Genomic DNA, 270,502 nt, shown 5'->3' with positions numbered 1-270,502 from the left:
CCCGTTCTGGTCTTGTGCTGCTGTAGACCATCTGCTTCAAGGTTGGATATTTTCATGTGGAGATGCTCTTCTGCATACTTTGGATCTGCCTTTCTATCAGCTCAATGCAGTTTGGTCATTCTCCTCCTGACCTCTGATACCAAAAAGGCCTTTTTGCTCAGAGAACTCACAGTCACTTTGTATTTTCTCTCTTTTTTTTTTTTTACCCTTCTCTGGAAATCCTAGAGATGGTTGTGTGGGAAAATCCAAGTAGGTCAGCATTTTTCTGAAATACTCAGGCTAACCCATCTGGCACTAACAAAACCACATTCAGAGTCGCTTAAATTGCTTTTCTTACCCATTCTGATGCTTGGTTTGACCTTCAGTGTGTCATCCTGATCGTCTCCATCCCTAAATGCACTGAGTTGCTGCCATGTGATTGGCTGATTAGATAGTTTCAGTCTACCAGGTATACCTAAAAAAAATTGCTGATGGTTTTTTTGGAAGCCTCGACCAGATGTCCCGTAACAGTCCTCTCTCAGATCCCCTAATTTCAGTTTTTTGGGGATTTAGTTTAGCTCACCTGGTTGAGCAGGTGACCGTATGCTGCAAGGCTCAATGCAAAAGTGCAGGTTTGATTCTGACCTAGGCGCCTTTGCTACATATCTTCCACCATATTTCCTGTTTGAAAAATCTTCACTGTCCAATCAGATAAAGGCGAAAAGATTCACATAATTTAGAGAAAATTGACACTTTAGCTTTTCATGTGTGAATAACAGACCAGCTACACGACTTTAAAGGCCTGTGCAAAAATGTAGGCTTAGGGCTTTTGTTGCAGCAAGTAATCCTACACCATCCCTAATGCAGTCATCTGTAGGGACATTATAAGTGCCGTCACTTCTGAAGAATGTTACCAAAGTGGGTGTCTATGGCAGTGAGTGGGAAGTTAACCATTCATTGTTGTGAGTGCTGGGTGAGATGCTGGTCCACATCAGAATCTCCCGCCTCTGTGTCCTATGGGTAAATCTTATGGAAGAAAGTTAATATAGTTAACTAAAACTAAACCAAAAACTACATGAAAGAAATCATTTTAGACTGAAGATAAAACTAGACTTAATTTGTTAATTTGGTCACATTTGTCAAAACAAGAAGCCTGTGCACCTTTTAGTGCATGTGTTACTAAATCTGGGAAGTCTAAGAAGGGACTTTGTGTCAAGTATTTGTTGTCACTGTTAATTTATTCTATTTTTCTGAGCATCTTAAAACAAATTATCCACGAGGTAAAGTCAAAAGTGAAATGTAATTTTTAAAAAGTAAGCTTAAAAATACTCTGTGGAAGCTACCTGAAGCTAAACTGAAGGTAAAAACACGTTGACACATTACCAAACAGCATAGTGGAATTTAATAGGTACGTTTGAAAGAGCTGTTTTTATCCGTTTTTGTACTGCTTTCTCATAGAGGTTTTATTGGTGGTGTATATATGGGAAGGTCTGGACCTGTTCAAGCTACAGAAAAATTACAACATGAAAATTAATTTGAAAGTCTAGTTCCCAAGAACAGTGCAATACTGATGAAAAGCTAAATGAAAATATTATCTGAGCATTCTATGCGTTTTCACATATGGAAACCAGCTCTAATAAATCATGTAAAACTACACTTTGGGGTGTGGGGGGAAAGGGCTCGTGATAAACGCATAGCTGATGCTGCGTGAGACCTTCTCCAGAGGAAGCTGGATTAATCCACCTCTGTGACGTGTTAACAGTTTCGAAAAAGATCCACAATCAAGTGCTGCTGAACGAGACCGCTATGCTGGCAATGGTGTAGTTTAATACGATAATAATATGACCTCTTCTCGAGCCTCCTGGAGTCCAAGCATTTGTTGGCTTGTCGCCAAGCAGCCTGTGCAATAACTACAGTAACTTTAAGCTTCCCCGAGGTGTATTTTATTGGTATGACTGAAGCAGACACCCTAACTTCCAAATAAACCCGGTGTGTGCTGTCCCGTCCTTGTCCGGGTGGTCGCAGCCCCTGCCTCTGCAGAGCGCGAGGTTTCTGCTGCAGCACCGTGTTATTTGATCCTTGCTCTTTCTTTGCTGGGAAGAAAAGCTCGCCTCTTTCCCACGCTCTGAGGACACGTGGTGCCCGGAATGAATTGGATGCAGAAGGCCCTCCCCTCCCGGTAAAACGTCACCCCTCTCTCTCTCTCTCTCTCTCTCTATTCTCATAAACTCAAGCACGCATGTTTTCAGGTATGAATGTAAAAACAGGCTTAAAAAAGAAATTATGTTAAAAATAAATAAATAAATAAATTTAGATTTATGTTTCCTCCTGTTGTGTGATTTCCCCGTTTGGGCTCTTCTGCAACATGGAACCCAGAGGAGAGACTCCTCCCGGCTCGTCTGGCCCATTGCTGCCCCGGCGTCGGCGCCAAACTCGGGCACCGAGCAGCTACGAGGTCTTCGTTGCTCCTTTTGCGGTGCAGCACTTAAGCCTCTCTGTATTTCGGGGAGGGGGGTGTTATCTTGTTTATCATCGCACGAAAGCAGAGCAAAGACATGGCTGCACAAACAAAACCAGGCTTGCATTATGTCAATGCAACCGTTTTCCATTTAGGAGTTCTAGGAAAGCTGGCCTCATTGCACCCTCCGTGCCCAGCCGACCGCTCTTCATAGCTGCCCCCCCTCCAAAAAAAAAAAAAAAAAACTAACAAAAAGTTTTCACATTTTTATTTATTTATTTAGTTGTTTTACCTGACGTCATATTAACTGAACGCGAGAAACTGTGGGGGAAAAAAATCACAAGTATTTTATCTCAACTTACTCTGGCAACTTCCCAGGCACACATTACCACGAAAGATTCAAGAGAGAAGTGCATGTGTTGGGGAGGGTCTTCGGGGAGAAACTCATCCAATGGAAAACTTTTGGCTCCTGTAGTCTCTGCAAATGTTTTCCAAGTGTCCAGACGCATTGCAGCAAAAGCTCTGATAGCAGACAGATGTTCTTGATTTTCCAGAAATTGTTTTGCACCCTTCAGTAATCTGAGAAAAAATGCACACATGTACAGTAATGTGCAAACATTTTGCGCACTAAATGTAAAATGAGGAAAACAAACAAATACATAAATTCTTCACAATTCAGGAATTATGCAATAGAGCGTTTTCCAAGATATAATTATACCTTTGCAAGTGACGGACAACTTTATCCAAACGTTCTGGTTAATTGGCACAAGCCTTTTGTAGTTTGGGTTAAGTCTTTGCACAGCAAAAACACAAATAGGAAACAATTAAACCAACACTTGTATTTTTCTTAAATTATAATTTGAAAAACAACACACAATCTAAATTTCCCCTCAATCTGATGGGATAGATTTGCTCAGCAAACGGCCATATGTACCCTCACTGACTAATTCTGTCCTATACGGAGACAGCGAAGGGGAACACACGTCTGTTATTGCAGCCTACATCATCGACTTGACTTGGTTATTCACCACGTTTGAATACACCACATATGGGTGACTCAGAGCTGGCTTTGTTTTGGAGCATTTGCAGCTGTGGACCACTTGTAGGAGGTAAAAAAAAAAAAGGCGCACAAATAGTCACCTGCACTTGTCCCCAAAGACATTCTGAGTAGATGAAATTAGCTCGTTTTTGCTGTCATTTGAGCGTTACTGAAAGTCAGGTATCTCCATATCCATAAACATAGAAGTGGCCTAGAACTCCTTTCTGAGTTGCTTCCAGAATATGCTGCAAAGTCAGCTTTACCTATATTGATTAAAAAAAAGGGACACATTTTCTTACATGTTCAGTGCAAGAATGTTCTCGTGTGCCTAACTACACGATCCCTTAATCGTAACTAAACCCAATAAAATATTAGCCTGTTTCATATCCATACTGTGCATCATGCCGGGGTTAAAAGCCGGTTTGCACTAATGGAAGCAGTTGACGTGGTATGTGCAGCCGTGTAGGCTAACTGAAAGCACTACTCTGTGACCCTCAGGTGCCTCATTCATGATTTTAAAGGACACCCTCCGGTCAGCTTAAAAGGGAGAGGAACGTCTGTATGCACCTAATTATCAGCCGCCTTTCCCAAGAATCGCTGTGTCGTCTTCTCCTTTAGATTAAACTGAGCAAGTCTGGGGCTTCATCTGTGGGACCTCTGTTGCTGTCTCTCCCACGGACTGCCGCTCAGACCCACAATAGCACGCTCATGCATGCAGATAGAGCCACAGACGTGCGCCAAATGTACAGTTCTGACTGTGGGAAAACCTGATAGTGCGAAAGCCGCCAAACCATCAGAGCGGAAAGCGGCTTGTAAAGTGTTACACAGATGACACGGAGAACGGGTCGCCAAACGGAGCAAACGGTCAGAGAAGGAGGCTGAGCTGCAGGTAGCCTACCTGGTGCGGTTTCTACATAACCCATTTTCTCCGTCTCTGCGTTTATCTAACCATCTGTGTCACCGTAACGCTTATTTATTTGTGCCTAGCCGTGTTTCTGTCAGTTAGTGGGATATCTATCGACACCTTTTTCTCTGCGCCACACACACACTCACACACACAGGCGCCCAGTTCCCACGGTGGTGGGGGTAGCTGAGCGGCGGTGTCAGTCTGTGCTAAGCGTCACCTCTTTTCACTTGCAAAAAGGAAGTAGCGCGGGGCTTTTGTTATCTGAACTCTCACAGTCTAGTCATTTAAAAACAAGTGGACTATATCCGCCGTTTATGATTTAAACAGCCACCTATAATCTCCTCCTTTGAGGTGTTTTTATGCCGGTAGGTATGACGGCGACAATCCACCCGTTTGGGGTTTGTATTTAACTCTATGCCATTTGGTTTGGACGTAATATAGCCTACTTGTGTCGGCTTCTGGTAGAACGGCGTGTACAAATGTCTCCGTGTGCCTCAGTCTAGCATTTGGACGAATCTCATCTTCTTTCTTTGTTGTATTTCACATTTATCCACAAATTAACTGAGGCGTTTGTGTGGAGTCCCACACTCCGGAGAAAGTTGGAACACCAAAATCAACACATAGCCGTAATCCACTCCCTCTACGGAATAATTGTCATTATTTGGACGCTTAAAACCCCCAAATTCACAAGAAGTGATGCCAGTTTTTTTTCCAGATTCAATATAGATTCACTTAACTGAAATTAAAAAAAACAAAAAACAAAAAAACTCCATTTAACTTATACAATCCTCGATCCATGAAATTCTATCGCCTTTCGAGAGATTTCACCTCCTTTGAAATTCGAAAGAAAATTAATATGAAGGTAAATTTGAGTAATAGACACTCCATTCTTTGAGATATTTTTTTGCGATTAAGGCTCATTTGATGTTGTTTCTTAGTAACAATTTTCATCGAGCAGCAATTAATGATCAACTTTCACCGAGCAACACTTGTCAATCCCCTTCAGTGTCCAACACGCTGTCACTGACACCTGACTGACTTTTTGTCGCAAGTTCCTGTCGACGACAATCCAGTGGTGGACCTTTTACAGCGTGCCCGATTTCTCAGCAGTTTACAGCGCTGGCAGCACCGTGTCTGTGACTTTCAGTCCGCTTCACGGGGTGGGCTGCAGGAGATCGGATATAGAGATCACCATAGGATTGCTGCGGGCGCCTTGTTTAATACTTTGCAGCAACATTTGGCTCCCCCTCGGAATACCACGCCCCCTCCCTACAGATTCACAGGACCCTGATCCCTCCCTCAAACCGAATCGGCAGCCTATAACCTCCCCGGATCTCCACCCATTCCTCCACAGTTGATTCTTTGGGAAGGTATTGTCATGCAAATGAAGGACGCGTAAAATATTCTCTCAGAGCGCAGCGGAGGGCAGAGACTCACACGGACCGCAAGGAGGACACAGATCGCGCCACTCGGTGGATTTCTATCGTTTGCGTCGCTAGGGACCCGTCTATCTGTCACAGGTAAGTCCCAAATCTGCAGCGGATTACAGTTCTCACATGTTTAGCGGTAAAATTCAACCAGTGTACCCGTGCGTAAACGTGTGCGCACGGTGGTTCCGCGCACTCATTCTTGGATGTGGCGGAATGTAGGGTCTCTCGCACTCTGTTGGTGAGGATTCTGGATTCATGCGGGCTCCTCTTGTCCTTTTTTTTGTCTTTCCCAGACACCCTGGCCACATGAGAAGCGACATATAGCCAGGGAACAGATCGAACCGTTCAAGGAAAACCGACGGGGATCCAACACGCAGGAGGCTGCTCTGTGGAGATAGTGGCCATACTTCCAGTTTTCCCAAGTAAAGTCGGAGGTGTCTCTCTTCTCCATCCCCCTGTGCAGGCTACCTGCTGCTGCTACTGCTGCTACAGAAGGGGAACTATATTCTAAAGTCCCCGGATCACTTGAGAGCACCCTTCTATTTTCTAGGGGATTTATGATCTCTCAAATATCTACACACCAAGTGTGCCATTTTCTCTCTTGTCCTTTTTGGGATATATGTACACACATATATATAAAGTGACCTTTTTCCGTTTTAGTGGGCTACTTTAAAGTGCCTTAACTGGTTATAATCCAGTGTAACTGTGGCATTGCTACCAGACCAGAGACGCTCAACAGGGAGAAGACGATCATTATCAGCTTTAGAGTCCAGGCAGGATTACTTGTTCCCCACCCTCCAGCGAGTTGCAACCATGAGCCAGGCGGATGTGTCAACTTGCTCCGCGCCGCAAAGGGTTTTCCAGGAGGCGGTGAAGAAGGGCAACACCAAGGAGCTGCACTCTTTGCTGCAGAACATGACAAACTGCGAGTTCAACGTCAACTCCTTCGGGCCGGAAGGACAGACGGCCCTCCATCAGTCAGTAATTGACGGAAACCTGGAGCTGGTAAAACTGCTGGTGAAATTTGGTGCAGATATCAGACTGGCCAACCGGGAAGGGTGGAGCGCTTTACACATCGCCGCTTTCGGGGGCCACCAAGACATTGTGCTATACCTCATCACCAAGGCCAAGTATTCCTCTGGCGCCCGGTGATCAGACTCTGCTGTCAGGTAAAAAAAAAAAAGAAAAAGGAAAAAGTAGAAAAATTAAAACAAACAAGCAAACAAATCAACTACAATTTAAATATAAAACTGCAACACAACACACGGGAAAGCCAGGCTCTTGTAAAAGCAAAAAAAATAAATAAATAAAACAAAAAAACCAATAAAACAAACAAAAAAACAACAACAAAAAAACAAAAACTGCCATTATTTACATAGTTGTGCCAAATCATATAAAAAAGGAGATAAAAAATAGGCCTGCACAATAATCTTTCCTCACTGTAAACCAAACGGGGTCCTCTCTGCACTCCCGAGTGAAGCACCGCATGGTTCATACACAGCGCCTCAACACGAATCTTTTAACAAAAGAAACCCATTTCCGTGAGTTTGTTGGTACTAAAGCTTTCCTCTTGAATGTTCGTATTAGATCGTGTCGTCCACTATAAAAGAAATCAAGTCTCTGTGTATCGCATGTGTGTGTTTGGACTCCAGAGAGCAGATGGCCCAGTTTTTTCCCCTATCCCTTGAATAGTTTCTTTGTGGGAGCGCAGATTTGACCTGTTGCTCCTCATTGTTCTGTAAAACCCCCTTTTTAAGTTATTTTATATGAAACAGGCACTTGATGCTTTATGGCTGCATGCTGGAATATCTGAAAGGGAAGACACATGAACAAGAGAAGAAGGGTTGCCCTCTGTTGGTTACCAGAGGTCTTATTTTCTTTAATAAAGTTTAGTGATTCTTCTTCATTCTTTTTTTTTTTTTTTTTTTTTTTTTTTAACTCAAAGAGCGGCATTATGGCTATCCAACACATTTTCAGATGTGTAATCATTATGTAACAACAACTGACTTCATAATTGTTGTGAAGTACTGTACACAATAGCTTTACTTTGTTTCTGTTTCTTTTTTTTTCTCTTTTTTTTAAGGAAAAGAGCGATGAGAGCGCTCTGCAAGCAGATCTTGCCATGCTGGCGTCCAATTTTTCAGGCCAGTGCGACCACTTTGCCAATGGTCATTGTGTTACTAAAAACCGCTGCTTTCGCTTTGTATAAAAAAAGACGCATTTAATTTCACTTTATAATCTCCTTTCAGTATTTTATTAACATCCTAGTCATCACTGTGAAAGCAGGCTGGGTTTTTTTATTTTAATTTATGAAGGTACATTGAGAAGATGCATTTTTAAATATTTTGTGGTTCTTCTTAAAAACGATCTGTATTGTGTAAGGTTATAATGGGTGACTCAAGCTGCTTCAGACTTTTTTGTGTAAACTGTCCCGTGTGGAGGTAAGACCTGCCACCCTCATCCTACTGGCCACAGTTCTAGATACCCCCACCCCCCAGTTATAGGCTGTCGACCCCCTCGGAGAGGACTTTCTCATCCTCCCATTAAAGTGACTCTGTTTGGTTGCCTTTTCCCAGCTACCTCGTCTGTAAAGTATTCTCAAGTCGTTCTGTTTTTCCTCACCACCGCCTTGTTTGGAGTCTGTGATCATCCGCATGCCGATGGGCTGTTTGTGTCTGCTAAAGTAACCTCACAGCCAGATGGACTTCAGTAAAGAAGATGCAATGAACCCATTTTTGCATCCTCCTTCGGGACAGTTTTCACACTACAACCAAACCAGTGCTGACAAGCAAAACATCATTTTGCCTTTTCTGCAAGAGAGTCTTTGGTTCTGTCTTTCTTTACACACACACACACACACACACACACACACACACACACACACACACACAGCCATTGTTGCATGTCTCCCCTATAATACTCCACTTTGCTCTCTCTCTCTGTGTCCTTATCAGCCTGTGTGGTTGTTTTAGTTCCATTTATTTTCTCTTTTTTTTTTAGTCATACAAAAAATGGAATTGTATCGCATGACTTATAAATGCAGGGAGTTTTATTGCACAAAATCGGAGTCTTGAGCGCCCCCAGTGTTCGTATGGGGTAACTGCAAGAGCCAAGGCTTTGGAATAGTTACTACTACTGAGCAGGACCCTAATACTGTTGGACGATGAAGACTTAAAAATGATCAACAACACATGACTATTGCAGGATTTCACAGAAAAGGAAAATTAGGTCTCATAAATTTGCCTGCTGCATTTTGAAAGTCATGGCACCCTAACATTTGTAATGATGCTGCTTGTATGTTTCTTTTCTTGTTAATGTTGATGTTGTTATTTTATTATTATTATTTTTTGTTTGTTTTTAGAAAAAAAAAAAGCCTACTGCTCAAATGGCCAACAGAATTTTCACAGCAGCACTGGCTGACCTCATGAGAAGCTCTTGAGAAGGTGTGCACGAGTGTGTTTTCCCGTTAAGGTGTATGTGTTTATGTTTGTGTGTGTGCGTGTTGTGTGTGTCTTCTCATGAGGCACGTGTCCCATTTTCAACCTGGAACAACCGATAATTAACCGAAACAATAGTTCAACTACATTAAGGTATAGATTGGTATCAGGCAACAAATGAAATATGCATCGCTTGTCTTAAACTTGATTTTTTTTCTCTTTTGTTTGAATATTGCACTGATGACTGTTGTTGAAAAGTTGGCTTTTATGTGTCAACATTTAATTTTTTTTTTCTGAATAGAAAAAAAAAAGCAGACACAACAAAATACTATTGTATAAATATATGCTCCAGGTGATGATGTCCTAATGTGTGTATTACTTTGTGGAAAAAACATGATGTTTTTCAACAAAGACGTGTGTATCTCTGTGATTGGGTGTATGTATATATACATATGGATATATATATCGATGCTGAAGATGATGATATCTTGGGGCACTTTCTTTTCTGAAGTGCTGTCTTCCTGATTTTGTTTGAAAGGGGAATAATACATTTGATGGTAAGATCATTGTAACATAATAAAGAATTGCACGGTTGTGCAGTTATTTGGCTCGCTATGGTCATAACATTTATGACGTAAGGAGCCTGCTGCCGGATTGGTGTACACATTGAGATGATTTTTTTTCTATAAAAAAACAAAAAGGAAAAAAAAAGGAGAAAAAAGAAAGCGAAAAAAGAATGAGAGAGTGCTGGCTTCTTTGGGCCAACTTGTGTTTCTGGTCTTGCTTCATTTCAAGCAGGAGGAAACGGTTGATTTTTCATGTGTGATGCAGATGTTCCATCATCATGTCTGATTTTGGAGTTTTTTCATGTGTTTGTTTGTATTCTTTTATTTTTGAACATTTGTAACACTGTGATGATGACATCATGTCATGTGGAGATGAGTGCTGTATTATTTTTGTACGTTTGTGTACAAGCCAGTAAAGAAATCATTAAACTTAAAATCCGCTGTGTATGCATACATTTCTTCCTTATGTCCCAAGCAAAAGCTACCCGCGCCCCCCTCTCTTCACATTTTTCATTGAAAAGGTTGGTTTGGGAAACACCCCCCTCACCCCCACACTGCTCTCTCTCTCTCTCTCTCTCTCTCTCTCCCTCTTTCCCTCCCTGTCTTCCAAGCAGGGCCCAACCCAGATCCTCATTCTCTCTTTTTGTCATTCATCTGGCCTCATCCTTTCACTGCCGGGATAAAGGAGCCCAGTGCATTGTGGGTAGGCTCAGTTTAAAGAAGGGTCCCCTCCCCTGTGTGTGTTGTGGGAGAGATGGTTTTATGTTACCCCCACACACAAAAACTTTTCCAACACACTCTTCTCGTATGCTCTCTTCCTAATGATTAAGACCCAGGCTTTGCACCACACTTCAGCTCTCTGCTAACAACCAGGACTTTTGTGTGTGTTTGTTTTACCTTAACTGTCTCTTACTCACTATTTATACTCCCTATCAAATTATCTTCTTCAAAGCAAAACTAATTGTGGAGTTAGACTTCTAAGAAGTAAGAAGACTTCCAAGAAGTCCGACTTGCTTCAAAATCATCCACTTTGTTGAGGCATTTTGTATCTTTTTTGTGATTTTCTTGCAGCTTGTGTTCAAAATAATGTTGCATGAAATGGGCTTAAAAATGAATTGGCCATAAGTGTAAAAGGGGGAACTGTGCTATTCTGATATGTTGACTCTTTTACAAGCAAAATGGTTATGAAAGAGTGTATTAGTGTGTGCATTATGCTCTGATTTCTATTTCAGTTTTTCTTTTTCTTTTTTGCATGTGTGCTTAATTTCATGTCAGCATTGGTTAAAATGCAAAATCTGTTTTTTTCTCCTGTTCATTTGAGTGTTTGAGTGAGTCACATCAACATCAACATCTTTCTTAGAAATGATGACTCGCAACTGATATTGCATAGCTGTATAGCGGTTGGTGGGAAAACAGAGGCAACAATACGTTTTTCAACATGTCAGACCTGTTCGTATTGCAACATTTTCTGGGTGTTGACCAGCTTCAACTGTGAACGTTTGAGTAAAAAGGGTTTCCCATGTGTTCGAAATAACGGTTGTGGTCTTAGAGTTGCAATTCTGAGAGGAAAAAAAAGCAGTAGTGTTATGAGGTTTTTACTGACAACTTTGTGCCATTGTTGAAGCAGCTGTTAAAATCGGTGTCTGCACCGCAGCTGAACCATAAATGACCTCAGCTCAAAGTTTCAGCACTGATCTGATGTATTTGAGTTCCTCTAGACACCAGCCCTTCTCTGTTTTGATCCCATGGCAGGCAGAGTGTGTTATCTCGCCTGCTGCTCGCTTGCACATTTCTCCCCAAGTCCCTGCCTCCCTCCCTCTCAGTCTCTCACTTCTGCAGGATGTTTTTGTTGAGCTGCGTTCCCATTGTTCACACACTGAGTTGGCTGGCCTCCCAGCGTTGATGCTGGCTGCTAGGCCCCCTAATAGGTTCTTCATGTGCCTTGGCTTTCCTTGCTCATCTTGGTCATTGCATGGAGAAGCTTGCATTAGTGAGCCAGACAACAGATTTTTGGAGGAATTTTTGCAGAGAAGGCAGAGAGGGAAATTGTGATGGATATTTGTTGAGGGAATAACTGGAAATCCAGAAAACATAGGGGAATCACATTAAAATTGCTTCACTAAAAAAACAAACAGGCCACACTGGTAAAGAAAAAAAAAGGACAGCCTTGTGTCCTTTTGCTTGTATAGTTTTTGTATGAAACACATAGAGGAGACAGTGTTAAAAGCTGGTGGGGTGATGTTATAGCAGCTGCAATCAAGTGCATCTGGGTGATTATTTGCCATCGCTATTCAAAAGCCCATTGTTCAGAGGCTCATAAAATATTCATATCCATGCTTCCACCCCTCATTTGAAGGGATGCACTTAATCTGAAACATGCAAGATTAACTGAACATCTTGTGATACATGTAAAATGCCATTTGACTGGTTTTGCAATGATAAATTCCTCTTTTTTTGTTTTGTTTAATCAGCACATGTTCAACATGTGTACAGTGTACACGAGAACTTCTGACTTCCTCAGAATACACTGATACAGGCTTGATTGCTCTCTGATTGGGTGGTAATGTACAACAAAGGGCTTCTCTGAATGAAACCTGTTGTATAATTAGGTTGAGAACACATATGAGGAACTTTTAAGAGTTACTGCAGGAGCACAATAACCCAGCCCTGTGTGACTGTCGAGCGATGACAGCCACACAAAGACGAACGCATTGAAATGTTTAATAGTGTTTCCACCATCTTGAATCAGACAACACAACATGTTGCAACTTAATTTCTTGTTGTTTACCCTGTGACAACAAATTGACTTCTTGCTCTATGCATAATCAGCATCAATTTTACTTGGCCAAGTTTGTGCACACAAACAAGGAATGTGACTCTCTGCACACAAAAAGAAACTTCTTAAACACAATTTTAAATGGACAGTTTATAAATAGGCAGCTCGACCAAGAAATAGCTGGAGACCTGATGGCTGAGTAACCATTACTGTTATGCTTCTTTGATATCTTCCACTTACTGTGATGTACTTGGTGCACCATAGTCTTAAGTTCTGCATAGACAAGTGCGCGAGGTCAAAAAGAAAGAAAAAGAAAAAGATGAAAATTGGCATCAGTCAAACCAGACTGGATCCCAGTGAACTTGCGGATAAAGAAATTATACCCAAGCCTTTACCCTTGCATCCAAATATTATCACCCCAGGCTCCAAAAACCTGCACAACAGCCATAATGCTAGAGTGGATGCCTAAAAATGGGACAAAGTCATGTTTATATCCATCTTTTATATACAGATATGTTTTTTTTCTCAAATTGATGATGTAAAAAACTGATTCACCCTCCCGTTTGCTCTATTTTTGGTCTGTCAGACAGTTTTTTTGGGCTGTACCTTCTTTACAGCTACAAGTTTAAAATAATTTTTAAAAAGTGAAATCTCTTTGGTCTCCACACAGACTGCTTACTTGCATGCCACTGAAGCATGCTAAATCAGGACTAGGACTCCAGGGGAAGCTACAAAAATGTCTTTTAAAGATAGATTCTAGATATTCATATGCAGATACGTGTTTGTAGATACCCCTTAGTTTCTTAATGTGTCTGCTGTTTGGAGGAAGGACCCAGCATACAGAGATACTCTGTAGACACTGTATTCAGCCTGGATGGGTATTTCTCTAACAAGTAGGCTGCGCTTGGTGATAAGATTGCTTATTGATCGCTTCCATCTCAGCTATTCTTACTTGTAACCATTATCATATTTTCATCCACTGTAAAATTATGTTTTTGATATATATATATATATATATATATATATATATATATATATATATATATATATATATATATATATATATATATGCAGAGAGAGACAGACAGAGAGAGAGAGAGAATATCTTTTATAGCACACAATTCTTTGAACCACGGCCCACATGCAAGGAAGTCAGCGCAGAGTCACAGATGACAGTGAGCTTTAAATCCTGCTGATACCGCACTTTCTTTCTCAAAACAAAAACACGCCTGTCGCTAAACTCAACCAGTGGACTCCCCCACCCTCGCCAAAGTCTGCCTGTGAGTAAGAAGTGGAGTAAAAGAAGTGAGAGAGAGTGAGGGAGAGAGACAGGTGGTCAGGCTGGTCTTTTCCTTGCCCTCCGCTCCTTTTTGAACTTTTCTTTCATTCTTCCAGTTCATTCTGTGCTTCTTTCCATAGCTCCAGTGACAAGGCTCTCCATTCACTGCCTCATTCTTCCACCCCTCCCTCCTCCCTCCATCTCCCTCACACACCCCGACCCCATCCCCTCCCTTCTTACTTCTTTGTCTAACTCGTGGGGGCCTGCTTTAGCTACTATTCACCAGCCAGACGGGCCGCCATTGACTGGGCTCCCCCCACCCAATTCGCCCCCCGCCCCTCTGCAAAACACCCTCACACACATATGCACACAGCAACCTGGCCATTCTCCACCCTACGCCCTGTATCAGGCAGCTGCTATGCTAATAGGGAGGAAGGGATGGAGGGAGGGAGAGATGAGGAGGAGAGACAGAGCAGCCAGCCTATAGTAAAAGGACAGAGGGAGGGAGAGCAGGGAGATTGACCCCGCTCCACCATCTCCATAGCCATGCCAGAGCAGCAGCAGACCTCCTGTTACACAAAGGGAGTCCTCCCACCCTCCACCCCTCTGCCTTCACCCCTCTGTTCCCCTCTTTCTCATTTAAATCCATTTTATACCCCAGTGGTAAAGGGAGCTGTAAGTGCAGTATGTAAAGTAACCTTACTCCTGCCCTGCGGGCGTAACCATTCAGCACTCAAAACAGAGAGAACAGCCTCTGTGTGTGCTTGTGTGTGTGCGTGAGAGAGTGTGTGTCCATTCCCCTGCTTTGTTTAGGACTACAGCCCATACCTCCACACTGTGCTCACACACACACACACACACATGCACACGCTACCACCTGTCCTTTTAGTCTGGTTGCATCTCCCATTATAGTCAAGTAGTTGTAGACACATTAGAAACATGCATGCACTGGACTCACAAGAACAGAACGATTCCTATTTAGTGTAATTTATAGTCAGGTTGGAAACTGCTACTCCAGTCTGATATACCGACAAAGTTTCATGGCTATAATTTAACCTTATTTGAATTTTTGAGGGGCTGCTCAGATTTTAATCCACACACGGCTGAAACTACTATTTTTTTTCAATATTAAGTTTGTCATGTATGACAAAGAAAATAAAAAGGGATATAATATCACACTCCAATTTTTGTAAAAAGAAAACAGGAAAAATGAAGACATTGTTAAAGTCTCTGAGACACAGGCAATGCCCATTTTTCACTGTTTCTGAATATTCAATACACAAACAAGTGATTGCTCATGTTGGGAAATAATTAGCACATTGATTGCTAAAGATAGCTGGAAGCAGAGAGTGTCTGAAAAGATCCTGAAAATGATTTAAAAAAATAGATTTATCTGCTAATTGATGCAATTCTAAATGAAATACACTGAGAGTGTTTTCTGACATTCTGCCTGCCACATTTACATCAGTGTGGTGGAACGTGTTGTAGTTATATAGCCACACTGAACAGAACAAAACACAGGGACGGACAATAAATGCAAGAGTCAAGTTCATGAAATCTTGATGAAAGTTTACCAACTATGAATAATGCACAGGTATTTCTAAAAAAACATATATTACATTTGAAAATATAATTAAAATGAATTAAATAATGCTTCTCATATTTATTTTTCAAGGGGGCTTAAATATGTATGTCAGGAAACAAATGTAAATGTCGCTTAATCCGTGAGTTTTGTTTGTCACAGTGGCTGTAATGCTATGCAGCGGCCCTCCGCCTGTGTCGGCATGTTTGTGTGAGCTCAGCTTTTTTTCCTGGTAGCATGTGCATGTCTTATTTGTTGTGTTTTGGTGGAGGGGGGAAAGGGGGGGGGGGGGGGGGGGTGTTGGCAAGAAGGCATTTCTCTCCCTCTCTGTACCTCCTGTTCTGTTATTTGCCCCTGTGCAGTGTGACCCTGTGCCCCATCACGGAGGCACGTCCCATTTGACATCTGCCTGTTTGCAGGAGGTGGGGTGGGAGGTGCCAGGGGTGGGTTGCCCATATGGAGCTTCAACCCACCACCCCCCAAACTAGCTACACAGACACACACACACACATACTTGCACTCCACCTCCAGCATCCTGTCTCCTGCTGCCTGCACCATTTGTCCCACCATGTACAGTTGAAGGTTTCTGTGTATAAAACCCCTATACCATAGTTTTGTTGTTGTTTTTTTTCCTGTGCATAAATAGTTGCTTGTTGCTTTTTTTTCATGATCTTACTGAAACAATAATTGCTATTGGTGAAAAAGTTAAGGCACTTTGCTTATTGGACTTCCATCAAAAATGATTGACTTAACCTGATGCATCTTACCTTTATAAATATTACCTTTACCAGCTTCATTGTAGATCCCCAGTTAGTTACTTAGAGGATCCCATGCTTGTATCACCTCTGGAGTTGTCATCATCTGACTCTTATTGACTTGCCAAGGATCAGTTAATGATTATTGAGTCTGGAAGGATGGATGGATAGTCCACATGTGTTCCATGAACAAGTGTACCAATTATCCTGTATGGATTACCCTACTACACACCGATTCAGTTTGATGGATACACAATGAGGAGGCTGGTCACAGGACCAACTCTAGGCTAACAAGCTTGGTGGAGTTTAAATGGTCCTGTGTAACACTGTCAAAAACTGGCGCTGATATTGCACTCTGTGACAGCACTTGTTCTGTCAAGGTCTGCTGCCTTTGTTTAACAGGCCGTTTAAGATAATACCTCTTGTTATGGGCTTACAGTGAATTAGGCTGGTAACACATATTGTGATGCAGCTGGTGCAGCATTTTTCGCTATTACAGCACAGTAAATGAGAATTAAATGGTTTTGGAAATTAATCTCTATATACATTGGGCGAATTGTTACTTTCTAGGCTGATTGGGTGAATCCCATCCCATTTGAAAGCCACACAGATGGTGGATAAATCCAGTGTGGAAAAATGCATGCACTGTAGTTTTTATTCTGGGAACCAGTTAGCAAGTTCAGTAGTTAGCACGGGAAAGACAAAGATGTCGATGATAGTTCTTGAGCCATGCCTCATTTAAAAATTCATTTTGTCAGAAAAATGACAAATGACAAGTGATTCATTGACATATGTGCAAACATACACGGAAATACAGTACATAAGGCAAAAACAGAGTTTGTACAATGCTAGCAAGCTTGAAAGTCAATATTTGCTACGACCACCTTCATTCTCCAGCACATTTTGAACTCTCTTAGGCAGCTTTTTCTCAGTTTTTATTTAGTAGTCTTCAGGAATAGTTCGTCTTTAAGGACACTCAAAGTTCTTCTTTGGATATTGGCTGACTGTTGTTCCATTCTTTGTCAAGATGGTCCCACACTACTCCAAAAATGTTGAGTTCTGGCTCTGGGGAGGTCAAGCCATGGCTGAGTGTTCGACTGCATGTTTTCTTATATAGGTATGTTTTTACTGGCACTGTGTCATGGTGAAAAATGAAGTTTCCTACAGCTTGCTCTAATTTTTTTAAGTAGTCCCTATACGTCATGCAGAAATATGGCAAGTTTCTTACTCCAATTGCTAATTTGGAATCACCTTGTTGGGACAAAAATACTTTTTTTTATGTCTGTCGAAATGTGTTGAATGTGTCCCATTCAAGAAATAGGATCAAAGTATGTATTTTTGTGACAGGCTGCTAACCTCTGTGCCATGTCTGAAGAACTTTTTCTGTTTTTCAGCATACTGTCAGTAGACGAGGATCTTTGATTTGTCCACTACTGCAACTGTATAGCTCCTGTTTTTTTGTCAGTCACTAATGTTCCTGTATTTTTTATTTTTTTAATCTTTGTAAAATCTTGCAATCATATTTTCAGTTTCCTTTATCAACTGTCAAGAAGCTGGAATACAGACATCATCGTCGACAGAACCCATAGGTACGTATTTCATCTCCGGCTCCTTTCATATGGGCAAAATACAGAATCACCAAAATCTGGGACTCTCCACCAGTAGCTCTTAGAACTGAAGCAGCTTCTCAGATGTGAGGTGAAATGTCTTCAAGGACGCTTTTCTTTCCAAGCTCCTTAGACTACGATGACCTGGATGACTGAGAACCTTCACAGACAATTACCAAAACTACTCCCAGTGCATTCATTGTTATATGCATGTGTGAATGGGTGAACGAGGTTTGTAGAAATGACTAGAAAAGAGCTATGAAAACTGGAGAATATTTAGCATAGGTATATAAATTTGTACATAAATCTGGTGTTCACAGGTCAGTTTTTAACCATGGTCATGCAGCTGTTTTACTTTTGTTGCACTGATTCTCTACAACCCCAACTGCAAAAAAGTCGTGTCATTGTGTCAACGATTTGCAAATCTCTTAAACTCATATTTTATTCACAATAGAACACAGAAAACACATTAGATGTTTAAACTGAGACATTTTTACTGTTTCATGAAAAAAAATTAGCATGTTTTGAATTTGATGGCAACATGTCTCAAAAAGGCTGCAACAATGGAAACAAAAGCCTGGAAAAGTAAGTAGCACTAAGCATAAACAGTTAGAGGAACATTTTGCAACTAATTAGGTTAATTAGTAACAGGTCAGCAGTGTTGGGAAGGTTACTTTTAAAATGTATTCCACTACAGATTACAGAATACATGCCCCAAAATGTATTTTGTAACGTATTCCGTTACGTTACTCAATGACAGTAACGTATTCTGAATACTTTGGATTACCTATTATATTATCGTGCTTTTTACAACTACATGAATGTACTATTGTTGTGTGAATTATTACTATTACTGAAGGTTACTCACCATGCCAATACCGACTAGATTTTTAAATCTTAGTAACAGTAGGGTGGACATTAGGTAAGGCTGCACTTTGTGCAGTGATCTCGTATAGAAAACTATTCCGTGCATATATAAAACAGGTCCGCGGCTCCGAACCGTAGTAAGGGGACCTCTGGCTAATACGTCGGTTCCGTGTCGGGCTCGTAGCCGAAAACTAGCTTTACTTTGTTGTCTGGGTCAACTTTGCTTGCTAGAGACAGAGAGAGGCGTTGAAAGGCTGCTGCAACAGAACTTATTGTTTCGGAGGAAAACACAAACACAGAGTACAGTCAAGTTTTAATAACTTACAACTGGGCTCGTCAGGCACTCTTTTTGGCTGCAGTGGTTATTATTATATTTACATGCTTCCAGCTCCCGTTTCTGCTCCGTGACAGCTCGTACTTTTCCTTTTTCTCCCTCCTCGCGCTCACAGACACATAATGGGTATGGCAGTTCATTCTCCCTGCAGCACGGACTACACTGCCCATGAGGCTACATTCTTTAGGGCTATGCCTGTAACACTCTGCCTATTGCCTTCATATTAAATCATTTTTGTGAATAATCTTTTTTAAAATATTTCTTCACATCATTATGCGAGCCGCAAGTAGAGGTGACATGGAGATTGAGACACAGACATTAGAGCCTCTTAATGCGTGTTTTGTTTGGGGCGTGGAAACCAAAAATAGAGAGGGCATAGCCGAACATATGAAACAGGAAAATACAGCTGTGTAATCCCTTTATTTCAGCAAAGTAACTGTATTCTGAATACCACCTTTTTAAACGGTAACCGTAACGGAGTACAGTTACTCATATTTTGTATTTTAAATACGTAACGGCGGTACATGTATTCCGTTACTCCCCAACACTGCAGGTCAGTAACATGATTGGGTATAAAAAGAGCTTATTAGAGAGGCAGAGTTTCTTAGAAGTTAAGATGGGCAAAAATTCAACAGGCTGGGAAAAAGGAAAAAAACCCACCTCTGTTCACACACTGTGGAACAGTTCCAGTCATGTTCGTTAACTTAAAATTGTGAAGATTATATATACTGTGTCATCTGCTACACATAATATCGCTCCAAAAATCTGGAGCAATTTCTGTGTGCGAGGGACGATGGCAAATAAATCAGTAACTAGATCAGGAAATTTGGGGCCTGATGTGGCATTGCATTAAAAACAAGGCATGATTCTGTCATGGAAATTACTGCCTGGGCTCAGGAACACTTCTAGAAATCAGTCTGCTCCATCACGCAAAGAAGAAGAAGTCTTATGTGAACATAAGCCAGAAACATCACCATCGTCTCTGCTCATTTAAAATGGAGTGAGACAAAGAGGAAAACTGTTCTGTGGTTAGACAAATTGAAATTTGAAATTCTTTTTAGAAAATGTAGAAGCCATGAATGGCTTTTTGTCAGAGCTTAGTTCAAAAACATGCATCTCTGATGGTATAGGAGTGCATTAGTGTCTGTGGAATTGGCAGCTTACAGATATGGAAAGGCTCCATTGATGCTAAAAGGTATATACATGTTTTATAGTGACATTTTCACCCATCATAAAGACGTTTTTTTCAGGGAACGCCTTGCATATTTTAGCACAACAATGCTAAACTGCATACTGCATCTATCAACACAACATGGCTTCATAGTAGATGAGTACGGGTGCTGAAGTGGCCTGCCTGCAGTCCAGACCTTTGGCCAACTGAAAACATTTAGTGCAACATGAAAAGAAAACCCAGGACTGCTGATGAGCTACAATCCTCAATCAGACAGGAATGGTAAAACATTCCTCTCCCAGATTCCAGCAACTAGCCGCTTCAGTTCCCAGATGTTTACGAGCTGATCTTTAAGGAAGAGCGGATGCTGCACAGTGGTGAACATGGCCCAAATTTCTGGAGACGTGTAGCTGCCTTCAGATTCAAAATGACCTTAGTTTTCTTAAATTTCACATTTCAGAATAACATTCAGGGGAGTCATTTGAACAACTTGCTTCTTGACAGTTTAATATGTCAGACTCCATCCAGAGTCCATATATATATATCTGTATCTGTGTGTGTTTGTAAGCCTGTATGTATGCATCTATATGCATGTGTGCCTATGTATGTATATGTGTATCAGGGAGTAATTATGGAGAATAAAGGCCTACTTGTACGCAGTGAAACTGTGGGTTTTGAAGTGAGATGGGAGATGATTTTCTGTTTGGCTGAGCAGGCTCAATGGTCCTATTCAACTAGCCCCCTTACTGCCCATTGTCCTACCACCACCAGCCCTTCACACACACACACACACACACACACACACACACACACACACACACACACACACACACACACACACACACACACACACAGGGCTGTAGTGGAATTGGAGAGGAGCCTGGGGGAGAAAGAGCGGTGAAGAGTTGGAGGATGAGGGAGGTCCAGCTGAAGCAGAGAGTGAAGTGAGTAAGAAGAGGTGCAAAGGAAGATTTCTGAATGAGGTACAGAAGTAGAAATAATCTCATGATGCTTAAATTGTATCTCTGTAACACTCGCAAACTGTTATATATCAGTTGCTCTTGGATTTTATCCTTGTTTACACAATTTACCCTAGTCAGCTGTCCTGACGCATGGCTGCGAGCTGTCATCATTTGTTGTCACATTGGTATGTGGTCAGTTCTATCAATGTGTATATTTTAAAGACACGATTTGGAGCATGTTGATATCCACTTTTCTCAGGTTAAGATTACATACCCAATGACCATGTCATACTCTAAGTTAGACCTCTTATCCAGTGGTTAACCAGTACTATATGACCCCTCCCAAAAAAGGCCCTCAGACAATACAAACACACAGTGGTCAGACAATAGTCTGGCAAGGAGAGAGAGGAGCTCACACCCGTCAGGGGTTAATAATCGTCTGTCACTGGTTTGGAGCCTATTAGGACATTGATCTGACTGTGTCTTTTATGCCACCTGGGGAAAAGGAATGTGTCGGGTCTCCTATTGTGTCTGACTGTGTCTGGGAGAGCATCGAGTGGTCATACCCTCTGTGTGTGTGCGTGAGAGTCAAAGAGAGGTCAGTCAAAGCGGAATGGGCCGGAGCGTCACACTGTGCAGCGACAGTGGAGGGTTGGATATTCTTGAGGTCAGCTGGTCAAAGGTCATTCAGCCCTTATGTTGATTTCAAAGCAGAAATCACTGCATGTGGAAAATTGCATTTAAACATGTATGAATACAATGCTATCATAGCCAGGATCGACACTGCAACTGACCAAGCAGGTTCTCTCATTTAGTTAGCAATAGCCAGGAAGTTAGCTAATGCTATTAAAAACTATCAAAAGCAAACCACCATTAGCAACCTGCATTTGGCTAACAGCGAACCTAATTGGATAATATATTTCTTATATTGCAAAAATTAATAATGACATACACCGACCAGCACATAAACACATGCATAAGCCCATTCAACATAACGCTCACTCTATCATCGAAGACATACAGCCTGAGCAGTTAAGTGATAATAAAGACATGAGCACCTTTTGCAACAGCTTAACTTTTACACAAACAAATAACATCCACAAACCGAGTTTCAGTCATAGCTTCTCCTGCTTGTTAGATAAATTCATCTCCTCCTCTTTTTGAAACATTATTTCATAATAAAATGTCTCAGTCAAACTCATTCCTAAATTCAGTTAAGCAACATTTCGTTTACTTATTATAAGCAACTGTCTGAGTAACCTGTAAACTTAGGAACAGTCCCAATTTATTAGGAGTAGAGCCTTTAACACATAGTCTTTGTGGAGGATTGTGAAAACCAGGTGAGGAAGGAGAAACAAGGAAGGAGAAAAGTGTTAGTTGGAGGCAGTATGAAAATGCCACAAAACATGTCATTGTAAAATGACTGCATGTCAAAGTAAGCTGTGATAAATGCAAAATCCAAAATATTAAAGCATATGAATTAAAGCAAAGTTCTTACATGTTCAGTCAGCATTAAAACTTTCACCAGACAGGCATATAGGCATGTGGTAATTATGTTGAAGATAGTTTTCTGTGTTTCTATGAGGCATTTGTCATACTGCTAAATAACATCTGGGAAATTGCACTGTGTTTTGGTTATGTTATATGAAATAAAAGAGATAAATAAATGAGATATGCCGAGCAATGTTTATAACTCTGTGAGTTAATATAGGTTTGGGGGACTGTAGGAAGACAAGCAAACCCCCCCCCAGTTCTGTCTTTTTGGACAACCATCTGTTAGACCTCAGACTTAGTGAAAACACTCAGATGACACAGCTGGGGTTTAGAGGAGGGGGAGAGGAGGGTATTTAAATGTTTGTGGCTGCCTGTTGGTTGGCCACGTAGTCAGAGTTGAACTTGAAGATGGAAAAAAAGGTGGTGAAGTTTTGGTTATAGGATAAGGGGAAGGCAAATATTGGTTATAGTTTGGATAAGATGTCCTCTGAAATGAAAATTAGGCAGTTTTGCATCCTCTGAAGTGAGAGAACGGCCGCTACGTGTGTGTATGTGTGGAGGGGGTCCTCTGTTGGTAGGACAATGAGACAGTGGGAGCTGCAGCAGTTTGCTGAAAGATGACTCATCCTTTGCCGTCTTCCAAAATCACATTTCCTCCCACATCTGTCCTTCTTTTTGTCTCCTCATCCACATGCTTTCTCTTTTGGGCATCTTCTAACCTCCTTCTCTTCTTCTGCCATCCCTCTTTGCTAAAAATAATTGTGTGTTTCTCTTAGCAAACATGAGCTCATTTTAAGGTTTTAGCATAGGTTTTATTATTTTTGGGGTAATAAATTTTAAATCTAGAATTCATGAGGACAGTTGGGTAGTACTGTGGGGCTCACTGTAACATAATCAGTGAGACTGAATCAATGTTTTGGTAATTAAAAATGACATTAGGCAAGAAAATCCCCCCAGCAGACTAGTAACTAGAAACTCAGAAAGGCTTTCAGTTAATATGAGGAACCAGCTGAATTGTAGTGGAAATTTCCTACCAAATTAGCTCAGACAATCTAACAGAAAGATTCCTGCATAATGAATTGAAGTTACTCCTATCTCTTCATGGGAACCTTTGTCTCTCCCATACTTCTGGAAAATAAACTGAAGCACAAAAATGTGTGATAAGCACTCTGAAATTATATTTGTGAATGCTCAAAAACAAAGTATTTGCCCCTTGGCAGGCTTATTTATGTTTGTGCTTATTTGGTAACTCTGGTCCAGGGAACACCAGGTGATCTGGCTTGGTACGGAAGGTCAGTTCTGTGATGTCACTTCCCCTTCCTCTCCGGATATTCCCAGCATTCTACTGCCAGCAGCCAGGAACTCTGGGAACTGAGAGCAGGAAGCCTGGCTCCTTTGGAAGAGTGAAAATTAAAAGAGGGCAAATAGCCTAGGATTAGTTGAGATATTATGTGATATTTCTGCAGCAGTGAATGACTCATCATTTTCTGCGAAATGTATTCAAATCTGTGTGAATCTAATTGAGATTGTGTGTGATATATCTGTGAAACACCAACAGAGAAATATTGCCCCCTCCTGGCTTTTCTTCATGTCTTTTTTGTCTGGATTATTTAGTCCTCATCCTTTTGAATGAGAGAGCACACCAAACCTTCTCCCCTTTAACTCCACCTAGTACATTAATCAAAGCCCACTATAGGCAGTGTAATAACAATGAAAGTATTAGAGGTTAAAATACTCTATAATACAGCTTAAGAATAAGAATAACTTTGCTGATCCCAAAGGGAAATTCATATGTTTGACATAGCTCGTCTGCTACTAACATGAGAGTTTAAAAGCCTGCTGGCTGTGGGTGCGAATGATTTCTCTGTTTTACAATGGTGAGAGAGGAGTCTTCCATTACTGATGTTTTTTGTTCCATCAAGATGCTGTAAAGTGTGTTATCAGAGTTATTCAAGATGGCATACACCCTGATAATAATGCGTAATTACAATGCAAGAAGTATATTGGGATACTCTGTAATACAGTTTGCACCCCTGATAATAACGAAGTGGAGATTAGGATTCTCTATAACAGAGCCTGCACATGGATAATAATGTGTAATTACAATTGAATGAAAATTTTATGGTGATAAAAATTAGACTGAAACAATTACATGATAAATGCCAGGAAATAGCCACTTAGGTCTGGGGCTATATCATGAAGTGCTAATACACTATTCTTATCAAGGTCTAAGAAGAGATCCTTTTATTACTGTAAGTATGCAAAACATCTATGTGACATGAAAATATCACATTCATATAAACTAGCACAGCCATGGCTATAATTATTAGCACATTATGGGATATTGATAGAGTCCCTGAGCACCGGAAAGTATACCATAAACATGCATACTGTGTCATTTTTGATACTGTCACCAAGGAGAAGTATATTCTTTCAGCTGTAATCATTAGTGTATGCAATTCACGTGTGTATGGTTGCATGTTGGTACTTTTTCTATGATGTTCACCGCAAAACACATTAAAGACTGTACACAGTATTTGTTCTGTGAACCAGAAAGACTGCAACATCTGGAAGGAGGGAGGGGAACATGAGCGTTTGGCTCTAAACCTTAAATGATGGGGACCTCTGCTGGTAACATTTCACATGATATTTTTTTGAGTAGGAAATACCACAAAGGCGTTATATTTTAGCACACAAAATTGTTTATAATGGTATTCATCTACCTGGTCTGTTCATTTTCACACATTGAGTCAGGGAAGCTGATTCAGTCTAAACTCTTAAGTGCTATAAAATTTTTGATCCAAGCAAAAATTCAAAACCACACAGAAAACACAGGTGTTGCTCATAATGTGATGTTATAACTGGTATTGCAAGAAGTAACAGTAACAAACAAGAAGCAACTGAAAAACATAGTATTGATATTTTTCTTTTATTGGTGACAACACTGCTGAGACAAAGCCATATTTTGTTACTGTGGTGGTTTGTGTCGTATCCCTTTATGTTGACTGAGCAGCAGTGGTTCCTCATCTCAGTCAGTTTGCCTTGAGGAGCCCTTCATCTGTTAAAAAAAAGCATATATACATTGTTTGGACCAGCATGTATGGGGAACTTGATGCATTTGCAGGAATTGATTCAAACTGAGCTGTAACTTTTACTTGTATTTATCATGCATCAACAGTTTTTCCAGTGAGCAGAAGTGTTTTCCTTTATAGGTTTGCAAACTGGGATCGTGGCTCTGTTGCATGACCCAATTTGGGCTATTAGTTGTTGAACAAATGACCTAAGAGCATATTGTTCTGGAAACCTTTGTGAAATCTCAATTTTTCTTTGGAAGCAGTAAGGGTGTAATTAGTTTTTTCACAGGTCTGCACAGAGTCCTGTGAAAAACCTTACTCACACGATTGTAATTTGTCCCTCCATAAAAATATCTTAAAAAATATATATATTCAACACAACGACAACAAATTAAAACTCTTCACACTTCTTGCTAATGATGTCATGTAAGTAACATTAGTCAATCAATCCATCATCACAGAATGGCATTGGTTGAGTTGAAGCTCAATATCAACAAACAATCAGAGAGAGATAGAGAAGGGCTGTTTATAAGAGGAGGAGGAGTAAGTTCATGCCTAACAACAGTAATTCCAAATGACATTTGAACAGCTGTGACAGACTGTTTTCTTGCTCATGGAATGGCAACCAGATTGAAAAATGCCCCTTTCTGCAATAAATGTTTATGTTTTCCAGCACAAACACCCATTAAAGTGGCCCCTTTCGCATTTTTTCTCATACAACATAATGTTCCCATTTAATCATTATAATTACACTGCATGAGAAACATGTGAAAGAAGCCACTTCCATGAGTAAATCCTAAGATGCAAGATGACCGGAGCTACGTGTTGTTAACATTGTTGTTTTTCTTTTTCTTTTCTTTTCTTTTCTTTTCTTTTCTTTTCTTTTCTTTTCTTTTCTTTTCTTTTCTTTTCTTTCCTTTTTTTTTTTTTTTTTGATGTAGTAGCATAATAGCAGTAATGTTTTTTTTCCGACTGGCTGCGTGTGTGTGTACGATCACTGGTTAAAACTGTTTTGATGTGATGATGTGGTTTAGCCATAAGGGTTAGAGGGTTTTTTTTTTTTTTTAAAAATGTTGTTTGAAAATTGGGTTTTGTGTTTACATATGAAGAAAAAACAAGGCTGGGAGATTTTTTTTAAGTGCCTCAGCCATGGACTTGGAATCTGTGGGATTTCTATGAGATAAATGTGTCTTTCTTTTTATTTGCATCCTGCCACAGTTCTGCTCTGTTATACTTGTTTTATTTTCGCACCATCTTTCATCACCCCGCAGTACTCCTCACACTCTGCCTTGCTGTAGAACTTGTTCCCGTTGGCCTGGCAGAAGCCACTTTTGTAGGCCACACACAGACCAGCGGTGGAGTCAAAAGCCCAGATGGGAGGCTTCCCTGTGCAGGGCTGAGCATCCATAGGCAGACGGCACACAGCTGAAATGACAAAAGAGATACACACAATATAATATAGGTAATATTCATTCGTGGTGTGCCACAAGAGTCTCAAGTAGAACATGAATTGCATCAACAGTTGCAGTCCCTTTCTCTGTGGCTGTTATAAGGAGCCTCATTGAAAACAAACACAGTAGCTTCTCATAGAAAATAAGTGTTCTTCTGTTTACGTGTGATTTGGAAACCCCAGCTGAATCCATAATTAAATGTCGGACCAAGCCCCCCAAAAGCCTGAATTTGCACGTGTGTTGCACAGACATCTATGCACATTAGCAAATGTCATGTTGTGTTTGTTTTTTCTTACCTTCGGTGCGGCAACTCTGCAAACAGTCCCTTTCACTTTCAAAGTTGTTCTGATTGCCCAAACATCCTCCATACTTGAAGAGCTCGCAGTTCATTGAAGAGGAGTTGTAGTAGTAACGCAGGTGGATCCCGAAACACGGTCCTGTGTCTGGTGCTGCTTTACAGGCCTCTGTGGGAACAGCGAGGGAATATATATATGCATAAGAAAATATACAACATCAGAATCAGAACTTGATCATTAGCATACGCCGATATCCTACCAGTCCCATTGAACATAGCTGTATCATCACCAGAGCCCTCCACATCTGGAGCCAAAGAAGGCACTGCATTTCTCCTCACACGCTGTTTAATACAGACACACAGACTCAGAGATACAAAAATGACTCAACCACAAATAATCTGCATTATACCAGATAAAATGATCTCCTATAATGTAACCTCTCACATGGATTATATGATGGCCTTGTAATTCATTTATGATGAATTCTACCATAAAACTCAAACTCCTGAGTACAAAGGACAACAGATGTTCTTTCATGCATTTTAAAGGAAATACAATTAAAGCATATGCATAAAATATTCAATGATAGATTGTAATACCTGAGGCTTAGGCTGAGCTGTGGCTGTTGCCACCTCCTCTCCAGGAACACAGTCACCTGCAGATCAAGTGAAGTAATGTCATTTGTTCATATACTTCATCTATAGCCTAAAATGTCGTGTTAAGATGTTATGAATAACAGTTCCATTCTTCAAGTTTATGTGTTTATGTTTTTTATTTTATTGTGTGTGTGTATGTGTGTGTGTGTGTGTGTGTGTGTGTGCGTGCGTGCGTGTGTGTGTTCTCTGTGTGTGTGTGAGCCTGGATTTTCATGTCTTTTGTAAAGAGGTAGAGCATACGCAAGGAAAGAACCCATGAAGATAGAGTGTAGATCTGGGCTGATTTCTTTAAAATGTAAAAACTAGAGTACTGATCTCGGAGGAGGACTGTACACTTATCACTCCATTTTAGAAGAGTGTTAGCGTGTGTGATAATCTGTCTATGTGTGTGTCTGTATGTGTGAGCTGTACCTTTGTTCTCTTTAATGATAATATTGGCATCACTCATTCCCTGGTCTTTAACCAGTCTTTTAAAGTCATCCAGGACAGTGTTTCTCACAGTCATAGTTCGACCTGAAGAACACAATCATTTGGAAAATAAAAACCTTAAAATGGCATGAAGACTTCAGGATAGGAGGGTGTTCTTTACTTCACCTGATAATCACTATAACAACAATCAAGTGTATACTTAAGGACTGTCAAATAATCCATTTTGGTTTACATTTTTAAGAAGCGTTTACTCACTGTAAAGCTTAACTGAGGTGGTCTTATTGCCTGATAACTTCTGCTTGCTCATTATTACTATGGCGTACTCATTGTAGTTTGTGTGAACCACGTATGCATCCACGTCTGCCCCCCACTCTGTGAGAGGGAGAGTACAGGGAGAGTCATAATATCGAAAAATCCGCTGTACAAAAGCTCACGTACAGCATTATTTAAACAGATTAAAGACATACTTGCAACATGATAGAAGAATCGTCCTGGTGTGGTGGTCAGCTCATAATCCTCGATCCTCTCCATACATGTTCCTCGTCTTAACACACACACACACACACACACACACACACACACACACACACACACACACACACAAAAGAGGGGGGTATAGAATATACTGGAGTTAAAAGCAGTTAATGTGTAAAGAGACTCCTTTGAGAAAACATGTTTAATACATCAGTGAGCAGATCGCATTAATCTTACAGCTGCTACTGATATTTTAAAGCTTGATAGCTTCTTTTACAGCAGATTCTCAGAATTTGGTAGCTTTCACAAATAAAATTCATCCAACAAATTAAATATTATGTTTGTTTTTTTTGCCAGATTTCTCTTAAATTTTGGTTAATCCAGTTTCCCTCAATATGTCTGCTAGAATGTTTAGAATGAGTACATTAGCAAAAACAAACAACAAAAAATAATTTTTTTGCAAAAACCCACCCAGCTTAAAGGGAACACAATAGTGGACAGTGTGTTTTGCTGTCAGAAATACATGCTTGCTGTTGTGTCCGCACACCCATGCGTTTTTTACTAACCTCAGTGAAGTTCGAGTCACCTTGAGTTTGCCTTCATTATCACCTCTCTGAAGTACCAGTTTTCCGATGGCTGCACCTGACTTATAACGCTGCATATAGGGACATGTGGATGCAATGGCAATATCATGCCATGTTCCCAAATACTGTCAGGAGAAGTAATTCAAAAGGAAGATTTTCACAAATTGATATAAAACTCACAGACTGCTTAACCAAACATCTGGTATAAAAATAAAGATGTTACAAATATAGATTATTAAAAAAAATATAGTTAAATGTTGTTTTAATGCTGGGTTTAAAGCAAAAAGTCAACTTTAATTAAACTATTTTAAATTTGTTTTAAAAATACAAGTTTGGAGAGGTCCTTGTGTTCTACATCTAAAGGAAACGTTTACTTTGGACCTTCTTAGTCCTGAGAATACAAGTGATTTGAAGCAGTCATTTGACTGGATCATAAAGGATGTTTTGCAATGAGAAATAGATAAATATTACCTTAGGCTTGCTCTGTCATAGTTATCTATGTGCACTCAATGGATTCATACCCGACCTTTGCACTGTGCAACTAACAGCTCTAGTTTCCATTATAAAAGCCCTCAGCATATAATCCTTATATTTTTAGGTTTCCTCTGCTTGAGATTAAGGCTTAAAGAAATTTTCAGTAAACACTAAAAGAAATAAAATGTTAGAATTTAAATACACAGGAAAAGGGCATACCAGCATCTCCTGCTTTTAACTTTTTGCATTTAACACTTCTCAGAATTATGCAATATGCACAATGTTAAAGAATATTAACAAGAGCGCAGAACTCGAGCACTTACCTGGGTTAAATCAAAGTTTTCCTGTGTGGGGTAAAGCGGATCTGTGAGTACAGGGAGCCCCTCGAGGCTCCAGGTCCATCCCAGGACCAGCAGAGTAATCACAGTCGCTGCTTTCTGCATCTCACCAGCTTGTCTGTCCACGCGTTGGTAACAATGTCCCCTAAGTATGAAACATCAAAACAGCCCCCTCTCACCTCTTGAATAGGAGACAGTGCATTGAACTGCTATGGGCTATGTTTGCTGGGCCCCCCTCATGTACCCAGCCCCCCCCCCACAGCTGAGTAAAAAACAAACAAGTAAAAGAGCAAAGTTCTGATTTTGTGTATCTCACCTGACCACTGCAATGCAAACAAATCAATACTTGTCATGATTGGAGGGACTAATGAGTAACAATAGCATACTAGTTCATCCTAATGTGTATAAGTTATAGAAGTTATCTTTTCTGAACTACAGAGCCCACAATGCTTTGGGCGCATATACAAAAAGTTACGTATCTTGGCAAGTGAGCTGCCGTCTACAGCTCCACCCTTGTAATACCTAAATAACTATTGGTAGCTCAAGCTTGCACTTTGTACCAGTGGATGTACAGACCAGGACCCCAGCTCACGATCACACTGGAACCTGAAAAATGTTATAATATTATTCACAGACAGGTTAGAGAGCAAAGAGGACCAGATATGACTGGATAGTAGGTTAGCCAGAATCACATTTCTGAGGGCTTGGATTGGACTGATGTATGATTCCAGACATGTGTAAATTGTAACATTATAAAGTTACAATTTAGTAACTTTATAATGTGAAACCATGATGTTGGAGTAAATTTACAAGGTATCCACATGCATGCACAATTCTGTTTCAGCTCTCTCCCTCCATGTCCCGTTGGGGAGCGGTGCAGCCCATTTTGAAAATGATTCCTTGGGGCAGTGAAACATACAGGAAACATTTGTACATGAGATATTTTATTACACTTGCCATATGTTTGGTGCTTTTTTTTCTCAAATAGCATGGTCGCTTTATTTGAAATAATATTGACAATAAAATATTATCTTTAAATAAATATTTGTCACATCTCTTAAACTTGCACATCCAAATGCATATGATAAATAATTGTAGAAAGTATTAGCACACCATGCCATATATAGCAGGTGGTGCAGCTTTAAAAGGGACTTAAAAGTTAAAGTCCTTTTTTTGTATTTAAACTTGTTTCACACATTAAAAAACAATTTGCATTTTGGACTATGTACCAGCTGTATATTAAATCTTTGCAGTATGATATAAGAACTTGAAATTCCTTTATGTAGTCTGAAAATCCAAATTAATTTAGATAAACTTTAGATTTGCAAAGTGCTTATACACATCAAAATGAAATTTTGACACAGAAAGTATTTCATGTATAAAAGTAGACCATTGTGGTGTAGTATTCACTGTGGGAGCCTGGCACTATCAAAACAGTCTAAATAAATATACTTAGTGAATCTGGTTTTCTTGTGATGATCGTATCCTTCAGGTTTTACACTTGATCCTGTAGCAAATATATATTTATTAAAACGCTCAAATTTGACAGAAACACAACATCCTTATTGCATTTTTTTTTACATTTATATATTTTTATTTATATCAACAGTTAACAAGAGAGTGGAGGCAAAGTCGAGTGGGTGATTTGTGACAGATGGATAGCAGCAAGAGTAAAAGGGAGGTTTAAACGCTGGTAGTCATACCCGGTATGATGTTTGGTTTGGAGACAGTGGCACTGACAAAAAGACCTCGAGGTCTGCCACCTCGAGGTTGAGCTCAAGGTGGTAGAGCTGAAGATGCTCAGGTTTTTATTGGGATTGACCAGAATAGAAAGGATTAGAAACGTGTACCACAGAGGGAGAGCTCAGGTAGAGCAGTTCAGAAATAAAGTTAGAGTGGTGAGGCTGAGACGGTTTAGATATAAGCAAAGGAAGTATAGTGGATTTACTTGGCAAAGGATGTTGAACGTGTAGCTGCCAGGCAGGAGTGAAAGAGGAGATCCGTGGATATAGTGAAGGAGGACATGCAAAGGATTTATCTGACAGAGGAGGATGGTAAGGATAGGGTCAGATGGTAACAGTGAACTCTTCTTGGGGAAGTGTCGTACTTGGAACCGTGTTTCTATTTAACCCTTTGGGAACAATAACCTGAAATAATGACATACAAGGTATTAAAATGCATTAAAGACTCATCACTTTAACATAGTTATAAATCTTGGGTTTTACAGTGTTATATGTTAGTGTGTTAGTGTGAAGCATGCACCTGAGTAGGTGTCTCTGTCATCTTTTCACCTGGAACACACTCGCCTGTAAAGGCAGAAGGATTAGAGTTGATGACTTTCTAAAATGCAGTTAATAATAGAAAACACTAAACATGCAAAACACAACCATGAAGATAATATTCAATAACAGGAGGGAAAAATCAATAACAGTAAGGGTGTCAAACATGGCTATCCCAGCAGGCAAATCTGTTCTGCTTGGGGGGGGGGACTATATTAAAAATCAGAGGGTTAGCTCAGGTTGAACAGCATGTAAAGATGATTTGGACATGTGCAGAGGATAGTGAATATACTGGGCAAAAAATGTTAAAGATGGAGATGACGAGTGTAAGACATATCATCAATAGTTCTCAGGGAATGTGTGCACCTTTGTCCTGATTCATGATGACAGCATCGTCTCTCATTCCATGCTCTCTGACCAGTGTTTTAAAGTGATCCAGCACAGCGGGGCCTGCTTCCACAGTCCGACCTGAAGAGGACAGATTTTCTTTAGTGTTTTATAACACTGACTGTTCATACTCTGTTAAATACTGGAAGGAAACAGAAAGGAAGTGTTAGAATCAGCACATTTTCCCAAAATCTCTGTGAGAACAACAAATTTCTATGTTTTTCTAATTTTATATTGAAAAACATTAAATAGTTCCAAATTAAAATGCTAAATGTGAGATCTCATGATTTGAACAAGATTACAGTCAGATATAGAGACAATTAGATTTTATACAATAGCCTCAGAAGCTTTGCAAGTTTTACCTGCTTTAAATACACTAGATTAGGTGTTGGGAATATGAAGTCTATTATTAGCTTACTCATAATTAATATTGATTGATAAATTAAAGTACCTGACCCTTGTTTTAATTTGGACACAAAGAAATGCACTGCTAAAAAAAATCAACACAGATATCTTGATAAATCAAAGGTAAAATGGCTGATGATCCAACAGTGGTCACTCACTGTAAAGTTTGGCTATGGTGGTTTTATTTCCTGATGGTTTCTCTGTACTCAGCAGAAGCATCACAGCATACTCATCATAGGTGGTATGAACCACAAAGGCATCAACATCGGCCCTGAGCCCTGTAGAAAATAAAGTGTTAACGCATCAGGTTTTCTGAGTATTATTTTAGCATCATGAGAATGTTTTTATTGTACACATGTCACAGAAAGGATGTACTATATATGCAGGAAAGCAGAAAACATACTTGCAGTGTGGTAGAAGAATCGCCCTGGAGTGTCCGTCAAACTGTAATCTGTTGAAGTCTCCGTACACAAGCTGTTCCTATATGCAGACACAAACACATGAAAGGTTATATTGAGTGTAGCATACTCATCCACTGCATGAGAAACAGCATGTGGGTGAATCTGACCTGAAAGCAGTGGCTGTCATGGTGAAGTTCTCCTCAGATGCAACATGTTTCAGCTCAAGTGCAACAATGACAGGGTTTCCCCTCTTACGCTGCATATAATGAGGGCAGGTAGACACCACTGCCACCTCATACCACTTTCCCATAAACTGCGAGGAACACGCCATAACATAAAACAGAACAGATACTAATATTATAAAATGGACCAGTCAAAACAAAACAGAACAGCTTAAAAATGTCATGAGCGCAGTTTTGAATTCTGTCAAGGAGTGTGCAGATGTGAGGGAGTAAAGTTTAGGTATTGCATAAGAGAAGGACCTGGCACCCAGATGAAGACTGCAGGAAGTTTAAGTTTGGAGGAGATCAGTGAAATATGCAGGGCAGAGCCTGTGAAGAACTTCAAATGTTAATAGTCATGTTTTTAGGGTGAATTCATGGCAGTACAGGGAGCCAGTGTACTGTGGATGAATCAGCAGGGGTGTGACATGTTTAGCTGACTTCTGGATAAGCTGATGTTTCTCAGGAATTTGTGCCAAGATTGCTGAAGTCAAGGCGTGGTGTGACAAGACTCATAATTACTGTACATTAAAACATGTGGATTGACATGCAGCAATAAAAACAACCTCAGATATTATTGAATGAAAAGAAGTGATAAACTTTGCTGTTGGGTGGGGTGGGAAACAACTAAAGAAATTTCATTTTTTAGTATTTTATCCACTCACCTGCTCCAGATCAAAGTTCTCCTGGGTCAGGGTAAGATTTTTTGGCTCCACAGGAGATACCTGGAAGGTCACGAGGGCCATTACCAGCACAGACACAGGCCTGACCGCTCCCTGCATTTTGTTAGCCTGCCTGTCCAACCTGTCTCTTTCTGTCACCTCCCAGAAACTTTTGTCTGCTGCCTTTCTGGGTCAAACGGACACCCTGCGTATGTGGCTTTTGTGAATCCCCTCTCAAAACACGACCAAAAAAAGCAAGAAAAGACACAACTTAAAGAGCAGTTCTGACGATCAGTGTGTCTGTGCACAGAGGTGTGGGCATATCACTGTGTGTCCTTTGGTCTAAATAATCAGAAATGAATTGCTGGACTTCAGAGTTTGAAGCTAAAACAAACAACTGATCAATATACGTTAGTAATTAACAGATTATGGGGAAATGTAGCATTGGTATCAGCTACAGAGACTTTTTGATGTTACCACAGACAGAAGTGTCCCTTCAACATACAGCTCATTTAATCTCATTTCTCATGGTATCATGATATCTGCATCATAAACTGTATGTCACATACTGGTGTGTATGTGCCACCTGGTGTTCACTGAGGGAAAAAACTTCCTTTCAGCGACCTTTAGACCACTTGTTTTGTGCCACAAATGCAGTAGAAACTGTAGATAATCTACTCAGAGATTTATTTATTATGTCCAGGCTGAATATTTATTTAATTATGTCAACAGTGTGAAAGAGCACAGCTGATATGGCTCAGGGCAGTTGATGAAGCAGCCAACATTTATTTACATTTGTCTTTTCAGTGTGAACCTCTGCAGCAACACTTCATGCAAGAGAAAGTGTTTGTGCATATGCAGGTAAAATTTCTTATTTCAAGGAAAATGCAGCTGATCAGAAATATATTTATTGATATATGATGACTATATCGCCAATATTATAGCTGGTAGAGGTAACTGTCAGGCGATGAACATATAGATCACAGTAAAACACAGAATTACATACTAACATATTTTACATGTAACCATAATAAGACAAAAAAAAAACCCTTCAAATTAGATTAATAAAAGTCTGGAGGTCAATGTTTATTTAACTATGTGAACTGTGAAAATAATGGAAAACACTACATAATCAAGGTTGATCTATATGATAAATGTAATCAGCAATATCTGCTTCTTGTGCCATTTGCAGTCAGCATCATGTTTGCTGAAGTTTTTTTTAATAATAGTTTATAATACATAAATGCTGTCAGAAACTGGACACAGACACAGAGCTGGAACAGCACGAAGAACACATGATGCCACCCTCATCTCAGGCACAGCAGGGAACCTAGAAGGGGGAACAGAAATTATTTTATACTAGCTGGACAGAAATCATTCGCACACGCAGATTTAAAATAACCGCCTGTGGTTTTTATATATATTTTTCTTTAAAAAAAGAAAAAGAAAAAAAAGAAATTGCCTTACCTAACGCCCAGACCCTGATGGCGGGCAATTTTCTGTTCACCAGAAAACATACAGACCAAAATTATGACAATTTTTCTTCAACATGCGCGCAGATGTGTATATACTATGTGTATATATGGAGGTGTGTTCCCCCTCTCTTCACCTGCTGGAGGTGGAATCACAATAGACTCTCTTGGTAAACCGCGAGACAAGGCAAAGGTTTTAAACTTCTGTACGACCTCAGGCCTGACGCTCAGAGTGCGTGCTGCAGACAAGTACAGAAACACACATGTGGTGTATAGAAGACAGAATTGCAGTGGCCTGCATGTTCAGACACATCTGTGAGCGTGTCTCACCATAAAGTGCCACCTGTGTGTACTCTCTGTTGAAAACCTTGTGCTTAAGGACCATGGCGTAGTCAGTGTAGTTTGTTTCCACCACAGTGATGTCCTTCACCATGTTATGGCCTGAGAGAAATCGTGACACAGAAGCGAGATTTTAGCACCCCTGCTAGTTGAACATTTAAAAGCAAATTGATAGGCAGATTAAATAAATGAATAAATGGACCAATACACTAAATCTGGATGAAACAGAATTGCCTGCACTAAACCAAAATGGGATGTATATGATTTTTCTATTAGGTCTGTATAGGTTACTTAAAATGCAAAAAGCTAAAAACAAAAAACAAAAACAAAAACAAAAAGAAAAAAACATGAACGTAAAAACCCCCCAATTGCATTTGGTAGAAGATAAAATTAATTTACAAGATATGTAATTTTTGTATTGACTTACTGGATGTTAATGAATCTTAATTCGATTAAGATTTAATTCTAAATTATTAAATTTAATAATATGCATTTTGTTATTTAGACAGCTGACCTATATCAATAATAAAAAATACTTAAGTGTCGCATGAAAACTTAAACTTAAAACTTAAACTTAAACCTATTCTCAAAATTTTAATGAAAATTTTATACATTATTGAACAATTTACATTCAATTACATTAAATGTTCATTACAATACAATTCTAACATAATCATAATTATACCACTGTAAAAATTATGCATTTTGAATTACTACATTTAATAATATACATTTTGTTATTTAGACAGCATGCTATATAAACAATTAAAAATACTTACATGTCACATGAAAACCGTAACTGTAAAAAATAATAAAAGTAAAAAAGAAAAATCCCCCAAATATATTTGGGTGTGTATTCTGCTCTTATTTCCTGTTCTCAGTCCTATGTCATTACTTTGTCACACGTGCCTGGACTGCACAGCTTCATCCTTGTGATCACTGTGTTGTTGTTTTTTTTGCTCATGACATGTTGCTGATCCTGAATGTCAACTCATGCTGTGAGCACCAGTCAAGTTTTGATTCTATGATAGAAAAAGTCAGTTCTCTTTAGAAAAAGACTCACGTGCACTGAAGTAGGTGAACTGTCCAGGTACACTCGCCCTCTCATACTGGTACTTTTTGATCACACAACCAAAGGGTCTGAAAAAAAGCAAAGAAAAATGAGTGTTTATCCACAAGTGTCACTTTCTTACCCCTCTCTGTTTAACTCTTTTCCTTGACTAGCACACATATGATAGCTTTGATGTTATTAATTCAATAAAGCCCAATATGTATTATGCAAGTTTGCCACTCAACAGCCATCTTAAATGACTCTGAGAGCATATTGTGTAAATTACAAAGGTTACTGGAGCACATAAAGGGCATGGACACAATAACAAGTCAAATTTAATTAGAAGATCTTAAAAAGTGTCCTGACTTTGCCCCATAATAGAGTTTAAAAAAGCTCTGCCACCGTCTTTTCTCACACAGACTGAGCGGCATGTCCCTGCGTGTCCACATATGTCAACAGTGATCAAATGTGTCACCCCTGCAAAAACAGACTCACGTTGCCTCCCACATTGTGAGATTAGCATTGCCGTTTGGCAGCGGCGTGATGGTGCCCATGGAGGCCTTAATCATTCTTCGGAATGGGACGAAACGCGGAGAGTCATAGGCGACCCCCACGCGATACCATTTTCCTGCAAACTAAACACACACAAAACAAACAAAACCAGGACACAGTTTATTGGAACTTCTGAGCAGTCATGCACAGGCTACATGTGACCTGTCTGTCACAGTCCCAGACGCACTGGGTGATATAAACCAAATGGTTGAATGCACATAGTGTCATTATTTAAATAAAGAGGAAGAAGTATTTCCCTGAAACAATGAGGTTCTGTATTTTAAGGCACAAATAATGTGTTGGGAGTATTTTAGTCGGGTAATTGGTGCACTAAGTATTTAAGGAAGCAAGGTGGGGTATGTGGGATTGACTCAAAATAAACTACAGTGCTTGTGTTGATCGGAATGAAAGAGCACATCTTGAAGTGAAATGGTGTAGCTCACACATTTATTTTATCATAGGCTGTGATGTGTACCCTGTTGCAAGCACTTGTGTAAAGCAGGGCATTATACCTATCTCAAATGTTCGATGTACATCAAAACCGATGAGCCACTTTCATTTTTCCTCATGTAAAACGGTGTTTACTTGACTTAATGTTAATGATTATAATTATATTGGGAAAGTGTTAACTTTTACTCTTATATAACAGACAATAGCCTACATTTAAAAAAAAATCCTGGCGGGGAAAATGTATGAAAATCAGCACTACTTTGTGTCAAATAAACATTTTACTTTTAAAATAAAGAATAAATCGTTAAAAGGCTTTCTTCATAAAGGACAGACATAATATGGCTAAGAAGAAGTAAGTGTGGGACAATCCCACTTCATAGCCAGTCAAACACATTTCTTGTGGCACATATGCCAAAGAAAATTAACCTCACACAGTCCATCAAACCAGCAAACGATTTACTTGTGCATTAATCTTGTTTGTTGTAAGGTAGCAACTCATCGCAAACTGTGCGCACACATAAAACCATCAGCAGACAGTAGGTGGCGTCATGTAACAAACAAAGAACAGCTGTTCTCCTTTTAAAGAAACCCCATTCTTAACAAAACGAATAAACGTGGTTTGGAACATAAAAAAAATATATAAAAAGAAAAAAGCTTAAAAACCAAACACCCTCCATCCTACCTTCTGCAGGCTAAAATCTTTCTGCGGCTTCACATTTGCATGTACCATCATCATGCACAGCATCACCATGGCAACAGTCATCGTCATGGCTGAGGAGGAGAAGCGGCGAGGTGAGCGGGTGTCTGACCTGAGCCAAAAGTGAACTGTGCAGCCAAAGAGAGGTACAGAGTGGCAAAGCCTGGGGTGATGTTTACTTTTTTTCCCCTGCTGATCCACCCACCTGGTTGTCAGCCAATCATCGCCAAGGTTCAAGGAACAGTAGCCAAGTGTTGGAAATGTGCAAGTCTGAAAACAGCCACGGACTTAAACGCTTTATAGGTTCAGCTTGTGGTTTACCAGAATCAGCTGCGATTCATGAGCTGTCCTCAAAAGCAAAGACTTCACATGATTTCACAACTCCCTGTCCCGCACTGAAAGACACATGAGGAAAAACAAGTCGAGAGACCAGTAACCTGTTTCTCAGCTCTGATGGTTCATTTTTCCATGGAGTGCCGCTGTGTTGGCTGCTGCCTCCAGCTTAACTGATATTCGCATTTAAAAGGACAAGTTTGCGCAACAGCAGGGTCAGTCATAAGTATCACGCATGTCCCTACAAGAAAGTTGTTCATACCTTTCTGTTAGAGGAGTTTCTCAGATTTTGAAACACCTTTACCAGCCGGCTTGTACAATTTGGGTCTTAAGATGTCCTTAGGAAATAGGAACAGAAAGCAGTTTCTCCCAAAGAGCCTCCGCTTTATGAGATTTACTGGTGTCACCTTGTTTTTCCATATATCTTTGAAAAACAGAGGTTAACAAAAACAAACAAATTTCAACAGCTAAAATAACATGGAAAATGGACAGTATGAGCTGTGGATTTAAATGTTAAATGTAGGACACAATTACACCAGGTGTGTTTGTGGTGCACACTCAACAGGTGACAGGTCACGTCTAAAAAGATTTGTCCTGGGTCTAAATTAGTGCACGTTTCCTGTACAAATCTGAGGCAGAGTCATAAACTATCTTAAAAACAAACAAACAAAACAAAACAAAATTCAGCAAAATCTGCAGGGACCAAGACATTCATTTGAATCAGCATTGTGAAGCTTTAGTAAACAAGGCGCACCTCTCTAGAAAATATCAACATGTACAAGTTTTTGCAGTGCTTTGATGAATACATGCATGTGAAAATTAAATAATATTTTTCTTAAAATCTCTCTTTGAAATCAGTTTAATAGTTTATTACATTAAAGTTACCTTCACATTCCTTTTTTAGGACACACCTTGATCTAAAATGACCTGCTTAGCCCGATATTTGGTACAGCCATTAAGAGTAGCCTGTCTCACTATCAGAATTCAAACTCGACAGTCTGCATCATCAGAAGAAAAAAAAAAGTGTCATTGCAATCAGAGTCCAGTGAAGAGTTTAAATATTTTTTATTAATAATGATGATTTTTCCATTTGCAGCTCTGCTTTTATCTCATTTTCTTGAGATGCATGATGTATACAACGAGCCTTCAGTGGACAAGGGGACATCAGTGTGTCACACACACAGCACACCTCACACACCTCCTCTACGCACTCTGCTCAGAACTGCTGTCTATGGAGTGAGACAATAAAATTATATATACTGAATTAAAACAAACAACTAATCCTTTTCCACACATGTAGGCAGACATGTTTGAACCACGACAGGGAGGAACAAAGAAAAGTGCAACAGAAAAAGATGTGTTATACATAAAACAGCCAGGCTGCGTGATCACCACTCAGTTAAACTTAACTGTGCCTTAAGAGGTGACTCGTCACTTGTATTTGAAGCGACATACATTGACCGATGTCATTATGAGCTGGGAAGACTGGTGACAGCTTGAAGCCTTTGAGGCTTTCCTCACCAAATTTGACCATTTCAGAAGTTTTCAGTTGATTTCTTAGTATGAGAGAAGCTGAATGGTCACACCGATCTCCATGTGTGAGTGTGTTAGGGACTCGTGTTAAATCCAAACCGTACAACGATAATGTAAATGTATTCAGATGGTATGGGAACTTGTTTCCTCAGAGTCATTTTAATGACATGCTAAATGAAAGATTTGAATCAGTTTTAAACTTCTTAAACAAATTATTATCATGCGTGATCATGACCATGCCTAGTTTGTATAGTGTCGTTTCTGACTCAATATTTATTCTCTCAGACATCACAAAACAAAGAGCTCTGAGTAGACGCAAAAAAATAATAAATCAGTGTTTCCCTGAACCAACCCCCCCCCGCAGATCCTGCTAAGAGAAAAAACAAAAAGCCATTCGATTGTCTTTCAAAATGCATGAATCCTCTTTTCTTATACCAAAACCACAAAAAAGCTATGATTTCACACAAACAACACAAAAGCAAACAGATGTAGCAGTAAAACAATCAAAGTTCAATTAGCAGTTGTACAAAAATAATAATTTAACTCATTAAGAATAATGGAAACATCCTCTTCAGAGTGCTCTTTGTGGGACTGTTTAATCACACGCCCCCTGGTGGTCAGGGTCGATGAATGCAACCCCTCAGGTAGAAGCATCATAACAGCCAAACCGAGTTCCCTTTGGATATACAAATCAGACTTTACCGAACATGATCACCATCACCACTCACTTATTTTCTTTTTCATACATTCATGAGAACATTTCACACTCATCATTAAAGAATAAATACAAGTTAATGAGAGAGACGGAGGAAGCAGCAACAAATCTGTCGAACGGCTTTGTTTTTGTTGTTTTATTCCCCCAAAACAGGGAAATCACACTTGAGAGCAACTTTGACGGTCACTGTCAGCAGACTGCAGCCATCAAAGTCAACTGCGTCAATCAGTGCAATGCATAAATCAAGAAAAGATGTTTAAACATAAACTGCTGAAAAAAAGATAACTTGCTGTATTGTAGGCAACTTAGGATGTGATCAGTTGCAATGTAAGAAGAAAAACAAAAACACACACACACACACAAACAGGGTAATGGCAGACTACAAACAACACACTTTGGTAAACAATATTTGAAAAAGGTTTTGAGCATTTGTTTGGAACGTCATGTTATGAGACCTTCTGAACCATCTTAAAAGTCAACTAAATAAAACCATCAAGTTGCAATTGGGAACTTAGGAAATATGTGAGATGTATTCAGATTTTTTGTTTTGAACAAATGTCTGAATCAGTAATAACACGAAGCAGGAAATGAGTACCCGAGAGAAACGGATGGGATTGGAGGGAGAGGAGAACGGGGAAGAGATGAAGGGAAAGGAATGGGCCGGTTGGCAGAAAGTACAATAAAGGCTTAAAATAAAAGTGCTGAGCAAACAGAAACTCGGGTAAAATACTATATGACAACCTAAGAAAGAAATACAAAGCAAATAAAACTGTTAGCAGACATGTTAAAGTTACAATTAGGACTAAAAGAACAGAAGAGTTTAAAAACAAGAAGTATAGGTTGGTCATTGGAATTGCTATCATAGCAGCCTTGGGAAATTGGACCCCTGCCCAATGACAAAAATAAACCCTTCCTGCACCTGGCAGGATAAAGATGCCAGTCCAGTGGCTGCCGTGAATAGTTACCAGACAATTTTCAGGAAAATATTTGGAGCTCCTGTGATCCGTGCCAGATTTGCATGACTAGTATGTCAGGTAATTCGGAGACAGACAAAATTAGATCATGGAAGACGGACACCAACAGAGAGTGAAAGATGAAGTCCAACAAAAGGAAGCGTGTGGGCCAGGGCCTGTGAACCTGGGAGGTGAACTCACAGTAAGGCACAGTGCTCTGCTTGTGGTTGATGATGCGTATTCATGCTGCTACAACCTCAGAGAACATCTACTGCAAACAACAGACAATAACATTGATGACAAAGCATGTTGTCTTCTCTTCTTCTACTGCTCCATGTTGATGCACTCCTTCCAGTTCAAATGTTCCTGCTCCCGCCTTTGAATCTTTGGATCATTCAGCATTCCCTCAACTGGTAGAACATCCCTTTTAGCACCAGATGAACTCCTCACTAATCAGGTGCTTTTGCCACTTCACTCAAATTTATATAATTTAAAAGAATATACACACCCTAATATAGGCAAAGTCTACCTTTCAGGACAAAACCTGCACAAAACAGCCACACAGCAATACTGGACTCATGCTCAGTATGTGAACAAGTCCTGTTTATGGAAATAGCTCCATGTATTTAGTCCAGGGTTGAATCAGTCTGATCACATGACTTTGTGTTTTAACAGCTGATATAAGGAGGACTCCCCAAGCCATTGAAGCACAGATTTGGATACACACAAAGCAGAATAAAAGACAACAGAAAGACTTTAACAAAATAAATTAATGTCTGTATTTTCTTAAATATGTAGAAACTACAACTTAAATATATTTGGTGTATCTCAGACATTTAAATACAAAGCTTTGTTTTTCTTCATTTCCGATGTGGATAATTATTGCACTGCAATTGCTAGAGCCCTATTTACACCTTCAACCACTGGACTTTGTTTTTACTTCTGTTACAGGTCAAATATGTTGGTCTTTAAAAAGCAAAGAAAGAAAGAAAGCCTTTGGATTTGCTGTAATACAACAGGAATGGAAAAGAAAAGACAGAGAGCTGAGAGTTAAAGGAAATACTTTGATACATTTGACCTAAAACAGGACGTATGTAGCTATTCCACGTTTGTCACTTATGGCTAATTGTGCAGGTTAAGTCGACAGCAGTAGCTTCAGTCTGTCACAAAACAATCTCACTAACAGAACAATGAACAGAGAGATAGTTTAGGTCCAAGTAGGTCCCTCTGTTATCTCACATATTTAATGTACTTAATCCATGTTCTTCATCAGCATCCTTTAAGTCTGTGTTTATCTGGAGTGTCAAGTTTTTGCATCCTGGATGCTAGGCAGCCTATCCCTCTCCTCTTGTTCCTCCTTCATGCCAGCAATAACCTGTGGTTTAATGGACCAGCGTTTACAGGTGGGAGTGTATGAGATCTGTTGGTGGGCGAGGGAGTGCGTGGTTATGAAGGGTGGCTTCAAGTCACCAAGCAGACCTGCTTTCTAGGTTTGTGCCTCTCTCTTTGTTTGCTGAGGTAGCGAGAGAAGTTGTTGAGGAGTATTCAGGAGCGACGGGCAGAGTGGAGTGTGTGTTTTTGAGCGTGACGTGCATCAGTCTGTTATTAAGGATGTTAAAGAGCAAAGTGGTTTTGGGAATACGTGTGTGTGTTGGCCTGTATATGGCTATTCTCTTCTTTATTGTAATGTATTATTTTTGTGACTAAGGGGACAAAATCTTCTAATTTGGTCACACATATTGTCTTCTGTATTTGTGTGTGAAAGTGTGTGTGTGTGCAAGTATGTGTGTGTGTGTTGATGTAGTGGTCAGCCTGGTCATCACAATTTGCATTTCCCTGACAGAATGGAGCGGTACAGCTCCTCGTCCAGCTGCACGTAGCGCCCTTTGCTGGAATCCAGGAAGTACAGTCTGCCTGACACTGCGCTGGGATCAAAGCTGTCCCGACGCAACTCTGTCTTCTGAAACTTAAAAGTACCTAAGAGAGATACACAGAAAGAGAATGTGTAGAGAGATTCGCTTGCCAAACAATGCCCTTTAATCGAAGTACTGCCATCAGTGCTAGTTTTTCTCTTATGAAATCTGCTGTATTTGTAAAATACATCAAATGTATGTTTTATAAAACTATAATACTATCTAAAGTTGAGATATACCTACTCTATTCTACACTGAAGAACAAAACTGGAGATATTCAAAGTACTGGAAAAACACAAATGGAGTTTTGTGATGATAAAAAAAAAAGTGTCAACAAAACAAAATATAATTTGTTGCATGGACTCAAAGTGATCAAAAACTTGCTGTAAGCTAGAAATTAGATTACAATATATAATTTCCCCATTGAAGACTAAGAGGGAGCAGAAAAAAAACTTCTAGTTAACTGAAAAAACTATGGAAGTGGCTGAGAAAGTTTAAGACTCAGACGGCACTTCAAAAGCAATTGAAGCATTCTGTAAACTAAACAAAGAAATGCGCTTCCTTTCTTATGCAAGATATCAATATTTGGTTGAAGTCATTTCTACCTGTCTTGTTGACCTCTGGGAGGAAGCGGAGGAAGACAGGTCTGGCATATGGAGGGAGAGCCTTCTCCATGTCTTTCACAAACTTCTCCAGGTTAGTGGAGTGAGATGGATCGGCAATGGCTGCCATTCCAGCCTTTCCCTCTGCTCCTGTGCACACAGATGCAGGCAGGTCAGAGGAGGAATTCTAGCGCCAGCTGAGGTTGAAGTTCAGGTCATGTTTGTGCAATGAGACCAAAAGCCTTGTGGAGAACCTTTGTTTACACAGTATCCCACTTGTATTTCTCCCTTTCATATAGCACCAGAGCATCACAGAAGCTTCAGCTTTGTACAGTAGATGAGGCCCGTCTGGCAGTCAACATTCAGCTTTTATTATATTGACACCACTAACTGACTTTATGCATTGTCTTCCTGCACAAAAGTAACATCTCTTTGAAAAATAGCATGCTTATATGTTTGTGTTTTTACTGCTGTGCCAGTATAGCCTTCATATACCTTCTTTGTCACTGTGCAACAGGAACCAAACACATTTTGACTTTGGGGAAATATAACTGTATTAGAGTGAGTGGAAATTGGAGCCTCAGACTTGTTCAAAACACCAGTGGACCTCAACTACAACTCAGTCCTTTACAGCAAAACACATATATATATACACACGTGTGTGTGTGTGTGTGTGTGTGTGTGTGTGTGTGTGTGTGTGTACGTACATATATATACACACACATATACGTATATATATATATATACACACACACACACACACACGTGTGTGTGTGTGTTTATACATATGTATCTATCTATCTATAATTTTAGGCCAAGAGCAAGCCAAGACATTACATCTGTGACAACTATAGAGCTAAGCACAGTGTGGTTCTTGCTTGAAAAAACAAAAAAAAACCTCATGGTGTTGCTCGGTATACTTAATTTATATACGCTGCACTTGTCTATTTCATTTACACATTTACTAATGAATTGAGACTTCATTTAAAACGTGAGATAATACTTATTAATAAGAAATTGTGCACAAGAAACATGTTTTATTCTAAGAAATAAACTCAAAATGTTTACCATCCTGGGTTTGCTGGGCATTAAATAAAAAAAAAAAAATCATCCTTGAATATCAAATATCAATATCAAAACCATCTGCTCTGCTGTAATTCATCTGCAATATGTAGTCCAGACGGTCCTGCGAATTCTGGAAACAACGGAGTCAGTTTATCCAGCAAGCGTAGCTCCAAGCAAAGATTTCTAAATTACTCTAAGCTTCCTTTTCGGTTAAAATTAAGGTATATCATATAATATATCATATAAAAAGCCAGTGTGTCTGATTAGCCAACATTTATGTATTACCCAGGATGTTAATGACTATTAAAGTATTAAAAAAACAAAAAGAAAAAAAAACAAAAACAGAAATTCCGAGATATTACCTGGTACTTCCACTCCATACACAACGACATCCTTCATATCTAGGAGTCTGCTTAGAGTTCCTTCCACCTCGGTTGTTGAGACATTCTCTCCTTTCCAGCGGAAAGTGTCTCCTGTTCGGTCTTTGAAGTACATGTGGCCATACTTATCCATGATCAGCACATCACCTAGTGAGAAGGAAATGATTCAGTATTCAGTCATAATGGCATACGGTAAACTACTCAATATGTGTGTGGCTAAGTGCTCCAACCTGACAGATAGGCACTATCTCCCTTCTTAAACACACTATGAGCAATCTTCTTGTCAGTTGCTGTTTGGCTGACGTAGCCGTCAAACCTACGTAGAGGGTCATTCTGAATGATTCTGCCAACAAGCTGTCCAGGCTCACCTTGAATGAGAAAGAGATAAGGAACATTAGTCTTTTTGGAGCCTCCAAGGAGCTTAAATAAGACCGCTTATGCATATTATGTATTCTGGAACGTTTAACACACAGATTATAAACACAGTGCCATACTATAATTCTGAGTGGTCACAGCCTTTCTGATGAGTAAACTACTCTAGCTTTGTTTTAACACTATCAATCAGTCAGCTGACCCTTAGTGTTTAGAAACCTACAAAGTATTACTGCTAAAAATACAGATGACATGTTCATCTTTAGTTAATAAAGAAACATGCACCATTTTTATGGGAATGTATGAGCTGTGGATCTACACGAGGTGTTTATTACTACTTAAAAATAACATTGTAAACTTATTTTGAGCTTGTTAGGGTTAAAAGAGATGTTTGGTACAAGTAGACTGTAAACCCACCAGGTTTACAAGGAATACAGACACCATCAGGTCCCCTAATTAGCTCCATGGTCTCTTCATCAACCCTCACCAGTCTGATGGGGTAGATGAAGGGTAGAATCTGACTGTTGAAGCCGCACGCTCCCATCTGATGCAAAGACAAAGAGCAGCAACCACAAATCTATCAGTATGGTGAGGACAATGAAAGGCACACATACAGTTAGGTCCATAAATATTTTTCTCATTTTGGTTCTGTACGTTGACACAATTAATTTAAATGAAACAACTCAGATGCAGTTGAACTCGAGACATTCAGCTTTAATTCTGTGGGCTGAATATAAATATTGCATAAAAAAATGTGAGGAACTAAAGCATTTTACCCCCCCCCCCCCCCCCCCCAAAAAAAAAATCCCCTTCATTTAAGGGGCTCAAAAGTAATTAAACAAATAAATAACTGAAAATAAAATGTTCATTTCCAGTACTTGGTTAAAAACCCTTTGCTGGCAATGACAGCCTGAAATCTTGAAGTCACGGACATCACCAGATGCTGGGTTTCCTCCTCTTTAGTGCTCTGCCAGGCCTTTACTGTCATTTGTTTGTGGACCTTTCTGTCCAAAGTTTAGTCTTCAACAAGTGAATTGCATGCTCAACTGGATTAAGATCAGAATTGGCCATCCAAAAATATTCCATTTCTTTGGGTTGCTTTAGCTGTATGTTTTGGGTCACTGTCCATCTCTATTATGAAACACCACCCAATCAATTTTAGTGCATTTAGCGGGATTTGAACAGAATTCATTTGGCTGCTTCTGTCCTGTGTCACATCATCACTAAACACTAGTGTCCCAGTGCCACTGGCAGCCATGCACGCCCAAGCCATCACACTGCCTCCGCTGTGTTTTACAGACGATGTGGTTGCTTTGGATCACGAGCTGTTCCACGCCTTCTCCATACTTTCTTCTTGCCATCGTTCTGGTAGAGGTTGATCTTGGTTTCATCCTTCCAAAGAATGTTTTTCCAGAACTCTGCTAGTTTTTAAAAAAAGATTTTTTATTTACTTTTTTAGCAAAGTCCAATCTATTCTTGAGGTTTAAGAGTGGCTTGCACCTTGTAGTGAATCCTCTGTATTTACTTTCATGCAGTCTTCCGTTTATGACTTGGATATTGATATGCCTACTTCCTGGAGAGTGTTGTTCACTTGGTTTGCTGTTGTGAAGGGATTTCTTTTCACCATGGAAATGATTCTGTCTCATGTGTGTGTCCAGGTCTTTTTGCATTGTTGAGTTCACCAGTGATTTCTTTCTCAGGATGCATCAAACTGTAGATTTTGCTATTTCTAATATTGCAGCAATTTCTCCGATGTGTTTTTTCTGTTTTTGCCCCTTACAGATGGCTTGCATGGAGAGCACCTTTGACCACATGCTGTATGTTCACAGCAAAATCTCCCTAATGGAATCACCACACCTCAAATCAACTCCAGGCGTTTTATCTGCTTAATTGATAATGACATAACAAAGGCTATTTCATTGGCCCACACCTGCCAATGAAATAGCCTTTCAGTCAATTGTCCAGTTACTTTTGGTCCCTTTAAAAAGACAGTGGCTATGTGGAAATGTGGATACCCTCAAATGAAAGCTGGGAGTCTATAACTATAACTAACTATAATTGGAATATCTATTAGTAAACAGATAAAAATAACAAAGCTTGTGTCAGTGTCCAAATATATATAGACCTAACTGTATTACAGCAGCTTACAAGGTGCTGTTATGTTTAATATTGTGACCTTAGAGCATTAATGAAAACAAAAACCTCTGAATTATTTTTTTAATTTATGCAACTTGATTAAGCAGTCTTTGGGATTCTAAAAGACAATACTTTACCACAGTGATGCCATTTTAAACATTTGGATTCATAATGAAATTAAATTATGCCAGTTCAACATCACCAGTTTTTTTGGGAGACATGTTCCTACCTTGTTATCAAAGTTGCCCAGACTGCAATTGCACTCTGTGGCTCCATAAAACTCTGCAATCTGTGAAATGTTGAAGCGGTTCATGAATTCCTCCCATATGGACTGACGCAGGCCGTTGCCCAGTGCCATGCGCACACGATGCTGTCGCTCTGTATCACGAACTGGCTGGTTCAGTAGATACCGGCAGATTTCTCCAATGTACTGCACAATCTGGAGGACAGTGGGAATAAAAACAATCAGTAATGAGACAAAAGTTAAAAAAAAAAAAGAAAAAAAAAAAAAGACTGCTTAATGGCTTTACAGCAAGCATACAGTGGTTGGACAAAGAATTGAAAGAGCTATGGGGATAATATTAAATCTTTAAAGGATTTTTACTGAAAATGACATGATATAGAGACATATTCTCAAAAAGGAGATTGTAATGTGCTACTGTGTTGTACCTAATAAATCAAATCTGTGACAGGGACACCCTGTTTCAGTTTTAAGGCTTCATGTAGTAGGAGATAACAATAGAAAATCTTCTTGTCCTCAGCAAATCTTCATATTAGCTTCATTTATTAAATAAAACATCAGATGGTCATCAACTCATTACCGTTTAACTTTATGTAACAAAAAACTAAGCAGTGCTGTGAAAAACTAAGTACACCCTTACGTAAGAAGCAGCTGAGTGCTGCTAATCAAATGCACTTGATGAACTGGTCATCACCAAGTTTGACCACCTCTATAAAAGTAGAAGTTTTAATAGTTTCCTGGTCTGGAGCATTCAGGCATGTCTTAACACAAAGTCAAGGAGGAAAGACATGAACAATGATCTTAGAGAAGCAATTGTTACCCACATATCAACCTGGGAATGGTTATAAGACTATTTCTAAATAGTTTTCAGTCCATCATTATAAAGTAAGAAAGATTATAGTGGAAGACATTCATGACATTTGCCAATCTTTCCAGGAGTGGATGTTCCAGCAAATTCACTCAAAGGTCAGACTGTGAATGCTCAAAGTAACTGCAAAAAACCAAAGAGCTACATCTCAGACTCTACAAGTCTTGGTTAGCATGTGAAATATTAAAGGTCATGACAGTGCATTTCGAAAAAGACTGCGCTGTATGGCTTGTTTGGAAACATTGCCAGGAAAAAGTCTTTTCTCCCTATAAAGAATATAATAACACGGTTTAGTTTTGCAATGTTGCTTCTGAAAAATCATCAAAACTTCTTGACCAGTGTGCTTTACACAGATGAGACCATCATGTCTCCAGTGTTTGGCCATAATGCCACAGCGACAAACACCTCACATTAATTTTTAAGGGATGACGATGTTGGCTTGTTTTGCAGCCACGGGACCTGAGCACCTTGCAGTCACTGACTCAGTCATGAACTCTTCTGTAAAGCAAAGTATTTTAGAGTCAAATATGAGACTAAATGTCTGAAAGCTAATGCTTGGCCAAAACTGGTTCAACCTGACTGAAATGCTGTGGTACGACCATAACAGAGCCGCACACGAATGCCTGCAAACCTCAATGAACTAAAGTAACGCTGTGAACAAGAGTGAGCCAAAATTCTTTCAGAACAATGTGAGAAACTGATAAAGTCATACAGAAAACGATTACTTTAAAGTTATTGCTGTTAAAGGTGGTTCTACAAGCTACTGAATCATGGTTAGTTTTTAAACTAACCTTTTGCATTTTAGCTAAGTTTCTGTTAAATAAATAATGACATGGTGATGTGTCAATGTGTCCTGCGTTGTTATTCATCTCAGGTTGCATCTACATAATGATAAGACTTGGAAAGGAACAGATTTTTAAAAATTATTTCATGGTATATAAAACTTTAGAAGTGAAAGAGGGTGCAGTTTGTTTTTCACCTGACTGTGCAACATGCTTACCGTGCAGTTATATTTGACACAGTCATCCCAGAACCGTGAGGCAGAGAACTTCTTTCTGATGACTACAGTCATGCCGTGTATTAGGCACTGGCCAACTCCCACAATGTTTCCTTTAGACAAAAAATAAAAAATAAAAAAAATAAGCAAAAACTGTTTAAACCAAAGCAATTATAAGATGAACGTAGATATCGCTATCTACGTTCCAGAAAACTGAACAATGATAGCTAACAGTTAGTGACGGTTGACATATTAGCATTTGCAAACTGGCCTTTTATAACTAATCTTTCTATCTTCAAAAATTACAACACAACATTGTAGTAAGAAAACATGAACTAGTGAAGTCTCTCCAAGTTTGAAGAGTTATAATTAGTATCGTACTGTTGTTTAAACCAAGAAAAAAGCAACGATTTTCTGAATAATGTATTAATCAAACTTTGGAGGAAACACTCCAACTCATTCGTAGATTAAAACACCTCCTACCCTTTTATGTTCTTTTAACAGACATACCTGCAGAGTGGTAAAGTGGAAGGCAATCGTACAATACATCGTCTGATGTCATCCTAAAGCCATAATACACCAAAGCTGCCATGCGATAGTACCTGAACACCAGGGCGGGGTGACGAACAAAAAGAGAAAAAAGTCAAATGAGCAAATACAAAAGCATTTAGTTTTATTTATTCCTCTCACTTTTTAACAACACTGCTTGTTCTTTACATGAAAGCTACATGGATCAACAAAGAGAACAGCTGCATTCCTGTGTGTCTGTTTGCCTCCTTCCTACCTGCTGTGCACAACAATAGCTGCTTTAGGCATCCCAGTGGTTCCTGATGTGTAGATGTAGAACAGGCGATCTGAAAACAGCACAGTGAGAGTAAGACAATAGCAGAATCTGGTATGAGTGGGTTTATCATGTGCTTGAGTGCTTATACTTATACATTTATGCTTAGTTTAAATGTTTACTTTTAATTTACTGCTGAGTCCTCACTTTTGATTAGTTTTGCAGGAGGGTAAATACTCACCTTTCATCTCTATTTACAAGAATATTCACAGTTTTAATTATAAAGTCCTTTTTTAAGTTACAGAACTGAAGCATGGAGACAGAAAAAAGCAGTATGACATGACTTGATTGTGAACATTGTGGATTCCATTTGTTTTCCCTTTTGCACCGTCTTAAAAAGGCAATACTTTTAGTTGCCTCGTGACAAGTCATCAGTAAATCCCTAAATCTATCAAAATAAAACAAAGGAAGATGATTAATGATAGGTATAACTCTTACTTGCCTGTGCCCATCGTATCATTAATTACACACATTTTTCATTTAATGAACATATAGTGCATTATGTGAAGAAATAGTTAAAAGGGTCTGTCTTTTTTGTGGTAAGAAATATATCAAACAGAAAAAAGTGACATTCTTGACAATTCGCTTCAGTGGAAGTTTTTTTTGTCAATATAAGTTTAGAAATTTGATTTCACATGACTGTGAGTCATTCCTTGGACCCAAAAATATTACTCAACACCTGCCAAGTAGTCAGTGCAGCTAGAGAGACAAAAATGCAAACAAATAGCTTTCTGAAATTGGTATGTTGTTTTAGTTAGAGTTGGTGCTAGGATTTTTTCATATTTTTATGACTGATAACCAGAAAAATCATTATTCAGCATTGTTCAGTGACATTTTCCTTGACCTGCAAGAAGATATCACTTTAAACCAAAAAAAGAAAATTTCAGATCCTGAATGGTTGTGAGATCTCATGGACACGGTGCTTTTACCTATGAAGCTGCGATCTGGCCGAGGGGGTAGATGAGAAGGGGCACCAGCCACCAGGGGCTCGAGGCACTCTGTTCCCTGTGGGACTCGTTTGGGATCCCAGTCTCCAGAGCAAAACATCTGCACTGCCTTCCCCATTGAACTATGGACTTCAGACACAGCTGTGAGAACAGAAACAAATTCAAATACATCAAATACATTTCACATATCCTTATCACAAGACAGCTGCACATTGTTCAACATTTAAATACAAGAAAGCTTGCATCATTTGCAAACTTTAATCAATGACAAAACAAAGAGTATAGAGAGTGGTGTAAAATACAATATATACAAATTGTTAAAAGGTTAAAATAACTTGAAATGTTTATAGAGAAAGCATATTGAGGTACAATGTCACAAAAAAAATATGTAAAAGGAAGTGAATCAGGCAAAAAAAAGGGAAACAACAAATTGAAACGGCTCTCGTGTTTCACCTGAGGGGAAAAAAGATCCAAAAGCCTTATGTCATGCCTAAGCACTAAAGCTAGTAGCTTGAATTTTGACCTATTCTGTAAAAGAGCTGTGTTTCCAATTACTTAAAGGCATAAAACACACTACAAATCCATTACCCAGTACAGAGCCTATTCCCTCGATCTCAGAGTGACCAGCTCAAAAATCATTCACTCTTTATAGTTGTTGAGATCAGGGCTTTCCATATTGGGCAGGGACCCAAGAAGGCACCAAGAGGAGAGTGAATTACATCTACAAATAATACTTGACCATCCTACCGAGCTGTGGCAGTTTTAGATAATGAGAGTTCAAGCTCAAGTAATACAAAGGCATGTTTGCAGGTTTGTAGAGTGAGCAAAATGAGAGTTAATTCACGCAATGTCAAACATACAAAACACACAAATATGATGATATGGCATTTAATTTAATACTCACTACAATCCTAATCTTACTGGCAAGTGAAAATGACTTTTTCATTTGTTTTATCTATTTGACAGTATTTCAGATATAATGTCAAGGCTGGTGTAACCTAGGAGGAATATGCACAATTTACTTTTTTAGGTGCTGTAATTAATTTAATTGAAACAATATATTTGTTTCAATGATGTTTAATGATGTATAAAAACCAACATGATTTTAAAACTGTGTAATGGTTTGATCTAGCCCCTAACGAAAACCATAACCCTCAGTTGATTTGACCTGAACACTGTACTATCAGACGTGTCTATGTCACAGTGATTCTGCCTTTTATCTGCCTCCTATCATGCAACACATTTCTCTGCAGAGCTCAGACCTTGGACAATGCAGACTAGTGGCAGTCCCTCCCTCATTACCTTATCCCTTCTTTGTGTTTATCAGTCATTTAAAGCTTTACTGGCTGATACTGAAGAAACACCTCCTCCAAAACCCATTTGTCTTTATGACCTCTGTGGCTGTCTCCCCTCACCACTCACCTCTCTTATTGCACAGGAACCAGAACAGCATTCATCAGCATATGGCGATGCTGTACAGACTGTTATGCCTCAGCTTTCTCGTCTAACTTTCAAATCTATCCAACTTTCATCTGCCCTCTTTGCTCTTACCATCAGTTAGCTCTGAACCAAAGATCACAGCCTTGGCATTGGAGATGGTGACACAGTGGACCAAAGCATCTAGTCTTAAATTGAAGTTGATGAGAGCCGCTTCTACTCCAATTTTAGCCATGCCCAACCATATGCCCACGTACTGCGATCTGTTCTCCATGAAAAGGGCCACCACATCACCTTCCTAATGACAGAAACAAAAACAAAAAAAGACAGTAATATAACTTTAAAAAGATTTGCTTTTGCTTAATTGCTTTTAATTAAGCTTTATTGTGTTGTACATCTACCTTAAAGCCTCTTTCCAGTAGCAGGTTAGCCACTCTGTTGGAGTATTCATCCAACTGTCGGAAAGTCCATCTCTCCCCAGTGCCCTCGAAGATGAGCGCTGTTTTGTCCCCATGACGGTGCACCGTTTCAGCAAAGATCTTGGGAATAGTGTTCTTCTCTCTGAGGTGGCGCCTGACGTTCAGTTTCACCCGCAGTAAAACACTGGCTGCACTGAAGGAGCAAAAGAAAACATTACTGTAAGAGAACAAATAACTTAATGATTCCCAGCAACATTAGCCATTTCACTGTTCATAATTTGCTGTTATTTTTCCAGCTCTGAGATCATTACGCTGCACTTTTTATTTTAAAAAAACATTAGCATTAACATTTGCAGCTCATCTGCTTAAATCCACACCATGTATCAATACATCTGAGAAATGAACAAAGACAACTTGATGTATCCTGTCTTTTGGCAACAACCATTTGTCTAACGATCCACCAAATTCCCTTTTGCAAAAATACATAAACCACCTTTTAAAGAAGCTGTACTTGAATGTATTGCGAACTGTATCCAAACCACATTACAAAGCATAAAATATTTTAACAGATATGGCTTGGAGGCCCACAAGGTCAAATTATGCATGAATGGCAATTCTCAGCACTTTACATTTGTGGTACAAAGGTAGTGTGCGATCTCCTGAGCAGTGAATAATTACAGAAATGTCATAAAAAAACAATAAGCCAAAGTACTTCTTGGCTACAGTGAGGTAGCGACAATATGCTTATCATTACATAAGAGAGTTATTTCATGGTCTAGATAAGCATTTATTGTTGCACAGCTAGTTGAGGCTAATTACTTTCTTTTCTTATGCCTTTTCTTACTTATACAGATCTATTGCTTAAGAACAGTACCCATTATAAAACTATAGCCTATTTATTTCTAATGCCTTAGTGACTCTTACAATGTATATACCTGAGCTTTGTCACACAAAAATGCCTCATCAACAGCTCGTGAGTCACTGTGTGAAATATATGATTCGTTAAGATCCAATGCTGTACAGAGTCTTTCTAACCTTGACACTTTAGACAATAATACAATTGATCAATACTACAACTTAACGTCATAATTCTAATCAAGCAGATGCAGCGTGCCAGAAGCAAAGATAATAAAATGTATAAACAAGACTAAACATTAGATGTGGCTAGCACATTTTCTATGACAATTTAACAGAAAAGGAGGACAAACAGTAATATTTCGTTCTCTAATTATGAGAAAACTGGGTGACCTTTGTATATAATGGGTCCCTGAATGGCAGTAATCCCTAATGGGTAGATTATTGTGTCGCTGTTCCCCTAAAGAGATAATTTACAATTTCCTGTTTTAAGATTACTGCAGCTATTGAGGAAAAAAGGAAGTTAACCTCAAACCAACTACAATGCCAGTTTCCACTTGTAAATACTGGCTTTAGGTATGCCACTTAAAACATTTGCTCCTACCCTTCTCTCTGTCCTCTGGACCTTTTGTCTTAAATATTTGAGATTGCGTGTTTAGAAACAGGTACAGAAGGAATATCTAGCCAGCTCTTAACAAGGGCTTAGGAACTAACCCTTGTTCGTGACAATTATGTGGTGAAGATGAGAATTTATCTGCAACTGTGAAACAACTTGCATGGATTTCACCTGTTTTTGCAGATTTAGTACTGTGTGACTATTGAGGTCACATTTAACTATGTCTGAATTTCAGAGCCAAAACTACAGGAAATTGGCCACTGGGTCACAGTTAAAAGTGACATAGCTCATGCCAAATGATTTGGAAGACATAATGCATCTATGGTCCAATTTTATGATTTTGCATTTAGCAAACAAACATAATTCCAATGCTTACTGTAAGTCTCTGCCAACTGTTTTGGCAAAGATATCCAGGAAGTTCCATCCTCCACTTCCCAGATAGAAGATCAGGATGGCTGGAAGAACCTGGTACCAGGGCAAGCCCACCAGCAGCCTCAACACAAAAAGCAGGGCAGTGCAGCATGCTAGACGCATCATCCTGAAAGAATGCACACACATATAAATAGATACAGAAGGGTCTGCCAGCCCCTTCTGTATCTACTGATCACAAACATTTCAGGCCAAATGACTGAAAGGTTACGTGCATGTTATATGAGCAAACAGAATTTTTGAATCCACTTCCTTAGATACGTAAACGACTCAACACCTTAACAATGTTATGGTCTATGGTTTTGTTTACATATCTGCAGTCCATTTCAATCCACTGAGTCAGCTCTGGTGGACTGAAGTTGCGGTGAAGGGTTACCATTTGAAATAGTGGAAATTTAGAGTCTTGGGTGACCTCTGGGTATTCATGATTACAGATAAGATTGTAAAACATTTATAAAATGTGTTAAGCTGGGTGGAACCCTTAAATTTTCTCTTCTTACTTGAAGGAGAAAACAAAAAGAAGCCTAAAGGCTCTGTTCTGAATTCACAGCAAACAGTCTAAAGTGACAGCAGACAGCACATGCTGACACAGTTTCCCAGTTGCCACCTGATACAGCCAGGAAGATAAGCCTAAACAGTAAATGATATCTTCACACCCATGTTTGTTTAAATAGCCTTTAAGCACAATACATATAGAGATGATTGATTTCAGTTCATCATCATCAAAATGCCATTTTATAACCCCCTCAATGCCTCCATACATCTGGCTGTAATTGTGATGATGTTAGTTCCATCATGCAAATTCAATAACTCCACTGCTAAAATATAAACAAGCACAGAGGAGAGCTCTGTGTGGACGATTACGTTACCCTGAACCTCAAACAGATCGACGTGATGGGTTCGAGGGAAAGAGATGCATTAAGGGGAGAGGTGGCCACTTCCCGGTAAGAAAAGAGCTTCATCATTCGCTGATGCCGAACCCGGAAATTTACATGGCGCGTAGCATTGCGGTAGAGGCTGTGGCAACGACAGGGGGAAGGCTCAACCCACTGTTGGCAAGGTTACACCTCACTAACCATGCCATGTGCATTTCAGACGAAGCCTTTTTTATGGCAACGACGTTGGCCAAAATCATCAAACTGATGTAGGTTATCATGGTAACAGGCGCGCCAGGGAAACAGGATGCGCAGCGTATTGTGCGCATCGGCTTAAAGGAAGCGGACAGCGTGACACCATGAGCAGCTTCTTTCAGGAGATGAAGATGAGGCATATGGTGTAATCGCACGGTTTGCTTGTCGGGGACAAATGGCCGTCTCAAATGTAAACATCGGACACCCCGAGTCCCGTCAGCGGGTTAATCGCTGACAAGGAGATGACGAGCCGCCGCTGCTCCTCTCTCCTTTCTTCTGGCGAATAATAAACGGGCCGGTCCGTCAAACACCACGCCGATCGATCTGGGCTGAGGCAGGGACCCATTTCCGTTTACATACCTTGCACCTCCTTCACAGCATGCAGGTGCGCAGAAATCCCAAACGTGAAAGTCGTTGTGTGCAATTCCACCTTGATCGGCTTACAGGCTAGCCTGGTCGCACCCCCACTCTCTCCCTCCCTCCGCTCTTCACCGCCGCTCGGTCGGCTTGACAGAGAAACGCACACGGGCTGACACAAGCACTGGGATCCCCCCCTTTGTTAATATCACAACGACCCGCTGCTCCTTCTTCGAAATCGCCTGGCAGTCTCCGTCGACTTTGATCCCGCGATCATCATCCGTTCATTGTCATAATCATCTATATTATCACTGGCTTCATTGTAGCCGATAAGCTCACTAGCAGGCGTAATTCAAATGACCTTATAATTTTCTTACTTGCGCCCGCCCACTGCCGTCAGCGTCAAATCAGTGAATCAGGAATAAGAGTTGACGGACGGGTGCAACAGCCAATCAAGAACATGAATGTACATCTTTTTCTACGTCACATCCGGCAGGAGGTGGGTGTTTGCGGTTCAGGAAATGCGGTGTGGCCCAGCAAGCTCAGTCAACGAGGCCAGCACGCGCAGCAGTTTCAACGCGGTTGTGACAAGGCCCTGATGCAAAATGAGTACGCCTCTTTATGCTATTCACTCATTACTCTGCTGCGACCTGCTAGAAATTTTCTTTAAGCCTATGTATGTCAACACAGGAGCTCCCGGAGGACTGTGGAATTAGGAAGGGCAGGTTTTCGAACAATAGCGACAGGATTAACCCGTCCTGTGTGCCAGAGAGGACTCGGATCTACTATAACAACTGTAACTTGCCATTTTTCAGTACAAAGGCTAGGTTGATTGAAAATAACATTAAGTTATTTGAACTCCTCGTAGATGTCGCATACATTCTTAAATGTACGACTGCTGAGCCAGACAGAACTGCTCTCAAGTGTTGCAATAAAACTTTGGCACCAAACAATTTCTATACTACATGTTGGCTCATGAATAATTGTGAATAATTGTTTTTGCTTTACGGACTGCTGCAACTTCAAGCCAAGAAATGTCCTGTTGTCTACATTTACAGAACACAAGGACGTTGACATTTTACACAGTGCTTATACTAGCAACGTGACATCTCTTGAATTGCACTGCATAACCAGGGTGGATTACAAAAAGTCTACGATAGCAAGCCGTTGAGAGCCACGGGTGCAGGTCAACAAAGGACGCGCTCCCAGTGGTCCCGGAGAGCTCTGACAAGGAGAGACTTGTTTGGAAATTCTTGCAAAAAACATGTTAAGTGTAACCTTGGGTCAAATAGTGGACTCGATCTGTGGTAATACCAAGGAGTCACAAAAAGGTGATAAGTTTTACAACACAATTATCATACTGCTATCCCATACACACTAGTGTTTGAGATCTTAGCTGAATGATAAAGAGATGCAATTATCAGGGCAAGAACATTTGACCAGCTTCGACCTGCCAGTGATATATTTCCATTCAGTTTCACAAGCAGATACAGATGCCAATCAAGTTAATGAGAGTATCACAGGCGTTGTCAAACTCTTGATAACAGATGACACTTATCACTGATTCTTAGATTGTATTATGCATGCTATGCTTTTTTTCAGTACATCGAGTCCACCAGAGCTTTTGTTTTTCAGAAGTTCAAGTGCTGACAGACAGGAAACCATAAATATCTGTGAAAGTTGCCCAGTACCCTTTCTTAAATTAGGTGAAGGACGTGAATTGAAACAAAAAGATGGTGTATCTTTATAAATTGTGATATTTAAGCATCTGATTTATTAAATTCATGTCACTTACTGGTAGTACAGTTTAACACTCCAGTATTCTTATCTTTTCTGTAAATAACAAACCAAACAAGCAAAGTTAGAAAACGACTGCCATTTGAGTAGCCAGTACAGACAGGCCTTTAGTTTAGTTCTATTTAGGTAAGCTCAAACATTTAAATTAACCCTCAGCAGCATTTACATCCTTGTACACACAGAGAGATCTTGAAAGACTGGAATGAACCCACTAAAAGGTTTGAATAGCTAGACTATTTTAAATACCATGCCAGCATAATGGAAAAATCCCAGTGTCCTTTCATTATCAAAATTGTTAACCAGGAAAAAAGGGGACATCAAATCTATTAATAAGTTTGTGGTCTTTAACTTTTTTTTCCTGCAGTTTTCTTTGTCAGAAGAACCGTCCTCACCATTTTATTTTCATTTTCTCTTTTTGTTCAGTCATCCAGTTCCAAACCAAAGTGAGCGTAGAGATCTCGTGTGGTGGTCCCTCTCAGAGCAGCTGCAAGACAGACAGATTACAGGGTCAACTCCCTCTAGCCTACATTTCAAACAAACCACAAAACACTGAACAGGCCAAGAGTACAGCACCGAATAATTAATCAGGCTAAAGACGAGGCTTGCACTTGGTAAAAGGGGTATGAACAGAAGTATTTAAAGGATATTGATAATCTACATTGTGTTTTATTACCAATATTTTAAAGATTTCAAGTTACTTAGCCCCGCTAGCTGAATCTTGGGGTCGTTAGTATTCTACAGAATCAAACTATGCTGAATTATGTCGGGTCCAGCCTGATAGATAACTGCTTGGCAAAGAAAGGGCATATAAAAAGTCTAATATTTGTTAGTTGCCTAACTGCCAAGGTCAGTACGAATCTGTTTATCCAACAGTCAAAAAATGAAAACACACACACGGCAAAAAAACCTGCAAATACTTTTTAATAAATTACCTATTAATATTGTTTCAGTGTTTTGTTAGTAAAAATGAAGTGAGAATGCTTTCAGGCAGATAAATTAAACTATGCAAAGTGGAATAAAAAAGTACAATCAACATTTGGCCTCACTATTCTTTTTTTGTCTTTAAAACGGAATCAGTCAATACACATGACATTTAGGTTACTACAGTGACCTTGGAGCACTATGCATAGTTCTTTCAGTCTCAGGTATTTCTGCCTCTTTATATAATCTAAGACCACCTGTGTGATGTTGACACCACAGTCGTGTGCTACAAAGCAAGCTCAACATAGCCAAGCTCTGATATGTCAGCTGACTTTTCTTTTTAAGGATCAGTTCAGTGCCGCCTATTTCAACAGAGACATCGGGACAGGAGAACAGCAGACAGAGGTCTATAAAGAAAAAGCTGTAAAAGTAGAAGAGTGATAGGTAACAATGCTAGGAGACACAATGTTACTACACCTTTTACCATTTACTTTTTACATGAACACTCCACATTACAACATCAAAACGGATCCATTTAAAACAACGACAACAACGCATTTATGTCAGACACAATCCCATAACATGATGAAGAAGATGTGGAACCACTTTAGATTTTAGCTGGTCACAGTGAAGTTGATTTTCCTTAGTTGATATTCTCCTTGATAACTAGCCTACAAGTAGAGTGATATATTATCTGACCTGTGTTGTGCGTATTTCCTGTAATTCCAGCAGTGTAAAACAGACTTGGTAGAAGATTAGGTTCAAGCATAAAACATGTAAACATTTTCTACATCACCAATTGAATGCATGCAAATTCCTGTGACCATGCAGCGCATGTTGCACTGCTGTAACTTTGCTGTGTGACTTTACTGCAGGCTTCCTTTGGAGGTATTAGTACAGTATAAACATATTCCTTAAGCAGAGAATCTAAAATCAAATTTGGAGCATGTTGTCTTGAAAAGAATCAGTTGAGATGTGGTGCCAAAAGCTGATTTTAAATGGAATATAACTCTGAATCAGGTTATGTGTTTAGTTACTATTGTGACCTAACACGGTAAAAAGAGAGCCACCTTTATGGCTTTAGGCTTGTTACAACTCGCTAACTCATTTGTGCTTCACAGTACACCCCTCAGGGCTCAGTGGAGACAATGTTCTGTTGCAGGACTCGTTCTTATTTCAGCAACGGCTGTGGGGTGGATGCTGGATGTCACAATGAATGATAACTTTGGCACCTACCAGATCTGCCTTTAACGATACTGTATGATGGATTATACTTAAATTCTTGGCATAGCGCCTGGTAATAATAATGATGATAATGATAATGCCAACATCTAATTTAAGCATTTACTAAGAAGGTGGAAGGAGGTTTTAGTAATTATGCATCCTGCTTGTTGTCTCTTAAGTCTCATGACATTTAATTTGAAATAAAATTTAAAAAACTCTCTCTGAATACTAAACTAATTTTGGGCTAAAGGGATAAATAAACTTTGGCATCGTTTGTTATAAGGAGTCTGTGTACCACGAAAAATGGACAGACTAAAGTTTTGATTTAGAAAGTCTGCATGTTGAATATGTTCAAAATAATAATCTGAGAAGGTAAATGCTATATTTCCCTAATTGTGAAGCAGATAATATCAAATTAAATCCAAAATCATGCAATGGTGATGCAAACACCAAATTCGGTACAATTTGGCCCCTTGTATAATAATATTTTCTGATTAGCCACATGAAAATCACATTTTTCAAGAAGGCAGCCAATATGACCCATGAAAAAGTAGTTTTTGCATTTAATTGCTACATAATTTACTGATTTTCATTATCTTGTGTCAATTTCTATGTTTTGAAGCATGCAGCATTTGCTTACTTTTCTGGTATATTATTAGGCTAGTAGCGCTACTGCATGGGGTAAATGGGGCATGGAGGTAGGAGCAGTGCCTTTGTTTCAGCATTCAGCCACATCCCATGGATGAACTACTGACACTGGTCCTCACCACTATCTGTCATCTGTGACTCCCAAGAAGTTACCTGTGCACAGCACACCCTGGTCAACAACATTGGTTCGTGGGCTAAACTAGGTGAGGGAAGCACACAGAAGATCCAGTTTATGTGATGAACTTCATTTATAGCTCTGACATTGATGGTGTATAAAGTCATAGATAAACTCCTGTTTTCTCAGAGATGACAGCAATAAAACAGAGTTGTTCAAGTTGCTAGCCAACAAGGTTTGTGAATCTGACACAATCAGTAGTCCAGTGATTGCTACAAGAGGGCCTCTTGTAGCAATCACAAGTACCAAGTGCCTAGATGCTGTCTCAGCCAAGAGGAGGCTGACACTGGGGTATACGAGAGATGCAACTCTGACTAGATGTCAGTAGCTCATTCATTAAAGCAAAGGGCACCAATGTGTTCATTATAGCATTGTAGACAGTGGGAAGGAAAAACTCAATTTTAACAGGAAGAAACCTCAGGCAGAACCAGGCTTAGAGAAGGGAAGCCATCTGCCGTGACCAGTTGGGAGTGATGGGAAGAAGACAGGACAAGAGACAAACTGTGGAAGCTCAGGGATCACCTGATCCAGCAATAACTATTAGCTTAATCAAAAAGAAAAGTTGTGAGCCTAATTTTATAAGTAGAGAGGGTGTCTATTTCCTAAATCCAGATTGAGAGCTGGTTTCACAGAAGAGGGTCCTGAAAGCTGAAGGCTCTGTCTCCCATTCTACTTTCAAATACCCTACGGCCATAAGGACATGTGTGATGAAATTATTAAAACCTTTGTTAAACTTAGACTCCTTCTGAAGCGTCTGACGATGACCTGCATCATCTGAAGCACTTTGTCATAGTGATGTATGACTAAACAAGTTCATGAGGCAAGAAGTGAGCCTTGCATGGAGAGAGAAGAGCTATTCCATCATCAAGTGCAGCCCTTAGGGACCATGCAAAGCATGCTGCCTACCAGGCAGGAATCATCTGGGGCTGGGCTAAGGCTGAGGAAGAAGTCTGTACAGTTTCATGGACCACACTCCCTATAATAGCTGCATGCTGCCAGGAACTGACCAAGTATGGATGTAAACATGAGTACAGAGGCAGATACTATCACCATGAACATTTTTGCTTTCTATGCTGTTTTTATTGCTGAAGTAGTTGTTAATAAAATGTTTGCAAAAATGTGTTGATCTACTAAAGACACAACAAAACTGACTGAACATTACTTTCAAAATAATATAATACATATGCATATATATCTTACAGCTAGGCTCTTGATAATGGGAAAAATGAATGTGAGATGTTTAAACTTGTATGTCTGATTTTCAATGATCTTGGTGTCCAATCAGCAATCTTAATTTTTCAAACAGCTAATCAAGTAATTGTGCCAAATTTGGTGCTTGTATCACAATCTGCACCATTTTTCTGTTATATTCTATGACCACTTTTTCAGCAATTTCAGAAGTGAAAACCTTAAAGTGGTGAATATATGCAAAAAAGGGAAAGATTTTAAGTAGCAACATGAACTCAGACAAATAGTCAGACAGACAGACAAATGGACATGAGACAAAGGACATTTGTCTTTAGAGGGTAATGCAGGGCATCTCCTCTTGTCTCCTCACTCCAGGGCCTGCCCACCCAACTCCTTCCTCTCAGAATAACAGCATACAGTACAACAGCAACTCAGTGCGTTAAGTGTAGAGCCTTTGTGAAAGTGTGTGCTTGAGAGAGAGAAAGAAGGGAGAAGAAAGAATGACAGCACGTCTTTGTATTTGAATATATATGCACGTGTTACTGAATGCATGCATCTATAGACAGAGATTGTAATTGTGTGTCAGCCTGCGGGTGATGTGAAAGACAGCTATTGTGTCAGAGGGGAAATGCCATCTCCGTTCACTAAGAAGTCATTATCATCGTGACTCTTCACTGTACTGACAGAGAACTTGAAGAGAATGCTAATTTAACTCAGCACAGTTTTACTATGAGAGATCACCTAACTTTTCTACACAGACTGTTCATAGGTGGGAAATAAGTGTATCGGTGCACTGTACATTTAAAATCACAGACTAAAATGGGAAGGGAACATCAAGATTTTATCTACAATAAAACACACACACCCTTAGGTAGTATGACATGGCCGTGATTCACCAGAACTCCTTCCAGTATGAAAACTGAACTTCACCCTACTTACTCAACCTTGTGCAGCTGCAGAACAGGGATACAAAAAAACCCTTATGACTATGATAAATTACAATTACCCTTTCAGTAAAAAGGTGAAATTCCTTGTTTGGTCAGAAAACCTTTTGAACTCCACAAGAAGGGGAGAAATGTGTGGGCAGCATGCCAGTGATGTACAAGCATTATCTGATATGCAAGTTAATTAATTTAATTACTAAAAGTTGGTACCAAATTTGAAACCCATTCAATATTAGCCAATATAATCACTGAGCACAAAAACTACATGATTTTTAGTGGCTGACCTTTTAAAAAAAATTACATATACACAGGACTCTTCAAGTCATTTTTTTTTCTAAAGAGTTTTTATATGCAATCCCATGTGCAGCATATTATTAATTACTGCATAAGGTTTACTAAAAATACTTCTGTTTCAACAGAGAAAAAAAAAAGCAGGCACACCCCTCTTTGCTGCCCTCCAGTGGCTGACTAAGGAGGTTAAATCTTCCATTATAATTCTTAGTTTACATTTTTTTTTAATACTCTCACACTTCTCATCACAATGTACGTTTATGGTTATGCAGAAAATTAACCAACACTCATAGTTAAAATTTAATTCAAGCAAGTGGACTTCACATGTCATGGTTGTAAAGAAGGTGTAGTGGATAGAAAGATCCATACACCCCTCCTAAAATGCCCAGTTTTAGTGATGTTTAAAAACAAAAAAACAAAAACAATGACCTAAACAAAAGAATGACTTTAAAATTTTTTGAAAGACCCAGCCAGACCTCAGACCCGAATGCAACCGAGTCTGTGGAGTGACCTGATAAGGGCTGTGCATAAGATGGCCTCATAATCTGACAGATTTTCCAAAGAGTAGGAAAATATTGGTAAGTTTAGATGTGCCACCCTAAACGCCAGAATGCTCTATTAAAATTAAGGGTGTGATTAAGGGAACATGTCCATGACCCATCATCTAAAAAAATAAAGGTACTACTGCACTCATCCCTATATAAATATCAGTTTAGTCCATTAGATGATTGCCAGGTAACATTTGTGGAAATACAATTGATGTTACTGTTGTGAAATTAAATTGAAATGGTGGTTTTATAACGTTGTTGTGATGCATCAAGGTTAAAAATGGGTCACTTAAGCCTGTTGATAGGTAAGTGGCTGTTAGGCAACATGATGATGTATTAGTACCTCAGATAGATAAGAAGTGTCATGGGACAAACAGAGAGAAATTTGGTGTATTATAATAAGATAGTGTTAGTGACTGATAAACATTTTTCATCACTTGAAGAAAATATTATGCCCAGTGTTTACAAGAGTTGATGCTCAGGGGGAATGTTAATTACTGAATCACAGTAATATTTACATCAGCAGTTATAACATCATTAATAATATACCTTTATAATTTTAATTTACCAAGCTTCACTTATTACTACATACATTGAATGCTACTTAAAACTTGAATTGAAATGTCTTTTTCTCTCTTACCTATACGACCCAGGAGTGACTGCCCAATGTCTTTGATGTCGTTGTATTCATGCAACTTATCAATATGATGCTCCAGCTCCTCTACTCTATAGCCCCTAAAAACATATACACACGCATGGTCTCAGCAGATTTATGCAAAAGGTCATATGCAGGCAAAGGCACAAAATTATAAACATCTAAAAAAGCTAAACCGCTATGTGCAGGTGGACGATTAAATCTGAGTTCTGTTCATCTAATGATACAATGAACCATCACTACCCATAGCATTCAAGTTGGACCTCAAGACAGAAATACAGCAAGAACAACACAGCTGTACTTACTCAGCCTCCAGCTGTGCTATCTCTGTATCCAGCTGCTCTCTTCTCCTCTCTAGCTCCTCCACCTCCTCTGCAGGGCTGACTTTAGCACTCTCAAGTACTTGAAGCTGTGACAATCATAACAGAATAAGGCATGTGTGGCATGCTATGGGTGATTGTTTGTGTTTGTGTGTGTGTGTGTGTGTGTGTGTGTGAAAAAGAAGACAGGAAAGCTACTTACAGGTGACTTGAAGTGGGAATGTATTTTCTTAAACTTTGATAATGGAGTTCTACAAAAAGAAGGAATGAATTAATGATGAAAAAATATGGATAAAATTAGATGCAATTAATTTAAGCCAACAACAGCAACAATAGCTTAGTTGCAGTAAAGGTACTCAAGATCGGACAATTGTTTAAGTACACAATAAACACATGTCACTTGTGTTTTAAGTTAAGTAAACTTCATCTTACAACATTAAACTTGGAGCTTTGGCTAGGTGACAGGAATTATATTTTACGATATGGCTAAAAATATAATACCTGTCAGTAAATTGCCTGTTTTTCTTTTACAGAAGCTTGCTATTATTTTACAGATTATTTTATTTGATGTGTTAAGCAAAAAAGAAAAAAAAAGAAAGAAAACAACACGTACAGTTTACATGTAAATCAAGCCTTAAAGCGTGAACAGAATAAATGAAGCACCCAGATGAACCGCTCGGCTGCAAATACAAGTTGCTCTGTAGTTGGTGGCTGGCGTTAACGCTAACATTAATGGTAAGCTATCCTCACAGTTACCTTTTTAGCTGTCCTTTCTTTGAGTCATTTCCCTCCGGTGTCGAAACTGGGCAGTGACTTTCACAAATAGTTTCAACGGACTGCTCCGTGTTCATATTGCCGTAAGGAATTATGTGTGTTAGTGTTGGTTTAATACAACATCGGACAGCTGAACACGGAAAAGGAAGTTTGCAGTTCGCGGCTAATGGTAAACAGATTGATAGCGTAATTTGATTGGTTGTTGAAAACGAGAGGCGGGATTTAGAGACTATTGGTCAACCCAGAGTTAACTCAAAGTCCTCACAGTTTCAGGCGATTTGTTGGGGTAATACCTTATATTTTATTGTTAATGTCTGTCCGCAGATACTGACGTGTTTAAGTATTTACAATTACATTGTTGTATTCTATACATTATTGTTTCATTTGACGTAAACTCCGCCTGGCAACCAAGAGGACACTGGACTCAGTTCATTTTGCAATTTCCTGTTTCATTGCAAAACAAACAAACAAGCAACAACAAAACATTAAAACAGGTCGTTGAACCGGTGTGCATATATGACCCTAAACACACAGTATGCTCAAATTTGTTTGCAATGTAATGTAATGTGGCTGTATTTCGAAAATGTTAAAATAATAACGCCCTGTATCTCGCAAAAAACACATTTTTGCACGGCTTTTTAAACTGATTCATGCTTAGACATTACTTTATCGGTTTCAAGTGCAAGTTACAAGTGATTATGACCTTTTTTTTTTAGTCCCAAAGAGACTTAAAACAGGTCCACGTGCTCCAAAATCAGTCCGCTCCTCAGCCACCCTGCTCCAATTATTGCACCAATAACTTGCTGTTACTGTAACGACATTTTCATTAACAAATTGTATGACTTTATTTTACTTGTAGTTGTACAAGTATGTCAATAGGGTTCACCTGAGGGGTGCATAGTGAGTGACCAGGGCCAGTCCATAATGACCCCATTGTGTATATTTTTAGAATTTCTTTTTTTATTGACTCTTTTTTAAATATACATTCTCTTTGAGCTTTATATATATTCTAAAATGATATAGTCATTGGAGTAAAACAGTAGTTAATTAATGTTTCCAGTCACACGTCCAGCACAGATGCCACCACTATGTCTAAAAGGTTTGAAGAATAGTTTCCTTGAAAGGCATTGGGCAGTTAATTTTCTCAAGTGGCCACATGAGAAACTGGGACTGTTGTGGCGGGCTGCACAGTGGTGCTAAAATCAAAAACTTCAGCTGATTGTTGGGCCCTTCACAACAGTCCCAATCTCTCAAGTTCCCCCTTGAGAAAGTTAATTGTCCACCCCTGCTTTATGGCCAAAAAATATTAATATTGCAACGATCCAATGTCTGCACTCACCATCAGATGGCGCTAAAGTACTGCTTAAGTTGACTCCATTATTTCCCTCTTTATCTCATCTCTCACTTGATTTCCTTTCACAGCACTTACAGTCTCTCTTTCATCCCCCTCGTCCCCTCCCATCCCCTGTCTGAAACAACCCACACACGTCTTGACTGAAAAGAATATTGCATAATCAGAGAGATATGCTGTGGCATATATTCATGGACTAATCTAAATAGAGTTTACTCTAGACGGCTCACCAAACAAGCTGCCTCTCAGATAGATTCAACGCCACCAGAACTCTAAATCTAAATCTGTGGTAGATTATCAAAGCAAAAGGTCACGTTCAATCCCAAAACACACGCACACACAGACACACACTTTTCACCACATATTTGGGCCAGACTTTTTCCAGTTCAGTTCACTGGGTTAGTACAAAAGGACGAGGGATACATTAAAGGATTTAACTCTTAAAAAAACAAAACCAAAAAAACATCAAATAGAAAAAGTCTTCACAGAGACAAAAAAGCAGGTGAAGCAGGAAGAGAAAGACAGACAAATTGTGTATCTAGGGGGAGCCGATGTTGGGGTGTGGTGGACATAAAATCCAGTCCATTTTGTGTTATGTCCTCAGGATTCATTGCTTATTTATTGGTTGTTATACAGAAACAGAGAGCATGGGGAATGAAAAATTCAGACAGGAGGAATGCCCTTTCCTCCTTTCAGAAATTGCAATATTACACACACTGGGCAGTAATGGCTCCAGCATGCAGTCATGTCTGCGTGTGGGAAAGAGAGATTTATGGAAGATGTCTATTTCTGCCTATCTCTGACACAGCAGTAAAAATCAGAGAGTGATGTGTGTTTCTGTTCCTGACAAGATCATTTATCTCCAAGTCTAAGTTTTGTTAAATTAAGGGAATATATACAAATTACTGCATTAATGATAAATTGCTTGGATTTCATAGCAAGATAACAGTGGTAATGCCAGTGTATGTCTGTATGTTATAATTATACTTTGAGCAAAGTGTTTCATCAATTCATGGTTGGTTTTAAATGTAGGTTGTATTTCTAGCAGCCAGTGTGATGTCCACATTGGTGGAAGAGGGTCTTAGGGATGAAAATATAAAGGAATATTTACAAGAAATAATACCTTATGAGCAACCAGCAGTGCAATATTTGGTTACAGTTGCCACATTTGGTCATAGTGTCAATGTTTAAAACCAAAGAAAACATCTAAACTAGCTCAGGCAGGCAACTTGTACTGCACTGTATCATAAAAACGAATATGCCAGACTCTCCTCTCATCATGTACCAAATGCACCCTCCCAAATTGGCAGTGTAATGAAGCTGCAGAACTTCTCATCTCTCCCTCTGACACCATGCAGCGATGCAAGGGGTGCTGTTTCACTCCCTCAACCAACCCAGCATCCACCTGTGAGCACTGGGGTGGAGGGATATTTATTCATCAGTTTCTATGTGCATCTTATTTGTGGGGAGTGATGAGCTCAGTGCCTGGACACCAAACTCGAAGTGTAACCTATTGCTGTAATAAATCAACCATTTCAAATGTGAGTTGTTGGACCGAAGTGCACCTACACACTTCAAGAATACTGATGTGTGTGTGAATTTTATCGGGGACATACATGGGTGCATCATTTGATGCCGGCAGCTCCAACAGACTCTAACTAACTGCTTTCTTTCTAACTTTTTTCTGTCTAAATCTCATTTTCTTCAATCCAATATTTTCTTCAATCCTATAAGATAAATAGAAGAAAGCATAGTGGAACAGGCCCCAAGAAAAGGAAATATAAAAAAGGTCTGCCCGGAGAAGAAAAAGGAAATAGGAAGGTGAAGTGCAAGGAACATGACAGTTTGGGCAATGAGGAGGAAAAAGAGAAAAGGCAAGAAGCTTTGGGTTGGAATATTAGCTGGAAAATTTCCTATCTATCGTGTTCATAATTCATGGATTCCCAGCTCCTCCTGCTGGGGAATTAGGGTCAGGGACCGTAACATAGGCACAGAGTAAGAGAAATCTGCAGATATTCACTGGACAGACAGAGTACGTTAGAGTGAGCATGCTGCTCCTGGTTGAAGTGGATGATGCAAAGCACACTATAAAACATCAATAAACTTTGAAAGGCCGTGCTACTTACGCTGCAGGTGATTATTCCTCTAAATAATTCATATAGCTTGCACAACCTCTCATTTACACAAATATAGCACAAGTACAGATGTAAATAAATAGTCTGAAGGGATCCATTCAAAAATAGATTTTTGGTATTTGATTACAATAAATCTTAGAGGCAGCTTGCAGAAGGAGTGAAATCTGTTTATATTTAGCTTTTCAGACCATCATCCGTGCCTTTGTTGATTTCACTTTTGACAGAGCTGGGCTCATAGCTGATCTGTAATTATTCTTCCTTTCCATAAGCAGTAATGCTGACATGAAAATGAGATCAAATTTGATCAGACTCTAGACTTTTTTCCCTCTAGAAAATGTAAATGTATAACAAACCAACATAAATACACCATCACTGAACCTTTGCAAATCAAGCTTTTTGCTATCCAGCTGCCGTGCAACTTATGGTCCACTATTGTCTCTGTTGGTGCAAGTATCACTACATATAAATTATGCTGACTGTAAAGAGAAAAAAACACATCTCCTGCTAGTTTGTCTTGTGGGTGGAATGCTAGTGTGACAGTAATTCCCTGTTACAGTGCTGGCAATTCATGTAGAAATAAGTAGGAGTTTGAATATATATCCACATCAAAGGGAATCCATCACAATCTGAAAGGTTTTTCATGTCTGAAGCAGTTCTGTTGTGTTAATGCCATCACAAAATAGCTATTCATGTCTGAGCCAGGGAGCTCTGGATTGGAAATCAGCTCTTCTACGCCTCCATCTGTCTGTGTGTTCTGTGGTATGTGCTATTTTTCATTCATGTCCTCTGACTCATCCTTCTAATAACTACCCCTATTTCCTCTCTGAAATAGTTTTCAGTTGTTTTCCCATTGTATGATTACTTGCCATGCCTCTCTGACTCATTCAGTTTATTGCCCAAATAAAGATTTGCATTTTCTTTTTTGTATCATTTAGCCTACATGTCTGAATGGTTTTTCATTAATCATCATCTCCTAGCCTCTAACTGTTTCTTTTTCATCTGACTGCTCCTGATTCTTGCTTGTTACCCTTCCTGTTAAGTTGTGTTTGCTGTCATGGCTCTCACCTTGTTGCCTAAGGGCAGACAGAACCTGTATATAAACAGACTTTATTGCTCCTGCTGTAGTCCAAGGCTCAGCAGGAATCACTGCTTTCTTATGTTATTGTTTGATCTGTTGCTGCATAGCTGAAATTGATATTGAAAAACAATATTAGTAAGTTCAGTGGTTCACCTTTAGATATATTTACACATGTAAGCTTTAGAGAGCACAATTTTCAGATGGTCCATGGCAATAACAATAATATCCCTCTTTGAGCCAATATGAGCCACAGATGTCAGCTCATTAAGTCCTTCAACAACAAACTGGCAACATACACACCCAATGAAACAGAATTAGATTGCTGTTTTTTAAAAAAACAAAAAAACAACAACCCTGAAATACAAAGAAAAAATAATTTTCCATTAGAGAGCAATCTCAACAAAACTATTCCTGCAAGACAAAATTTGTTACATTTATTGCTTGGAGAATTCTCCTCCACACGAAGCACTTCGGCTTGCTGATATTTAACCTGCATTTAGAAGATCACATGCGATTAGTAGTGTCCAGTGTGCTATACACATTCTGATTACATTAATGCACGCTAAAGAAATCTTTTTCTGAAAAGCCTCAATTTTGTATAAAAGTTCACCGACGCAAGCATCTTCATGCACAAATATGACTGAGGTAAATGACCCCTGAGGTTTGTGACTCATCTAGAAGATGAATGAGAATGAGAAAAAGGAAGATTTTCATACTGTTTTATTAGCAACAATGTGTCTGTCAGTTATATATTAGAAACAAGAACAGAAACATTTTCTGCAGTACTGTACCGAGTCTGAAAAACCAGCTGAATCATAAAATAAAGCAAGTAATTCAAATACTTCAAGGTAAAAGCAACACTGCATTTCAATATACACTTGTACACTTGTAGTAATAATAATAATAATAATAATAATAATAATAATAATAATAATAATAATAATAATAAATTTCTTCTATACTTCCTTATGGCACTAAATTTCCTGTGCAACTGTCACATAGTTTTAGATTAAAAAATAAGAACATTGAGAACTATTGTGTGTGTCTGCATGTCTGCATGTGTGAGTGTACTTATATGGTTATCTTTGTGAGGACAAGTTTAAAATTAAGAGAGTACTGGGATGGACGACATTTGTGCCCCTCATCGCTTTTTCAACTTTAACTTGTTTTTTTAACTTGGCTTTAAGGTTATGAGTCGAATGAGGTTCAGATTACACAGGTAAGGATTTGGCAGCTAGTTGTGACAGTTAGGATGAGGGACCGGGGAACGTAAATGAATGTCCTCGCAAAGTTAGATTTACAAACGTGTGTACTGTGGCTTAGTGTATTTGCAGGAAAGCACATTTTACAAAGGAAAAAAAACTTTAAAAAAACCCAAATTACTCATTGTTTCACAGTTTGGAAAAAACAAATGAGTAATTAAAAAAAAAGACAGAAAAAGGGAGAAGAAGTACAACAGCATTTACCATCCATTTGCAAGAGAGTGGTAGGTGGGTCCAGAAAGAACAATCCAATCAACTTCAAGTCCCTCCCACAACCACGGGCATTTCCTCTTTTGAATTCAAGCAGTAAATGATTTAACTTATTATTAGTGTGTTCTCTGTCCATAAAAGTCACCAACTGCTCCTCCAGTCAGAAAATTAGCCCTCCAGCCAGGCCAGTCAGCCAAGCGCAGAAAATAAAAACAATCCCAAGAAGGAACACTGAGTACCTTGGAGCATGAGCATATATTCCTCAGTCCAATGAATGGAGAAAGGGGAGAGACTACAGTGTATGTTATGGCCTCTTAAATATTTATAGATGTGCCTTTAAAGGTGAATCTTTAGCCCAGGAATCCATACATCAATAAATCAGACAGAACACAAAGAATGTAGTGAACGTTCACTAACTTCAGTGAAGAACTATAATCGGGTTCACATTGGAAGCTTACAGTGTTGCTGTAAAAATGTTTTGCGTTTCTGACTGAGTCAGTGTTATAGCATTAATTAGTAAAATAAACAGGTACAAAATAGTTGCAAATCCATTTTCTTTGTTATTTAATCTGTTTGGGTCATTATTTGCATTAAGATAAATTTAGGTTAAAGAAATAATATAATCGCTTCACCCCTTACAATAAAATGTTATTGCAGCCCACCTCTGGGTTCATTGTACACATGGATGACCTGTTGTGTATAACTGGATGGAATAAAACTTGTTAACAATTAATTGAGACACACACACACACACACACACACACACACACACACACACACACACACACACACACACACACACACACACACACACATACGCTTGCCGGTATCCTCACATATATGCACACAAATGAAGATCAAAAACCTTTTTGGCACCTAGTTCACACTGCCTGCAACAATGCAGAGATTTTTCTCTTCTGAAGTGTAAAATACTTTATATACACTGTGTTTTGATGCTCCAAGAAACCAGCCTTTCGTCAAACTATGCGACTCTATGAAAGGATGAGGGAAATCTTCTGTGAGCCCTTTACGTCTTAAAATGTTATGGCATAAGTTACGTCTGTCGAAAAGGTCTGCGGGGTGGCAGCTAAACACAACAACCCGCTCCCTCCTCCACTGGCTGTGAGTGATATTTCATAACCTCTATAATCTGTGGATGGAGGACCAGACAGATAATCCCATCATAAGAGAGGGAAACACTGGACTTTTCCTAATCATATTCTGTTTGTAGCAGCTCTGGAAGAGAGAAATCCCTACTGAACATCATTTTGACACATCATGAATCTGCCTATCCTACAGGCCACGGTAGAGGAGCCCAGAGGAAGTAGGGCAACACAGACTTTATCAGATCATAAAAGAAATTAATTAATCTTTAAAAAACAAAAAGGATTCAAAACAAGTTTATGTTGTTGGTAATTTAACATTTTAAACACTTTGTCTTGGCCCAAGTGTGAGGACCTGAGCATAGTACCTTTGAAAAACTGTCCTGAGAGCCAGCTGAGTCCTCCATTCTGCAAAAGGTGACTGGTAGAATGAGACCAGACTAGATCGGACTACACAGGTTAAGACGACAAAAACACAGTCTCACTCAAGCCCAGTCCAGCCCAGGCCATTCAGATGAATGTAAGAATCAGCTTAAACTGAGTTAAACCTTACCCAGCTAAACATCAGTGCTGATGCTACAGCTGCGTGTGAACATGTCCCTCATGGTAACTGAACGGGCAAGGTTTGGTTTACGATAGTTTGAAATGTTTACAGGCACTGGCAGGTCCAGATCCTGCTGCTGGACACTGCGATAGCTGATCCGGTCCCCTCCGTTCCTCAACCCATCTGGTTGGTGGTGGAGCTGCGGCTGAGGTGGCTGGAGGTAGAAAGGCATCTCATAGTGTGTACAGGATGGGCAGAAGGTCTGCGATCGTGTCAGTTTCCTGGCCATTGGAGGGGTGGAAAAAAGGGCAGGGCCATTTGGGATGGAGGAGGCGGCGGCTGTAGCCGCCACAATGTTGTGATTGGAGTGAACCGGCGGGAGGTGAGATGTAACGGCAAAGTCTGGCTCCTCCTCCTCCGACTCAGACTCTTCCTTCTTGCAGCAATAATACTGATAGAAACAGAGGGACAAAAGTGGGAGATGGGCAAAGATGAAAAAAGTGGTGACGAGAGAAGAAAGAAGAAAAAGTACCAAATGATGTCAAATGTGCATGAGAAAGAGCTGTCTCAATGATCACTCAATTATCTCTTGAGGGGTTCTCTTGTGTTGTAAACAGACTCCAGTTTTCAGCTGAGGTATTATGGTTGTGGTATGACCTAGCTTTCAAATTAATTCCTGGCATCTTGCCATCTAATATCTGCTGTAATTTGGGGATTACTTTTGATCCAGAGAAATGTTGTCAGGAAAGGATCTTACAGTTTCCCTTCTAGCTATGTTACCTGGGTTCCCAGAGGATCACGGTAAATGGACTGCATTTATGTAGTGCTTTTATCTGAGAAGCTTTAAACCTTGCTTCTTATTCATCTTTTCACTCCCACAGCACACACACTAAGTTACTATTCATAGGCCCCTTCACTTTTTGTACACGTAATATGAATTTAACTAATTCACACTTAATAACAATGATTTTGGGGGCTATTTTCTTTTAAAGAGAGAAATGAAAACATATTTTTAATTAAAATGATTTTGCTACTGCACGACAAAACCGGTTCAGATAAATTAGAACCTGAGGGAAGTCTACCTGTGGCAAACTCCCACAGGTAATGCTGAATGTTAGCATGAAAATCGAGAAAACTGAGGAATTCTCTGTGAGACAAGGAGCAAATGTGTAAAACCATTTATAAAGCTTAGGCCTTAATAATTGTGATATGAAAGAAGTGTGGAACCACCAGGTATCCTCCTCGAGTTGATTGTTAGGGAGGCATCCAAGAGCTCAACCTTCACTTTAACAGCTCCTCAGCAGAGACGGGAAAGACAACTACCTCAGCAGCAACTCATCAACCAGTGCTTAAAGATGTCCAAGTCAGTACATATGGCAAACACTTGGCCTTGTTTATTACCTTGCTAAAATGAGGCATGGTTGTTACTGTGCCAAAAATGACAGTCTCTACTTTCTGAAGGGAGAAAAGAAAGACGTGTCCCAACACATACTGTACTCCAAGGCTGAGGTTCACTACTGAAATCTTTGCCATTCTGCCTGCTGTCCACATCTTGCTCAGTTGCACAGGTGTGGAAATGAATGCCAGTATTGATGTGTGTCAGCAGCCAACAACGTTAGGTAGATTTTTAGCTCACCTACAGACCGCTGAAAACTACTTTAGGTGATTGCTAAGATTCCTTTCCTGTTTTTCATACGATTTGTTTGGTAACAAAAAATGAAATGAGATTGTTCAAATTGTGATGAACTCACAATAATTGTAATGAGTTTCTAATCCTGGGCTGACAGAGCCGGGGGTCTTTGTCCTCTGTCCGTTTTATGTTTTGAATGATCAGTTGTGTAATTTAATTTTTTTTTGAAAACCTTGCTCTCAATTGGTTTTCCGTTTCCACTAGAATCAGATACAATTGATAATGCATTAGCATAGTTTTACAGCAGCATAATTACTCAACTCAAAGTACAATCTCTTACCTGCAGTTCTGCAAAAAGTAAATAGAATGAACAAAACAGATGATGAAGTCTCACCTGCAGCCTACAGTAGCACAGTACTGCGATGATAAGGAGTAATATAACCGAAGCTAGAATTCCACCAGTGATGACCACAGTCCCGGCTGTCATTCGAATTGCTCTCCATCAACACCCTGCAAAGAGGAAGAGGAGGGAAGGAGGGGAAGAAAGGAAGAGACAGGGGGTGGTGGTGGTGGGTGGAAAGAGTTGGAGCATAGAGGAGGGTAGGGGGTGAAATGAAGGAGCAAAAAGGCACACAATTCATCAGTTCAGTAGCTTCATTAAGTAGATTATAACTGTGTGTCATCTCAGTGGTGCTTATTGAATTATCCAGCAGCTAGGAGACATGTAATAGAATCATCCCACAAGTGCTGCTTATAATATAGACAGCATCTCAGACTGAAACACACACCAAAAAAAAGAAGTGTGTGAGTGAGGGGGAGAGTCTGTTCAGCGGGAGGATGGAAAAAAAGGATGAATTGCAGAAATGTCGAGAGGAACGAGGTAAACGGTTGCACAGACAGATGAGGAGAGATGCAACAACAACAGGGTGCAGTCAGTTTGGAGAAATGATGCGGTAAGTAAAATTTGCAGTCAAGCTCACCGAGATATTCTTCATCCTGCTGTGGTTCAACAAAGAACTGATAGGAACCCCTCCAAAAACAATATAATGTGAGGTGGTGTGCAAAGCAGATCGTCAAAAGATCAATCAGCAGGACTGTTGCAAGTAAACAGCCGTGACCTGTGAATTCTGATATTAAGTCAAAGGTCATAGCAAAGAGAAATGCAAATGCAAACCCAGGAAATTTGAAAGTGGATTTATTAAGTTATAACATATTACAGTGCTTCTTTTATGTGATTCACAGCTTCCAAGCCACAAGTCAGATTGGAGTATTTTTGATCGATACTTGTTGGCTGAAATTTCTTGGTTTACATTTCACATCAAGGTGGAAATTATGCAGCGTGAATTCTACAGAATATCATAAGAAGACAGGTCCATTAGCTCCGTGGTTCCATTTAAGAAGCTAAAATAGTGAACGTAATCACACAGTGGTGTATAATTCATATGTTATTATTCAATCTCAGTGATATGTAATATTTTTGAAAAACCTTGAAGGCACTTATCAGATGTGGGCACAGACCTTTTCCCTTCATTATAGCCGCAATCTGGAAGTGTCATAGAACCGCACCAACACACTATTGTGGATAATTGCTTGAAACCAAAAATAGGCCAGCAGGCTTGTTGCTAAGCTATGACTCATTGGTGCAAGCCATTAACAGCAACAAGCACACTGCAGTATAGGTCTATGTTGTCAAGATCTAACTTAAATGTGACATGGGCAAACACTAAAAAAGAAATACTAAAAATAAACAGGACTGCCACCAAATCTTGCAGTATCCAGTTTACCCTGACTTCTGCTTTTATAACATGATGTGAGCAATGCTGAGCATCCATCAGCTTACTCACATTAAGTTTACTGTCAGCTGTGTGTCACTGGGCATTTGGTATTTAGTATGACACCTGACACAGTGACCTTCTCACACAGTCATTAGATTTAAGTGAAACTGTTTAAACCGTAGACTGTATAAAATAATCTCTCAGCATGATGTGAGATGCTTTATAAAGTCAGAATAGATGTCTCTATGGTAGCTACCAGCCCTATCGACAAACACAGCACAGCTTCTCCTCACTCAAGCTTCAATTCAGCTGGACTCTAATTCAATCTGCAGGCGCACAGTGCACCAACCAAATCAATATGGAGGACAAGAAAGAACAGAGCGTTTTGGCCTTAAAGGCTTCTAGTTTAATTGATAGGGAAACGTGGTGATTCGATGGCAATATGGTTGCCAGGAGAATAAGAGAACAGGATGTTCAGGTGGCGCTAAGCAACGTTTGTGTATCAGTGTTTTGCACCTTTATTTAGTAGAGTGCATAAGAAAAGTGACAGAACAATGACAGTGGCTAGGCTAAGCCTAGTAGTTTAATGATTTGCGTGCAGACTATCAGACCTTGAAATGTTTGAGTTTTATTTATTTATTGATGAGCTTAAAGCTAAACTAACATTTTGTTATTATTGTAAAATACTGTAAAAATATACCCTGTTTTATTTGATTTTATAACCTGCAACCTTACTTTTTTCCGGGCCACTCTTACTGCAGGGGCTCTTTTGGATGATTGCAAGCAGCTGTTTTAAAGACCAATTGTCTGCCACCTTCCAGCTTCAAGCAATAGATAAGCTGAATGAATAGCAAGTCAACAAAGTTAAATATTTATCATCTTTCTCCAGAATCTGTGGGCAATATCCTGGATGTTCATGGACAATATGAAGATGAAAGCCAATGTTGCTCTGACAAAAAATAGTTTCTGCCTAAAATATGATATGCTGGTCTTTAATAATCAGTTATTATTAAAGTTAAAGACTTCTTAAATAATAAATATATAATAATAATGATGATAATAATAAAAAGATGGGCACATGAATTAAAAAGTTATATGTTTAGGGTGCTGGGGCAGTATAAATGAGTATTATTTAGTCTGCAGCATTTACCTGCATCCTTTTAAGACCTCAGGGCACAGCTTTATAAAGGTGGAATTAGATTTAAGGACGACTGAAGACAACATCGCGTAACAGATGATCCCAGTATGTGTGTAGACCTGTGTGGCCTCATTTAAGTAACCAACACAGATTCTCAAGCACCTAATAATTAGTGCTGCTTATACTCAGCAGTCTGAATCCCTTCAGTGCAAACTCAGCATGAGACCAGATCATCAGTGTTGGGCTTTTAGACCTTAATATCAATTTTCAATCTGAAAACCTTGACTAGTGTCTTTTTTGTTTCACCAGCAGATGGTGACATAGAGCAGTACACGGCCTACAAAAACAGGTTTCAAAAGGAAATGATCAAAATTACATTTAAATTTTAAAATAAAATACTAGAAAGTTAGTTGTTTTTTTTGTTTGTTTTAGAAAATAACACTTGTCTACAGACAATTAAAAATGCATCCTCTAAATGTAAATGAATCTTAAAGCCAAACATTAAGCTCAAACAAGACTGAGATAAAATTCCAGTTATAGTGAGATAAATTTAAAATGAAAAGAACAGAAAATAAAACATTCCAAAAGTATAAATAAATAAATACCAGTGAAGGAAAAAATGAATAAAAGCTGTAATAAATATTAAAAGGAGACAACACAAGTAAGTCAAAAAAGAAGAAACCACTGACTCTGCATGTGGGATCTGCTCAGAGAGCATGCTCCAAAGTCAAGGAGCCCTGATCACAAAAGTACAGTCACAACCACTTTTATATATTACTAACTATTCTATATGCTAGAGTGTCTGTATAGGTCCTATTTTTTATTTGTAGGACTTGTTTATATTTTATGAATAATTTTAAAAATCAAACCATATAGCCACACTCCAAACAGCTGCCTTGCGGTCATATGTCTTATCACCATCTGTCAGAGGTACCAGGGGGATCTGCCAGGTCCGGGATCCCCATCGTCAATCCTCAGCATCTCAACATTGTGTGAGATTCTCAGCAACACCTCACACATCAGCACACATCATATATAAGCATGAACAACGTAAGAGAAAAATTAGCTGGACTGCCAACATTAGACTTTACTGTACAGCACACAGCTACATACCAGTAAGGAAGGAAAAATGTCATTAATAGCCCATATGTGAAATCAAATGTTCCTTACATGTGTAGGTGCAATATACAAAAAAGTTCCTTTGTAAAAGACATTACTGTTGTGCCAGTTGCAGCTTGCTTAATTGAAGTGGTTTATCAGAAAGAATGAGCACATGCATGATCAGGACTGCGTGCACATAATTCTGACTCGGTGTCATACAAATCCTTTTCTGTCTTGTCTCAAGTGATGACTTGTGGACTGAGCTGATTTCTGACTTTTCTCACTGATATTCCTTCATGAAAGTTATTATGGTGTGCACAAAAACACACACACGTGCATGTAGCATTTCTCATTCTGCAGGCTAGGCTGGTGCTGTGTATCTCCTGGGGCTACATTAATCAGATCAGTGTGTGAGCGATGTGTTGCAGCAAGGCGACAAACAGTGTTAATTATTTAACCACACACACTCACGCTCGTGTGCGCACAGACGCGTGCATATACGCAATCCAGACCCCATTGTGAAATAGTGAAATACTGGAGAGAGGCAATCTTGTCCACTCAGCTGCTTTTGCTGGTATTCGTCCACAGGAATGACAAGAGTTAGGGGCAAAAGAAGAATAGCCGTGTGCACACTCGCACACAAACACACACAAACACTCACATGCAATAATTTTAGTAGTAGCTAACATGCTCAGACAGAGGGCTTTGGAATAAAATGCCATGCTTCGATGAAACATGGCAGGGATCACAGCAAAAGGTCTTGCTTGGAATAATGGCTGCTGACAGGCTTTCAGTTCAGTGGGGAAGAAGTACGCAGTAGGTGGTGGATTCGAGTAACACACAAGAGACAATAACATGCCCTGAGAACAATGGGAAGAGCTCTGTTATAATGGTAGCTGTCAAAGGGTGATTTTACACACATTTACAACGACAGAGTGTACCTACACATGGTTCTTTACGGAAATGACAAGATCCAAAGCCTCCTGAGAAGTATGCATTATTTAGCGAAAGAAGTGCTCAAGTTTCTGCTCCAGTAGCTCCAGTTTTCAATTTCACAATCTTAACTGGTAACAAAGTTCCAAAATATGAATATAGGGACATGCAGAAAACAACAATGCCTCATCAACTCTGTCTGATTACAGTTTTTTGGCCCGTAATGAGTCCTTGCTCTTTAATAAGCTGTGCAATCAGGGAGCATTCAACTAGTATAAATGACATAATTTCAACCTGCAGGATGTATACTTTTATTGGAAGACATTATGTCATTTTGTTCGTCATTTCGTTTTGAGGCTTTGGTTTCTGTATTAATTTTGTAAAAAGCACATCTTGTGGCCTTACTTCTCCATTTGTGTACCTCTCTTCTGTCCTCCTGCCTGTGACCTGGAAAATGAGGTCAGAAACTCAATTCCTGAAGTGCATCTCAAAGAGAGAGAAGCTTTACAGGAGAGTGGGGATGCATAGGTGTATCATTTGCAAACGTTTCTTTGAAACCTGTGATCTAACGGGCATGACACACACAGAGAAAATGTGTTCCTTTTGCATTCATAACTTTAATTAGTAATTTCAGATGATTCCACAGTCAAAATTTCTGCCGACCACACTGTGAACTTAATCAAAAGTAATGCTTGTAATGATGTCATGATATCAAAAAGTGAAATAGAGAGAAATGTAGAAGTGGACAGCACATTGTGTTACTTTAAAATGAAAGCTTTGAATCAAGGATTTCTCATTTTGTCAAAACGAGTCTTGTCCTCGACTGCTCTGCTCATGTGGCAAAGGTAAGGATGGAAGGAAAAATGAGAAAAGAGAACAGGAACCTGTGTTTGTTGGCATTTGTTTTTTCCATGACATCTGTACTCCCTGAGTTTTTTCATCTTTCATCTTAATCTTTTTGTGTTTTCATGCTAACATGTCCCCTCGCTTGCGTAACTCGTGTCTGTCTCTCAGATCACGACTCCTCCTGGTGTAGATGTGTGTGAGAGATGCGAGAGCTCCGTGCTTCCACTGGATCAGATTTGAAGGATGCCAGACAGTCCTTATTTCTTCCTATTATACAGTGTTTTACCACCATAGAGCAGCACTTATTGATAGATAGATGTGAAATCTCTTTGAACTGTATGTAGATTTTGCATATAAATCATGTTTCACTAGCTGGGCCCACGTCCTCGTTTTAGGTTTGACAGCGTTTTAGTAGGTAAAGGTGAATGCTTGGACATGAATTGAGCTGCAGTTTGGGGAAGGCCTCGAAGGGGACTGGCGACGGCTCCCGAGCCTGGCAGATCTCCATGTACTAAATAGAAGTGAAGAAGTTAAAGAATTGAAAAGAGGAGGGAGGGTGGGGCACGTAAACGAGAATGACAGCTTGCAGAACTGGGTGAACCTATATAGATGAAGTGTGTTTGGAGGCGTGGTCCTGCTCCTGAAATTCAGATACATCATCTCCAAAAATTGTTTGCATAATCAAAATAGATAATTACTTGTTATACATTTTCTTTATCATGTTTAAAATTTAGAGTCACATTGGGGCTAGGGCCTTTCCATTTGACAAAGGGGTAAAGGTGGGGTCACCAGTCCATACCCTCTTCTCAAAAATTCTGTCCTGGATGTAAATTTGTGAGAAAGTGCTGCAGATGCTACCCGGTTTATTTTTGAATTACTGACACAGCCAGATTGTCTGTGTCCCCCACTGCTTTCTCTATCAATTTTAAAAAGGAAAGTCTTGTACTGCATACCCCCCTCCCAAACAAAAAAAACCCAACTGCAACAAGTTAACATGTCAGCTGAAACTGAAGACTACTTGTATTAGCAAAATATATACTCTGACTGAACTGTGGGTAATGTTTATCTGGATTAGTAATGCTCAGTATCAGTCCATCAGTGTTATAGGAATGCAGTGATTCTCTCGAATCTATGAGTGTTGCATTAATCTTTTATCTATGGCGATCGATGAACCTTATTCCTACGCTTCCAAGGTTAACTTCTGCATGACTGTGTAGATTGTTGCAATCAAAGCCAGATTTTTTGAGCAATAATCATAAAATTCAATGTGGCAATCAAATTTGAAATATTGAATTAAATTTTAAAAATTCATTAAAAACTACATGAAAAACTACAACTTAAGTTTCTAGTTTGTTTAACATGTTAAAGCACATGCAGGCAGTGACATAAATGTTAAAAAATTCACATCCACTTTTCCTAATATGAGTTTGAAATGCACTCTTTTTTCTTTTTCTTTCTTTCTTTCTTTCTTTTTTTAAATGGCTTCTACTTTTTTCCTTTAGCCTTGTTAAATGAACCTGCTCTACATTATCCTCTCGGGTGGCACTGACCCTGACTGGCATTACTCAACTCTTTGTCCCTGACTCAGTCTATACCCGCATAAAATATCACCTGGTGCACAAAATATCTTTTGCCAGCATTTGTGTCCCTGCATCCACCTTCAAGAATAATGACAACACACACCTATCCTGAGGTAAAGCTCAGGATAACTGAGGTGCTTTTTTCTTTGGTAGACAGCAATCGTTTTCATCCATCCTGTGTGTCCTAGCATTACCTAGGCAACATGTCTGTAATTAGTGCCCCTCTATGAATGATATATCATAAAAATGGCTCTTGGCTTGTGTGAATATAGCACCATGAGGACATTTTAAGGACTTAACAGTGACCTGGGGGTCTCTCCATTTAATTATACAGCTTGCTAAATGTGTCTCATCTATCTAAATGACCTTGCTTAGTTGTTCTTCCAGTTCAAATTGCAAACTGAGGTAGAAGGTACTCCTATAACTTTAAATGTGTTGTGCAAGGACTAAAGTAATGGAGCATGACTTTCCTTCCTTGCTAATAGCATTTTTAGACGTTGACTATTTGTTTTTTAACAGCAGTCCCAATTTATTTTAGGAGTATATATTTGGCAATGTCATGGTACAATATCCTGATATTATAATACTAGTATGATAGTAATTATGCACATCTGTTCAACTGCTTGCTAAGGCAGATATCTAAACAGTCAGTCATATGGCAGCAACTCAGTGCATTCAGGCATGTAGTCATGGTCAAGACTCCAAAACTTCAAACTGAACATCAGAACATCAGAAGGGGGGAAAGTGATTTTAAATGACTTTCAACATGGTTCGGTTGTTGGTACCAGGCAGGCTGGTCTGAATATTTCAGAAGCAGTTCTCTGGGAGAAAATGTCTTGTTGATGCCAGAGGTCAGAGGAGAATGGCCAGACTGCTTTGAGCTAATAGAGAGGCAACAATAACTCAAATAACAAAGTTATGCAGAAGAGCATCTCTGAATGCACAACACGTAGAACCATGCTAAACCACTTTTATCATACCACAAAGCAATAAATCACATCTTGAGGTGGTTTCTTGAACATGACAATGAGTTCAGTGTACTCAAATGGCCTCCACAGTCACAAGATCTCAATCCAGTAGGGCCCCTTTGGAATTTGACAGCTGACAAATGTGCAACGACTGTGTAATGCTATCATGCAAATATTGACCAAATTCTCAGAGGAATATTTTCAACACCTTGTTGAATCTTTTTTATGAAGAATTAAGTCAGTTGTGCAGCCAAATGTTCACCCAGCCCTACTAAGCAATGTCCTGTGAGCATATATTACTCCAAGTGTTTTCAAAGCAGCACCATCCACTTCAGCATTTATCAACAAGAAAATGCTAGATTTTGTCTCAGTGTTTGGAGAAATCCACTATAGATAATGACGAATAATAATAAAAAAAAAAAAAGGATGCCAAAATGTTTGCATATCCCTATGCTGAAAACAACAAACTTCTCAAATGGAATAAATAATATCACTTTTTCTTCTGATGAAGCTATAAACAGGCTATTTACCTGTTAGATACAAATCTCACTGATGATGTCCTTTTACATTTACAATCCACAGGAGGAAGCCATTAGTTCTAGTGATTTCATTATAGGTGTTCTCTTGTGAGTTGCTCAGGTAAAGTGTCTTAATCACGTCAGTGTGGAAGAAGCACAGAAGTTAAAGTGCACGCAATACTGAAAGATAGAGGCAGACACACTTATTCCCCACACTTCTCAGCAGGGTGTTCAAGGGTCTTGAACAGTGTAAAAGCTATAGTTTCCCTTTTCTATGTGGATAAAAATGGGACAAAAAAGTACGACATCTATCTATCTGTCAGTTTATTGTTCTGCCCTCTCATATTAAAGGAAATTAGCTTTCATTTTCAAATCATTTTAAAATAATTGCATACAATCACATTTTGTCAGCCTGCCACTGCACTTCCTACTCCTCCCCACAGCCCTACCCTGTTCTACCCTCCGCTGTGAAAATAATACCGCTTGTCTGTGAATGACAGGCTGTAATCTTGATGCCACAGAGAGCTGAAGTCGACTAACAGATCTTACAGTCGGTTGAAATCATAGCTGATGAATTGAAAAGCAGTTGTTAGTCCCGCAAGTTAGAAAGCTTTAAGTTCCTGTCAAGAGAATGTATGGAGTACGTATGTGTGGAGAGAAGGGTTAAAGTCTTAGCACCAAGCAAAGCCCCTTAATCGAGGCGGGGTGCACATATAGATGCCTATTCAATTTGGGTCACTTGTTGGTTACACTGCTTCTGGTTTACTCCTAATTCATAAAAATGGCTTACAATCAATTTTGACTCTTTGTAGTTATGCATAGTTAGTAGTTATGTATAAAACCTTGCTTTGATCTTAAATTAAATTCTCCAGCTCATCATGCAGTGATATTACAAGTTGAAATGCTTTAAAGTCTGCAGTGAACTTTGCACATGCTTTATTAACAATGTGAGAGGAATTGACAATTAAAGATGTTAATTGCAAGGTGCAACCTGCTTTGAATTAAAAAGAGGGTGCTAGTTTTATAGATTCAGTTATTTTCTTTTTGACCATTCTGTCTTGATCCATGACTAATCGAAATAGATTTTTTATGCATATTATCTATGATGATTCCTGACTGACAGGAACAATCTTAAAAATTAGTTTATGTATAAATCTAAGATATTTATTGTAAATAAGACCGCTGGCTTGTAAGTTCAGTGTCACTCAAAATCTAACCACTGGGAAATTGCAATGACAACAGAGACAGTTTGCTGTAACACACAGAGCTCTGTTAGGACATGAGTATAAAACAGCTGTATAAAACATTACCAGGTGATGATCCGCCCCAGTCTGCCCCTATAATAGGTTAATACTTTCATACAAAACATTCAATAGTCATAATTCATTCTAGCATAATTAACATGCATATATGCACACACACACACACACACACACACAAACCTTCCTCAAGGCTACGTAGTCTGTTCAGGTTATTATGCCTTTAAATACATATAATTCCATTTTCATTTCCCTCAATTAGCTAGGAAGCTATTAAATGACCTTTGCTCCTTGACACTCGGCAGTGAGAATTTTATCCTACTCTGCTATGTCTTCCTGAGCACACAGCATGATTCACTGAATTTTAGCTCTTGACCTGGGAGCCGGTTAGTTAGTTCTGGTTGGCTGGTGAGAAATGCATCCGTGCGTCTCAGAGAGGCCGTCTACTGACACGTATGCACTAACACATAAGCCGTGATGTCAAACAACCATTTCCAATCTGTTGGAAATGGTTCAAACTTTCTGCTTGAAGTCCCTTCACAGCTCAGAGGTAATCGTAAGTTTGGGCTTCAGTTTTGTTAGGTGCAGTGCATGCAAACCCCATGCTGTGTAAGGTTTTCTTGCATGTTTACGCCCAGTATGTGACAGGTTGTCAGTTTGTCAAAAAGAAGCGTGTGGTGAACAAAAGCACATGCCCACATTGATCAGTCCAAGGTCTGCGTCCTGAAAGCATGAGTGACACAAGTAGGATTATATGAGCGTATAGTTTTTGTGGCATTGCAGTACTTTTGGCTTTAACTGAAGTTGAAGCAACCTGAAACGCTTCACTTTTACCAGCATAAATCTCCTCTCTTTGAAATCTTTTCAACAGCCCACGCAACACTTTCCATGTATTTTTTCCCTCTTTTCTCTAAAAGGTACTCTCTTAAATTCAAAAACAGTCATCTGTGTGGTCCTTGTGTGAGAGGAGGGAGGGAGGGAAGTTGTTTTTACAGTCTGAGTCCTCAACTTTTCTTCAGTCAAGGACAGGCAACCCGATCGCAATGTCCTCACACTGGATAATAGATATTTCATCTGATATTTCATCTAAATGTATGCATTAAATGTACCATGCAGCGTCTGAGGGACACACACATTCACACACATCTAGCCAGATACCACGGTAAATGTAGTGAAACAAGAGGTAATGAAGGTCAATTCATATTATAATACCATACTCTGATCATCATAGCGCTAAGTTCTCCAAAACCCCAGCTGTTGCTGTTGATGCCAACATATGGTTTGTGAGTAGAAGAGAAGAGAATCGGTGTTGAAAGAAGGCCCAGTAATCCCCTGCTAGTGTTCCAATGTTTTTGTTATTAGTGCATGTCTTCACAGTGACTGGGTTGTAGCTCAACTTTAAATAGGCTAAACTGGGCTGTGTATACATTTTTATTTTCTGTGCTTACCAGGAAGCTTTCTCTAAGGTCAGCTCTTCTCCTTCATTAGTTTATATCCCCATCCCCATTACTCCTCTTTCCTTTTTTTTGCTTTCCACTATTTCTGTCCCCCTGCTCCTTCTGTGTCTCTTTGCTTATGCCCATTCTTTGACTCTTTAGCTTTTCCTTCCATTTACCATGCTCCCTTTGTCTCCCTCTCTACTCTGTGCTCAGCTGGTATACACTGCCTTGCAGTGGTGTGGCCTGTTTTAAGCATCACTTTGAACAATAGTGCCATTTACAGGCAAATACACTGCAGCTGACATGGTGATGGATAGATCCTGCTGTGCAACACTTTGCACATTCTGAGTCTGTCAAACAACCACATTTACAAGAAGTTACGTAACTCGGAAAATTCTCGGGAGGATCGCTAGTTACTACACATCTGAAGCATGGGTGAATTCATCACACAGCTGTGGCAAATGGGGGGAAAAAATGCCCTATGGGGGCTCATATCCACCAGATACACACAAAAATATACACAGTCACACAAAAATTAAACTGCGACTCACATGAATATTTTGCATTGACACAAAGTTCCTCTGCTTTTTCTTCCTCCTGAACATGCCGCTTTAGAAACAATATACTGCTCACATCTGTGTGATTGTAGCATCAAGCTTCTTTCATTAAAAAATAAAACTTGAGCTTTTTTTATGCATCTACTGCAGCATTGATCTTTTCTAAAAATTACGTCACAGAGGTGCATGTGAGAATGCAAATGTCTTAAGCAGCTGGATCAACCTTCCAGCTCCCTACTTCAAAAATCCATGCACCAAAGTAAATTCACAGCTAGGCAATAGTCATTTTGTGCCATGCCTGCATCCCTTGCTTCAGCTAGCAGTCCGGTAGTGAGAACATACCTAATGGTAACCATCTCAAGTCATGTGCTGCATGACAGAAAGGAGAACTCTGAACAATGTTGAGACATGGAGTTTATGTTCAGCTGTTAAAGGCAAAGCTGTGCATTGTGTACTGAGTGTAACTGACAAAAACTGCCACAAAAAGAACTGTTTAATGTCTGACCGCTAACCACTTTTGTGTTTCTGACATGCAACTCAATTAGGTAATATCCAGCAGGTTCAAACCCTAAAGCATCAACTGCTCAATTATATCCTGTATTATACTTAATATGTTGTCTTTGTCTGCATCTAGGTTCCTTAAAATATCTACAGGTCCATGTTGACACAGCAGCAGTCATGTACAAGTAAACTATTTAAAACAAAAAGAAGGTTGAGTATTTGATGGAGAAACAGTGTGAAGGAATGGAGAAATTAGCAGAAGCAGTAATTTCGGGGAAAAGGCACAAGCAAAAGGAGGGTGTTGAAATACAGAAATAAGCAGAAAACAAAGAAGAGACATACAAAGGTTGCATAGGGCGCTGTCAGAGGCTGAGACGAATGCCCACGTATAGTGGAACGTAAAGATGGACGGTTGAAGGAAATGTGCTAAGCTTAAGACTGGTGATGGCTTGATTGTTAGTGCTAATGGTCAGCGCTCCAGAAGCAGTGTGTCTAAAAGTATGAATGGGTCTCCAGTTACTATGGCGATGGGGCTATTACAGAGTGACATTTTAGCATCGCCTATTTCATTTTTTGAGTGGGGGGTTTACTGCTAAAAGTTTCAACCTGACTGTACCTGAATTGACTTCACCCAGTTCACTCTCTGTATGTAAATCTCCAAGCAGATCAAAATGAAGCACAGAATAATTTAAAAAAAAGAGTAATACAATACAACACATTGGAAAGAAAGAACAAGATTTATGAATAAGATACTCTCTTCTAATGTCTACTTTTGTCTTGTTTAATAACTTTTATGGTAACGCAATTCACGACATTGCTGAGCTTGCTTGTCTTTCCTTTTCGTGTCATCAATTTCCAAAGGAGTGTGCAGACATTTGGAACTTTTTAGTTTCAGATTTAACATTAACAGCAATGCTTGCATGCTCCAGTGATGAGCGTAGAGGCTTGGGAAAGAGCTTTGGACCATGAAGCCTGTAATGAGAACGCCCCGAGGCGTCCTTGCAATGAATACTGTAGATTACAGATGCAATGCAAATTGTAAACTTAGTCTGAGCAATGTGCCGCTTACCATTAGGTTTCTTATGTAATATACATACAGTGCTGAAGGGCATAGACAGGCCACTTGCGCAACAGTTGAAAAATTTAGTCTCTTTACAGAATGGATCTTATTTTTGTAGCTCGGGTCTTCCAGCTGAGTCATCAACACTGATTTTTAGCTGGTAAATTATCAGGGAGATTCCCCATTTTTCCTTTGTTATCGTTCCCTTTTAGGTTTTCAAACTGAAGACAGTAATAGAAGTATCTCTGAACAACTGCTGCCAGTATCAACTATGATCTTGCCTACAAAACCTACTTAACTGGGGTTTACGAGTTTGTAGATATAATATACTGGAATTTGTTTTAGGTAAACAACTGTTTGTTTACAACTTGTCTGACTATCTAAGAAATTGACACATTTGTGAAGTAAATGTAGTGATGCTCCCTAGATGCTACTGGGTTTTTGTGTAAGAATGCCACATTAATAATTTATACATATATACTTATATTTACACACAGTAAAAACTTGGTTAATTATTTGTGCTTGTCCTTTATTTATATCTTTTCTCATATGTTCCCCCTTTTTATTTTACTCATTCTCTTTCGCTTTCCTTTTTTTTCCCGTTTCTTTCTCTTTTTTCTTCCACCTGTCATTTCTGGCTTTGTGCCTATGCCTGTGCCTATATAAATGAGGCATATGGTAAAGGAGAAATTGGCAAACACATTTGCTTTGCCTTTTGGCAAAGCAAATGTGTTTGGCACAGCAGTGCATTCAGACCATGATTGCTGCCTTCTAAACCTCGCTGAAGATGATTTTGCCAGATATCTAAGCAACACTGAGACTTGATTCAAAAGTCAAAGGTGAAAGGTGCCTCTTCGGTCTTTGAAAAAACATGAATAAAAAGATAATCATGTGTGTTTAAATACGGCTAAAAGTGAGAGGACATCACGTCCTCTTCAATGTAACCTCTTCAGATGACCAGCAGATTCAAACCCAGATCCCTCTTGCTGTGAAATAAAAGTGCTAACCACTGCAGCACCCTTGTATGGAAGAACAGTAAGTTATGACTCTCCAAAGGCATGCACAAATATAATAAACAGGGATTGTCATAAAAGAAGCACAGGATTTTTTTTTTAATTTCTCCACACCCTTTTCATGTTCTCTTTCCACACCTCCCTCACATTTCGTCTTCTCTTTTGAATGAGCTTCAGTTTTTTACAAATCACTCACAGGGATGAGTCCAGCTGACCAACAGCCCGCATGCACGTATGTGCCTGTGGCTGAATGTGTGTTGGCCACACCGTGGCTCTGTGTTGGAACACATCTGTGCCTGAGTGGGATGTGTGAGCATGTCAGGGTGTAGCTGAAAGGGGAGAGCAGAATGTGATGCTGAGGGGGAGGGGACGAGTGATGCATGGAGGAAGGGCGGAACGGGTGGTGACTGTTTAACATGATCAGTGAACAGCAATATTCCCTTCCCCCAGCCTCAACCCATCCACTCCAATCCCCCTCTCCATGTCAGCCAAAGCATAGCCATAATGATTCCCTTTCCTAATATAATGCATTTTAACAGTAATTAAGCTGATATGTGAATACACTTGAAAAAGCCCACGAAAAAGTAGACGTGCCTCTGTAACTGCATTCACACTTGTCTATTCAAGCCTTCCCTCCTCCTTCTTCTCTGCTTCTCCATTCCTTTTGCTCTGTATTCTATATGCTCTTCTCTCTACACCTTTCCTCATCTTTTTTCAGCACCTGTTTGTCTTTGAAATTTGCTTTTCCATCCTACTCATCCTGCTTGTCCTTCAGCTCCCTCTGTCCTCCTCATCTTGCTGCTGCTGTGAAAACTATGAGGCTTGTAGAGCAGCAGCAGACAGACAAGTCTCTTATGCTCAGAGGGGGACTTCAGTGTGTTTGAATGTGTGTTTGTGTGTGCACACACATGCTGGAGTATAACACATCTCCCTGGGGGCCAAGGTTAATCTGAGGGTCATTGAGGAGGTCGCTATGGGAACACAAGCCCCACCTTATTGTTGATTGTTTCAGGCCCTCAATCTATATATTTTTTTCTTGTAAGAAACTGACTAGCTTAAAGTAATATTGTAACATGTGACAGTAACAGTCTCAGATTCACAGAAGTACCAGTGAACTGCCATGTAGGGAAGGTCTGCAAGTTAAAACTCTAAGTAAGTGTCCAACCACCCTGTTATAGCAAAGCCGAAGTGCAGCAAGTGCAGGTGAAAGTAAGACATTTTGAAATATGAGCTCAAGTAAACAAACACAGGGGAACACATAAGCAGTGACTTCAAGTTAATTCTGCGGCTATAGCAAGACAGTAGAGAACAGTGACTATTGCTTCGTGGGTAGTTAAAGCATCCAATAGAGCTTAACATAAGAATGAATAACTTTTCCTTACACTCCTGTGATCTCTCCAACCATCCACTTAACAGCAAAACATGAAAGAAAATATGGAATGAAATTGATTTTAAAAAGTTTTAAAAATAGTAAAATAATTTCTATTATTAGACCAAAATACTGTTAAAGCTTGCCCAAATTCACTGGTTAGTTGACATTTTAGCTGGCTAATTGCTACTACAGGCACCATAGTGTTTCCAAAACAATCACTAGAGGGTGGGTTGCGTCATGTGCGCCATTCCCTAAGGAATTTTGTCATTTTAACTCCATGTAGTGAGATATTTTAGCAATGCGGGGCTTTTATGCTGCTGGAGATCCATTTGCACCAAGCCTAAAAATATCTGCATACAACAGTTTGGATATGACCATAGCTAACAGTTGGTGACAGTAGCTGTGGCTCACAAGCCATGCTGTTTTGTCAGCTTGTGGCAAACCAGCCAGCCAGCATGTGTTTTATACAAAGCACTGAAGCTGCCCTCTGCCTTTACCCTTTATACTGTGTCTGTACATACAGGCTATCTCTCTGTGTTAAATTACTTAAAGATTTTGAAAAACACTCCACATGTACACAGTGCATGTAAACAACTTTCAAGTTTTGAAATGTGGAAAACAGTAGACTTCTCCCAACCTAACATATGGAAAGTATCTGCCTCTCTCCGTGGTGCTGAAATTAGAATCTATCTATCTATCTATCTATCTATCTATCTATCTATCTATCTATCTATCTATCTATCTATCTATCTATCTATCTATCTATCGTTTCTCCATGTCTAAAACAAAAACAGCATGCATGACTTGATAATCACAGTCGATAAAGAAACACAAAGGAAACATCGTGGTACAACACAATCTTTCTTCCTTCAAGGGTAAAGCATTACCTTCAGAGATAAGAGGAATTCGCCGGGTCACATTGAGGGTAGGGGTGGCTCCTTGGGGCTCAGGTCCCGACCTCGGCAGGCTGTAGTCTGTCAACCTCAGTGACGAATAATGACACCGGTGAACACGCCGAGAAAAAAAGCCTCCAATGTCGGTAAAGATATGAACTAAACGCTGAAGTGCCTGCGATCAAAGTGGAGCTGGAGTTCGACTCAGGTCAAAATAAAACCCACCGGGCCTGGTTCCTCTTTAGTTGATAATTAAAAACTAGCAGATACGCCCTTTGCAAACAAACAAACAAAAAATGTCCACCTTTAACATTCGTATTCTTTGTACTGAAGACTACTTCTCCACGCACAGCGTTGCCATGCAAAACATTTTCTTTCCAGTTCCGGACTTGCAGAGAGACCACTGAAAAGCACTCCGGTAACAATGGTATGATGTGATCTGTGGAAGATGCTTTTGAAGCAGGCAGGCAGCAGCACACAATTCCATCCACCGATTGTCTGGAGTTGTTTGAACGGTTCCTACTGGTTAACCGAAGCTGTCCGCAAAATAAAACACTCCTACGCAAACATCATCATCAGCCTCGGCAGCATGTGTGTTGGAGGAGGAGACGGGGTGATGCGAAATCTCGCCATCTCTATTTCAACAGCCAGTTCAGTACCGTCCAGGGAGGTCGAGGTCAGATATTTGTTGTTGTGCTACTCCAGGTTCCGCCGGATTTTCCCCCTTCTTCCTATTCACAGTATGATCCGCATGTGAACGTTCTCGCTTAAAAAATGCGACTAAGCAGCAGAAAGCCACAAAGTCTCTGCAGATAAGTGGTCACAAAGAGTATTGGTAGCTGTTGGATTTCCGTACGTTTGCTGATTCTTTCAGAGCGATGTCCGGAACTGCGCGGAAACGAGTAAACTGCGCTTTAAATCCAGAGGTGGCTCAGTGCCTGCACACCCAGAGACTACTAAATGCAGCCTGGAGTGTACAGTCTGGGAGATGGCGCTTTAGTCACAGGCTCAGATTGGCTGTGGGTGCTTAGAGAGAAGGGGGGATTTAAAAGAGAGAGACAACATGCTGTTGATTTTCGACTTCCAAGTTGACGTGCGTGAGGTGTTTGGCGGGACTTCCAGGCATGCAAAGCTCCTCTGTTAAAATATGTCACCAAAATTTCTGAAGCCCACTTACAAACATGCACTGATACACAACTGCACTGGATATAAAATTAGTTGCATTATCACTTGTCCAAAAAAAAAAAACCCAACAAAAAAAACCCTAACAGCTGACAAGAGCATGGTGAGGAGGTGGCGAAAAGTAACCTTCACTAGGTACACTGGGACCCTGAAGCTCCTGCCACATTCAGGGGAGGAGATTAATTAAGATTCCCACTTACAGTGACCGCAGTTAATCATTCATGCTATACGCTTATGCTGCAGCCAAATCTATAAAGATAATTTAAAAAATTACACGTGTCCTATCCCCATGGTTCAGCCAAGTTGGAAAAACAAACCGTTCCTCTGTCGGGAACAAAGCATTCATTAAACTCCACTCTTTTCTATCATCGTTGTATTATACTCAATTGATATAGCATTTGTATTTTATTTTATTCTATTCTATTTTATTCTATTGTATATAGTATTTTATTTCATTTTATTCTGTTCTATTGTGTACAGTTGTGTACAGTATCTTTTTCTTATCTTATTCCAGTGTTTTTCTAATTTTTCTATGTAACTTTGCACTGTCTACTTTCTGCTGTAACAAAACAAATTTCCCTCATGTGGAAGTAATAAAGGTTATCTTATCTTATCTTATCTTATCTTATCTTATCTTATCTTATCTTATCTTATCTTATCTTATCTTAGAATCCCACAACTGTCCTGAGAAAAGTCCTTCTTTATGTGTCCCTCTGTAAAATTCTCCTTACTCAGTCCCTAACAAATCCTCAAGACTAGAGGACATATTAGGACATATCTGTGGATGAGAAAGACTGTATGAGATCCATATGTGCCACAATATTCTCTATGTTGATCCGCCTCTGAATCTAAATGGTTTCACCTCTTATTCCCTCCACTTCTTTCTCTCGTTTCCTACCTCGTAGTCCAGCCTCTCTTCCAATTATCCAATTCACCCTAAAGCTGCTGGCTTTTTACGTTTTGATCAGACAAGAGGTAGTTTGCTATCATATTAAGGATAGCAGTGTGACTTTTTATTGCATTCATTTTTCTAAACTGAAAGCAGTGGAGATTAGTACACTTTGAGAGTCTGCCGTGTTGAAATATTTATACAAGCAGAGAATGAGATGGCTGCTTGGAGTGGTCACGTCAAGGTGAATTTGGCTTTTATCCATTTCTCTCTCTCTCTCTCTCTCTCTCTCTCTCTGTGTGTGTGTGTGTGTGTGTGTATACACATTTGCAAACAAGGTGATGTGTGTCAGAGTGGCCAGTCTGTGAAAGCTTCTGCTTCTGATTCAGTAGCAGAATTTAATAAAAGTGCACTAAGTAACATCAGTTTTGTTGGAGTTTAATTCCACATCTTAGTACAGTCCTCTTCCCCCCTCAAAGCTGGATTAGCAAACAGACAGGCAAAAGTGGGCTACTGCCTTGGAGCCCCACACCCTTAGGGGCCCCGAATCACAGGATCACTGCGTGAGCATTTGAAGTCTAAGTGACACTATATGGAACTTTAGAAAGAAGAAGTAAAACAATCCTCGTTGAGTAACAGAAAATTTAAATTCACAATCAATAAAACAATCTTTCTCACTTCACTACACTCTGGGGCTTGATGCTCCAGTTTTGCTTACTCTGGTAGCTCAATGTGACTAACATTAGCTAACTTTAACACAGTCAGTACTGTGCCAGTTATACAGCCTTTCCCTCATTGTCACTTGTTGTTGTAACAGTCATTGTTCAGCAAATATTGCATTACTTTAAATACTTCAAGTATGATATAACTCAAAAACAGATCCCATGCCAACAGTAGAACAAATTTATTCATTTGATTTATTGATATTAATATGATCTAGTTTAATTTCCCATCCAGGGAATGAAATTCCCTATAGTCACAGGTCATTAAATCACAGCAACATTAGACGATGATGCAAGACAATGACATGATTAAAAGACTACATGTCAAATCTTAAAAGTTGCACTGATGTAGAAAACTGAAAATATTCTCATATATTCATAAAGACTAGACTAGAATAGAATAGAATAGAATAGTCCTTGATTGTCACTGTACATGTACAGTGAAATTGTGGGTGCAGGGTGCAGAACAAACAGATGTCACTCAAAAGAAAAAGTCTATTGTGAGATGCAGGGCTGTTTTCCATTGCATTTCTGCTTTAATTAACTTTTCCACTGTAGTGAAGTACAAAACTCATTTTTCTATAATCTTTCATTCATTGTGCTTCCACACAGGCTTTTGTGTGCTTACCCCGTGAGAAAAGCTGGTGGAGGGAAACACATTTAAAGCCTTTTGTGATTTTTTATTATATAGTCTTACATTGGTAAATGCCCGTGTTAGTAATGGACAAAGTTTTGTATAATAAAGTCATCTTCTGTACAATTAATCCCTGCGAGGCCAAAAGGCTTCAGTATGCTCTCAATGCTGATCAAACCTTTTATCAACAAAGGGCAGCCAATGAGAGGAGAGTTGGCCTAAAGTGATGATGTCCTTAAAGAGAGGCGAGCTAAAATGGCTAGACCAAATAGAATGTTTTGTTTGACCTGCAAGCTTAATCCAGCCGTGCTTTTTGATTCATATTTAAGATTTTATCAGCTACTGAGTTAGACTGTGCTCATCATTGTGTCATTACTGCCTTATACTAAAGGTATTTACTAATAATTTTGCCCTTGTTCCACTATGAAAATATATGTAAGGGAAATAGGGGGAAATATAATAAAAGGATACAGTACAAAAAGAAATGCACAAAGTACCTCCAGCTGCTACACCTGTAAGAAAGAGCAAACATATAGCGCCTGGAACACAAACATTTGAAAATACACAGACACATGAATAAACAATCTTCTTGTAATGAATGTGTGTGTGAGAGGGAGAGAGTGCAAGAGAGAGTCTGAGCATACGTCTTTGTCACAAATGTACTTGATAATGAGGGTGGGAAGCTGCAATAACGGCCCCCAAGAACCAGAGGCATATGGAACCAGGACAACCACGCCATCCACAGCCCCCAAGTGTACCAAAGACCCAAGGCAACACATTTTGGCAACACCTGCAGCATCCATCCAAGCAGGAGAAAGAGGGAGGCCCCAGATGGGGTGTCCACGGCCAAAGGGTGAGAGTCCCAGAGGACAATAGCAAATGGGCAGTCAACCTTACTAGAGGCCAGCCACCCTGGTACGAGTTGAGAACCAACAAGGACCTGCATCTCAGGGAGTGGTGACCATGTCCCACAGGGATGAAGACTCAGCAAGCCCCAGACCCAGCCATGCACACATACACTCATACAGACCCTTTGCTCATTCACTCACTCTCATCCACCCACTAATGACACACAGAGAGACATAAAAACACATGCACACACACTCACCCTCTACTTTCAAGGTGTCAGCAAGCAGATGTGCCCTGAACCAGCAGCAAAGTTGGAGCTTTATTGTTTGGGACATGCTGCAGGGCTTCTGAAAAAGATAAATCCAGAGCCAAAATGTCTTCATCATTTAGTTTTGGTAGATTGATATTTTTAAGAAGGTACAGACATTAGTAAAAACATAGTATAAACATTTTTACATGAAATGCAGTGCACACAGACTTTAAATGCAATGTAAACCATTCCTTAGCTTAACAGAATGCAATAATACGATATTCATAATCTGGTTTTTCATCCCCAGTATAATTGTTTTCTATGAGTTAGTGCTTCTCTTTATCATGACTCGAAATCATTGCATGGTGCAGACGTGTTGGAGGCAATATGCGCATTGATCTAAACATGATAATGTCACATAGACTAAAAACCTCATTTTTTTTCAAAGGAAATATAATCAGACAAAGAAGCCTAATTTATTCTGAAACTGTTCCCCACTCCCGTCGCCCTTTCCTTCCAGATCCCAGCTGACTTTACGGCGTCTCATCTTATTTTTGTTTGCTGACACATCAGTAGTGGCAGCGGAAAGATAAGTGCGCATGTATGAGATATGAGAAGCCAAGAAAGAAGTGATGGGAACAGAGTGATCAGTAGTGAATACAGAGCAGTGTAATGGAGCAGAAACAGGAGGCTGAAAAGTGGTGGTGTGAAAGATAAAAAAGAGACAATTATTTTACAGAAACAGAGAGATGTAAAGAGAAAGAGAGAGAGGATTACTGAGCTTCAAATGAAGGCCAGAGACACTAAAAGGACACACAGATCTTTTTTGCCTCAGGGAGTAACAGAGTTTATTACATTAACCAGCCTTTCTCATCTGCTGTCCGTTGTCTGCTCTGATCTAAACCTTTCTCATAATGAGTCTCTTCTGGGGAAAAAACGTAGTCAGACATCATGTGCAATATTGAATACACAAAATCTGCATATTGATTGAAGCCAACTAGCCCCTGATATTTAGGGAAAGTGATTTAATTACGTCTATAGAAAAGATAGACATGCGCTGAACCAATGTGGAACAGAAATTGCATTTCCTGTAAAGTGCCCATCCATCCGAATAACCGGAAACCAGACTAAAAGTCAGTACTTTAATATTTTTGGGGGTTTTTTTGGGGTGTGTACAGTCAGAAATGTGCACCTGTACCTGAAACCTGAAAGTACAGCCACTGGGTTCTGGATTACACCCGTATAGCTCACCAGTGGCTCGTTGAAATGTAAAAGGTCATGTATAAGGGGAATACGTGTCCGTCATTTTCCTATAAATCTTGCCAGCAGTAACTTCCAGCTAGCCTGACAATCCTTCTCAAATATCAACCCATTATTTCCTTATCTGATGCAAAAATACTCAAATATATGCAGAAGGTAGAAATACTGTGATAGCAGTCTTTCATTCTTCCAATTCGTCCTCTATTTTGCCACATGCAAACACAGACATACACGACACACAAACAGGTTTCCGCAGGGACTTTTCTAACCTTTAAAACCATGTCCTTTCTGCTTTTGAACCCCATAATTGACAGCTTGATTAGGTCTTCTGCAGCCTCAGGCAGTGGCTTAAGGAATGGGCCTAATAAGTTAATGCCCTGTTTACTCCTCCCGAACCGTTTGCTGCCCCCTAAATCTGCTTTTTTAAATACCCAAAAAAGCTAGGTATAAAACAAAATTTTAATATGATACATGTTTACTGAGCAAAAAGACAAAACGACAAAGATGGAGTCAGCAATAAAGTTTGGTTAGCTGAAGCTGATTGTCGCTGATAATGTCCATGGTTGAATTTGGATCAATTAGGGTCTGGCAGATGTGCAGAATCATGGTTGACCCCAGGGCCTAAAGAATACAATCCAATTTTCCTCAACAAATGTAATACCATTAGGCTGGATAAAAACAGACAAATCACTAGGGAGGAGTCTCTTAAAAACCAGAGAGGTGGATGAGACAGACAGAGACCGGGCAGTTGCTCAGAGACAATACCCAAAAAGGCTTGGAGACAGAGAAACCTAAACACTGGGAAACTGGTGGTTCTTAAAAGAAAGTCAAACTTTTCATAAAACGAGAGCCTGAGAGGATAGAAAACATGTGAAGAAGAAAAAAACAACAATCCTCGAATGACCACTGAAAGGGATTCTGCCGTGGCCAGAATGCAAAGAAGAGAAACACAGTGATTCCTTGAGTTTGGAGAATTTTACAGCTCTGGAGAAAAAGTTTCCACAAAACATTTTGGATTGAACTCCAGTTCAACTTTGGTTAAAGAGAAAGAAAAGAAATAGAGGTGGAAAGAAAACCTGAGAGACTCTGTTCGCTGTTTCACTGAAGCTCATTACGATCTGTCGTTGGGGATGCGGATCTTCAGCAAAAACCTCCGCCTTCAGGACATAACCATCATGTATTTTACTGCCCTGGCTGCTCTAATGGTCATCTTGGTGGCTTCTTACCAGGCGCCCAACAATGCTGTTGAAGTGTCCAGCCTTAAACCAAACCCCTCTCGCCCTCTCCCACCTCTCCCCATGCCTTTCCGTGTGCCCCTTGATCCACATGGGGAGCTCCAGCTGGCTTGGAATGTCAGCTACACCAACCAGGAGATTTATATGGAGCTGAGGGTTGCAGAGCTCAGACACGGGGTGGTCCTGGGGATGTCCGATCGGGGAGAGCTGACCAATGCTGACCTGTTGGTGTTGTGGGACTCTGGAACCCAGAGCTACTTTGGAGTAAGTAAACCCTAGATGTGTGTATTTTATCTTCATAAGACTCTGTAAAAAGGACTTTAATTTTAGTAGGTAAAAGAGTCTATCGTGCTCCCTTTGCCAGTTTTTATTGCAAGTTAGCTTGCCATATTCATAAATGCTCAGGGATTACACGGAAGTCCTTAAAGAGGTGAGATTTTCCTCTTTCTCAGAAATCATCTGCCTGTGGTCCTTGGAGTGTGAGATTGGTGTTTTTGCAGAAGGAGCCGGCGGATGGTGTGCTTCATGATCACATAGTCACAAAGGATGCAGGCGGTCTGCACTAATTGGAAATCACTCAAACAGCACTAATAGCTGAAATTCATCTGGGAATTATTAGCAGATATTAGCATATCAAAGTTGAATCCTGTGCTGATTAAGATGTGTATGTATATTACCTCATTTTCTTTTTGCCAGACTTGAGCCTTTAAACAAAATCCAACTTTTTCTCTAATACGCTGTCCTTAAAAATAATATACATAGCTATAAAAATGTTTTGATTTACACTTTTCTCCACTCTTTTAGTATTCCTAAAGAGTTTATGTGGAAATATTAATGAAAGCACCAGAATGTGTCTAAATTCTCATTCCTTCTCCTTTAGATTTTTTTCTTTAATATTTTATAATAGTAACATAAGAACAGAGTCTACGTGGTGTAGTTATCAAAATATGGAATATCACTTATTTTTCAGCTACAGGCAACACATGTGGTGCTAATACGTTCCAATAATCCATATCTATTACAGACAATTTTCTTGGATCCTTCAATAAGATGGGAAAAAAAATTAAGTACAATACATTTATTTTACATGTATATCAACAAGCTGCATGCTTTTGGATCTTGACATGGAATTGTCCAGTTTAAAATGAGGATACATGTAATAAGAATGTTTATGAATTAATAAGGAGTAGTGTATTTGTATCATTTATACTTAATTTCAAAGATATGCCTTCATTTAATTCTGGAATATTTCCATAAATGTTAGTGTCTAGCATTCCCACCTTTTAAAAGCATCTACAATCTACATGTAACACTCGCATCATTGTAAGTCTTTTCTTGTTCAATCGATTGCCTCCTGTCTGACTTTCTTTCTTCTCCAGTTCCATCGTTCTTCCCTCAGGAGGCCAAAATTACCCACAGAAGAAAGGTCACTGCTGTTCCACTGTCTCCCTCCCTCCCTCTCTTTCTTGCTCCCTCTCAGACACACACACACACACACACACACACACACACACACACACACACACACACACACACACACACACACACACACACACAGACACGCACACGCACATATATTCACACACTTTTCAGTGACTGGCTACTCAAGCTTGAACCATTTCTGTACAATCAGGAACTCAGAAACTCTGGACTTTCAATAGATTGATGAAAAAATTATCTCTGCTATGATCTTCACAGCAGTGTGTATGGAAGATGAAATAAACACACAATAGAACTTAAAGCTAAAAGAAAGATAATAATAAGACATTTAAAAAGCTAAAAAACATAATAAAAAAGATTTCAAAGTCCACAGAACTCAAAAATTGTGGGTCCAGCAGTATGACAGTTATGAACAGTTGTTAATGCAAAGCCATTTACAGTTGCTATATTAGATATAGTAACATTAAATAACATAAAACAAATGCAAGTACCGGTAGTTTGGAATTTCTTTTTCAAGAGTATTAAAGCAAATATAAACAATAAAAAAAAAATTCATAATGGTCTGTACCAGATGACGATGTGTAAAGAGTCCTTGGTAATGATAAAACTACAGAGAATTATCAGTTTAGGCTCAATAGCTCTTCATCTGTATCAAGCCTGTCATTATTCGGTTGTCTGTTCTGAAATGTTATCTTGTTTTTTGTTTACTCTCATTCCTTGTGTAGGATCATTCTCACCTGCACTTGGATGAAAGCTCTAAAAGCCCACCTACCTGCTCAGGTGGAAAAAAGGATGTTAGAAAGAGTTGCCCACTACCTTGTGCACACACTGGAGCATTCAGCAGCTAAAAAAAAAAGCTAGCAAAAGTCTCAAGTCTTAATATCTTTATATGACACTAGGAAAAAAACCTGACAATCAACATTAATTTTACCCACTGCATTTACCAACATGTTTATTGTGTGACCCAGGACTGAAAGACCTCTATCATAACTTATACACTGATCTGTGCTTTTTCAGAGGGCAGGGACAAAAGATTCCTCCACTCATTCACACGCAGTGGAGATTCCTTTAAAAACAACAACAACAAATAAATAAAAAGATTAGATAACACATAGACTGTGGCTTCAACACTTTTTAAAATAGTTGTATAACTCTGTGTCTCAGCCATCTGTAGAGCTCACAACTTGTGAATTCCATACATGCATACATAGCACATATTGTTTAATGTGAACATTTTCCCCCTGATTTGTACATACTGTATGTTTTCAGAATTGCTGGCTTTAAAGTCTATGAAGTGTGTGCAGAACAGTTATATAAGAGCGACAGAGAGGGAGACGGAAATAAAGAAAGAGATCTTAGGTGCTATTCTGGCCAGGTATGAATGTGAGAAACATAACAGAAGTGGATAGAGCGAGCTGAGCTGCTGCAAAGCCTCCTGGCAGAGAAGTAGAATATCATGTACACCAGGCTTGGATGGCTCTAAAACACAAACTGGCACACTTTCAATGATTTCTCTAACTGGATTATAATTACTTGCCAAACAACTCCAATATTTTTCTCCTAGATGTAACTTTTTCACCACCTAAGAAACAAGCAGCTACATGCTTTGTACACACCCGTAATTCTCCCGAAATTTGTTCATTAATGGCAGAATAATGAAATTCCCTGAAAAAATGTAGCCTCAGTATGTCTTTTAAAATAAGAATGAGTTGTTTCCCTTAATTACTAGACTCAAACCCTCAGTTAAGAATAGGTTGCTCAGTGTTGACTCTAACTTATCGCTGTGTTCTCAAATGTTTTGCTTTGCTATTTGTTGCGTGTTATTCAAAATCTAACCAGACATATTCTGTCTTCTCCTGCAGGATGCTTGGAGTGACAGCAAGGGTCATGTATCACTAGACAGCCAACAAGACTACGACCTGATTGAAGCCAAACAGAAAGCTGAAGGATATTACCTGCTCTTCAAAAGACCATTCAGTACCTGCGATCCCAGAGACTACGTCATAGAGGTGTGAAGAGTTTATATTCCTAGTATATGTCACTGCTCTTTAAAGCTCTGGTACTCAGGAGAAACCTAGTAAGAGACTCTTTCTTTAGGTGGTTTATTTATGAATTTGATGGTGCAGTTTTTTTTCCTTTTGCTTTCCTTTTTAAAACCAAAGATTATTAAAATATTGCTCACACTGTTAATTACAGTTTTCAGAAAGAGAGGCTGGCTATCATCACGGCTATCCCACAAGAATGCAGTGAATAAATAAATGCATAAAACTCCCCAAAGCAACAATTTATCTTACAAACTGCTAAATCTGAAATGCTCCCCCATGTAAAGGTGAACGGAGGAAAAGGAGTGCACACCAGAAGTCATCAGATAAACTCAGTTAGGAAATTAGCAGGTAAGTTACCTATTACTGAAGAACTGCATAGTTATGGGTGTTGTTCAAACTGAAAAAACCTCCCAGTGGTTTTCAGCAAGCCCTCAAATTCTTAAGCAACATACAACTGATTGCACATACTATAAAAGCATTTTAAATGACAAACAAGGTTTTAAAAAGGCAGTGAAGTCCTCATGTAAGCCAGGATTTTTAATAGTCTGTAATTTGTAAATCTAAAAACCTTCCCGTTGGTTTAGTCTCTTTTGACTGGCGCCTCTTCACATTGAAAGGAGATGTTGGCAATTCAGCAGACGTGTAATGTGTCATTTAAATTCAGACAAAGATGCATGCTGATGCTAATTTGCCACACATCACTTTATTTACTGTAAAACCTTGTTTGTCATATGTAGGCTAGACGTATGCTAATCACCTCCTGTGATGGCTAGATACCATCTTGACCACATTGTAGGATTGGAGGAGAAAATTCCTGTCTGTGGAACAATGCCAGAAAAGAATAATTGATTCAATGAAATCTGTTTAACTCCCTGTTGAAACTTACTTGAAGACGGCTACGCTGTAAGAATAAATGCATTTTAAATATTGTTTAAAAGACAGCACCTCTAAACTCTTCTATATATTTTTTAATTTATATGTGTACCTTCTAAGGAGCAATCTAAACAAAAACAATTTAAATCCAGGAAGTGCTTTAAATATTCTTCAAATTAAGGGCGTTGTGCTGGCTTTTATTCCGAGAGCACACATTTTGTTTTTGTTTGTTTAATTGCCTTTATTGACTAAGTTGAAAAATTATTTACTGTAACCCCAGTACTGTAGTGTTTATCTTTTTGCTGTCTTTTTGATTTTTCACCTCTAAATCACTTTGTATGGCAATAATCTGTATGACAAGGTGCTACACAGATCACGTCTGACTGAACTACAGCATAATTTTACTTGCTGGTTTTGGCCTCAAGCCAAAATAACAAGAAGGTGATGAAGAAGGAGGAAAAATCATGAGTGTCAGACAGAAAGTATTTGAGTTAGCGCATCAATGTAACACATTGTCTTTGCACTGTGCATGTTAATGAGACAGGGCCTATGTGCATGCGTCTGCACGTGCCTGCACTTTTGCAGTATTTTCATTGCTGTGAACCTGATTAATTTAAGGTGTGAATATAAAATACTCTGAATTATGGAATGAACATTATAATGATTATAGTTTCCATGGCACCACATTAGATTTTTAAGTCAGATGCACCAAAGCAAGGCTCGTCACTATGACGACATAATGAAAAGTTTGCTGTGCTTGCCTCAGAAGGCATTAAAGCCTAATAAAAATGAAGGGACGCTTAAGTAGAAATGCACGTCATGGAGGTTCATATTCTCCTATTGTGGCCATTAAACACTCTTTCTTTTGTGATTGCTCTAATTTGTCAGGAGGGGACTGTGCACATCATCTACGGCTTCTTGGATAAACCACTTGCCTCACTGGAGAAGCTGAACCTGTCCGAGATCCGCACCGGCGTACAGAGAGTCCTGATGTTGCGTCCCGACACGCCGCCACCTACCCTGCCTCCAGACGTACAAATGTTAGATGTAGTGGCACCAAATGTCATCATACCAAATCAAGAGACTACCTACTGGTGCTACATCCACAACCTGCCGGAAAATTTGGCCAAGAACCACATTGTTATGGTAAAAAAGAAAGGAAAAAAAGCTTCTAAAAACAGAAATATTCAGCGAAGAGTCTTTTTACACACAGCTGAGGGGGTGTTTCAGATGATTGTGCACAGGCAGCCGTTATTCTCCATGTCTACAAGCTAGATCAAACAAAATACCCAGCATGGCCACAAAGCAGATGTGTCAACACAAAAAATAACCCTTTTCACAGGCATTTTTAGTGATATAGATTACTAAGAAATCCTCGGCACATATGGGAACGTAATGCCTTTAATGTTACATGACAGCAGAAAGAAACAGATACATTTCAGCCTGTGACTTCCTGCCACAGCAGTATTGACATGTCTTGCAGCAATAAAAATACATATACAGTTTCTTTTTTTCTTTCAGTACGAGTCGGCGATAACTCCAGGGAACGAGGCCATCGTGCATCACATAGAAGTGTTTGAGTGTTCTCCAGATGTCCCTGCAGTTCCAGGGTACAGCGGATCCTGTGATGACAAAATGAAGCCGAAAAACCTCAACTTTTGCCGACACGTGCTAGCTGCATGGGCTATGGGGGCTGAGGTACCATGGGAAATACTGACCTTCCTACTCCTGTCTGAATGACATTACCTTGCCTCAGTATGAAATACAAATAAGCTTAAATTCCTAACCCAAATGTCTTCAATTTGCAAAACAGATAAGCCACAAAGGGAAAATAATTAAAAAAAGACAGACACCCACATAAACATTATTTTAAAAAAGTTTTTTTTTCAATACATATAGCAAGTGCTTAATTGAAACACAGAGTTGGGAAAGTTTTTGGTCCAATGCTTGTACCTATAATAGGAGATAAACAAAAACTCCTACGCAAGTGATATCCAAGCCTAGAATTGCCAGCATAAAATCTTGTATAGATGAGCCCACACGCAGCACATATCTATTAAGAGCTTGGAGACAGTCTGCATGTGGGATGCACACTCACACAGAAATATTCATGCTTACATGGAAACACAAATATCGTCATAGGAGACACAAATTAAAACTGCAGTGAGGAGGTAAAGAGAAGGTGTCAGAAAAGTTGAAACAGGAATAACTTGGCTTGCTGCAGCGAGCCATCTATAGCAGTGCCACTTTTCTATCCTTTAACGCTGGCTCTTCCTATCATTGTGAGGCTGAATTCTCCAAGTGTTTGCTACTAGAGAACATGGGTTGGGATGGCTTTTTAAGAAGCAGAAAAATACAGATGCAACCCAAACAGTACTTAGATTCTTGTTGTTAGTGATTTGTTTTTCTTTTCAATCACAAAACTCACAAAACTGCTACCTTATTCTAAGGCTTTCCTCCCCTCTACGAAAACTTGCTTGCCTTTTTTTTCTCATTGCTTTCACTTCCCTGTCCACAGTTTTTACCTTCAACAAATTCATTACCAGCTGTAGAAGACAGCTGTTTTCAGAACAAAGAAGTCAGTGTGGAACATTTAGCACCTAAAAAGTTTGAGGTTTGGTAGCGAACAAACCAAAGTTAAAAAGGAGTTCTGCTCAGAGCTCTGCTGTCCCCCATTGCCAAGGTCACACTGTACGCCAAGTGCCGTAGGCAGCTGAAGACACACAGTGATGAGGAACAGGAAGACGAACTATAGTGGAGGACTAAGTCCCTGCATAAGATGTACCACTGACTGAAGTGACTGACATTAAAAAAATCCTGCTAGTGGCTACAAAATGTCGGCCTAAAGGACAGTACAGAGCTCTGATTATACCAGCACAAGAACAGGCCCTAAGGACCACATCCATAGAGACAGGAGTCTGCCACACACTGCGCATAGACGTCACACAGTCTATTCACCACATAGTAGCAGGATGTAAGATGCTTACACGGAGGCACGAGTAAGTGGCTGGGATTGTGTACAGGAACATCAATGGGAGGCACCACCAAAGGTGGCTGAGAACAACAGGGCTAAGGTCCTGTGGGACTCTGATTTCCAGACAGACAAGCAGCTTCTGGCCAATCAACCAGACATCGTGGTGATTGTCAAGGATTGTACTTGTGGCAGTGCTAGTGCATAGCCCCATCAGAAGGAAGAAGTACGAGAAAATAGAAAAGCACCAGGTGTTTGCGAGGTGCAGCTGATCAGAAAAAAAGGGGGCTTTAAGAGATGGGGCCCCCAACCCGAGGAGAGCTAAACTGTCTGGTTTCAGACAGCAGACGAACTAAAGGGGATGATGTAAGGTCCAGTATAAGATAAATAAGGACTAAACTATGAATCCCACAAACACCAAGTATGAAAATACAGAGTTACAAATGAACATAAATCAGCATCTTTAATGCCATTAAGCTTTTCATTCATCTTTAATTATTATGTAGTGAAATCTAATAATAATTATAACATTTTAGAAGTTTTCTTTGTGGCATCTGGTTGCAGAGTTTTGGAGTCATGTCCTTATTACCTCTGAAAGTCACTAAAAGATTGCATAGCAGTGATAAAACATCATCATATCGCCAGTTTGTTTTATTTTTAACCAGGTTCCAAGATTTGTGTCGTTTTCTTTGGGAGATTTACATTTTTGAAAGGACCTCTCATAAACAGGGGAGGTGACGCTTGTTATGAATTAGTCAGGTACATAGTCAGTCGGTCATCTATCAGCTATTAATCTACCATACTTTGGTAGCCTACTGCTGGCCACAAGAAGCAAAGCAGACAAGGAATGGTGCGGCTGTCAACATATTTGTCTGCACTACTCCCCACTGTATCACAGGCAGCCTGGCCCCTCTCCGATTGGATTATCTGCCAGCTAAACAAAAACAAGCAGGATGCCTTCTGTGAGCTGTGAGCTGTGGAGACAAGATTAGGTGGGAAATATTCAGGCCTCTTTCATCACCTCTTAATAGTGTTGTTTCATTCTCCTCGGCACCGCATCAGAAGGGAAACGTGGCCGTACAAAACAAGAGAAAAAGAGAAAAATAGAATGAAGGAAGTTCTGAAGTGAAGAAAATCAATAATGAATGACGCTATCAGAATGCAAAAAGGGAGAATAGCACCGAAGAAAAAGGTGTGTTTGTGTGCAAGGGACATGTTTCAGAGGATTTAATGTTATGACATGAGAGCAAGATTAAAGCTTAACGTGGATTTCTCTATGTAATCGATGAAGGCAGTGGCTCTGATATGATCCCGAAGAATACAGCCTTTTTTATTTGTAGTATTTTTTTTTCTTTTTTGTAAAAAATATTTCTTTTTCTATAAGAAAAATATAGATACACATGATTTAAGTCATACTTATACATGACATGACAAAAAAGTTCTCACTTGTCTGTAATAACCTGTGCTACGTAAATTAATTTACAGATTTAAACTATGTTCTTGGTTGTGCATAGGTATCCCTTTTTCTTTACGGGCTTCAGCAAGAATTCTATTGAGCAGGACAAGGAGAGCTTGCTTTGACGAAACGATCACATGTTAAGAGAACAGAAGAATGATGCTTATGGATAGATGGAACATTATATTGCAAGCATATAAAAAATTATTAAAGGAAACCTGAAAATGTTTTTGCCCTGTTGTATGATATGTGAAAAAAACCTGTGACATGATCTTTAAAAAAAAATCATAAATATGTGTGTATTTGTGTGCATTTATGTGTATTTGCAGGCTTTCTACTATCCCCCTGATGCAGGCTTGGCTATGGGTGGACCAGGTTCCTCAAGATTCCTCCGTCTGGAGGTCCATTACCACAACCCTCTCCTTATATCCGGTACATACAGTATATATGTGAACGTGCAAACTTCAGGCGCATGCCTCTAAGAATGTTTTTCACTTTCTTTGACACACACACACAGCAGCAGCAGGACTCTCTGTGCAGTATCTCTCTCCAAGATCCACAGGGTTGTCTTGAACTCTGTCAGTGCAGACCCACTTTGTCTTCCTTATCCCAATCAAACCTTGAAATACACAGATATCTTTCAAGTATTTCTTACTTTTTCAGCCCTGGCTCTTATAATACAGTATTTCTGCAATTTAAAATGATTTAGAAACCACAGGTCTTCAATAACAGGAAACAAGGAAGCGAGGGGTGGAGGATGACATTCAACAAAGGTCCCCAGCTGGACCCCTGGACCAAGAGGGTTCCTCTTGAATTATTAAATTAATTTCAGAAATATCACCAAGATCACCTTTTAATATCTTATGCTAACAAATTGCACATAGCAAGCGTTTTAGAGGTTGTTATACTGTGTTGTCTAAACAGTTGACAGAAAATAGGAGGAGTCATATTTACCTGGGCCAAACATACATACTACATATTACAGTATATAATTACATATTAACTAGACCTTACCTTATAATCCTCTTTTTATGTTTCTGTTAATCTCCTTCCAAGATCTGTTGCTGTAGCACACAAACAGCACCTGAAATAAATTCCTCATTTTTTTAATTATGTGTATTCTTAGTCTGGTATAATACAAGACTATTCTGGCTATCAAATGTTTTAAAATGATCTAAAAGTAAGTAGTTAACTTAAGATATGCTAAATGTGTTCTAATATTTTAATATTCTTCACGCAGGCCGACGTGACTCATCAGGGATACGACTGTATTACACCCCGAGCCTGAGGCGCTACGATGCAGGGATCATGGAGCTGGGCCTCGTTTACACTCCTGTAATGGCTATCCCACCTAAACAACACACCTTTTACCTCAGTGGATACTGCACCTCCAAGTGTACCCAAACAGTATGTACAGATTTACTTCATTATTTATAGTTAAAATGCTGGGGGGAATATTTTGGCTGACATGTCTTTCTTTTCCCAAGTTTTTTCTCTTTGTCTCTATGGTAAAAAAAAGTTTTAGTTGGAGCTTGACTCTTTCTCTGTCTACCCAGGCTTTGCCTTCAGGTGGAATCTATGTATTTGCTTCCCAGCTGCACACCCACTTGGCGGGGCGTGGGGTGAGGACGATTTTGGTGAGGGGAGGCAAAGAGCTGGAGGTGGTACAGGAAGACCAGCATTTCAGTACGCACTACCAGGTGGGAGACAGCAGGGCTCTGTTTACGCAGAGGAACTCCACCTTTGCACACTGTGTCTAAAGTTAGACTGGGTTAAGGTGGCCTTTATTTTAGATCTCAAAGAGATGTGTGTTTCAAAGCTTATTCACAACAAATATTTGGTAAATTAAACCTTCTTTTAATTTACCAAATATTTTTCTACCCTTTTACTACTTTCTCCAACATTTAAAAAAATAAAAATAGCTGTTTTACTGCCGTAAAGTCTGATTGGACTGCGGTAAAGTGACCCGTGTACACTATACACAGGCCATGAGATACACAGACAAGCTAGAGAGGCGAAAAACAGCTAAAAATGCAAATAAATACGCGATCATGCATGTTGTTAATGATGTACACAAAGTGTTTGTGAGTCAATCAGAGTACTTCTTCATCATTTACTTACTGATTTCCTGTGGTTAATGCTGAGTACTTTAATAATGTTCTGTTAAAATAGGAATAAATCACATACTTTTACAGTATATTTTCACTGGCTGGTTAATAACATGTTGGGTTTAATATTAAAAAGCACTTGGGACACATTGGATGGCACAGTGGTGTACAAATTAGCACTCCTGTCTCTCAGCAAGTCTCAGTTCCAACTTACTGATCAGCTGAAATATTTCAGTATAAAACTACTGCACATCATCCCTGTGCCTGCTCCACCCACAGTCCAAAATATGAAGGTTGGGTTAACTGGCGATTCTAAATTGGCTGTAGGCATCGGGTAGCTTTTTATTTTTGGGGTGCAAAGGCTCAACAAGTTTTGACATGTGCTTTAGAAAAACTATTTCAAAATAGAGTCAATATGTAACTGAAAAAGATTCTTATTCTTAAAAAACAAAAAAGCGTATCTAGTGATGAAGGTCAGAAGTCACTCCTGTCCAAAAAACAGGAGCGAAAGAGAAGCTCACACATTTTTATACATCTAAAGACCATCAGCAACCTTGTATAAGCACTGACATCAGTATTGACGTCACTAGATAGTGATGTAGTCTTCAGCTTCAGCATCCTGGTTTTGAATAGTTCCCTTTACAGGAGCTTTGCAGCAGCAAAGAGACACAGTTTGTCTCCATTTCAGGCTTTATATTAGAGAAAAGCATTGATGAATGAGTGAAGGTGCAGTTCAGGTAATAGATGGATGCCTTATATAATGCCTTATATGCAAAGACCTATCAACTAAACATCTAATCAGTTGTCAACATCTGCTGTGTTTTATTTATGCACACTATCCTGAGGCAAATACACACACACAGCTGGACACAGACTCTCAAATAAAATGTCCAGCTGCTGCTGATGTCCGATTAAGTTTCACCTGCAGCCTTATTGAGCAATAAGAACCGCATCAAACCAGTCTCAGCCAAGCTAATAGACCTTTTAACAGAGAAAGCTAATAACTGTGAAAGGTGCCTCCAAGGAAAGCAGCCACTGGTTTTTCTTACTGCATTTGTGCTGTACACAGAGTATCCAGTTATACCTAAAATTAAGATGCTATGCAGAGTACTGCAATTTGCAGTGGTAAATGTGAACTCTTTTATCAATACATACATCCAAGCATGCATCCATCCATCCAGGGGACTATCCTACGCCTGTCATAGGTTGAACAGCAGGCTGCTTTTTAGGTTATAGCACCAATCTATTGTTGGGCTAACACAGAGAGACAAACACCCATTCACCATCACATCATCACTTACAGCCCAGAAGCTTCTTAAACCCAGAAGCTTCTTGCAGGACTTATTATTAATTTTGAAAAACTCTATTTTTGTCTTTCTTTTTGTCTTTGTTTTCATACAGACAATCCGAGTTCTTAGGAAAATGGTGAACGTTTTGCCTGTAAGTATCCAACAAATGGCTGTATTTTCAACAGAAATTACAAAAGGCAATAACATGTTTTTGTTTACTTCACGACTGTGCTTGTTCTATGAATAGATTCCAATTACTGTCTTCCAAAATTGCTTTTTTTTTTAAATGCTAGAGCCCTGTAGATATGATTTCCCCTTCGCCTATGAAGTTTTTAATTAGAGTAGCTTACTACTGTAGAAAGCGTTTAAACAGAAGTGCAACAGGAATAGGCAGCTTGGCTCATCTCCTGGGAATAGCAGCAGCAGAGCTCTGACTGGACACTGTACCTCTTACATGAATGAGTTTCTGGCAGTAATCTTAAAGTATCCTCAGTGTTGTTTGCTAAATATAAAATGTGGTGGAATGTCTTCATATCTGTGCTTAATCCCACAGGGTGACGTACTTATAACAAAGTGTACTTATAACACAGAAGATAGGAGCAAGCCTACAGTGGTGAGCAGCGCACTCTGAATATATAAAAACTCTTTTCTTGTTACCGGATTTCATCCTGATCATTGTGAATAACAGAAGGATAACCACGAGCAGCTTCTTTAATCTCCTTCCATCTTTCTCCTTCAAAACTCAACATATTTCTTTTGTTCTCGCTGTCTTGGCAACCCTGTATCTGCTCTGTGTACTATATTTTCACTGTCTGAAATATCTTTGTCTCCTCAGGGTGGTTTTGGCATCATGGAGGAAATGTGTGTCAACTACATTCACTACTACCCCCGTACCCAGCTGGAGCTCTGCAAGAGCCACGTTGACCAAGGATACCTGCAGAAATATTTTAACTTCATTAACAGGTAGTGCAGGCACACAACATTTCCCGCTCCCTAAAACGATTAGCTACTCTTTCTCCTTCCCCTCTTCCTCTCACATGTGACTAAGCCATTTTTGTTCTCAGCATTCATCTCCTCCTGGGGACGCGTGGTGATTACATTGTCCAAAAGTAAAACTGTGTCCTGATAATTCAGATTCCTAATCCTTTCTCAATCTCGCTCTGCCTCCTTCTTTTATTGACTTTCCTTCAAATCTCTCTTCCCCCTCTCCATCCTACCCTCCTTCCCTGCAGGTTCCACGGAAATGACCAGTGTGTGTGTGGTGAGGTTAGTGTGACGGAGCAGTTTTCTCAACTAGAGTGGGATGAATTCACCGGAGAAGTGCTGGACTCGCTTTATAACACAGCCCCCATCTCGATGCACTGCAATCAGTCGACTGCACGCCTCTTTCCTGTAAGTCCCCAGTCACGCACACATACACCCGCTACAATAGACTGCCAAGCCACCAATTAGGCCAGTTCAAAAGAAGACATCAGTGGGACAGTGAGTCAGAGCAGCTGAACAGACAGCTTGTTAACTTGTAAAATCAACTCAGATGCACACAAGCTGTTTGGATCAGTGAGAATAAATCAATTACAAACTGTGAAGAAGCCTCGATAAAGGTTTTCTGTCAGAAATTTTGCTTTAGTCTTGAAGTTTAACTTAACTTGTGCAGTTAGTGAAAAGCAGTTACATATACCATACTGCAGCGTTTCGGTGGATACACGAACAGAGCATGACTAAGACAAGTAAAGGATAAACGGATTTTAGGTGATCTAGGTTTGGAAACAGCACATAATTTAAAATTCAGGCCAAATACGTCACATAAAAATCCAGGATAAAATCAGGACTGCTTATGAAAGAAACCCACAAGGTACACAGCTACAGTTCTGAATCAGCTAAATGTACAGAGAATCTGTCTGCTGTGAGGATTTATTTAGTTAATCCATTAAGGCCAAAGCTGTTGATTGAATTTTTTTACCTGAAAAATCCCCACATTTTGTCAGCAGCATCCGCAAAACTTTCACATCAAAATGAAAAGCTTGTGCTCTAGTAATGAAAGTCACTTGCCTGTGATCCAGAAAAAAATGTGTCAATAACACAGACGCTCTACATCTGATGTTCTCAAATTATATTGTATATTCTCATAGCAGTAGTCAGTAGCCCCTTCAGCGAATATACTGTGGTTAGCAACTTTGGAAAAATGGCACCAGTTGCATTTTTCTATCTAATCTTATGATTTAAAATATGGAAGTATTATCAATTCTGTCTCTCTAGAAATAAGGTATATCTGTACATCTATCTGTCTCTTCTTGAACTAGTTTGACACCTTTTTATCTGGCATATTTCAGTAATGGTGCCAAAACTGGAGGGCAAAACTGTGTTCAAGATATATATATATATTTATTTACATTTTTTTTTTTTTTTCGGGGAATCCGTAATGAGTGAAATTAACCCAGTAATTCAACAATTGCACTTATAGTCAGGCTCACGGTTTTAGTATTTGAGTTGCCAGCACTCTGTATGGCAGAGTACATACAGCAGATGTTGTTTGGCACTTGAAAACTTTGCAAGAGATAATGAGCAGTGGAGCCAATTTAGGGATGAGCTCATGCAAAATATCCAAGTTTTGTTTTTAACAAAACATGACGCAAACATGTGAAGCTCAACAAAGAAAAACCAAGGCTCAACAGCAGGCTCTACCTGCTTTAAGCACTGTGCAAGGCATTACATACAGAACACAAATTACTCTTTAAACTTGGCATACTTGTTGCTGGTCTGAGTATTTCAGGAACTGCCGACCTACTGGGATTTTCCGACACAACCATCACTAAGGTTTACAGAAAATTGTATGGCTGAGATGACCACTTGTTAAACACTTACAAAAAAGACATGCAAAAGAGCATCTCTGAACACACGGCACACTGAATCTTGAAACAGGCGAGCTACTGTAAAGCACAAAATTGAGGCTGCAGTTCATTCAGGCTCACCATAAGTGAGAAGATTGGAAACATGTTGCCTGGCCTGACAGGTCTCAATTTCTGCTGATACAAACATGAAAACATGGATCCATTCTGCCTTGTATCAGTGGTTCAGGCTGGTAGTAGTCTAATGGTGTGGGGGATGCTTTCTTGGCACATTTTGGGCCCTTTTGTACCAACTGGGCATCATTTAAATGCAACAGCCTATCTGAGTATTTCTGCTGACCATGGCCTTCTCTTGTGACCCGATAATAGCAAGATGTAGTTAAAGGCCACTGAACGTATTTAAATGTATCAGAGTCACACGAGCTTCTTTTTCTGAAAAGTAGTAGTACATAGTCACAGTGTTTCCTGTAAATGGTCACTGTGCATTTGTAAACTGTTTAGCTTAACAGTATTTAGCATTTTCAGTCTTAAAGCTATGTCCCAAAGCTTCATGTGCATTTCATAATTTTGTGAATTTGAGGAATGTGTGACAGTGGCGGCAATGTTAATACTTCAATAAAATCTGTCCGAAGGACATAAACCGTCTGGCTATTATTTTAAAGCACCCAGAACTAAATAATACATTCAATTTTAAGAACATATCATGTGTGTTTCCAGGGTGACTGGGACAAACAGCCCATACCAGCGGTGACCTCCGTCCTTGAAAAACCTCAGTACACCTGTAAGCGAGGCACGCTTCGCACCAACTGATGCCTTACACCTTCAATGTGAGCAGCAGGGGGTTCGCAGGATGTTTCAGCCCAAGGAAAAGGGAGACCTCAAGAGTGGAAACCCAAACAAGTTCCCACAATTTTATTCAGTTTGCCTTGGTTTTTATGTGTTTGTTATCTACTTGCTGTAACTATATACTTATATAAATTCCTGCAGTCTGTGTTTTCGTTAGTACATATAAATTCTGTTAGTAACAATCATATTTTTTCCCCATTGAAACCATTTAAAACTCTACAAATTGGGAATGGCAGGTATCAAACTAAATTAAAATAATGCTGGCAGTTTTTTTGTAGCTGTTATCAACAGACATGTTACGTTTGTGCAGAGACATAACATATCTGCATGTTTGTTCCCTGTGATCCTGTTGACCAACTCAAAACATTTGGGCAGCAAACATGATGTCATTTGGTGAATAATTACAATCTGTACTAAACACAGCATAATAAGTGACGTGAGTGTTATTCAAAAGCAAGAAATTAAATAAAAATAATTAAAAATAAACACATTTTTATCCTTTCCTTAGTTAAAGTAAATGGATGGATGAATAATCAATGTCACAACGTGTTGAATGTTAAATAGACATTTATTAATACACAAATCGCGTTGGACAGAAGAAATGAATGAGGGTTAACATTTGCTTTATAATTTGACTGGCCGCCACATCTTTCCACCTCTCATTTTTTATTCATTTTAAACTGGTCAAGTTTTTCTCTCTAAGCATTAATAATAAACGCGCAGTCCAAATGTACATCCAAACATCCAATAACAAGATCAATTTTAACAACAAGCCAGTTTTCCATCGAGAGGTTTTCAGTGTTTAATCATATTACAGGAAGAAGAAGCTAAAAAACAAACAAACAAAAGAAACAGAAACTCTACCTACAATGTGATAAAAGAGCTGCAGTGTTTTATCAGCGTGTTTCAAATTTCCCACATAAATCTCGTTATTAACCTAGACTGCTCCTGAGAACAACCATTGCAATGATTAATGGCCTTGTGAGCAGAATCGATGAATCATTCCACATTAGTAAACATTTCGTGCTGAACCGGTTTCAACAAACATCGGCGGGAGAAGCAGGAAACGCGCATACAAATGCCTTCCATTATTTAGACACCTTTTTCTGAGCTGTTCACAGTGTGTGTGCTGGACTCGAAGTGTATTCGTGTAAGTTAGAGTAAACAAAACATTGTCTTATGAGTGTCAAACCAGATTTAGATACTTGTGTAAACACTAAGAATAATTATAACTATAAAACAGCACCTATATTAAAGATAAGATTCTCTGTACATTAAGAGCATTTAGTCTTTCAAAAAATCAATATAAGCCAAGGTATTCATCAACAACTTAATTTTTCCCAGCATGACATCTATAAAGTCATGTCTTGCTTTACTAGTTTCAAATTTAAATATTAAGCAATTATAGCAAAGATAAAATGAGAGGTTTACCTATGCATAAATTAACTGCTCGCCTTATTTAGCAAACTTGTATCTGTTAAAGAACAAAAGGCGGTAAATTAACACAAAATGCCATGACCATGAGGGGACGGATCAGAAGACAAAGCAGATCTTTTCCCAAAACGGTTTTCTGAAAACTGCTGTCTTCTGTTATTCTACTTCATTAGTGTCTTGTTTCCCTGGTACGTCGTGCCTTTGGGTGTTTCTTTTTTTTTTGTTGCCTTCCTTTCTCTCCCAGGATGTCTGCTTCAGATTTAGAGAACAAACAAAAAAAAAAAAGCCTCTGGATTTTGTCATCATTATCAGCACAAACAGTTATTGTATTCTCTGTAAATGTCTGTATTGTTCTGAGAATACTTTTACTCCCCATTACAGAGTATTAGTATAACCAAGTAAAAGGTCGAATTAACACCGCCATTAATATCAAAGTACTTCTAATAAAGGATAGTTTTCTCTTCAGCCTGATTGGCTTTTTCAAAGGACCTTCCCACAAACTGAGAAGTATATTTATTGATATTTACTTTGGATAAAAACATCCAAATATCCGTTGTATCAGCCATTTGTACTATTTAGAAAACACACACACACACACACACACACACACACACACACACACACACACACACACACACACACACACACACACACACACACACACACACACAGAGAGATTACTGACCAAATTCTATCCAAAGAGTTGCACTGAAAACTCTACTAACAGGGTTAGTTGCAGATTAACAGTTAACTGTCTTTACTATATCTGGCTGTTGATCCCTTCACATAAACAACCAACAGATGTTTTAGTTATTATTTAAAAAAAAAAAAAAAAAGAAACGGTTTGAAATACATCATCCGTTTTTAAAGTTCTTAAGTTAAACCGTGGAAAGATGAAGGCAATCTGGACCACAAATACCTCGACTCTTAGAGATAATACGATCAGTGTATCCCTTGAACGTTTTCATGGTATTAGTACTTGCATGACGATTCAAACAGAGTGCTGTTACTCTCAGAGTGGATATAAAAACGTGGAGACGAGAAACAGAAGCACCCTTAACAATCCAGTCATATCAAATTTTTACCGATGCACATTTTACATTTTTCACCAGCTTTCAACATGCAACATTTTACAAATGAGCATAAAATCGATCATACGCGCATGAGTCCCATCAAATCAGAACAAAATTAACAACATTTGAGATGAACTTGTATTTGACAGAAGACAAAAACAGCTGCTCGTACAAAAGGTTGTAAATCCCTCCACCTCTGGTGCCGTTCTGTAGCTGGTGTGTTTTTCATCAGTTTTTACATGTGTGGTCTGTTCTCAATCATAGATGCCCTTGACACGCTTATTCTCAGGGTCAAAAGGAGATTTGAGGTGTGCTTTGGCCTTGTATACTACTCCCATCCTCTCCAGGGTAAACTCACCACTCTTTACGAAGTTAGCGCTAACCTGATGAAGAAAGAGACGGTGAGAGAAAATGATAAGTCATAAAACACAAAAAAGACAGAACGATAAGCAAGTATGGGGAGGAGAATTTCAAATGTGTCAAACAAGGACACAGTAAAGATGAAAATGACAAGGGAGCGAAAAGAGATGAGCAAGAATCCACGTACTTTGTAAACCAGAATGACGGAGCAGCTCATCAGGCTCACGATCCATCACAATTCACAAATTGCACACAATGCCATTTGTGACTGTGTGATTTGTGATGGATCGTTTTGTATATAGTCCGTAAGATGACAAATAAAACCCTGACCCTGAGCACAGTTTGGTTGTAAATGCTTGTGTGCAAGTATCACAAAAATCTGACAAGTCATAGAGGAGGAACACCATTACTTGTTGGTTGTATAAAATACTGCTCCGAGCAGGCAGATTATTCCAGAACGGACAATGTCACTGCAGGAGTTTTAAAGCACAGGAAGCTATCAATTCCCTCATGACTCAGTGTCAGCTCGCTCGTAACACCAAGTGCTAATTTTCACTGACTGACTCCCCGACTCTCCCACTAATCTGTCACCGTGTCTCGAATTCATTCACTGACAGACACATGCTCCATGTCCTGGAGCCTCACGCTAACCATAAGCGTGCATACTACTTGTTTATAACTAATCAGAGAAAAACCTTGAGAAGAATTTAAATGCAGTAATACATGCAGGGACACATGACACATATCTAAGCAGATATTAAAATCACATAAGTCAACTGCTGCACACAACCTTAGCTACTAATCTAATCTGTCTGATATTCAGTTATGACAACGGTTCGTGTGATCATTTTAGTTTTCTGCACTTTACTTTCAAGGATTTAGTAAACTCGACACATTTTTTTCACAACAGCGCAGATCTCTGCCATTTTCGTATTTTAACACAAACACTGGAAAATGGGAGAGAAAGTGGTCAGAATAAGTGTGGGCACTGCAGTGTCTTGGTGCTTTTAAGGCACTTACCACTCCTCCATCTGGATTGCGGATGTATCCATAACCAATAGTTTTGTCGATATAAAAGCCATAGTCAGCACGTCGGAGGTGACCAACAGGAACACCATTGCGGTAAATGGCCTCCAGACCAAACATCGGGACTTTCCTAAAAGCCGCAGAGTAAGAGACGCAGATAATGATAACAGCTTTATCTCAAAACAACGTTGCAAAGATTTTGACATTTGACAATGAAAGACTGGAGGCACTGTCAAGTTTTCAACAATACAACCCTCTCTGCTTCTGCAACCCTGTTGCTGTTTCACTGGATTTGTGAACTGACTGCTGTCAGTCGGTCAGAGTTTCCCGCTTCCAGCACATCAACTTTAATAACCGACTGTTCACTTGCAACCTAAAATACCTCATTTCCTTGACAACTGCCACTGTAACGAGATAATCAATGTTATTCATCTCACCTGTCACTGGTTTTAATAATGTGGTTGTTTGGTGTATAAATACAGTCTCAGGTCTCAGAAAATGAAGTTTTGTATTTTTTTGGTACATGTATTATTTACTTCATAAAATAAGGTTATGAATCTTAAATATTAATAGTCAGAACTACTTAAACATAATATATCTAAAGATAACATTTATAAACTGTTTCACCTGTTCCCATCTTTCGCTCTGGAATAAAACATATATTTGATTTTATTTTATTTTTCAAATCAATATTACATTTATTCACTGCACCATCATTAAATATAATGATCCTGTTGCCTGGGAATAACATGGATGGTTGCTGTGCTGCTGAAAATATTTAAATTACATCTATAAATTCCCCCCACCCCTTAATTAATTTTCTTAATTTCTTTCTGATGACTAAAATATCACGTCACGACAGAAGCTCTACTGACTCATCAGTGGTGAAGCAGATGATGCGCCTCTTCAGTCCCTCCTTCTTCTGTTTCTCTAACATATCACGACCCTGGAAAGGGACTGAACTCTTCAGCTTGCAGGTGAAGGCTAGCCCCGCCTCCAGTGGTGTGTCATCAGGGCGCAGGTCGGCGTGCCAATGCCTGTACCCTTAAAAACAAGAAACACCGAAGATTAGAGTAAAAGCCATGTTTCCTGCATATTTGGTACAATATTATTAAAAGTAAACTTTGGCTGAGTTCCATGCTGGATGATTATTAAAAGAAATGTAGACTCTGTTGTTTTGTTTACTAGTTAAATCCTACCTGAGCTAGATTGGATATTATAGTTATAGATTTATGACCTTTAAATACAAGTTACCTTTCTCTATGCTGAGCGAGTCGATGGCTCTGTAGCCTGAGTTGATGATGCCGTGCTTTGCACCAGCAGCCATGACAGCACGGTAGACTGGAAGGCAGGAATCTTTGGGAATATGCAGCTCCCAGCCGAGCTCTCCGACAAATGACAGGCGCATAGCTCGCACCTGTGATGAGAGAGGGGTCAGAGAAGAGGCTTAGAAGATGGAGAGATGCACAAAGAGGACCGAGCTGCCATTACTCTTTTTGTGCTCACTCATGCACAAACACACACTTCATCCTTAAGGCCCAAATTTACATGGAATTCATTTTAATACCAAAAGCAGCTTCACAGAAAGCCAGAAAACAGAAGAGAAAAATCAGGACAGATGTACGAAGATACAAGGTGCACAAGAAAGGACAGGAGGGAAAATACAATCATACTGAAGGTATGAAAGACGTTGCTATGAATCAAAAGGAAAATGGAAAGCATTTTGCAATCTGTGTGTCATTCTTTATAGTTTGTCTTTTTCAATAAAGATCGTGTTAACGTTCATCATCTTCACAGCAAAAAATGCAGAAATAGGAAGAGGAGAAAAAACTCCAGTGAACGGCTCAGGAGAAGCAACTGCAATCTGTTTACCTTCTGACAACTGATGAAGACTGCGAGTACAGACTGTGTATCCTGTCATTTTATTTTTGCAAAGTGAAAATCTGCACACAAATCTTCTCCTTCTGTTTCTTCTTCTATGGTAGTATGTAAGCTAAAGCGCCCTCACACCCTTACAGAAAACTGTGTGAAATTAATAAAGCAAAAATGTCACCCAGCAGAATGGCCATGTAGTGGTTATAATAATCTAATATTTTATGCAGTTTACTACAACAGTGACAGCCATTTTCATTTTTAACTGGGAGTGAAATAAGATTAAACCATGTAAATACCTTTGGGCTTGAAGCACTGAAAAACTGCAGGCTAAAAGTTTGCATCATTATTATTATTATTATTAGCACTGCTGTTTTAACGCCAACCTCACCATTTGAAAAATGAAATGGAATTTGAGTATCATTTTACATATAGCAGGTATCTGTGCTAACCCTGGCAGTGTTTTCTGAGATGATGTCACATTTACCAGGCAATGTCTATCTTTGATAAACAGTCTATCTTAACTTTTTTTTTTTAAGTTGTATGAGATGAAAATAAAAAGTTCTTCCTTCAGTTCCCTTTTCACTACAATAATATATATAATGTGTCAGTAATGTAACAAGAAGTCCCAGTACATGTACATGTTATATATTATAATTATGTATGGCAATGTGTCTTCATTACAACGTTAACCACCAGGGAGGAAAAAACAAAACAAAACAAGCAATACATGTAAAGATCTGAAATCAAGTTGCATTATCAGTAACAGCTTTAAAAATCCAGAATATGCCACTTAATCATGACAAGACTGACTCTGCTGCCATTGTTCAATATGGGGACATATTGTTCAGTGGCAATATGTCCCCATATTGCCACTGAACAATATGTCCCCATATTGCCATGGTCAGCAACAATACTCAGGTAGGCTGTTGTGTTTAAACAAAGCTCAGTTGGTGCTAAGAAGCCTAAATGTGTCAAAAAAAAAAAAAAAAGTCCCCACCCCATTATAACACCACCAGCCTCAAACTGTTGATACAAGGCAGGATGGATCTATGTTTTCATGTTGTTTACTCTAAATTCTGGCCCCATCATCTAAATGTCACAGCAGACATTCAGACTGAGACCAGATAATGATTTTCCAAACTTCTATTGTCTAATTTTGGAGCGCTAACGCAAATTGTAGGCTCAGTTTCTTGTTCTCTGCTGACACGAGTGGCACCTGTACAATGGTCCTCTGCTGCTGCAGATCCATCTACCTCAATGTTCGGCACTCGGAGATGATCTTCGGCCTACCTCGAATGTAACAAGTGGTTATTTCAGTTAATGTTGCCTTCCGATCTGCCCAGAGCAGTATGACCATTCTCCTGACCTCAAGCAAAGCACCAACAAGGCATTTTTGCTCAGACATACTGGTTATTTTCTCTTTTTAAGATCAATCCCTAGAGATGGTTCTCTGGGGAAAATCCCAGTACAGTAGATCTTCAGTTCTCAAAGTCACATAAATCATCTGTCTTCCTCATTCCGATGCTTGTTTTGCACTTCAGCGGGTCAACAGCATACCTAAATGTGCCACATGACTGACTGATTAGATATTTTCAGCAATGACCAGTTGAACAGATGTAACTAACAAGGTGGCGAGTGAGTGTACAATGTTACAATGAAACAATATGAGAACAACACACAGGTGACAAATCCCATATTGCTCTTTAAAATGAAATCACATCAAATCTAGGTGAGAGAAAAGGAGATAGAAAGATCACATCTAAAAAAAATTTAAAAAAAATATGAGAGAGAGCAAATAAAAAAAAAAGGTGGAGAGAAAACAACAGTTTCCCCAGTAGGTGTAGTGACAGCCAGGCCATCTGGCCATGTAGGGATCACCCTGAGTCCCATATGTACGCATGAAGCTCTGGGGAAGGTACATGTATGCCTGCATATATTCAAAATACACCCTAAAGCACATGAGTGACCAGCAATTATACATTTACCTGGCAAAAATCAAAGACAGATAGCTAAAAGGCTGACATATGTACAAGACTGCATCTACACATAAATTTGTATCTCCCTCCATACATGCTGCACATTTGCTATTAGGAGAGAGCGAGAGACAGAGAAAGAGAGAGAGAGAGAGAGTCTAATGAGCTATGAGGGGAGCAGAGGGTTCTGGTCTCACAGCAGTGCAGCCATTAAAATGTCACCCAGACAAGGCCAGAAACCAGCTGGAAGACAGCACAAGCGGCACACTTGCACACAAGCAACACAAACACTCCTGCAGAGCTGTGAGAAGATGCTGACTGCAACCACCAGAGCGCTGCATAATTCATGCAAGACCAACTAAGAGAGAGCGAGTACGTGTGTGGACATATGTGTCGCTGCATGTGTCGGTACAACATGCTCTTCTTCTTTTTCTTTTTTTTTTGAGGGCAGGAAGTCTGTGGAGGTCAAAGGCAGAGGCTGATCACACTTAACTGCATCACCTCTTGAAAAATTTATAAAAAGACAGCTAAAAATGAGTACATGAGCATCATTTTTGCTCCTTTTCCCTTTCCTTTATAGCAACTGCACCTCCATCCCTCCCTTAAGATACCAACCAAATGTTTTAAAAATCGCGATTGGTCTTTTATTTGTACCATGGTATGAATACAAAGAGTTTCCCATGTCCTTCTAAGCCACAGCCTTATAAACTTTGTTTTGAGTCAGTAGACCTCAGGGACGGAGGAAGAAAAGGTAGAATGTGAAAAAAAATACATAAATTTTGGACTTGAGATACACCATCTGTTCCTCCTACACACAGTGTACAATCTTTGATGACTGAACCTTTTAAATAAAAAAAGAAAAGAAAATACTGTTTCACTCAACAGCATGCAATTTGCATAGTGGCATTTTTAATTAACTGCATTCTTCATTTAACTAAGACAGACAGGGTTATTTTGAAGCAGAGAAATGTAGAGCATCCATCGTGTACATGTGTGTGTGCATGTAACGGGTGTGTGAGTGCTGTCACCTGATGTCCTGCTGCAATAACAACTTTGTGTGAGGAGAAGGGGAAAGCTTCGTTGCTCAGGTCTGTGTCTAAAACCTCCTGTAATACCTCCCGGCTGCAAAAAAGGGGAAAAAAAAAAAAAAAAAAAAAAACACCAATAAGAAGAAGAAGAAACTCTGGCAGTCATTCAACACATTTTCTGTATTTGTGCAACCAGAGTGCAGAAACACAATTATTGTTGACATTTTTTATGTATTTATTTTTATATTTTGGTTTTCCCAGCACAAATAATGCTGGAACAATCCAAAAATGTACCAGCTCTTCTCCCACAATCATACACACACACACAAAATCAATATTACATAAAAAAATGAGTCAACAGTAACAAAAAAAAAGGGGGGGGGGGGGCTAAGTTTAGCTCACTGTGCTGCTTGTACATTTGTATGTTTTTGAGTGGGCAGGTAGAGAATACAATGTGTGAGGCCTCGTCAAAGAGATATTTTTTGTAATATTGTGGCAAGAAGCCAGGGATGAAGATATCAGGGGAAGGGTTAGAAATGCAACTGGAGGGGTGTCCTCTAATTCAAAAGAAATAAATGCATAAAAAAATAAACGAATGCTGTTAAAATTCCCTGCAGAAATATAGCTGGAATATGTAGGGTTTCTAACATATGTATGTGTGCAGGTCTCAATGCATGTGTGGGGCTAATAATAATTTTTTTTGTGCCATTTTCCAGTTCCTCACATCCCTTTCTCACTGAACTTAAGAGCCCAACAGCAAAGGCTAATTAGCTATATATAATCAGTGAATTGCTCTGTTTTGTATGTGTGTTTGCGTATTTGGCAAAAGGGGCACTCGCAACTACCAATTTGTTTCTCCTACTTGCCGCATCACTGTGGCTCTCAGCTGTGCGTCTGAGAATCCGCATCCACACAAACAAGGCTCGATTAAAGGACGTCACATAATTTCATCCATTATACAGCGCACAAGGTGCATAATTGCAAAGCGAGTGGTTAAGCACTACTTTTGCCCACTGGAACACACTGCCAAAGCTGCGCGAGAGAAAGGCTGCAAGTTTAAAGACTCCCCTATTGAGTGAATTTGAATGAGACGACTCAGGGAGGGAAAACACGGGCAAACACATTTCCATAAATGCTGCAATCGCTCCTCTCCTCATGCTCTAAAGGGATCAATTTGCTTCGTAAGAAAACAAAACCCCCAAAATGCTGAATTTCTCAAACGTGGCAAAAACAATACAGAGGAGCTAAAAATGATTACAGTAATGTGCGCAGAGAGGAAACACAGATGCCAGTCTTTTCTAAATTACACACACACACACACACACACACACAGGGAATCATTCACGGGTGAAAATACGCACACTCATGAAATAAATGTGCTTTGGATGCTAAAGAAAAGTCAATGAACTCCACAATCATCATAGATATTGTCTTGTGTGTATGAGCATATAAAATCACACACACACACACACACACATAGAGAGCACATACACACAGAGCACATACTGGGCTATCTAGCAGTGACGCAGTGGTTTCCAGTTTGACGTAAGCGATAAAAGCAAGAGGGATAGAAAAACCTAGAAAAAAAAAAGTGAAGATGACACTGAGAATGGGCAACTGAGCACAGGGGGTGTGTGTGAGAAAGAAGTGGATACAATCCACAGAGACAGAGAAAAGAAACTTAGGAGAACAGGAGAGAGAAGCAAAGCCTCAAGAAAAAAAATCGACAAAACCCACACAGGGAACGGAGTGGACTAACCCTGCTGCTGGTGAGAGGGAAGAACAAAGACAGAGGGCGGTGAGCTGGGGAGGAGAGGAGGTGAGAGGGGAAGAAAAAGATAGATGTGGAGTGCAGAGAATAAGATAAGGAACAGGTAAAGGTGGTGTAGCTTCACTATTTGAGTGTTGAGCAAAGGGAAACTGTGGGAAGGATAAAGAAAGCGTTGATCTCCCTCCATATCTGCAGTAAGATTTTTACTTGCACCGTGCACAAATTTGAATCCGTAGATTAAGAAATCAAGCTGATGTTGATGATTGAAGCTGAAGAAATAATTGCTATGTGACAACAGGTCTTATGGAGTGATGAACTCAAATTTGAAATCTCAACATTATTGAAGCAGCTTGTGATCATCTTGAAGCGAGCAAAAATCATCCAGCATCCAAAGAAGAGCTCTGAATGTCCGTCAGGAAGCCCGCAGAACTTTCCATTAGTGCAACTCTGTTTTTGCCTTATATAATGGATTTCCGTGTGTGTCTGCACAATAAATCACTGCACCCGTTTCTCTAAATCTCTGACAAACTGCATCATTGACAGAGTCTAATGAAAATTATTTATGTAAGACAGCAGAATTGACACTTAATCCTTGAAACTCATCACTAGTGTTCAACTTGGAAGCTGATGCAAACCTTCATGGGATTTATTATTTTCAGCTCTGAGGTGCAGAAGAGTGAACTTGAGAAGCCCTAAAAAATAATCTAACCAGTAAATGTACGATGAGGTGATATCATGCAGTAGTACAGCGGTCCCCAACCCCCGGGCCTCGGACTGGTACTGGTCCGTGAGTCGTTTGGTACCGGGCCGCGAGAGTTGAGGCTCAGGTGTGAAATGTATAGTTTTCAGGGTTTTTATCGGTTTTCAGCGTTATTTTGTTATCGTTTTTATCGTTTACTCGCTTTTCCTGGGTCTTTTCACGTGTGTTATAAATAAATTTTCTTTTTTTCGGTACCGGTACTAGTTTTATTTTGTTGTATTTATCCGCGACACCTTAAAGGCCGGTCTGTGAAAATATTGTCGGGCATAAACCGGTCCGTGGCGCAAAAAAGGTTGGGGACCGCTGCAGTAGTAGATTGCATTCTGAGCAAGGTACCCCAGGTGTCCTGAACTTCACAAGGTTTACAAGGATTTGATATCAAAGGTCTCAGTACCCTACAGTCTCTTAACAGTTGGATACACACCTTCAATTGTTCTCTTGTTCATTTCTCATCTGGATATAAGTCATTCCAGAGTTGACATTCACTTCTAACCCTCTTGCTTTCCTCACCTTTTGGGCCCCTGGATGCTGATCATCCCCATGTCCTCAGAGTGGTCCGTCAACTGGCAGCGAAAGCCTTGATCCTGAAGAACTGTTTTAATGTGGTTCCAGTTGTGTTCTGCCACACCGCCTCCAATGGCCAAGTAATATGCATCACCTGGAGCAAAGATAGATGGCGATCAGGTCAAGTATAAGAAAGAGAAAGACACGTGAAACCACTTTATCTATAGCATACAGTTTGTAATCACAAGTATGAAGAATCTCAGCTGACAGCTACATTAGGTGATCTGATGATGAGATAACAGAGTTTATTACATTAAGATGTTTTGAAAGTTGACTCTGTTGAATCCTTCCACTTACTTTATGTAGATATATTCAGCAGGACTTCTCAAGAAATTTGCATAATTAATAGAGCGGCAGCAACTTTTTCATGGCATTTTAATTGCCGCTTCCCACCTAAGATGTCATTACGCAACATTAATTACTTAACAAATTAATTTATCTCCTGTGATTCATGTGCACCCTGGGGTTTTTCAATCAGCAGCTGTGGTAATAGAAATAAGGGATACCTGAACAGATGTTATTTTCCAGGCTTTTTTTGATGTAGTGGAGTCAAAATGACAACATAAAGAAACAAGCTACTGTTATGTAACATCAAAAGGAGACACATCTTTCATGATATTCTCTTTTTTTGAGTGAGAGAAGAGTAAAAATAATTAATAAATGTGGATAAACGGTACTGATTGGGCGAAAGAACCACAAATAACAGAGAAAAAAATAACAATAAGTCTGAAATAAGATAAAACAGAATAGCACATTATTAAATCCAATAAACAAAATACAACAGCTAAGCTGACAAATAGTGACGCGGACATAGGGAGATGAATGAAATAACAGTAATAGGTAAAGAGTACAGCAAATAACTGTGAAACACACACGTCTACACACTATTTCTCACCGCTGGATTCTGGTGCCAGGGGCAGGTTGGCCACACTAGGCTCCAGTCTGCTCACAGTCAGGTCGGCCTCTGACCCTCCTCTTTTATTCAGCATGCAGGTATACACAGTGGTACCTGTGACACACACAAACAATTAATACGTGCTGCAGACTTTGCAGACGTATTTTAAGCATGCTGTTGAGTGGAAACATACTGATGGAAGCGTGCTCTATGTGTGAACAGGGATGAATATTTAATACATTCAAGTGTACTGACACTAAGTTCACAACTTAGTTGTTCTGAAGGAACAATAATCGTGGCTCTGATCCTCTTAACTCATAAAACTCTGCTTTTTTCCTGGGACACACCTCATTTCTTTATTTTTTTCTGGGAAAATGGGAAGTAGATGTTGCAATTTACTTCCTATGTGAAGCTGGATGTTTGTTGTGATTGTTTCTTTCTTTAAAAAGAGGGGTTAACCTTTCCCTTGGTTTTCATTTTACTTCAGCTCAGCCTTCTAGCTGTTTTGAGTTTGCTTTCTGTGATAAGTAACGAGAAATGTATTTCTTTTTTCCAAATCTGGAATGATTTCAATGCAATGGCACTTGACCACACATGTACAGATGGAGGTAGAGACAGACCTAGTCATACAGGCTGTCTTTAACAGACCCTCATGCACTCTTAGAAAGTATGTTATTACTAGTTTTAATCAGGTCTGAAGACTACAAACAGAAAGTGAAAAACACTTGGGGGTTGAGGTTATAAAGATGTGAGTGCGCCAAACCTCAGCAGATGCCGGTGTCATACATTTTTTAAATCCATACAGGAAAGTAACAGAGAGGCTTAAAACTAAAAGGATTATCTGTCTCCTCACTTCTTCAGAATTTGATCTCACCTTTGGAAAGGCTCTGGGGCCAAAAAAGTAGCAATGTAAAGAACGCAGCTTTCCATTTTCATATCTGCACAATGGTAGGATTCAGACACGGTTGTCAGTTTTCTGATTGTGACAAGAATACAAGAAAATGAAGGAGTAGAGACGTTTGTCGCCACTGTTAACAGCATACCAGACACATTACATACTGGTATTTAGTCCTGTGTAGAAGGCTGCTATTCCTCGCTTGTTGGCATTTTTTTCATAACTCTATGCACGTAGCTGCCCTTTTTATTCTGTCAATCTTTCTTTCTTGTTTTTTTTACTCTGACCTGGCTTCTTGTTGACATCAGCAGTGAACAGCCAATCAGCTGCCTTCTTGGCATCGGGTCCAGTGAGATAGAACTTTCCAAAGTAGGACATGTCAAACACAGCCACACTGTGTCTACATGAGAGGCACTCGTTCTTAATCTAAATAAAAATAAAACAAAAAGAACATAATAGCAAAAGGATAAAAACAAACTGTCCCAACTCTGCAAAGCATGTTGTTTCTAAGAAGAATGCATGTTATTGTCAGATCCCTGAAGGCAACATTCATTACAGCAGTGAAGAGAGATTTTAAAATCAAGGTTAGCATTCTCTCCTCTAATTTAATCCTGCAAGCTGCTGAGTTAGCGTGCGTTCTCCCTCGATACCATTTAAACACCATTAAACTCACCGACTTCCCCTTAGAAGCCTTCAGGGCGTTTATACTCATCTGACCGCACGGTAATACTGCACTATCGATCACCCACGCTCAGCCACACATACCATTTACTCTTAGTACTGTCTCTTACCACGTCATGATGTGGAGGGAAGTCAAAGGTGTACTCTTGACCCAGCAGTTCATCGTATTTGTACTTTTCATTCCTCTTCACATCGTAAGCTCCGTAATAATCATAGTCTTTAACCTGTGCAATATGACACACAAACAATTAGGAGCTAATTAATCATCACGGTTTCGCACGAAACAAGGCAAGATGTAGAACTGAGCCAGACACTGTGGTAGCATCATCCATTATTGGCAGTCAGTATGTTCTAACAGCCTCTATCCAGCGTGGCTTCTGAAAAAATATCACCGGGGCAATTATATAAAAGTGTGCCTGCGACTATGTATAGCATTCAGAATATGTGCAGTGTAAGTGTGTTTCTCACAGGAGCAGGTCCTTCTTTGTTGAACCAGCCAGGTCTCTCCCAGCCATGCCGCTCTTGGAACATGCAGCCCTGCTCTGTGAGCACCTGAAAACAACCACACATACAGAGCACAGTACAGCAAAAGCAGTTTGTGGCTGTCTTTGAAGAATTGCTATTTATTCACTAGAGGTCAACATGATGAACTAACACAAAACTTGGACACATTCTCACACTTTAAATGAGGGCGAAAGTGGGAGCAAACAGTTGACAATTTCCAAAAGAAGAAAACATACATGAACACAGTCGATGCTGTATTTCTGGACACCTGTGGATCCAACTACAATTTCCTTTAAGCTCTGTTCTCCAGCATGAATTGAAAAACTCTAGCTGAGAGGTATTGTGATAATAATTCTCTGTGGTTTAGTCACAACAAGCAAACCTTTTTCCCCCCCATCACACCCAGTCTTTTGATCCATTGTCAGTATAAAGATAATACAGTACATTCTGTCAAAAAGAGCAAAAAATTGTCTGGCCTAAACAATAAAACTCTAATCTAACATCACAGGAATCAATAAGAGTGAAAGTACACTGTTAGTTTTCCATAAATTGCTGCAGAAATATTAAACTTCTTATTTCTTGAACAGTCTTTAGATAAGATATATCAGGGCTCCTTGTTAAACTGACAGTCGCCCACAGTTGGTAGGTATGTTCTGCTATGCTCTGCTCCTAGCAGGCATCTAGCAGTCTCTTGCCAAAACTTCCCACACTAGGCTATATTTACCATCTGTGCTACCGAGGTGGAGAAAACGTGTGAGCAGCAGTGTCAGAGATGGCCTGCATGTGCTCTGAAATAATCCCATATTGCCTCTTAAAGCTAGACAGTCTCATTACTTGCATAGCTTCCCCGATTGATCCAACCCTTAAGTACCTCCGAGCCACAATACATTAAACCTTTGTCTTGTGTTAAATAGGAAAGGTCACAGGTGTGTTACACATGAAAAGATTACTTGTCGTTGTGCTAGACAGTCATGGATGGTAAAAAAATAAAGTAAACGCTCTCTCAATTATATATTATATTACACCACGTCATTAGTTTTGTGTGAAAAAAATGTGTATACCCCATGATGCAAAAGCTTATACAAACCACCTTTATCACTATTAACCTGAAGTTATAGATTTAGCCATAGAGAATTTTTTGGCCCACTCTTTAAAACTTCAGTCATTGCACTGACTCGGTGCAACGTCTTGAGTCACATCCTGTTACAGATTTGCTGCTGTGCTTGGGATCATTGTCCTGTTGCATGACCCAATTTTACCTATACATGGATTTAGTATACAGAAGAGTCCACGGTAGACGCGAGAGGTAGCTCTTGGGTTTATGCAGCTTCTCTGAGCGTTGCACGGTCTGGCTTTGGGGTGAATTTGCTGGGACATCCACCCCTGAGAAGACTGGCTCCACTTGAGTAACCTTTCTCACTGTACACGGATGGGCTTCAAAATAGCACGGTAAGCCTTCCCAGACAGAAAGCAGCAACAGTCACTTCACCGCTATCATTGATGTCTGTGTTAACACATTTCTGACTACTCCCGACCTGCCAAAACTTTACACTTGATCAGTTAATCAAGTGCATTTGATTAGCAACACCTGGCTGCTATTTGCCCTCTTAGTTGCTATGGAAGCAGTAAGGTGTACTTCCTTTTTTCCACAACCTGCTTTTGCATTTTGGATTATTTTTCTTTTAAATAGACGATGACAGGGTGTAAAATGGTACGTGTTGTTGTTCATCTCAGGTTTTATTTCCTTGATTCAAAGATCTGCTAACGACCAGATTAAATCATAATATTTAAACCTTATAATTGAAAGAGTGCGTATGTACTTTTTACCATGACTGTAAGTAAGGCTTAAATTCTTTTGCTTTTTACTGACTTTTTGCTCAATCTGACTTTATTTTACTATTTCCCCAACACAAAGAAACCTATACTCATAGATCCAAGTAAACAACAAGATCTTCCAATGACTATAAGACAAACTTAAGTTATAATGATTACAAATTATTTTTATTTTATAGTGAAGAGCAAAAACCAGATGTTGAAAACCCCCTCATATATTTAAACGAAGCAAACTCTGAGAAAGCACACGATATAAGCTACAAGACAAATTGACAATGTTACTAATGGAATTTGTGTTAATAATCTTTCATGAAAAAATGCCTACATTTCCGAGTGGGGGTACAAATTGCAACCGTTAAATGTAAATGAATTCTGGAATAGGAAAGCATGTCTAAGTGGATCATTAATGCATAAAGTGTGGTAGTGGGGCCCATTAAAAGTTTGTGCCAGGCTCAGGAGGGAGGGGAAGCTGAAAGACATCTGAGACCAGGCTACTGAAACTAAGTGTAGCATTTAGATTCATGTTGGCAGGGGTTGCATTATTAAATGTAACTGCTGGGGATAACTTACACCTCTAACTGCCTTCTGCTTGAATCAGCTGCCTCTAGGTTTGAACAAAGGCAACGGAATAAGAGAGTGAGATCCCCGTGTCCCAAACCTCGAGTTTACAAACACTTGTATGCCTATATCTCTCACAAGTGTTTTAAGTCCCTTTTTTGACAGTCACACACATGGAAATGTGACAAGCTAGGGTTTCAGCAGCATCATTTACATGTAGATTTTTTCTGTCTGCACATTTCTGTCTCAGCTAGCCAGCCAGATGTTGTGGTAGCAGAAGTGTAGAAAGAGAAAGAAAGGGGAAACACATAAAATGCAGACTTTAATGAGAATAACTAAAGCAACACAATTACGAGAAGAAGAAAAAAGGGAAGCAGACTTGTGTGAATCTGACGAAAACCTGAATGAATAGATGAAGAAAACTGAGTGACTGAAGGAGAAAAGTGCAAAAGTTAGACGGGTAACAGAAGGAAGAAATCGGAAATGACAGGTCAAGTTACATGCAAGGAAAAACATGGACTGGATATTGGTCCACAAGCCAGCATGCATGTTTGTCTAAATCAAGACAGACACAGTAAGTAAATGCCCTGACGATTACTCAACTAAAAGAGCTTTAAGGAAGCCAAGGTTAGGCTTAATGTTTATCTCAAAGGAAAAAAGAAAAAAAAATCATGCGTATCTTCTTCACCTTCACCCACCTACGTACCAGCTTCTGCCTGCCTTACTTTAATAAAAAGGTTTAAACTTTTCATCTGTGCCTGAGTCGTGCATGAGTCCTGTGCTCTCTGTCACCATTTTCTAGACTACCTTTTCATACAGTAGTTCTTTTATCATTTCTGCGCTTATCTCAAACTCATCTGTGACTCACACCACAGCTGAAAGGAGTGTGACTAACTCCCAGCACAAAGACAAAGCACGTGGGTCACTTCCTTGAACTCGTCATGAAACACTGTGATTAACTGTCTGCACTGGAGATCAAACCACTGACCTACCTGGTGGAAAGGATCCTTCCTCATGTTTCGGCTGGCCAGCGGCTCATCAAAGGGGAACACCAAAGAGTAGTTCTTAGCATACGACTCGTGACTCCTCTCTCTGATCCACCGTTTGTTGTCTGTCAGCGAGTTATGAAAGCGCCTGAGAAAGAAGGGAGACGGATTCAAAAGATGCTCATTAAAAGTCACAATCGTTCAGACTTCATTAAAACTTGCTGCAGTTCCTGCTGCTTTTTGCTAAAGTGATAATCTGAAGAATTTTGAGTAGATTTTGTGGACTGATGTACCTGATGTCATAGCCGTACATGTCCTTTTCAGGGCGGCCGTGTATGATCCAGTGAGCCAGCTCTCTACCACAACCACCTCCCAGCATCATACCTGAAACAGAAGGTGTAAGGATAAAAGAGATGTTGATGTGAGAAGCATTCCCGGTCAAATTCAGCTCATTTTAATTAATGCTGAAACAATATTAACCAGTTTTATGTAATTGTGGAATAAAATAATTGCAGATTATAGCTTCTTTACTGTCTTTTGAAACTGAATATGTTTGTTTTTTGGTTAAAGGACGGAGCCTGTGAATATTATGAGTGCCAATATTTCTGTACCTGATTAACTGCTTTTTAAATGCAAAGTCAGATAAATTTCCATAGCCCAAGGGAATAACATTTAGATGGAATGATAGTCAAATCAAACAAAGATGCCACTTTGGATGCTGGGAAGCTGTAATGTGCATGGATTTTCTACATTTTTTAATTTTATGATAATTAAAATGATTGTTGGTGCACAATGAACCAGCCATTCAATTGTTCCCTGTGGGTCCCTGAATGAGGACCAGAGGGGAAAAAATAATGATCATTTAAAAATGGGCATTTATTCACACTTTTTGAAATTAAAGACAACCCAAAACCCATAAAATAAATGCTAAAATAGATTTAAATTAAAAAGAAAGGACATGGACAAATGTCCAAAGCTTTAAACTGTAATAATAATAATTAAATGAGCATATAGTACTGTGCAAAAATCATTTTTAGGGGAATGCTTTTTTAGTTGCTTGCTAAGGCACTCAACACTGACCTGCAAATCAATCAGGTAACCACCAAAAAGGATGAACTAGTTATGTGTCTACACATAACAGACAACTTGGCAAAAAATCTATTTTTAGTTTCATCTTTAGGCATTTTGTTACTAGCAGTCTATCACACAAACACATCTTTTTTTCAGATTTCTTTAGTTGAATCTATGGAAAATGCCAAAGCACAATTCAACAGACACAAAATAGTTTTTTAAGCCAACAACGTGATTTCCAAAGACTTTTCATATTCTGGCACTGTGTGCAGTGTGGCCTTCGAAAAAAACATCAAAGAAAGAAGTGGAGGACCAAAGACGAAGAAAAGAATAAAACAAACTATCTATTCTATGAATAGTATTTAAAATAGGGAAAAATGCAGCAAAGACCCGACACAGGACCGGAGAGATGTTTCTGATCTGTTTACTGTTTACTTTTCACTCTTTTGTTACTTATATACATCTTTCCCATGTTTGTCCTCAACTTTACTTTTTTTTAAAAAAAAAAGAAACAGACTATTTTGTGGATATTCTGAATAAGTCACAGCGGATCTCTAATCCCCTTCTTGCTCACCTACATCCTGCCTAGAGGACAGAGTCACATTAATTTGTAGAAAAGAAAGGAAAAAAAGAAGAGAAACAGAGCAGTTTATGTCCTCTGCAATGGCTCCTATGTGGCACATGATCCACATAAGGTTATTTCGACCCTTCTTCCATCTTTTGACTCTTGCTCACAGGAGCCCCCGAGCAATGTGACCTCATCATCTGCACCCAGTGGCTGCAGCATTGTGCATCTTTCAACCCAACCAACAAACAATCATCAGCAATTCAATATTTTATCTGTCAAGTCCCAAAACTGTCGGGTTAATGAGCTGGGCCCTTTTAGCAACCCCCCGCTTGCATTGTGCTGCTGGTAATTTGCAGTTATCAAGCGTATGTGTGTGTGTTGTATGTATGTCTCTCCCATGTGTTGCAACCACAACATCAATATGCAGCAGCACGAACAGTGTGTCCTTGCAACCCTCCGTCATCCCTCCATCTCCATCTCTCACAGCGTCCCCTCTCCCTCTATCTCTCATTACTTCACTCATCTGCAGGCACTGTCACTCCGAGCCCGGGTGGACAGTGGAATGGCTGGTTTGCTAGACAGATGGATGGATGGGTGCAGGGGTTGAGCGATAAAGGGAGGAGGGGTGAGAGGATGTTGATGAAGTTCTCCCAAGACAATGTGGGACAACCAGCAAGGCGAGGTGGCACTGATAAATGTCACTCGAGATAACTGGGTTGATGTGCGAGTATTCATACTTGTAAATCCTCGTGCTTGAGCTTCCACTCATTCTGTCGTCCCCTTCTAACCCATCCCTTTTCCTCCTCGCGTTTATGCCGTGCAAATATTTGCCCCTTTCACGGTCATTATGTGTCATCTAATCTCCTCGGTGTCAAATTCTTCTTCTTGGCATTTACAGCGGTGCTGCCAGCAATACCACCGATGCTTAGAAAGAGCAGGAAAACATGCACAATTGTTTTTTTTTTATCTTTTCCAATATCCTCTTCAGCAGATTAGCAAGCGCATTAATCTGAAATTTTAAAACAGCATTTAGTGCTGCATATCAAGATGTGTTATTCAGAAGTTAGACAAACAAGATACACTAAATGAATTAGTCCTCAGAGCCAGGATAGTCAGTACTCTAAAATCCTAGTCTTCATATTTAGCTAAACATTTGAATGCTGGTCTTGATATGAGGCCATCTGTGTGATAGCTAAAGCTTGGCCTAAAATGGGTCATTCATCAGAAAAATAATCCCAAATGCTGTAGGAACTGTACATTAACAAACGCCTGCAAACCTCAATGAACTAAAGCGAAGTTGTAAAGATGAATGAGCCAAAGCTCCTCCACAACAAGGAGAAAATGTCATGTACTTCATACACTTCATACACAATTTCATATATTACAGTTCACACATTTAAGTGTTTTTAACCTTCTCTTCTAACTTATAGAAAGCCAAGTACTGCCACAAATGCTTAACTCTTTACTTAAAGGCTTTGGTTATTTGAATATAGCACATATAATCAGCACTAAAATAACTAGAACCTTAGAGTCAGTATGTTCTTCACCTTGAAATTAACAATACTCCCCTCAGAATGCAGAGAGTGTGTTTCATGATGCCCTCTTCAATAATTTTCTAAGTTAGAAATTTGATCCTCTTTTGACTTCACATTCACACTAATGCTTCCATTTTATGAGCCAACAAAGTTGGCCAAAAAACAGAAGACAGTTTTTTCCTAAGATTTACATCAGCACCAGTATCCTTATTATTTCTTATTGTGCACAATAAGAAATAATAAAGGTGCTTATTCCTGTGATTGTTAGCAAGACAAGGATGCAGCCGGGTAAGAGGTGCTGCAGTTCATAGCTTTAAAAGAAAGAAGAAGAAAAAATACCTTTATAAACAAGAGTAGTTAAATGTTAAGCATGATGGGTTTGACACCAAGAATAAGTATCCAAAGGTTGCCAGGCAACAAATACAACTTCAACCAGTCTGAAGGCTCGGTGATTGCTTGGAGACCAAATTTAGCTCGAGCAAGTAAAGAGCATTCAATGACTTTAAAAAAAAAAAAAATCTAACAAAAGTGACCCCTTGGTCTCTGAACTTTCCTGCCTCTCCGTGCCCGGCCTTGAGCCAAGACAGCCGTGTCACTGAAAATGCGAAAGATGCCTTGTCAGAGGGGCATAAAGACAGGGGAAGAAAGAGTGACAGATGCAGAGAGTGTGAAGAAGGGACGACATGGCACATCAGTGTTTCCTTTGTGTGTGTGGATGCTGAGTGCGAATCGAGCACAGTTCAGGCAGGCTACGAAGTCAAGCTCAGTCCCAGCAGATCGGCTGATCTCAATGGCAGCCCACATCAACTGATGTTCCAAATGCCTTTCTGCACATCCAATTTCTTATGCAGGGCACACTATTTAAGCTGCTTTAGCCTTCCCACACTTACTGCACATCTGCAATACATCTACACGTCATACTAAATCTCCGACTTAGACAGTATCTGCATCACTGATGCCTGCTCTCCTCTGTGCTGCTGGTCGTACCGCTGCTTTCCCCAAACTAGTTTTTAAAAGTATATACTTGCAAGATGTGCAAATAGTCTTCTCACTATAGGAAGCACTCCCTTTGGTGAGCGGGTAACACACGCAGGAGACCAGCCTCACGACTCCCACTCACTGTCTGTGAATTCGCATGATAATTACGTGCTTAATTCACACATAAGCTACATGGGACATTACACTGATTTTTGTACCATAGAGCAGGCAGCACAGCTCCACCATGTAATGTTTAGGAAAGTTCAGGGATGCTGTGCATGTGTGAAAATGACTCAGGTGTGATATTAGTAATACTAGGCCCATTTCACGGAGCTTGTACACAGCATTACACTACAAAATAAAATGGGTACGACAGCATTGTAACCACTTCTATTCACACAGGCAGGTTGTGTTTCTATGTAAATGTAGAAAAGAAAATATAATGCCAGCAGTCCCAAGCTCACTTTATAGTTATTAATTACCAGAGAATAACAGATGGGGGTCGGCCTCTCACATGAGGTTGTTGAACATTTAGCTTTTTGCTCACTGAGCTGCCATGAATTAATAATCCAAACTGATGACAATTTATTATTTTTATGAGAAGAAGCCTATTGGCAAGTTTTACCACTGTTTTCAGGTATAATATGAGGCAGTACTCGAAGGACGTGTTAGTACTCTGATCAGGGTGGTGGACAGAATATTTCATGGTTAAGTGGTTGCAGAATAGAAAAGCAGTGGTAAACATCAAGGACCACTCATTAATTTGCAGCGAGTCAACTACACCTCTGAAAGAAAAGAAAATACAGAAGAGGGAGGTCTGTGTAACATATGAGTGTCGAGATGCCCACACATCAGGTCTTCACTTCACTGCGTTTCCCAAGCGTCTGTCAGGACTGCAGTGTCTTTTGCTGTTGTGCAGAAAAAAAGGCTTTGTCTGAATTGTCTTAATGCTTATGGTGATTACTTTACCCTTACGCCCCCTCTCTCTGTTTTTCAGACCGCTGAGATCCTCACATTCCTCCTTCTCTAATGTCAGTAGAAAGTTCATCCCTGAGTGAAGTAATGGAGTTACTCGGGTTGTTTCTGTGTGTGCCTGTGTGTATGTGTATGTTCTCGATGAAAGCTGAAAAATGAAAACCACTCTATTATTCATTTGTGCCTTGAGAGACTGGTGAAGGCTAGGTCAGAGTCTAAGAAAAAAATTATTTGGCCATTTCCCTTGTTTTCCTCATTATTTTTGCCCATTTGTTTTCTAAGATTTCTTCGACCTTTGTCACCCCTTGAGGAATCATTTCATAGATTCCTCAAGGGAAAGCTATTAAAGATGAAGTACTTTATAATAAATAGTCAGTGAGTGCAGTGTATGTATTGTTTCTTTAAGGCAAAGTTTATGAAGCTAACCATTTAATCTAAGATGTCTTTGCACTCTCTGGGATTCTCGCTCACTCCCTGCCTCCCTTCCTCTCTTTTCTCACCTCTGACTATTTTATTTCTTCAGACTGTCAGTTGTCAGCTGATGCAGAACTTACCAGCACTGTTGAAGCCACAGCCCAGGAAGAAACCTCTGACCTCTGGTGTTTCTCCCATCAGAGGCTTATGGTCTGCTGTGAATGACTCTGAAACAATAACAGAGAGAAACTTTGTGATAAAGGTGGGAACAAAATGTTTCTATCCGATTCGTCACAGGAGTCAGTCTCAGCTCCTGTGGTAGCTCGAATAGGATACAGTCCACGCATGACCCAGAATTGGATATGCAGAAGAAAAAGGACTGATAGATGGATATTTGACTACTATTTTATCAATGTCATCTCTGGCTTTGGGTCATTCCATGCCAAATCATCAAATGTTGAGAAGATTTTATGCTCATCCATCTCCGATTTGCCTAGAAATTGGAGATGGATATTTTTTTTGGTATGTCTGACCATTAATATCTCAAAGACTACAAAAGATAAAAGCCTGAAATTTTCCTGGACCTTTCTTATGAATCAGGGTCTGTAATTTTGAACCGAGAGATTTAAAAAAAAGTCACAGTATTATCTACTCAAGATATGAAGAAAAAAAAACTCGCAATCCTGTAAAGTCCCTTATCTGAGCACACACTAATAACAAACATCACGTTGCATACATACAAATACTAACATTTTCTGAAGTGTATATAACCCAATTTCACAATAATGCAGAATAAAGCAGGTAGAATACTTTTTAATATGAAATTCCTTGTCACAAATATGAAGAAGGAATCCAAATTTCCTGCTACATTGAGTAAACATGACAAAGTGTAAAACAAAAATATCAGTAAAATAATGTGCTCGGTAACAATAAATATTTGCATATTTTTCATTTTGATACATACTCTACCTACCGTTTCCAGATCTGACACCCATCAGAGATCTTATAATTCAGGGTAAGCTTAAAATACTAAGAGGCGATAACAATGCAAAGAACCCAACAAGTACTGATGTAAGACTTTTCACATATGAAAATAAATATAGCACAACAATTCAAAGTAGTTAAAACGGGATTAGTAGCCTCTTTCACGTAAGTAGCAAGGTAAAGTTGCTGTGTCCACTTGGTGTGATCTGTATTCCAATACAAGACCCTAACCCCCTAACCCAACCCAAATCCTAATGCCACAGTTGCTACAGGCAAGCAGGAATCAGGCAGTTGACTTCCAGACTGAATCCTGCAAGAATTGGACGAGACTAACTACTGATATTTTTGTCTTTGTGATACAACTTGTCATATTTTCTCAATCCATTGTGAAAGTTAATTGAAAATTACATTTGTTAATCTATTCAAAATGTTTCATTTTGCATTATTCTGAAACTCGACTATAAACCATTCAGAATTCTAGTTTCCTTTTGCAATGTTTTATTAGTGTTTGCGCAAATATGGTATTTTACAGGGCAGCTTGATTTTATGTTTCATATTTTAAATAGTCATGTTTGATATATCTATCCAAAATCCCAGATCCTGATTCATTTTTACAAAACGAAAGGCCAGTGAAAAATTCAGGCTTTTGTCTTTAGTAGTTTTTGCAATATTCATGATCAAACATGGCAGCAGATCTTCCACAAATTAGATGATTTAAAGATGTGATGTCTTCAGTCTTATCACGATATCAGCAGTCTGAGCGCCGAATCATCTGACATGTTAGCGGATATTAGCGTCTCTATATTCGGTGGACAATCTGACAGTACAGGATGTGTTAGTTTTGCACAAGATATAAAAGTGTGGGGAGGAATTGTGACAAGGCTAAGGCTCAGAACTTTTCATTTTAGTTGGCAAGCCACCATTTATCATTTAGGTTTGGTCAGGCTTGGTCCTCTGAGACTTCAGAACAGCTGTGTGCAACACTGAAACTTAGCGAGCCGTTTGTGGTCAGTAAATGCCTCCTAACCATAACGGCAAGCTGGCTGTTCATTAAACCGTAATGTCTCCTTTTCTATTTCCACTTGCGTTAAAAACCACAGATTGGATGGGTGGTTTTGGAGAGCTGGAAGTTGTTTAAAGGCAACTTTAGCCAAGTTCTGCAATGCAATAATAACTTTTTAAAAAATCCAATACACGCAAACTTTAAAACTAACAATGTCTTATGTAACAGAGAAATTGCAGCAGATACATTAAGATATCAGTACTTTTATTACTCTACTGAACCAAGCCGAAAGAGAGATATTTTCTCTTATATACCTACACACACATGCATGTGAATATGTCTTTTAGCAAGATTAGACTAACTGCTGAATATTCCAAAAGAAAACACGGTAAACCTTTAACTCAATTTTCCATACTTCTGTCTATATAAATAAGTCTCTCTGAGTGGTGAATTGCACATACTGATGGAACTCATAATATTCGATTTATATTTGAAATTTCTCCTTCATTTAGCCTGCTGTATCCTCATGGAAATGCCAAAGGTGCCTTAGTAACTTCTCATTTCTCATTAGTAACATTTTCTCACTCTGAAAATGTTTTGTTTAACACAGCATGCTTATCCAGTAAACATAAAATGAAAACCTGCAGGACTTAAAGCCAAGGGCACAGATAAGAAGAACAGACAGCTTTTCAGACTTCTATCTTTATTTTTTCTCCCATCATTTCGTCTTTATTTCATCTCTGTAAAATTTATGTTATCAATTTTTATTTCCCTTTAACATTTTCTTTTTTGTATTTTTGCTTTTTTTCAAAGTTCCTTCTAAATGTCTTTTGTACTTTCATTTTATCACTCTGTTTTACTTTTCTATCCTCACAAAATCATTCTGATCATTATTCCAAACTGCTGCTCCAGGCTAAAATAATGAAAAAACTCAAATCAGAAACCACGAAGCATGGCTACAGACCAGCTCACATAACCAGCTGGGCAATGTGATATTACCTGCACAGGAAGTCAGGCTCGAGCTAATCAAACTATCTCCTCTGCAAACATGGCATACAGCTCGCTAGTTTACATATTCATGGGCAACCACAGTATGCATCCAAAGTGTTGTGAAAGTTGCTTGTTTGCTGCTGTAATGCATAAGGATTTGTAGGGAAAGGCATGGAGGAATTGCTCAAAGATTAATGCTTCTTTTGAACTAGTGCTTGTATGTGTGCATGATTGCATTTTTCCTGTGGGGATATATATGTCCGCTTACACATAGTCACAAATAGATGACCTGCTTTGTTTTTAGGGACATAAATCAAATCCCTGTAATGTTAAACACATATATCTACATCTTAGCATGTAGACTTTAAGTTTAAGATTAGTGGAAGGGTTAGTGTTAGGAGGTTGCAGATAGAGTAAGTCTCCAGGAAATGACCTCAGTAAATGTAATTCCCCATGAGGTGATGGGAACACAACTGAGCATGTGTGTGTGCGTATGTGTGTGTGTACCTGGTCCACAGACAGTGGACTTAATGCCAGTCTGTTCCAGAGCAGGAACTCTGTTGACTGCACCCTCAATATGTTGCATAAAGACATCCCAGTCCAGATCGAACAGGCTGAAGGCGAACTTATCAGACACCTGGGAAATATTAAAAAATAAATTAAAAAAATAAAGGCACACTGATAATAAATGACTGGCTTACTTCCAATAACCTTGAAACCTTGAGTAACCTTAAAATAACAGCACACATTTACTTTCTCTCTTTTACCCCTAAAACACACCAATTTTGAAACTAATTTTCACACTGAAAATAACAAGTTCTGTTTGAGGAAGAAACCAAATCTCATAAACAGGGACCACATCTAATTAGAAAAATTGAATTGAAGATTTTTGAGAAAATGCAAATGAGCAGTAAAGAGAGCACTGAATAATGGTGCATTTTAATATTTTTCCTTTTCTTTGTGTGTCTTTGTAGACTACAGTCAGCACTACTACTGTCATGTTCAATGCTGATGTACCACCGCAGTGCCAGAGTCAAAAATACTGCTGTGCTCTTTTATCCTCTTCATATGTGACTGGAGGAAGCAAGGCTGCAGCCACAACACATCCTGTAGCATCTGTTAAATCGACTCTTCCTCACCACAGAAACATCTGTCAAATCAGCCCTTCCTCTCATCTCAGTATCTTGTCCAAGCTTTAATTTGCTCCAATCTGGAGTTCTGTAACTCCCTCCTTTTCAGCCACACCAAAATCCAGCCTTTAACTCCTACAACTAATGGCCAGCAGCACAGACGACCCCCCACCCCCCACCTTCCCATCAAACACTAATCTGGCTGACTCAGGGCACTCAAAGTGGAAAGTCCAGCACACCAGAGCTGTCCAGCAATTTTATCAGTCACGTATTTCTCTCTCAATTCCTGCCCTGATTCACTCTTTCATCTACTTTTACTTTACTTTCCTCAATTTTTTAATTATGTAACAGACATGCCTAAACAAAAACAAAACAAAAACACTGGATAACAATATAAACCCGCTTTCTAAAATGTTGAACATAAGTGATTAAGTTAGATAGATGGTTATGGTCTACAGTCAAGTACAGAGGACGTACTGAAGGAAATTCCTTTGGCTTCACAATTACCATCTGCTGTGACACTCTCAGCTTCGATTAAGACTTTAATGTCATATGGATGTCTAAGCTGACAGTAGCTGCTTTCATGTGAACAAAGAGTTCTGCACTATTACCGGGCATTGACACTCAACTGGGGTATCTGAGAAGCAGATACCTTTGTCCTAGGCACCACACTTCTCCCAATCCTTCCCAAGCCATCAATCTAGCTCATCTTCAATCACTCCGCTTCTTCTATTCTCCACGTCTCCTTGCTAATTCTCCTTTCGGTATCTATTCTTTCTTCTTCCACTTGCTTTAAGACATCAAAGCTGCTGCAGAACGAGAACAAAGAAGCTGCTTCCGCTCAAAGAAATCCTCTAATATGTAAAAACCACTGAGGAGTCTGCAGACAGGCAGCCAGCCAGCCAGAAGGACAGAAAGCCAGGAAGTTAGGTTGACAGGCAAAAAGATATTATCGGTGACCTGCAGAAAACGTCTAATGGCTTTCATTACTTCTGAATAGTATAAAAGACCAAAGTCTTAAAGAAAAAAAACAGGCATAAAACAAGAAGGAATGCATGACGAGTGAAAAGTTTTAAGTATCTAATGCATAAATGCATGCCACCAAACCTCCTGCCAGCCCACTTAACAAACTGCTCTAAAAACCTGTCCTTGAGAGAAAGTACAAATCCATTAAGACCAAGACCACCTGTCAGTTCAAAGGCTCTTAAAAAGATCAATCTCCAAAGTCAAACTCTCTCTAAAGTCGGTCTTTGCATGGAACATGCAACTGCTTGCACAATGACTTTTTCTAGTTGCCAAAGTGTTGTTCGAATAATTAGTCTTCAGAGCCTCTTGCAGTTCCTTTTACAGATGTACTTTGGTTTTAATGTTCCAATAAAACAAATTTCACCCCAAGCGGAGCTAAAAATACAATGTTTGTCAGGGGTTGTGCTAAAAGAATGAGTATGAGGTAATTAAAATCCAATAGACTTATCCCCTCTTGAGCACTGTGCTCATCACTGTGCACATTAGAAATAAAATATATGTGGAGTGTGGGCAATAAGACTTGCAACAGTTTTATTAATGGATAAAAATATAGGACTAGTTTTTTTCCTTTCTAAGTATAGTTTTCTGTATAAACTTTCTAGAGAAAAATAAACTTTCCAAAAGTGTCAGCATTTGATCCCTTTTTTGTTTCATTATTTGCATCAAGGTTAATAAACTTCGCCTTCGCGTAAGTGACCTGAAAGCACTGGATTTGATGAAGTCATCCAACAAAAGCCAAAGATTCCAACAGAACTTGGGGGGAAAAAGGGAATCCTGTTCTTTCCCTACTGGGTATACTATACCTACTCATGTGCCTCCAGAAGCATCATAAACACAGTTTGTTGCGCTTTCCTTTATAATGGCTACTCAAGTTTTTATACTTAAAGTCCAACATTTGTAGCTTTGTGTCTTTACAGAAAGATGATAAGAGAATTGATATTTGTCTGTCATATTAAAAACCTATAAAGTCGACCCAGTAGGCTGTAGGAATATTTAAACAGAACCAGATTAGCGGCTTACTGTTGTTCTGTATTCAGGCTAAGCACACATAAACATCCTGAATCCAGCTTCCTAGACAAACAACTAAAACAGTTATAAATAAAAAAAAATTAGGATACATATATTAAAACCAAGTCTGAGCATCCTGCAAACTATGGGAGAAATAGCAAAATTGGAGTGTAAAAAGATGTGATCATAAAGAATGGAAGAAAACTGCTAACTGTTCTTATAGTACCTCAGTCTTAATGCTAAGCTATGCAGGATGGTCACAAACTATCAGTCTTTATATCAGTTTTTTGGAATAAAAAAAATAACAATTTCCCTTGAATGTTAAATATTTTTTTACAGTTTTCCTTTAAAAGTAACACACACACACACACACACACACACACACACACACACACACACGTACACACACACACTGTTTTGACTGCTGTTATGAATACAGTTTGACCTCCAAACTAATACAGCAGAAAGTAATAGACAAGGTAAATAAGAGATGAGGTCAAAATGACACAGAGAATGAGAAGTATATAAACTGGATGAGAGTTTATTCAGCTTCCTAATTAAAGTATTTGATTTTTTTTGTCGAGCAAAGCTAAATCTTTTATCACAGCACTCACTGAAACGAATACAAAGAGAATCTGACAATTAACCTCAGGATGACATTCAAGCTTACCTCATCCCAGAAGATGGGGTTTCTTTCATAACCGCCCACAGACAGAGCGTCACCTTGAAGGCGCAGGTACACTGACGCATCATGGTCCCTAACATTTGGCATGTTCTGGGAAGATGAAAGTGAACGGATCAAAACACAAAGGAATGAGAACACAATCAGTTAAGGACGGTTTTTATAAAAATAAAAAAAAAAAGTAATAATTTTATTACCAAATAGTTGTTTAAATTCTCCAAGTTCATAAAAATCTACAAAGCCAGGGCCTCAAAAGTTATCTAAAAAATTCCTAACTGTAACAGCTAATTCACATATTCCATCCATTGAGTGATTTTCTTCATCGCACATCCAATTCAGGGTCACAAGAGCTCAGGGATGGATGAGATAGGCTCCAGAGACTGAAATCCCAAAGGCTGTCACGGACCGGTTTATGCCCGACAATATTTCCACAGACCGGCCTTTAAGATGTCACGAATAAATACAACAAAATAAAACTAGTACCGGTACCGAAAAAAAGAAGATTTATTCATAACACACGTGAAAAGACCCAGGAAAACCGAGTTAACGATAAAAACGATAACAAAATAATGCTGAAAACCGATAAAAACCCCAATTTCCCTTCTTTAACAATGGCTTCTTGACAGCCAAACTTCCACTGAGACCATTTCTGATGAGGCTTCGGTGAACTAAAGGGTTAGATCCATCTCTCAGGTCCTGTGTCAAGTCTTTGCTGGATATTTCCTACTTCTTAAGTACATGACTTTCAGATACTGCCCATCTCCTGTAGATAGTTTTGGCCTCCTCTTCACCAATTTTTAAGAATACACTGCACATTATGTCAGCATTTGCCAGGTTTTCAGCTAATAGCTTTTTGGGAATCACCTTGTTGGTGCCAAAAATACAGTTTAATTCCTATCAAAATGTTATCTTTGGCATTTTTATTGATTTCATGGCCTCATGTGTTCTTGCAACAGGCTGCTAGGAACAAAGCACCTAAAGATACAATTTAAAATGTGTCTTTGCTAAGTTGTCTAATATATGTGGACACAATACTGGTTAATCCCTAGAGTTTGATACCTTTTTAATGCTTGAGTGATTAAGTGGGTTCAGTTGGTTAAGTGGCTTAAAAAAGAAGAAAAAAAAATCTGGAAATAGTCAGATAAAAGGACTGGATTAAAAAAAGAATGAAAAACCAGTCAAGATTTTTTTTTTTTTTTTTAAATGTCTGAAAATCCTACCTTAAATAATTATAATAAAGTCTGGTTCCTTGGAAGCTGAATATAAAGACAAGTGCACTTTTGTTTAGTGCTACATTTTTATAAGATGTTAAGAGCTGTACAAAAGGGGCATCACAACATGGGACTAAAAAACAGCCTTAAAAATGTTTACAGCAGCAGTCGTCCATACAATGACTTATCTTAATAAACCAAAGCATTTCTTTATGCATCACAGCATTGTGTCTAACATACCATGTAATCATTTCGTTATGTTCTAATAAATATTTATGCAAAAATGTTCAATAAATAGTTACATTTTAGGTATGTTGTCTCATCTGTATTCACGTCACTATGGAGGTCTTTTCTACCCACCAACTGGTTTTCCGGGTAAAACCAAAATACCAGCGAACAAGCTGACATTTTAAAAACCGCTCACTCCAAATAACAAAAGCCAAACTGCTCATTTCCCCTCTCTTGCGCACTGGGTGCAGCTGCCAGCTTACTTCATGTGATCAATACTAAACACTGCACTACCTTCTGTCCTTCATGTATTCACACAATCTGGTACGGTTTCTTTTCCCCTTACTTTAAAGCCACCACAGCCTCCCAGGAGGTTTCATGTCACACAAAGGCACACAGATGACATGAAATGTTTGACCTGACAAGTTGCACACTCTGGTGGGAACAGATTTCCTGACATCCAAGTGTGCGAGTGTGTCATTTTGTGTGTGGGCTGACGTCTGTGAACGTGATGTAGCAGTAATGCTGGTTAAGCTCCTCTTAAACTACATAATACTGGGGAGCTGACAGACCGCCTACAACCACCAGCCTCGAGAAGATGAGCACAGTCATGCATGTGTACACTAATTTAATCTAACAGTCATAAGACTCGCAATCACAGAGATACAGTGAATCATGTGAACATCTGTTATAAAGTATACACACACAGGGGCTTCCCCAGTAGATGCAGATTCACGTCTCATCCCATTAATATAAAGATACACACAAATTATTCTGTTTACTTCTCTATTACAAATTATTGCAAACAATAAAACAACAGTCTGGGCCATTGCAGGCTGAAAATCTGTTTGGTCATAGTGCCCCCTACTGGTTATATAACCTTAATGCAGAAAGAATTACCCTCCTCCACCTTGAAAAACTGTTTATAAATTAGCCATTAAATACACACCATCGTGCAACAGTTGCCACCAAGTAGCAGTGAAACAATACCATAATATGTCTGGTATTTATCAAAGGAAATTAGTTATTTGAAACATTCGCCCGCTTTTGGCAAACAATCTGTTGTTTTTCACGTCAACTCTCATGAGAGTACGTCGCTGTGGTAACTAACGCCTGGGGGAAAGACTGTACAGCATACATCTTTAATGATTTCAAAAAAGGAAAGAGAACTTGGTGCACACGTTTGAATTTAGTTTGGATGTTCTCTAATCTTCTGCTCTTGACAAAGGCAGTCGCACTTTTCTCCTCTCCTCCTCCTCCTCTCCCTTAGCTTCCCTGCTTAGGCTCTTATGTCCTTGTCTAGTCTCGTGTTTTTTTGTATTACTTTTCCCTGGAACACTCTCTCACAGTCTGTTCTCTAAAACCTAAAAGAGGAATTATGGATTGGATCAACTGGTCTCTGAATGCAATTGACACCCCTTTCTCAACAAGAAGTTTGGGCTTGGGTGAGCCTGAGTGCTGAAGATATCTACCTATTCGGAACCATGGTAACAGGGTTCTGGCGGATCGGAGCTGGCTTGGCCCTGACTTATCGAAGAATTAAGGAAGCGGAACCGGCTGTTCAAACCCCGACAAGGCTGCCGCTGGGATTGGAACGATGGGAAAGGCGTGAGTTTCTCAAAATGGGCTCATTGAGTGCAGCACGGATAAGATCTTGGAGAGGCTACGGCTGCTGTGAATACTCAGAATAAGATCTCTGACTGCAGACTGGATACATCTCGGAAGGGCTAGCTCGGAATAACATCTCTGGGCGCAAATTGGATGACATCTTGGGGAGGCACACTGCCGTGAGTTCTCAGAATCGGCTCCTTGAGCACAAGAAATGACAACATCACAGAACGCAAGTATGGCGAAGCTCGCGGCTCTCCAACGGGAGAGTGAGAGACCAGTGTTGGACTGTAGAACTGCTTTGAAATTCATATGAGCTGTTCGCACTAAAGTAAAAAGCACCATCACTTATGCGGATACCCCTTTGGCGCCAGCGGCGGTCTCAAGGCTGGAGCTGAACAACAACACCCTGATAACGACTGTGTTTGGTCTGTTCCTTCCCATTCCATGCAAGGCCACCTGGGTTGGCTGGAAGACTGTTTACTTAGCCTAGCAGGGCGAAGGACACTGTCTCAGCTGAACTCTGGACACACATACATATACACTGATATGCACACACTCATCCCCCCTCCCTTTCCAAACGCCTTCGACGCTTATTCCCTTCCGATGCTGCACCCTTTACCCACCCCTGTTACTTGTCATGCATTTCTTTGGTGTATTAAGAGTTTTTTCATGTGCTATGTGCAGAGGTGTTTTTTTTCTGTTCTCAAACTGATCTCCCTGTTGGAGCTCAGTCTGGGGGGAGTTTTTAATGACAAAGCACTGATATCCTGTTTACTTACAGTCAAGTGTTTTTGGTCACTTTCCTTTCTGGGTTCACAGAGATTAAACTTTATCAGTGTAGTAGATCATTTCCAGAAATACAGATTAAGGCACTTAAAACACACAAACACACACAGTCCCTTTCCTCTCTGCACTGCAGCAGCTTTGTTGCTTACAGCCTGTAAGCAACAAAGCTGTAAGCGTTTTACTTCTTCATACAGCATTTTGCTAAAATCGTAGTTTTCTCTTTCTGCTGCCAGCAGACCTGTCCATGTTTATGATTGGTCAGACGCCCCTTTCATATGAACACAATCCTAGCTAGACTCCAAAACCCTGGTTTAACTTTTCAAGTTGATAAACAGCTTTGTGTGCCCACTTATCCTGATTGCCAACACCATAGTGAAGCAAAGCCAAATAAAACAAAGACACCCCGGACATGTTGAACTTTCTTCATAGCACATTCCCCCGGAGAAGATTTGGTAAACCTATTAAAATCACAGTAACTTGGTTTGTAAAAAGGAAACTCACAAACAAATTAAAAATATATATATATATTAAAACACCTCTTTTATTCAATGATGTCTTAGTAACACAACATTGTCAAATGCAGCATTTACTGCAAATAAGTTAAAAATGTAAACAAAACGTTAACTTTATATTTTTGTAATATCATTCAGGACGTGGCTGAATGATAGGAGGTAGAACAGGTTGTCATTTTTCATACATCTTTACAATTTTTGTTTGTCATTTTGAATATTTATGATGTAAATCTGCAATGCTGCGACTTTAAGAGGTATCCTTCCTCGACTGCTTCTACGGACTTCTTCTTCAATCCTTTTTTGCCCTCCTGCTGAAGATTTTTTTTAGGAAAGTCTTCCTCATTTAATCAAATGGTCTAAAGGCACGAAGGGATCTACAGGCTCGTAAAGCCTCTTGAGGCAATTTCTGACATTAGTTGAAATAAATAGCATTGACTCCAGGAATGGTGGTCATACCTGTATGCCCTCGATTCTCTCTGTTACCACATAGGCATGATGCATAGCAATGAGAGGAACCTTGACTCCGGCCATTTCTCCCAGCTTGGTGGCCCACACACCTGCGGTAACACAGAAAGGCAAAAATGTCATAAACGTGTTACCTTTAACACCAAACAAATATCCTTAAAAATTGTATGGATTTTCCTTTTCTCATTGTGATTTCACTTTTACAGGATACATTTACATCAGGAGAGCAGTTGCAGGTTACATAAAGACTGATTTACACTGTGTTACATTTGTGGATTTGTCATCTTTGAAAAAGAAAGCCAGCAAACCTGCACAGTTCACCACACAAGGTGTCTCAATGGTTCCGTGTTGTGTCTCCACTGCCTTTACCCTCTTCACACCAATATCATCAGTTCGCACTTGAATGCCAGTTACAGGACAGTTTTCAATCACCTGATTTAAAGAATGGAAAACTGAAATGCTGTATGCACTTTTTTCCATGCAAGTACAATGCACAGGGAATCAGTCGAGTAATATTACAGACGTTTAGATGTCCGACTGGAGAAGCCTCGTATTTACTTATTACTACAGAGGAAAAGTAATGGAACATGTGAGTCATTTGTGCAAAGCTTAAGAATGTAGTGTAGTAGTTGGGCTGTTCACAATATAAAGACATGCTAAGTCAAAACTAAGCAAACAGTACATACAGTCTGCCATTTAATGATCAGTGCATTCAACAGTTTTCATATGTGATTTATTGAGATCTGGCAGGTGTAACATAACTGTCAAAGAAATGTAATTGCTGCTTTGCTTTTTAAAAATGTTTTTAACACTTTTCTTTTTGATCTATAAACTAGCCATTAGGCTGCTGTGCAATGTAGATGTATTCCAGTCTCATCTACTCAAAAACATGTACCTATAACATCAAAGTGCTGTGTGCCGCGCCTGAGTCTAACAGCCCTAGTCTATTGGACTACAGCAATTAATGTTTAGCTATTCACAGGGTTATGGCTTGGCTATCTGCAGAGGATATCTTATTTGGATAAGGGTGCTATTTTTGCACTGCAATATATCAAAAAATAAATAAATACAGTGGCTCAGAAAATGTGTACAAATGGCATGATAAGGAAAAAAAAAACAGTATTTGAAATAAAAGAAAACATAGCTTTTAAAGCTATTTGTATGGCTATAATATATACACACACACACACATAGATTGAAATCTATGGGTAGAAACAGAATAAAGCTGGCCATCAACTAAAGAGGCATTTAGCAGATCAGTAGACATTACCGTGGCTCCTCGGGCAGTGGCTGCCCTGGTCAAGGTTGTGCAGGTACCTGCAGGGTCCATGGTGCCGTCTTTTGGAACATACAGTGTTCCATAAAGATCATCGACATTCATCAGAGGATACAGGTCCTTCGTCTCAGCCGGTGAAAGGACATGGGACTCAATACCATAAACTTTGCCCAGCTAGAAAAAAGAAAATGGGGAGATGACGTGTTCAATGTAAATATTACTTTAAAGGCACCTTTGTTCCAATTTCAAATAAGTGGTTAGAGAAAAATCTGCCATAATTTTAAATCATATCAAAGTCTTTATCTTCATGATAAAGCAAACAGAAAGACTCTTTTCAATACTGTAACTATAAGTTGAGTCTGTCACTATGGCAGCATAGCATTCTGTATTAGTTTTATAATATGCAAAGGGAACAGTAGTGTTGTTTGTGAACTTTGAAAATCTAACACACACAATTAAGGTAAATTGAGTTTTTTTTCTCTCGTGTACCTCATGTTAAGCAGTAAAAAGATTTTTTTAGAAAACCCACAATCAATTTTACATTTAAAAGCCCCAAGGAGGAGCAGCAGTCGAATGTTTCATGAACTAGAGCATTCCCTAAACACATCCTGTAGAGGCTATGTCTGTAGTGCACACATATTAAGCCGATATGTCTTGTTCTTTGGTGCTTGTGACTTCAGGATCCTTTACCTGAAGAATAGAATTATTTATGAGACATTACTCACCAACAACTATCTCAGTCTCGGAAATATTTAGTACATTTACATGCATAAAAAAAGACTTCCCTGTTGTAGATGGGTAAATGTGCATAAATATATACATAAAATCAATCAAACTGATTTACAAACTCAAATACTTTGAAATGAAGCGTCCTTTTCTTGAAGCACTGAACTAAATAGAAAACAAACAATTTTGACTAAGGATAACATTTACTTTCATCTTGTCTAATTGCTGTCACAGAAGTACTTGCTCCATCTGAAGTCTTTGTGTGTTTGTGTGACTCCTTTTGTATCCCAAAAAGTTAATTCTGTTCATTTGGATGCAGCGTTTTTAGCAGAATAAACGCTTCGTCACTCATCCAAGTTACTTCTTCAAGTCTCAGCTGAGCGGAGATTTCCCCAACCTTATAAACAGTTCACTTGCATAATGATTGAAACTAATGACTGAAACTAGCACCACTGACGAACATTGGGCTGTGAGGTCAGTTTCCTCATCATTAATATGAAAATTGTCATGAGCATTGATCAACAACAACTGATCAACAGACTCATCAATGAATACAAACACATTTTTCATGTTTTGCCTCTGTTTACTGAACAGTGCATCTATGCTTTCCTAATAATGTTCACAACCAACATGTCTCTGTCTTTACCGACATGAGGCGCTTGTACTCGTCAAGTCTTTGCTTGTTGGAAGCAATGAAGAGCCCTCCGTTCTGGATCCAGCCTGTATGGAGACCCGTCTCCTCCTCTAGGTCTTTGCTAATCACATTTCTGGTGTGGGCCAAGAGCTCTACCTCAACATCACTGGGTCGCAGCTGCCACAGGAGGCCTAATAAACAGAGGGACACATGAGTGCAAAAAACTTAGTGGACATTAGTGAGCGTCTCGCACATCACGCACATGCAGGTGAACACACTTGATAATAATTACTACACAAAATTACCAAAGAGTGCTTAATTTACTCTTAAAACTTCTTATCAGAACGCTGCTATTAAAGTAGGATGTATAACTTCAGGCAAACACAGCTCTCTGTACTGTTACAGACTGTTACCTGCAGTATGCCAGGTGGTGCCAGCAGTCAGTCTGTCTCTCTCCAGTAGAACTACATTAGTCATTCCCATTTTGGCCAAGTGGTAAATGGTCTGACAGCCCAGGCTTCCTCCTCCAATCACCACCGCATCAGCTGACCTGAGGCAGGAGGAGGTATATGAAAAGGCTAAAAAGGCTGATGCTACTCTTGACATATGAAGGTAACCAACCAGCCTGTGAGCTAGCACTAACTTATCAATTCACAAGTGCAACACAGTCCCTTTTTCTTTTCCCCTGCTTCCAATCTTTAAACTACAGCAACATAAAAACAGTATCAATAATGACCAATAACTCCTATTTTTTTTTTTTATTAAACAAACAATAAACACTCTTGTTTTGATACCAACCTTTCCCAGTGCAAAGTATCAACAGAGCATCTATATTCTGTTCAGAACTTGTACATCACTGTGTCCATTCCTCCATGAACTAGTTTTTCTTCACAACCACGTATTAATCCACCACTTCAAACATTAGATTAATCAGCTGTTTATGTATAAAGTCGCTGCATATAATCTTAAGAATATATTTCTGAAAACATTCCCACACAATCCATTTATCCATTCAAAACCCAATCTAACCTGGGTAATGGCTTAGTGGGTCCTGAGGAGGCTCCATCCTCCTGTTTGAGTGTCTTCTCGTAGGGAACACTCTTTTCCTTGGTGGGCTCCGAGCTGTAGGACCGAGTGCTTGTCCGGCACAGCGGAGAAAGAGGAGGCCTCACTGCTGAGAACACTCGCCAAACTGCGCTCCCAAGAAAGGCCATGACCCCTGTGTGCAGTAAGACAACACAAAGGGACATAGTGATATGTCAGCTGTTTTAAGTTGTAACACTCAAGGTTTCAGAACAAAGTCATTATGTACAAAAACTCTTTTCTGAAGTATTTTCTGCTTGTTCTGGCTAGGATTTGTTTGTTTGTTTTTTTGCAACATTTTGTACCCAGTGAAAACCATAATAACTGAAAAATAAATGTAAATAACTTTATTATACTCAGGTTCAGGGGGATTTACGCAAATTTGCGCAGGGTTAGTAAATCTAGTGGGCAAGACTTGGCCGATCGAGTATATAATAGTGATGGGATTTCCGGCTCTTTTTAGAGAACCGGCTCTTTCGGTTCGGCTCACTAAAAAGAGCCGGCTCTTTCGGCTCCGAACCGGCTCTCCAGGCTGTTTTGTTGCTTTAATTAATTTATTATTAACAATAATATAAAATTATGCACAAAAGGAATTACTAATGTAAAAAAAAAAAAAAAAGTGGTTTTATAAGCGGTGGCCCCTAGAGACAAAACACGTACAAACTCCAAAACACATTTCTAGCATGAACTGAACTTCCAAAACAGACCTACCTAGATCACTTAAATTACACAATTGAAAGCATGAAAGCATATGTGTATTGTTTGTGTATTTATACACAAGCATTCATATATAGTCAAATAATAAATTTAAAAAAAAATGTTCATTTAAAAACCTGTTATTACCACACACCAAATCTGGTTGTTGGTACTTGCTGGCTTGTGTAGCCACTAGGTAACAAAAGCTCAACACTGCCCCTAGCATCCTGGAGCACTTCTGTTGTCTTTTGTACGTGTTTTGAGTTTTTATGTGCTTCTGAGTTTTTACGTGTTTTGGAGTTTGTACGTGCTTCGGAGTTTGTACGTATTTTTACGTGTTTTGGAGTTTTTACGTGTTTTGGAGTTTGTACGTGTTTTTACGTGTTTTGGAGTTTGTACGTGCTTCAGGGTTTGTACGTGCTTCAGGGTTCGTACGTGATTTGAAGTTTGTATGTGCTTTGTCTCTAGTAGTGATGGGTCGGTCGCGAACGAAATGGCTCTTCCGTTTATTCCGCTTCACTCAGCATGCGAGCCTTGTGCTTTACGCTGGGAAAAGGGGGGAGGGCCGGTAGTTACACTCAGTAGCACAGGAACAGAGCAGGAGGGAGAGAGAGAGATCAAGAGAGCCAGGGACAACAACAACACATTATAAAGGTATAGTAATCATCCACAACTATTTTCAGTTGCAGATGATAAAGGATTCAGAAAGTTTATTCATGCAGGTCCATATGACATCTTCTTTATGTTTTCATATTTTAATTTATATTTAATTGTGTTGTGGTTTGCAGTGTTTTGTGTTGTTTCACTTTAAATTTGTAAAAGGAAAAAGCTGAAAATTTAAATAGTTAAAAGTTGAATAGTTGATTTTTGTATTATATGATTTATTTATTACATTTTATGTGGAGTGAATAAATAAAAGTATATTTACGGTGGCCCCTAGAGACTAGTGATGGGATTTCCGGCTCTTTTTAGAGAACCGGCTCTTTCGGTTCGGCTCACTAAAAAGAGCCGGCTCTTTCGGCTCCGAACCGGCTCTCCAGGTTGTTTTGTTGCTTTAATTAATTTATTATTAACAATAATATAAAATTATGCACAAAAGGAATTACTAATGTAAAAAAAAAAAAAAAAGTGGTTTTATAAGCGGTGGCCCCTAGAGACAAAACACGTACAAACTCCAAAACACATTTCTAGCATGAACTGAACTTCCAAAACAGACCTACCTAGATCACTTAAATTACACAATTGAAAGCATGAAAGCATATGTGTATTGTTTGTGTATTTATACACAAGCATTCATATATAGTCAAATAATAAATTTAAAAAAAAATGTTCATTTAAAAACCTGTTATTACCACACACCAAATCTGGTTGTTGGTACTTGCTGGCTTGTGTAGCCACTAGGTAACAAAAGCTCAACACTGCCCCTAGCATCCTGGAGCACTTCTGTTGTCTTTTGTACGTGTTTTGAGTTTTTATGTGCTTCTGAGTTTTTACGTGTTTTGGAGTTTGTACGTGCTTCGGAGTTTGTATGTATTTTTACGTGTTTTGGAGTTTTTACGTGTTTTGGAGTTTTTACGTGTTTTGGAGTTTGTACGTGTTTTTACGTGTTTTGGAGTTTGTACGTGCTTCAGGGTTTGTACGTGCTTCAGGGTTCGTACCTGATTTGAAGTTTGTATGTGCTTTGTCTGTAGGGGCCACCATAAATATACTTTTATTTATTCACTCCACATAAAATGTAATAAATAAATCATATAATACAAAAATCAACTATTCACATTTCAACTTTTAACTATTTAAATGTTCAGCTTTTTCCTTTTACAAATTTAAAGTGAAACAACACAAAACACTGCAAACCACAACACAATTAAATATAAATTAAAATGTGAAAACATCAAGAAGATGCACATTCTCTGTCATATGGACCTGCATGAATAAACTTTCTGAATCCTTTATCATCTGCAACTGAAAATAGTTGTGGATGATTTCTATACCTTTATAATGTGTTGTTGTTGTCCCTGGCTCTCTTTCTTTCTCTCTCCCTCCTGCTCTGTTCCTGTGCTACTGCTACCGCCCCTCCCCCCTCTTCCCAGCGTAAAGCACAAGGCTCGCATGTTGAGTGAAGCAGAAAAAAAGTGCGAGAGAGAGGGTGAAAGAAAAAAAGAAAAAAAAAACACGGCTCGCGATAAGGAGCCGGCTCGCGTCGTTCACGTCAAAGAGCCGGCTCTAAGAGCCATTTCGTTCGCGACCGACCCATCACTGGCGCCTTGCTTCAGTTCAGCCATGTGCAAACACCAATAGTTTGACCAAACAAGGATTTTGGAAAAAAACACTTTGGGCACCTGGGCGCAAAAACGGCAGCACATTCACCACTAAATAACCCCGCACTTAATGCGTACTACAAAGCTTTTAGCGGGTAAATGTACAATAACGTACAGAACGCGATGCACAGAATGCGCTCGCCTGGAAACGACAAGTCTCAAAATAAAAGAAACTACATTAGCAGTTGCAGGTAGTAACGTGGCGTGAAGTTCTGCGATCTCAAACAACGGAGCATGCAAATTACATAATGCAGCAACTTTTGGATGTACATTCATGTCGCACTTACGCTCGATTCTGCTTGCCTCAGATTGCCCCGGAAACACACTCGAGGAAAGAGCTAAGTAGTGAGAGGGGCTGCTTGCAGAATTAAGGGAGTGGATTTATGGTGAGAAACGGTCAAGTAGTTCCGCAGACCAACGAGCGACGGAACTGCTGTCGTGGCCCACAAGACACAGCTCAGTAGCTGTCAGATAAATGTGAGCTGCAGCGGTGCTAGACTGCAGTTGTAGTTCCCTACCTTCACCCCTCCCCGCGTGGTCACACCAAATCTTCCATGGAGTTAGGAGTACACAGACGCGTGGAAGCGACATGCGGTTTGGCACACAACTAGAAATTAGATCAGTCAGATAAGATTATACCCAAGCAGCCTAGTAAGTGGTGGAATTGAGCAACAACACATGACACTTTGGAAACGCCAGAAAAAGGTTAAGTACACTTGACCAAGTACCTCAAATGAGTAAGAAGAGGTTCGTGACTTCGCTGGTTTTGTCCCATAAACATAAGTATGCACAAAATACCTCCTATGTGAAAATATTCAAGAAAATATATAATGTGCCAAAAGAGAAACATTAATGTCAATTTGCTGTTTGTTCTGTTTGTTTGGTTCATAAATGTGTGGGTGTCTGTATTTCCGGGAGGCTAGGGTAACAGCTGCTATTGACAGCCCAGTGATCAAATCAAGCAGAAGTAGGTCATCACATATATGTTGAACATGTGGAGTTTGTCTGTGTGAGGCATTTGACTGAGTGTTGTGGGGATGTTGCAGTAGGACGGGGGAAGAAGAAACAAACACTTTAAACCTCAAAAGAAGGCTCCTTGCCACACTGAATGATTCAAACTTAGGCTCCAGACCCCTGAGACATCTGGAGTTGAAGGCTGCCAAGCTGACCTCATGATTCCCCACCTCCTAACCAGCAGCCAATAAAGTGCAGAGTTTAGGTCCCCTCCCGTGCCAGGAGGTTCTTTCTAGTTTATACAGCTTTGAGCTAGACTGAATCTGAGTATAGGAGCTGTTGCCAGCCCTGGTATCTTATGTGCAGGAATCTGAAACGAAGAAAGTGGACCACAGCTACCTTTGAACTTTGTAGATTTCCTTAAACTAATTTCTTATGTGACTGGTGTCTTAAGGACAGAGTGTTATGTCCACGTGTATTTGTGTGCACGCACATGTGTATGCTGCTATGCCAGCGCATGCAGCAGAACACTGAGCTGTAAGCACATAGATTGTATATTGTGGCTTCTCTTCTCTTCCCTGTGGTACGTGGCAGAGTGTTCCAGAGAGAACCAGATAAACTACTGTATATGCAGACAGCTGGGGTGTGCTTAGAAGTAAATGTGTATGCTTTGATACAGACTTGGGTATCAAGTGCTGGTGTACTTAGAAAGACAGAAAGAAATAGATTCAATCAGAATCAGAATACTTTATTGATCACTAGGGGAAATTCTTTTTCGTTACAGTGCTCCATTATAAACAACCATTAACAAAGACAATACACTAACTAAGAATAGCACAATATATACAGGCATATATATACATAAAGGTCACTTATTAATAACAAACCTGAGTCAATAGCTAATAACTGTTACATGAATAGACGGAGAAAATATTTTTTACGTTTGTGTCAAGTCCTTCATTTTTAGAGTGCTCTCAGAAGTTATTTTCACAGCAGAGAGAAAGCTGTCCTTTACTGGTAACTTGTAAAGATGACAAAGAAATAAAAGGAGAAATTATCAGCTCTCATGGTGATATGCACATACATTTTTCAGTATCTCAGAAATGGCAGTGTTGAGTTGATTTCCCCCATTTTCAGCTGTGTAAGTTAGCAACTGATTGACAAGTTGTCGTGGAAGTGTCTCACCCTTTTGCACACAGTGTTCACAGATGAGAGATGAGCAGGTGTTCTTTCATGAGAGGTTATTTGGAGGCAAAGCCTTCACGGGATTCTGTGTAGCCCTGTGAAAAACTAATAATTTTCAGAAGCACCTTTAGCAGCAATAAGTGGAAGTAATCATTTTCTTTATGACTTTATCATCCTCTCACATTGTTGTGGAGGTATTTTGGCCCACTCGTCTCTACGGCTTTGCTTCACTTCATGAAGGTTTGCAGGCATTCATTTTATGAACAACAGGACTGTGCAATATGGCCAAGTACCTCTAGTACCTTCCAAAGGACATCTATCCTAGAAGTCTTACAGTTTGTTCAGATCCAATTTTTCAAATCTGAGCCGTCCTGCCACGTAGAGAGAGGAGGCTTTGTTTTGGTTTGTTTTGTCCTGGTAATCCATCCAAATGAGCTATACTTGTTCTAATTTTACTCTCATGAAATTTAACCCTTACCTAACACCTGAAAAAAAAAACAGTTCACCTGTAACAACAGAAAACAAAAAGGCTATGCTCTAGAGATCACAGATCCAATAGTGCAACAACCCACGCGTCATGTGAACTTATTTGTCAGTGTTACAGAGGCAGTACTGCAAGATGCAACACTGTTTTTAGTAATAAGAAACATAGGGCTGGACTGGAATTTGACAATAATTTCATTGGGAGAAAGTTTTATTCACAGGTCAGGAAAACTCTGGAAAAGGTCTGCATGGACATGTATGGATGCTCCTGGAACTTTCTCAATCATCTTAGTTTTATTGTTACAAAGCAGTTGCTCCTTTCTCAATGGCCTGACCTTCAACTTGGAGCACAGACTGTTTTTGAGTTGAAATTGAAGAGAAATGTCCTGCACTTTGGATTATTCTGCAGTTTTTCCTCTGCAGAATGCATGGGCAGGGTGCTCACTCATCTTTCTTCTCCTGGGAGTTTGGGTAAGTGTCCCAGGATTTTCAACACCTGCTAAAGGGGAGAACAACAGGTAAGATGGAGTGGGGGACTTCCTTGTGAGTTTTTCAGGTGTTTAACTGGGATTTCTTTTTTGGGTTTAGATTCCCAGAATATGATTTTATTTTGTATGTGTGGCATTTTTTGTAAATATTTATATTTTAAGTAATGAAAATAGAAAACTGGTTTTATTGGCATTTGTTAATGTGGAAACACCCTTTCTTATGTGGTAGCAGTAAAATGAGGTGCAAAACAAATAATTCATGTGGCTTTAAATACGAAATGTTCGAGAAATAAATCACGCAACCTTACTTTGCTTCTGCCCTTATAATTCTGAAATGTACAGTATTGTATTTATTTCCTTGTGGCCTGCACTTTAAAACACATCAAGTTTGATAAAGACAGTTTTTGTAGTTTTGCCTCTGCACTGTACACTACCACAGAGGCTTTTAAATCAAACAATAACTGATTGAAGTGCTGACTTACGGCTTTAGGGGATTTAACAAAATAATGCTTTAACTTTTAAGGAATCATTGCCATTTTTATACCCAGCTCCTATTTTGTTGGAAAAGTAATCGAACAAATGACTGACAAGCAGTTTTGTGGCCAGGTGATGCCTGATCTCTTGTAATTAAATGACAAATGTAGTAGACATAAGAATGATTCAAAGTGTTGAATTTATATCTTACACAAATCAAAGTCTACAGCTTGTTACTGTTATTTTAATTGAGACCTAAAGACGCATCAGTGCCAGTGAGCAAGCCCTTTATTCTGCTGAAAAGAAAAAAACTAAATAAACCATCAGAGGCAGTAAAGACTTTAGGAATTGTCAAATCAACAAACTGGTACGTTGTTAATAAGAATAAATGCACTGGCCAGCTCAGGGCCTGAAAAACCACAAAAGACAACTAAAGTGCATGATGACAGAATTATTTGGTTAAGAAAAACAGCCAAAGCATTTCTAAAGGCAAAGAAATGGGATATTATTCAGTGGCCAAGTCAGTCATAATCCAACAGAGCATGCTTTTCAGTTATTAAATACACAAGCTGAAGGCAAAGAGGCCTGATGGTGGCTGCTGTAAAGGCCTGGCAGCCAGCATCTCAGTGAAGCAAACACATTTAACAATGTCAATGGTTTTTTTAGACTTAATGCTGATGGCTGAAAAGGATTTCATCAGTTCTGAGCCTCTAAAAATGTATATGAAAATGACTGTAATTCCTAAACAGTTAATGCAAAATTTTTGTAAATCCCCTTGAATAAAAACTGAAAGTCTGCACATCAATCACAATGACTGATTTAAAATCCACTGCAAAAATTGTGTCTTAAACTGCATTTATGTACTTCTCCATCTACACACACATCTATAGGTGTGCATGTATGTAAACTCTGGCTGCAGGAGCAGAATTTAGGAAACAGTACCCCCTTGTGTTTTTTCTTCTTAGTACATGGTAGCTTTGTGTATTTAATAAAATATGTTAATTTGTTAACTAACAGTCCATAACCATTTATATAACAGTGCAAAAATATTTGTATTTCAATTCTGAGCTGCTTGCTATCCAGATGTGAAATCAGTGGCAATTAATGAATCGTAATATTAATATAAATTTATTGCTCAAAGATGCAGAGACAAAAAGTAGACCCAGAGACAAAACTGGACCCACGTATTGTACATCATGTTGTGCAACTCATCTGTGATTCACAAAGAAAAACAAATAAGTTAAGATATTTGCAGGAAAACAAATCTTCAATGTCAAAAAACAATATACGAAACAGACCGTCATCAATGCGCAGAAAAATGAAATACAAGTTTAGTTTGACCTGATCAAATCCACAAACTTGCGACATCAGTTACCTGCACTACAACCCTGTCTAGACGAGTGTCAGCTCAATCCTGGAGCGACAGCGATGCTACAAAAGACTGTTAAAGGCTGTACTTTCATAAGACCTTTAAACACTTAAGCAACACATAGCATTTATACTTTTTAAACATAACATGTGGACGCTCTCCAAAACTGGATAAAAACCAAAGCTACACTCTTCATGCCTCAACATGTTGCATAGATTTTATGTAAGTAATTGGGCCTTCAAAAAAAAAGTATTTATACTTTATGAATTTCTCGTGGTTGTAATAGTGTAATAAAACCTGAAATCTTCTCAAACGGTTCTCGAATCATGATGTAATATTTTAAAACCAGTAATATGCGCAAAATTACATGAAGGTAATTTTGTTTCCAGTTCATGTTAAACTCTTAAGGATGAACATGGCTAAATGTGAAAATATTAAAATACAGCTAGGGAGTAGAAGATAATCCAAGTTAATCCATTAAGTTAAGAAAAAAAAAATCAATCTGAAGAAGCTTAAACTGATCAAAAGCAAACATTCAATGTGTAAGAGCTACTAACAAAATACTTAATGAATATAAACTTTCATAGTTTTCAGAGGTACACAAGTTTGAGAAAGGTCTGGAAGAAATTAAGGAAAAAAGAAACATCAATTATGGTCATTCGAGATTTGTGTTAACTCTCCAGTCCCCAGTGGAGGACACACGCAAACACAGAAATGTACAGACAGATTATAGCAACACGAAAAAAAGAAAAGAAAAAAAAAAACAATAGCCAATACATTTCAGACTTTTTTTTCCAGACTTGCCAGGAGTTGTTAACAGTGCAATTACTGAACCCTCGGTTAGAATATGATCAACAGATTACGCACTATCACAGGAGTACATTTAAACAGGTTGACACGAACCATACAGAATGAATTAACGCTCTAAATCAAGAAACTAAACTAAATGACTGAGCAAAGTAAAAGAAAAGCACAAAAAAGGATAAACACTCTAAACATGGGGTTGTTTGAGAAAAATCTATTGTGCAAGTTGACGCATTTATTACACCGAGACAACTGTGCATGCCTTTACACAAAGCCGAAACGAACACCATATCTTATGTTGTTGCCTCCTATCTAAGAAGCTCAGGTTAAATGACACTGAGCATGTCAGTTTTATGACACAAGGTGGAGGGAAAGTATCTCTCTCTCCTCAGTAACAGTCTCTCTGACCTCATGGCCTGTGGACCTGCAGATTCTCCTCAGCTACATTTGCGCTGCACTAAAGTTCATCCCTGTAGGCAACTGACAGCATCTCGGGTGCCGGGGCAGCCCCTTTCAGGGTCTTGTGGGAGCCCCTCCAATCAGTCCTCACAGAGTCATCATCCCACAGGGTCGACGTCTCTGTGTCGCTCACCCACTGGGGATCACCGGCGTAGTGACACGGCTGGACCAGCAGGGGGTGCGCACTGAAGGCTTGTAAGTTTCTATTGGGGAAGTGGGATTTGTAGTCCTCGCTGCAGAGGGAGCACAAAGGCAGTGTTTACACTGGGTAAAATCATTCGAAACTTAAAAACACAGGATAGGATGTCACAATAAAGAAAAAATAACAAAAATAACAGCGCTGGAACTACAGATAGAAGTTTTGTTTGGGGTTTTTTTTTTTGGGGGGGGGGGCAGTTTGAGCAATTTTTCACCATTTCCTGATATTTTGTGATTTCCTCACAATATACTGATTTGACAAGAGATGGTGACAACAGGCCAATTTCAGAGATGGTTCAGTTACTCTTGGCATGAAGGGCAACAATGCATGGGGTGCATTTGTTGAGTGTTCTCAGCAGACTAGTCAAGCATATCAAATCAGAATCACAGTGGTGTGAAAAAGAGAGAGAGTGCAGAGAAAGCAGGCTGGCTATAGGCCAGATTTCCACACATGATGGAGCACACAGAGACTGCCAGGCCTTCTGGTTTGCAGATCCTTTGGCACAAAGTGCATTTCATTTCTTAGAGTTAGTTCCTGATGACGAGAACAGTTGCCTTGTTGGGGAAACTGTCAAGGATATCATTGTTACAGTCAGAATTTGATTCACCCATTACACTAATAATTTAAAGATACATTTGGAGGTGAAGTCGATATATTATAGACCTCCAACAACCATCTAGCATAAAATAGAAGCTTTACAGATGATGGCTCTGCATCAGCAGTTGAAAGATCGCCAATGTGGTTAGACTTCCTTTGTACGGAGAGACAAATGTGCATACCAATTTTTATTGCATCAGACAGTCGTCTGGACCTTTGCAACCAAAAATGTGAACCTCATAGTGATGCCAGATGAACGCTAAGGGATAACCATAGTCATCATGGTGGCGAAACTATGGATGTCTATATTATTATGGCAGTAGTTAAAACTAAACAACAACATCTGCGGTTGAAATATAAAGCCAATGATTAAAAAAGCAGTTCCAACAATGGCCACTGGAGGCTTGCTCCCAAAGTGAGTCAACCCCATTGACTCCAATGTTAGTAGGCCACCTTTCAACCAGAAAATACTATTTCCCCTTCAAGTGGTAGGCCTTAGCTATTTAGAGTGACTGAACTGTCTGTGCTCTAGTTATGGTGCATATAATGGAATATTTTTAGTGCGCTTTAATTAGCAGGTATCTATGTCTGTGACAAATTCACATGATGCAACTTGTCAACTATCCTACCATCTTTCATTTCTTGACAATAGCTCATTTCTATCTGCCAAATCTGAATACACATGATAAATGATAATAGCAACCACCTATCAATGGGCTAAAATTATTATTTTTTGTGATTATACAAGTACAACACATTATTAAAGCATCATTTTGATTTCGCAGCCAACAGCATAAACAAACCAAAAAATGCTGTAGTTCTAAATATAAGGCTTCAAAATTAAAGTCCCCAAACAAATGACTGATATTAGTGTGGCAGCATAATTCTTTTATATCAAATCTGTAATAAAGAAACTTTGATGTTGCAGCTTAATTTTTTTTTTTTTTTTACCAAAGTAAGTACAGACCATACTGTGAGTGCCACAAACACTGGTATAAACTTAAATAACAAACCATAGAAATTTAAGTATGGACTAAAATAGTCTGGACTGACCATACAGTAGTGTAATTCATGGAGAAAGGCAACAACATAGGCTTGGAAAAAAATATATATCTTCTTTACCACAAACAAAACTGAGTCCACTCTGGCTGCTCACATCTGTCTGTCACACTGTGTTTAAGAAAATGTCAGCCCACACTGACAAAAATTCAGACCATTAATCCCAGAAAGAGATGCAGACACGAGGCCTGTGCATCATAAAAGGAAAATGCTGAGAAAGATTAAATCTATTTTGAAATGTGGTGCACTAATTCAGCTCTGTAAAACCACAGACTTCCACATAGTTCTTTAATCTATACACTCCAAACAAAACTAGGCTAAATATAAAGCATGTACACATGTTTAGGCAGCTATAGAAAAGAATGTTTTTAGCCCTGAGGTCTGTTTTAGTTTCAACGGTCTCGCAGGAGAAGGAGATTAAAGAGTGCTGAAGAACAGGTTTCATTATAGAGGTCACTGTATGGATCATACAAGAAGAAAACCAGAAAAACTTCAAAGTGTGCAGAGAGTAGCATGTAGTAGCAAATGAGTGTATTTTTGACACTTTTTTATGATACATACTTCGGATGTTTGTCGTACATAATGGGGAGGAATTCATCAACAGGCAGCATCTTGGAAAGTGGCTCAGCATTGAGGAGTTTCTGGGCTCCCTGTAGGGAGATGGCGTAGGACAGAGTCCAATACGAGTAGTCGGCCATCACCAAGTTACGAATGTTCTCCACTGGCTCCTCCTTTCCAGGATTCACCTGCTTCCTGCCCAAGTATCTGTGGCAACATAAAGCGATCATAAGAACTAAAGAAGTTAAAAAAAAAAAAATCAGGCACGGGGAAGAAGCAGCAAAAACCCAGTATGGTCAAGGCATGTGATTTTTACAATCAAACTCCACCTTGCTGTTCTTTTCTGCCCAGCAGGCATAAAACATTTTTCAGCACATGCTCTGTACGTGCATTTTCCTTCCAAATATGTATGAAAAAAGAAAGTGCTAACGTCACATGTTTAAGTATTTTGGATGAGCTTTAACCATGGAGCTTGGGATAACAATTCTATTAGGGTTTGTTTTTTTTTTAATTAAATGATTTTATCTCATAATATGAGAAAAAAAAATCACCCTACTGGACTTCATGGTTCTGCGCAGTACACAAAATGTTAATGGTTATAGCAAATATGATTGCTCTACAAAAATATGTTCCATTAAGTTATTATTGTATATCATAGTCATAAATTAGTCCCAAATTCTACACTAGAAAAACTTCAAACTTTGTCTGAAGTTTTGTCTAATCCCGTTTGTATGATTTCAAATAAAACCAGCAAACTATATCAAAGGGTACAAATGCACTTTGGACTTTATAATGAACCTAACCTGGGCTTTCTTACCTGCGTCTCATTTAACCTTAACCAAAACAGGAACTGGACTGGAAACTAGGAGTAAAATGTGTCTTACATGATGTCCCAGTCCAGCTCCACCTGCTCCACATCCTGCATCATTTTGAGTATTCGTCGCTTGAAGTTGGCCTGAAAGCGAACATCGTCTTCAAAGACCAGGGCCTTATCCATCTGCATGTCCACCATCTATGGAAAAAGAAGTATACACACTGTAAGCCTGACCTGTTAAATAAATCAAACATAAAAGCAGGTTTTTATTTTGCATCCATCTTCTTTACAAACATGACTCTTGGTTTTCAGCTGAGTGCAACTATTTTCATTTACAGTCGTGAAAAAGAAAGTACGCCTTCTTTGAATTTTAAGGTTTTACATAAAAATAATCTGGTCCTTAGCAGTTCTTATGTAAATGCAAATTCAGATAAACAACCACGCATTATATATTACATCATGTCATTATTGATTGTATGAGAACAACTCCATAATGCAGAAGCTAAGGACAACTTTACTACTTAGATATGAATTAAGAGGGTAAATAGCAGCCAGGCACTGTGAATCAAATACACTTAACATCAGCAGGTGTGAGCGCTTACATAAAAGCAGATGTTTTGGCAGTTTGGTGGTATGGAGCATTCAGGTGTGTGTTAACACAATGTCAAGAAGGAAAGACATCTTACACATGATCTTAAAGAAGCAATTGTTGCTGTCTTTTGTCTTAGAAGGGTTGTGAAGCCATTTTCAATCATTTTGAAGTCCATTTTTTGAAAACATTCAGTACAGCTGACAATCTTCCTGTGGACATCCCAGCAAATTCACCCCAAGGTCAGATTGTGCATTGCTCAGAGAGGTTGCAAAAAAAAAAAAAACAAGAGCTACATTTCAGACTCTACAGACCTCAGTTAGCATGTGAAATGTTAAAGTTTATAACAACACAGTCAGAAAAAAGACTGAAGAAGTACGGCAAGTTTGAAGGGTTGCAAGAAGAAAGCCTCTTCTTGGCAGCACGGCTTAGGTTTGCAAACTTACATCTAAAAAAACCCACAAGACTTCTGGAACAATGTGTGGTGGACATATGACACCAAAGTGAAGATGTTTGGCCATAATGGACGCTGATATGTCTGGAGAAAACCCAAACACAGCACATCAGCACATAAACCTCACACCAACTGTCAGCACAATGGTAGAGGGGTGATTATTTGTGCTTTTTCTACAACCACAGGACCTGTGCTGTGAGTCAGAAGCTCCTCTGTATACCAGATCATTCTAGTGTTACATATGAGGCCTTCTGTCCAAAAGCTAAAACCTTTGGGTCATGCAGCAAATCTACAACAAAATGTCTGAAAAAGAAATAAATCAAGGTGTTGCAACAGCCGAATCAAAGTCCAAACCTCATCTCCGCTGAAATGCTGTGGTGGACTTTAAGATAACTGTGCATAAATGGATGCCTGCAAACCTCAGTGAAGTGAAGCTGCGTGCTGTAAATGAGAGCGGGCCAAAATTCTTCCACAATGATGTAAGACACCGATTAAGTCATCCAGAAAACCACTACTTCAAGTTATTACTGCTAAAGGTAACGTAAAAGCTACTGAAGTTGATATAGAAATGCTTAGAACTCAAAGAAGTTATACTTTTGTTTTCACATGACTGTATCATAATATTGTAAAAAGGTGATTTGCAAGGACTGTATATACAATTATGCTTTCTTCTTATATAGTATACTATGAAGTATAAATTAAAATATTTGAGTTTTAATTTCAGAAAAGGGATTTGACAAATGTGTGACAGTGTGTGTCCTCTCACCTCCTTCCAGATGTAATAGTGACTGAGGAAGCAGCCCACTTCTCCTTTGGTCAGAGTGCGTCCAGAGAATGGGTCATAGTATCCTGGCAGCAGGTCGACACCCAAAATCTTAATGTCACTGCTGTTCAGTGCACTGCATATACACACAGACACACACACTTTTTTTTAGGTAATTCTGTCTTTGATAAGAGAAGAGCGTTCAAATTTGGAGCATACGTAGCCATAACGCTGATATTTATTATAAACCACAAGTGTCTATATTTTCAAGATAAGAATTGAAATTGGCCTCACACCAAGAGTCTGAATTGACACGGTGTTACATTTCTTGACAAACTTAACTATAAAACTGAGAGAGGAAAAGAGCTGAGAGCAATCCACTCACTTTCCATCCACGGCATCGACCACTTTGACGTCAATCTCAAGCTCGTTTAGAGAGAACAACATCCTGTCTCTGCGGTCAGCACGCCGTCGCAGGTTAATCAGATAAATCTGTGGAGGAGATGGGCGACCCAGAACGTTATTTAAATCTGGACACTGTGTACCATCATCATAAATCTTTGAGTTTCATCAAATGGGTCAACTGCATATTCGGCATGTTTTCAAACTCTATTCACTCAGTGAAAACATGCATCATAATTGGTCTGAATCTTGCTGAAAATAAAGTACTACCTAAAAAGTTGATGTATAATTATATTATATATTACACATAATTACATCCATGCTTTCATTACTGCATAGAACAAGCCTGTATAAGGTTGGGTTACCCTTTTTTACACATTAACTGAAAAAACTTGAACTAGTTCACCTACCTCATCAAATCCCAGGAGGTCTCTCTGTTTTGGAAACATGTGGATGAAACGGGAAGGATACATGGGTGGCCCGTCGACTTTTCCACAAACAGGGATATTAGTTTGGGGGGGGGGTAAAAGAGAGGTGAGCTGATGTGCCTTTTTTTTAACTGTCATTATTTGCCTTTAGTATTACAAATCATCTATGCTCTTACTCATAGACTCAAGGTGAACATGGACAAAGTTGAGACGATCGTCTTCTAAGGTGTAGTGCGGTTTGGCTGGAACGTTCAGGTAGCCGTAGCGCTCCTTGTTGCACAGGTACATCTGTATCTCTGAGTAGCAACGAAAAGCAATCATTTAATAAATTATAAACATATTTATTCATGTATATTTTCAACACTGAGTCCTGAAATATACAAATATTCTACAGTGAAGCAAGCGCAAACGTGATTTAGTGCAACAGCTGTGTTGAGTAAACCTGACTGCTGAACATAATAACACACAAGCATCTACAAACCTGCAGCCCGACAGGAGAAGGCAAAAACAATAATATCGTCGTAGGGCCACGAGTAGTCCTCATGAGGAGGATAGAAAGCAAGTTTTTTCATGCCCTCCTTCCTCAAATCCAGCAGCAGGGTGCTGTGGACCATAGGCACAGGGAAGCAGCCCACTCGGTGACGATGACGGGTGGGGAAGTACTCTGCTGTTCGACGATAATATCCCTAAAGAATTGAGATATTTAAAAAAATATGCTTACTTATGTCCTAGATCTGTGTCATTTTTCTGCATTATGTTCATCAAGAAAGCAACAACAATTTTTTTTCTCAAGTATTCCCTTTAAGCGGATAAATAATCACTCATTTTTAAGTGCTGCTCACCTGTGGAGTAATACCACACCAGTAGTTAGAGTACGCCCCCGGAGAATCTAACATAGGAGCGATGACTGACTTGTTTTCTGCTATCAGCAGGTTGAGGGATTCTGGATTTGTGAGGATATTGTCCGTGTCTGCGTACTGAATCACAGAGACAGAAAATACAAAGGAAAAAGTATTTTTCATTCAAATTACAGTTGCTAAGTTTTTTTTTTTTCTTGGATGAAATAACAGCCTCAGTAAGAAAGACATCCCATCTGCTTAATCAAGAAAGGAGATAATATGAAACTTATCACAAGAAAGGTACCAAGATATAATCAGCCCAGCGTTTCCTGGCAAAGTTGAGCGCTGCTTGTTTCAGCTTCATCACATATTCGTATCTGCTGTTGGGCCAATGCTTAGGACCCAGCTCTCCAGCATAGGACCTAAGACACACAGAAGTACAGTATTATTAGGGGATATAATACTATATTGGTAAAATGTTGTATAATTTGCCACGTGAAGCAAATATGTGATTGGCTGAATGGTTTCTATTGTAAAAAAACAAAACAAAACAAAAACAGCATCGGTGAATCATGCTGGAGTGTTGACCACAGTGAATACAGCATACCGATGCTAATGGATTAAATAAAACCAGAACAGTAAATAAGTTCTGTGGTGCTGTGAAAAGAGCATAAACAGATGGATAATGTAACAGTTTCATGACTGTAGAAGTTTAGCAGAACTCACTCAGAATAAATAACTGACAGGCATAAAAGTGTCTGCTAATAGAAAGCAGAGCATCATGTACAGACAAGCCTAGATATGCTTTGTCAAACTCTTTTTTTAGCTTTTAAAATGAATACCAGATGAACTGCAAAGTTGCAGCCTACAGAGGGGTGTTAATACTTTCATTGAACACGTGGACAAAAAGAGCAATTAAGCAAAATCAATACATGTGCAATCTGAACATTGTTTGATTTATTTTGTCAATACCAGGATGACACTTCAGAGGATCATAGATTTGCCTCCTGATGAGTAAAAGGGATTTATTGTTCCTGTCATTTCCCTTGTAGAAAGCAACTATTGAAGGTGATCTGCTTTGATCCACGTGTGCTGGGGGTGGTTCCAAACTCAAATCCCAGCAGTACACAAAGCTTAACACATTAACATTTTCAGACTTACGTTGGCTTGTCCATTGGTCTCCACTCAACATAATGGTAATATTTCTGCATGACAGTCAGCCACTCCTTCAGTATGGCTGTGGTGTTATCTGTGTTGTGATCCGTGGCTGCCCTGGAAAGCACAGAGAAGGCAGAGGGTGAAGTAACTGCACCAAACCTAGGGAACCTAAACTTGGCGTTGGTTCTTGTTATTACTTATTCCCCTCGTTGTGCCAGGGGAACAGTGAAATCTACATCATGTGAATTTTTCAGCTCCTCATCATGCCGGTGCAAAATTCATGCTGCATTCCCGCTCTCATTGGTAAATGTCAAATTATTTGCTGACAGGCTTATTTGATTCAGTGCCCAATACTGATGTTCAGCCTGTGTATTACTCGATCAACAAACAAAACCAAAATTTATAATGGTCACACAATACAATACAAAACAACACAATACAAATGATTACTACTTATTTGAGCAGAATTTTTCAGGTCTGTAAACGTTTTAATGTTGTCTCTCAGTTCCACTGAATGATCTGAACAATCATTTTCCGCTTCTCTGGTTTACGGTATACCACAAGGTTCTATTTTGGGGCCTTTACCGTTTTTGTCATATCTGCTCCCTTTTCAGCACATTTTCATCACTTTTAAGGACATTTCTTATCACTGCTAGATAGACTGGCTGTCAAATTTCTTCAACTTAGTGAAGAGAAAGCAAAAATCCCATGACAGATTTGTGCTGAAGGTAATGGAAATTCTAGATTGCCTTGCCCCTTTTGCTAAAGTTTGAATAACTTTTGATTCTGGATACTCCCGTTAAAGCTCTGGTTCACTCTCGTTTTTATCACTTCAGAAATATTGTCAAGTTAGGTTTCATTGTTTCACAGTCTGAATTGGAAATCAATCAAATCATAATCAGTCTTTTATTTCATCACATCTAGATTATTGCAATTCGCTAATTCAGTTCCACTTGCACTCCATTAACTTCAGTCTACTTTAAGATTCTAGTTTTGACTTTTAGAGCTCTGCATTAACAAGCACCAGCATATATCAGGTATCTTTTTGTATCCTTACATCCCCAGTACATCCCTGAGGTGACTTAATCAGGACTTGCTGGCTGATATACAAATATAAAAATAAATGAGACAAATACCCCAAGAGTATGAAGCTCTCTCCCACTGAGTCATAGCACTATGAAGTTGGTGATCTCTTTTAAAAATGAGGTTAAAAATGCATATTTTGATTACTTTTAACCTAATGCACTTCATGACCTCTGGGCAGAAAAGAAGAGCAAAGTGGCCGACAGTTTTTGCACTAAAATATGCATTGGATCCCGTTCCTGTCCACAGCTGTGAGTTATCTTCGGCAGTGTCACTCTAGCAAACCTTTACTTGTGGTGAAGTAGGGTTGGACAAAATGACAAGGTATATCAAAGATACTAGATATCTGTCAATTAGCAGAATGGCTCTATTGCATGACCAGGTTTTTGTTAGTCTTGTTTTTTTTATTTGTGCAAATAAGACACCACTGCAGAGTAACATCCTTTTTTTTTTAACTTCATCATAATATTAGGGCTCTTAATGATTTCTTTAAACTCATATTTGTACAGCAACTGGAGACACAGTTAGGGAAGGTCTCTTTGAGCCATTTCTAAACAACTGCGGATTCCAAGATCATTGGTTCAAACAATTATACAATGTAAAAGTTACTCTCATGTGTCTGGAAGAAGACCCAAATCGTTACTCTCAGATGAGAGGAAACTGATTAGGATGTTCAGGAACAAACCAGGAACCTCCAAGGCTCAAGCCTGCCATGAACTGAAAGTTGCTGAAACACCAGTGTCACTGTCCACACTGGAGTGAGTTTTACAACACCATGGACTGAGAGAGCGCTAACCGAAAAAAGAAACCCCTGATCTAAAATCAACACCTTCAAGCTTGACTACAATTTACAGTTACTTTCAAACACAATAACACTATCAGGTGTCAAACATGGTGCTGGTAGCATCATGCTCTGCTGCCAGTGGTAGGGGTAAACATAAAGCCTGAAATCAACAGATGGATAGTCGAAACTTTGACACAACCGAGTGTTCCAACAGGACAATGATCCCAAACACACATCAAAACTGTTATTGGAATGGATAAAGCAGGCCAACATTAAGCTTCTGGAATGGCCTTCCCAAAGCACCTACCTCAACTCTATTGACAATTTGTGGACTATGCTTAAAGGCCCGATCTGGATCCAACCAATTTAAATAAACTCTACTAATTCTACTAAGAAGTGTGTTCAAATATCCGTCTGGAAGTGTGCCAGAAGCTTGTTGGTGGCTACCAAGGCATCTGAGGTGCTGCTTGCTAAATCTTCGTGTGGGTGGATGTTTATTTTTGATTCTGTATGGATTAGAGAAAATCCAAAATAAAGTTCTTACTTTGTTTCAAATAAATAATTAAAAGTCAAAAATTGCCATGACTTTCATGACGATGATGATCAATATTCCCGTAGGACTCAACATACTAGAGTCATCTCCTCATATTAAACCAACAGTTAATCTTTTTCCATCATTACACCGATTAAACGGGATCTCTTTTACTTCCTCACTAATAAACCACTCCGCGCTGTCTAAACAGCTAAATCCCTAGAGTTTGTAGATTTGAACATGCAGCATGAATTATAAAGAAATAAAATCACTGCTGGTACAGTTACTCTATACAAACTTCACGGGACATAAAACTCCAAGCGAGCGACGGTAGGAAACGAATGCGGCGGAGTGAAAGGCAGCCTGGACTGTGAAAGGCGCAGAGGGAACAGGGGAGGGGTAGGACGCTGCTGCTTTCACAAACTAATTTAAATGCCATTGACCTTTTGAACGGCTGCTATAGACGGATAAAAAGGAGACCCCTCTACAAACAGCCTGGCAGTCCATGCAGGAAACCCACCACACAGAGATGCGATCTTTGGGGTAGTTGAGTCTCTCCAGAGCTCCGAGGTAGTACGGCAGGGAGTGACCGGTATTTCTCGCTATGATAGCGATAACCACGGTTGGAGGCTGCATTTTCGACTCCTCTGGATACTTCTCCTCCGAAAAGTAACATTCAGTCTGAAAAACAAAGGCCCCCAAAGCTAGAAAGTGAAGTATCATGGTGGAGGCTGTTAAAGTTGGAAAGTAATCCGCGGGGCTCCGGAGCAGCACGTAGCCGCGGTACGCGTCAGCAGTCCAAGAAAAAAGGGCTTTCCCAAATGTTCAACCCCCCCTTCTTCATGTACAAGCTGGCCCCTTCTGAAGAGAAATGCAAACCCAATCCTAAAGCCAGAGAGGGTTATATTCCGCTGTAATAAACCTTTTCCTGTAGGAAAAAAACACAGAAAGAGGGGAAAGAGGCGTGATTTGGCCACACTGGTATTTACAACGGTGGGATACCCTTGGAAAGATTAGAAAGATGGAGAATAAAGTTTTAAAGTTTAAGGTCGAACATCCTTTAAAATGTTCCCAGGGATAGAAATCGGGGGGGGGGGGGGGGGGGTGCATTTAAACATGGCAATTTGTTAGTCAAAAATTTATTTATTTATTTATTTATTGTTTTTGAGTAAACCAGTCACAGCCTTTTAAATATTCCGACCACAGTATGGGCATTTAGTCTGTATGTGTGATATTCTGATACATACATCTGAAATAGAAAGGGATTTTGAATAAACCCAGCTTTGTCGTAATATGAAGCCAAAGAGTAGCAATTACAGAGATTCACCAGCAGAGGGAGGTTTTGATCCAAGAGAAGAATCATTATGTCGCGCACGTCTTCCTGAGGCCTTTGATCCTTTGGTTTTCTCAAATGCTGCAATTAGGATCAATTACGAGGTTATTTTCACATTTATTATTTTATTCTACTTAATAGTTATCTTTTTGAGACGTTCTCATCGTATGTCACCTTCCATTACATTCACTCATGCTATATAGTACTTATTTGCATGCATATAATAGTTGCAAGGTCAGTTTTACTCTGTTGACATTTGCCTTATAAGAAACGCAGTGTCTGCTACAGAGACACTGAGGCTTGATGAACAAAAAACAAAAATAACAAAAATGAAAACAAGTGTAAATGTTTTTAAGGGACATGTTCAACCTAATATTCATTGTAAATCTTTACATTTAAATACTCTAGAGCTTTGACAGAGAAAGTTGGGAAGTTTGTGGTTTTAATCAAAGGGGACCCTCCAAATTTTTAAACACAGCTTGTAACATCATTTTCCATTTTGCACTGTGGCTCTTATTTATTGCAGTCCTAGAGCTTCGAGTGGCCTGTTGACAAGAGAAGATGTACAGTAGCCTGGGTGTTCCTCAGTATATTAAAGAGTCAAAGGTCATCTTGAATGTATTGAGTGTCAGTATGTGGGCAATAGAAAATTCATGGCCAATAGCCAAGTAGAAGATGCAGGGGCAGACAGATGAATTGGCTTCAGGGTGTAGGTGTGGCGGGAGAGCAGATTAAAACAAAGGATTAAAACACACTCGTACGGGGGGGAAATAAGCACAAATACACAGTTAGATCTTCAATTGTATTTTTCGTCTAGAACAACAGTAGAAAATAAACGTGAAAAGATGTGCTTGCTCCCATGGGGCTAGTGAGTATAAGGAGGCAAATGTTTTAAAAACTGATGCTCAGAGTGCTCGGCATACAAGTGAAAATTCACTTGTATGTAAGATGGACAGGACAGAGGCTGTGCGAAAAGGGGACCGATGGGAACAGACAAAAGAGAATGTAAACGATGGAAAGGGCAGTGGAGAGAAAAAATAAAGAATGGGGAGATGCATTAGTGTGGGTGGAAAATAATAAGCAAAGTCGTATATAATGAATTTTGGCTCTTTTGGCGGGCTCTGTGAATAAACGAAGGCAGTCAAGGCTGACAATGGCAGACTTGGGGCATAGGGGTTGTTTGTGTGGACAGGTCACAAGGGTTGAGGGTCAAATCTCTCCTATTCATGACACCCCAAGTGTTGCCATGCTCACACACACAAAAACACACGCACGCTCATGTGCACGCATACACGTATGTCAGGCTCACTTTCTCAGAGCTTGTGGCTGCAGCTGATCTGGGAGAGTTCAACCTCGGGTGCACTAACTTTTCACTGCAGGGTCAAGGGTGGAGGTGGCGTTTGTGTGTGAATCAGGGACAGACGGACAAGGAAAGCGAGAGAATGACAAAAAGAAAATCTTCATTGTTTTGACCAGATTGCAGGAGAGACCGCAAAAGAAAGCTGCAGCGACACCAGGACTGTGCATGCACGCATACAAAATAATATACCTAAATCACCTCAAATTTTAGCCATCAATACTCATAGCTTTAGCTCTATTTGTGCAGGTTGCAAGATACTCACAACTCTCATATCTATACAGAACACACATGTCCTAACTGGTCACGCAGCCTCTATTCTATCTTTAATCTTTTCTTTGCTGGGCCAGGAAATTCTTGTCAGCGTGAGCGAATGATTGGCTGTAAGTTTGGATGTGACAAAGTGTAAGTGTTTCTGTTTTTGTGTGTTGGGACCAAAACTGGTGGGCAGCACAGAGTCGTGACATTCTCGCAAGCTTACGGGACCTTTATTGCTGTGGCAATAATCAATAGCGTTCCCACAGAGACGTCTTTTGGCTGGGCAGGTCAATACCTGTCACTCAGGGGCTCAGTCATGGCACAGACCCTCTTACTCAGCAGCTACGGCAGCCTCGCTCTGTCTGCTCCCCACCTCGCATGTCCTCCTGCATGTGTCTCAGGAGTGTCATGTTTGCACAGTTTAAGGAGCTGCGCGGTTCATTTGAAATCATATCCAACTGAGCATCCGCTTTTTTTTTTCTTTGCACAGAGTCCAATAAAACAGCCACAACAACAGTTACCATTATTGTTTAATCTCCAGAATATTGTCATTTTAAACATAATTGGGTTTGGTTTAAAATTATATGGTGCTGTTGTTAAATTGTTGTTTTCAGTATTTTGTTTTCATCTTTAGCACAAAACACCTGTTTAAGTTATTTGTTAGGTTGAAGTCTGATTGATTGTGCAATCAAAACTCATCTTTCCAAAGTAAATTTTCATGAAGTGCAACCTATATTGCAGTTTTAAGTAAGCAAGTATGTTTGTTAGCCAGCACATGTTTGCTAACTGAGTTAAGTTTTACATGGAAGTAGCTCAGTTTTAAAGATGCATATCAGATGGATTTTTAGGAATCCTTACATTTACTGTTAGGAAATAATATCAGAAAATTATGTTCAGCATTTTAATTGCAATGTTGTTATTCTAGGCCTTGGATCCATGTTTTCCCCAAGAGTTTTACAGGTACTCGTTTTGTTGAAGTTTGACTGAAACGAGCATGTCTGGAATCATTTACAAACCTGCATTTCATTTCATTTTTAACTTCACAACACTCAGTCTTACAGATGTGATTTTCTGATTGTAGCTGGCAATATGAAGAGGGGATGCTCTGGAGGTGGCAACAGTGCAGATAAACTGACTACTGGGCCAAACAGCAGGTGTGTGTGTGTGTGTGTGTGTGTGTGTGTGTGTGTGTGTGTGTGTGTGTGTGTGTGTGTGTGTGTGTGTGTGTGTGTGTGTTCCCAGGTGCTGTTTGACTAAAGCACTTAAACAGAATTGCTTCAGTAGAAAAGGACTAGAATACCTGAAGTCCTGTCTTCATGCAACACCACCAAGTCAGCACAAACAACCTCAGGCTCAGACCGAACGCTCAGAATGCTGGAGGTAATGTGATTAAAGAGGTCAGTGACACATGGTCACATCTGTTCTAATTAATATTTTTTTTAAAAGCAATCAATTATTTTGATGTCATTTATTTTTTATTGGTCGTTTTAATATAATCGATTAAGATACCTGTCAAGTTGATTCATTTTACAGAAGATGATTGCAGTTACACTGACATTGAGCCAGTTTGGTTTAAAGTGAAATAGACATTTTAAACTGAATTGAGTCAACAATGAAACATCAAGGATTTTGATTTTATTAATTTTTAAGACATTATATTTAAATGTAATTTCATCTGAAGATCTTGACAGTAACAGGAATAATGAGTAGACCCGGTGTTATTTTTTAAATAAAATAACATTTGTAATTGGAAAAAAAAATTGAATAAAGTGGTGTTTGGATTTTCAGTCGACATTCTCCTTTTTATTGCACAAATGTGAAGATTTCCAGGACGCAGGACAATGTCAAAAAAAATTGACAAGTTTCTCTTAATGGATTTTTTTTTATTTGAATATACTAAATAAACCTTCAATAGATTGGCAACCTGTCCAAGTGTGTTCAACCTTTTGCGCTAAGACAGCTTCCCCAACACAAAAGACAATGGATGGATGGATGGATGGATGGATGGATGGATGGATGGATGGGTATACTCTGCATTGCCATCTGCTCCAACATCCCTCCAGCAGTTATAACCTTTACATGGTGCTTCATTACTAAGGCTGCATGGACTTCCTTAATCTCAAGAAGAAGCAGCAGCATCATGTGACATGTTTACAAACCTCTACCAACGAAGATCTCAAACTAGCTCACATCTCTTCTCTATTTAAATAAAGGAAGTCCAGTACATGATTAACCTTAGATATTACCCCTGTGCACCAACCTTGATAACCTGGTTTGAGGTAGCCTACAACACACTTTTCAGAAGCGATGAAACATCCTCAGACTGAGACATTCATTCATGAAGATCTTAAAACTTCATTATCTGAGTTTTTTGTTAATATCATGCAGCTGTTTTCCTTCTTCAGTGTCTTGTTCTGTTGTTTTTGTCTGCTGGTTGTGTTCTCCCATTCATTTCAGCTTTTATCGTTGCAAAGGATATGTTCATTTTTGCCTGGTTAAATAAAGATTAAAATCTAAAATATATATAATGCAAATTTTTCATGACTTGCAAAACTCAGCAAAATTGGTACAACTGCGCAACTGAGTCATTTTTCTTTTAGTCGTTCAAAATTTGACATAAAAAACTAATTATTGGATATTTTTGATCACCCTGTTGCCCCCATGATCTGTACAGTCTCGGTGAGAATAGTGCAGACTTCCTTGCTTCTCATCGTCTCCGTTGCTCCCTGGATGACGCTGTCCGTCTCCCCGTTGCCAAGCAACAGAGCAGCCACTGTCAAAGAATTCTGGGGGATGTTTAGGCAGCGGCATGCTGAGGGGGAAGGAGTGTGTGTGTGTGTGTGTGTGTGTGTGTGTGTGTGAGAGAGAGAGAGAGAGTGTGTGTGTGTGGCTGTGATGGTGGCAGTGAAGAAGTAAGAGGGTAAAGCGAGTGTATTTGTCTGAGTGCAGAGTCGAAGGATGCACTCAGTTTTGCACTTACAGGAGAATTTTCTCTTAATCTTTTCATTTCAGCCTTTACACCACTTGGTGATTTCTTTAAGATTTATTAATTTCACGATCCAACATTTTACTACTCTTACAAATTGAACCTCAGATCTCTGATGAATCAACTTTTCTCAAAAAAACCCCCCCAAAACTCAAACAAATGCATCTTTTAGTTATTTGCACTCTTAATGGTTTGGCTGCCTGACTGCAAAGAACAAGATCCCATAATTTTTAGTGGCTATATAAATAAGCTGAAGACATGTACTCAATGAAATGTGATAAACAAATGTGCTTATGAACATGGGAGACTGTGTGGCGCATAATTGGTTTTAAATGAAAGTACAACTGCATGCTTCTTGTCTGGCCTTAACACTTGCAAAGCACTATCACTTTCTCCACTAGATATTATAAGCTGCCATAAACAAGATCATCTTACACAATACAGTGCACCAGCAGGAAGATTTATGGCCTGAGAATTTTTGTTTTTCCTTTTGTCTTTTTTAAAAAACTCTCCTTCCAATTTACTTCTTTGTCCCTTTGACTCCACGTCCTGGCTTGCCTGAGCAGCTAGTCCACTATAAATGTCAGTGACATTCCCTGCAACAGTGTTGCCTCTCATTCTAACCTCTTTACTCTCCTACCTCTGTAGCTGGCAGCAAGGAGGAGATGCCTTCACCAGAGGAGGTTTATTTTAAGGATTCCCCTGTCGCCTTTGTCCTCCCTCTCATCTCCATCTCTCGACGGGATGGTTTCATAGCCCACCTCGCTGATTGGGCCTCCCTGTCCCCTGCCAGGCCTTTTAGCCAGCGGGTTAAACATTGATTTGTGAATGGAGGGAAGCACAGTGGCCCCTGCATGGAGCCCACCAGTCCCCTACTGTTTCTGTGTACACACACACACACCCCTACTATACACCACCAAGACCAACAGCCAACATGAAAGCTTCTGAGCTAAAAGGCTTTAATTCAACCGCTGATGTTGGCTGATGGTGTTTTTACTTTTTTTTGCGAAATGCTACCTAGCCTTTATTTTGATCAAATCACCTAGAAATGGTAAATAACAGTTAGAAAAGTAGTCTTATGCATGTCTTATGCACATTCTAAAAGGTTTGCAGAGCTGCAACAACAGAACGTTTCAGACCAAAAGAAACTGTGTCGCAGATGTCTCTGTGATGCAGTATATGTTTAATATAACCAAGCAGTCAGTCTTCTTTTTTTTTAATCCATAACCCTGAGCAACACAAGTGAAGGATGTCAAGGTGAGAGTGAAAGTGGACCCTCTTGACTTCTTCCCAACTCAAGTCATGAAAAGACAGAGAGTGGGAGAGTGAGCGAGAGCAGAGTTGAGATGGAGGGTTTTGCTTTTCAACACTCAAAAAAAAGAGCAATGAATGAGTGACTGGCTGAATGAATGAGAGGCGGGCTGGAGCTGAGAGGGGCTCTGGCTGTGTGGATCAGCAGAGGTTAACTCGGCTTCTTCAGAGGGATGAAAAGGGGAAAAAACGGATTGAGCTTTAAAGAGGAGGACCCCCTGCGCCTGGGGCGGGATCAGTCAGGATGATTTATTAGAATGAGAGAGCGAGCGAGAGAGAGAGGCGTTTGCAAGCGTCAAAAAGCTGCAGCGCAAACGCAGCGTTAAAAAGTGCTGATATGCACGACAACAAGATGGGCATGATTCAGATTCCCATTTCAAGTAAGAGGGGAGCACACACATACAAGACTTTCAACCACCTGAGCTGTTGCCACAAACGGGAACGTTATACGAAAACAAAACAAGAACTTGTGCACATGAAAATAAAAGCCTGCTTGTTTGGGAGCCTTGTTTTTTAAGTGTTGCAAGCAGAAATCGCTCAAAGATCCTTTATAATTTGTCTCTCTTCCTTTATTACCTTTCAAATATGATCATACCACATTTGGTACCAGTATCCGTAATTGAGGGCAGTACTATTTAACCCCTGGGTTTATAAAACAGCTGCGGAAGCACATATAAGGAATTTGGAGTACAGTGCAATATATTGCGTCGCTTACGCAAGGAAACCACTGCAGTTTGGTTCTCTTGCTTGCTTGTTAAATGTGCTACAGATTTTTTAAAATTAAAATTTAAAGCACAAGACAACATGCCCACTGTTACCCCATCAGTCGCTTGTCACACGAGCATCATATAATCCACTCATTTTCTGTCACTTCGGACAACACTCTCCTTACAGGCCTACAGTAAGCAGCTCTTTTCTGGGGCAGAATGGCTGCACATGGCGCTGAAGGCACCGCTTTATGTCCAAGTGCCTGGTTACAGCGTTGCACTAGTTTGCTCACACAAGAGAGGGGGCACAAGAGAAACACTAAACGTCATGCAGTGCGGTCAGAGAGTAAACAGTGTCGGGATTGTAATCTCTTTTTGGGTAGAAAATAGGGCTGTTGTATCTTTAAGAGGGGCTGCTGGTCCCTCATCGCAGCTGCTGGCGTGTGTGCGTGTGAGTGCGCGGGCGTGTGTGTGTGTGTGTGACATAGAGGACAGCGGAGATTCATTACTTAAGCAGTACAATGGACATTTATCACCCCGTGGTGTTATTCAAATTCAGTACCAAGCGAGGACCTTCTCCACTCCTCTCTCCGCCTTGCGTCGCGGCCACAGCGTTTATTGTTGCAGCGGCTTAAAGGAAAAGCCAGGAGGGTAGAGACACATGCATCCAGTCAACCAGTCAGTCAACCAGTCAGTCAGTCCGGGAGACCCGTAAAGGACGGGTGGAAGGAAGGCAGGAAGACAGGACCGTCTGTCTGGAGTGTACGAAGCCCGCACATCTCCTGCCCCGTAGCTGCTTTTTGTCAGTATCCGACGCTGCTCGCTGGGGGGCATTTGGAAAGGAGCAGCGAGATCCGAGAGAACGCGCGTCGTGGGAACTGAACCAAGGACGCACCAACGGGAACTAAGGGGGTCTCCTTTTAAATTTTTTCGGTTTTGTCACCAGCTATAAACAGCAGAAGAAAGAACCGCTCGAAGTACCTCTATTTTTGTTTTTCAAATGGAAGGCGGATTTTTTTTTCTTTTTGTAATTTAACATCCGTGGAAAGCCATTGTGCATCTTGAGGCACCATCAACTGAGGAGTCCTTCCCTAAATCGATGACATTACACAGGTGCAGAAATGGCGTTTTCCCGGCGTTCTCACGTCGGACTTTAAGATGAAATAAAGCCTAAACGGCTCGTCTTATTCCCAGCTTGTAAACTCTTTTGAGACACTGTAAAAGTAAGACTCCTGGAGGAAATACAAGGACATACCTTTTTATTTAAAACTGCATTGTCCATTCAGCCATCTTAAGGGCCTAGAGATGTGGGTAGACAAACTTTACAACTAGCAACCAGTGTTAACACATGGAGTGAAGACAGCAGCTGTAAAAGAAAGTAGGGAAGAGGAAAGTGATTGTGACCGCATCAGTGGTTAAACAGTAAAGGGGTGGGCTTTCTATAAAGTATTTATCAGTAGAAAGGTTGAGTTTCTGTGAGTGTTCAATGATTTTAAAGGAAAGGTAAATGAAGTTGTAATACAGCTTTTCTGTAATGGCAATATATATATATAAATATAAATATATATATATATATTGAGGTTTAGCGAAACAACTCAGTGCTTGAAATGTATAGCAGTTTTTTTTTCTTTACAGGAAAAGAGGAATCCGAGAGGCAGTGCTGAGCAGTGAGCATGTCAAAAATAATGCACAGTAGTGCAACTCCCTATCTTGTAGAGAAACGAGGGGGAGGGAAAAAAGCAGGGGTTTTTTTTCGGTGTCAGAGGCAGCTAATACTGTCAAAGGCCAAATAGGCAGGCTAGCAGGTGCACCCATGGACCTATACAATAACGGCCCGTGCACATTTGTGAGTCAAATAATCAAATGCTTAATTTCGTCTTTTCATTCTGGCAGAGGATATATAGAGTCTTTAGCGGCTGATTGTCCAAACGCAATTCTTGAGTAAACTCATATTCAACCCCAAGAATTGTGTATGGACATCTGTTGCTGCAGACTCACATTCGTCACTGCTGTCTTTGGCCAAGCGCCACATCCGAGATTGTGGGCCTCTAGAAAAAAAACACCCCAAACCCCACAAAGAAACCAGTAGAAATGCCTTAAATCTCGTTTTGTTTTGTATCTGTCTCGTTTCAGGTAAGGGACAAACCACATTTATGCATGATATGTAGAAAAAGTCGCGAGACTGGGATAATAAAGTGGAGGAAACCGCATTCTGCCTCATGTAATGTGTTTTTCGGGCTGTGTGCTGTGGTTGGCCCGATTGGTATTTACACTTTGTCGAAGATCTAATCAAGACTGTTTGCTTTAAATGGCAATGATCGACTGGAAGCATCAATGTATTGACTGTCTTTGGCAAATAGGAGAAAGCAGTAAGTTGAGAGCTCAGAGAGTGAGGCCTGTATGCAGCATGCACGCTGTGGATGAGACGAGCCATTGCTAAAAAACCATCGGGTACATTAAGCAGTGAACGGGCTTAATAGACAGGCTTTAAGGTTTAACGTTTTCGTTTACTATATAAACTACACGTAATGGAAAATAGCAACAACAATTCCTAACAATTTATTAATAAACTGAAAACACATCTACAGCACATTATCTCTAAGTAGGGCTCAGCAGACTAAACTCAAGTATCTATTGCTTCCACCACAAGATTCTACGTTGTTTATTTATGTCAAGGTGTAGTAGTATTATATAAAAATATATATAGAAAACAAAGAAAAGCGGGGCTTGATGGTGTCAAATATCTGGAGCCAAACAGCGTCATTCATAAATCACGTGGGGCACTTCTTGGCCCATTGGATGCTTCGACGTTATTGTTTTGTTCATAAAGAATAAAACTATACCCACTTCAAAAATAATGCGATTATTTTACTAAACTATCCATAGGTTTTTTTTAAATTCATAAATATTTACAAAAATGAATTTATAACTTTAACATTTTCGAGCAATACAACCTAGAAACTGTTTAATTCTACATTTGTCAAAAATCATTGAAAATTGCTCATAATTTAATTTCAAAATATGAGCATTTTTTCCTCTTTCTCTCCATCTCTTTTGTCTGCCTGTCTTTCACTCACTCCCTCTCTCTCTTACACACACGCGCGCGCGCGCGCACACACACACACACACACGCACACACACACACACACACACACAGTATTGTTGAACATTAAAGACTAACCTCACTTAATTCCAGGGGATTAGTGCATCATGTTTGCTCTTATATAAACGCTTCTGTGTCCAACGCAGGGGACATACAGAGGACAAGTATGTTCTCCTGCTTGACATATTGAGAGAGCGTTTTTATTGTAATTTATTACTATCTATTTTACAAAACACTCTAAAATAATCATTTTAAAACAGAGTGGCTGGTGTAATGTCTTCTAACAGTAAACCAGTAACAATTACTCATGTAAAAAAACGAAAAGAAAAAAAAAACTATTTTATTAGCAATCCATAGACTTAGTGTTTTGCTATTGTGGTGGTAAGCGACTTAGTATTATAACGTTGTAATGGTGGCGATAGACTCTAATGCCTTCTTTTTATTTTATTTTATTTTTTTAAATTTCGAAGACGATAAAGTAAGTTTTGATTGGATTAAGTGAAATGTGTATTCCCGCTTTCTCTCTATGGTGTAATCGAAAAATAGAGCAAATTTTGTTTCTTTTTCTTTCATCACAATATAAACTTACATGCTATAAAACTACATAGAAAACAACAAAGTATTAGCTTGACATTTACAAGCTACAAAAAAGCGAAAGAAAAAAGAAAAGCAAGAGGAAAAAATATGGCAAAAATTCGTATATTTTTTTCAAAATATATTTTTTTTAACCATGTTGTCAGGTTGATGTAAAATGAACAATCGCGTAAATAAGGCTTTTATGTTTGTTCGCCATTGTTTACTAAGTAGGTGTTTACCTGAGAAAGAGAGTGAGCTTCAGCTTTTTATTTCCACTGTTATAACCAGAGCTGTGAAGCCAGGTCGACTCTCCCACCGTGCAGCAGCAGCATCCTCCACAGTGAGCTAGTCACTGTGCACACTTACCTATATACAGAAATGTAGGCCCAGGTAGCTCTCCAAACCTCAGGTGTTTTTCACCGGATGCACTCATAATCCACATATCAAAGTAGCTACAAACCAGATTTAACTAACCAGCCAAAGATAACCAGAATTTATCTCTGCAACTTTACATATCCTTGATATTTAAAGACAAATGATTTATTCGAGCAACAAGCTCTGTTTATCTCCTCACATTAAACCTCTCTCTCTCTTTGCACACACACACACACACATGCACACATACATTGCTGAGTACATCATCCTCGGCCAGCACTAGCTGACACAGTGCAACGTTTTCTCCTCTCTAACCCCCTCACAGCCTCATTAGCATTTCCTTTCTGCCGGCCATTATAGGCTAGTTTCCCGTTGCAAATCGGACTCCACAACCGCGAAAAGGTTTTAGGTCGCCCCGGGCGTTCAAGGGAGGGCAGCCCGGAGGCTAGACCTCGACCTCCCGCAGTGGTGCTGTAGTTCACACCCCACCCACCACCATCACCACACACACACAAACATATATGTTACACGCACACACCCCCATCCCCTTCTTATGAATATTCTCCATGAGTTTGGTTATATGAAGGTAAAATCTCTCCCAAGTGTAGTCTAATCAGCCTAAAAATGCGCTGGGAACACATGAGCTGGTCTTAAATCGATCACGTATAAGCTATCATCAGGGATTATCGAAGCGTGATGTAAAACCCTCACTGTGTTAAACATTTGGATAGGCGGCCCCTGTGCGTGATACCACCTTGCAGCCAAAAAATGGACTCCGCTGGAGGAGGGAGATTTTGCAATTGGCAGAAGTAGTAAGACACATTGTGCTTTTGGAATTTGTAACAAAAATTATACAAATAACACAAATAGAAAAAGGTGCAATATTAATTGCCTAAACACACGGTGACTTGATTTATGGTACGAGTGGTCGATCGCTACGGAAAAAAAGGTAATTTCTAGCGATTTATGCGGTATTTGTAAATTTATAAGGACAGCTGTGATAGTGTACAAATTTATATAAAGAACGTCTTCTTTACTTTAGTTTTTTGGTAGCATTTTTCTGTCGTCTAGGTTTAGAACCCCCCCCACCCCCCAAAAAACAAGCCAAAAAAATAAATAAATAAAAAAAATAAAAATCCTGATGAACTGAATGTTGAAACAGCGGGGGAAAAAGTAGCAGAAAAAATGTGACAGAAACTGTGGTACAAATAGATGTATATATTAAAACGAAGGACAATTTTAAAGACAATGAAATTAAAAATGTAAAAAAAGGAAAAAAAATTAACCTTTTTTTTTTAGACATTTAAGGCAAAACACATTGAGGAAAAACATTTCATAAAAGGTTTACATGAGATAAAAAAAATGCTCTCAAGGGGATACAAATACGTTTTTAGGAAGTAATAGACTTGTCAAATACAAACAAACATGTAACTGGCTGTTTGTATATGAACACATTATTGACAGCAACATAACAAATATGTAAGCATATTAAATATCTTTGAGTCGGTTTTAATTGTTTACATATTTATAAACACTTAAAGCACAGTCAGTGTGTAATAAACCATTTATTAAATGTTAATACATTGCTCTGAAACACTAATGGAAGAGGGAGTAACGTGTGGGTTTTTTTTTTCTAAAGTGGTGATTTGCAGCTAATTTTTAACCTTCAGGACAGACATGCAGGAAGAGTGTATGCATGGAGATGAAGGCAGACCCAGTAAGTGTAGATACTGACATTGGTGCCTGGGAGATGGCCAGTGCAACCAGGATTTGTATCGCTTCCCATTACACCAGTCTAACAGTTTCTAACAGTTTCCATCTTTCTATATGAGAATTTCTCCTCATTCCCATAAAACATCATCAATCCTCTCAGTTGTCGCTGGGCAGGTTGACACATCTGCAACATCCAATAGGGTGATGTGTTGCTGGGATGTGGTGGTGGTGGGGGAGTAAGAAGAGATGATGTTGTGAAAAGGCTGAACTGTTAGGAAACATTTAAAATCCTTGTCTTCTTCTTTTTAAAAAAAATGTTTTTATCCTCCATGAAGAGTAGAAATGAACACAACGTTGTCTTGGTCTTGTAGTTGATAGTCCAGTTCCCCCTGAGGTGTAGAAAACACACAAAATAACTGAGAATCAAAAAATCTGCACAAGTCGCTGAAGAAAAAGCTGCGTTTATTAAAATAAATGTGTGAATCGCTCCTGTGTTCCCACTGGGGTCCAATCAATGCCAAACTTTTCATTTCATTTACATCCCATCCCGAGTCTTGTAATTGAATCAATTCATTTAAACTGTAGTGTTCAGGCTGTGTGTTCATGTAAATATGAGTTCAGATAAGAGACCCCAAGGACAATCTTTCCCCGCAGCTTCTTCCTGATTATATGAAACATTAACACACTGAAAAAATAAAAACAAAACAAACAAACAAACAAAAAAAACAAGTCAACTTTCCACATCCCCATCTTTTTTTTGCATTTTTAGTTTTGAAGATGCAAGCATATGTAATCTCAAATAATTTGAAATTAAATGCAGTGAAATTCACGAGAAACAATTTTACATATTGTTAGGAAACACACACACACACACACACACACACACACACACACACACACACACACACACACACACACACACACACCACGAATTCTGACAGTAAACATAGCTTCCCAGTGCTCACCATTAGTTCCCAGTCTGCATCATTGATAAGTACCAGGATCCCAGGCCTCCTGTGGGAAAACACAACACCATTTTCAGTCAGACGTAGCTCCCAAAGGCAACGCAGATTCAACCACAGGCACACACGCGTGTAAAAGGTACAAACAGGTAGCTCGCTCTCATTTCATACATGCTGTACACAAACATTTCATCAATTTACTACAAAAATACATTAATAAATAAACACCTAAAACACCTAAAATAAAAACAAAAGAGATAAAAATCCTAATATTTAAAAAAAAAAAAATATAATAAAGTATTGTACAAAGATGAAAATCTTTAAAGCAGAAGTCGAAACTATGGGATTTTTATGTTTTTCCTCCCAAATTTCAATCTGTAATAACAATTATAAAAAACGATTATAATGTTTTACACACAGGTTTATTAAAATATGTACATATTTAAAAAAAAAAAAATAATAATAACTATTGTCAACTACAGATTTGTGTTGGTGCATGGCATGGGGATTTCTTTGACAAAGGCTGACAAACTCTACTAATATCATTCACGGACAACACATTTAAAAAGCGATGAATTCTGCTGAACGTCAAAATCTATGCAGAGACAGGAAGCAATCAAATCAGCTTTTTATCATTATTATTTTTAAGTCTTAAAATGATAAAATGACTATTGAGTATTACATGTCAGAGATATGTGCGAGATTTCCATGTTACAGCCATGGTGACTCACAACCCCCCCACTTTGCTTCTGTTCTTATTGCTGCTAATGTAATATACTGTGTATCTGAAGTGATTTATTTACAAATATGTAATTAATATTTTTACATATTGATCTTATTGTTACAAGTATCATCTGTCATAATTCCTCAAAAACCGAACGTGATAAGAGAAGGTAGAAAATGAGGATATAAAAAATAGAAAATGTAAATGAAAATTATTAGGGCCCCAAAAATAACAACAACAAACAAATTTAAAACAATTGTCATAATTGTGAACGATTACAGACAACTGTCTTTTAATAAAAGATGCTAATGTGGGGTTTTTTTCTTTACTGAAGAGATAACTAAGTCACAATGCCTGTGATCATCTGTCCCTTATCCACCTCTTAGATGCTCTGTGAGAGGAACCTGCGAGAACAAATACACATTTGCAAAAGCATGCATGCACACCCAAAACAAAGCTGTGCTGACAAAGAACAAAAGAATAAAAGAGAAGCTTGTAAACTATATCACACACACAGGATCCATGGAGCATTTTAAAAGATAATGAAGCAGCACCTTAATGATGGTTTGCTCAGAAAACAATGTGTGCTGCAAGCATAAAGCACACACAAACACACATCTCTTCTATAAGGTTTATAGGTAACCCGTCTTTTTCTCCATTCACTGGTTAGATGGTGCTATAAATAGTCCTGCACAAAGGCAGCTGTAAAAGTCAGCCAATCCTATAAGGCTGCTGTGAGCCCACGATCCACACACACACACAAACACGTGTGTGCATACAAGCACAAATACACAAGCATGTGTGATGTGTGTGCACAGGTAATCATCTTACTGAAACCTACAACCTGAAGGCTAGACTCTCCCCCCTCAACATTTCAGCAGTTTTAGCTGCTGGAAAGATTTTTTTTTTAAAGCCCCCCTACACACTGTTCCACAAAATGCAAAAATGCTCCCGTAGAGTTATTCTGATCATGTCTGAAAGTTTGTTGTTGTTTTTTTCAAATGACAGTGTAATGTAATGAATTACATATCTACTTCAGGTGTGTCCAGTGTACTCACACAGAGTCTCCTTGGACGAACAGCTCAGGTCGTTCCTTCAGCAGGTTCCTTTGGATCCAGACCAGCAGCTGCTTCATGTCCCCTAGAAAACACACGCACGCGCGCGCACACACACACAGACACACACACACGACGTTGCATTGACTTGCATTCATGTCCTGGAGAATTACCCTAAGCCTAACCATAACTAATATTTACTTAAACTAAAGAGAGACTGCTTACTAAAATGCAATGCTTTACATATTGAGGACTTATTTTTGTGCCCAAAACAGAGGCAGGTCCCCACTGTGTGACTGTGTAAACAGATTTATGTCTTATGTGCATACACACACAAACAGGCAGACGACAGGGGTCATAGATCAAGGGTTAAGGGTCAAGGTGCATGATTCCAGCCCCCTGGTCGATGTGACGCGACAGAGGCACCAGAAGGGACAGGAAGAGTGTGTGTGTGTGTGTGTGTGTGTAGGTGCATGTATATTTATGAGTGTATGTGTATGTTGGGGGGAAGGAGAGGACACTGAAAATGGGGGAAGGTTGTCTGATGTCAATGGCCAAGAGCAACATTTTTCACCTTGGTATAAAGAAATAAAATAAATTATTTTAGTGTATAAATGATCAAATGGACCTGAAAAAAAAGCCTGAAATTTCATTGTATTAAATGAAATGTATTATTTCATTATATTAAAATAGTAAGGAAAAATGTAAATACATAGATTTTTTTCAAATCATGTAAGACTAATATCAATTTATCTGAAACTCTGTAATTAAGGTGATTTGTTTTGTAAGTACTAAACAAACAAAATCAAACGCAAAACCAGATTTTCAGAGCAGCAACTTTGCTGTCACACATTAAATGCAATGTCTGAGCTTGAACATCAGCGTTACTTGAATTTTCTATGAGTCTGACCTCTTGAACAATCAGATTGACCTTCCCTCAACAAAAGGCTGAGCTAATGACGGCCACAAAAGCCAACGCCAACGAGAGGTTTTAGAGTAAATCCCTGCTAAATGAATAACAATGAATATATATTAGAGTTATGGCTCTCTTTAACGTTAAGATTCAAGGTGTCTGGGTGTTAGCTGGGGTTCGTTTAAATATGGTGCACTGATCTAACGTGAGCACACAAAACTGCAACAGAAGTAAAACACGCACACAATCACAGAAATGTATTGTTTTTTCTTATGAGTGTTTTTTGGTTATGTGTCTGCGTGTTTGTGTGTGTCCGATCAAAGCTGTCTACTTGACGTACATTGGGGTTGTTGAATCGTGAAAACAATTCAGAGCCAATCTGCAATCGCTGGTAGCCATATGATACACACAGACGCCCTATCAACTAAGCAGAAATGGCCTCCTTGACCAGTTTACACAGGAGCGAATGAACAGAGGAGACGAGGGGACGGAAATGTACAAGGAAAAAGGGAGAGAAATAAACAGTGCAGAGGAAGAACAAATACTCCAAAGCGAGGAGGAGTGCGGCAGCACATATGAGGATGAGTGGATGACACTGAGTCCTCCAAAGCCAGGTGTAAAGAGAAGAATCTGTACAAGGTAGGCAATGAATCACTCAGAGATCCGAGAGTTCAGACGGATCAAAGGCAGAGCTAAAAATCATAATAACACAGCACAAAGGCTGCAGGCTTTACATTAAACAGACTCAGAAAATGCAAGCAAAATACTGAACGATCACAGGGAGGCACATTTGGATTTGCTTTACTGTTTTCAGTGCATTATTCTGCTCATTTATAATGCACACTTTCAGTTAGCATTTAGCAGGATCCAGGGTAAGAGATTACACAGAGACAGGCATTGCAATGGGGCTCATGTGTTACTATATGACAAAAAGAGTTCAGGGTTTAATTATTCCTTCATAAAATCAAGATTAAACAACAGTGACTGAATAAAGTAACACATAAAAAAATAACACTAATATATATAAATACATTAAAACATTGAGATTTGCAAAGGCATAAAACGTGATGCATAAGATCTTTGGGAGTGAGGTCAGGCACGTGCAGTTTCAAGCCTGTGTGCACAGTGTTCAGGTTAATTGTAGAGCTGTCTGCCAACTCAGTAGTATAATGACAGAGCTAGTTTTCTGTGGTTGCAGGACTTCATATAAAAAAAAGAAATAGCTCCCCCTTTGCAACATGTGCACACACACACACACACACAAAATGTACAAGGCAGGGAATATTGACCTGCACCTCTGTGGGGCTAAAAACAGAACTAATCACTACAGCAGTCATAACTCCTTCTTTGTGGTGACTCCTTTCTTTACACTCCTGCCTGCCTTTGACTATTAGTATTTTTCTCCACCATTATCCCTTATTCACGCTTTCATCCTCTCAGCCATTTACTTTTTTCTTTGGCTCTCTCTTTCTGCATCTCTCTCTTTCTCACACACACATACACTCATAAAAGCACTCTTTCCCCATCACTTATATACATTTTTGTGCCTCTTCTTTTATATTCCAGTCTTTAAACAAACAGGCAAACATACTAAAAGTTGCACATAGAAAATAAAGCAGGGTTGCTTTAGCTCAATATACAGATTAGTGATAATTCAGACGTTAATCAATTAAGCGCTTTTTTTTAATTTATTTATTTTTAAGAGGAAACATCAGGCACTGCCTTTTCAATCGATTTCTTGTAAAATGTTACACAGGCCTACAAATATAAATCAACCCCAGCCTGAACCCAAAAGAAAGACTTATATGGATGCAGTGCTTTACAGTTAAGAGACAATGTATAGAAATTAGGTTGGGAGATGAAAAAGGAAAAGATGGAGGTTGCGGAGAAGCTTCGAGGTTCAGGCTATACGGTCCAGGTAGAGGGGAAAAGAAAATGAGGGACCAAACAGACAAGGCAGAGAGAAAGTGCGTCACAAGCTCGTAATGCATCCTGGGATTGCGGCGTTGCGTGGGCGAAAAGCAGACACAGAGGGAGGGGAGAGAAAAGGCGCCATTTTGATGTCGATTTAAAACCATTGCTGCTTTTTCCTTTCCTTTGGTGCCGGTCTTTTTTAATTTTTTGCTTTTCTGCCTTTGTGCAATTACGACAATCGTGCGAGTGGGATGAGCTATCCATCTTTTTGCTGATGTGACGGGCAAAAATGGTGTGGTCCTTAGACTATGGGGGTTTTGTTGCGTGAGAGAGGGTGAGATAGAGAAAGAGAGGGGGTGGGGTTTTTCAGTTGAGGGTCATCAATCACCGGCTGGGGTCAAAAAAGAAATACGAAGGATTCAGAACCCATTATATCTGTCCCAATTGCACCCTCTCTGAACCCACACACACTCTCACGCACACACTCAGACGTCTGCTGGTTTGTAGCAACATTTCCAGGATCAGCAAACCTACTGAGCGAAGCTACGCCTAAGATCACGAGAACAGAGGCGAGAAGTGTTCTGTCAGAATGTGTGTACACCTGTGTCTTTAAAACCCAGAGCTATGCTATAAAGCAAAACATCACCTCTTTCTTTCTCTCTCACACTCTCACACACACACAGGGGTCAGCTGGCACAGCAAGGTCACATGAAGCTGACATTCCCTGTTCTGGTCAACTTTTGTCTTTTTGTTGTCGTGGTAACGTCAGGACCATGGATGAACACCCTTTGTTTAAACAAATACCAAAGACACATATTTCTCTGGTTTGTCCGCTGTTTCTGTGACACGCACACATACGTTTTCAATAAATTTACTACTCATTTTAACCTCTAAGCAGCCATATTTTTAATATACTCATTTTCCTCAATGACCCTGGTCCTAAGTTGATTTTCTGGGGAGGAAAAAGTCAAGCTGAAGGCAGGTTTTCCTTTCTTCTAGGCTGAATGACCTGTATTAATCCAATCTGTTTGGAGACAGAGGTACAAAACTTGCAATGTAGAAATAATCAAATAATCATCTCTTTAAATCCCTGCCTATCCTTTCCAAAGCAAATATTAGACATTTTTGCACATTAAAAAGTTCTCATTAACACATACACAGGATTACAAATTGCCTGCTGTGAACAAACCAAGGCAGTGCATCTGTGCACTGGTAGACAGAGGACCTGCAGACCACTCTGTGCATCAAAACAAAGACTGATAAATGTACAGTTTTTTCTTCAACAGTCAAGCTGTGCTGTATATATAAATGTACCACCATGAACACATATTGGGTACTAGCAGCTTTCTTTGATTTGTCAGAACTCAGAAACAATGGCATGGTCCTTAAGGTTTAATGGACACTGATGCAAACAGTGGAAGTCTTTTAGGCTCTAATTTTGACGTGTACAAACAGGGGACTGGTGATACTTACAAGGTTCTGACTGGCTTGGAAGAGTCACGTGATGCTTCTTCACACCATTAAATAGCAGCTCTGCTCCTCCTCTATACAAAGAAAGAGCAGATATGCAAATAAAGAATGTGTGTGTGGCACTTCATCGAATAACTACCAAAGCTAGGCATTTATAACTTCTACAATTACAATCACATTTAAAATAATTGTAACAACATAGTTAGAAAAGGTAGAACAGAAAGGACTTGGGGAGAAAAACATTTTAATAGGTAAAACAAATGACTACAAAAATTAGTGTAGAAATAGATGATTACATCTAATGCAGTTTAATTAATATGTAGGGTAATTTTTTTGCAGTCTCTGGCAGATTGATAGTGATTGTAGAGCCAATAAAATCAGACACAGTGACACCGTCACCCCTCAGTGGAGAGGACATAAATCTTATGTAACCTCCACAGGTCTATGAAACAACATTACTTGTGAACTGTGTATATTATCTATACAATTTCTTTGTTTTTCTGCTTTAAAGGTTATGCTGCCAACTTAGGCCCCAAACACTGATGGGCCCGTGTCTGAAAATAAAATTGCTAATCAGTTTCCGCAGCTTTGGTGTTCATGAAATGAACAACAGGTGCACTAGAGGGGAAACAATGATGACCTGCAAAACAGGAATGGATTTACAGATGGGCCCACTGAAATTTTTTACCTCTTCATCTTTTCAGACTGTTTGTTTACTACTTTTACATTTGGGTCATTGTCACTACTGGTAGTGTTAAGAACTGGTAGTTCTACACGCTAGGCAGCCTGACAGCCATTAGATATTAGCATAAAACCTTTGGATCCAGTGTCAGACCCTACACTGATGCAGTGGGTCCCGAGGTTCTGCTGGTGCACAACAATGCCTGGCCTCATGTGGTGAACATATGAAGGCAGTTCTTTGAGGATGAAGGAATTGATACCACTGACCAGCCCCCACGCTCGCCTGGCCTAAATCCAACAGAACACCTTGAGGACACTATGTTCCATCACCATGTCCAGGAGCTCAGCGATGCCCTGGTCCAGATCTGGGAGGAGATACCCTCGGACACTATCGTCTCACCATCATCTCATTAGGAGCATGCCCCAACGTTGTCAGGTATGCACACAAGCATGTGGGAGCCATACAAATTACCATTTTAAGTTATTTTTAATCACTTTGATTTTCACATTGTCTTTGAATTAAGCCCTTTGTAGGTTGATCATTTTCATTGCATTGAATTTTGTTACATTTTTTTGTGGCTAGTGATGCAATACAGCTTAATGGCAGTATTTTCTCTCTTTTTTCACCATTGCCTCACAGAAAGCCAGGTTCAGATGTAATTTAGCTTTCTATGTTTTACCCATGCGTGCACATGTTCTCTCTGGGTATTCCAGCTTCCTCCCAGAGTCCAAAGACATACTGCCATCAGGTTGCAAATGTATTGTCAGTGGATGAAGGCAAGCAATCAGAACTTGACAGTTATTTGCAAGGACCCTGTAAGTGAAACTGCCACTGTGTAGCAGAGCCATCAGATCGTTAGACTGTAGTTTAGGGGTTTCCTTAAATTTGTCATCTCTTTGCATCATAGAAAATCACATTACGTGTGCTTAGATTTGATATTGCTTTCTTTCAGTTTGCACTTGTATCAGTCTAGGACAGCTAGTCTCAAATCCTTATTTTCTCAAGCAATTCTGATTGTAGTCTGAGGTTCACAGTAGTTGTTGATAGTACTTCTACTGGTTACCTTATACTCAGCACTCTAGATTAATCTTACTTACCGAGTTTGTCAGTCTAGTACCATCATCTGCCAAAAAGTGATTTACAATGTTTCTATATAGACTGTAATGAACAGGATATATGAATTCGTTACATATAAAATAAAGATAAAACAAAGAAATGTTTTGCAAGTATTTTTATGACTCTGTGTAACTGTACCTACATCGATCCTTTTTGGTCACTAATGTTTATAGAACTGTGATGTTATCTTTATTGCGATGTCTGCTGCCTCTTGGCCAGATTCCTCTTAAAAAATAATACATTTTAATTTCAATGAGACTTTCTACCCGGATAAAAAAAAAAAAAAGATAAAATGAAAGTCTATTTGTTTAAAAAAAAAAATGACTGCAGCTTCGTCCTTGTGACAGAAACGCTCTCTCAAGCTCATGATTAATTGATATCATTCATGAGCGATATGTTATATTGACATATTTTTTGACAGATTATAGGCCAAAAAGTCATCCATAACAATTTAAATTCCAACAATCTTTTTTTTTTCGGAATACCGGAAATCACTTTTTGGTACAACATTGGGAAAGACTCCGTGCTGAGTAAACGAGTATCAAGCAGTGGAGGAGGCAGTCGGCTGGCAGGACTTTCCGCTATGTGCAGCTGAGAGCGTTTTCTCCCTGTTCACACGATAACCGTCTTAAGCTAACAGCGAGGCTCTGTCTGTGTAACTCAGAGACGAACACACACACTCGATAGTCGCTTACCCAAACTCCAGATGAATCGCTATGGACGCTGCCATATTGTCGGCACATGCAGGAAGTATTGGAGGGGAAGTCGGAAATGACGTATTTGGAACCGGCAAATTATTATCCTTTTCTGTCAAATCACGTGGAGACGTAACCGTCAATCTGTTTAAATCATACATTATTATTATTATTATTATTATTATTATTATTATTATTATTATTATTATTATTATTATTATTATTATTATTCCGTTGGAAATAAACATATTTATTATATTTTAAACAAACCACTAAAATATGGATTCATATGCAGACTGTAAGTAAACTATACAAACATTTATTTGAATTCCATTAAAAGTTACTAGGTTACTGGTTTATTAATTTACTTGTTTGTGAACAATTAAATCGGTTACTTTTACTTGATGCAATGATAAGAAGCAGTTTTGAGTTCTTGTGTAGATATGTCTGTCTGTGGACACATTTTGTCAAAGAGCTCAAGTCACAACCTTGCAAGTCAGACTTAAAATATCTTACAGGCGTCTACCTTGGACGTAAATGAAGGCTCAGTTTAAATATGGGTGTGATCCAACTCATGAATTCGGTGTGGCAGTACTGGGAGGAGTGGTGGAGGAAAGTAGGAAGGCACCCTTCCCATGTAATGCCACTGCGCCACACACTTTTTGATTTGTAACTCCCTGGAGCATCTTTATCTATCACCTTGGGAGTGTAACAGCTACTGCAAATTGGTAGGTGTATACTCGTATAAGTCAACATGACAGCACTGCCACTGTGCAAGATAGTCACAAAAATTTTAAGGAGGGGACTCCAGTTTAGGGGTTTATATTTGAAAGTGTGAATTAAACCTTGTTTAGTTTTTTAGCTGTAGTTAAATGTTTCGTAGTTGTGAAAATTAGAATGTGTTTTAAATAAAAAATTTCTTTATCTGCGTTTTGAGTTATTCTCTTGTATATTAAGGCCTTTGAAATGTTTCATATTTGTAAGGCAAATATTACTCCATGCTATTGTTCCCATTTAAAAGCTGTTATTCCCTTGTACTTTACCTTATTTTAATTAGAAGGTATTAGTTCTCTCTCGTCAACATGTATTTGCATTACTACACTGTCTATTGCACCTTTCACACATGCATCCTCAGTCATGCTGGTGACGGTTCCAGCCCTAGCATAGGTTACAGAATGTGAAGGATGAGGAGGGGGTGGGAGAGGAGATGGTCAGAGGTTTGAATTGCAAATCTGCTGCCGTCTGTTGGCGTCCAAGCCTTAGCAGGCCCTTCCTCGTCTTTATTCATGTGTTAATGAGGAGTCAGTGCAGGGGCAGATAGACAGATCGACCAGGGGCCTGGAGGGTGTGAGGGGAGTGTGAGGTGTGGGTGGGGACACAGGCGGGAAAATCCGGGAGTACTCTGATGGCGGAGGTTGCAGTGGCCGTTCTGAAAGAAAATGAAGACATGATGATTATGATTGCAGTCTTTTGTCCCTGCTGCAATGAGAAGTATCCAGACGAGTGAAAACAGCCACGGGGCGAGCTCAGAGGTGTGGGTGGGATTTTTATGGCCATAAGTTTCATGGTTATAGAGTGAGTTATCCAGTAATGATCACACCATCGCTGCTTGTCATGTCACATTTGCTAAGCTGTGTTGAGGTTCATGTACAGCTGTTATGCATAGTGTGCCACATTTCTGTGGAACAAAGACGGATTTTACTTGCTTCTGTTTAAAGAACAGTCACAGCAGTGACCATGACGCCTTCAGTTCAGTACTGAGTAAACCTGAATCTTTATTTTCACATGCATTATTCCTAAAACTTCAAATCACATCTTCTCTGCTTTACATGTTAAAGGAAGCCAACTGATGGCTCAAATGTGCATCTTCTGCAAGATTTTTTTGAAAGGGCCTATTTGAAGTTTTTTTTTTTTAAAAAAAAAAGACTAATCTAATTATCATGCTGCAGTTCTTTTCTTTCTCTTCTTTTTCTTTTTCATTATCCAATACCAGGCTTTACATACCAGTTTTAATAACAATTTTATTGCTGTGCTCAAAATATGATTGAGTTAAAACATATGTAATTATCAGATATCTGAACTGGATTATTCTTAATTAGCTTACAATTTCATTCTATGAAAGAAGATTGGTAACCCGATCGGCCTGCTATCATGCTCCACCTTCAACACACATACAGTATATCCACCCAATTTTTAGTCATGTTCTCCTTTCAGGTTAGATGAGAAATAGGAATCATCACTTTCTTCCACTAATATCTGGCTGCGGATGGACAGCAGTTGTTAACGTTATGCTACCAGGCAGCAGCAAATCGAGCAGCCAAGGTCACACACGATCAGATGACAATGACCAACACAACGGATTAGCTATAGAAAGAGTGGGGGTAGAGATTAGGGGTGAATTGATGACGGTTGGCTGGCCGACTGGCTTTCAGGTCTGGGAGATCTAGGGTCTGTTTCAATAAGGAACATAAAGAGCAGAAATTAACATGTACCATGATACCAAGCAGGGCGAATCCTCTTAGAGATTACATCCATAACATGTTACGCCTATGGAACTGTATGGAAATGGAAGACAAAGACACAAGCAAATTATAATTTTTTATTTTATTTTTATTTTTTATTTTTATTTTTTTGCCTTAGCAGATTGCAGAGCACCCTATTGTGTCTGATTCTATTGTATTCTTTTTTCTTTGGTTCCTTTATGCTTACAAGCATAGCTGATGTAGATGTAGTCATTTTTCAACTTTATCTTTTTTGAGACAAATTGTTTGACTGGAAAAAGCTGACCTCTTCCTCAGGATTATTGCCTTCTTAATGTCACTATTGCATTCTTCATTAGGGGAATAACCACCAACAGCAGTGTTCCTGCAACATCTGTGTTGTGTTATACATAGACATACATTGGCAAAAGCACACAAGCACATGCATTCACACTTAAGGACACACATGCGCACACACGTGTGCGCACACACCCTCCATCTGTCTTTTCTCCCTCCTGCTGCCATCAGAATGGATCTGTCTGCAAAACGATGTGGGATGCGTCACACAAGTGCATATCATATGCTTCATTTTCCCGTAAACACGAGGTAGATACCTGTGCATTTTCATGGCTATTAAAACACTAATACAGTGCCCTGCATTGTGCACAGTCTAACAACAAGTGGACCGACAAGAGCTAATCTTGAACCTTTAAAACCCGTGAAGTACTCATGCACCACCAGCTACCTAAACCTAAACTAGACTGGGATTGAAGATGGTGATGACAATGGTCACTGAGAGCTAAGGTTGTAAACTGTATATAAAAGAAGGGCCACCTTTTGTTTGATCAAATGGTGACACCTACTGGCTTCCAATCAACATTGCAAGAAAATGGCTTCTTTGGGCACCATTATTTCCTTTTATCCTTATGAGTGCTAAAATAGCTGTTTTAGAACTCTTACTCATCATTTATACTATGAGTAATAGTGGTTCAGCTTTTTATGCTAGAATATTCAAACAGAGGAAGTTTTTTTTTAGTTTCTAAAAAAGTAGCACTATCTCAATGTAGAAATATTCCAGACCCACATTCTGAATTTTCAATCCAGCTATCCATTTTCTTCTCCTTATCCTGGAGAGTAAATTTCCCCCAAAATGTCAGCACTGAAAAGTCTATCTTCAAGATAACACATTTACTCCTAAGACTATTTATTCCTACAGGAGACATAAACCTTTTAAAGTCAGTTACAAATATATAGTTTCCCTTTTAAACACTAGGGCACCACAGCTTTAATCAAACTAGAACCACACACATTAATTAAATAAATAAAAAATAATAATCAGCAGTTTTTGCTCATCTCTGATTCTCTGTTGCTACACCGCTGGGTTCAAACCAAATGAGAGTTTTTATTGTTTAGACTATTTGGAATTTTCTTATATAAAATGTTGTCAGTTCTCTATCATTTACTATGATTAGGAGTTCTCAAAGTCTACATACTTAGCTGCACAGAAAAAATCAAACAAATCAGCGTTTTGGTATTAAGTCATTTCAGAATGGTAGTTCAGGAGAATAACCCTGCACTGCATCTGTGTAGTGTGTGTGAATATTAGACTAAAGTGCTTGTCTGGATGCATGTGTGACTGGGTGAATGAGGTTTGTAGTGTTAAGTCTTTTGAGTGGTCAATGAGAGCAGAAAAGTGCCATATAAGTACCAGTCCAACTGCCATATTTGTACTTGTTTGTAGTTTCCTTGTTCTTTTTTCCTTCCCCTCATCCCCCAGTTGCGGCAGATGGTTGCATCCATGTGGAGTTTTAATTTTGTGGCTGGTTGTTGTATGCGTTTGCAGTGTATCTGATGATGAAGAAAAATGACTACGGTATCTCTTATCTTTTCATCTGATTTGATGATTACAGAAACGTCTCAAACAAAAAATTAGCCTTTAAGAAGGAATCTGATTGTTAAAATATAAATGTGTTACGTACAGACAAAACTATACATGCCATATTCACAGCAAAAAACAAACAAAACAGAATGCATTGACACAAGCAATTTTATTTGAAAAAAGTGAACTGTACAGGACGTAAAAAAAAAGAAGAAAAAGAAAAAAGAAAATAAATGAAATCAGTCCCAATCATTTCTTGACATGCTGACAAAGCAGCTTCCTGTACAGCATTCGACAGAGGACAAATAAAAACATATTACATCACTGTAACCAATGTTATCAGTTATCAAACCTAAACCAGTAGGCATACTCTTGGTCTCGAAACACACACAATAAAAGTGGCATTTCTTCACGTATAGGTCTTCAATGTTACAATTCATGATTCAGGTTTTTTTTTTTTTTGCTGACTAAACCACGCCCCCTGTTGGACCACAGTGGGACTGTCACATGGCTCCTTCCTTCATGAACTCTAGATCTGTACAGCTTATCCCAAACTAGAAAATGCAAATCGAACATCTATTTAAGAATATCCCAGTAAGGACAATTTTCAGAAGCATTTCTGTTTAACTGAATTCTGATTTGACTTTCATCCATTCAGTTATAAGAATTTTTTTATTTTTTTATTTTTTTTTTTTAAACATCCACAATGGAAGTCTCTTCCCCAGGGTTCTCAGCATTTGGTTGAAACGATTGCATAGCTCTGAGAGTTAGCGCTAGCCCTCTCAGGCCCTTCAAATGTTAAAGCAAAAACATAACACTGGATAGTCAAGCAAAATGTAACCCCAAAGAAATAAACTTTGTTCAATCATTTTTAGCTGTATTGCTGAAACACAAATTCAAACACACAAGCAGTAGACGCTTTTCTTCAGATGTGCTACAAATGTGGCACTATTAATTCATCTTTAAAGATTTTCCACAGACATAAAATATCTGCACTGAATGTTATATTTCCTGACTTTGACACATTTTTGTACGGAAGTTATCGAATTGCTACTAAAGCAACATTTTAGTTGGCGTAACATTTTCTGGGTCCATGCATCAAACATTTTTTTCAGCAAATTTGCAAAACGGAGCCAGATTCAAACTAAAGCATGTTCCTTAATGTTTACATCTTAACTGAGACATTGATTTCACTCAATTTAAAATGTAAACCCTACATTTTTCTTGTCTTTTGTAATGCTGATTTAGCTCATTTTGGTGCACAGGACAGAAAATATGAGAAGGCTAAGTCAAACAGGCAACGCGGGGAGCTTGCCTTGACCTCTTAATGTTTTTAACCACTCACAAAACCCTCATATTGAAGTTGCTGCATAACTTGTGTGAATGTTTCATTTCTGGTACATTTATTAATGCATGCCTGATACATTTTTAATGGGATTCAGTGGGACTGCATGATACATATTTCATGAGATTTTATGAGCAGGGTTCCCTCAGAATGAGTACTGACAGATTCTCTTCAGTTTCATGAAGCAATGTACATAATGTTTTGATATCCTTTGATCATAATGAATAAATAAGACAAAAAAAAATAAAATAGACATGAAACTTTAATGACATACAAAAATGAAGAAACGCAAACACACTTGCCAGCAGACAAACACTCACACACTCACTCATTCGTACAGACTAAACATCTACATGAGCTATGCAAGTTTGGCTGCAGTGTGAGACAGCAGTTGAGTATCCGTGTTTTACAGGAGCAAAGCCAAATTCTGCACCTCGGTTTGGCACAGTGTAAATGTTGTACCAGAAAAACTGGTCACCCTTCTGCTCCATCTTCTGTTCCGCTTAGATTATCTTCTCTCCCTTTTCATTTGAATATTTCAGCAGTAAGTGAGGAAGTCCACAAAGGGGAACAGAAGAAACTCTGTACCTCTTTTTAAATCCACAGTGAGTGCAATACATTGCCAGCGAGACCCTTTCCGTGTTCCTCTTGCTCACTGCACATACTCTTTTAGCTGCCTCTTCTTTCACTCTCACCTTTTTCAGTGTCCAAACTGAGCACTCCCACACCATCCTTTGCAATGCAAAACAAGGCCATACCACTATGAGCGGTAAACTAAAGCACCTGCCCTGTAGGTTGTCTGGGCAGGTGCTATAGCTCGCTGTGACGCACAGGAGGCTCTAGCTTGTGTGATAGGGCGGTGAGGACCTTGTCAAACTTCTCGTAACGCTCCGATTGGCTGCCCTCAGAGCCACGGCTGCCCCACAGCAGACGCATCTGAAACTCCGTCTGGAACATGTCATGTATTTCAGCTCGTTCCTGAATTCCTGGAGAGGAGAGGAAGTAACTTATAGAAAAAACATCTAACAAACTTTACTGTTGCAAACTTAAATATGTAACCCAACCACATCAACAATAAACTGAATGAAAATATAAACTGCATTTATAAATAAAATCACAAATAAAATAAAATGTGAAAACTTAATTACATAAAACATGGATGGAAAAATTGTATTGAGAAGCACAACTCAATTTTTTTTAAAATGGCTCAAGAGATTTCCACCCATTCCCCACCGTTTATGACCAGTTAATACCAAATGACAGACTTTGCAATCATGTGAGCCAGTTCTTTTTGCTGGTGAAGACTGTGAGACAAGGCTGAGAGCTCTGAAAACTGGCGCTTTGAGAACCGATAACTTCCGTTGCCCATGCTGCTGAATTTTCCACGCTTAATGATCATTCCACGCATTGCAGTAAGTCTACAGGGAAATCAACGTAAATGTACCCAGCGCTTAATAAAAGGAAGTACAACTCCCAAACCCTAACCTGTAAAATTGATTAGAGACGGATTTTGGCCATAAAATGTTTTAGCTGAACTAAGTTTTACAGCATGAAATAAGCATCTCCACTCTGGTCTGTAGAACTGTTGATGAAAGGAGCAAGCTGAGGTCACGGTGATCAACAGCAGAATAACGGAAAACAGATGTGAACTGATAGCTATTGACAGATTGTTCGATAATGCAGTAACTGATTCAAACTGAGAATCAGTGGAGGGATATTAAGAGGTCAACACAGTCTGCATGGTAGTAACCACACACGATTATTACATCACAGGGATGCTGTGACACTGAACACACATTTATAGCAACGCATCGAGATGTAACAACATGTCAAGCTGGCAACAACCAACTGGTTACTGACAGGAAACAAGGGCTACGGCATATATTTATTACGCCACTGGGCTATAGCATCAACAAATTTGTCACATAAGTCTTAAAAATCCTACAAAAATCAACTACAGCACAAACACAAAGGAAAGGTCCACTGTGAGTGACTGCAATTAACTTAACCCACTAGTCAAAACTTACATCCTGCAGTAAAAGCTACAATGTCATTCGTTTTGCAGAAACCTGAAAATAAATAAAATATTGGACTGGATATAGGTTCCTCTTACCCTGTAATTTCGTCTCTGCATTGGTTCTGTAGAGCTCCCCGTGATGTGCAATGGTGCGAGCTGCCTCTAGGTGGTACATGACTACATCTACTCCCACCTCTGCACTCTCCCAGGGTTCCAGTACATCCCCAAGAGCCATACCACGCTCCAGTAAAGACAGGACGGGAATGATGTGAGGGAAGGTGGTGTTGGACAGAGCACTGGATTCTGAAAGCACGGGATAGTTTTGACTTTAGCGCTGTCGATGAATTTTTGTACAACACCAACCAGCCACAGAAATCTCACCTTTGCCGTCATTTATATTCTTCATGAAAGGCTTGAGTTTCTTCTCGTATAGAATAGCTCCCTCTGTATGTCTTTGGCGTAAGGTTACCCATGTCTGCTCCAGACGGGATATCTGAGACAGTGAAAGACACAAAATTAGAATGCGTTTGGCGCTAGCCTTCACGGATTTTCCACGCTAACGACGGTGGCTTCTGACTTTCTTACCTGCGGGAGCTCCAGGGCTCTCATCACAGCAGCAAAACCAAACATGTTGCCCAGGCTGCTTTTCAACTCTGCTGCTAATTGGATGGTCTTATGGAGCAGGGCCGCCCTCTCCTCCGTGCTTCCTGTACAGCCAAGCAGGTCCACAGCCATCATGATAGACATGGTGTAGAACCTGAGAAACAAAGTGACACAATTTATTTGTTTAACACTTATTTATTTCAGAGGCAAGTCAAGGTCTATTAAAGCCATCCTGAATTCACATCACTCTAGTAAAGTGAGTTGGAATAATCTGAAGGAGCCTTTTAAAAGAAGAAGAAGAAATTTATTATTTAGAGTACTCTAAATAATTTTACAAAAACTTTAGAATGGGACTTAAAGTTGAGCAAAAGGGAGCTGTAATACGTAGTGTGATGCTTCACATTTTGCTTTATAACAAGTTTGACTGCATTCCCATGCTGTTTCATGAAAGAAATATTTATTATGGAAGCAGAGGAACAAGGGGAGTGCAGCAGAAAATCAGAGTAATTGAAGGCGATGATTTACAGAATACGAATAAGAATGGAATCAAAAAGATAATCAATAGCTGGATTAATGAAAGGGTTACTCAGTGATACATAAAGGAAGATGTTAGAAAAAGAAAAAGCATCTGCACCTCTCCAGTAGGTCAAGTCTCAGTTGGTGTCCATGTGGTAGTGTCAATAACTCAAGCCCTGAGGACACTCCCATCATTCTTTGCATTTCTGGGGTTACACCTAATATTCTAGCAACCTGCCAAATAAAGGAGAAGAAAGTGTGTTCGCGGTTTTATGCTTATATTCCTGCTGGGCTACATGCATGTTTATTTTGGTACATAAATCTTTGGCAGTAATATGCATCTCAGTATGCATTTATGTTTAACTTATAAGTTTAAGCTTGCTGCGTTAGCTGCGTGTATTTATTTCTGTATTTTCTTCGTACCGTGCAGTCCACCATGGTAATATGTTTAGCTGCAGCCCTTGCATCCACCTCAGCCAGCAGCTCTTTGACTCTCTTCAGTACAGACATCTCCAGAGGCTTATTCTCAGCCGGCATAAGGCAAGACTCATACCTGCACAAGAACGATTACACCACATTAGATAATACCAAGGCAGCACAGGAAACGGGGACTAGCAAGGATACCAGGAGAGGCCCAACTTGTTTAAAAAAGATTGAGAGGATATGACTTTAAATTGATTACGGGGCTCAGGCCGGTATCTCAGTTTGTAACCTAATAGAATTTAGTGCCTTCAATAGCAAAAATGGTCCCTGAGTGAGCACAGACATAGAGCATGCGGGCTGTGCAATTTCATGCTCATCATCTGCTGACACCAATACATGTACTCATAATATTGACCATCTTCATTAGCAATCTGAGTATACTGTTGTACTATCAGCTGGTACATGAGATGTGATGTGTCCAAAACAACCGCAGCTTTTTCCTGCCATTTTTCCGCAGTATTGCTCACACCAATTTAGCAAATCTCCCCCTGCACCAGAATTTCACAGGGGAACACAAGGATATCCAGAGGTACTGCCAACTCGGTGCATCCTGCCATTTTCATTTTACAAGCTTCATCTGCTGTGTCCTCTTAAGGCACCGCAAGCCCAATAAAATACAGTATCTGCTGCGTCTATGACCAGAGCAAAAAGCCTGGCCTCGGGCTGTTTCCCCACAGGATTATCAGTTGCTTACTCAAGCCTGTTTTCCACTCCGTTCATTCATGGCTTTACTGCAGAGCCTGTCAAAACTTCCTCACTCACTCATATTTTCGCACTCTATAACTAAATGTCAGCAGGTGTATTGCCCTTTGAGCAGAATATTCTTCAACATTCCCTAACTGTATCCTGACCACACGATAGGCTGGCTATTCACCCTGCTTGTTACTTGTAACACATAAGCTGGTTTTCTTTGATATCCTTTCATGTAACAGCTGCCTTCTGGCTAGGTCTAAAACATTGCAGTTGTTGATATATCTGTCAGTCCAAATTTTAAATCTAGCCATATAACACAACATATAACAAACCGAGAAAAAATTTCACATTTTTTGTGCCTACTCTTCGTCCTATGGCCATAATTCATTAAGAATTATGAAAAACTAAAAACCGAATCATAGTCATGACTTTTCCTCTCAAAACAAGCATTAATATAAGACAAATCATAAAACTCACAAATGCATTTTAGTATGGAGTATGTCCTCGTCATATAATATACAATATGGAAACACCATGAAATATAAATCCGGAAGGCTGGCTTTATGTTTCGTACCTGGATGGCTTAAACGAGGAAGATGTCTCCACTTGTGGGGCGCTGAACACCCCCTCTCCTTCCTCTCTTGCTCCCTCCACTGTCCCCTCCTCCACTCTCAATCGCTCTACGTAGCTTTTAGTTGGTGGTTTGGGGGGCCCAGAGGGACAAGGTCTGAGGTCACAGTAGCTCCCTGCTGTTTCTGAAGAATGTGATTGGTAGTTGGGATGATGGGCTGGTGAGGAGTGTGCTGAGTGAGAGGTACGTGGGGGAAATTCTGGAGGGTTGTCACTGGCTGAGGGGCTGACTTGGGGGTCGCTGGAGCGACGCATCACAGGGGAAGGAGGGACAACAGCCAGGACCCGCCCACCTGAGTGGGCTCTCTGCCTGGTGACTAAAGAGAAAGAGAGAGAGAGCAAAAAGGAACCTTAAAAACTCCGCTGAGTGAGTTAGGGAACATGATTATGTTTTATTTATGCGCCTGAGTCTGTGACTGCCTGGTTACTTACTAGCACTATACGCTGGAGACAATGGGGTTTCCCCGACAGGTGACAAGGGGCAACGATACTCCTGAATCTGGTCCATGCTCATTGCACAGTTCCGCATTGCGTCTTTATGGTGGTGGATCGTCGATGGGCTGCAAACACAGCATTTTTAAAGAGATGTTAAAAATCTTTGGTTGCTAAGGTAATATAGGGAACCTCATAAAGCAGTGCAGCTCAGATTCAGATGACAGGAGTGGTGTGGTTAAGGATGTACGGATTTATTCTTGGTGAGAGAAAAGGGAGACGTTTTAGTCGTCATGATAAATAGATGTGTTATTTTCTGAGCAAAAATCACATTTGTGACTTAAGCAGGAGCAAAGACGTGGAGTACAGTTTAATCTCTTCTAAACTGGTGAAAAAAAATAGTTAAATAACGTTTAAGATTCACAATCGCCATTCATATCCAATTAAAACCATTATCAGCAGTAACGCCCACTTTCAAACCCAGTTATTTTATCCAATGTGCCTTACATCCATTTCATACAAATAAGGTCAACATGTTTTTACACTGTACACAACAACGTATTTGTCTGCTCCTCCTTGGTAGATTCAATTTCAAGTTTCAAACACCCTTTGTCGCTGAAACTTGACTGATCCAGTGCAGGACTGAATAAGACACAGTGCGCAGCTTCACTCTGAGGACTGATTATTAGGAAGGTGCTAATGGTGTCAGTGAAGTGAGGGGTGGGGGGCTTCAGGAATGTGAAAGGTAAGTGCACTAACTCTGTGCTCAAAAACAACACCAGTGCCACAAACAAACAAACACACACACAACCTGCAGTTGGGCACAGGTTCCGGCTCTGGTTCTGGTGTTGCCACTGGTGTCTCAACTGGACTTGGACTGTCTGAGTCACTAATCGTGTATATAACATAAAGCAACAATGACGTTACAAGACTGCAGAACATCATCAGGATTTTATCATCGTCTGTCCAGCAGGGGGTGTTTGCGGGTCGAACAGCATCTCCGCTTAAACACCGACCTGACTCCCGGCTCACTCGGCTCACCTGTGAGGTATGATCTTTTCAGTTGTCAGCCCATCGGTCATAGTGACACTCCTCCTCTTGATGTACGCTCCCCTCTGACTGGACGGTGAGTAGGCAGAGCCTTGCTTGCTGTTGGAGAGGGCAAAAGTGGCTTCTAGGTAGCGCAGAGGGAGAGTTCTGCTTACTGGACAGTAGATGTGGACGCCGCTGGACTGGGAGACCGGTTTGCGTTGACCGACGTAAAACCGCACAAGCTCTTGTACTGAGTCGAAACTATCAGACTCCAACATGTACTGCACCTGGAGAGGAGGAAATAAGAAATTGTGTCACGCACAAAAGCCAACTATCCCTCTAAAATTCAGTGTATACACCTTTCAAAGTACAGTGCGTAGAAGAAGCTGGTAAGTGCTTCAAAAGAAGAAGAAGACATCAATAAGCGGTGTAGCAATTAAAGCTTGGAAACAAAAACTAACAGAGGCACAGCTGGTCAACAAGGCACACCTGTGCCAAATTAGCCTCCACATGTAATTATCTCAGTCATTAGAGGCAGCAAGAGAAAATAAGCCGTTCTAATGGATGGATTTGGCATGCACATAAACACAAATAAAACTACAAAAACACCATTCAGATTAATATTGCGGGTACAACACGATTGTTTGCACGCAGGTTTGAAAGTGCTCTTAGCTGAGCTGAAAATGGGAGGAAGGCGCCAAACCGGTAAAGGCAGAGGACACGTTCACAGGTCATACAAGGGTGAAACAACACTGAAGATGGATGCACGGATTCCATTCTGATGCCATCACTGGTACTGTGCATGCTGACTCAGTGGGAAAACTCACGGAGGCATCTAAGTGTAACCGAGCCATTGTTAATGTTATTAGTTACGCCTGTGCTTCATCTGCTACCATCATCAAGGGACTTCATGCAACTTAAAAGACCAGTGGTAGCTTTTTGTGGTTTTCTGATCTTCGAGGACTAAACAAAAAGACATTTAAAGTACAATCCAACAAAATAAACAGGGATTAGATGATGTTTCAAGCAGTGCCGATTATTAAGCCCCTAAAAGAAGAACATGTACCTTGGTCTCACTGGATTTCACCAGGACTTTACTAATCTTGAAGTGTAGCACCTCATTATCCCACCGACAGGTCAGAACATAGTCACCCACGTTGAGCAGAGAATCGCGCACAAGGAAGTCTCCATTGCGCAAAACCAGAGTCTCTGATACCTATAGATGGAGAAAAAAAATACAGAAAGGATGGTTTGAAGCTTGAAAGCAAGACAGCTCACTGATCTGAGCTACAGCTTGTGCGTGAACGTTTAGTTTCTGACACTCTGGTTGTTGAACAATTGAATTTAGAGGATTGTGATTATTTATAACAATGCCTTAGGACAGTTTGTGTTCCTGAAAATAAAACAACTATCTGTCTAGCTGCCAAACTTGTCTGCTGTGCTGCTAAGGAAAGTTTGATTTCGCCATGAAGGATAAAATAATTTATTTTCTTAAGATGCATTTCAGAGTTCAGCACTATTTGTAAAAAAAAAAAAAAAAAAGAAAAAAAAAAAGAGAAAGTTATTCTTAAATTTTATTGACAAAACAAGCAATCCAGGAGCATTGTTAGTGTTAGTGAAACACCTCTGGGCTGTACATCTTGCTGTTACTAAACACTGCAGATGGTTTCTGTGAGAAGAAATCACAAATATTGATCTAGTAGCCACACAGCAAGGAAAAAAAAACATTTCAAACTCAGCAGTTTTCCCTTTACAGCAGCCTTCAAGGAGGGAGAGAAAGCAGAATGTGCAAAGCTTTAAATTCATTCAATAAAAGAAATCAAGGCACAGAATATGAAAGGCAACACAGTCCAGGGTTAGCAGTGTCAGATACCAGCAGGAGGCAGTATAAACACAGGTCAAAGGCTCCACAGAAGGGCACAATATTCTTTCTCTACCATTTTCAAACGTACCAACAGTCTAGATTTAAAAGGATATTAACAAATATGTCTAAAAGGAAAGCCATATTGAGCAATAAACTAGAATACAACAAAAGGAAGATGATCAAGAAGGAGGAACGGGATCTATGAAAGCTAATGTACAGTAACCATCCACAGGGTGCCTGAGATCTATCCACTAGGCATTGTTTTGTAAGCAGGGGGCTGGGGTTTCCCTAAGTTTACACTGGGGTAAATCCATGAATAAATGAATATTTTATGTAAATCAAAGAGGAAAGACTCACAGATGGTTGATTTGAATCTGTGTTTCTATGTGTGTGTGTGTGTGTGTGTGTGTGTGTGTGTGCGTGAAAAAGAGACAGAGGTTGATCAAGAGACAGAGGTCGTCTATGAAATACTCTCCACATGTGCATGCAGTGCATCAGAGTCTGTGGCTGTGTGTCTCTTTGTATCTATGTCTTAGTCACCAGCTGTGAAATTCAATTGCGTACATCAGCAACACGCGCAGCTGTCTGTTTGGCAGAGATTCCCTCCTCCTCAATGCTAAAGCAATTTCTACTGAGCTGTGACAGATGATGGGATTCATTAATCAGTGTCACTCTGTGTGTAAAGCATTTAAACTGGGCTTTCAAAGCCAGAACTTTGGCCAAGTAATCGCTCAACTAACACTACTGGATGACAACCCACTTCAACCCACAACAAAAAACAAAAAAAAACAAAAAAACACTCCAATCGCTTCACTGAAATTCTGAATGAATTGGTAGTGAGGGAGGTGGGGGGGAATACAAACCATGGCAGCATTAGATCATTAACTTAAAAAAAAAAATCATATCAATATATTCAGTCATATCATAGAGGGTTTCTTGATAACTCCATTCTTAAACAGGGTAGTGAAAACAGCTTTGGTGTGATCGAAGCGAGTCAGTTTACAAGCTGCAGCTAATCTTTGAGGCATCTTTGCTGGAAACTTTGCTCTGATTCTGTCCCTGATAAAAGCACAAAAACAGAAGGTAAGCTAAAGTTAGAACACTAATTTTTAACACAACAGTTAAAGCAGGTTCTGCAGTTGAGAGTGTTAGTTATCACAAACAGTGAGACTGTGTGCAGGTACTGCATCAGAAGTTGTGGATTAACGTGGATTAAAATTTCTTTCTTTTTTTAAAACTTTTGATTGGGTGGACAAAACACACAATGGGATTGCCAAATTAAAAGTTCAAATATGCACAAGTGAAATTTGCAAATTGCTCGGTTAGTACAAAACCCCAAAAGCAAAGGGTCTTCAAAGTGCAGCCAGTGATGCTGCAGTGATGGCTCTTGGTAGGATTTTATGCAGCCTGCAAGCCCAATACTGCAAGTTTTATTCATTTGCAGCTTGAGACATACTATGATGCCGTAAACAGAGCAAGACCAGGGGGAAATAAGTTGTTAATATAATGTTCCTAATAAAATATACAGCCCATAACAGCGATCCGTCTAAAGGTTAAAAAAGTAATAAACCAGAATAAAGGAAAACTTGCATAACCTTCCAAAATAAAAACCAACAAAAACCTTCAATAAAGACTTTTGATTTGTGCATTTTCCCCTGTGCGTTCCTCACAGAGGAAAATGCACACCTTCATAAACTGGCAATCAGTTTAGTCAATTTTCAACTGCATGGATTGACAATGAAAAGTAGGCAACCCCTTACATGTATGAGTCATTCTTTTAGTTACATTTATGTACCAGTATATTATCATGCATATATTCAGGACTTTCAGTGTTGCAAGTATAAAGATTCTACATTGTGCTTCATGAAGTTTATACCTCTCTGGGTATGTGTCCATGGTACCAGCCATGGCTCCTGATGTCAGCAGGGCTCAGTTTCAGCTCCTCCTCTAGTTCTTTGCGGAGTTTCTCAGGAGGAGACTCCAGCAGGTACTTCTCCTTAGAGAACTGTATGAGCAAAAACAAGAGAAGAAAACCAGACATCAGTTAGGGGTGAACTTGTAGCTTGTACAGTGTACTTGCATGGAAAAAAAAGATAAGAGGAAAAGTCTATACATGTCTTATTTGGCAAAACCCCACAGAGATTAAGATTTATTTACAAAGGAGATTTGAGTTCATGAATATATATATATATTTAAATTTGAATACAAGTAACTGTATAATCTAAATAGTATGATAATATAATATGGGTGTACGGTTAAACAACGCATCTTTTCCATAAATACGCAGACATGCACAAAAACACACACTTGGTGTTACAGAAGGCAACACTGCAGGGAAGCATCACTGTGTGCTGCCTCCCACACAAACATGCACGCACACACAAACACACACACACACACACACACACACACACACACACACACACACTGAGCAGAAACAATCCGATCGACCCTGACCTGATTACTAAGAGGAAGAAATCATGAGCGAGCTCTTATTATTCTTATGTATTATAGAGACGTTGCTTTAGTCTGTGCAGCCTGAAGTGCAGCCACTCAGGAAGTAATTTGTGTTTCTGCAATATTACAAAAAACCCACACATTAATACAAATGCGTTACACAAACAAATGGAACATGATTCACATTTCAAAGTCACGTATTTCTTTACAGTAAATGACAAGTGTTTGATTACGTTAATTTTTATCCGCATAACATAAAAAATTACTCCTCATTTGAAACTAAATCATGAAAATGCTACGTGCTAAAGTACTCTACTATTTGCTTAGGTGAGGAAGAAAAAACAAGGGAAATCCCACACTGGGATGCGTGGGTAATGTGAAGACACCATAAGAAACGATGATTGTGGAAAGATTGAGGTCAGACAAGCGACCAGAGATGATTAAAACAGAGGATGCACATGCACAAATGTGTGTGCACAACGCTTGCACAAATTTGCACAAAGCAAGAGAAAACCACACAGGAGTAAACACAGTAAAAAGGAAATCATCTTGCCTCTGCCAATATGAAGAGAAATGAGACTAGAGACCAAAATAAACAGTAAACAGCCTTGTCACTAAGGCTAGCCTGTCGTTCCACCTAATATTTTCCCTCAGTCAGCCTCTCTTCTGTTCGGGTTCAGTGTTTTTCATCTACTTTCCCTCAATTACTCTTTTTCCCTCTTGCCCACAGTTCCTCTGTTCATTCCCCACAGTCATAAAGTTTCAGCAAGACTGTTGTCTGACTGTTGTGTGCGACAGGGAAGCAGGCAGAGACAGCAAGTGTGTGCGAGTGAGGATGGGAAACTGATGATCTCTGTGTGAAGAGTGGGTTGACTGTGTGTGTGAGATACAAAGAGCCAAAGATTCAATCTTATCGTCTCCAGGTCACTGCAAGATGAAATTATTAACTTCCTCCAGTCCCCACTCCTCTCTCCATTTTTTTTTTTGCGTTCCTTCTCCAATCCTCCAGGGAAGATGGAGGAATATCACCATGGAGCCTCACTCTCTCAGATTAGATCCGAGGTGTGTATGTGTTTTTGTGTTTATGTGTGTGTGAAGTGTTGAAAACTCGTTCGATTTGGGCAAGAGAAGTAAGCAGACTGAGTCCAGGTAGGTGCCAAAAATAGTGATCTTTATTTACACACTTGCGCAGAGTGTGGGAAGAAACTTGCAACAACAATCTTACAATCTTCAACGAGCAGACCGCTCCCCATCCTTATATTACCCTGATGACGTCACAGCTAGATCTTACTGGAAATGATAACAGTTCCAAAGTTCTCCTTATATAGGCATCCAATACTACTTTCGAGACAAACAAGTGTGTGATATGTTGTGCAGTTTTGTGAGACTGTGTGTCCAACCGAGAGATTGTCCTGAGACGACCTCCCTGTTCTTAGTACGTGCAGGAGTGAACGTGCGTACTTTCCATGACTCTCTATGTGCATGTTGGTGTAGGCCTGAATATGTGTGTAAGTGAATGTAGAAGGCCCTACTGGACCCACAGCTTCGAGAGGTGTGAATACAATGATATGGATACCATTTGCAACAGCTTAAGCAGATAGAATAATAGAGAACAACAATAGACTAATTAAAGTGATGATAATATGCATACATTAATATTTTGATCAGATTACCATAGATATAATTCAGAGATTATTCTGTCAACTGGTTCAACAATGATGAATGATTGATCAATGATAGCCCTGATTATAAATTGTCACCATGAGAATACAAAATAAAATATCTCTTGTCCACACTCCTCCTCTTTGGCCATCGGCCAACCTTTACCCGAATTTGTTTCACTCCTCTGTCCAGGCGGCTTCTCGCAACGGCATCATATACCCCGGACCAGCTGAACCAGCTGAACCAGAGTCTAGGGCCCTGCTTACCAGTTTTACCAACACTCGCCTAACCAGAGGAATGAGACAACATCCGATCATCAATATACCTAGAAAAACTATAAGAGAAAACATGGCAGACATAAACACACCCTTCCATTGCCCAAAGACAGACGTGATCCAGTCTCCCAGCCCCGTGTTCACACCTGATTGCTCATGCATGGTTCTAGATAACGTTTTCAGATTCTCCAGCGCCCGAGTGACCGTTCCGTCCGGAGCAGTATTGTTGGGAATAAAGGTGCAGCACATGTCACCAAACATTGCACATACTCCACCCTTCTCAGCCAACAACATGTCCAGAGCCATTCGATTTTGGACTCCCATCAAAGACGTCGGACCTAATTGTTCCGCAAGGCCTTCCACTGCGTCCCTAGTAAGATTAGAGAGTCTCAGCACATTATAATGCACATAATTAATGCGATCAACATTTTTATTTGGAGTTATCCATAAAAACACACTTTCAAAGCCGGCCGCTATCTGATTAACTAACTTATACTCATCTGGAACTCCCCTGGGAACTCCTATTGAGTCAATCCAGGTTGGCGAGTCCCATCTTGGGTCATATTTGTGCGTACCCCTTGTATCTCTCCTACGTCTGGCTGTCAACACACCCGTGTCCTGCTGTGAAACTGTTTCTACCCTACTTCCTATAAGCATCAACGGTGCACCTAGGCGCACCAGAGCACATGTTCCCACACTCCCCAGGGGAACCTGCACCAAAAGGGTGTACTGCCCACAATAATAATATAGCCCACCCCTTGCCCAGGTGCCTATGATTGTGGTTGGGTCACTTACATTATTAGTAGTCCTACCTGGGATCGTCCTCTGACACCAGCTTGGATCAATCCTTCCTAACGTATATCTCACGCTGTCTGTAGAGAACTCAAAACATGTATAATTATCTCGTTTAGGTGTGAATGAACCTGGTTGTGTACGTTTATCAATTGGCGGATATAAACCTGACAAAGTGGTGCAGTTACCTGTGTTCACCGCCTCTCTAGTTAATCTCAGCATACAACTATAACCCCACTCATCCTCTGGATACAGAGGAGCGGGTTCAGTGAACAGACGAGGTCGAGCTGTAGCACAAGCAACACAATCAACCACTTCCTGCTCTTTAGCATTCTGAGCCACCCAATCTAACCAAAGATTCCTATCACCAAAACCTGTGGCCCGCTCTATTAACTCTTGGGGTTTTAATCTAGTGTAATCTGTGGCAACAAGCCATGTCTCTTCTGAATCCTTATAAGTAGCTGTCTCTAGGGGGTCCATTTGCTCTATGAGATTCATTGCAGTGTCGTTCCCTATCGGTTTAGGTCTTGGATTGAATAAGTTCACCCGAATTATCCCTACTGGATCTGTCCCTGCTTTATCTACCCCTATGACTAGATAAAACGCACCCCCGTCATACCCCGCTTCAGGGAGTTCACTCCATGGTCCCAGGGAAAGAGTGACAGGGTTCTGTGTAACAGAATAATCTCTCTGAATGGCTATCCCTTGCAGGGCCTGTGGCACTGTTGGCCGCCATCCTACCCCTGTCCAAGCAACCACATCCTGCCAAGAACACCACTGATCTGTTATATAAGTGTAAATGTCTCCTTCCATTGATGGACCCCACACCGACTTAGGGTAACATACCATAGGGTGATAACAAATCCACACATCATATGTTCTCCAGCTGCTACCGTCTCCTGGGCATCTAATTACCTCACACAAATCGAATGTGAAGGCTGTCGTGGACCCATTAACATACCCAAACTCAACTCCCCCACTGGCTGTGAGACACCCATCGTTCCCACCTGAGCCAACCTCGCGCTTGAATTTCCTTGACGACTTGATCGGTTTGGACTCTGGAGCGGATAGACCTCTGCGTCTGGGCAATTCACCTGTCTGCCAATAAACAAACAAACACATTATAATACTTATTATCCCCAACATCCCCGTTATTTTCCAATTTTCCCACAACTTCATGATCACTGTTCCCAGGCTCGTTTTACTTTTACTTTAAACTTCGTAATAAGAGTATAACGTTATGAGTATAAAAGTATGCGATTATCGTACAAAACTATTACGACTCCTTTAAACTATAAAATACTTTAGACTAGAGCCCTAGCCTATTAGGAGCCTGAAATGAATTAATACTTGGCATGTGACGCTCCTCTTCTTTCTTCGTCTCCCCAGGTAGACTACTGGGGAGAACCGCGGCACAGGGGGAGAGGATTATTCTGCCTCTATGTTCCCCCCTGTGTTACTTGGGGTGGAGCTTATCTCGAGTAAGCTCTCATCGGCCACGGCACATTGAGACCAATGGAACCAGGTCTCACCCTTTCCCTTCAGCCGAACCGCACTGGTAGTTCGAGCCGTCACCTCGAATGGCCCCGTCCACCTTGGATCTCTCCACTTTCGCTTAATGACCTTCAGCCACACCGCCTTGGCGTCGGGTACGGACCTGTCCTCCGCATTCACCCCCTCTCCAACCTGTTGTGTGAAACTAGACACAAGAGCTTTTAATTCTTTCCAACATTCATTATGGTTTCTGTTACTTTTTATACTTTCTTCCGCCGGGACTGTTGTCCAAGGACCTGGAAACTGTCGTCCTGTCAACAGCTCATATGGTGTGAAACCTGTGGATTGATTAACACAACATCTTATTATCATCAATGCAATTGGCAGGGCTGCCACCCAATTTAGCCCCGTCTGAGCAGAAATTTTAGCGATTTTATTTTTCAGGTTTAGATTCATTCTTTCTACTTTCCCCTGCGACTGGGGATGATATACAGTGCCAAATCTGTGTTGCAACCCCAGCTTCTGTTCTACCTCTGCCAAATCTTTGTTTTTGAAATGAGTCCCATTGTCTGACCTAATTCTCTTAGGAAAACCATGCCGGGGGATGTAATGATTGATTAAACACTTAATCACACTTTTTGCATCCTCCCTCTTTGTTGGCCACGCTTCGGGCCATCCCGTCAGAGCATCTACACTTACCAGTAGATATCGAACTCCTCCTGGCCCTGGATCAATCATGTCAGTGAAGTCGATCACAATCTCTTCACCTGGTCTCTCTGGGATGGGAAATTTTCCTGCCTCTGGCTTAATTACTGGTTTTGGATTGTGCCTCCCACAGATCAGACACGTCCTGGCTTTCTCCTTGATCATATCCTTCAAAAAGGGATGCCACCAATGGCACAGATGTCTTCCCATCTGGGCCACACCTACATGGCCAAGCCCATGCGCTTCGGCAATCTTCTGTTTTGCCAGGTTGGCCGTCAACACTGGTCGTCCGTCAGGTCCTCGCCAGAGACCTCCTTCTTCCCAGGCTCCTCGACTCTTCCAGACCCCCTTTTCTTCCGGGGCCGCCTCCTCTTGGGCCTTCCTGGCCTCCTCTAGCATGTTGACTCCTACTTCTTCCTCCGCGGTTATTTGCACCATCTGTCGTAGTGCTTTATAGCCTGCTGCCTCCTTGGCCGCTCGATCAGCTTCCTGATTTCCCCTGGCCACCATGCCAGTCCCTGAGGAGTGACCTTTGCATTTTATAATGCTCACCTCCTCTGGATCTCCCAAGGCCTGCTCAAGTTCCTCCATTTCCTTCTTGTGGCAGATTGGTGCATTATCTGCTGTCCTGAATCCTGCTCTTCTCCATTGGGCCAGCTCCACGTGAGCTGCTCCAAAGGCATAAGCTGAGTCCGTGTAAATGTTGACTCTTTTTCCTTTTGCAAGTCTCAGAGCTCGACTTAGAGCAATTACTTCTGCTCTTTGGGCTGACTGCTGCCCTTCAAGTCTTTCAGCCTCCTTCACTTCAAACTCAGCCCCTTTTCTGCAAACTACCGCGTAGCCTGCTTTCAATCCTTCCTCATCTCTGTAGCAGCATCCATCTGTGAACCAATCTTCAGCTCCCCGTACAGGTTCCGCTTTCAAGTCTTCTCTTATCTTCTCGTCGACTTCAGCTCTCTTTGCACAGTCGTGCGGCTCTCCTGACCCCATTAAATCTGCCATATTGATTCCTTCATGCGTGAAGGTCAAGTTGGGAGCGTCTAAAACTTTACTCACTCTCTGTTGTGTCAATGGTGTCATGGTGAAGGCTTGTGAGTTAACATATGCCACCACACTGTGGGTGGTCAGCACCTTCAACGGATGGTCCCTCACTATATGTGCTGTCTTTTGTATAATCTTTGACACCCCAATGGCATGCTGTGTGCATCCCGGGTGCCTTGTCTCTAATGGATCCAGTCTGACGCTGACGTACATGAGTACATCTCTCCCTCCCCCTTTTTTCTGAAACAACACCCCATTAACTATCCCGTGTGTTTCTGAAACATCAAGATAGAAGGGTTCATCATAATTAGGGATGGCAAGATCAGCCGATCTTGACAAGTCCTGTTTTAATGCGATGAACGCCGACTCAGTGGCCGATGTCCATGGCAGTTCAGCCTTCAGGTTACGGACACCCACTGTTTTCACCAAATCCCTCAAAAGGGCTGTTTTCCCTGCATAATTTGGAATGAAGTGACGGCTGTATCCTGTTAAACCTAAGAATGAGAGCAACTCCTTAACCGTACGCGGTTTTGGATGTGTCAAAATCTGATCGCGATGGGTGTTTAGCAATCCCACTGATTTGTGAGCAATGACACGGCCCAGAAATGTTACTTCTGGTCGGACCAACTGCAACTTTTCTTTACTCACTTTGAAACCGCACTCAGCGAGTCTCTTCAGTATGGTAAGTGAAGCTGCCGTACAGGCCGAAGCAGACGGAGCCGCAATGAGCAAATCATCAACATATTGCACCAGTGAACACCCCTCTGGTAGGTGGCATGGCGATAGAGCTTCTTTCAACACTTGGTTGAAAATGCCCGGGGAGAGTGCAAACCCTTGTGGCAACCGTGTGTATCTATACTGTTGCCCCCTGTATGTGAATGAAAAAATGTCTCTCAGAGACTCATGTAATGGGAGACAGAAAAATGCATTCGCTAGATCAATACATGTAAACCACTTCTGTTCTGGTGTTAATGCCGTCAATGCCGTGTAGGGATTTGGGACAGGCACCGTGTCAGTACGTAAAATGGCATTAATGGCTCTTAAGTCATGTGCCATTCTGTACTTTCCTGTCCCGTGTTTTTCTACTGGCAAAATAGGAGTGTTCCAGTAAGATTGAGAGGGCTCAAGCACCCCTACTTTCAATAGCCCTTCAATGGTTTCTGCAATTCCCTCTTCAGCTGCTCTCTTTTGCCTATACTGCGGTTTCCAAATTGGTGTTTCAGACTTCAGCTGGAACAAAACAGGCGAGCAAGTTGCCAGGCCCACATCTGTAGACCCAGCTGACCATAAGGTGCCAGGAAGAGTCGCAAGTGCGGCAACTGCATCCGCATGGTCTATTCTTTCTCTCCCATGGATTCTTGAGATTTGTTCATGCTCCAATATCACTGTGTCCTCTGATAGACAAGTGATACGGTAAATTTTGCATTTTGGCGAGTACCAAACGTCTGGAATCTGAGTAGCTTGCCAGCCCGGTTCATCGAGGGCTCTCTTGACCATTGTTCCCAGCTCCTTCGCCTGATGACCCTCATGGACCGCCAATGTAATATGGGGCACTGAATCAGGTCCCATTTTGAACCAAGGCCGTTGTTCTTCGGTTAAATTTACTCCTGCAGCGACGCCTTCAGGACCGACATAGATGTTCTGAGAACACACATTCCAGGTCTGACCTTCAAGGTCAGACTGGAACAGGTCCCTATAGATTTCATCCTCGTTCTTATCATAATAGAGGGTCACGTGGCATGGATCTCGCGGAGAAGAATAGACAGCCAAGGCCATAATCCAAGGTTTCCACAGCTGATACAGTCTCAAAATACCTTCATCCACCAACCGACCCCAGTAAATGTCAGCTGTAGGTTGTTCACAGTCTTTCAGCAAATACTGGTTCTTTGAAATTGTCCCCAGGCACAGAAACTCTTTTCCTCCTGGAAGTGTAACTGTTAATCCATCAGCTGAGCACATGACAGTGGCTCCCAATTTAATGAGCAGGTCCCTGCCCATCAAATTCACTGGCACCTGAGGAGACACCACATAACTGTGCTTCAATGTCTGATTTCCCAGCACCGTCCGGGCTGGATTGGTTATTGGCAGAGTCATTGGAACCCCAGAGAAACCCACCACACTAACCGTGTGTTCGGAAAGTGTGACACTGCTTGGTCTTTGTCTCAGCGTTGAGTAAGTAGCTCCAGTGTCCACAAGGAAGGTCATTTCAGTCCCTTCCACACTCATTGACAACATCGGATCTGCCATTCCCATGTCGTCTTGTCTCTGTGGGTCCCGTCAGTACAGCTCCTCCTCTCCGCCCCAGTAGGCCAGGGGATACTGAGCCACCGGCGCCATGCTTGGGTTTGGAGCTTGATGTCCCCTTGTCTGGACCACTCTGCCTCGAAGAGCTCCCTGTGCCTGGGGTGGAGATGGATAACCAAGTTCTAGCTGTCGTGGTGTAGGACAATCACGAGCCCAATGTCCTCGTCCTCCACACCTTCTGCATACATTCGGGTCCAGCATAGGTCCCCCCAGACCACGGCCCCTTGGTCCGCCTCCTCTTTGAGATCCACCACGCCCCCTCAACGACCTAGTAGCCCCCCAATTCCCCGCGGGTCTTCCTTGCCTTGGTCCATTGGCGGGCCATCGGTCATCAGGGTACAGAACCGGATCCAGATCTGGCCAATCAGGCTCCGGATTGCCCTGTGGCTGCGCCACCAGCATCTTCTTAGCTCCATCTTTGTTTTCCTTTTTCTTTTCGTTTAGTTTTTCTCTCGCCTCAGCCAATTTCAATTTTACTAACTGCCCTTGCGCCTCCTCCAGCTCCTGTTTTTTCTTGCTCACCTCGTCTCTTTCCAGCTCAAGTCGATGTATGATATGCCTCTCCCATTTTGCTGAATCCGCCACCGCAAAGTCTGGATTCTTCTGTAGATCTGCTCTCACTCGTTCTGGCAGACCTGCTAACACCGCACATCGGAACCACGCCCGAGGTTCCCCATCTTGCCCAGGATGCTCCCCAGTTTGGAGAATCCACTGTTCTTTTGCGTGCTCTATAAACTCTCTAGGGGAATGTTCTGGGCTCCAAACAATCCTAGGTGTAGTGCCAATATTATGGGTCGGATACTTCTCACGCACTGCATCAGAGAGAGCATTTCGCACCCTTGCATAGGGGACATCGTTTGGTTGGCATACAGTTCTTGCTATCTCTTCCACGTCTGCGAGGCCTCCACCTCTGAAGGTCCTCCCACCGATAGCACGAAAATCTCCCAGGGCAAGTTCTTCTCCTTCTGTAAGACTTCCTAGTCTTCTCAACCAAGCCGCTCCTCCCTCTGTGATCGGGGGCAGCTGCTTCACCAGAGCCTCAAGATCTCTGATATTATAGGGATGGTAGACTGGTTCGCCCTGTGAACCCGTCAGTAAAGGCATAGTGAGGGGCAATTCCTCCTCTATGTCACACTGCCCTTCTCCGGTTTGCAATGCAACGCTCTGCTTCCGATTCTTTTCAAAGATCGACGGTCTTTTGTCTCTTACTTCTTCCAGAACCCTCCCAGAGCGAAGCGTCTTCACTCCTGGGAGACCCTGAAACTTTGGGGCGAGTCCTCCCATTTCCAGGTTCGACACTTCTCTAGATTTTCTTGATTGTCTTACAGAGGTCGCCAAGTCCTTTTCCAATGCCTCAAGCGTTTGTGCTAATAGCCGTGGTGTTGCTACGCCTTCTTCCTCCAGTCTTTTCAAGGTCTGTTCCAACTTTATCACGGCCTCCCGGTTGTCAGATATTTTCCCAACAACATGGCCCTGCCACTGTTCTTCCTCAGGGTTGTCAACCTTTGACCTCTGACTGGTTTTTTGGTTCGCCTTTAATGGCTGCCTCTGAAACTGCAGTGAAGGTGAATCTTCCTCTGAAGTCCAGACCTCCTGGGATGCATTTCCCTGGCTGGGCTGTTGCGGTGTCACCTGACCTGTACTCATGGAAGCCACAGGTTGAGCTTCTTCTGTAGCTCCATCTGGGCTGAAAAGAGAGGGAGGGATCAAGATCACCCCCCGTGTAGTAATTCCTTGTGATGTCCCAGCAGCTGGGTGGGGCTGACTCACTTCTGATGCAGCTGCCACTGATTGAGGCTGCATCACTTTTTGTGTAGGTGCCACTGATTGAGGCTGCGCCACTCTTGTGTCTGCCTCCTCTATGCCCCGAGCAGATGTCGATGGTATAGGATTCTCCTGTACTTCCACAATTCCTCCCTTAACTGTTCCTGTTTTTCCTCCCGGCCCCCACAGGGTGCCACCCTCCAAAGTCACCACTGGACAGATATAAGGAGGGGGTGGGGCACTCAAGAATTCCTTCAGGCTGGGATATAATATTCCCTCAGCCTCGGCTTCTTTTATTAAGACTGGTTTGGTGTCATTCACTTCCTCTTGCATCCAGTGAGAAACGCCTTGGGAGACAATCATAAGCTTGCAATACTTATTTTGTTTTCCAATCATGAGCTTCTTTTCTGCCTTCACTTTTCTCCCTTGAAAACGTCCCAAGTGTTCCTCTTCAAGCTCTTTGATTCTCTTCTCACATTTCTCACCTTCAACTTGGAAGATGGAGTGAAGAGGAGTTCTGTCCTCCAATGTCTTCTGTTGATTTTCACATAATTCCTTCACTTCTCTTTCCAGATCTTGACACTGGCGGGCAATCTCCTTTGAAGTCCCCTCAGCAGTAATTTTAATTGCTTTCTTCAATTGCTGTATTTGGTCCTTCAGTGGCTTGTATCTCTTTCCCCCATCAGGGGTCACCTTTTCCTCTTCAGCCATTTTGCTTTTCGACCTCACTTACCTTTACCAAAATGGCCGCTCTTAGGCTCCTCCCTTTGGGGTTGCCTCACTGTAGTTCCCCTTTCGGCAGTCAGAATCCCACAAGCTGGTCAAGCTTAACCTCCGCTAGGCTCTAGCCGGGGAGAAACCGCCCACAGACACACATACACACACACACACACACTCTCTAATGCTCCTTTCAAGACAAAACTTCACAAACGTCTACTGCAACAATTTAAGCACCCAAAGCCAGCAAAAATTCACTCTCACATTCACTTCCCTAACAACTACAAAATTTTCACACATGAGAATAATCCAGTCAATCTACTATGCACGCCGTTTCCCTCCTTATAGCGAGAGACTCACCCGATCTTTAAAAGACTTTATATACACTATGAAATCACAAACACAAGACTACAAGATTTAGTTTATTTAATATATTGAAATCCTTTCACCACACTTCTGAAACACACCTTCACCTACCCAAAAAGAAAACTGAGAAGCAGAGAAATGGAGAAGTAGGGAGATGGAACAAAGCCAGCAAGTACACACACACACACAGAGCTCCCCACAGAGCCCCCTCTCCTCCTCTCAGAGAGAGAAAAGAAAAGAGTTTTCCTTTTTTCACTCTGCAACCACACAGGAGAAATTCAACAGACAGTTTATACCGCTAATTTACACCTTATTTACACATTATTTACACATGGGCCCATATAAACGTATGAAAACACCATATGCCAGAACAACTTATCTTCTTTATTTCTCTACCGATATTCCTAAGTTTTTGACTAATTTAAAAGCATCTTTCAGCCCAGGGCCGCGCCTTGCTAATCAATTAAACCCGCTTCGAGGACGCCCCCGCCGAAAGCGGTCAGATTCCTAAGCCCTACTTAATTTATAACTGCTCCCCGCCAGGCAACAAGGACCTCCACCAGCCACGTGAAATATCCCAGTTCACGCTTTTGGCTTTACTTAAAGTTCACAAGTCCCCGACGTTAAATAGTCACAGCCGGGTCGCACCCTGTCACTCAAACAGCGCAGTAAGAAAAGTGATCCCCTTGATCACTTTAGTTTTTAAGGGGGGCTCGAAATCCCCCGGGTACCACCCGAGCTTTTAACCTGACCGTGCGTCCACGATCAGGGGTCGCCGCCACCCGCTGAGCAACTGCGCTCTTAGGGGCCGCGCCCCAGTCCTAAGACAATTTATTCAAGTGTATTATAAGCATCACTCCCGGGTCTTAGCCCGCGGTTATTTCGACGCCCGAACCGCGTTCTGCTGATCAATCAGACCGAATACCCTAAACTACTGGTTGGCTGGCTGGCCTCCCCAGTCAACCCACATCACTTTAAACACACACCGTATTGACTTAAACACATAACCTCTTAACTCAAAATTCCCCCCAAAATAAACAGCAATAAATTTAGTCAGTCCAATATTCCCTGCTTTTAGCACTAATTACCCCAAAATCACTATGGACAGACACCAGAAGCCCATACTGAGTGAATATTATTAAATTTAGTTTTAACTTCCAATTTAGCGCCTTTGGATAAAAATCAACAGGTGGCACTCACCTTCTAGTTCGCCTGGCGTGTCACTCAGATAAGCTGCTGGCCTTCCGTCCCTTTGGCACCTCCAAGCCGCACGCTCCTCTCTTCCCCAACCAGGTTTCGGCACCAAGAATTGTTGAAAACTCGTTCGATTTGGGCAAGAGAAGTAAGCAGACTGAGTCCAGGTAGGTGCCAAAAATAGTGATCTTTATTTACACACTTGCGCAGAGTGTGGGAAGAAACTTGCAACAACAATCTTACAATCTTCAACGAGCAGACCGCTCCCCATCCTTATATTACCCTGATGACGTCACAGCTAGATCTTACTGGAAATGATAACAGTTCCAAAGTTCTCCTTATATAGGCATCCAATACTACTTTCGAGACAAACAAGTGTGTGATATGTTGTGCAGTTTTGTGAGACTGTGTGTCCAACCGAGAGATTGTCCTGAGACGACCTCCCTGTTCTTAGTACGTGCAGGAGTGAACGTGCGTACTTTCCATGACTCTCTATGTGCATGTTGGTGTAGGCCTGAATATGTGTGTAAGTGAATGTAGAAGGCCCTACTGGACCCACAGCTTCGAGAGGTGTGAATACAATGATATGGATACCATTTGCAACAGCTTAAGCAGATAGAATAATAGAGAACAACAATAGACTAATTAAAGTGATGATAATATGCATACATTAATATTTTGATCAGATTACCATAGATATAATTCAGAGATTATTCTGTCAACTGGTTCAACAATGATGAATGATTGATCAATGATAGCCCTGATTATAAATTGTCACCATGAGAATACAAAATAAAATATCTCTTGTCCACAGAAGGGGAGAAGAGGCCAATAAAAGAGCAGAGGGGTCAAGTGTGCAGTTATTGCTTTTCCTTGTCTCCGTGGAAACCCATGAGAGGCCTGCCACTGAACTGATGCTCAGCAATGGATGTCGTGTGTGTGTGTGTGTGTGTTGTGTGTTTATATATATGGGGTTATGAGCAAAATTGAAATGTCAAGAGGGCTCTGTTTATGATACAGTTCATGGAAGAGATTCACATTAGAGGGACACATTGACAGAGAGACCAAAGAATGGACAGACAATAAACAGCATTAGATGAGGGACGCAGACACACAAAAACATTGGCTTTACTGTATTCTAATATACCAAAAACACACGCACTTATCTAAATCATGACATACATGTAGCGCAGTAGAAATTCTCTTTGCCGTGTTTGGACACCTCTTTTGTTCTTAGAGCTTTTCTAGCTTTTTAAAGCCACTTTTTAAGAGTTGTCGCTGCCATCAAATTCATAATGTGCTAATATTTTTCATAAACAGTTTTTTCCATACACAGTACATCAGTCAAAAATGATGCCAAAGGGAAAAAAAACAAATAACACAAATACAAATATAAGCAGTGCTCTCTTACTTGAATTTGCTGTTGGTTTAGCAGCTTCACAAAAAGTACATGAACAGATTTCCTTTGAAGGATGTGTACATACTGAGCACGGATTCCTCAACATAACAGTCATATAGGACAACAACAAAAAAAAAAAAAAAACTAAACAAAAACAGACTAGTTGCATTATGAGCCAACAGGCAGACAGACAGGAGGAGAACAGAAGCCACCACACAGCAGCAACAGTCAGAAACAGACAGACAAAACAAGTAGCATACATAAAGACAAGACATCAGACATTGAAAAAGGCACAGAGGCAGACAGACAGACAACACAAACTCATTAATGTAGACAGCGAGGCAGACTTGCAGGGAGACAGGTAGCCCATTAGGGGATGAGAGAGTTTGGGCAATTTAGCAGCTGATGCAGGACTTTGCTTCCCCAGGGGGTTAGGAGAGAGAGAAGGATTGGTGTGTGTGTGTGTGTGTGTCTGTGTGTGAGTGCATGTGCACACACAATTCCAATGTGTGTGACTGTGCATTCATCCATGTGAATGCGCAATCACACACACGTGTGTATGTGTGCATAGAGTAAATGTGAGTTCTTGGGTGGTGCTTTTAATGGTTGGGGTTCTGTTCTTGAAGGAGGCCGAGTTGATGAGAAAGAAACTCGGGCTTTAAAAAAAGATAAAAGCACGGTTAGGATAAGGAGGGTTTCATGGAAATGGTGTATAGCTTGAACGTGACTAGGGGGAGAGTCAGGAAACAGGCGATAGGGGTTAGGGTTTTATGTGTGAAAATGAGGTACAGATAACAACACAGTGCAATCCATCACCTAATTTACACCAACATGCACTTGCGCCACTGCTCCTCACAGCAGGCCAATTAGACGGTTTCATCTCATGACATCACCGCACTCTCCCAGAGTGAAAATTGACACCGCTATCACTCAGCATCAGTGGGAGAGAAAAAAAAGAACCACCCAAAAGGAAAATGAAAGAGATGATAATGGGGAGAAATGCTAAATATATGCACATATTTATACATATATTATGCATGCACACTATTTTTGTTGTTTGTGTGTTTGGTTCTATTCTGCCTGTTAATACAAAACTGGATATTTCCTGCGTTTATTATTTTTGCTTTCCCAGATCATTTTCCAGTTAGTGTCCAGTGTCCAAAATATAAACAACTCTACAAGTGGAAGTGTGGGTATGGTGATGTCAGGTCGAAAATATAAAGCCACAGGTATTTACAATGCAAAACACAGTGGGGTAGAGCGTTAACTGAGGCACAAACCAGCGTGTTGCTGTTTGTGCTTGAAATCGCTTCTTTGCTAATTTTTGCTGAAGGAGTACAATGCCAAGTACCTCGAGCAATTTGAAGTGATACATCTACAAACAAACAACACCAGAAACGAAGCCATCAGTGAGAAATGAAACGGAAAATGTTTGCTGACAACTATAAAAAAAAAACCTTCAGGGAAACAAAAATAAAGTCCCTGGAATTTAGCAGCGTGGATGTAAGGCGGGAAAAAAACCAAACAGAAGGACCAAATTCCAACAGGCACAACCACCGACAAAGGGATGAATGCACTCTAAACAGACTGCAGCACTTGGATCTGAGCTCATGTCAGAATACACCTCCTTTCTTTTTCAGCAAGTGTGCTGGCCTCTCACCCCACCGTCATGGTAACACTCTGAGCTGTGGTGGCACTGGCGGTTTTAGCAGGAGGGGTGGGATCCCACCTCATCTGCACACACCAACTCTGAGGTCAGGGGTCCAATTCCAGAAGAACCTTTTTATTCCTTGATCCGCTTTCTTTTCCTCCTCCTCACTGCTCCCCTTCAGCCACATCTCCTCTCACTGGAGGCGATGGAGACCCAGTTCATCGTATAAGTAGCCGTCAATCCTCCTATCTCCGATTACACACCCCCACCCACTCTGCCATATACACATTGTAGGGGTTTATGTGTGCATACGTGGCCAATATCACCCCACTCCAGCCGGCTGTAATCCCTCTGTGCCCTCCAGCCTGATCTACACTGTTATATTCACGCTGGTTCTCATGGGTGTAGTAGTCTCTAAGTCGCATGTAAAATGATATGAGCATTAGAGGGGAAGGGCAGGTAACACAAGCCTTCTTTATTTTTTCTGAGCAAGGTACGAGCAGCATTGAATCAAAGCTAATTCAACTGCTTTTGCAATGATGCAATAAAGACGGCTCAAAAGTGGATAATCTGATAATCTCGTTCGCCAGTTAAAAAGTGAAAAAGAAGCATGGTCTGTGTGATGTGTAGTGGTTTGCTCAAATGTTTTAACCACATTATCTACAATGCACGTTAAACTGCTCTAATCACTCTCTGACAATGCAGTCAGAGAGGATTGTGCGTTAATTAGAGGAATACTCTATCGCCTGATGACTAATTAAATATCTGCTCAAGTCAAAAAATTAAAAAACAAAAATGCAATGATAAAAAAAAAATTACCTTTTTTGAGCTGACCTTGATTCAACCAGAGCCCAAACCTCTGTAACATTTAACAGGAATGAACCTTCTTAACATTTTTTTGGCAGTGTGCCTGGGATTTTGTCAGACTAACAGCTTTTACAATTCATCTTTCTCTTATAAGCAAGCTCACATGCCATTCTCATGAAAGAGTCAGACACCAACAAAAAGAAAAACAGAAGAAAAAAAAGAGGTTTTCTTGTAGTTTCCCCATTTCAGTTTAACATAATAAGTTTTCCTATTATGTTAAATAATAAGTGCTGTAGCTTGCTTGGCTGAGCAGGCAACCCCCATACTACAGGAGAGACCTGGGTTCAAGTCTGCCAAAGACCATTTCTATCATGTTATTTGCCCCAAATCTATACCTGCTGTCCTGTCAACTCTGTGAACCATCATGTTGAATAAAGGCTAAAATCCTAGAATACAGCCTTTTCTTGAACAGTGGCCTGAAACTTGACCTGAAGTTGTCTATATGAGGTCCTTTAGCTAGGCATGGATGATGTTTTACTTCAGGAGAAATGTTGAAAGTTAATCTAAGGAACTTGGAAAGAAAAGTGTCTGGACTTCTTTAAGTTGCTTGAAGACGTTTCACCTCTCATCCGAGAAGCCTCTTCAGTTCTAGGGTCAGATATTGAAGAGTCCCAGATTTAAGTCCTAGGGGAGTGTATCCCCAAGAGGGTCATGAACCCCCTGTTGATCTTCTACCCAATCACATGAGCCAAGGTGTGAAAACAGGTGTAGGTCACAATCAGCCAAGATTTTGGGTGAACTCATTGTGAAACCTAGCCCCACCATATCATGTGATTTCGTGAGGTCAAATGGCGGGGATGTGAGTGGGCGTTAAGGCGTCTGGGAAAGGATCTCAAAACTGGATTATAGATGGCAGACAGTTGATGTAGTAAACCAACCCCTCTGTTCAAAGATGGTTGTTCACAGTGGACATAGATGGCTTCTTTCCACTCCTCTTTCGAACCATCTGACTTCTCTGAATAAAGTGTGAACATCGGCATCCTCGAAAGAGTGACCTTTATCCTTTAGATGCAGAGGGGCAGCCGAATCGTGTCCCATGGAGGTGGCTCTTCTATGTTGTGCCATGCGTTTATGAAGTGGCTGTTTGGTCTCTCCAATGTAGAGGTCTGAGCAATCCTCGCTACACTGTACAGCATACACTACGTTGCTAAGTTTGTGTCTTCTTGATTACAGCAATTGTCAGCATGAATATGTCAGTCAATCTTGAGGTAAAGGTGAAGGGGTACTGAAAGATGTCCATTTAGAATTAGGCAGAATAATGGGAAAACCACTACAGGAGGTTTGGAGGGGGTGATGGGGCAATGGGGCCTTGGTGGACCTGCATGGAAGCCAAGGAGGGTTAGGGTTAGGGTTCTCTCCTTTTCTGGAGTATATCTAATTTTTATGAGATGGGAAAAACTCTAATAACCATGCATAATAATCATTGCAATCATGCAATAATGCATGCAGTGACTGAGGCTTTTTGAGCAGAAGGTGCAGAAGAATTGCTTCAAATGAGCTAAGGTAAAAAAAAAAAACCTTCCGCAAATAATGGAGAGATATTAAAACTAGAATTGTCCTAAATCAGTTTGGCCCATCCCAGCTTGGCCTGAGAATCAAACTTGGCAGTTTGTGACCCCCCCCAAAAAAAAAAGAATTAAAAACCCCACTGAGATAAAAACAGAAATTTTGATACCTCATGTTATCGGACAATATCAGAGAAACAACTAGTCTCTCAGACATAGAGAGTGATGCCTAGTATGCAGCCAGAGAAAGGGAGAGAGAGTATGAGAGTGATAACAGTGACCTTCTATTGTCATTAGGAATGAATGTCTCTTATACGTACGCACTCAAACACACACAAAACGCTCTCCTTTGGAAGCGCTGGATGCTGATATACTGTCCCACAGAAATCTATACACACACACACACACACACACACACACACACACGCACACACGCGCACACACACACACGCACATATAGAGCACTGATTGGAGCTGTCAGTCAGTATTGGTGTCGGCGCAGAGACCCCCTGTATTGAGTGACAGCTGGTGGACAGGATATGACATACAAATACACTCCCACTGAGACTGTAGGAAGCACAGTGCCACTGCGCTGCACGGCTCCACTTTCACAAAACTACGCTTGCCTTATGCTGCAATAGCTCTGATTTTTTTTACTTTCTCGGGTCTTCTCGGGTTATTGCCTCCTTTTTTTTCTTATCCCAGTCTATCTATAACTCAATTTCAAGTCCCTTTTTTTCCCCAGGCATGAAGTGGTAGTGGCAAAACAAACCTATAGGGAAGAGGTAGTTGGCGCAGTTGCTCCTCAGTTTTTATTTATTTATTTTTTAATCCATCTAAGAGAACTCTGAAAGTTCAGTCACTGCTAAATTTCCCAGTTGGCTGGCTCACTGGCCAGGCTGCTGCTGTAGCAGTCCTCAATATTAATTTGCGACTCCTCCCATGAGTTTGCGGTTTCTTGCTTGACAACTACACCATATTGGACTGCAGCTGTCATCAGTAGTACTTTTTCTACTCTGGAGATTCAATTCAATTCAAGTTTATTTATATAGTGGCAAATCACAACACCAGTCACCTCGCGGTGAGCCAGTGGCTTCAACTAGAATCTGCAGTAGGTAGAGAGTTGATTCATGTGGGGCTACATGGGGATGACCCATCCTTCATAGCAGAACAAGAACTACCATCGCCACAAATGAATGCAAGACCAGGGAGCTGGAGACTCACTTAAGAAGCAGCTCACTGCATTACTCAGTTGTTTATTGCCACAAAGAAAATAGCAAATAATATCAGCACTAAGAGAATTTAAATTTGCAAGAAACAGTGAAAAAAAGGAAAATAATGTGCATGGAGTTTGGAGCATCTGTACATCCTCCACCAAATCAGAGGAAAACACAGTGGTCTCTAAGTATGGCAGAAAGAACCGCAGAGATAAAAGACCCTAATCCACCTCTTAAGTCTGCCATCATTAGCCATTTCTGGGTCTCTTTTTCGGTTCCCAAACTCAAACAAAACACTGAGAGTTAATAAAACGTTTTCTTCCTCTTACATAAAATGTTCAGTGTGGGTGTTCTCCCAGGTGTTACAATAAAGCTTCATATCCAGACACAGATGAAAAAGAGGATTTATCAAGTTTAATGGAGTGAAAGGAAGGAAGTTAGCAGAAAGTTAGCTGGCTAGTTTTCATCTAAAGATGATAAACCATATTCTGACTCCAAGACTTTAAAAATAAAACAAAATGTACAGCTCTGCTATCACTTTGGACACAAATGAAGACCAACAACTAAACAGCGGTAATCTTTTAGGATTATTGAAGTTGGGCTAGCTGGCATATAGTATGCTACCTGGTGGCTAGCTACAGAGCTATTAAACACATTAGCAGGGCAAACATGGAGGATGAGCGCTAACTCAAATGCAATCATATGACCTGAAAAATACGCTGAAAACGGACCATACTTGGGTCAAGAGAACATCTGAGATGATTTATCCACAACATTAATATAGTACTGTGTGGTCTGGATTACTTGCTAATGAAAATTCCTCATCCTCAGCTTCATGTACCCATTTAAACCTTTTAAACCTTAGTTACCCTCAGAGTGATTCTCTTCTGAAGCATTTGAATATTTGGTGTCTGGCAAACCATGGGCCCATGGGCTGTAGGTACATTGTGATGATTTAAAAACTGAGCTTAAAAATGCAATGCACATAAACAGTGCTACAATGACTACTGTTCATTTAGGGGCTTGTTTTCTAATAAATTTTTTAAAAGATACAAAGCATTACAACATGTTAAAAAGACAGCAGCATTAATGGGCGCGGCAGGAATTTGGAACCGAAAGCAAGGTTGATATGTCATCATTTAATAATAATAAGGATAATAATAAGCTACTAAAGGTTAATTCCTGTATTTAGTGTGCCTTTCAATACCAAAACTGTGAAAACACAATGTTACTTGTTTTTCTTTGGTACTCTGGGCAGTGTAGTCACCAAGGCAACAATTCTTCCAGAACAAATGTAATTCTACTGGTACTGACTGCTAAATTTCTGGTATCCCTAATTACTGCAGTTGGTAAGTAAGAGACTGTGTTTCCAGACATTTCAGTAAATGTACTCCCTGGGGCAGTAACAAAAAAACCAAAAAAACAATGCACCAGAAATGACTGTTATAATTGCCCTTTGTCTGGTTGTGCCATGTGAGCTGCAGCTTCTGCTACATCTCAGCACATTAGGTTAAAGCAGGTTGAACTGAGAAGTGGCTCCACAGAATCATTTTACCTTAAATGCTCCACTCTCTGCTTAAGGCTATCCAGGCAAATTTGAAATCAAGTCTGAACCCTGGTGATGCTTCATCACCTGACCTCCCACTGCATCCTTATAAAATCAGTTAAAACTGGTGAGTAAAGCGACACTAAAATCAGAAAGAATGAAGACAGACAAGTTTAAAAGAGAATATTTTTCCTTTAATATACTACTGTATCTGCCTTCTCTATAGACCAAACAGTCTCAGTGTCCCTGTATGACTCTGCCATTCATATTTTAATCTCCCTTCTTCTGTGATGCACATACTTTCTGTTTCCTGTTTCTCTCTTTCTCTCTCTCGCTGTCTCTACACCTGGTCAACAGCATCTATCAGCACTTTGATGAGAAGACCATTACAGATAGTAAAATGTGTGTGTGTGTATGTGTGCCACAGCCAAAGATATATATGACAATCAGCTGCCTAAAGGGCTGAATGTCCTCCATGTGACACCATATGAGAGGGTGGTTTTGTTTATTACAGTTATACTTACAACCACAATACTAGCACTCTGGTGAAGTGAATTTGGGTAAATTTATTTTGTTTTAGTCTGTTTTGTTTTTCTTAAATCTGTTGAATTTGTTGCACATGACAGCACTGTCTCCGGCACTGACAAATGTGCACAAAAAGTAATCAAACATCCCACAAATTCCAAAAAGAAAGAAAGAAAATTATCTAAAAAATATTTTATCCCCACAAACTTTAACAGAGGAACCCTTTATACACATACAAATGAAATGCTGACAGACAGACAGACAGACAGACAGACACACACACACACACACACACACACACACACACACACACACACACACACACACACACACGAGCGAAGAAGATTTTAATGATGTTTGACTGTTAAGCACAAGCACACTTGTCTCGCTCACCTCCTAACCCACGGTTTCTCTGCTAAACAGGCCTATAGGCTATGCTTGCTCTCTCTCGCTCTCTCGCTCGCTCGCTCGCACACACCCACAGACACACACATACAACTCTGAGGGAAGTAAACACTCATTTCCCAAAAGAATTTGTAAAGACACCCCCCACCCACACATATCCCCATTTTCCCACCAATGAAAATACAAAAATAAACCCAACCAGAAACAGAGAAGTAACATGCACACAAACAAGATCATATCGCAACAAGGACACATGCAGATATACACAAATACCCACAGACACAAGTGCACACCCAGGTCGAGTTGGCGATGACGCCATTCCATTTTGCTACAGATACCGCTGACATGTTTAGTCATTAAAGAAACAGTCACCCAGAGTACAATACAGACTGAAAACACAGATTTAATTAGATGTTTCTCAGGATGAAATAAGACTGCTTAGTTCAACGCAATTCAATTTAGATTACCTTAATAGCTGCTTCTGCTGATGACACAGCGCTGTATCCACACACACACACACACACACACACCAAGAATTGCTGTAATTGGATACACCCACAAATTTAACACAATTTACAAACGTGCAAAGTCCAGCTGCAGAGTTGCTCAGTGTGTAGGCAATGGTTGAGTCTCATTTTCTAAGCTCTTCAATCCATCAGCTTCTTACTATGATTGTAAGCAAATGGACTGTGTTCATGTAGCACTTTTCTAGCTATATTGAGCACTCATTGTCCTTTCCATATGCACACTGATACACTGTCTTTATACGATAAATAAGGTACTCTTCCTACCACACACACACAGATAGTTGTACAAAATGCCCAAAGACACTTGAACTTGCACACACACAGGATTGAAAGACCAACTTTATAATTATTATTCTCCCTCCTGAGCCAACTTAAGTGTATGCAACAATTGGAAAATAGTGATATCTCCGATGTACGTCTCAGAAACAATCGTCTATGGTAAGATTTAAATATGAATTCAGTGATTGCTTATTGGATGTCTTGTGACAAGATATTGATAATGCTAAATATTTATTATTTAATGTTACAGAAAAGTTTCCAGGGGCCTTAAAAACACGCTGTTTAAATGTCAATGCTTTAAAACCCCTAATAAATTTCTAGAAACACAAACATAAAAAAAACATTTCTTTCATTTTTAACATTTTTAATACAGTTGGATCAACTGTTTAATACAAATGTGAGTGAGACAGACAAGTAATAGTGATATCCTGATGCACTGGTTAAAACAGAATCACTACATAGAAGAAAACACACAAAAAGGGCTTTACTAACCTCAACCAAACAATATTACTGCATGCATTCACACTACTCTCTTACAGTCGACTCAGCAATGCCACACCTATAGATGCCGTTGTCATGGTAGCGCCATACCCTGCATGCCCCAGCTGGTGTTTCCCTGAGGAAAAATGTCTGGGTGTGTGTAAGTGTGTGTGACAGAGAGAAGGTTAATGCGCCCCATGTGTGCTTTGCTCTGTCATGTGCAGTGACGTGCACCGAAGAGGAAAACATGGCTGGTTGAGAGCAGTTATAATGGTATCCCATTGTATGTACAATTGTGTGTGCGTATGCACACATGTGATCTGTTCCCAAAGTATTAGTCTCTTAACACTTGAGTCATCAGTTTTCCCTACGGGCAAGTGGTTAGTTGAGTCCATCACCCCTGACTGAAGATGATTTCCAATTCAGGTCTTATTGAAGATGGACAAAACAGCGGATGAAGATACAAAGCCTCAAAACCCTTTACTGCCAGCACAGTGCTGGTAGTGAAAACACAACAATAGATGAAAACAAAGTCATGAAGCCACTTCAGCAGCCCACTCAGTCACACTATGTGTTGCTCTGTTACCATGACTCATGCTTTAAATTTACACACATTGCAGTATGCGGTGACCTGTGTTTCTGCCGGCATGGCTGAGAGGACAAGTACAGCATTTATTAGTCATATTTCCAACTGAGTTCTTTTTACAAGACCATCACGCACAGGAACTGGTCTGGTCACACTTCTGATACAAGCACCAACCTCCGAGGCTGAAAGGAGTCAATCCTCAATGGCTTCCATGTAAAAATGCCCAATTTACTGAAATTACCTTACCCCATTCCAATTTGGATAGGTTGGAGTAATTTGGGATGAGCCTTTTAATTACATAAGTCAAAGAGATAGCAGTGCCCGGAGTGCTGTAAATTCATTATCTCAATAAAAAACAAGATTTTCAAGAAGAAAATAAAACAGGCAGGGTTAGAGTTACCCTAACCCTAACCCCATCACGCCACATGTCACAACATGCATGCAAAAAGTCCACTTTTGAAGTATAAAAATATGGTTAGTTTTTCTTATTTACCCTAATCAACAGACTTTTTTGTTCATGGATGCAGCTTCATAACTAAGCACCCTAACCCCGTTAGATAAAAACTTGGTGATGCGTTCACTTGCAGTTCAATAAAACAAGAATAAAATTGCCACAATCGTAAAAATTGAAGCTGGAAATGGGAGTTTACAAACCAGTGTAGTTACAGTCAACGTCAAGAAAGACCACACTCAATCACATCTGTGCAAAAAAGACTTTAAACTCATTCTCAAAATATAGCCTGCACATAATATAACTCAAGATGCTCGTTAACCCCAGCTGGCACTGCTAAAACAACCCTATCCATCTTTCCTGCTTGGCCAAAGCTCAGAGTAATCTCAGAGAATTGAGGATTTGCTGGTCAATCACTGCAATTCCACCTGCCTTTCTCTGCTGCTCATAATTCACCTTTTCCTCACTGCGGTGCAATTTATAGACAGCTCAAATGTACACATTTGTCTGACTCATCACATGGCTTTCCTTTACTTCGCTGCTTTAGCCAATTTTCCCCTCTCATCAGGTTTCGCTTCCTCCATCTACCATGCTATGGGCAAACACTGCAGCCTTTTTTCTGCGCCTCTCGCTTTTATCTCGATATGTTATGCTCCGTCTTCAAACACTGATCTTTTCCTGAACTCGTCTGTTTGTTTGTTTTTCCCCATACGCCTCCTTCTCTGACACATACCTGTTAAGTAGGGAGAGCTGTAAAGGATGGAGATAAGAAAGTAAGCCTGAAGAGGTCAACTGTCTTATTTCTTGCTTTTCTAACCTGCATCATGCTTGATCTGTCTTAACATGAACTTTGGTATCCTTCCCACTTATTCCATTCCACCTTTTGTCTCTCTCCTCCCATTCCTTTATTCCAAAGTTGATCTTCACAGTCATTCTTTCTAGTTTTTCCTCTCACTCCGCCCGTACACCTGCCCTATTCTGCCATCATATCATTCCCGCCTCTGTGCACTTCCCCTCACAGATCCACTCAGCCGGTATGTCAGTGTGTAGTTGCTTGCAAGGAAATGTCTGCGTTGATATCAAACAACAGCCGAGGCATCACCTTGTTGCATCAGTCGAAAGGCAAAGGGAGAGAGAAAAGCGATGTATTAGAAGGCAAGAAAATAAAGAGGAAAGGGAAATCTGTAGTTTAAAGCCTCATTCTCCTCAAATTATACCAAACACACCTGCCAATTCGATGGTCTCTTTAAGCTGGAAAATTTCCCTTTCATGTCCTCTGACACATCAGCACTGCTGATGCGCTGCATTGCTGCCTGCTGGTTCAACCTGCCCGTTATCTACCCGCATGTTCCAGGGAATATTTACTCATTATTCCTCTTATTTGTATTTTTCTGAAATCATATTTATTTATTTAAAATACCAATATTCTTTAACCCGTAGGATAAATATGACCTTTCTGAAGTTTAACCTCCATTTCACTCCGGTTAAAAATATTATCACCTTGTCTTTAATTGAAACCCAGAGTTGTTAGTGTCTGTGACAGCCAGGACCAGCTGGGACAGCTGAAAGATGCTCTGGGCAGTTTATTCACTCTGCTGGAAATACAAATCTAATCTTTAATTTTGGCAGTGCAGAGAAGAGGCTGCGGCTGGTGGGGCAGAGGGCTGGGAGACTGGTGATTGTCTGCAAACTGTGGTTGTTTGTAAAAATGACCTCATTATGAGAAATCGGCTAATTATAGTATGGTAAATCAGTCGCAATAAGACTCAACTGTGCACCGCTTCAGTCTCCACCACTTACACATGGACACGCACACACATGCAGTTTCCCCTAAGGGCTTTGCCACTTGCCGTCCTCTGCACCTCCTTCTCTGGCCTCACCCATTAATGGCTAATTTGCTGGGTTTTGGGGTTAAAGGTCTTTACATATACTGCAACCTCCACACACACACACACACACACACCTATTCCTTATTTGCCATTTAATCACAAGCCACTACCATTGCCATCCATTCTGGGCCAATCTATCTTTACAATGACAGGTGTGGAGGGAAAAAAAACCCACAAACCCACAATTCATTTCTCCAGGTCTAGTTATAAGGGACAAAAAGGAAGGAAGCAGCAATTGAAGGACACACGACAGTGAGGCAATAATGGGTGCTGGTTTAGGGTCGATGGCCCAAACATCTGAAAAACCCACCCTTTTTAGGATTAGATGGTTAATGCGTGTAACACCAAAATAGGAGAAAAAAACAATACATTCACATTGCTGGAAATAACAGACAATGAAGACATATTAAACATCTATTACATCTACTGTTAAGAGTTAATAGAACACATTTGCTTTATTTGTGAGCCATCATAAAGTTTTGACTCCTTTGTGTTCATTTAATTGTCACTCTATTTGTGTTTCATGTCAACAATGTCTCAGATTAAGCTGAAGCCTAAGCTGCAACCTTGTTACCAGGCATTCACACACATATGGTGACACAGCAACTAATTAATTAGTCACAAACTGACAGCACAAGGATTAATCAGCTTTGCAACTTGAAACACAGCCAAGAGACGTGGACGCACATCTGACAAACACATCTACAGCTTTTGATGTATTTTTTATTATTACTCCCAGAGTTGTCAGTCAGTTGACTTATATCTCTTTATGTTGGTCACAGTGTTTCTGATTGAAAATCACCTACAGTATACAAGTATTAAAGGATTAGGCTCAAGTTTGAGCTTTAAAAAAAATTGCAATAGGATTAAATCAGGATAGACTTCAAAAGGAGGACTTTTCCCTGTGTTTGCTGTAGGTAAGGAAAAAAAAGTGCTCAGAGTGATAGTATAAATCCAGTGTGACTGCATTTCCCATCATCAGGCTAATCTTTTTTTGTGTGTTGTGGTATATTTTGCTCAAATATAGACATCAGCTTATAAGTCCAATTCTTTATTAATTCACTTATTTATTCCTGATCTTTTTTGAGCAGGGAAAAAGGTAGGTTTGCATCAGCACCTGTGCTTTGTTATCTGTGAGTCAGAACACAATGTGCAACTAGAATAGAAAAAAGGCGTGCAGTGACTCAAGTGTACAAAAGCTCCAATGGCATGAGCTGAAGTCATTGTTTTCCTTTATGGATACTTCACTAAATCACACTTGCATTGCTAAGAATGCAACTGATAGGCCTGGAGAACTACAATTATGGCAATCCTGTAGGGATTCTAAGGAAAAGCTCAACACTTGTTGAAATAAATGATTTATTTGCTTTCATGGTGAGAATAAGAAGAAACACTTGACACCACTACTTGTATCTTGCTCGGTTAGCTTTATATTGCCTGACACATACAGTATAGTAGCCCAGCACAAAGGCTCAAAACTGGAGATAATAGGTAATATGATTCCAAAATGCAATATTAGAATATTACACACCCACTTAAGATGGATTTTAATGTCATTTTATCACCATTCCAGTTTTGGATTCAATTTAAATTACTTTTCCTGAATACAAAGATACAAACAGTGTCATGCAAATCCTCACTTTACCCTACATTACAATGCAACCGAGTCCTGCTTATTGGAAGCTTTGTCATTGTGCCATCCTTTTCCCTACTGCATCAGTATGCATGCACATAAATTCTGCCAAGTCACAGTACACACAGAGACCTATTGACTGGCCTTGTAACTTGACACACAAGCACGCACAGAAAGAGTTGATGATGATGTAGTTGATGATCAAACTGTGGAAGAGAGACATCAAAAGATGTGCAAGAGGGTAGAAAAAAGAAAAGACAGGGAAGAAGGAAGATAAGTGAAAGGGTAAGAAAAAAGATGTAATATGATGAACAGACAGAAGAATTAGATCAAGAGAAAGAAAGAAAAATGTTTGATCATACAAAGAGGCTGCAGACGCCTGCTAGTCAGTTTTAACTCCCTTTTAAAAACATATACACACTCCTCCTTGTCACCCATGGCCAAGCAGACCAGCAGAAAGAAGCACGCCCTAAAGCTGTGATGCCATTGGCCGGCAATGATGTCATTGCTCCCTGTAGGTTCGGCAGTAAGCTGTGCAATTGGCTGACTGAGGCAGACAGTAGGAGAGCACTGCTGAGGTATCAGTTCCATTCATCCAAAGGCTGAAAAGAAACGTGTGCGTGTGTTTGTGGATGTGACCACTCCCCACTGAGGCACTGAGGCAGAGCTATTAGGGCTGTGTCCATCATTCAGAGTCAGACATTACCTGCTGGGATGCTCCCTAATGGAAGCTTTCTCTCACACGCGCACGCACACACAATGAAATTTCACTACAATGCACACGATCAAATATGCATGTAATCAAGCATGCACACACTCACAGACACACAAACATGCAGCGGATGGGGGTTGGGAGGGTTGAGATGGGTGTTGTCTCCCTGTTGTTACCGGACTGTTGTCATGGTGATGCAGATGGAGCTTTTACTGCTGGCTGGGACTCTCACTTTGCAATAAAAATGCACACACATGGACACGCACTCTAACACCACTTTTCATTGATGCTTGCACATGCACTCCCTTTAAGAGCAGCCTCGCCTCTGTCACAGCTTTCAGGGAAACAAAAAAATAATAATAATACAGGAAACTGAAAGGGACTCTCTTCAAGTGTGGAAGAGTGCTTGTGTGTGTGTGTGTGTATGAAGGTCTTATGTTTAAACACTCCCGTGAGAAACTCCACAACAGATCCTCCAAGAAATGCTCATGAGACATTAGCCTGTTGTATCCTGTTACAACGCGCTGCACATTGTCTCTTCCTCTCTCTCTCTCCCCATTACATTTCCATACCACCCACACCTTCCATCCCTCACCCCTGATACCCCTTTTATAGAGAATGATGTCACCCATGGGCTTGTAATTGCCAGCGTAACTGCTGGAATTTCTGCCAAGACTTCACGTGTGAACAAAAGATGCAAGCCAGCCTTAATTTTCATATGCTGTAGATGTAAATGAATGAATCCAGCATGCACATTACCGATACCACACATGCTGAAAGCCACTTAACCAAGCATAATAACACACTTCTAAGATGTCCTGATATAAAAAATAATTGTCTTGCTGGGGGATGTTATTTGCCTGTGCCATGTCCATTATTCTCTTATAGCTGGACACTTGTATTACTTCCTTATTGCATTCAGGAAGCATAATAAGTGCTGTCTACAGCTATATCAACACAGCCTCTTCATCTGTCTCTCTGCTTAAACTAATCACCTTTGCTAAAACCGAATCATTATGGTTATGCCTAAGTTGCAGATGTTCCAGCACGTGATCTGGGTGTCCACAATGCATTAATTCTATTTTACTGGCAGGAGTGTTACTCTGATCTGTGTAATTTGAAATGTAATTATGTTCAAAAAGCTAAAAACTGCTTAAGCCATAAAATCTGTCCTATCTCTAATCAGTATCTGTATCTGATTCACATTAACACCCCAGTCTGCTTCATTAGTAACTAAAAGAAAAATATTATCAGCACCTTAGCGGAATCTGAAATCTCTTGTTGTGTATCTGCAGCTTGTTCACTTGTCGACGCAAGACAGACACACACAAAAAAAAAACCTACCCAAAACAAGACAGTTGCAGCAATAATGTGTCAATCTAGGCATGCCTGCTTAAGCATGTACACATACATGACTGACTATCTGCTCCTGTGTGAGCGCGTGTGCGGATGAAAGCGATAAGGCGCTCGTTCGCCGGCATTCTCAGCTGCTCTCTGCAAATCACCCAGAGACGCTTTAATGGCCTCGGGTCTTTTCATAAAGGAAAATGATGCATTAAAATCTCCGCAGAGGTCCAGGGCCTTCTGTAACTCAAACACATGCTACCCAGTGGGATTTATTAGAAATTAGAGCAAAACGCTACAAAGGCACGGGGAGCTGCAAGACCTTCACCGAAAAAGAGAAAAAAATTCTCCCAGAGAAAATTTGTTTGCGCTTAACAATAAGCCTAAATCAGTGAATGAATCATTGGAAAATTAACCTTCAGAATAGGGCTGCTTAATGTGCTAGAATTGCTACTCAAACATTCTTTTACATATTTGACAATATTGCAGAAAACATGTGGAAAACCCAAACGTCCAAGTAGGAGCGACTCCTTCATTCAGTTGGATTTGTCTAATGTGCTCTTTGGATTGGGTGTATATAGACTTAAAGATCAAAAATCCCAGAAAGCACGTTCTTTTTAATAAAAATGAAATGTCCTTATTCTGATTTTGTGGTCAAGTTTACTCATTCACCAAAAGAACACTCTCACCATTATCAGCTTGACCTCAACGTCTCCGTAGGCGCCGTCTTCCAGACTGCACTTATTGTATGTCATTTCAAACCAGAAGGCCCTACTTTTTGTATGAAACAATGGAAATTAAAGCATGTGCGCACAACTCCCCCATGCCAGAATGGCTATTTGTTTCATATGGTAGAACTGAGTCTTTAAAGCTGCAGCAGCCTAAGATCCAAAAGCCTCTGCATTCTCCGAGGTCAGAAGAGGTCAAAGATGAAGAGAGCAAACAATTGGCAACCTCCTGCCCCAAATCCCTTCACTATGCCACACTCCCTCTCAGCTGTGTTTTTCCCAGCATCTGTGAGCTTTGAATGTGTATGCGCGGATCTACAGGCATGTGTGATTTCCTTGGTGAGAGGCTGGTGAGGGTTGATTTTCAGCATCCATTTCACTTCGAAAAGTTTGTTTCCAAAAACCAACAGTTTCCATCAATCATCCTAAAACTCAACATTAGAACTTGTAAATGAATGAAGACACGAGGACTTGGAGATGGTGAGAGAACAGTGTGTTATTCTCAATCAGTGGTGAACAAAGTGACTGCACATACATAAACTCTAAAGCTAATGGGCAATGCAATCAACCTAGAGTTCAGTCTGTAATTAATCTCTTATGTTCACAGTGAGAAGGTTTTCCCAATAAGATCATTTCTCTTCATTTAGTGGCACGTCCATGCTTTTTTAGCATCCATTCCTCTCTTAATATAATCATCCTTTTTGAAACTTTGTGAGGATGCAGCAACCTCAGTGGCTAGAAAATGAAGCCAGTAAACAAGTGCCAAACCTGCAGTTCTTCAAATGGACACTAGGCTACAGAAGCACAAAGGCGCCCATGTTAAAATGCCCAGAAAACCAAACACTGAACAGTGTTTAATTGATACTTGCAGGTTGAAGCATTTAGAAATGTAAGTAAATGTTCTTTTTCAATGGAAAATTTAAGCAAAACTATAATCTAACTACCTAACATTTTGGTTTAATAATAACTAAAATAATTTAACCTTGCAACTCTTCAGGAGCTCCACAACACCGTCACATAACGAAACTGAAAAATATTTCCTACCTGAGATGTTGTATCTTGAGTCAAGCTTTGAAACAAGCTGCTTAAAGTGCTGCTTTTCCACCATGTAACAGCATGAGTCATTTCCATCTGCTGTTTGCTCTTCCTGTCATACAGATTGGAGCACTCCAGCGACTTTTGGTGGAGCCATTCGTTTACACGTGGGTCGCACGTCTCCAGCTGCTAGCATCTCCTCCTACGTATCACGGTTGCACTTGATTTTGCTGTGTTTTTGCTTCGAGTGGTGAAACGAGTTTGTCGTTTCCACCTTATGCAAGAACAGTTTTCTCACGTATTTTGAAAAGTACTGTGCTTTTTTGGAAAGTAGCTCGCTATTTAGGTACTAAAACATTGGCGGCTGAGATACGCCTCATGCTCTCATGCCTGGGCTTATCTTGTTATTCCACGCACTATAATATCACATCTTAACATTTTTATGTCACATAAAAACATATACAGCTATTATCGCTAACGATATTAGACTGCACAATCCTAACAGGATGTGAATTGTTATTCAACTTCTAGATTCAAATTTTAATTGTAACATCATGGATTATTAAGGGTGTGACCGCTATGATTAACAGGTGGACCCCATATCATTATGTTCCATGTTCAGCTGTGCTACTGAGGAGTCAGCTGTTCATTACATTCCCTTTCACCCTGTTTTTTTTTTTAAAGTGAAAGTCAGGAATCAATTCACAGTGAAGTGCAGATTCATTTTTCTTTAGCAAGCTTGCCAGCTAACTCCCATCTACATCTGACATGTTCCTAGGTTCCTCCTTTTTGAAGATGGGAACTACCACCTAGGGCTGTTTGATATAACGATATATATCGGATGACGATATAAAAACGTCTATCGTTTCATATTATGCTATCGTTTGTTTCACGGTGTCGCAAAATAAAATGTTTACGGCAATATTTTTTTCACCGTTTTGATGGTCACTGTAGTGGCTATCTTAATTTCTCAAAGTTCTCTCTTTCTCTTATATAACCACACTACGGACGGACAAGCGCCTGTTTTTATGCGTTGTCGTTAGCAACAACGACGGTAAAACCATCGCGTGTCCGCTTGTTTATTTTCCACATAAACCTTTCAGAATAAAGCTCAAGATCCTGTTGAAACTTTTCAAAATAAACTAAATCACGTGAAAGAGTATGCAGAGTGTTTACGGATGAGAAGCAAAAAAGAGCCGTCAGGTGCTAAAAAATAAACCTTAGACTCAAACGTTAGAACGGGCTTTTCCCCGCAGCACGCCGTGTAATAAATACTCACAAAGAAAACGGCGGCCGTTACAACTTATGTCTAAAAATGTATAGTATCATGCATCGGTTAAAACATTCGACTCCGGGTACACGACGCCCAGCTGGAAACACTTCACGCAAGTCGAGCTGCCCAAGATTCACAGAAAATGTACAATTTTTTGTGATTTATATCGTTATCGGACGACGGATGTCTTCTATCGGAATATGAGATTTTGGTCATATTGCACAGCCCTACTACCACCCCTAGCTCCTCCCACACATAGATTTTTGCTCCTGCATCCACCTCTTATAGACAATGGTTTCTATTATCTGGTGTGTTTTACCAAGCTCTCCATATGTAGATTCAAACATCTGAAGAAGTAAAACAACCTGTGACTTCAAAGTCTGTAGAGGCAACGGCACTAAATGATGTAAAAACTTGAATGCAAATATTCACGTTATTACTTTAAGTCCTCCACCGTATATGTTTAAAGAGAAGAGAAAACATATATATAATAATGAGCCAAAGGGCACTTTATTTTCACATGCAGCCAGGTATTCTTCAGAATAATCTCTTCTCCGTCATCGCCTGTTTAAAAAGCCCAGACTGTAATTGAATGCATCAGAGCATTTACCACAGGTTTATGTTCTTATGTTATTTTATTTTAGAGCTTTCTTCTATCATGTCAGGAAAGAGCAGACGATTACATGCAGCACTGAGCCAGAAAGCTCTATGATCCTGGCCTGCAGCTTCAAGTCACGATATGAAGAGACCATTTCCTTTTTTGCATTTTCACTTGTTTGAACAGTGAGTATGTTATGAGTCTGAGTCTGCATAACCACAGAGTTTCTGAAGATACATTTTTTACTAGACAGTCTGTATTATGCACACAGATATCACTGATCACATTCATGCATATTACAGTACTGCTGAAACGAATGCCTTTATGTGACTGCCTGTAGGTCTAAGACTGATCGCATTCAGAGCTGAGCATTTAATTTGTACAATCAACCTTGTAAACAGTTTACCGTTATTAGATAAGACGCTCAGTGAACCAACTGTCAGTACATATGTAAATCCACACTTCATCCCTTTACAAATGGAAGCGCTTGTTCTATCTTTTTGAGTAACCTGCCTGACAGTGACCTGGAGCTGGAAAACCACTTAACTTTCTGTGCTTTATCTGACGTCCTAAGCCAAAATGAAGATTTAAGGGTCGCCTGAGCACAATGTATCAGAAGGACAAATTGCTGCTGAAGAAATTAAATACTTGTGGACTCATGCTGTTAAAGCAAACTCAACACTTTCCAAATCAGTTTCACAGTAAGAGGCTTTAAGCACAAATGCATTAAGTCCGCAGTTTGGCTTTGGCTGCTGAAAGTTGAGTAACAGCATAATTAAATGCTGGTTAGGGGCTGCAGGTATTTTGCTTTTTATTTTATGGATTTTTCTTTTTTTTGCCTTTATTGGATTGATGCAGTGGAGGAATAGACAGGAAATGGACAAGGAAATTAAATGCACCAAAGGCCTGACCAGTCAGACAGTCAGATTAGTTGCAAGTCAAAGACTTCCAGATTTCACTGTGCAGAAAAGTGACGTTCTATAGAGGACTAAGAACAAACTTAGTAGAAATTTGGTCATAAAACACTTGAGTTGCATTCAAGGGAACCACTAACAGCACATTTGTATTAATCGACTGATCAACACCGTTCCTCTGCCGCCACCCCCCAGCACCCTCCTTATGTTATATGTGTACTTGTACTCTTAATGTAGCTGAAACTGAATAATAAAGTATATAAAGTGAGAATTAGCAGTTAGAGTACATCCCTTCTTTAACAGTTCTCCCGCAGAGCAGAGCACTTTCTACTGAATCCAACTGTGCAATCATTTTCTATAGTGCAGCAAGTCCTTGACTTACTGTAAGCATATTTAAATTTATATTTATGCCTTCTTGACAAAAAATTTTGAGCAGTCACACTAAAAAAATAGCTTTCCTTTTAAAGGAGCAAAGATAGAGGAAGGTTTTGTAAAACCTGTAAGGAGGTAAGACGGATAGATAAGGATCCAAAGCACTGACAATGTTATCTTTTCTTGTCTCCTACCAATAGAGGGGGTTCCTTAAAACTGTACTATAGTCTCATTTTTCCCTCCCAAAACTGGCAGCTGTATTTTTAACACAAATAGTGTTTTTGAGAGACTAATCTGAAGCCCTTTTGGAAAGTAAAAACAATATACAATGAATATAATGAGTAAATGCTCAAAGGTTTTATTTAGGAAGACAACAGCTATTTCTTTGACTGTATTAGGGGTTTATCATTCATTGCTACTTAATGTGTTAGTTTGAGCCATAAAAACTCTCAATAAACCAAAAACATTTGCAAGTATTAAACAGTTTTTATAGAGCTAACTGCTCTAAATAATTGCTGATCAATTACATTGGCTTAAACTATGCTTTCTGTTCAGCTAATGCCCAAACAATATTGTTTCATCATCTCTACTATGAAGCAATAACTAAGCAGACACACACAAACACGGAGTCATGCAGACGTGAAACACACATACGTAGCTGACACATACAGACACACACACACACAGGCAGCCTTGCTCCTCATTAGTGCCAAAAACATCACAGCACTCTAATGAGGATATGGGCTCTGAAACAAGGCAATTTAAGCAGACACACACACGCACACAGCTGCCCTTCACACTGCCTGCCTGCAGGGTGTGACAGGCAGGCACGCCAAAAGAGGATTTGTGGTGAAAAGCTTTGGGGAGGAGGGCGAGAGGGAGAGAGAGATAGGAGGAGTGGAGAAGAGGGGATTACATGGTGAATATTTCAATACTAAAACATACCAATTGGTTTGGGCTCCGTTTCTGGCTTGGACAGATACACACTCACAGAGTCGCACACATACACACACATAAAGGCATTAACAGGGCCATATCTTCTACAGCTAGCTTAGCAATGACTAGACAGGGACTGGGGTGATGGGTAAAGCTAATACGAAACCCAGAGGACCCCCTGGGGATCTGACTCACAAAATGATTACTGGTAAACCTGCTCTGACAGAGCGAGTTGACCAAAACCAACCAAGGGCTTCCTACCAATTTAAGACAACGTCATCTGTCATGCAAGAGGAGATTTTTGTTTCTTTCATGCTAATAAAGTCAAAGCAGAGACTGTGTAGCGATATGAACATCATATAGAGGACTTAAAAGGGACAGCGCTACTAGGTTCAATCTCGGTTATTAAATTTTGAGCTCCTCCTGGGAATGTAGACAATACATGGACAAGACATTACAGAAGGGATTCTAATGCAATAACGCTGGCTAGTTTAATATTTAAGATCTATTTGTAGCAGGATTTCTAGAAAAAGCCATCTGCAGTAGGTCATAAATATACTGTTTCATCAACATTTTCTATTGTTGCTTTGAATTACTTAATTAGTTTGACAAATAAATAAAAAACCCCGGTCAAGTTCTGACAGTCCCTAAACCCTGATGACATTCTCCAAAAAAAGAAAAAGAAATTAAGCCAACTCTTATTGAATCTAATCTAAACTCTCAAAGTTAATTGTGGTCTTTTTGAAGAAAAGAAACAGAAACTTTTGGTATAGACGCTATGCAAAAAATTGTTTTTTAAAAAGTGTAAACAAACTACCAGATTTTCACATATGCATCGCCTTATTCTGGCCTAAATCTCTAGATCAATGAGTATCAGTTTGCTGAAAACTGGTTCTCTCTGCCATGGGACTGGATGGCAGGGAGGTGGCATGAACCACGGCTGGAGGTTGACAGATACAGTTCCAGATACGGTAAAGCTGCAGGAATGGACAGAGAAAACGGCTGCTGGCTGGCATGATGGCTGCCACATGCTGTCAGGTCAGCAGGGAATGAGGCTACAGAGGCGAGTGAGATACAATTGGTGGACTGGGGGGGTTGGGACGCTAGACAAAAAGGATTAGCTTTAAAAACAATCAAAGTAGAGGAAAAGATCATTTTGTGTATTTACATGTCCGTGCATCTGTTTATGAATTCAAGTTTTTTCCATGTGTGCATTAGTGTGCATGTGTGTGTCTTTTTCTGGAGGCTCAAACCACTGCAAGAGTCCAGCAGGCAGTTATATTGTCCCAGTTACAGAGACGCGCTGGAAGCACTGGGCACATAATGAATACAATGGTTAAGCTGCATGCCTGTGTGTATGAATGTGTGTGTGTTCATGGTTAGCATACTGCAGTCTAGACCAGGGGATCAAGTGTAATCTCCCTTCACTGATACAGCTGATGAGCTGAGGTCACAGAACACCGTCACTGTGTTAACATCATTTCGGTGTGTCAGCCGCACAACAATGTACTGTTATTAATTAATTCATAAATTACTCTAAGAGATGATTACAGTATATGACCCTTTTGGCTGCAATTATGCTTTTAAAACTTGGCTGAGAAGTATTAACATTAAAACTTTCCAAAGTTTCCCCTGAGCCTCCTGAATCCAGTGCATTGGGTAAGCTACATTCAGTGGTTGAAGACAGTTATTGCGACCGTGTGCAACAATTTTGTGATCTTGTTGCATTTAAAATGTTTGCTTCGAAGATGGGGAGCAGGTCTGTAACCACTCACAGTCAGTTACCATCCTTAAAGTGACTTTGTTGTGTCAAGAAGGCGATGGCTTCAGTTTGCAAATGAATGGGGTCAAGCTGGCGATTGCATGCAGTCTTTTTGTGATAATACAGCGATTAAGTGTGATAAATTTGTGAAAATCTAAACTTGCAAACAAACACAGTTATTAACATTAAACAGAAATTAACTACTTATATTCAGAGTCCAGCCTCATAGATTTGAAACGGAAATTCAGAAATTCCTCAACAAAGAGCAACGTACTTGCTGCAGGATGGCGATTAAACTGCACAATAACACAGGCACTCAGCAACCATGCTTTTTACATAGAAATATAACTAGAAGGCAGTCCTCTATTGCAAAGAAGTTCCACTCTTTGGCACAGACTGACTAACACTGATTGCAGTGAGTTTGCATTTTGCAAATCTTCACCAATCTGTCTGATGGTGATTGCCAGTCCGAGTCTGATCACAACCTGCATGGCGTCAGGTCGCGACCTGTGTGGTCACCTTACTATTGAAAGTGGTCACCAACAGGTTATGGTTTTGCACGATCAATTTCCAGCCTACAAGTTGGCCACTGCAACTCCTTTAAATCGGTCCCTGGCAGTGTATTCACCGGGTAACCACCAATGTTTCCTAGTCGCAATGAGATTGCTGTCCTAGTTTTACTCAAGTGTAACTGACAAGATATGAAGACTGATTGTGTAGCTGACTTACACTTACTTCGACAAGTGTAAATGTGTTCTGACATCATTCTTCATCTCATCTATGAGCTTTTTGGTTCATTACTGTATATCTGGGTTGTCTCTGGGTTTAAAAGAAAGTACAATACTCTCAGTTTTTGCCATTTTTTTTCTTTCTTTCTGTTATTTCTTGCTATTAATGAGCACTGGTGAAGCCAAAACCAGTCTGCATTTATTACCGGTAGCGCAAATATACACCGTAAATAATTACTTTACAAGCATGTTGAAAATACTGAATAACATACTTATTTGTCATTATGGAAAAAAGCACAACTGTTGCTAGATTTTAACCATGAATTTTACATAAAAATACATCTGTGTCTTTTCTTGACATGGATTCTATAACAAATCATTTTGCTGAGAAGTAAATAAAAAGTACAGCATAAGTGATTTAGTATTGCTTGTTACACTGTAATTACCTTGTAAAATTACATATTCAAACCACCAGTTAATTCTCACTCAAAGTACCGTAAATGACATAACAGCAGTGAATGTTATATTCTTCAAGCAGAGCTCTTCAGCTTTTAGGGACATAAAGCACCAAGAGAAGAGATATCACAGCATTAGTGGGTCCTCTAATGGCTTCACACACCAGTGAAACAATCACTTTGGTTTTTATTTATTTATTTATTTATTGCATAATGGAAGATCACCAGTTGCAAGTATCTAACACAAAAGGTGTAACAAGTGCAAATAATCTAACAAATGAAACCCTGGAGGGAAAGAAAAAGAAGCAGTGTGGTGTTGAAGCGCACAGGTAATGATTGAAGCCTTGAGCTCTCTGTCGCACACAGTTTGGGTTACGTGACACGCAGTATTGTGCTTGACAGTCTATGTTTAATTGGAATGGATCGGGGAATCAATATCAGTCTATAGACAAAAATCACAGTGCTTGTAAACAAACTTGAGTTGCTGTGAATGTTTCTTTTTTTTTCTTACATTAGAAAGCGCCCACTTAACGCTAACTGTTCAACGACTGCTAATTAATTTACCCCCCACTCGCACACACTTAGCCCCACCAAAACCACCACTACACAGGAACCTCATGACAGATTTAATTAAAATAACTTCATTACTCTGAGCTCTGAATCACTTCACTCTAAACAAAAGCAGATGCCTCAAAGAAAAAACTAGAAGGAAAAGAGCCAACAATCTCTGCGTGTGTGTCTTTCTCTAAGACGGACATATGTATTAAATGCAAAAAGACAACCAAAGTAATCCAGGATGAAGACTCTCTCAGCTAGATGTGACACTGACAAAATGTCCTGCTGCCAGAGACAAGGTGGGACAAGTCAACACTTAACATGGGGATTAGCCTGCTTAAACACAGCGAGTTGTAAACACAACTCTGCATCCTTCCTGTTCATTGTAAAGGCATAATTATATCAGCACAGTTGGCTGAAAACACATGTAGCAGGGAGAAGAGAAGAGAACTACCACTTCAGTCCAGCTCAGTATTACAACTCCAGGCAATAACATACTTTCGTACCCCAAAGTCTGTCATTTCCCATTATCTCATCCATTGCTGTTATTTTCTTCTTCTATTACTCCTGTCATGTGAAAGCCTTGTTATTCCCACTCTGAACATCCTTGCCCCAGTAGATAAAATCCCAAAAAAGCATCACTACCCACTCCTCCCGAACTGAGCTGTTAGTTTGTTTTCCTTTAAAAAGTTGAAATTTTGAAACAACAAGCTTTTCGCCAATGATCCTCGAATATCAAGCATCACTAATGGAAGTACAGACACAAACACAAATATACCGCTGGTGTCATTTTGTCCAGGAATAAGGTCAGATATTGGGTTTCCAGCAGCAAGACTAAATTAGACCAAAGTACAACTGATACCGTAGAATACTGTACCGCACACACTTTCCCTCTCTGCCTCCCATACACAACCATGCAAAGTGCAAACACATATTCCCATGGTTTCTTTCTCAAAGCCACGCACACAAACCCTTCTCCTCCCTCACCAGCTCCCTCTAACTCACTCCGCACATTGTTTTCACACAGTCTATCTGACACCCAAGTACTGTACAAAGTCTATGATATCATCAGACTGCCAACTACCAGGCAGGCTGACATTACCAGCTGCCGGGACAGAAGAGGAGCCAGCAGTCAGCACACCTCCCACAAATATACAGAAGCGTGAACCTTCACAAACACACACATGCATACACACACATGCATACACAAATGCACCAAATACAAGGAAACTTGGACCGTATACTGCACATATGCAGAGTATTAAACAGTAAAAGCACAACACACACACAAATGCTCACTCACCTGCACCTGCATGAAGGATCCCCGATAGAAGCAGCATGCTGCAGCCGAGAGGGCACTCCACAGACTACACCTCTCCGTCATGGTGGGCACACACCTCTGCTACCTTCTCTCAAACCTCACTCTTTTTTCTTCTTCTTCTTCTTCTTCTTCTTTTTCTACTACTTCACCTCTCCCTTTTATGTCCCTTTTCTGTCTCACTCTCTCTTCCCCACCCGGGGTGTCCTATCTAAACACCAGCCCTTGGGTTAAGCCTGTCCCACCCCTGCCTGCCTCTCTGTCTGGCTAACAGCCACTCAACATAGTGCCACCACTACAAAAAAAAGAAAAGAAAGAAAAACAGGCTACAAGCTAAAACCGCTAACACCAAAGCTGCAGCTTGCATGCAGCTGCCTGTGACAACATCAGCTATTACCTACGAGCGAGCTGCTAACAGCTGGTACTGATAACAGCCAGTGATATTACAGCTCCTGACATCTTCGCCGCTTCTGCCTTGCACCGGCTTCTCTCGCTTCTGCTCTGGCTTCTCCCTCTCACTGCACTTGCTGCACTTCACGGGGCTGCTAGGGATTACCTCATTGCTTGCTGATGAAAGGAGTGTGGGTGGGGGGAGGGTGGACCAGTGGGAGAGAGGGTTGGATGGAAGGAGGGAGGGAGAGAAGAGGGGAGGGGGTTGAACGCTAGGAGGCACAAGCAGAGAGGAGTGCTGTCGTATTGAAGGCAGAAACCCCACCCACCCTCCTGATGACCCCCGCTCCAGGGCTGAGACAATGCTGACAAGGGGGGGTGGGAGAGTGGTGGGGGGTGGAGGAGATGACAGAGGGAGTGAAACAGAGAGAAAGTAAGGAAAAGATGGGGAGGAGAGAAAGAAAAGATAATTAAGAGATGAGATGATGAATGAAGAAGATGAGGGTGCAAGGAGGGTGAGAAGAGTACGTGTGCAGCCTCCCAAAGGAATCTAACCTTTCTTTTGCCATGAAAGACACCCGACAAGACCGCACCCCCTCCACAAATGCTTGAATGCACACTCACACCTTTTATTCCACCTACATTTTCACATGCCACTATATGTTACTATAGCAGCCTCCAAAACGCATTGGCTTCCCGTGGTGAAATAACGTTGGCAGAAATCTTCCCGTGCATGTGTGTGTGCATGTGTGTGTGTGTGTGTGTGCATGTGTGTGTGTTGCAGGATATAATGATGTGTCTCTACAAAGCCATGCAGACTGCAGCTAGACAGCTCATTACGGGCTGAAACACACAGGCAGGTGTTTCAAGGATAACATGGTGTGATTTTCACCGGCCCATTTCACATGGAGACACACATAAACACACGCGCACATACCGGCAGGGAGATGTCAGGAGGGGTGGGGCTCTGTCTCCAGAGGCCCGAGTGAGTGACATCATTGAGGACGCCTCGCCATGGAAACACTGCCAGAGCCTTGACAGCATCCAAAATTCTGACACTGCATTTAGTCAGGTCCGCACCAATGCAGGAAAGCGAGAGGCGGATACAGGAGAGAGAAAGCGACCGAGAAGGAGAGCGACATGCTCCTTCTTTTCACTTTGTCATCTGAGGTCATCTTTCGCCCCACTAACACAAACATACACACAGAATCAGATGATACCAGTAATCACCTTTCTAATCTGCCTCCTGAATGCGTGTTAGTAGGTCACAGCCAGAGACAAAGAGCCTGAACGATAAGGAGCTACAAGACACAGGACGGATTCATTAACTGCAGCGTCTCCTCTTAACGTAATCTCAAACCATACAGTGCTGGATTAGACAGATTACACAGCGGGGACACAAATAATCTCATAAGAGGGGGGCCTTGTGCCTTTCTATTCTCAATCCTCTGTAATACCATGGCAAAACAATCATAACATACATCATGTTACATCTGACCGCTGCGCCACACATGTGGGAGAAAAAAAATCTACAATTTGATGCATGGAGAGAGTTTATCATTAAATGTGTCAGAATTAGGGTGTATTAGACTAGCCTGAAGCCACTCCACAAACTGATATTTATATTTATATTTAAATATGTATCTTTGGTAGTCTGCTTGCTGCTATAATTGTAGCCTGTTTGGCTACCTTTCAATAAGTATTTGGTTCACACAGCTGGTAAAGGAAGCACAGCCTGTTATTGTTTTAAAGCAAATTCTGTAAAACTCAAACTTCATCCTTGGATGAATTAATTTTTGTCAAACAAATATCATATGCTGCAGTGTGGAGCTGCGGCATTTTTTTTTCTTCCTTGCTTCATCCTTACTTTGTTCCTGCTACTGCTTCCCCTTAAATCCATCTATCTTTCTTTATATCTCTGCATTGACGAGAAGTGCTTCTGTCAGAAAACGTCTGTCTCATTCCTACATTTTCTTCAAATTCTTGTCAGTTTCTTCTCTGTTGCTCTCACTGTCATCCATTCATTGAACCTTTCTCTTTTCAGTGCTTCTGCATCAGTCATCTCCTTCTCTCTAGGCTCTGTCAAATCCAGCATTTCTCCAACTGCTCTTGTCACCGTACTCCTCATCTCTCCTGCCTTCTTATCCTTGTGATCAATAGCCTAACCTCAGACTTCCAGGCTTTTCTTCCTTCTGATCCTTCCCGGCCTATTCTCTCTCCTGTCCTTCCCCTCTCCTCCACACCATGATCCTTCCACTTTCCACTCCTTTCAGTCCTCTATCTCTGCATCTCCTCTCTTGGTTGGAGGCGGTCTTCAGTTAAATATTAATTAGTGAGCCCCATCCCGCAGGCTGATAGGGAACACAATGGAGAATCCCTGCATGTGCCTGCAAGCATCACACTAATGAAAGTGTGTGTGAATGTGGAGAGACACACAAAGATATGAAGTGTGTGCATGTGTATGTACTTGCTCAACTATGCTTATGAGGACTGGTGTGATTTTGTTTAAGTAAGGACATTTTTGGCCTCACTTTCATTGAATGTCCTCACAAAGATAGCGATACAAGCACGTGAGTGTGTTTGCTTGTAAGGGAATAGAGGAAAATATTTTTATGAAAATGTGTGTGAAATGAAAAGATCTACTGAGGGTAGATCAAGAATATTAGCGAAAGCACATCTTTATGTGCGTATGTGTGTGTGTGTGTTTGTGCCTGGCTCCACTGGGGGTTAGCCAGGTACAGCTAATGAACTGCAGGTCTGATTGTCATCAGTGTGTTTTCACAGGACAGAACTGGTTAATCCGTATCGAACCACAGATATGCGTTTCAAAGCCTGCAATAATGATACAAAGAGAGAAAGAGGTCTGTTGGGAATGCTGTGCCTCCATCCACACAAAGGCCTTGAAAAATATTCATTTAAGTGTTAAACAGTGCAATTAAAACTCCACTCGCTTTAATCACATTAAAATGACTACACTTTACACAAATTGGTTGCTGTAGCAACTAGACACATCTTAGTCAAAAATTAAACACTGTGTAATACCATCAAGACAAGTATCTCTGCTTCATGGTGACCTTAAAAAAAGGGTGGATAAAGTTGTGGGAGTACTTGAGAATGCACTGGTCATGTAGTAATTTTTTTTCTCTCAGAGGCTGCAGTTTCTGAGGTAGTAAAAAATTATGTTGTTTACACCAGTGTAGTAAAAGTATAACCAGATGGAAATATAATTACTGTCGTGGACCGGCCTCCCCAGACTCTAGACTTCAACAATTTTTGAAGCAGTGAGGGATCATCTTCACAGACAACAGAGAAAGAGGCAGCAAAAATCCAAAGAATCAAACTGAATGTCCTTAAAGGAGACTGGATAACTATTCCTGACGACTACTTAAAGAAATTATAACAAAGCTTGCCTAAGAAAGTTCAGGTGCTGTTGAAGAATAAAGGTGGTCATACCAAATACTGACTTTCAAGCTTGTTAGAATTGTACAAACTCTGTTTTTCGCTTCATCTACTGTATTTCCATGCATGTTTGCATGTGTCTCAATAAATTGCTGCATGTGCAAATTTTCCCTCCAAAACATTAAAAAAAAAAGAGGATTGCCTAAAAGCTTTTGTTCATAACTGTACTACTTCACTACTTTGGTTTATATCCAAATGGCAGCAAAAACACTTTCCATAAATGTCCCCTGTACACTGTTTAGTGCTAATTAGCAAATGTTAGCATGCTAAACAAAGACACTATATGTATATTATCTATCAACATCATCGATGTGAGGATGTTAGTGTAGCATTTAATATTCAGAAATGTTACAGTTTTATTAAAAATAAAAATAAAATATTGAATTGTTTATTTACTTTAATGAAATGTATTTCCCAAATTATATCATGACTACCTCTACATTGCCTTTCTAGAAGCCATAATAACTGTTCGTATCACAACATACTGAAATATACAACTATACTCTGATAGCAATATGATAGACCAATCTTGTGTTATAATATATACCTACCCATATATCAATCTTGCTTCTGTTTGTAACTGTAAGGACATTTACAAGAATATACTAAATGCTATTTTAGTTTCTACTGCATTTATTTCTATACAGATATGAAAATCCAAAATCTGCTGGAAAGGGACAATGGTGGTGGAAGCTTTGAGATTTCAATTTGTAGTCTGCTTGGTCATAGAACTTGGACTACAATCTTTTGCAGGTTTGGGTTATGTGTAATTAAACAATCTATGTCCTGAAATGCAATCTTGAAACCACTGGCTACTGGCTTCTGATTTACATTTATGTATCTGCATCATAAACAATGACCAGTGGACAGCACAGGAGGTCTTGATATTTGCTACCTCAGAGCATCCACCTTAAAACACTGGCAAGTCAAACATGCACAGCTACCCGCTGTGGCGACCCCTTATGGCAAGAGAGCCGCCATAAATAGCTTCTTTGACCTCATAAGAAATTTTAAAAATGGCCGTTGATTGAGAGGCTAAATCAGTGGATTAGATAATGGTTTCCCAGTTTTGATAAAAAATAATAATAATTTAGCATAGGAGGACTCTTAAAATGAGTCTATTATGCTCCTTCACAGCTCATGTTTTGTATTCTTGAAATAATATAAATAGCAAAAAAAGGTCAGCTTTTACCATTGTAACCATGTATATACATGACAAATATTGAAAAGCACAATAGTTCCACTTTAAACATGCTGCCTTACATCATGCATATCTCAACTCTTGCAATCACAAAAGACTCAGAGTTGCGTTTTCATTACAGAAAGTGAAGCTTTCTGCACGAGTGTATTCTGTCTGTTATAAAAAAGGGATAGTAAATGAACACTTTTCAGGGGTGTGTTACCAGCCCTGATGGTTTTCACCCACTCCCATTTGCAGAGGCGCCACATTAATTCAATCTACTGTAATAGTCACACATACACACACACACGGGCACACTCGTCCATGCCCCCACAGGGCACTGCCTTAATTTAATCAGACAGCACAAAGACTCACACAGACTTTAGAAATTTAAACCATTCGCATAATCAAACATGTAGTAAGGCGCATACACACAGCTGAGCCCCTTCGCACGTGCACACACAGATTCATTTTAAGAGTCCTGTGGCAAATATATGTTAATAAACCTCATATGAACCAGCTCACCTCCCCCTCTTTTGTCAAAGTACACCAAACCACAAAACAGGAGAGGAGACAAAGCACAGGCTGGGTCACAAGCAAAAATAAACACACAATCATAAAGACAGTAACCACACGTTCACTTAATGGGCACAAAAACAAACTCACACTGAAGCTAAACGTTTTTGATTTTTTCTTAATAAAACAGTGTTGTCTGGTCTATTTACTGACCAACTATAAACCATTTGAAGACACTTATTACTTCTCTCATTAAAAGTCCAAAACCAAAATCAGTCTAAGTACTGCTTGACCAACCATGTGTCCCCATGAAAAATAGATGATATTGGGTATTATGGATATTTTATGATAAAACTGAAAAGATGAAGTGCTTGTCTTGAATGCTTTTGGGGTTTTCTCACTGATTGCTTATTTTCTTTCTCACATCAGATTGGTTTGTATGCCTTTCTCTGCTACAATTTGGCTCATTTTCACTTTATGTGCGATCCTGTGTTTGCATGTGTCTGTGTGCAAATGAATGTAAACGTGTGTGAGCGGGCACATGTGAAAACACCTCCCACACCCCCCTCAGAGATAGTCATTGGCTCCGTCTCTCACATTATAACACGGAACAGTGAGGCCAACTCCTGATTTAAACATCAGCTGTCATAAATGTTTCAGAGAAATGGAAGGAGATGGAGGGATTGCTGGCAGCTTTCAAGGACTGGGTGGGACAGTGGGTGATGGTGGTGGGGAGAAAAAAACAAACTTGGGTGATAAAGCATTGCAAGGGTTTTAAATTGGGAAAACTGGCACGAGTTGATCATATATCAGACTTTTTACAAACTTGGTGTCAGTGTGAATAACACACTCATGAGGCACCCTGTGTTTTATATGACCACATCATAAACAGCAACATTTTCTAGGCGGTAATTGTAGAGTTTATGCAGTGAAGCCATGGCTTATTTCAAGGCACAGTTCTCTAGCTGTAATGCACAGTGTTTCATAGTGGATGCAGGACATGTGGCCTGAAATTAAACTGGAGCTCTAACATATAATTTATAAAAATGTGAGGGCTTCATCTAATCTAACCTTCTAGAAAAAGAATGGAGGCTCTATTTCAGAAAGCCAGTGACCATGAAGTTATATTTGTGCCCAATACATAACATTCATGGTCATTTTTTGGCACGGTACTGGACAATAACATGAAGAATCACAATGAAAGAATGCAGAATTAAAAGTATAACAAAGTATAAGGTTGAAGAAATGTTTTGTGAGTTGAGAAACTCAGTAACTAAAATAGTTTTGTCACAACAACTAAAAGACAGGCCAGTAGCCATAAATAGAACAATGCTTTGTTTGGGTTTTCAGCCTGGTTCTGCTTCCCGTTAAAAGGGAGTTTTTCCTTCCCAATGTCACAAAAGTGATTTATAATAGTGGGTCATACGATCCTGTTCTTATTGTTCTTATCTTCAACGTTATGCTCTTCTGTTGTATGTTAGTTGCCCCTTGGGGATAAATGAAGTCTTTCTGATTCTGATTCTGATTGTTGGGTTTTTCTCTGAATGTATTATTGTAGGATCTACCTTAAAATATAAGGTGCCTTGAGGTGACTTTTGTTGTGATTTGGAATTGTATAAATACAATTTAAACTGAATTACAAATGAAGTGATCACATTTTTACATTAGTTGTACTGCTAAGCTTAATGTTTTTTTTAATGATCTAAGTTTGTTTTAGTTAAGTTTAAGATACTGACATATGCACATAATTTACATATATATATATATATATATATATATACACACACACACACACACACACACACACACACACACACACACACACACACACACACACACACACACAAATGTTTGGTTTTCAACATTTTACAAAAAAAGGTCATTTCTAACTGTAGGTAATTTGTCAGGCCTGTGAAATCTGAACATATTTGTTTTACAGAAGGAACACGGGTCAAGGTCATAGGAGAATACTTTTACTGCCTGGCTCTGATGTACAATCAATAAAAAAACAGATTCCAAGAGCCCAGCAGCTTATTTTACTCTCTCTTTCTATTTTTCTTCCTTCTACCTCCCTTTTCAACTCTACCTTCTTATTCTCACTTCCACTTTGATCTCAGCTGAAGTGTTTCATGCTATGTTTTTTAAAAAATGCATGAATCTGTACCATGTTCTCCAAGGTCGTGAAAAAGCTTCTCACGATCTCTGCTCTTTGAGGAGCTCACACCCAAAGTGGATGGCCCCACCTACTGGCTGCAGCACACAGTGCCGGCTCTAAGGCGCAGACTTCCTCACTCCAAATTCAATTAGCTAAATGGCAGGCTGAATTAGGCTAAATGCAGAGTAAGCCTGCTCAAATGAGCATAGCTGTTGAAAACCGAGGGGCTAATAATCTGCCACAATTACATCTGAGCACTCACATGAAAAAAAAAATCAAATTTAATCATCTTAATAATCATGCAGTTGAGGAGGAAATTCAACTGCACATTCATGGTGAAAACTGCAACTAATATCTGCTCAAGTGTAAGGTCTTAAATGTGTGTTTGTGACAGAAGAGTATATTAAAAAAAAATATAATGATAATGGAAAGGTAAAGAGTGAAAAATTATTGGGGCTTTTTGTCCGTGTGTCAAAGGTAGAGATTTTCGAAATGCTTCCTTAGGGCAATTTTAAAATACGCCCAGACACAGAGCAGAAGAATAAACTGCATAATCATAAAAGAAGATTAAAAAAACAGATGCAGACCCACCTGAACATATTCTGATCGGTCCTCTGCTGGCTTCATGTGGCTGAAAAGAGAATAATGAAGAAGGACAAGAGGAGAAAAGAAAGATTAAAGACATAAAATGCTCAGGATTGTAATAACAGGGGGGGGAAGCCTATAAACCTTTGATACACACAATCGTGCCTTTGTGTTTGATCTGCTCTTCTAACAGGTGCAGCACATGTTAACACACAAAAGGTCTGCCTGTATTCCCACAACTGCAGCACGCTCTCCAGTGAGTAAAACACTATTGCAGCTCAGCTTCAAGGAAAATAGAGAGATAACAAATCCCACTGAGCATCTAAGGTTGCTAAATATGGAGCTGGCCTCTTAAATCTCAGAGGCACCATAACTCACGCTTTAACACTCATGATGGATCCCTATCATGTGTCAAAACCCACTGTGCTGCAGTCCTGGGAGCCTCAGTGTGGGCACTAGCGTGCAGATACGGTGCAGTGGCAAGCAAAAGGGGCAATTACACTCCCAGACAAGTTTTAAGATCACTCAGCACAGCTCCCACTTGCATGAAGGGTCTCACAGGGCCCAGAGCAAAGCTGTGTTATACATGACTACAGAGAGGTCAGATCAAAGGCCCCTATCATGGTAGTAGGCTTGGGAATGTTAATAGGTCCCACAGTAGAGGAGCGCCACAGTGCCACAGCCGCAGTTGCTTCTATGCTTTTAACCCTGATTTTCTTTTTTAATATTGTATAAGTATAGAATATTTTAATGCATAACTATGCATCTGATAACACTAGCGAGAACAAATATTACCCCGGATTTACATAAAATTCAGAAGCAGTAGTCTGTTTTAAATATGTATATGCTCTTTTCCAACACTTTCAAAAAAATCCCACAGCTGTGTATGTGCATGTTTTTCATGTCACGTCTAGTGGAAAAGCCTGAAAAGTTTATAAAGGAAGATGCAACTTAAGGTCCCACTCAGTGGCCTGAAACTGATAATAAAGTGCATAGAAGACTAAAAAGAAAGCTTTCCTGGAATTTTTGAATTCATTAGAGATAATCTGCCTGCAACATTGTACCTCATCTACTGGATAATATACTTCATTAAAACTCAGTTTCACAGTTCTCCTGCTGCTACCTCAAGTTGCCCTCAACTTACTCAAGGATGAGGACAGTGGGTTACGTACTCTATTAAACTGACTTCTCACTTGATAAAAACTAGACACGCTGAAAAAAAATGTCTTGCTGATGAATTCATTGCGTAGTTCATAAAATCTCAGAAAGATAAGGAAAAACATCTGCTGTCATGCAACACAATCCAACTGTCTGACCAACAGTCCACAACTAAAGAAAATGACATTGGAAAGCCAGCATCTGTGCTGTTACGAGGATGTATTAGCATACTTGACATGGCTAACTTGCACAGCTGTGATTTGATGAATTGCACTGTTGATGATATAACACATGCTGTCATCTTTTCAGAGACTGTCTTGCTTATTTCAGCTACACAGTGTCAAGGCATATTCCGCATCTATTCAAACAGCATGGCTAAGCAATAAAGTAATCCATGTGCTAAAGTCACCCATCACCCGGTGAAGACATTTGGCATATATACCAAACAAAGTGCAGCAAATGTGGCCCCAAACTGCTGAGCAGCTGAAACCTTTTATCAAGCGAGAATAGGAAACAGTTCTCTTTTTAAAGCTGCAGAAATTTGTCTCGTCAGTTCTGAGACATTTACGTAGAAGATGTGCTAAACATGATCCGATTTTAAGGCACTGCATTATCATTTCATTTGCAATTTAAACAGTCTCGACTTATTTGGAAATGAGGTTATCCTGTACTTGTTTTAGATGCAGCCATAACAGCATGAGTGACAACATGAGTAGATGCTGAATGTCCATGTTTTGTTGCTTGAGAGACAATGACACAGAGGACCTGTATCTGCCAGCTGCTCAGATTATCCCAGAAACAAGATGACAACATTTCATTCTTAGCAGAATCCCAAAGTACCACACACTACCAACACTGAGAATCAACTGAAAAGGGTTTTCCAGTAAAGCTGGGAAATACAAGTAAAGAACTGCACAGGCTGTGGAAGGGAAATGGACGGTCAGGCTGAGCGATGGAAAGACCTGTGATTTAGGGTTGACCTGACACAGGAGGGAGAACTCTTTGATGTCCCTATACTGAAGTTGGAGTACACTATATAGAGCTGCATTTCCCACGGTCCCTCGGCTAGAACTAATGGGTTGATAGTGCACGCTCACACACACACACGAGCCCCCGCGTGCCAGCATAACCACAGCCCACAAGCACGCGCTCACATACACACGCAGTGCAAATCCCACTCTAACACGAGACACGCACTGACATGCCATAGGAAAGTTACGAGAACATGAGATCGGTTGAAGTCTTAGTACATTTCCCCAAACTCTTCTTCAACTTTTGGCTTTGTTGATAAATTATGAAACGCATGCAATAAGCCCACAAAAATCTTATTTCACTTGGGTTCTTGTGCGTAAGAACAAATCAATGCGAGAAAAAAAAATCATACAACTAGGAGTTTCCCAGGAGAATTCAATCGATAAAAAAGAATCGATGTTACCCGCAAAAGAATTTAATGAATCCTGTTATATTCCCAGCTCACATACATCGCTTCGGATAAGTCCTGTCTACAGCAAAGTCTGCACAAAGCGAATTTGCAGTTTAACCCGCAGATCTGCGCCCTCTGGCTTATTCAAAGAACACAACCAGACTAGAGGTGCTCGGCCTTAATTAAGGCTCCCTTCCTCCATCATTTGTTCAGTTTTTCTGTGCTGGAACATGACCATAGACAAGGCTGTGGTATGATTAGTTTATAAAACACAGAATAAATTAGGTAGACCTAGTACATGTAGCAGGTGAACAAATAGCTACAAACACTGTGGTTTTAAAAATGAAAGATATAAAAAAAGATCACCTGTAGATGCTGTCAGACTCCTGTTTTTTTGTTTCTGCTCCGTCTGTCGCCTCTCTGGACTCCTCTTTTGGCTCTAAACCATGACCTGCATGCGCCTCATCATTCTCTTTGCTAAGGGGAGGTGACGAGTTCTCTTTCTCGGGGTTCGAGTCTGCACCTGCCTCGGTGACGCCTTGCTTGTCGCAAATCTTTGGCTGAAGTTCTGCGCCGCAGCCATCAGATGGCGGCAGATCTACACTTGAAGATGTAGGCCCAGAGGCGACGTTTGAGATTTCGGGTTTTTTACTTTCACTATCAGGTTCAAGCAGTGCCTTGGGCCGAGTATCAGTGTTAATTACATCCTCAGCCTCTGTGGCATCTTTGAGTCTCAGTGAGCTCTGGTCCCCTGCAGGTCGCTGGCTTTGACTTCTGTTGATCTTGTCTTTAGCCTTCTTACTGCTGCTCGGGCATCCTGGGTACATGAGTGTGAGAGAGAAAGCATGTTATTTAGCATGTTAAATATTTCCCCATATAAGCCCAAAAGTTCAGCCAGCCTGGAGAGATGATGGTAACTTCTGTTGCATTTACCTTTGGCGCTCTTGTCCTTCTTCCTCGTCAGAAGACGTGGTAGCGTGCCCACGTGTGTATAGCTCTCACTGGAGCGGACATAGCTGGCAGTGCGGGGACGCATGGCCCCCAGGTCATCCACAGTCGCCTCAGCAACCGGAGTTAGGACTGTGCAACCATCAGTGTCATCTGCTCCTGCTCCAGACTTTGATTTAGAGGACTTGGAAGGTGATTTCTCATTGGAGCGGCGAAAACTGAGGTTGGTTAGGCTGCCAAACCATTTGAAACCTTGAGAGAAAGACAATTAAAGAAGAGCGAGTGTTCAGGTTGTGATCTTGGTCGCTTCTTTTTTCATCTAGTCTCCTTTTTTTCTGCTCTTACTTTAAATACACCGTGGAAAAATGCTTGTACCTCAGTCTATGTTAACAAGCATTTATGGTGAGATGCAACTGTTTAAAACAATGAAAGCTCTTTATAGTTGCAAAAGAGATATAAAGATCATTGCTGAGGTCAAGGTGGGTGTGAGAATTTCAGAATTATAGGACAGTAATGAGACTGGCAGTGGTGATGTCAAGCAGGAATCTCCGTGGACTACGATGTTTGTGGTACTGTGATCTGTGGTGACAGTTGGGAGGAGGTGGAAGAGACCCTGGACAGGTGGAGGTATGCGCTGAAGAGAAGAGAAATGAAAGTCAGGCAGATGGAAAGGTGAAGCTGCAAGGAGGTGGCAACCATCCAAAGCAAATGACAGTGCACAAGAGAGGTCAAAAGAAGAGAGCGCAGGCTGGGTGGAGTGGGTGGAAACAAGTCTCAGAGGAGATTTGTGAGAGAAGAGTGACATCAAGAGGGAAAAGAAAGGTTTACAAGATGGTAGTGAGATCTGCTATCATGTATTGTTTGGAGACGACCGTACTAACAGAAACAGGTGGAGCTGGAAGTGGATACTTGGAGTGGCCAGGTGGGACAGGATTATAAAAGAGTAAAATCAGAGGGACAGCTCAGGTTGGGCAGTTTGGAGATAAAGTTAGAGAAGCGAGGTTGGACATGTGCTGAGGAGGGATTGCGAATGTATTGGACAAAGGATGTGGGATATGGAGTTGCCAGGTAGGAAGAAAAGAGGAAGACCACCGAGCAGGTTTATGGATGCAGTGAAGGAGGACGTGCAGAGGGTTGGTGTGACAGAAGAAGATGCTAGGGACAGAGTGAAACAAGTATGCTGGGGTGACCTTTCACAGTAGCACCCACAAGAATAGGAAGAAAGACAGTAAGCAGATGTAGATTGCAGTGCATCTAAAACCTTTGATTCATATTTATTCTTTTTTGCTCATTTAAGTAAGTTGTTTTTGTAGTGTTAAGTAGTTTAATTAGACAACACCGCTATAAAAAATCTGACGCTCAAATTGCTGAAGCTTCTTAAAATGGAAAAGAAGAAAAGAAGAGTAGCCTTTGTAAATCTTGTCCGGCCAAAACATACAAATTACTACCCAAGGGTACAATTCTAGTGACATATCTAGTCACAGCAACATTATAAGTTGATAAAAATATATTGTATTCTTTTCTCGCTTGTTCTGCTTTCTTTGCATTTATCTGCAGCTTTGAACTGAATGCTATTTATATAGCTGTGCTTTTGTTTCTGCTTGGCTGAATATGTGCCAATTTCAAGAGGCACTGAGGGGACTTTTACCCTTTTCTTTGCATTTTGCTGCCACAAATTTGCCTTTGTGCAGAAATGTCCACACGCTTTTTTTTTTAATCTTTCCGAGAAGCAGAGATATAAAAGGACTGCGTTTAAAATGACATGCATTTTAATATAAGAACATGTATGCATACAGTATTAAAATAAAGTAAATAAGGTATTTATCTTACCTGACTGCTTTAACAAAAGCAGACAAAAAATATTTGAAGTAGACTTTATTTGTTGTGGTGCTGATTTCACTATTGTCACATTATCACCAGAACAATGTTTGATCTTCAGATCTGAACTGAACTGCTTACTATACAGTTTAACCGCCCTCCAAATAGATTCAAACAAACACACATGCTACTCACTTAGTTTCCGTAGGCTCATGTTGTAGCTCAGTTTCAATCTGCTCACAAATGGATCATCTGAGAAAGGTTGCTGTAAAAAGCTGAGAAGAACCAGGCAGGGAGGGTAACTTCTTGTCGAAGAGAAGAACCTCGATATGAACCACAGTTCCTCTCTGCGGGTGATACTGCAAACACTTTTATGTGACAAGCAGCCAGAGACTGAGAAGAGTGACAGGGCAGGGCAGACCTGACACTTCCTGTGTAAGGCTGAGAGCACCGGTGGTTAAAGGAAATGAAAAGCCAAGATGAGATGGCAAGCCTTAACGGGGTAAGATAAAGAGATGAATATGCGAAACGTGCGATGGTGGCTTTTGGCCGGAATGAAAAGGTGTTGACAGATTAGAAAGTGTGCCAATGGAAACTAGGAGGGGTGCAAAGTGTTCAACGCAGATGTGCTGATTGGTGGCATTTTGCCTCATTCAAATAAAAAGCTGGTTGTAAACTCATTCAGAGGTAACAATGGCTATCACTTTTCAATATCTCTGATTATCAGAATAAGAGTCCTTTGATCTTCCTGCTGCAGCTGTAAACATTTGATGAGTCATTTCAAATCTCTTATGGTGACACTTCTGCATGAGGAAGATCTTTTAAAGGTTTGACTTTTAAGGAAAGAATAAAATTAAGATTTGTATTAAACGCTGTATATCTCCGTTTTTTTTTTGTCTCAGGCAAAGTCGTCGTGTGAGCCCTAGCAGTTATGACAAGAGCAGAGTTGGAAGTCAGGTGGCATTTCTGGAGCCACAAAGTCAACTTAAAAAGTAGGGCAGGGTCAGCGCAGGTGTATGGTTGTATGGTTTGTCTCGTGCTGGGAATAGATGTTGGTTTTACTTAACCACGACCAGGCCTTGTTTTAATTACCTAACACGGACGTGCTTTTACTGGAAATGATAAATGTTTAAAAAAATAAATACAGTCCCTTTATTTTTTTTAAAGCTAATTTTTTCTGTTTTTCTATATAGTAGTTTATATGTTTTTATTATTATTATTTAATCAAATAATAAAGAAAACAAATCCCTAAAATGTGAAATTTACAATTTGATTTCACGTATTATTTATATTTCTTTATGTGTATGAACTTGTAAAAAATAAGATAACATCTGTATTAGTAATGTGATTTATTGTGTCAAATTTCAATAAAGATGCTTCTTTATTAACATAAATGAATCATGGAGACTATAGTATCAAGTGTGCTACTCTAAATGGAATTTAGAATGAGAGACAAGCTTTTGT

The 270,502-nt window shown here is 40.0% G+C and overlaps 12 protein-coding genes across 16 annotated transcripts; 2 read left to right on the top strand and 10 right to left on the bottom strand.

The window, feature by feature from the left end:
• The first annotated feature begins 4,200 nt into the window (after positions 1–4,200).
• nrarpa (NOTCH regulated ankyrin repeat protein a) lies at positions 4,201–10,269 on the top strand. The gene is made up of 2 exons (XM_084934967.1): positions 4,201–5,903; positions 6,107–10,269. The coding sequence occupies exon 2, from the start codon at positions 6,627–6,629 to the stop codon at positions 6,963–6,965; it is 339 nt and encodes a 112-aa protein (XP_084791093.1). The 5' UTR covers positions 4,201–5,903; positions 6,107–6,626; the 3' UTR covers positions 6,966–10,269.
• A 15,284-nt stretch (positions 10,270–25,553) lies between these two features.
• On the bottom strand, positions 25,554–30,584 carry LOC146383614 (protein AMBP-like). The gene is made up of 10 exons (XM_084934965.1): positions 30,405–30,584; positions 29,590–29,732; positions 29,017–29,093; positions 28,805–28,921; positions 28,532–28,633; positions 28,064–28,119; positions 27,724–27,805; positions 27,465–27,632; positions 26,969–27,142; positions 25,554–25,701 (listed from the first exon to the last, which is right to left on the bottom strand). The coding sequence occupies exons 1-10, from the start codon at positions 30,522–30,524 to the stop codon at positions 25,676–25,678; spliced, it is 1,065 nt and encodes a 354-aa protein (XP_084791091.1). The 5' UTR covers positions 30,525–30,584; the 3' UTR covers positions 25,554–25,675.
• Positions 30,585–31,994: 1,410 nt separating this feature from the next.
• Positions 31,995–35,113, bottom strand: LOC146383613 (protein AMBP-like). Its single transcript, XM_084934966.1, has 7 exons — positions 34,778–35,113; positions 34,059–34,204; positions 33,894–33,970; positions 33,649–33,768; positions 33,065–33,166; positions 32,682–32,725; positions 31,995–32,566 (listed from the first exon to the last, which is right to left on the bottom strand). Exons 1-7 carry the CDS (start codon positions 34,892–34,894, stop codon positions 32,486–32,488), a joined length of 687 nt encoding a protein of 228 aa, XP_084791092.1. The 5' UTR covers positions 34,895–35,113; the 3' UTR covers positions 31,995–32,485.
• Positions 35,114–35,540: 427 nt separating this feature from the next.
• On the bottom strand, positions 35,541–39,706 carry ptgdsa (prostaglandin D2 synthase a). The gene is made up of 7 exons (XM_084934963.1): positions 39,321–39,706; positions 38,132–38,271; positions 37,649–37,725; positions 36,577–36,687; positions 36,384–36,485; positions 36,242–36,273; positions 35,541–36,104 (listed from the first exon to the last, which is right to left on the bottom strand). Exons 1-6 carry the CDS (start codon positions 39,405–39,407, stop codon positions 36,242–36,244), a joined length of 549 nt encoding a protein of 182 aa, XP_084791089.1. The 5' UTR covers positions 39,408–39,706; the 3' UTR covers positions 35,541–36,104.
• Positions 39,707–40,716: 1,010 nt separating this feature from the next.
• Positions 40,717–58,887, bottom strand: slc27a4 (solute carrier family 27 member 4). The gene is made up of 14 exons (XM_084934961.1): positions 58,478–58,887; positions 56,935–57,096; positions 55,070–55,280; positions 54,783–54,966; positions 53,214–53,372; positions 52,228–52,297; positions 51,954–52,045; positions 51,447–51,556; positions 49,567–49,776; positions 47,619–47,745; positions 47,060–47,197; positions 46,812–46,976; positions 45,388–45,534; positions 40,717–44,846 (listed from the first exon to the last, which is right to left on the bottom strand). The coding sequence occupies exons 2-14, from the start codon at positions 57,093–57,095 to the stop codon at positions 44,689–44,691; spliced, it is 1,932 nt and encodes a 643-aa protein (XP_084791087.1). The 5' UTR covers position 57,096; positions 58,478–58,887; the 3' UTR covers positions 40,717–44,688.
• Positions 58,888–60,663: 1,776 nt separating this feature from the next.
• swi5 (SWI5 homologous recombination repair protein) lies at positions 60,664–68,282 on the bottom strand. The gene is made up of 5 exons (XM_084934964.1): positions 67,942–68,282; positions 67,388–67,436; positions 67,171–67,274; positions 66,851–66,945; positions 60,664–60,755 (listed from the first exon to the last, which is right to left on the bottom strand). The coding sequence occupies exons 1-5, from the start codon at positions 68,034–68,036 to the stop codon at positions 60,691–60,693; spliced, it is 408 nt and encodes a 135-aa protein (XP_084791090.1). The 5' UTR covers positions 68,037–68,282; the 3' UTR covers positions 60,664–60,690.
• Positions 68,283–73,225: 4,943 nt separating this feature from the next.
• Positions 73,226–95,276, bottom strand: LOC146383609 (protein FAM163B-like). The gene is made up of 3 exons (XM_084934960.1): positions 94,220–95,276; positions 77,667–77,782; positions 73,226–76,093 (listed from the first exon to the last, which is right to left on the bottom strand). Exons 2-3 carry the CDS (start codon positions 77,757–77,759, stop codon positions 75,656–75,658), a joined length of 531 nt encoding a protein of 176 aa, XP_084791086.1. The 5' UTR covers positions 77,760–77,782; positions 94,220–95,276; the 3' UTR covers positions 73,226–75,655.
• Positions 95,277–100,428: 5,152 nt separating this feature from the next.
• On the top strand, positions 100,429–117,606 carry dbh (dopamine beta-hydroxylase (dopamine beta-monooxygenase)). The gene is made up of 12 exons (XM_084934959.1): positions 100,429–101,510; positions 104,549–104,695; positions 106,493–106,750; positions 107,126–107,302; positions 110,361–110,463; positions 111,272–111,438; positions 111,588–111,731; positions 113,541–113,579; positions 113,982–114,041; positions 114,264–114,391; positions 114,661–114,820; positions 116,992–117,606. The coding sequence occupies exons 1-12, from the start codon at positions 101,142–101,144 to the stop codon at positions 117,082–117,084; spliced, it is 1,845 nt and encodes a 614-aa protein (XP_084791085.1). The 5' UTR covers positions 100,429–101,141; the 3' UTR covers positions 117,085–117,606.
• Positions 117,607–117,669: 63 nt separating this feature from the next.
• sardh (sarcosine dehydrogenase) lies at positions 117,670–159,889 on the bottom strand. Of its 3 annotated transcripts, none has more exons than XM_084934956.1 (22): positions 159,765–159,889; positions 156,179–156,368; positions 155,563–155,699; positions 155,162–155,340; positions 153,784–153,963; positions 152,822–152,945; positions 152,505–152,605; positions 147,689–147,793; positions 144,362–144,491; positions 141,018–141,104; positions 135,630–135,720; positions 135,343–135,484; positions 131,924–132,007; positions 131,566–131,679; positions 131,062–131,200; positions 129,880–129,993; positions 128,931–129,078; positions 125,890–125,983; positions 122,268–122,430; positions 121,889–122,057; positions 121,008–121,143; positions 117,670–120,010 (listed from the first exon to the last, which is right to left on the bottom strand). In XM_084934956.1, exons 1-22 carry the CDS (start codon positions 159,835–159,837, stop codon positions 119,882–119,884), a joined length of 2,829 nt encoding a protein of 942 aa, XP_084791082.1. In that variant the 5' UTR covers positions 159,838–159,889; the 3' UTR covers positions 117,670–119,881. The 3 variants fall into 3 exon arrangements, with proteins under 3 accessions (XP_084791082.1, XP_084791083.1, XP_084791084.1); XM_084934957.1 differs by lacking the exon at positions 159,765–159,889 and adding an exon at positions 159,534–159,738; XM_084934958.1 differs by lacking the exon at positions 159,765–159,889 and adding an exon at positions 158,920–159,479.
• Positions 159,890–163,942: 4,053 nt separating this feature from the next.
• On the bottom strand, positions 163,943–176,596 carry cercam (cerebral endothelial cell adhesion molecule). Its single transcript, XM_084934955.1, has 12 exons — positions 176,242–176,596; positions 173,326–173,436; positions 172,469–172,586; positions 172,168–172,302; positions 171,807–172,011; positions 171,502–171,621; positions 171,308–171,384; positions 170,881–170,987; positions 170,499–170,631; positions 168,760–168,887; positions 167,879–168,082; positions 163,943–165,695 (listed from the first exon to the last, which is right to left on the bottom strand). Exons 1-12 carry the CDS (start codon positions 176,442–176,444, stop codon positions 165,461–165,463), a joined length of 1,776 nt encoding a protein of 591 aa, XP_084791081.1. The 5' UTR covers positions 176,445–176,596; the 3' UTR covers positions 163,943–165,460.
• Positions 176,597–189,273: 12,677 nt separating this feature from the next.
• urm1 (ubiquitin related modifier 1) lies at positions 189,274–199,073 on the bottom strand. The gene is made up of 5 exons (XM_084934954.1): positions 198,972–199,073; positions 196,482–196,552; positions 192,185–192,266; positions 190,406–190,454; positions 189,274–189,829 (listed from the first exon to the last, which is right to left on the bottom strand). Exons 1-5 carry the CDS (start codon positions 199,004–199,006, stop codon positions 189,761–189,763), a joined length of 306 nt encoding a protein of 101 aa, XP_084791080.1. The 5' UTR covers positions 199,007–199,073; the 3' UTR covers positions 189,274–189,760.
• Positions 199,074–203,480: 4,407 nt separating this feature from the next.
• sh2d3ca (SH2 domain containing 3Ca) lies at positions 203,481–269,611 on the bottom strand. Of its 3 annotated transcripts, XM_084934950.1 has the most exons (16): positions 269,234–269,611; positions 267,206–267,472; positions 266,639–267,089; positions 263,698–263,737; positions 214,822–214,950; positions 212,148–212,297; positions 211,091–211,368; positions 210,861–210,938; positions 210,050–210,177; positions 209,562–209,934; positions 208,235–208,364; positions 207,930–208,045; positions 207,278–207,449; positions 207,074–207,185; positions 206,789–206,995; positions 203,481–205,661 (listed from the first exon to the last, which is right to left on the bottom strand). In XM_084934950.1, the coding sequence occupies exons 1-16, from the start codon at positions 269,250–269,252 to the stop codon at positions 205,486–205,488; spliced, it is 2,826 nt and encodes a 941-aa protein (XP_084791076.1). In that variant the 5' UTR covers positions 269,253–269,611; the 3' UTR covers positions 203,481–205,485. The 3 variants fall into 3 exon arrangements, with proteins under 3 accessions (XP_084791076.1, XP_084791077.1, XP_084791078.1); XM_084934951.1 differs by lacking the exon at positions 210,861–210,938 and having other exon boundaries at positions 269,234–269,599; XM_084934952.1 differs by lacking the exons at positions 263,698–263,737; positions 266,639–267,089; positions 267,206–267,472; positions 269,234–269,611 and adding an exon at positions 255,392–256,024.
• Between the last annotated feature and the right edge of the window lie 891 nt (positions 269,612–270,502).

The sequence above is a fragment of the Perissodus microlepis genome, chromosome 7, assembly GCF_051167445.1.
Source record: "Perissodus microlepis isolate ML-2025 ecotype Zambia chromosome 7, ASM5116744v1, whole genome shotgun sequence".
In the NCBI taxonomy this organism is placed as follows: domain Eukaryota; kingdom Metazoa; phylum Chordata; class Actinopteri; order Cichliformes; family Cichlidae; genus Perissodus; species Perissodus microlepis.
This window is presented reverse-complemented; position numbering and strand designations above follow the sequence as displayed.

Bases quoted from the DNA above. Each gene is read 5' to 3' on its own strand.
- nrarpa (XM_084934967.1), top strand. From the start codon at position 6,627: ATGAGCCAGGCGGATGTGTCAACTTGCTCCGCGCCGCAAAGGGTTTTC.
- LOC146383614 (XM_084934965.1), bottom strand. From the start codon at position 30,524: ATGCAGAAAGCAGCGACTGTGATTACTCTGCTGGTCCTGGGATGGACC. The intron at 28,634-28,804 runs GTGAGTAAACGC...TGTGTTCTTCAG, and splicing joins CACCTCAGTTAAGCTTTACA to GTCGAACTATGACTGTGAGA. The intron at 28,120-28,531 runs GTACAGCTCACA...CTTGATCTGCAG, and splicing joins TATCATTAAAGAGAACAAAG to GTGACTGTGTTCCTGGAGAG.
- LOC146383613 (XM_084934966.1), bottom strand. From the start codon at position 34,894: ATGCAGGGAGCGGTCAGGCCTGTGTCTGTGCTGGTAATGGCCCTCGTG. The intron at 34,205-34,777 runs GTGAGTGGATAA...TGTTCCTCGCAG, and splicing joins AGAACTTTGATCTGGAGCAG to TTTATGGGAAAGTGGTATGA. The intron at 33,971-34,058 runs GTCAGATTCACC...GTCTGCATATAG, and splicing joins ATGACAGCCACTGCTTTCAG to GAACAGCTTGTGTACGGAGA.
- ptgdsa (XM_084934963.1), bottom strand. From the start codon at position 39,407: ATGACGATGACTGTTGCCATGGTGATGCTGTGCATGATGATGGTACAT. The intron at 37,726-38,131 runs GTGAGTCTGTTT...GCTTTTTTTCAG, and splicing joins CTCACAATGTGGGAGGCAAC to ACCCTTTGGTTGTGTGATCA. The intron at 36,274-36,383 runs GTGAAGAGAGGG...TCTGGTGAACAG, and splicing joins TGTGATTCCACCTCCAGCAG to AAAATTGCCCGCCATCAGGG.
- slc27a4 (XM_084934961.1), bottom strand. From the start codon at position 57,095: ATGATGCGTCTAGCATGCTGCACTGCCCTGCTTTTTGTGTTGAGGCTG. The intron at 55,281-56,934 runs GTAAGCATTGGA...TTGCTCCTTCAG, and splicing joins ACAGTTGGCAGAGACTTACA to TGCAGCCAGTGTTTTACTGC. The intron at 54,967-55,069 runs GTAGATGTACAA...TTCTGTCATTAG, and splicing joins TACTGGAAAGAGGCTTTAAG to GAAGGTGATGTGGTGGCCCT.
- swi5 (XM_084934964.1), bottom strand. From the start codon at position 68,036: ATGAACACGGAGCAGTCCGTTGAAACTATTTGTGAAAGTCACTGCCCA. The intron at 67,275-67,387 runs GTAAGTAGCTTT...TGATTGTCACAG, and splicing joins ATTCCCACTTCAAGTCACCT to CTTCAAGTACTTGAGAGTGC. The intron at 60,756-66,850 runs GTAAGAGAGAAA...TCTGTCTTGCAG, and splicing joins GTCACTCCTGGGTCGTATAG to CTGCTCTGAGAGGGACCACC.
- LOC146383609 (XM_084934960.1), bottom strand. From the start codon at position 77,759: ATGACAGCCGGGACTGTGGTCATCACTGGTGGAATTCTAGCTTCGGTT. The intron at 76,094-77,666 runs GTGAGACTTCAT...TGTTTCTATCAG, and splicing joins TGTGCTACTGTAGGCTGCAG to TATTATTGCTGCAAGAAGGA.
- dbh (XM_084934959.1), top strand. From the start codon at position 101,142: ATGCGGATCTTCAGCAAAAACCTCCGCCTTCAGGACATAACCATCATG. The intron at 110,464-111,271 runs GTACATACAGTA...TTCTTCACGCAG, and splicing joins CAACCCTCTCCTTATATCCG to GCCGACGTGACTCATCAGGG. The intron at 113,580-113,981 runs GTAAGTATCCAA...TTAATCCCACAG, and splicing joins AAATGGTGAACGTTTTGCCT to GGTGACGTACTTATAACAAA.
- sardh (XM_084934956.1), bottom strand. From the start codon at position 159,837: ATGTCGCTTCCACGCGTCTGTGTACTCCTAACTCCATGGAAGATTTGG. The intron at 155,341-155,562 runs GTAACAGTCTGT...TCTGTTTATTAG, and splicing joins CACCACCTGGCATACTGCAG to GCCTCCTGTGGCAGCTGCGA. The intron at 121,144-121,888 runs GTCAGTAGAGCT...TGCGGCTTTTAG, and splicing joins ATCTGCTTCACCACTGATGA to GAAAGTCCCGATGTTTGGTC.
- cercam (XM_084934955.1), bottom strand. From the start codon at position 176,444: ATGATACTTCACTTTCTAGCTTTGGGGGCCTTTGTTTTTCAGACTGAA. The intron at 171,622-171,806 runs GTTTGTAGATGC...GTTGCTACTCAG, and splicing joins CTTCTCCTGTCGGGCTGCAG to AGATACAGATGTACCTGTGC. The intron at 168,083-168,759 runs GTAAGACACATT...ATGTTGCCACAG, and splicing joins GAGCTGGACTGGGACATCAT to ATACTTGGGCAGGAAGCAGG.
- urm1 (XM_084934954.1), bottom strand. From the start codon at position 199,006: ATGGCAGCGTCCATAGCGATTCATCTGGAGTTTGG. The intron at 190,455-192,184 runs GTGAGTACACTG...GTTTTCCCACAG, and splicing joins TTCGTCCAAGGAGACTCTGT to GAGGCCTGGGATCCTGGTAC. The intron at 189,830-190,405 runs GTGAGCACTGGG...TCTACACCTCAG, and splicing joins ATGCAGACTGGGAACTAATG to GGGGAACTGGACTATCAACT.
- sh2d3ca (XM_084934950.1), bottom strand. The intron at 212,298-214,821 runs GTATAAACTTCA...CTCCATCTATAG, and splicing joins ATGGACACATACCCAGAGAG to GTATCAGAGACTCTGGTTTT. The intron at 207,186-207,277 runs GTAAGAAAGTCA...TCACTGTCTCAG, and splicing joins GAGCCCTGGAGCTCCCGCAG to ATATCCCGTCTGGAGCAGAC.